Source organism: Anomalospiza imberbis, chromosome 4, assembly GCF_031753505.1.
Source record: "Anomalospiza imberbis isolate Cuckoo-Finch-1a 21T00152 chromosome 4, ASM3175350v1, whole genome shotgun sequence".
NCBI lineage: Eukaryota > Metazoa > Chordata > Aves > Passeriformes > Viduidae > Anomalospiza > Anomalospiza imberbis.
The window spans coordinates 9,969,592-10,213,384 of record NC_089684.1 but is presented as its reverse complement, the minus strand read 5'-3'; the positions used below and the strand labels follow the sequence as shown (position 1 = coordinate 10,213,384).

General features: G+C 42.0%; 5 protein-coding genes and 4 long non-coding RNA genes across 12 annotated transcripts; 5 read left to right on the top strand and 4 right to left on the bottom strand.

Annotated features, from left to right (window-relative positions):
• Positions 1–560: 560 nt before the first annotated feature.
• Positions 561–89,655, top strand: GALNT7 (polypeptide N-acetylgalactosaminyltransferase 7). 3 transcript variants are annotated; one of them, XM_068187068.1, is made up of 14 exons: positions 561–687; positions 1,424–1,552; positions 14,702–14,835; positions 51,377–51,831; positions 66,244–66,410; positions 72,632–72,762; positions 72,998–73,077; positions 75,245–75,427; positions 78,390–78,507; positions 80,404–80,526; positions 80,804–81,022; positions 83,188–83,286; positions 84,563–84,691; positions 87,418–89,655. In XM_068187068.1, exons 3-14 carry the CDS (start codon positions 14,800–14,802, stop codon positions 87,553–87,555), a joined length of 1,878 nt encoding a protein of 625 aa, XP_068043169.1. In that variant the 5' UTR covers positions 561–687; positions 1,424–1,552; positions 14,702–14,799; the 3' UTR covers positions 87,556–89,655. The 3 variants fall into 3 exon arrangements, with proteins under 3 accessions (XP_068043169.1, XP_068043168.1, XP_068043167.1); XM_068187067.1 differs by lacking the exons at positions 561–687; positions 1,424–1,552; positions 14,702–14,835; positions 75,245–75,427 and adding exons at positions 18,627–20,589; positions 74,909–75,091; XM_068187066.1 differs by lacking the exons at positions 561–687; positions 1,424–1,552; positions 14,702–14,835 and adding an exon at positions 18,629–20,589.
• Positions 41,538–44,759, top strand: LOC137472211 (uncharacterized). The gene is made up of 3 exons (XR_010998069.1): positions 41,538–42,943; positions 43,767–43,853; positions 44,516–44,759. It is a non-coding gene; the product is annotated as an uncharacterized lncRNA (long non-coding RNA).
• Positions 89,656–90,032: 377 nt separating the features above from the next.
• LOC137472209 (uncharacterized) lies at positions 90,033–94,470 on the top strand. The gene is made up of 3 exons (XR_010998068.1): positions 90,033–91,458; positions 91,645–91,808; positions 92,821–94,470. It is a non-coding gene; the product is annotated as an uncharacterized lncRNA (long non-coding RNA).
• Positions 94,471–98,681: 4,211 nt separating this feature from the next.
• HMGB2 (high mobility group box 2) lies at positions 98,682–100,532 on the bottom strand. The gene is made up of 4 exons (XM_068187065.1): positions 100,279–100,532; positions 99,966–100,111; positions 99,702–99,876; positions 98,682–99,224 (listed from the first exon to the last, which is right to left on the bottom strand). The coding sequence occupies exons 1-4, from the start codon at positions 100,426–100,428 to the stop codon at positions 99,069–99,071; spliced, it is 627 nt and encodes a 208-aa protein (XP_068043166.1). The 5' UTR covers positions 100,429–100,532; the 3' UTR covers positions 98,682–99,068.
• A 4,084-nt stretch (positions 100,533–104,616) lies between these two features.
• On the bottom strand, positions 104,617–111,613 carry LOC137472207 (uncharacterized). The gene is made up of 2 exons (XR_010998067.1): positions 110,629–111,613; positions 104,617–106,326 (listed from the first exon to the last, which is right to left on the bottom strand). It is a non-coding gene; the product is annotated as an uncharacterized lncRNA (long non-coding RNA).
• Positions 111,614–112,012: 399 nt separating this feature from the next.
• SAP30 (Sin3A associated protein 30) lies at positions 112,013–119,033 on the top strand. Its single transcript, XM_068187063.1, has 4 exons — positions 112,013–112,597; positions 113,861–113,983; positions 116,576–116,674; positions 118,701–119,033. Exons 1-4 carry the CDS (start codon positions 112,295–112,297, stop codon positions 118,821–118,823), a joined length of 648 nt encoding a protein of 215 aa, XP_068043164.1. The 5' UTR covers positions 112,013–112,294; the 3' UTR covers positions 118,824–119,033.
• A 3,222-nt stretch (positions 119,034–122,255) lies between these two features.
• On the bottom strand, positions 122,256–128,839 carry SCRG1 (stimulator of chondrogenesis 1). The gene is made up of 3 exons (XM_068187064.1): positions 128,675–128,839; positions 123,934–124,199; positions 122,256–122,403 (listed from the first exon to the last, which is right to left on the bottom strand). Exons 2-3 carry the CDS (start codon positions 124,170–124,172, stop codon positions 122,349–122,351), a joined length of 294 nt encoding a protein of 97 aa, XP_068043165.1. The 5' UTR covers positions 124,173–124,199; positions 128,675–128,839; the 3' UTR covers positions 122,256–122,348.
• Positions 128,840–207,160: 78,321 nt separating this feature from the next.
• HAND2 (heart and neural crest derivatives expressed 2) lies at positions 207,161–210,150 on the bottom strand. The gene is made up of 2 exons (XM_068187062.1): positions 208,955–210,150; positions 207,161–207,973 (listed from the first exon to the last, which is right to left on the bottom strand). The coding sequence occupies exons 1-2, from the start codon at positions 209,507–209,509 to the stop codon at positions 207,875–207,877; spliced, it is 654 nt and encodes a 217-aa protein (XP_068043163.1). The 5' UTR covers positions 209,510–210,150; the 3' UTR covers positions 207,161–207,874.
• Positions 210,151–210,330: 180 nt separating this feature from the next.
• On the top strand, positions 210,331–216,297 carry LOC137472204 (uncharacterized). 2 transcript variants are annotated; one of them, XR_010998066.1, is made up of 4 exons: positions 210,331–210,555; positions 210,972–211,064; positions 215,193–215,342; positions 216,159–216,297. It is a non-coding gene; the product is annotated as an uncharacterized lncRNA (long non-coding RNA). The 2 variants fall into 2 exon arrangements; XR_010998065.1 differs by lacking the exon at positions 215,193–215,342 and having other exon boundaries at positions 210,339–210,555.
• Positions 216,298–243,793: the final 27,496 nt, after the last annotated feature.

The following is a 243,793-nucleotide window of genomic DNA, read 5'->3' as shown; positions in this document are numbered from 1 at the left end:
TAAAATTAATGTTCTGTCCCTGGTTGTAAGAATGTGAGAGACAAGAGTTGCACAACCGTTACTGGAGCATGTTTATCAACTTCAAATACAGCTTCTCAGCTTGGGGAGAGAGGGAGACTGGTTTCTACTTTGACTCTTACTTCCAGGCTGAGAATCTGCCCTGTATTCCTGCTAGTCAAGAAGGAAAGAAACCAAGTCTGGCTCCTACCTCGTGCCTCCCTCCTTCCTCTGCAGTGTCTGGGGATGGGGAAGAGTGAGAGCACTTTGAGATCCTGCTGCCTGGGCAGCTCCTTGCAGAGGTAGCAGAGCTCTCTGACAGAGGAGGTCAGCGACAAGATCTCAGCCTACAGACACAGCTCCACCTTAGGGCTTGCATAGGGCAGCTGCCCTTGGACTCCATCACGAAAGGCCTGTGCACCACCAGCTTGGGTAATAGCTCTGAACATTAGCTGCTCAGTGGTGATGTTTACATCCCTGCTTCTCTGCCTGGTAATTCCCTGCACCAGCTGGAGGAGTGTTGCCTGTCTATAGCTGAGATAATCTTCATCTAGTTTACACCTAAAGACTGGACAACATGCTGCCACAGCCAGGTGGGAAGGAGATGTGTCTGCACTCCTGGTCAGCACCAGCATCTGCTCTCTGATTTTTGAAGGGAAATTGTAGTGACTTCTTCAGCTGGAAGCCTTGGTGAGTAGATGCAGAAGAGGGTGTCTGGTGGCATGTTTGTATTTGGATGATTGCTCTAATTAGCTCTTTTTTTTTCTTTTAAGATGAGGGGGAAAAACACAGGGGTTTTTAAATGTGTTTTCTTCTGCCTAAGTGATTCTCAAGTGACATTCACCACTGTTTTAATTAAACATGCCTCCTGATTTAGAATTGGTAAGCTTCTACTTCAAGGAAATCCCAGGGTAAACTTTTATTTTGGCAGGGGGAACCAAAACTGGTAAGTAGAAGGATAGTGTCTCCTAACAGAGAAGTGGGAAGAGTTCAGAAAGTGCAGCTAGGGGAGACTAGCCCTAGCTGTCAGTAGTAGCACCATCAGACTAATCCCTCACAGCCCTTTGCCACAGAGGTTGGCTCTGCAGCTACTGCCTGAACTAGAGAAGATGTGCACTTTGTCTGGATTACTTGGTTATCGTCATCGCCTCGGTGCTTCCCAGCATTCCGGTGGAGAGCAGGAAACCAGTCATCATTGGCATCCTCCTGGAGTGCCTCCTTAGGCCATCCCACATGCTTCAGGTGGCCCAAGAGGGTCCATGCAGGCACCACCAGCACAGGAGACTGCAATCAGGGCAGGAACTGCCAGCTCCTCATAGCAACAGGCCGTGTCAAAGATTTATTATAAAACCTTTGCAAGTACATGCTCAGGGTTGGGGTTTTTTCAGCTGTTTCACTTGGGGTCTTGTTTGTACCTCCTCCTTAGTGACCAGCTGAGCCTTCTCCATGTTCATGACAAGAAACCTGCATTTGTGGCTCTTTAAGAAGGTTTGACCCCGACTCCTCAGGGACTGGGACACACAACTGACATGAGATCACACCAATCAAAAATGAGGTCAGTGATTAAACTTCTTGATGTTGGCAAGTCAAGTGTCAGTATCAGAAGGGAGCTCATTAAGTCATTTGTAGTTACAGACCTGAGAGCAAGGACTGTCTATTTACCTCTTTCTCAGGTTGCAGCTTGTGGGAGGGGAAGGTGGGGAGGCACAGCTTTTCTGTTAAGAAATGTGTATGTTGGTTTAGGAGCTGCCACATCATAATTTTCAGTAAATGAAAAGCAACAACAATAAACATTGTGTCCTGTATGTTAGATATTTTTAGTCTTGGGAATATTGCTGAATTTCTGTTCCATGTTAAAAAAAAAAAAAAAAAAAAAAAAAACCACCACCTTTCTCTTGCATTAGATCTTCACCTGACCTATTACTGAGATAATTTTCAGCTAGCTTACACCTAAAGACTGGAGCTGTGGTGATTCTCAGAACAGTCTTGTGAATGCATATGTGATGAAATTAAGGAGTCTAGTCATGATTAAGGTCCATGTTTCCAGTTCCCCTGAGATCTTCCATCAAACAAAACTATTTCCCTTCTAAAGCATATGTTTGGAGAAGGGGAACTAAATATTTTTCTGTTATTTGCCTGCTGGAATATTCTTTACTTGGTGTCTGAGCACAGTGGTGACATACACAAATATTGCAACTCATCTTTTAAAAAAGCATTATTATATCAGTAATAAAGAAAACAGTTTGCATTTCAGATGAAGGGACAACAGTTTATATTTACACACAATCACAAAATATTTAATCTGCCCAGAAGAGCAGTGATTTACAGACTATTTAACAGCAGTTTGTGTATGCATTTAAAGATTACATTTTTTAATGAAGGTTTTTATTTGTGTGCTAAGTAGCTTTTTTGTAAGTAAAAGGATCTTTGGATTTATATTCTGTGAAAAGCAGTAGTGATTTAGATCTGAGTTTTTATAGCATATAGCAGGTAAGGTGTGTTTAGCTTTTTGTGGATTTTTTAAAATTTTTTTTAACTAGATCATAGTCTTTATTTGCTTTTCTGGGGAGAACCAACATAAGCTCATAAGTGTTCTACATTTAAGCAATGTACAAAACCTAACCTCTTTGTTAGTTTAGTGATCTTACACCATTTGCTAACATTCACCAAAGAAGAACATTTTCACTCAGAATGGATCTTGGCCCCTCTCTTTTCTCTGTTTTTTTTTGAAAAAAAACCAAAGTAACAACACCAAAAAACCCAACACCAAAAACTCAAACATATGATCTCATCAGTTGACCAGAGGGGAAAAAAAGAATCAAAAAATACCTCCACAGAGCACCTATTTTTCCAAAGATTATGGAGAAGTGAGGGGAGATATGAGCAGGGAGCAAAGAAGGGCTAGGAAGAACCCAGTCAGTGCATAGCCCTGGGGAGGACTCTTGGTCCTTCTGTGTCCTGTGAGCTGTGAACTGGCACAAGGGAATTTTGTACTGCTGTCATTAGAGTGCAGCTGGTCACAAAACTGGATTGCAGGCCTCTCTCTAAGCTTTACTGATTGTAATGGTAAAATACGAGCTTACTTTCATGGCGATGTTCCCATCTGCAGAGCCCCAGTGAAAGTTCTGTGGCTCTGCAGTGCTGGGTGGTGTGACTCTGTGAGCAGCAGCTGCTCATGTGGAGGGGGGCTAGAAGTCTGCTAGTTCTTAATGAAATATGGTTTACAAGGAGAATGCCTATTGGCACTTGGCTTCTCCCCGGAAAGATGGAACTGCTGTGACTCCTCTTACAGGGTGCACCACCGTTCACTGTTTTGAAGCACATGTTCTCAGGCCACAGTGAAGTTAAGTACAGAAGAGGTCCCTAAGTGGACCTTTTGCATGACAAAATTCACAAAGAGGTAATTTGCTTCATAAATGCCTTAGCTACCCATCTGTAGCAAAATACGCCATGTCAGATAACCCAGGCAGCATCTGTACATCCTCACCTAATTGCTCTATTACTTGTGGCAATGATGCCTCAGAAGAAATCCCCCAACTCTTTTGACTAGAGCAGGGGCTCTGGCTCCCACTGCCATGGCAACAGGAGTGCTGCCTACTAAAAAAGCCAGCTGAGTCCAGAAAAGGTCACCAGAGTTTTTTAGAAACCCTGGGAAACCCTTTATCCTCAAAGAAAGAGAAAGAAGCGCAAGTCTGAAGCTGAAAAGACAAAATAGTTTGCCAATGGTGAGCATACAAAACTTCCAGTTTATCTCATAAAGCATATTTTTAACGTGTTTTAATTGCCTTTAGGGCTATTTAAGCACTCTGCATGGTTTTAGTGGGGAATTGGAGGGTGACAGGGGAGCAAGGATGTGAAGATTGTGGTTTTCTTCAGTTATCACAGCTATAATTTATTTACAAGGCTGTAAGGACTGAGGCCTTACGGAAAAAGCCCCAGAGTTGCAAGAGCTGGCACAAAAAGCAGAAAATATCTTTGGCCTCTTTTCTGCACTGTCCCAGTCCAGCGCTTGGCAGAGTAGATATAAAACAGCATGCTGCTTTTGGGAGTGCTTGTTACAGTACCAGATCTGAGGTTCTCAGACACAGCTTGGTCCCACCCTTTGTGACATCCTGGAGTTGTAGGAACCGTTGGATCAATTTACCAGATCCAGGCAGGATCACCTTTTGAGTAGAAAGCTTTTTAAAAAGTAACAATTCTTGAAGCACCCTTTCATGCTTAAGACTGTATATGATTGCAGGAGTTGACTTTTGCCTGCTTAAAGCATTTGTGTAATGCTTCCTTAAACCTGTAAAAACTAGATCTGACAGCAACTACATTGGGAAGAAAAGCATTTTTTGTCCCCAGGAAAAGGTGTATTAAAGCTGCTGGGGTTAATACAGGGGAGAAGGTGAATGCACAGCAGCAAAGGCAGCCTGGCTCACTGACCTGAAACGTTGTTCTGGCCAAGGAACAAAAGCCTGACTCCAATCACCTTTCCTTCGCCTCCCCTAAAGCAGCCATGCCAAGTCACATCACTGGGCAGCAAAATGAACCAAAAAAAAGATGCTGCCACCACCACATGCCTCCCCAAATTCTCTGTATTTAAAGGGGATAAGCTAAAAGGTGCTGGATGGGAAATACATTGTGGATTCAGACACATCCTCAGAACTGCAACCTTCTCTACTCCCAGTGCATGCTAAGCAAGGAGGCCATTCTGAATGCAGGAAACTTTTTTTTCTTCAAAATGAAAACACTTCAAGATACCTACAAATGCTTGGTGTGACAGTTGTATTACTAAGATGTAAAGGGTCTAAAAATAAGTATAAAAGAATAGTTGGTACAAGGAATAGATAAGAATAAAGCCTTCTAAACACATTAATGTGTGGAAATACTCAATAGTTCATAACTGTTTTTAATTCTTCACCTTTCTGCCTGTCTTTCAGCTTTTCATGTCTATGCATGTTATTCTTGTAACCTTAACATTTTCCAGGGTCTGTAAAAGTCTGCAGCTAACAGTTCTGGTTATGTTTTTCTTCAGCAAACAGTTAATTCCAATGAATGGATATTGCTGTTTTAATTATGGAAAAGTCAATATACTTATGCAGCTTTGGGCAGCATGACAGACACAGCACAAGCCTTAGTACCTTGGTTATCAAATTACTTAGGCATATGTATAACTTTATGATAGCAGGGTCATTGTAAAATGACTATCACATAATTCCTGAGGAAAGTGGAAGGCAGATGAGGCCCTGTGTGAAAAACTATATATGCACTAGATAGCTTTTTCTTTTTTCCTTCTCTTCCCTCCCTTCCAGGAGGCTTGCATAGCATTCTTATTCTTCAATTCTTCGTAATTATATTTCCCATAGCTCATGATCAATGGCATCAACTAACCAAAAAGCTGCTGATGGGGCAAAACCATGGCACTCAAAATATGGTGATATCTTGAGGAAGCAGTAGCACAATATGCATTTTTGGTGTGCAAGGGACTTCAACACATGCTTTGACTAGCTCGGAAGAAAACAGCAGGATGAGATGTGGCTTCATTGTGCCAGGGGAGGTGAAGGAAGGAAAAAAAGCAGTACTACGTGGCTGCATCCTGGATTACATCAGGAAGTTGGATTTCAGGTTGACAAATGTCCCACAGCACCCAGGGAGAGCACACAGAGCAGCGGGTGTGGTGCGGGAGTGCCGGGCTGGCCTGAGCAATGCAAATACTCGAGCACCAGCCGGTGCGGTCAGTGAAGCCACCTCACCCCGCTTGGCACACTGATACAGCTGTGCTCCAGCATCACTGCCGAGGCAAACAGCGGTATCCGAGGTTAGACCCAGCCCGAACCGCCAGGTCAGGCAGACTGCAGGCAATAGTTACATGTGAGGAAGGCTTACTTGTCATGCAGTTTGATGGGAAATAACAGTGGAGAGTATAATGGACTATGAAATGTCAGGAACCCATGTGTGCAAAACGCAAGCATTTTAGATTAACATTTTGGGCACTGCTAACTTGAGAAATGTGGCCTATGAGTCTACCATTTTTGATAGGACTGAGATTTTCCATATCTACAAGTTGCTGCCCCTTATCAGTGGAAATGTGGTCAGGCAAAGAAAGAGAATGAGTTGCCTGTTAAAGAAATGTGTAGTGCAAATATTTTATGCACACAAATGCTAAGTGCAGAGTGGAGGCAAATTGGACAAAAACTGCAGCGTGTATCAGCTGCTGCTAAGGATGACACACCCTCGAGCTATAAAGTTAAGGATAGATGTTCACAAGCTCCTCAAGCACAATAAGTAACTTGAAAGAGAAAAGGATAACTCTGCTGTAAAAGATCCATGCTCCAGGCACAGTGTTTACAAGTCAGCAGCACAAAGAAACTGATTTTCTAAAAATCTTTAAACTCTAAAGAGTAAATCTTTATAGCAGTGCAAGGGAGTCATGCCCACAAATCTCATTATTCTGAAAGCTGCTTAGAAACTTTAGCCCTTAGAGTCAACATACCACAATGCATTCAGAAGTATGATTTCAAAGAGTTAGAAATGCTTCTAACAATTAGCTAATTAAAAAAAAAAAGAAGGAAAAAGTAAGGAGAAGAAAAATTAGGATTTAAAAGGATTTACAAGGAAATAATTGGGGGAGGGGGTGTTATAGAAGTAAAGGAGGAGGTAATTGAAAGGAATTGAGAGGACTATAGTAGGAAGTGGATGTGGTTAAGGAATTCACAAGATTAGCTAAAGAAAAGCCTGGTAAAACTGGAAATAAGAAGCCAAATCCTGGGACAAATGAATATAATTTCTTTGATGTATTTTGAGCTGCATACTCAGCATTTAGCCTGTGGACCTTAAGAATGATTGGGCAAAAATAGTGATGAAAGCTTATTAAAATACTACCCAAAAAAGCAGTATGCAGAATTTGATGCACAAAAGGTTCTTATACTCTCAGAGATTAAATACCTAGTCAATGGTCCTGAACAGCTGCAGGTATTTCAGCCTCAGGAGTCTTACAGAATTAAGAAATTTAACAGTAATAAAAGCTGGGACTTACTATGCATGCTGATTTATTGGAAACAAAAATTGTCACAGGATTCATTACTGCTTTTGAGATGGATTGTGAGCTTGAAACTCATTTTCAAATGTCTTCACAACAAAGCAGGATGATATGAATGCTAAAATTGGGGTGGATGAGGGCAATTTGAGGTGATAAGTAAAGCTCTGGCACACAAATGATACGGATTCTAATTAGTGCAGATACACCTTTTGAAATTCCTGCGGGGGTTTTGTATCTATAGAAAACATATTGAAATGCTGGATAAGTAGGTTGCGTGTGCACATGTGTGCCTGCCTGAGGTCTCAGTTTCTTCCAGGATTAAGAGACTGCAAATACATGCCCCATCCTGTAGGTACTCTAATTAAACAGCCTGGCATGGTCTATGCTAGGCAATTGAGCAAACACGGGACGAGGATACACAATAGACAGTGTACCAAGCAAAAAGACAACAGAGAAAGATAAAGAAAGAGCTGAACCAGGTCAGCATAATATTATCCAAACTTTGTACTCCTTGCCAAGCCTGCAGAGCTCCTAGGATCCTTTTGCATTTTGCATACTGAAATTCCAAAACCAGAAGGCAAGGTAATCTCTGTCCTGATGTTAAGCATAACCATTTCTAAGATGACTCCTTTTTCATTTGCCTTGCTTCAGAAGGCCAGTGCCATGTTCAGAGCACTGTCAACATTAAGGAAGAAGAGATGAGCACTGAGAGTTTTATGCTTTTAAAAATAAACATTGTCATCAGGATACATAAAATAATGAATTGAATTTGAAACACAACCTCACAGGAGAGTGAAGAAAACCAGATGCATCTGCTAAGGATTTCTGGACACATGAATTTACATAATGATGTTCTTTATTTTAGAAGTTGGACAGGACAGTGCTTCAGATCTGAGGTAACCAACAATGGACACCAGGCCTTTATTATATCAAAAGAAAAAAGAACCCATATCCTTTTTTTTTTAGCTTGGCTCAAAGCTTATCAGGATGCTCATCCCCACAGCCCCTGAGCTTAGACTTGGATGTGTTCAGACAACTATGTGAAGATTTGTTAGCTTGATTTTTGCTGCTTCTTTAGAGCTCTGGTTTCAGTGCACAATACAAGGATTGTTGTAATGAAGGCATGTGCTGTTATGCAGAGCTGAGGAACAGTAAAGTCATAAACTTAGGCAGGGTGCAGGTATTTGTTGAGGACTTTGACTGTCAGAAGCTCTTAAACCATGACATCCTTTTGCTGAGTGGTTCTGCCTGTTGTTTGCATTTTATACCAGGTCTCGGGTTTCATCAGTGACAGACTGGTATCACCCCAAGTGCTGGAGACTTGTTGGGTCACTGTGAGAAGCTCCTCCTGTACCTGCAAATAGCAGGGAGAAGGCTGTGACACCAGCTTTAGAAAGGTCTGGCTTTATCTTAGTCTGTGAAACAAGTGTAAATGCTGATGCTATTGCTGGTCCTTTCCATGCACCATGGTGCACGGTGAAAGACTTGTCTTCCTACTGGCAATTATTGTAGATAGTTGAATGGAGAGAATAATTTAACTGTACCCAGATAATTGACCAGGAAACTGGAATCCTGGTATCAGGAGCCTAATGAGGAATCCATAATATATAAAACAATCTTTCCTTTTTTTTTTTTTTGTATTTTTGTTGGGTTTTTTTTGAGGGAGAGGAAAGAATGGCAGACTAACAAAAGTGCAGTGAAAGGAAGAACTAGGTGAAAGCTTTGAATGGTTAGAGAGGACTGTATTATGATATGAAGCAATTTCTAGCATTCAAGGCATACAATGAACTGTTTTAATTTTTCAAAACCAATGCAAGTTGTGCAGGCACTCATAAAAACTTAAAAGCTCTTTTTAAAACAATAGCATACATTTTACATGTAGTATATGTTCTTATTCTCTCAGAGAGTGCAAGTTGTTTATCATTCTTGTCTAAGCTAATAGTGCATCTCTGCATTGCAAAGTTTAATTAACTTCTGTAGATGGTACAAGGAAAATTATGCCTCGCTGAGTCTAAAATCCACATTCTTGAATATAGGACATTTTTAAATTTACATGACTGATACACTTTATGAATAACAACTTCATGTTTTTCTGCTTCATACAGGGCAATAGCATTCCAAGTTTGGACCCTGTAGAATGCACGCAAATAGCACAGCTTTTTCACTCATCAAGATGCTATAATGAAGATTATAGCTAACTCTAACAATTGTAACATTTGCTCTGCTACTTAAGGCTGATGAGTTTGAGATGCTGGTCACAAAAAAGATGGTGAAAATTTAGTAGCCTAGTGGGCATTGTACAAGATTAGAGAGCATTTTTGGGTCTTCATCTTGCTACCACCACTGAAGCACAGTTTGTACAGAGTTTGAAATGAGTGATGAAGCACAAGAAGGGGTAATTCTCCAAAGCAAAAGGACAAAGATGCTATAATCTCTCAAAAGTGATAACTGTCCCACACCATCAAGCTTATTTTGGTACCTTACTTAAAGCATAGCATCAGGAAGCTTATCACAGTTAAAAACACCAGTAGAAATCTAGTTCATCCTTCTGCTCTGAATTGAGCTGCATGACCAAAATTCAGGCAGAGCCACATATGCTTAAAGGACTCTTAGATACAGCCAGAAATTTGGGCCATGACAAAAAAGATGGGAGTCCTTCTCCTCTGGTGAAGTCCAGTATCATAGTAGGGGAACTTGGTGGAAGAGAAGTGTGAATTGTGAGGGCTCACACTAAGCTGGAGTGGTTTTAATGTCACGTCACCAGTTAGCATGTATTTTTTCACCTGTCAAAATTACAATATTTTTTTACCTATATGTATGTTCAGGATAAGACATTAAATGCAAGACAGTAGGATTTGGCACTTTCACTGCACTGGCTATGGATTGCAATACACTTATTGTACTTCTGCTGCGGGTGCACTCATCCTACATCTCAGAAAATCTGCCTTCCTCCTTCTAATATGAGCTGAAACATAAGATGACTTCTCAAACACCGGTGCTAAGTATGTCAATGACCCACAGCTGCACATGTGGAGGGCAGGTAAATCTTAACTCAGGCAAAACTCACAACTGATACTGATTTGACTATTTTTCTAGTAATGTTAAAAAGAAATAAAGAAGCTTTGCTATATGGATTTTTTAGTGTGTTAGTAATGAGCATTTATGAATAGCATTTCCTGCTTTAGTAATCAACTTACATAGGAAAGGAAAATGAGTATGTGACAAATCTGCATCTTATTTACATTTTTAATATTACATAATTCTGAAGGTACCAGTAGAAGCATTTAAATGAAAGGTCTTGACAACAGTCCTGTACAAAATGCAGTGAAAATCCTTTTGATGTTTAACTAAAGGAGATTGCAAGGACATAATTTGAGCAGTGGAGGGTGTAGTTAAAAAACATACCCCACCCACTGCAGAAATGCCTGGGCCGTTCTTTGCCTGTGTTTTAAAGTTCATATTAATACATTGCCAATAACAGGTATTTCTTATTCTGCAAGTAGTAACTTGTCTTGTCATGTAGTACTTTACCATCAGGTATAAGAAAAAATCCACTGGCTCTTTGCACAGATGAATGCATGTTTGCAGAGCATTGATTCCAAAAGTCACGATGCTTCACCCTCATTATACAAATGTGATACTGCTTGAGACAGCCAGCACCTTGCATAATTGCATATGAATTTTGCATTACTAATTAATAGTCCATTTTTAGTGCTGTGATTCTGTGCTTCACTATCATGATACACGGAACACGGACGCAGTGTGTCCTTAGTTCAGTGAGTGCTCTGGGTTATTTTTCAGCAGCCACCAGTTGCATATCCACTGCTCCACAGTGCTGGCTTGCCTTGTTTTAAGCACCTCCCAGAGCTGTTATGTGTCTTTGCAAACTGTTTATGTAATTCTAGTAATGACCATGGCAGACTGCAGGCTGCAGATTAAAGTGCAAAAATACAGTTTAGTTCCTTAACTTTTGCTGATCTCCAGCAGGCTTTTAGGTAGAATTTTTGTTGTGTTTTTCAGATCTCAGTTTCATCTTTTCTGATCTCAGTTTAATTAAACATTTTGTATTCACATTTGGCTTGGATAAAGGAAAAAGTATGTGATTCTTTTGAATAGCAGATTGAAACTTGGAGATGAGAAGGCTGGTAAATTTCATCTTTGAAACAACTGGGGGTGAAATCTTGGCTCTGTTTAAATCTGGCAACATTCCAGTAATTTCAAGTGAAGCTATTCACCTCTAGTACTTTACATCCTAAGGGCTCTGTAAGTTGTTGCATAAACATTATGTAGTTATACAATGAAAAAAAAAACACTCCCATTTGTCTTTAGAAAAGGGAAAATCTTCACTTAAGGTAAAATCTTTGCTGCCAGGTTTCTGAGGGAGAAGCTGACAGAGGTAATCCAGCAGTGATGGAATATTCTGGGATTAATTAGACGTGGCCTAGATACACACGAGAGAGTATCAGAGCTGACCTAAATGTTGGGAGGAACAGTGCCTCTATCTCCTGCTTTCTTCTAATCAGCCCTGACACCAAAGACTTAGCAGGGCAAGTTTGGAGAGACTGTTTGGATATAAACCTGAAAGAGAGGCAAATTGATACACTTATTTTCACTCATATTATAAGTACACTTATTTAAATCTAAAATGTTTTGAAGACATGCTCACTTCTGTATTTTGGAGGTTAGTAAGAAGTCATCCAGGTTTTTCAAGCAGTTAGTCAACAGTCTAAAAAATTCCTGCAGTAAATCACCATACTTTAATTGAATATGAAGTTTTCGTATCATTTCTTCTTTGTTCCAAAGCACCATTTGGAGGGAAAAAGAAAAAACAATTAATTACACAGATACTGTGTTCATTTTGGGATATATACAATGTCAGAGTTGTTGATAGTAAATCAGGAACGAAATAAACTTCACTTCAGCCTAAGGTTTACAGGAGCAGCTTTCATTACTCAAAGGATCAGTGAATGGGAATAAGAGTAAATCAGTGATTCTTCAGTTTAATTTGAATTATGTTAATTGGATTAGACTTCTGCTCTATAAATATGCATTTCAAGTTGAAACAAGTAATTTCTTTTTTAAGGACAAAACTGTAAATCAACCTTTTCCTACTTACTCTGTAAACTCTAACATCTAAACCTAAGGGATGTCCCTAATTTGATCAAACTACTCAGAACAAAGATTTAGTTAAGCCAGAGTAAAAATAGAAGTACAGTCTAGAGATCTGCTTCTTGCTAATTGCACACACATGGGAATTTAGAAAGGTTTTTAATTCAACTATTCAGCCAACTAGTTTTTAAATCATTGCATTTTGTCTTGAATTCACCCCAGCCAACAGCCAAACCCCACACAGCCACTCATTCACTTCCCCACTAGCGGGATCAGGGAGAGAATCAGAACAGTAAAAGCCAGAGAACTCATGAACAAAATAATAAAAAAATAAAAACAGTTTAAGGGAGAAAGCAAAAGCCAAGCATGCAAGCAAAACAAAACAAGGAATGAATTCACTGCTTCCCATGGGCAGGCAGGTGTTCAGGCATTCCCAGGAAAGCAGGGCCCCATCACACCTAATGGTGACTTAGGAAGACAAACAGCATCACTCCAAATGTACCTCCCTTTCTCCCTCTTCCCCCACTTTATATACTGATCATGATGTTATATGGTCTGGAGGTCAGTTTGGGTCACCTGTCCTGGCTGTCTCTCCTCCCCAGCATGGCAGGATGAAAAGCAGAAAAGTCCTTGGCTCTGTGCAACCCCTGCTCAGCAATAACAAAAACATCTCCACATTATCCGCCCTGTGTTCAGCACAAACCCAAAACACAGCCCCAAAGCAGACACTGGGAAGAAAATTAACTCTACCCCAGGCAAAACCAGCACACTGGTATATATTAGAAAAAGGGAGGTGAGTGGCAGTGAGCTGAGAGAGCTGGAAACCTGCAGTATTTGAAGATGGATGAGATCCTGCTGTTATCACTCTTACCTGTCATGGGTGACTGAAAAGCAGTGGAGTTTGGCTTGCCAAGATGATGACTTTATTACAAGTCTTCACTTTCATTTCAATGTCTTTTTGACATGTCTAATAATTTTTTCTCTAAAGTTGGTTGGGTTTGGGGGTTTTTTTTGAGAGTTTGGTTTGTTTGGGATTGTTTGGGGTTGTTGTTTTTGTTTTTTTTTTTTGCGGTGGGCCTTTTTTGTTGGTGGGGTTTTTGGGGTTTTTTTGGTTGGTTTGTTTGTTTTTTGGGTGGTTTTTTTTTTTTTTTTTTTTGGTTGAGCTCTCAGTTTGCGAAAAAGATGGAAAACATACTAAAAAAATTGAAATAATTACATTGATACCTGAGCTAAAGCTATAAAAGTCAGAAATCATTTAATTCATACCAAGTAGGTATATCTGTCTGGAGCTTTGGACCTGAGGAAAGGGAAAACTTCCCCAGAATTCTGCACTACATGGTGAACTAAAGCCGTTATGAAATCTATTTCATTATGATTATATTTAGTAGAAGACTTGAATGTGTGCAGTGTTATGATACAACAGCTGCTATTGCCTGCCATTCCCAGAAAACATGCCTTTTATAACAGAATCATTTCACTGAATTACTAATCAATACAACTTGGTGTCAGACGATACATAATAGATATAATCTACGGTTTGAGAATTTCTCTCCAAATGGCAGCTTACTAAGAAAAGAGGCTGCTCAGCCTTGTGGTGTTTGTTTCCAACCACCAATAACATCAAACTCACAGTTTATAAAATCTGCAAAGAATTAAGAAAGGTCGGAGCTTCAAAAGAAGAATTCATTGCATTTCAAAAGCAATGCTTTTGTGATTCACTGCTACTAAGATCCTTCACTTCCAGTTACCAATTTGTGATATATACCACAAACTTTATATGGCTAACAGCAGTAGTCTTGCTATCATTCTCTGTTGCAGCCAGCATTCCCATTCCCCAGGACCGCAGTTTGAAAATCAGAGGCTGGCAGAACTCTGCAGTGTTATTCAGTGTATAAATCTATCTACTGTACTGGTCTTTTCCAGTAATTATTCATGGACCTTTTATGCAGTTATGTAAAATGAGGCAGGCCACTCTTTCTGAAACGATGACTAAGCTAAGGAACAAAAAACATCCTGGTTTGTTACATCTAGTAACTGTTGTACATCAACACTTCTCCATGTAACTAATTTTAAGTGTCTTTTTTTATTTGCCTGTGAAACTTCATAAGGCTTTATCTTATGCAAATGTGATGTGTTGACTTTATTTAACTTTTCTAATGCTTTACAAATGCTTCATATCTTCAGCAGTTAGATTTTGTTTAATTTTGAACATGGCAGAATATATCCTGAAAAGAGTTGTGTCAAACTTATTGAAGGTTTATAGCTGATAAATGATACTGAATTGATAATACTCAAGTTGTCAGTTATTTGCTAAACTGTCAACAGTTTATCACTAAATAACAAAATTCCTAAGAAATACAAAAATCTAATTAATCTACAGTTGTAAAGTTTTCTATTTTTTTCTCTCAAAGTCACTGTGGTTCTTGCTCAGACTGACAATTTCATCAAATTAACTCCACTAAAAGTCTTTTAGAAAAATAACACAGCATCTGAAATTGTGGGTGTTTACAACATTCATTTTTTCAGCATAACAGAAATTGCAGCAACTTATTTCAATTTTCTCTGCCCTAGATTCAGGAAATGATGCAAGTTTAATTTCTGTTTGAAATGTTCAGAAATATGGCACCTTGGAAAAGGAGATTTTCCAGACCTGAGACTGGTCTGAGTATATGACCACTCATATTTTTGTCTGGCTCAAAATACAGGTAAGTTTCTCTGAAAAGTAATTTTAAATTTATATATATTACTTTTTAAATGGCAAAACCATGCTCAGAATCATTCAGTTTCTTCCCATACTTAAATGAAACGCCCACGGAACAGACCATCCCATCCACTATTTTAATGAGATCTAAATCTGTCAAGGATTGTCAACACTCATCAGTGTGGATATTTTTAGGACTTGTAGGTGCAAAATAACTTAATTTTTTCTAGACAAAAGCAGTATTAATAATACAGCATAGTTCATAAACATTGACTGGTACTCATTATCAGAAAGGGCAGCTGGAAAAAAAATCATTTTACATTCCAATCTTCAGGACATTGGTAGAATCCAGACAAGTACAATAAATAATGAGCTTGCTTACTGTTGCTGTGTGGAAAAAAAGAAGAGGAGCTGGAGGTGATACTGCAGGAATAAAACAGACTAAGCAGGCATGACAGGAGTATGGGGGCTAAATGTAATGACAGGAACTTCATAACACATTCTTCATAAAAGTGACAGGAAAAGCAAAGGAGGTGAACAGCACTCTGCCAAAAGCATCTATTCAAATGCTGAAATACTGAAGGATAATTTTTGGTAGGACATGCATGGCTAAACTGCTGGCTTAAAAATAGAAGGATAATTGAGAATTACAGGAAGAATGGTACTAAAGACTGGAGATCATGAGCACAAAATAGTGAAGATTAAGCAATCATAGTCTAAGTTGCAAAAGCATATATTAAGTACTCCCTAGAGGCACTTGTTTGATTAAAGTACTTTTAAAACAATCTCAGAAATTAGAAAGAATTTAAAATCCTGTACTTCAGTTCCTTTTTGTCAGCTCTGAGGTTAAATATACACAAATTGTAAATATTTAGGGCATAACTTTATATTCATCATAATATATGCCAAACTGTGCCCTTTGGATTATTCCTAGCAGTGACCACCTCATTAATCCAGAATCTCTCTTCAAATCCTTCAGTGCTGGGGGTGGTGTCAGAAGGGAACATGAGCTTAAAATAGAGTAAGGGAGATCTGGTCAGGCATCTTCAGCCACACATTGAGTTCCTACCTTCTCAGATGAAAACTAGGGAAGGTGTGTCTTGGATTCCACCAGGACACTACAGGACTCTGATATGCAGTACTAATAAACCTGCTGCTAGTAATTATTAGATGACAGTACTCATAAATCTGCTGGCTAAGACACTGCACGAGCTTTCCCTAAATGTCAATGGTCAGCTCGCCTTAGATCCAAAGGAACAGTGCAAAAAAAAGCAAAGGCTTTGTTCAGAGATGACCATCTAAAGGCAAGGTCAGGATGGGAAAAGAGATTACATGGAGCTGGAAGGTTTCACTGGAGCAAAGGTGTTGCTTGTGTTTAGAGTATTCTGTTTAGGAAGGCAAGTTACTTTCTGCCAGCTGGCGTTTTCCAACACTTTCTTTAATCAAAGCATGACCAGGTTGGCTGTTACATGAAGCCTAGAGTATATTGTGTAGGGAAATACTGCACTTGATGAAGTGCTGGTAGTTATATCTGGAAACATCTAAGGAAAGTGTAACTGTTTGAGGTCTAGAATCCATTTGTCATGGTTTAACCCCAGCTGGCAGCTAAGCACCACGCCACCTCTCACGCACTCACTCCCATCAGGATGTGGGCGAGAACTGGAGGAGTAAAAGTAGGAAAACTTTTGGGTTGAAATAAAGACATTTAAATAAGTAAAGGAAAAGCCATGCACACAAGCAAAGCAAAAAAAAGAAACACATTCTCCCCTTCCCATAGGCAGGTGGGTGTTCAGCCATCTCCAAGAAATCTGGGCTTCATCACACCTAATGATGACTTGGGAAGACAAACAACATCACTCCAAATGTCCCCCTTCCTTCTTCTTCCCCTACTTTATATACTGAGCATGGTGCCATATGGAATATCCCTTTGGTCAGTGGGGGACAACTGTCCCAGCTGTGTCCTCTCCTAATTCCTTGCGTACCCCCAGCCTCTTGTCTGGCAGGATGGGGTGAGGAGCACAAAAAGCCTTGATTCTGGGCAAGCCCTGCGCAGCAACAAGCAAAACACCCCGGTGTTATCCTTTCCAGCACAAAACCAAAATGTAGTCCCATACCAGCTACTCTGAAGATAAACTCTACCCCAGCCAAAACCAGCACACCATTGCTAATGTCAAAGATTTAATTTCAAACCTATTTATATGACAAAAAAAAATCCCAGTTGTGTTTTGTGCTCTCTGCACTAAGTAGAAAGAAAATTTGGTCTCTGAACTGCAGATTTTACAAAGATTGTCTATGTGTTGATAGAAGAAAACCCTCAAATGAGCAAAATGTGAGGTTTTATGTAGAGCGAAGCCTTCATAGCGGCTTGTTGTACTATGGTGCTTTGTAACACATGATTTTCACTTTGAGAGGTACAAAAGTCTGTAGGCATTTCCTTTCAGACATTGTGTTCTGAACAAGCAGAGTAGTTTTTTTGTGGCCAGATATTCAAGACAAGAGCTAAGGGGTAGATCCACATCCAGATGCTTCTCCTATGCGAGCAACTGCATGAGGTTTTGACATTGGTTAGTGACCCTGCTCCAGACACCATCCCCCAAATCCCCAGCAATAAGGCAACTGCGTGGCTTAGGGGATTGGTAATCGGATACCTCACCTCCAGGTCATCCTAGGTCTCTGGTTCAAGAGCAGCAAGGCTTTGTAATGACTTAAATGCCATTGCATATTTATTTGGAGTCATACATGGAGAAGTGAACATATGATTTCTATGTGACAAGTAGTAGGTGTCCAATACAGATACAAACATTGTGACAGTTGCCAGCCTGTTTGAAACATTTGAATGACTAAATATCAGTCTAACAGAGATTGATTAATTCCCTAATAACAGATTTGTGTTTTGCTTTAATACTGCCTGCATGGTAAAAGCATAATGGTTTATATTTATATATTATGTACCTCTTATATATATACATATATTTTTATATATAAATTTATATTTACTTACATTTTGTAACTGAGTGGGACTAAAGCCTGTGTTTAACCCTCCATCTTTTTCTCTCCAGGTTGTAAAAGACTTTGAAAAGTGGTTTTGAATAGTACTGGAGGCAATCCAAAGCCAAATTTAATTTGAATTTTCTGTCTTAGCTGATACAAATTCAACAAGAGTGCAAATATGTTCTATAGGTCTTCTTAGGCACTTTACTACATAGGAGGAACTGTAAGTGCAGAATGTGAAACTTCAGAACATCCTTAACAAGGATACAACTGAAATAAAACACTTCCGAGGTCAGTATTAACCTAATACTTCTGGAGTCAGACTGCATGGCCTGTGAGTGAGAAGAAAAAAGGTAGATGATGCTCGCTGTTGAGGAATCAGGGCAGGCAGGTATAATGGTCAAAGAGAAGCGTGACGCCTTCTCCAATCTGCTGTCATTGGTGGCTCCGGCAGAGAGAGGGGCTGGCTGGCAAGAACACCCTGTCCATTGGCCCGTACTGCCTCCCAGTGGGCATCAGCTACTTCTCTTTCGGGACAAAACCAACGCAGGGGGGTTTAAAATTCCTGGTACAGAAACCTTTGTCCTCGGATAGCTAATGGGGGAGATCACTTACAGCAAGACTTCAGCTATCTAAAACCCAAACGACAAAGCACTTGATCATCTTCCAAGGGTATGGGTCTCTGTGAAATCACGGATGCTTGGTTTACCTTTGCCTATGGCTTCGAGCAGAACATACAGCTCCATCTGAAAAAAAAAACCCAAATCCGGTTTCGGCAGGCAGCCTTACAAATCATATCAAGTTGCTTGCAGAGGGCTCTGTCCCCACCACTCCCAGCTCTGAGGAGCATCAGCTGAGCAGTATCACATCCCATGGCTGTACCCTCCATGCAGTGCTATAGCTAGCTTTGTTTTTCTTCTCGCTTTTCTTGAGTGTGCTGAAAGCAACAGCACAGGACATTAAAAAGGAATGCCAAAAACGAAGAACTAAACATGAGAAAAGAGCACTGTTTGCTGCAGTAAGGTCTCCACTAAAGACTGCAGGAAGAGTTGGGGAGATGCTTCTATACATTTTTGACAGCCTACCAACCTTCCCAGTTTACAGCACCAACTTGCCTTTTCCTTCAGGGCTCAGCAAGCCAGGGGATCTGTTCAGAGCTAGGCACCTCAACTCTATGTTTTTCCCATCTAAAACACTAACAGTCCCTCCCAGCCCTGTGCAGATGTTGCTATCTACCTGAAAACAGTCACCTAAATTTTTGTGTTGGGATATTTGTGTGGTTGCTGCAGCTGCAGACAGGGAGGGGGCTTTGAGGAAAACAGTTCTGTGCTTCTGTGGAAGTCACAGGGCTGTGCAAACACTTGTAAGGATTAGAGCTGTTGCTCATGCCTTAAACACTGCATTTGTCTCTGCCTCATACCTTGACCTTACAGAATAGGGAAGAAAAGAAAAAAAAAAAAAAGACATCACGCAGTGCTATAGCACAGGTTATATGAATAAACAAATACTTCTGTGGCTAGGTGTGTCCAACTACAAAGGTCACTTAGGTGTGGGCAGTTCTTTCCTCCAAAGTTAGCCTGTTCAAGGTGTAATATCCTGTTTTGTTTCTGCAATCCTTATCATTGAAAGTTCAAGATGCATGGATCTGATACCCTCCCGGTGCACATAAGAAATAGAATGGAAAAACATTGGAGCAAGGGGATAGTACTGAATACACAGAAAAAAAACAAAAGTAGTATTACATTGGAAGTACTGTTTTTGCATCACTCTGGTTTTTGGAGAGCTTACATTACCAGGTTTCTGCGTGTGTGTGTGTGCACGCGTGGCATTCCTTCAAAGGAGGAAATAGGATGCCTAACTTTTAGTGCAGAAAATTAGTAACAAAATAACACACAAGCTGTGGGGCTGATAGCATCTCTGTAATCTTGTACTTAATCTGCTATCCCCAAGAAAAATCTGTTGACTTTCCAGTTCTACTCTGCCCAGGCTGCACATAACAATTAATGGGCCTGCGTTACCTTACGCCTATATGACAACCCCTGAAGTTAAACGTTTGCACCTTAATTTTTACAAATCGGTGCCCAAGCAGCGCTGCCCACCCAACCGGGAAAGCCGAAACGCCACTCGAGGTGCCCCGCTGCTCCCCGCTTTCCCGGAGGGCTGCAGGCGCGGCTGTCCGCAGCCGCGGTCCGGGCGGGAGCAGGTGCACGGGAGCGCACGCCCGGCGCTGAGCCGGGGCGGGGGCAGGAGCGAGCGGCGGCCCGGGGCGAGGCGCTCCCGCCCCGGTGCGGAGCGGCCACGTGGAACCGCGCGGCTCCCGCGGCAGCCACTTCCTGCTCCGCATCACCCCGGCCGCTGCGCCCGGCGGGGAGGCAAGCGCGCAGCCCGCAGCCTACCGGGGCGCCGCGGGGGAGGGAGAAAAAAAGAGGGGGGAGGAAGAAAAAAAAAAAAAGTTTGTACGTGCGGCGGCGAGAGGACAGCCTCCGCAGGCGGGCGGCTGCCGGAGAGCAGCGGCGGCCGGGGGAGGCGGGGGAGCGGCGGCGGGGCCGTGCCGTGCGGTGCCGCGGGGGGCGGAAGGCGGCCGGTGCGCGGGGCCGGGCGCTGCGTGCGCGGCGGCGGGAGGCAGAGGGCGGGCGGGAGGATGCGGCTGAAGCTGGGCTTCCTGCTGCGCGCCGTGCTGCTGGCGGGCAGCTTCTTGGGGCTGCTGCTGCTCTGGTCCTCGCTGTCGCCCCGCGCCGAGGAGCCGGATCTCCCGGGACGGACGCGGGTGAGTGCGCGGCCGGGGCGGGCGCGACGGAGCGGGTGGCGGGGCCGCCGCCCGGGATGTGACCGGCGGCGGCTGCGGGCGGGCGGGGGGCGGCTGCCCGGGCTGCGGCCTGCGGAGCCTTGCAGGCCCGAGAGGGGAGTGCGGAGTGGCGGGGCCGGCCCCATCCGGCCCCCGGAGCCGGCGTCCCTGCCCGGGCGGCGGGGCCCGGGGGCGCCGTGTTCCGAGGGGGCCCGGGCGGCCGAGCCCGGCCGAGGTCCGGTCCGCGCCGCCCCGCCCGGCTCGGAGCCGCCGCAGCGCCCCCCGCCCGCCGGGAGCGCGCCGCCGGTGTCCGCCACCGGCGCGGGGCTGCGGGCAGCGTCCCGCCGGGGCCCTTCCGTCCCCGGGACCTCCTGCCGCCGGTGCTCTGGGCACCCGAAACGCGTGGGGACGTCTTCCCCGTGGGGTTTTCCATCCCTAAATAACCGCGCCGGTATCCCCCGCGTAAGTGTCCCGCAAAGGTCCCCCAGAGCTCCAACAAGGGGTGCAGGTGTTCCCTCGCCAGCTCACCTAGCTGCCATGGATCGGCTTCCCGACGCTTTGCGAACCTAAGGGCCGGTTTGGCCACGGAGAAGCAGCAGATCAGGTCATTTAAGAGCAGCGCACGGAAAGCCAAAAGGCGCTGGATTTACCCAGCTGGTGGTGCAGGTCTCCCATGCCGAAATGGTGGGAGCACAGGTGATATGCGAGGCGGGCAGCGCTTCAAATAACTAACAGAAATGCTTCAGGAGATCAGACGAACAAATCTGCAGTATGAGTCTTGCCGTGGCCTTGTATTAGGTGGAAATAATCTGACCCTTTGACACCAGGGTCTTAGAAGGAGTCAAAGTAATTCTTCCGTTTTCACCAGATGTTTTAGAGCTCAGGAACATAACTGGACTTAAGGAGAACTGCTTGAAGTAAGATTAGCCAAGACTTGGTAAAGTCATAAAATTTTCCAGTGATAATCTTAAAAAGGGATCTTTTATTATGTGTTCACTAATGATCTTGGACCTCTCTAATGGGCTGCTTCAGATAATTGAGTAAGGCAAGTGAGTTGACATAACTCTTGTTTTTGAAAACTGGAAATGACTTTGGACTCCTTCAGCAGATGCTCTGTCTTCTGAAGCTGTTACAGTTTGCTGTGTCTTGGCAGTTACAGCTGAGATAATAGGCCATAGCGGTTTTTTTGAAGATAAGCAGTTTATTAAGTGGTGAAGTTTCTGTAATCTGTTCTTCTAGACACAATGTGGGATTTTCTGTGGAAAAATCCTCAGGAATTTATTTGTATACCTCCGAAGAAAATGTGAGGCAGTAGACATTTTGCATGAAAACCAGTCAAATTACTTATCCTGCTCAGGAAAGGACTGTGAACAGACATTCAAAGTGACAATCTCAGGGGAAAAAATTGTGGTTGCATTGCTGTGCAGGGCAGTGACCATCTTCAGGTGCTTATTCTGGCGTGACCCTGAAGTATTGTAGTCCTGGTGTGTTTGTGTTGTGTCACCTTACTCAGGTGCTATAATGCATCATGGTGTCCTTTCTCATGAGCCTAAAGGCTTTTGTTCTGAGACTTTTGTGCTGAGCCCTTGTATCCACTTCCGTTCACGTGTGAGGTTTGATTCAGAAGTCTTTTTTAGCTGGTTTGTGTACCTGTAAAGGAATTGCAAGAGTGTTTACTGTCCCACCCCTGATAAAGCAGCATTCTGTCTTGATTACCTGGTCTTGACCTGAGGAGGAAATATCCATGACAGCCATCTCAGGAAATAATTCAGTCTTTGTTGAGAACAAATACAATTATATTAAGTAAACACTGTCAATGATTAAGTCAAAACAGAATGTCTGATTAATTAGCTAGATCAGCTGTTTACTTGCCTTTGTGATATATATGAGAGTAACACATGCTGCTTCATCATTTTCTGTGGAACATCATTGTTATTACTGAATTCATGTTTTGGGTTGGAGTGCTTTCCACCTCAGAAGCTGCTCAGGTAAGGGATATGAGTTATGAAACAGTAATGACTGTGTTTCCAACTAGCAGTGTTCTGGCATATTACTGGGAAGCTGTCAGAGCCCGGGAACATGTCCAGAGGTTAGGACCTGCATACCCTGCATTGTGTTGGGAGATGCTGAGCTGACCCCCTGAGCTGAGCTTGTATCTTGGAGTGTGCTCACCTGGGAACAGCTTCAGCATAAGGGAGGTAGGAGTTAATCCTAACTGCTTCTCAGAAATGCAGTGGCGTGCTCTTTGTTCAGTCATAGAAATGTGTGTGTTTGCTCTGTTGTCAGTTACCCAAAAGTTTGTTAAGTAAAGATGACAGATAAATCTTCTTCCCGTACAACACCCTCCTCCCTTTTCTTGCACTAAAAGCTCTAACCAACAAATATGAAATTCCTTGTCAGACAGTACCAGCTTAAAATAGAATTTAGGTTTTTTTTTAGCTAACTTCAGGCGGTATCCTTTTCCTCTCTGCAGTGTAACCCTAGGCACTTTTAATAACACCAAAGCATTAAAGATGCAAAGATTAAAAGATTACTGTGTTGTTCTTTTTTATGTTTATAACCTTCAAAGTTTTCCTGCCCACAGCAGCAGACAATAGGAAATACAGAAAATCATTTAGTGTTATAAATATGTACCTTTAAAAAGATATCCTTTCAAATATTGTGGAGTTTTTTAACTGATTTAAAAAATTTCAGAGGTCTTTTGGAAAGTAAAAATTATTAATGTACAGAGAGTTTTCAAAACAAAAATGAAAGTGGAGAAGTAGGAAGGAAATGAGAACAAGGTGGTATAACAGTATTACAGATAGTTGGAGATAGTGCCTTTCTTTCCAATAGAAGACTCACTGACGCATATGCAGAAGTTGGGAGGACAGAACTGTTCTCTGGGTAACCTCACTTGGAACTTCCTCCAAGAATCCATTTGAGGAAAACATGCTTGTGGGATTTGGAGTGACAGATTAAGTATTTGTTTGCATTATCAGAAATATATAAAGACAAACTAACTCTGATCCTTAAGAACTTTCAGTTTCCAATCTAAATCAAATTGAAACAATGAAAATATATCAAGGTCTGTTCTCAGAGTCTTAAGTGCACATTTGCTTTTGTGTGAGTAAGGATACCTGCTACCTGATAGTAGGGATTGCAAGGCTGTGAGAAAAAATTAGGTAGAATCATTGATTTGATTACTATGTTGTGTCTTTTGGATGCTTTCTGATACCTTCTGGTCTTCTGGATCAAGGGGTCACAGTTCTGGAGCCAGCAGGAAATGATTGAAATCATAGAATCACAGAATGTGCTGAGTTGGAAGGGACCCATTAGGATCATCAATTCCAGCTCCTGGCCCTGTGCAGGACACCTCAGGAGTCACACCATGTGCCAATTGCACCACTGAGGCCATTCATGGTAACAAGATTGCTGTAGGGATCCCAGCTACAGTATTTGTTGTTCTCCAGCGAGATGTGTTACTAATGATCAGCCTCAGAGGTACAGCCTTAAAGCTGCTGTTGTCAAGGAGTAGGTAGTACAGCAGGCAGAACCAATGGGCTGAAACAGTAAAGAAAGATTCGTTACTGAAAAGTTGAGAGCTTGTTTACAGGAGTAAATGTATTGTAGGTCAACTTTAACTCTCGACATCTGACCAACTACAAATGACCCTACTCATTTGTCTCTATGAAGTACACTAAGGAAGAGTGTCCAGTGTGTTCCTAGGGTCCAGAGGGAGATTAGTAAGGTAGTAAAAAATTTGCTGGAAGTGTGTGCCTGACCTTGCACAAGGCAGAAATGTAGTGATGAGACTGCTAAACCCACTAAATAAATTCCGTAGTCTGTCCTGTTCACATCTGTAATGAGGAAAACTTCCTGAACATTTGGCACAGGCTGCTTGGCCTTATATCTGGGAACCTGGTGCTTCAGATGTGAAGCATTACAGTAAATTCGGCATTTTCCATAGCCACTACACCTTAGCCACCAATGGACTTGCCGTATATTGAAGGCATTTAATTTTGTGTCTGTAAGTGACATGATTTTACTGGGATTTTGTTTAGGTCTTATTTGTTTACCAGTAGATCTCAGACTTTCTGGACTGTGTTGCAAAGGTTTTTTCAAAGTGTGCATGAGTATTTGGACAACAAATACTTCCTCCTACCAGCCCTGAAAGTGTGCACGTCTCAGGTAGCAGATGTGCTTAACAGGAGCTTGTGAGGTCAGTGTCCCACCTTTAGACATTTACACTCCCATTTCCCTGCCAGGACAGCTAACTGTCCTTGCTGCCAGATGTCACAGCAGCCGTGCCAGAGTGAGGGAAGAGTGGTTGCCCTTGGACAAGGAGAGGAGGCTTTGCTGAGTGCCCTGGTCAGGTGGCAATTCTAGCACATCCCTCTGGTTCAGGAAACCAGATGATGATCTTGCAGCTGGGGCTGTGGGCCTTCACCAACTGCCAAGTTGAAACATTACAATTCCCACGTGGCCAATAGAAGGTGGAGAATTTATAATGTGGAGGCAGAAGCTTTAGAAAAATAAGGAGAAATAAAAGCTGAATGGACATTTTCTGAGCTTTCTGGTGACACCCCTTCTCCCCCACTTTAAGAACTGCTAATATCCTGTATACCTTGGCTTGATTGTCACTGAGATCTTAATGACAAGTTGCAGACTGAACTTGAAGTGTTATTGTGGTTTAAATTAGATTCTTTGTGTGGAAATCCCAGAGGAAATTGTTCACTTTCCCTTAAGGAGTAAGTGTGCTTAGAACAGAAACCGAGACACAGGAATTTGCAGTTGATATCATTACTGGAGGAAAGGCAGGAATTCAAGATAAAAAAATCGGATGTAAAAGGGGCAGTGGTGTTCAGTAGTGAAAGGATTCGAGTTTTCTGAACTTGGTAAAAATGTGATGCATGGTGGTACATAAGTGATTAAATGACAAAATAATCCCTCCCCAATTGCTTTGTATACATATGTATACATAGGTCACTTTTTAAACTGGTTTGCCTTTCTGTAATTGAGTGACACCAACACAAAGGACACTGCATCAGTTCTGCTACTCTGGCATTATCTAAAAGCTGAACACAATCATTCATCACCTGGGTTTGAAAAGCTCAGGGTGCAGGGCTAGACATAGCCACACTGCCTTCTACAATCAGAGCTGTAATAAGTCACAGTGTTTGTTGTGTGACATTCACCAGAAATTACCACCTTGAGTGCTCAACAAGTTTTGCTTGAAGACTGTGTGCAGTGAGGTAATGACCTTGCTATAGCCAAAGTATTGCTGTTGTAGAAAGTAACCATCACTTCTTACTGTAATCTATTGTGTTGCGAGCAACAAGAAGAGGCAAAATGTTTTCAGATATTAAATGGTATTTTTTAATATGTGTTTTTATCTAAATTTGCTTTGAAAAAACTTGTAAAAATCTATCACCCTTGGGAGAGTATAAAAACCTCAATCCCTATCATATTAAAAGGGAAATGATTTGACAAGTGCTTCCAGTTATGTTGCAGAATCAATGACCACAGAGCAAATAATGTGAAGAAATGGGGGAAAAAAGAAAGCCTATATGATACCTACAATTTAGTATATATGTATAAATAAATTATGTTAGAAATTTCTTGAACTCTCTAGACATTCAAAAGCATTAAGTTAGGTAAAGAACTCATTATCTTAAGACTGTTAGTTATGTATATGTCTACTCCTCTTTAAAGGGCAGTTTTGCACCGTATTTATGTCTGTGACAAGATTCCTTTTGTCCTATTTTAGCCCCAGGTGTTATCATTTGTGAATAATGTAAAAGAACTGAACAGCTGAAAAATCAAAGCTCTTAAGCTAAGACTGGCATTTGCTTTTCAAGAGTCCCATTGCAGGAGAAGAGGGATCTAGGGTATCCAGGGAACATTTGACAGGATCTTCAGCATAGAATGAAAGGTGACTCTGCACACTTAGCTAAGGTAATGCAACAAAAACGGAGCAGTTGTGTCTGTTTTGGGGATCACACAGGTAAAACTATTAATCTGTTGCAGTACCTAATGAATAAACTGTAACACCACAGATACTGCGATCAATACCATCGACTGGGGAGTCTGTAATTTGTGGTCTTGGGAGAAAAAAAAAAACAAAACAGAAGTGGTAATTTGTGCTGCTTAGGGGCCAAAGAGTGGGGCATTGAAAATAATATGTAATAAATTCCTCTTTTAAATTAAATTCTAGGTAATAGTTAACTCTCAGTTTTAAAGCTAGTGAATATGGATGCCTGAGCTGAAGTAGTAGAAATTCTGGTGCTAGTAAATGTCATTATTGCAAAAGAGTCATTGGGTCATCAGGAGGACAGCATTATCCAGAAGTAGATATGTAGGTTTTTCTCCCCATGACCAAGCAGCATTCACCTTCCCTAACCCAAGCTCAGCAGAGTTAAAATTGCTTGTATTGAGCTGACGTTCTCTAATCAAAAATGACAGCGTCTTTGTCCTATTTTTGTCAGATATTAAATCAGCATTGCAGGAGACTGCCAAGTGGAAATAGGGCAGGATAAGCTGTTACGTTAATAGGTTTGACTTCTACCTTGTGGGGGGGCTGGGAGGATGCTTGTTACAGTAACTAGGCCATATAATCTGAGAGGACTTTAAGTCTGACAACAGTTACATTTAATAACTAGATTTGCTCTGTAAGCATGGAAAACAAATCTCTTCTCAGGATGATTAGTTTAAAATTAGCAACATTAGAATTAGCAACATAGAATCACAGAGTATTCTGAGTTGGATGGGACACACAAGGATGATCAGGTCCAACTCCCAGCCCTGCACAGCACTATCCCTGAAAGTCACAGCATGTGCCCGAGAGCGTTGTCCAAACTCTTCTTGAACCGTCAGGCTTGGTGGTGTGACCACTCCTCTGGGGAGCCAGTTCCAGTGCCCAACCACCCTCTGGGTGAAGAACCTTTTCCCGATAGCCAACCCAAACCTCCCCTGGCACAGCATCAGGCCATTCCCTCGGGTCCTGTCACCACTGGTGCTTTTCCAGCTGTGTGATGGATGTTTTGTCCAGATGGATGCTGAGAGATGGTATCAAAAGCTTTAGTGAAATCCTGAAAGATTGCATTGACTGGCTTCCCTTGATCAGCTACTTGGGTTACCTTGTCATAAAAGGAAGTCAAATTTGGCAAGCAGGGTTTTGCTCCTCTCATGAAGTCGTGCTGGCTGTGACCAATGACTGTATTACCTTTCTCCCAGAATAATCACAACTTTACCAGTCACTGAAATGAGAATGACAGGCCTGTGTTTCTAGAGTCCTTCTTCTTGCCCTTTTTGAAAATTGGAACATTGTTAACCAACTTCCAGTGAACTGGGATATCTACAGATTCCCAAGACCTTTCAAAAATCACCCAGAGACAATTTGTGATGACATTCTTGGATAAATCCCATCAGGCCCCATAAATTTATGTGGACCCAGCTGAAGCAGCAGATTCCTCAGAACTTCAGGGTCAACTCGGAGTTTAACATTTTCACAGCCAGGTTAGTCCATCATCAGTGTTTAAGACAGAGGCAAAGAAAGCGTTGAACATCTCCACCTTGTCAGTATCCCTTGACTGTGAGGTAACCATCCTCCTCCTGTAACAGGCTGATGTAATTTCTGCATTGCCTTTTGATAATGTATTTTAAAGAAATATTTTATTGTCCCCCCCCAGTTCTGGTCAGCTTCAACTACAGTAGAGCTCACACTGGTCAAAAGGCCACCTCCTCCATCAGTTTTCTGTAATATTTTTGTGAATCAAAGGGAATTATCTTGCTTGAATATATCTTTAGCAGTGCACCTCTGCCTCACAATGCATTAGGTTAGACACAGTTTTGATGAGTGAGGTTCCCTCCCCAGTACAAAGTGCAATGCTCAAGTGGTGTGTTCAGGAAGGAAGATGTCCCCAACAAAGGGGAGTAGTTGGCAGCCAGCAGCACGCATGTCCGCACAACCTGTGCTACTGTTTAGGCTTGGATTTGGGGCTTTTCTGGCTTTTCACTTAATACAGGTTGTAGAAGAAAATGTTAAACTCAGTGGGTTTCTATAAACTTAAATGGTTTAAGATTGTGCTTTATGGCAGATTAGGATTTATCAGTTTAATTATAGCTGCCTCCTCCTCTGTGAAGCAGCTTGTGGGGAAGATATGTGCTTTTGTGGAAAAAGTATTTTGTTGTTAATAGCTGTACAAAGATATGGAGGAGAAAGCTGATACTTGTATTTTACTTTTGTTTTTCAAACAAGCATTCTTGGTGTGTTCCCCTTGCTTGGGATCAAACAATTTTGAAATGTTTTCTTATTCATTGGAATATCATTTGAATTGGCAGTTCTGAAATTTGAAAAAAACCAAAAACAGCGTGAGCTGTTTTTGAAACAGGTCACTGCTGTCCTTCCAGGTGCATTTTATAGCACAAAATTCCTATTTTCTGAAAATCCATGGATTTCCCTTGTGGAAATAAAATCATTTTCTTACCAGGCTGCATACAGACAATATTACTGAAACAAAAATGACTACTTTTGTAATTAAGAAATGATGCTTTAAAAAGAATTGTATTAATCAGGGACTAAGCCTGCTTCTCCCTGCATAAGCATGCCTCTTTGCAAGAGAACAAATTGCTCTTTTATTTTTTCTCTCTATTACAATAAGCTAATTGCTTGCTGCTCTGTGGTGGCTGTACTTCTTTTAAGTTTCTCTTTTGGTGTTTTCTTGAATCCCTCATTCTAATCCTTGAATGCAGTACCATTTTTTAGTATTGCTCTTGCTTTCCTAGTCTACATTGTATTTTCCTTTGACTTCCCTGTGGAACGTTCAGTTGCAAATAGCAGCACTCAGCACTGATGTGTGAACCTCTGAGCAGTAGGAGAGAATTGAAGGTAAAAAGTATAAAAAACAGTGTACCAGTTTTGCATGCTGTTTACATGTGGAAAACTTGCTTTACAGGTGACAGTCTCAAAATATAATTGTTAATGAAATTACAGCATGAGCAGATGGTGCTCAGCCCACAAAGTTTCGTACTTATTTTTGTTGTCTTTTAAGAAATTGGCAATGAAAATGGCTCAGCAAGAGCTGTTCTGATGTGAGTTGATCTTTTTAATAAGGCAGAAAGGTATTATTTTAAATGCTTTATTTTAGATTAAAAATACAATATTTTTAATGGACTCAAATATAGTCTTTTTCATATTCAAGCAATTTTGCCACAGTTTGGGGATTAAAATCTGCTTTGGTTTTAACCTGCAGTAAAAAATTTTCTTTTTAAGCATTAATAAATGAACAAAGAGCCAAAGCATAGCATGCCATTTTATTTCTCAGTTCCTGCCTTTATGGATTTGAGATATTGAAGCATTGTCCGTCTTTTGAGTTATTTAATAAGAATTCTATCTATGACAGAGAATTATTTACCATTTTAAATTTGCTGCAGAAAATGTCTCATCTGCAATAACGTTTTGAAGCAAAACCTTATAAAAGTAACCAAGCTACCTCTTAAAGAAAGTTCCCTTTTATTCCAGCTGCGGAAAGAGGATCAAGAAAGAAAGAATTAAGATAATGGAATCTTCAGAGAAAATGAATTGTTCTCTGCACGCTTTAGTCTTGAATCAAGTTTTGTTACACTCTCAGTTAAATGAGGCCTTGAAGTCAGCTCTCAAAGGCTTGAAATATATTGCTTTTATTGGACTGCTTCCCCTGCTCTGGCTCTACTATTCCATCTCCCACAGTGTTATTCTAACATTTCAAAGTCTATGAGAAGCTTTAAACCACAGCTATGAAATATATTGGTTTTATCTCGCCTCTTCCGTGTTTTCCACCCTTATTTCCCTCCCCTTTATGAAGTATGCTCCGCCTGTACAGAGCCAAGACCTCCGGTAGCAATAGCATGAGAACAGTGTCTCAGTAAACAGCAGAGATAGAAAGGTGCAGTAGGTGGAGTTTTGTTGTTTGCTTCTTTTGATGGAATATGAGATTCTAGCCATAGAAAATGTATCACCCATATCTAATCGCAGAATTCTTAGCCAAGAGCCCTCAAATACAGAACGATGCTTCATGGGATTCCTGTGCCTCAGCTCTTGTTGGTGAGTGGTAAGAATCTCCTGCTGCCTTTTGGATAGCTTTTTGGAGATCTTCAGCTCCAAATTCTGGTATTTCAGTCGATGTAAGTAAGGTACTCCTACAGCACAAGATTTACCAAGTTAGTAAAACTGGTACTCTTGAGTACTCTCTGTAAAGGTATTCCAGCCCTGGGTGTCTGAAGTAAGACTTTGAATTAGTTCCTTGGATGCATATGTGTGATCTTGGTGAGTCTTCTGTCCCTTATTGTGTTTACTTAAATACTTGCTTATTTTTTTATTTATGTGAGCACTACAGGAAAGTTTGGGCTGAGAAAAGGCAAGAAATGTTAACCTGACAGTGAGGCTGTGAAGCTCTTTGAGCAGTTCCAGGCATGATGTCATCCTTCAGGGTCATCTGAAAACCATCGTCAACGTGATCAGCTATCCATGACGCTGGAATCAAGTCTGGGACAAGACTTTGATGCCAAACTTGGGGTGAATGGTTACTCTGGCCCAGCTTTGGCAGTGGATGATGAGACCTTTACGTGCTCATTGACAGAGCAGTGAGTAGGTGTCCAAAGTGTCAAAGTCATCACCATAATTTTGTGTAGAGAAACAGTGGGGGAGAAATCTCTGCAAGATGCAGAGTTTCTGTCTTGGAGAGCACGCTTACCTTTTGCATGAATAGGCACATCAGTCATCTCTCAGGGAGTTAACAAGTTTTGCTCCCATTATTATCTTCTACCAAGACTGGTGATGACAGGGGAGTTGTCAAGCTGTTGTGATAAAAGGGAGCAGACTGCCAGGATAGTTCATGCAGCTTTTAATCTTTATGTATGCCTGAGGGGCCTTGGGAAAAGAGGATGGCAAGGAGCAGGCTGGATTAATTTTTCTGGATGAAATGGATATGTCCTGGGGGTTGGCCTACTTTAAAAATAATTAGAATTCTTTGAAATCTGTTGTCCTTGAGCACACTTCATCTGTCCTATGTCCCCTTTGCTCTGATTCTCATAAGCCTAGATCTTGTGGTTGAGAGATGCCTTGTGCCTCTTTGGGAGGCATTTGTTTTGATAATATTTCCCAGGGGTGCATAATTTCCAAATCAAAGCTGACTCGTTTGTATGTGTATGGTGAGATGCACACGGGGACTGCAGGTAATCAGAGGTACCCCAGTTATGATTTTCCTCTTAAGCCAAGAACAGAGAGGCTGCTTGACTCACATTGAGGTGATGCTCAGTTCTTAACATTTATATTTACTGGGAACTATGATGTGGTTTTCTTCTTTAAAATAAACTTTATAAAATAATCCTGCATGTTTGCATCAGGTGACAAAGGTATGGTTGGATCCTTACAAGGAGCCTTGATGGTGATCACTGATTGACTGCAGCCAGCACAAGTCCATGTTAGTGAGATGCTTTGATCTTGCTTATATCTTGGTTATTTCATGTTCTTATTCCAATCTCATCCTCATCTGAAGGATGACTATCTCATTTTACTCTATTTCTTTTCTTCCTGCTCATTCTGGTTTTTTTCATCATTCATTCGTTGTGGGAATTTGGGCAGTTAATTAGGTTTATTCTCACGACCCCCTGTTCAACAGCTTAAGAATTTTCTTGCATTGCAGTAAGGTATTAAGTGACACGGATATCTGGAAGTAAGGAAGAAAGATAAATGGTTAGACTTCTCCTCTTGACACTATAGTAGTTTGGGCAATATATTTTCCAACGGGTTTGTCACATGCTAAGGGTTTTATGCAAAAAATATATTTTCATTTTAAACTCTACAATTCATGTCTACAGTTAAAGAAGACTTCACAGCCTTAAACATTAAGCACCAGTTTTTACTGATAGACTTGGCCAGTTAGCATTGCTGTAAAGGAGGGGCAGATTGAACAGGTTTTTGAACAGGTTTTATCTTGTATGATATTGGCAAGAATTTATTCTGTACTGATAACTTGTCAAAATACTGTTTGCAATCTAATCCCAGTAATCATAATTTTTCAGGAATGGCTTCACAGCCGTTAATTTCTAAGAAACAGACAGAACTTTTATCTATCATTTGTCTAGCAACCATAATGTACTACTTAGTGTTACTAAAGGCATAATGTTGCAAGCAGAATTCATTATGATTTTTAACTTTAAAAATATATTTTATTAGCTTAAAAAAATAATCTTGACTGATGCCTTACCATGTTCATTGATGAGAATGCTTTTGAATGTCAGAAATAATTGTTTTTTTCCTTGTTTTATTCTCCATGCTGAGATTTCTTTATTGCAGAGCATCATATTTTTTATCTGTTTCCTCAAATAGATGGGCATTTATTTTAAAGCCAAGTATTACTGATGAGGAAGTTGATTTCTGATATTCTGTAAGTAATTTTGGCTTTACATATGGAAACTTTTCAGCAGTGTATATTTAGTAGATCTATTCACAGCCTAATACCAAAACCCCAACAACTTTCCTGTAGGAAGTCCATTTTCTGCCCTACATGTATTTATTAATTCTGTCACTTCTTAATGTTCCTTAAATGCTTTTACACTGTATAGTGTATAGTATTCAAAGAAACTTTAAACTATGTGAAAAATACTGGTTTTGGCAACTCAAATGTTTTATAACTGGTGCTGATTTTATCCCAGTGCAAGTTAACCTCCATAATGTTCCTTTACCTTAATATGTTTATTTTGAAGTTTTGAAAATAAGTTTCCTGAACTTATTTTGTCTGCAGACTGAAGACATACCAGCACTAGGTTGACCCATTCCCTAATACCCTTTCTTATCTAGCTGTAGTGGCATAAAAGATTGCATACAAGAATGGGAAAGTACTCTGAAGGGAATTCTGCCTGACATTTGGGTGCACTTTCTAAGGAAAGGGTAATTTTGGACACCTAGAAATATGTGTTCAAATCATCATGCTGTGAAAAGTCACCAGTTCTATATATATATTTTAATGAAAACTCTGTTGAGACTCAGAACTTTCCTGAAAAGTGAGAAGTGCCCTCTCCTAGTGGAGGGCAGCTGCTGGTTATGTGTGTCTTCCCTCTCCTCCACGAATTTAAGAACCTGCAGCTCTCTCCTTAATCCTGTAGTAAGAGATAAAATAATCCTATGTGTGCAGATTTGACTTGAAAGGGAAGAAGAAAGGGAGATTCATGTCACTAAGAGTAGAAACATACTTTGTTGTGTAGAGTATAACAGTCTTCCTGCGTTACCATTAATACCAGAGGAATCCTTGGGAAAGCAGTAATGGGCTTCTGGGGAGGAGGAGCAGCACCCCTCACCCAGACCACTCTATCTGTTTTACTGTTGTAGGCTTCTCCTACCTGGATTATTTCCAGTTGGATTATTTCTGATACAGGATCTGGGTGTGATCAGCTGGGCAATTCTGCTGGGTTTTTTTCTGATGCTCTTAGTACACCATGAGTATCTGACCCTAAATGCAGTAGGGACATAAGTGTGCTGCCTTTCGTACCTCTGCTTTCTCAGCACAGCAAGTGCGTCTCCTCCAAAAGAGAAGATATGTTTAAGGAGCATAAATTGGTAGGGAAGGTTTGTTGGTGTTTGTTTTGTTCACAGAAGAAACAAAATAGAATGGTTTGGATTGGAAGTGACTTTAGAAATCATCTGGTACCAACCTCCCTGCTGTGGGAAGGGACACCTTCCACAGGACCAGTTTACTCAAAGCCCCATCCAACCTGGCCTTCAGCTCTTCCAGGGATGGGGCATCCGCAACTCCTCTGTTCCAGTGCCTCACCACCTTTGCAGTGAAGAATTAATTCCCCATATCTAATTTAAACTGACCCTCCCTCAGTCTGAAGCCATTCCCTTGTCCTTGTAAGAAGTCCCTCTCCCTGTCTCCTGTAGGCCCCTTTAGATACTGGAAGGCTGCCCTAAGCCCATCCCAAGACCTTCTCTTTTCCAGGCTGAACAGCCCCAAGTGTCTCAGCTTGCCTTCATAGGAGAGATGCTCCATCCCTCTGGCCCTCCTGTGGACTCAGTGTAGTGTTGTAGTTGAGTTGTGTAGTCTTGTTTTAAAGGTGCAAAAGGACCAGCCCTCCCAAGTCAGGCAGCTGCTGTCCTGCCATTCTGCACACGCTTGTTCTCCCTGGTGTCCCTCAGGGCTGCTGGGAGGGCTCTGAGGACGGGCAGCCCTGGAGCCCCCCGTGTGCCTGTGCACAGGTAATGGTTGTGGACAGCTGCAGAGGCAGCAGTGTCCTCTGCGTGTTGTTCCTCCCAGGCACTCTGCTTTTCAGCTACCCCTCGCTTCCAGCAGCTTCCCCCTGCCCCGCTCCTGTTTTGAGCTAGCTCAGTGCTGCTGTTTACCCTGCTTAGGGATGCCAAATTCATTTGGCGTGCTCATGCAGCTGTCTGTGGAGAGTCCTTGATCCAGCTCCGCGTGTGGGTGGAAAGGTGCTCGCGTTGGCATGCAGACAGGACAAAAATGCACGGAGTGGAAGTAAACCGACTGCAAAAACGTAGCCATCCCACTCCATAACATCAGCCTATCAGACAGAGGTTTAAATCCGAAACCAATTAGCAAAAACAAAACCAAAAATTTAAAGGCAGCTCATTTGCAGCAGCTAAAAAATACAGTTTTCATAAATCTTCTGCAAGAACTGGGTGCATCTTGTTATTCATATTTCTGCTGTTTCACAGTTCTCATTACAGCAGAGATGGAAAATATCCCCTTCAGGTTTTGCTGTATATCTGCAGTGATGGGACGATAAATATCCCTGTAATGCATCAGTGTTGACATTCAGAAGCCTTCCAAACTTTCCTTTTTAAATCGAATGGGAAAGTTAGCTTTGAGCCTCTTCACTGTGTAGGAAGAATGGGCAAGTGATTTTTTTTTTTCCCCCTTGCGACATCTTATATAAATCTGACATCCTTTACAAATCTGCAGTTACCGTACTGTCAGGAATTACAGAACTGGAAGTGCTATACTAAACAAAAGGAAAATAGGCTATTTCCAGATAAAACACTGTCTGAAGCAACAGCTAATGCATGGACTTATGCTGTTCTTGTTCTGTTGAAATTATTAAAAATGGAAAGGTGCCTAGTACCTTATTTTTAAGCTGTTATTTTTTTTATTGAAGTGAATTGAAAAGCGAAAAGTTCCAGGTTTTCGTGGAATTTTTGCATTGTTTGTTTGTTCTGCTTTATTTATATCATTTACGGGAAATGTTTATTGCGATAGTGAATCAATCTGGTTTTTTCTATCTTAACTTACAATATTTGTCCAAGTCTATATCGGATCATAAAGTAATGTACTGAGAAAATGTTGATTTGGATAACTTGCATATGCCAGTTTTAAACAGAGTGTATACCTCTTGTGTTGTGCAGTTGTCTTTTGTGTGTAAGAACTTCTCAAAAGAAAGCACATCATCCAAAAGGCAAGTGATTATTGGCAGCAATAATAGTGGCATGGTTGACAACCATGGGAATGTAGGGTCTCTTACAGAAGAAGCTCTTTTATATTGCTTTTCCTTTACCATTTTCTATATGAGAATTTTGCAGTTTATTGAACAGTGGCAAAACTCAGTGGATTTGTGTGTGTGTGTGTGTATTTTGATTACAGTCTCATCTTTGTGGATTTTGGTTTCTTTTGCTGATTCTGTTTTGATGTACAGTAAACAAGTCTGTACTGTCCTGTTTACTGTCCTGTCGTGGTACATTTGCCAGTTCATCCTTCTGTGGTATTTGATGCCTAATGTATGTAGCTTCTCTCTTATACTGGGGACTGAAATACTGACAGTTTTTCTCTTTTGCAGTTCCTCCTCCTGAGAGGCACTGTCTCACTCCCCAGTCAGACTAAAGTATGAACTTACTGACTCTTTGTTTTTCAGCTGCAGGCCAGATTTTGCTGTGTTAGAGACAGAAGACTCTCTTTCCCAGGGACTGCAGAAGGCTTTTGAATTGAGTTTTGTGACAGGCTTTAACAAAATTGTCTTTGTTAGAAGTCAAATTGCAAGGCTAGCATGTAAAGGTCTTGATTCAGTGAACTGTGTTCCAATTTAAACACCCATTTAATGAACTGGATAGATCATAAGTAGACTTTGTAATGTCTCTTCTATGTAAGATGCAGTCAGTGAAGGGCACAGTTTTCATAAATGCAGTTATTAGCAGCTCTATTTGAAACCCACAAGTAATGCACATGCCTAGGGCTTTTAGAAGTCACTCCAGATGGAAACAGCATTACTGGGGTGATTATACCCTGAGGAAAGGCTCACTGTCATTTTGAGATCAATTTTTAGCCAATGTTCCATTCTCAGTATTTACATGGAGACTCTGAATTGCCAGAACTCCAGATTTCATAACAAAAACGTTAACAAGAAGTGAACATTTGTTGAAAGGATTGCAATGCTGCAGAGAAATGCCTGTTGCTATGCTGGTTGGATGGTGAGAGTATCCTGCAGACAGAGGCACCATGCTGAGAAAACTGACTTCTGTTTTTCCGAGCAAGAAGGAGCCTCATGCATCTTTGTGTGTGTTGTACACCCATTAATTTGAACAGGGGAATGCTGCAGTCCCATTGCTAAGGAGTCAGTGCAGATGGGAGAATGCTGTTCGCTTGCATCTTCCCCAGATGTGTGGTCAGAAATGCCAGCCATAGTGTATCTGAGCTGGAAGCACAAAGATCATGTTAGAAGTCTCTTCTGGATCTCCCTTATGTAAGGAGGTCCCCTCAGAAGATGTTCAGGGCTAGAAGTTAATCCTTGGTGTCATGTTTGGAGAAGGCAGTGGGATATCAGTTCCCAGTGCTGACTTGGAGAGTAATGTTTTGATCATTAATCTCATACAGCCTCAAGTTTATATTGTGGCACCACCATGGATCATCTGCACTGACAAAGTAAGTGTCAGGGCAGTCCATTACTTGAAGTTCAGGTGCAGCGTGGTCACCTTTCTTATTGGCCCCGTGGTCTCAAGGTGCCCACAGTGGCCTCCGTGCTCCAAATAAAAGATACTGCATGGCAAGTGCAGAGAAGTGTGCAAAGCTGAAAGCACAGGCTGGTTTAGTGGAGCCCATTTAGAAAGTTTGTGGATTATATTATAGCATTCTTGCTGGCTATCTAAAAGATGCAGATACCCCAGCTGTGCTAACACATTACATGGCTTCTAAAGCAAAGCTATAAGATAGGTTTTTATATTCATCATGTTTACCTCACAGTAAAACAAACAATATCACTATCTGTATGTGTCACAGAAAGAGTAGTCTATTTTCCAAGATAGATTTGTCTGTTCAATAAATGGATTTTTTTATTAGTTTAGTGTTGTTGCAGGGTTTTTTTTTTCCTTTTTATGCTTCAAATGCATGTGCCGTGTTGATTTTTTGGGTTTTTTTAAGTATTTGAAGCAGATAAGAACTTATCTTACCGCAATGGTTCAGTGGACTATAACTAATTTATTGGCAAATACCACCCACATTCTTCTGTGTAGGAAAGACCAGGGATGAAGGGCCAAGGAAAGATGAGATCAAATCACAGAGAATACCATTGGTCAGAAGTTATTTCCCATCTCTTGTCTAGTCAAGCTGTACACAAGGTAATTACATAAATACGCTGAATTTTTGAAATCTTTTGGGACTTCAGATGGAACTTGCAGAAGTGGATTTTAGACTGTATATATAATTTGCATAAAATGCAGTTTTTGGCTTTAGCTGGCTGTTTCACTGAAGAAGCTTTCAAAATGGTAGGTTTCATCAAATTCTAAAAAGCAATTAAAAAAAAAGACAGAAGTAGACTGTGGTACAGCTTGAGAATGGTTACAATATTTCAAGATAAAAGAAAATCTAATAATGCAGTTTGCTCCTTAATAGCAAGAAATATGAAATGAGATTGACATATCTGTCTTTAAAAATGGAGGCAGTGAAGATATAGCACAGAAAACTGCATCCATGCCTTGATCAAGTGTGTCCATTAGTAATGGATTTATTGTCTTGTAAATGTCATTTACTTGCTGAGTTATATAAAAGAAATGCATGATTTTTAAATATCCATCTGTCCCAGATGATTGAGAAACAAGAATGAAATTCCTCTGCAGGCTTGAACCAATGCAGTGTTCATCATTGATGCCTGGAGAGCCACAGAAGCTGGCCTCAGCCGCTTAGAGCATGACAATTGATGATAGTTCTTGTTTCTTTCTGAGGCTTTTTGTGAAAAATAATAGAAGTTGGATTTTATCTATAGTAAAGTTGTGGATTATATATTGTAACTCTTTTAATTCAAAGTGAATGCTTGTGTTGTGGTTTCAGCTCAGTCAGCAGCCAAGCCCCAGGCAGCTGCTCCCCCACCAGTGGGATCAGGGAGAGAATTGGATTGGTAAAAGTGAGAAAACACACAGGCTGAGATGAAGACAGTTCAATACAGAAAGCAAAAGCCAAGCGCACAGTCAAAGCAAAAAGGAATGAATCACTGCTTCCCATGGGCAGGCAGATGTTCAGCCATCTCCAGGAGAGCAGGGCCCCATCGCAGTAGCTTAGGAAGACAAACACCATAGCTCCAAACGTTCCTCCCCTTCCTCCTTCTTCCCCCTACTTTAGATACTGAGCATGATGCCATACGGTCTGGAATATCCCTGTGGTCAGTTTGGGTCACCTGTCCTGCCTGTGTCTCCTCCCCAGCATGGCAGGATGAAAAGCAGAAAAGGCCTTGGCTCTGTGCAACCCCTGCTCAGCAATAACAAAAACATCTCCACGTCAGCCCTTTGTTCAGCACAAACCCAAAACACAGCCCCAAAGCAGACACTGGGAAGAAAATTAACTCTACCCCAGCCAAAACCAGCACAGCTTGTTTTTACCTGGTTATCTCTATAGCTTAAAACTGAATTACTTAAATTTTGATTGTTTCAGTCCAGAAGAAAACAGTTTTATCTATTTCTTTCTTCAGTTTATAGAGAACATTCATAAAATGGGCTTGGTCTTGGTAAAATTAAAAGCCTTGCTACTTCCTAGTCCACTGTGTAATAGTGCTACACAGGAAAAGAAAAATAATTTTGGTTTTTGAAAGGAAATGAAGCTGGACAGAGGACATCTTAGAAATTCTTAAAAGTTCCTAACGTCCATATGAATAAACATGAGTTCTATTTTTACGATCTCATTGAAACATATGCATAAAATGAAGGATATTCACAGAGTGAAACAGAACATGGAAGGAACAATGACTCGACTAGAAAGGCCACAAGCTTCATTTAATGTTGAAATGTAGTGATGAGAACAAATCTTGTACTGAAGCTCTTGAGTGATGCTGTGTTTTAAGCCTTTTCATCTTGGAGGGCACAGCTTCCCAGGAAAAAAGGGTGAAGGAGGTTTTTGGGATAGGAAGGAGATGCTTGTTATTGCTGAACTATTAAGGGCTGTGGAATAAAGTTCCTATCAGTTGTAGCAAAACACTGAGTGTAAGTGTAGTACTGGCTGAGCCCAGCTGCCCAGCAGGGCAGACAAGGTGGTGCAGCTGAGGATCACAGAGCACGGGAGTGAAATGAGAAATCAAAGTTCTCTTTTGCTAGCCTCTCATTGCAGTGCAAGGACAGTAAAAATAATTCAATACAATTTTTTAATGAAGAGTGTGGCAAGCACATTTCTCTCTCTCTCAGGATTTTTATAAAGGTGCACAGAGAGAAATGAAAGAGAAAACAATTTCTATTTCTGCTCCTTGTTTTTCTCTTGTGGAATGTGTTTGGAGAATTGTTTATCTGGAGTGATCGCTTGGTTGGATCACGGTGGATTGTTTGGGCCTGATGGCCGATCGGATCCACCTGTGTCTGGACTCTGGAGAACAGGGTCACGAGTTGTGAGGGGTTAGATATGATAGAGAGAGTAGCATGTAGTTTTTAGTATCCTCTTTTATATAGTATATTAATGTATCATAGCATAATTATAATAAAGAAATCATTCAGCCTTCTGAACTGGAGTTAGACATCATCATTCTTCCCATTGGGTTCGCTGACATCTGCAACAGAAGAGGGTAAGAAATACTCCAGGATTCATGAAGACTTGAAATCTGGAGGCCCTTTTGCATCTTACACTCAGCTCAGCATAGAGATGATGCAATTGTTCATGTTGTTCTTAATACTCATAATTTTTCCAGTTAAGCATTCATAAAATCCCTCTAAAAAAGAAAAGTCATGGACAGCTGTCTAATTATGATATGTTTCCCTTTTATCTCTTGCATCCTAGGCCAAAAAGTTGTTACTTATTCCAAGTATTGTGAAGCAATTTGCTATAGCTTAAGTATGCTTCTGACTAAACATTGTTTTCAAAACCTGACTGTATTGCTCCAAGCCACATAGCCCTGGGCAAATGTGGTACTCCTAATCACATGGAGGAGGGAGACAGGATAAAAGCATTCTTCATTTTGTACCATAATTTCTGCAGTCCATTTTTCAGAAGAGATTTCCTGATATTTATCTTTTGCCTGGAAGAAAGAGTTGGAAAAATGTCTTGCCTTCACCTTCTGCCCTTCTCAAATAGGGTGAGTAATGGCATCATCTTCATCAGAACATTGTAAGCAAAACTGGAAATTTGAGAGAAATGAAAAGGAGAACAGAAGGTGGCATTTGAACTACGTACATAGCAGTAAATGTTACAGAAATGAGCGATGGTGATATTGGTTAGAACCACCAGAATTCTGAATATTTGGAGATTTCCCATAGACTTCATCTGCTTAAAAATTGTTCTGTCTTCTGGCTGTGTCCCTAGAAGCCCATTTCATGCACTTTTTTTTTTTAGAAATGCCTTGTTCTTCTGTTGCTTTACTCCTCCTGTGATACCTACAGCTGCTGGCACATCAGCTTCAGGAGAAAGTCACCTTGCTGATCATCTTGTGCAGCAAGGCACCCTCTTAGGTTGAGGAGTTGAAAAAGAATTATTTTCGTTATGTTTTTTAAGTGAAAAAAGGTTTAACTTTCTAGGCAATAAGTGTTGGCCTTTCTGTGCATAGATGAAACTTGACATCTCCTGAGACTTGATGTGGAGAGTGGCATCAGGTAAAGAAGGAAAACTAAAGTTGATTGGGTCCTTAGTGTCTCTGCTGTCAAGACTAGACAAGGAACTAGACTTTATCTTGGAAAGACAGGTCAGAGTCTGATGAGCTTTGCTTACTTGGAACAGATTTTCTCCCTGGTGTTGCAGTGGAAGAACTGTACCCCAGGGCTTGGTGCTCTCCTTCTCTTCAGCCTCTTCATGGGGCTTGGCTGTTATCATAACAGCATTCTGAACAACTAAAATACAATAAAATGTCAAATGTCTGGATTTAGCATGAAATTAGTCAACTGGCATGCAAATTATTTTGCTTTTTTTTTAATTTGTGTCGTGTCTCATCTATGGTGTAGTAACCCATATGGTGTATTTGAGGGTAAAGATAACTGACAGGTGCTTTTCTGTTGGCTTGGAGCTCTGAGTCACTGCAGTCTCTGTTTAAGAATGAATTAATGTGGGTGATACCCTACAGAAGTTTGTAGTTGAACTACCATGCTAAATACATGCTAATGGCAATGTAGGCTGCAGTAGGTAGAACTGTATTTATCTGTTGGACAGAGAAAAAAGGAAGGTTATGGGAGTTTAAAAAGCTGCTGGTAGCACACTGTTCTACAGTCACTGGGTCAGCTGGTGATTTATTAGATCAGTCTTAAGTGCTTAACCTAAACTGACTTACCTTGTGTGATGTACAGTATTTATCTTTCCTCAATTTGTGTCAAGAAGAGAGCCAGGATCAATGCAGGCAGGTCTCTTGGGTCTCTGGTTCCTTGGGCACCAGACAAATTGCACTTGGATGTAACAAAGAAAGTAATTTAATTATCAAGGAGCAATACCACACCTGAAAAGATGCAGTGTGTAGGGAGATACTTGCTTTTATGCTTCTTTATGTTTTGTCTTACTTGACCAAGGCCAGGTTGGATGGGGCTTTGAGCCACCCAGTCTAATAGAAGGTGCCTATGGCAGGGGGGTTGGAACTGAGAGATCTTTAGGGTTCCTTCCAGCCCAAGCCATTCTGTGTTTCTGGATTACTTTAGCTTTCTTCTACTGAAAATGTTGATTGGTCTAGTTATAATAAACTTGTAATAAATTCTTGCTATTCTGAGTTTAAAGTTTTTCTGTCATCTTTAGCGTGTTGTCTGTAAGGAGAGGATTTAAGAGGCTTTGGATCATACTTCTGTCTTATCAAGGGTCCTCTGACAACTTTTCTGTTATTCTGCAACAAGCAGCTGCAAATATGGTTTTGTGTTCTTTTTATTGCACAGGTTACTAGTGCCAACATGTTTTCATTTCTAAAGCATGGATGAGACTGAAATACATCCCCTTAGGTAATGCAGCAGCTTCATTTATGATTCAGTTTAAGAATATTTCTTTTACTTGGAAGTGATTGTAATCTTAATGATAAGAGACTATTTGGCTTAGTTCAAAATTAACCTTAAGTTACAAAATCAAGGACAGATTTCTTTGATATCAGTTTATTCAGGTATTTATCTGAGCTGTTCTATTTTAGATCTCAGTAACTTCTCTCCAGATTACATGGTACTCTCCGTAGCTGCATGGAGAGGTACATTGAGAGGTACAAAGAGAGTAGATTTAGATCAGTTATTAGGGAAAAAATCTTTCCTGTGAAGGCGGTGAGACACTGTAATAGGTTGTCCAGTGAAGTTGTGGACACCCCGTCCCCGGAGGTATTCAAGGCTAGGTTGGATGTAGTTCCAAGCAACCTGGTCTAGTGGAAAATGCCCCTGCCCATGGCAGGGGCGTTGGAACAAAGTGGTCTTCAAGGTCTTCTTTCAACCCAAACCATTCTATAAGTCTATGATTGCTTGTGGTTAGCTCTGCAAAGTTATTGGGCTTAAGAGGGGGCTTTGAGTGAAATGGATCTGTCAGGGCTTCTTTATTGCTCTGTGACTGTTGAACTACAGAGGGAACCAGGGGTAGCGTGACAGGACCAGGAATAGCAGGATGGGATGTTTAAAAGCTGAGTAAGAGTTGGATCTCAAGCAGTGAGGAAGGAGATTGGTAGGTTTAAGAGCTGGTTCAGTATTCCCCAAGCACTGAGTGCTAGTGAAAATGAGGACATTAAGACTGCTATTTTTTACAGTAATTTGTTCTGAGGCACTCAGTGTCTTTATTTTTACTTCCTTTCAGTCAGGCAGAGTCTAATTGTGAAACTACTTGTCACACAGGAATTTGAGGAGTACTGCACCTCTCCTAAGGAGGCATAATGTAAAATAGGTAAGGTCCAGGCCATATTCTAGCTGTCATTTTTTGTACTTTTAAATCTTCCTGAAGGTGAGAGAGTGAAGTTTGCAAGTTTTGGGTGACCAATGGCATCGCTTGTGTGAGACTGAATCTAGCACTGGCCAGGTCTCTGGGTAGTCTCTGCTTTCAGTGGAGGTATCTGAACTTCCCAAAGAAAAGGAACTTGTTCAGTCTGGACCAGAAGCATAGGAATGTGACAATTGCATTTGTAGAAAATCCAGACACCAGGAGGGACATATCCAGCAGTAAGTTCTGGGAGAGCAGTGTCACTGGAAAATGGAGTGAGGAGCAAGGACAGGGGGTAAAGCAGTACAAGTTGAAAGAGCAATTGCAGCAGGATTGCATTACTTTGCATGAGTTTTAAATGATATATACACAGCAAGGCCACAGAGGATGACAGAAGTATCGTTAGCTCCCCTTGCAAGTGATAGATAATGTTATAACCGAACAATTTTATTTAAATGGGATGCTTAGATGGGTATCATACTGACATCCAAATTTGGGTATGTCTTTAAACAAGATATTCTGCAAGTAAACAGGTGAAACTCGGGATTGATTATGTTCCTTCTGTTAGGCAAATAACCAGGGAATCAGGTTATTTCAACTGAAAGTAAATATTATTCTTTCTTCCATAGGATTTGTTATCTGCGGGCTTCCATAGCTTAATACCAGTTTCTGTGCCTTGTGAACGACCATGTGAAATGCTGGCTGCAGACCATGGCAGTATGCAGCAGTAGCCTGAAGTCACTGTCCTAGATGAATGCTTCTGCCCTGACAAAGTAGATGGTATCCAAGAGGACAGGAAGAGCTAGTGGGTCTTTTTGCCTAGGGAACTCTTGCAGCAATTGTTCAACAAATGAAATAAAGTTGATGAACTAAGCCTTATCTTCTGCAGGGTCTTTCTTGAACTCACAGGTTCAAACACCAGCAGAGATGACCTTAGATGTTAGTGAATATTGTTTGTTTTTGGACTCATTACTAGATAATAAGAGGTTGTTTTTATCCATTGATAGGAATCCGTGATACAGAGGCTCCTGTAGATTAGTGCAAGTCACTTGGAACTTGAATGCTAAATTCTGCCAAACTGCTTCATTATAGCAGAATATTGACCTGTTACCAAATTCACATCTCTACAAACAGTTCCTTTCCTTTACTATGTGCCCTTCTTATTTTTGGACATGCCATTTTTCCACAAGCAGTGCTTTCCTATTTCAGAAATGTCAACTATAAAATAGAATAAACTTGTTGATCTTACTCCCCACTAAATTGTTTCACCTTGGCTAGCACAGGTAATTTGGGTCTCAAAAGTACTGGTACTTTACTATTCTCTCAGTGGGCTGAGTCAATATTGATGGCCTGTGGTCTGCTGATATCTACTGAAAACTTGGTAACTTCTGTACTGCAGAAGTATATGTTCTAGTGATTGTCCTGTTCTGCCTTATCACATTAGGACATAAGGAGTGAGTGGGGAAGGGATTTCTCTCAATGCTGATGACTAGCAGTTCTATTACAAGTATCTATTCCTGGCAAAACTGTTTCCTCTCAAAGAGCTACTTGGGATCTAAAAGAAAAATAACAAGTTGGATAAAGGATGGTACAGGGCAGTAAGTAATGGAGTATCACATGTCAATCAGCTTGATAGATTATGTGAAATCTAGGAAACGGGTGAAGGAGGAAGTTGCCCTGCTTTTTTAAAAAATTAGGTTTCAAAAAAAGAAGAAATAAAAACCAACCCACAATGTTTTATTTGCCATTCATCAGATACAGGTGGGAGTGCAAAACACATCGGTATAAAAGTAGTGCTGAACACTCATTTCTCCAAAGCTGCCTGTGGCCCTTGCACCTCATTTGCACTTCAGTGTTCTGTATTTTTTAGTGAGGAGGATATATATATATATATATATATATATATATATACACGTAAATATGGATATAGTGTAATACTTTCTTGTTTATATCGTCAAAATTCTTTTTAGTTGTTTGGACTTTGTGATTCATAAGTGGCTTCTGACCAAGTTCGTGCTGAGGACTCCAAAAATAACAGATGTGGTTTTTGTCTTGTAGGATTAGATTACTTGCTCTCCGGAGATGCCATCACAGCAATGTGTTTGAGGTACAAAGCTGTATAGTCATGGTAGTTCTGTGTACCAAAATTTATTCCAGGATGGTAGATATGAATTGGTCTTGTTTAAGTTTGTTCTGTTTCCCCTAGGATATTTAAGGTGGCAGAAATCTACTATGGAGAGGTGGCACTTACTGCGTAATGGACTTTCGTTTTGTCAGTATATGTCCAAATTGAGGGTGACTGTGAACATAAAAATATAACTTACAGAATTATATTTTCCTGAAACTGCTGGTGACAAACACCATCAACAGGATGTTTCTCACTTAGGTTGCACAAAGCATACAGTGGAGGGATTTAGCAATCTGTTAGTTTTACAAACATGCATTTTTAAACTTCAAAAGTTCTCTCTAACTTAGTGTCAAATTGTACTTATCTCTGTGTTTCTGGCGTTTTCATAAATGATCTATTCTAATTTTCCACAAGTTTTAAAAGTCACTGTAGAAGCTGCTGAGCATGTGAGTGTACAATACATTCCATCACCTTTGGAGTGCCTCTGAAATATACTGAGAGGAGTCATAGCAGGATAGAGGCTGTTTTGCCCAGGCACTGTGACAGCAAATGGCCCTTTCAAGCCAGATGGCTTGAATGTCATTGCTCATATCTGACAAAAGAACTCTCATAGTCCAAATTCAGCCTTAATTTGAGTCAGCAGGGTCATCTTGTGACAAAATTGTTTGATGGGAGGTTTAGCAAAATATAGTTTCGAAGCAATGCTGCATGTGGAGCTTAAAACAGACTGTTTTTTGTGCAAAAAGTTGTAGTGATTGAAAAGGCTTTTTTTTTTTTTTTAAGTGACGGGAGAAGTGCCGTAGATCTTTATCCTTGTTTGAGAAGCTGGATGTTTTTCCATTTGTGTGTGCTTTTAGTCTGCAGCTGGTCCTGCAGTAGGTATGATTTCTGATTGCTCAAATGGAGGCTACCATGGCAGGGGTGGGAGGTGTGAAGTCTTATGGGATGGAACCCTTTGATGGATGGATGGATGGATTGATTGATGGATGAAACTCAACTGTGTTGAGGAAATCATTGCCTATTTTATTTATTCTGAAGTTCTCAAATGAAAATTCTGAACCAAATCCACTTTGCTAAAATCAAATATTTTTTCAGACATTATTTGATAGAGAGTTTTAGGGAGTTGCCAGTCTTGAACTAGTGACTGAAGAAAAGCAGATTATGCAACTTTCACATTGGCAGTTTTATTGCCAGCTACAACTCCAGCCCTCCTACCAGTTGACTGATCTTGCAGCCTTATTAAGACCTCTCACAGTCTTTCCTTTTACTTTGTGTAATTTATAGGCATGTTTTCAAAGGGAAACAGTTATGTTTTCTATACCTTCAACTGCATTCCTGTCTTCTGCAAAAATGCACCTAATTTGTGAAGTACAATGACAATGAATAACCCCCTTTTTATTTACAAGTCAAGTAGTGACTATTTATATCACTTCACTGTTTCAGAAGCACCCATTGCAGTTACTCATACATATTTCCCTAAGGAGTGAAAAAAACATTCAAAAAATAATGAAGCCTGCTTCAAACTGGATATCGAAAGCTGGCAGGAAATCCTAGGTCCAACCCTATGGGAAAAATAATGGTCTGTGGAAAAAACTTTTTTCTGTATTATGTGTTCTTTTTATAAAGATGTAATGAGGTTTTGTTGGTTTTGTTATTTGTCTTCAGATGTGAGAGAATTCATAGGTTTTGCTTCTCTCCCCTCATTTTTGGACAACCTGAACTGCTGTATTCTGATGCATGTTGTACTCACTTTTTTTGAGCCCTCCCATCACTTTGCTGTTACTATCTCTTTCGAAGCTTTTAAAATTATTTTCAGACCATTTTGTTTTGCCACTTTAGGAAGGTTGTTGTGGTTTATCTTTTTGTCATACGCGTGCCTTCCAGTTAAACTGAGCCAAACTTGTAATCAGTGAGGAACACTGATTAAAAATTCTTCTGGATTTTTGATATGTGATTTTTTTATTTTTTTCATTTAAAAGAGAGTGTGGATCATAATTCATAAAAGACAGAGGAAGCCCTAGAAGTTCCTAACTAAGGCATTGTGGTTTATATGATGACTGAAGTAGTTCTTTGATAGTGGTTCGACTTTGCTTTTTTTCCAGACAGTATTTGGAAAATCCTTGTCTCATTTGTCTGTGGAGAAATGACCATGCACTTAAACGCTGCTAGTTCCTCTTCTGGTTTTTTTAATGTCCATAAAATGCTGAGATTAAGTTAATTTTCTGTGTAGCATCCCATATGATTGCTGTGTTTTAGATGTGTCCAGGGTAGGGAGGAAGGAGTAAGTAGCTATGTCATGCTGAGCTGCTTGTAGGGGTTAACCCAAAACAAATGCTTTCTATCTGATTTGTCCTCTGTGCATAGATATTGGAGGAATGGGGTCAGTGAGTGTGTCTGTATATTTAATTTCCTTGTTTTATGAAATATTTTTCCATGCCAGCAAATATGGAATATATTTAGTGCATAGAAGGGAACTACAGATAAATGCATTTTAATGCAAGTTGTGCATAACAGTTGTAATGATACTAAATGTCTTAAAGGATAAGTCATAGTTCTGACGGCAGCAAAGCAAACAAATTTCTTTCAGAAGTGTTATGTTTCAGTCGAAGAATTGGCAAAGTGGAAGCTCATAACTGTTTTATAGGTAATGGAAGAGGAATGACAGGTTATTTAATTCCACACAAACCAGAGGAATAAGAAATTCCTGTCTGATCGAGACTGATGATCCAGGATGGTGACTGAGCACAGCAGTGTGTAAACCTGTCTACTTTCTATGCTGCCTTCCCTTTGGACTCTTCCAGCATCTACTGCTGTTTAATTCAAATTTTCAGAAGGTTTCTCACAACCCTTTTACAGTCCCATCCATCACAGTAAACAGTGAGTTTCCACTGGGTTTATCCATGACTTTCATGATATTTTAAACTTCAGTTGTATACCCCTCAGCCATCACATCTCCCACCTGCAGAGTCTTGGAGATGAAAGATGAGTGGCCTTTCTGGTCTTTCATCTCAAGATACCTTTCTACCTTCTCCTTGATTTTGGTTACCCTACTCTGCACTTTCTCTGACTCTTTTTGAGATGTGGACATGAATGCATCAAATTTTATGTAGTCAAAATTATGCTGTCTTTAAGCATCCTTCCTGATGATGCTGACTGTTTTGTTGGCTTTTATAGCTGCCTCCGCACTCAGAGCAGGAATTAGATGGGAGATGAGAGCTCAGCAGTGTTCTGACAGTCTAGTGGCAAAGCCTTCCTTTTGATTTCTAGGGTAAGTGTGAGATGATGCTCTCTTCAAAAGTCCTCTCGGGGCTTTATTTAGATCCATGACAGCCTTCAACTTTCTTGCAAAATGCGCCTTTCCACATGCCCTTAAACTTCCCTTTTCTAACACTGACTTTTGAGTTCCTGAAAAAATGATGATGGAAGAACAGAATAATGTAACACTTCTGCATGTCGTATGTCCTCCCTATTTAAACTATAACAAACAGACAACTCAGAAAGCTTTTTGAATAAACACCTTCTTTTGAATTGGAGCCAGTCTGACTCCCACTGTCACCGTGTTAACCTAGAAATATTATATACTGTATTTTTCTTAATTCCTGAAGGTTTTTTATATCGAATGATGTGAGGAAAATAGTGTGCTGTAGTAGGAAGTATTATGTGGTTTAATTGAACATGGACATGAGTCAGCATTGTACCCTTATTGCAGTAAAGGCTGAGTGCATAATGGGTGGATGCCCTAGAAAGAGCTTAGCTGTTTGGAACTCTGTATGGTTTCTCCTCCCACACTGCCCCAACACAGGAGAGATGTTCACAGATGCAGAGGACCTAGCAAAGACCTGCTAGGGAGGCTGGGTTTGGCTGGAAAAAAGTCTAATGGGGAATCTAATTGCATCTTTTCACCCTAAAAAAGTGAAGTTGCAGAGCAAATGGAAATAAAATCTTCTGAGGGGTGCAGACTGAAAGGACAGGATGCAATATGAGAAACTTCTACTGAGATATGAGGGAAAAGGCTTTCACTGGGTCAAGCAACTGGAAAAGGTCTTCCTGAGAAACTGGTCAAAGGGGTGTGAGTGGACAAGACTCTGAGAAACCCCACCTCACTGTGAACCTGCCTTCAGCAGGTGTGAATGGGTGATATCCTTCTGATCTCAAAATGTTGTTTGATTCTGAGACATTGCTAAAATGTGTTGTTTTCTGCAGATTTCTGAATGATCTAACATTTTGTCCTGCTTACAAATAAACAATTTTATCAGGATGTCTGAACCTTCAGCAACATTTCCCTGTCATACTCTTAGACAGTAATATTGGAAAAAGTTGTATCTGTGTGTTTTGGAGTGCTTTCATGGGTGGTGCTGTTGTATTCTTCACACTCAGACACTTCAAATCCTTTCTGTGTAGTGTCTTCCAAAATCACCCACCACTGTTCTAACCCCACCAACCTCACTGATCACTGAAAATGCTGAGCAGTTTTCAAAATGCCTGCCTTTCTTCTTAGAAAAAACTTCAGATCTCTTGGTGTGTAGAGAGGGAGGAGTGCAGTAAAATTGTTTTAAACAAGGATGCAGGGGATGCCAGTGGCCGTGGCAGTTCTCTTCAGCGCCAGCACTGCCTCCCCAGGCGGGTCTGCCTGTGTCCATGCAGCTGATCTCATTTCTGCCTGCTGTCCCCAGTGCCATCAGCGTCACCTCCCAGCTGTAAATAAGCTGTTGCAGCAGAGGGAGGAATTTGGTGGGAGTGAGCTGGGGGGACGGGTGTGTGTGTGTGTGTGGAGGGCAGGGATGATAGGTGGCTCGCAGCTGCCACAGATGAGTGTGCCTCATTTCTTGTGGTTACAGCGTGCTTTCCCAGCTGAGGCTGGTTTCTAGCCAGCTGGTTTCTTCTGAGGTTTCTAGTAACCACTGAGATCCTGCAGAGGTCTGAGCCATAGCAGCCTCTGAAACACCCCCTGTCCAACAGTGCGACCAAGGATGCCATGCTGTGGACTGTGGCACTGTTTGCCTCTGTGTCACCTTCTCCTTCATAAAGTGCTCTGTCAGTGCCCCTTGCACATCAGCTTGAACTACAGCTCAAGCTACATTCAGGTGAACATGTCCTACATGGGTATTTGGTCTTTGGGAATGCATTGGGCATTTGGTCATTTCCAGGACCAGCTCACCAAGGTAAGTGTGGAGAACAACTGGTGATATTCTCCAGCAGTCAGTAGCTTTAGTAAAAAGTGTTCATTGAACCCCTCAAGAGACTTCTCCATACCTGCTCAACATATATTTAGTACCAACTCTAGTGCATTAAGCTACTGGATGTAAATAAATATAGGATCGTCAATTTATATGGTCTGCTGTTTCTCTGTGTGTGTATATAGGATGACAAAGAAGCCAACAGACCCCTGCCAAACAAAGGAGACCATGGACTAGGAAATGAGAAATTCAAACCTGTGGTACCTTGGCCTCATGTTGAAGGTGTGGAAGTGGACTTGGAATCCATTCGAAGGAAAAATAAGGCCAAAAATGAACTAAATCAGCATGGTGTTGATAACAAGCAGCAAAACATCCTCCAGAGGCAGTATCTCACATTTAAACCTCAGACATTTGTATACCCAGATCCTGTGTTACGACCTGGAGTCCTTGGTAATTTTGAACCCAAAGAGCCTGAGCCTCATGGAGTTGTTGGTGGCCCTGGAGAGGGGGCGAAGCCATATGTTTTAGGACCAGATTACAAAGAATCCGTTCAAGCCAGCATTAAAGAGTTTGGGTTTAATATGGTGGCAAGTGATATGATCTCACTAGATCGGAGCGTTAATGACTTGCGTCAAGAAGAGTAAGCAAACCTTTTGTTTTCTTTTAGTTCTGTTTTTATGGGATTCACTTATTTGCTTTCCATATATCTGCATTGACGTTTAAAATATTATTTATTAGGCCACTTAAGGCTTCTTGTACTGAAGGCATGAGTGCTGTACTATACCACATTTCCATATATTCTTCTTAATGCTGTTGCAACGATTCCTTCCATGAATACTTAAGCCGTAGTGATTTATCTCTGAAACCGTCTGTTTTAGTGTCAAATTGCATGTATTTGCATGTTCCATGTCTAGCCATAATCTTCATTGTCATATCTTTTCTTAATCCATAACTTCTTAAGATTTATCTTCAAGAAGGAAGGATTGTCTTTATTAGACATCCCTCTGCTAGTTAGTTTATTTATTTTTGATTTACCCTGATGCCTTTAAAATGTATCATAGAGAATAAAAACAAAGAAATACTGTTCTCTTTAAATAACACTGCCTAATTACCTGCAGTAACGGAAATATGGATCTGCCATAGTGATGGTTGGAATAGTCTTCCAACAGTTCCTCACAGCATTTGCCCTAAAAAGGAAAGCAGTCTTAGAAAAAACATTTATTTACTTGCTGAAAGGGTGTCTAATTTGTTGTGGGAAAATTCTGGAAAGTTACTAACATCTGCTCAAGAGTTACTAACAGGTTTACACAGTGTATTCTGACTTTTGATATATGTTGAAGCCAGTTTTGCTCTCAGGTTAATCTGCATTTGATACAATTTTCCTTGTTAAATATCAATTAGGAAGGGGTTTCTGAGCAAACTGATTTAATGGCAGGGTATTTTTTAATCTGTTTTTTGGTTGGGGTTTTGTGGGCACTATATGAAGTTAGACATGATGTTAAGTACTTTGCAGTTTTCACTTCCCCCTCATCCCCAGCAATGGAGCTGTGCTGATCCCTGGACTGGGTACCAATCTCTGGACTGTATGTTTCCAGCTGTGTTAAATAATCTGTTGGTGGTTCATTGACTGGTTACTGGGGCTCTGCTGTGGGTTTTTATGGTGGATGTTTTTTTTTCATTTTGCAAGGTAGGAGAGAACTGGCCAGCTGTGGGTCTGACTCATACCCATGCATGTGCAGCTGTTTGAATTTGCTATGTGGTGTGCACTCCCTGAGCACAAATGAAGCACACGGAGCACAGCATTTCACTTTCCTTCATGCTGTGTTCCTCAGGTGACTTACTAAAGATTTCCACTTTCTGGCAGTCAGAGGTGAGGACCATACCTGTCTGCTGTTGGTGACAAGGAAGTGCCAGCTGTCCTGGGGGTTCACTTTGCTTTTCTTTCTTTGCTGTGCTCAGAAGTTGGTCCTTCATACTAAAGAGATTTTTCTGAAAGGGAAGGAATGTTCTGGGTAACCTGTGTAGGTCAGCATTTTCTTTTTAGGAGGTTATTCCCTAGACACTGCTGCTTCTGCTGAAGCATTTCTTCACTCTGTAAGGAAAGCAAATCAGAGGTGACAACGTGTCACATGCAGGTGGGACTGGGCTGCCTCTGCCCAGGTGAGTTCTGGCAGCAGAAGTCAAGTATTCCCTCCCCTTCATTTTTAGTCAAGGTAAAGGGCATCAGACAGCCGATGGTATCTCTCAAATAGTTCACACCTGTAGGTTCCTGAAGTATTTTTGACATGATCTCAGAATTTGTCTTCTGTTCTGAAGGACATTAATAAATAGATAGTCCCAAAAATTATTGAATACTTTGAGGAAGAGGAGGGACAGCCATGAAAAGATGAATTTTAGAAACTATTTCCTTCAAGCACAGCTGCAGATAAGCCTTTGTGAAGTCAAAGCCACCAGCTCAAATCGGTTAGGTTTTAGTATTTAATGATTTAATATTCTAAGCAAGCAAACAAAACAGCATGAAAAAACAATGTGAACAAAAGATATCTTTTAGACAACATCATATCCCTTACTTCATGTATTGAATACTTGGGATGCTTGCAATTGCCTAAGTAAGTTGAAGGTTTATAGCTTCTGCGTGTCTCGTGGGAACAGAAGAGAGGGGAAGCAGTGTGAGATTGGCTGATATTGCTCTATGCTTTCAGACTCCCACATGCTCACTTTCCTGCTCACTCTCCAATACCAGAGAGAAATGCAGCAAAAGGTAGCAGATTGCCTATTGGATGCACCATTTATTTTCCTCCCACTGATCTATTTAAAAATATATTTGTGGCTGGTAAGGCCACTCAACATTCACTTCAGTCCTGCCAAAGAGCAATATAGTAATCCCGTTGTTGTTGTTGTTGTTGTTAGTAGTATCTTGGCATTCCTAATTGAGGAAGATCTTTCTGGTAAAATCTGAATTATTCATTCATAGATAGGTAGAGCTCCCTTCAGCCCTCTCTTTCTTCAAGCATCAGAATTTTGAAGCTTACCCTGTGCAGTCAGGTTTGTTCAGTGAAGTATGCCAAATGCTTTCCTAGGCTGTGCTAGCAAGAGTGAAATAGTGCTGCAAGAACTGTCTCTCTCAGCTTAAAAGCCATATAGCCTCAGGGCTTGTCCCTGCTGGAGGGAGAAGAGGAAAGAAATGCCAATAAAGGGAGATTCAATTCTGCTGTGTTTGGATTTGACTTTGTAGTCTGACATGTTGCCAGGATGATTTACCAGCTGCCTTTATTGATTCAGTAGGAACTTTCCTGGTGACTCTGGGTAGTCTCAGCTGCTGTAAAAAGCTTTAATTCTTGCTGTATCCCATAGAGAGGAATGACAATGGATGGTGTGTTAAAGTTTTTTGTCAGGTACATCACAATATTTCCACTTTGCCAGTAACACATACTCTTGGCTTATGGATTTTAACCAATGTGTTCCAGTGTTGATGCCCAGCACTTGTGTTGACACACAGCAAGTCATAAGTTTGGTTAAAAAAATCAAGAGTGTATGGGGATATGTAAAAGTCAGTGTACAAAATTTAGAAGATGGCTCATCTCATTGCAGTCTTTCAGCACTCTGCAAGAGGGCCAGGGGGAACATAAACTGGATTAGTAGACAAATACCTGTTTTCTACCTTATTTCTAGCAGCAAAGAAGTAGAGCAGGCTTAGCAGGCCCTGTCTAAACCTCTGTACAGTAGCTGGAAGAATTTTTTTTTTTAAACTTGATGATTTTTACCTTTTTTGGGTCTATTTTTATCATCCTGATAGGTGGCAGCCCCTTAAGAGCAGTCATTTATACTGGATTTTACACATTATCCCTACCTCCTAGCAGACCTGCAATAAAACAATTGTTAGCTTTTGGGAAGAAGGATATTAATTTAATTGCTCCCTGAATTCTATTTTTTTGTATTCAAGACTCTGCACAGAGGTAGAGCTGAAGTAAAAATAGAGTGATAAATTTTCTGGATTATTTTGGATCCAAGATAAATGCACCATGCTAAGGAAATAAAAAAGGGACCTAGGTTTGGGGGTGAATGCTGTCAGGCAACAAGGTGTGTCTTCTCAAAAAAAAAAAAAAAGCCAAGAGATAGCTGTGGAGAATTACTGCTAGGAATAACAAGAATCGAGTTGCTTAACCAGTATAATGATCCACTTGCCCAGAGTATTTTAAAATTAAATTTAATTTTTAAACTTCATCTATACTGGGTCTAACCAGTGATTGTTTCTCTTGACAGCTTTAGCTCTGGCCAAAAACATATGTTGGTGAGAAAACATACAAGAATGGATAAGCGTCATTCCTGGCAACCAGTGCACTGGGGCACTGGAGCCAAAAATTGCAACAGGGTTGTCATGCTTCAGAGACCTCTTTCTGTGCACAGACTTGTCTTTTGAATGCATTTATAGTCTTGAAATTAATGGCATCCTGAGTCAGTGACTGCAGAATGTGGTGCTTGTTTTAACCACTTCTCACAGATACAGATACTGTTATGTGCCTCTGTGACTCTGCTGCCCTGTGACACGGGAATATCAGAGACAGCTCCATGAAGTTCTTATATAAATGTTTCATGTTCCATCCTTATTGTTCCTGCTATTTCATTTCCCTTTTCGTTAACTCTGAGCTAAAATTCTGAAAGACCTCTCCACATTCAACTCCAAGATTAAGTTTTTTTTTTCCCCCAGTGGTAATGCAGAGTTTGGGATCTGTCAATGCACTGAGTGGTCTAACACTCCATATACAATCATTTGCACTTGCACTGAGCTCTCCTGCTGGCTCATTTCCTTGATAGTGTTCTTGAATTATTCTGCAGCTGTTTATAGTCATTTTAATTGCAACTACCAAGAACTTTCCTATTGTTCAGCAATGACCTGGAAGAAGAGGTGGACTGCTTAGCTCTCAGCACAGTCATTCATGCTGCTAAAGTTGCAAACTTACTTACCATTTGAAATTAATAGACTTTTGCAGTTACTAGCATAAGAAATCTGCCATAGTTTGATGAAGAACTATACCTGTAAAGAAAGCAAAGAACCTCATCAAATGCTTTGGAAATTTAGTTACTCTATTAATAGCCTTACTCATGTCCACAAAATTTTTGATTTCTTCAAAAGATGATAATATTTTTCTATGGCCTGGCTTTTTTTCCACAAAAGCTGTGTCTATGGTTTACTAATTTTGTTATTTATTACTAGCTTTTATTCAGCACAGAAGTCAGACTTAGTGGTCTGCAATTCTTTAGAATCCCAGAGCCCTTTGATAAAAATTGGTGTTGTGTGTTCCATTGGTTAAGACTGGAGTCAGCAGCACAGTACAAGAGTTTGTTAATTCATGTTGCATTGTTTAGGAAATACTGGGTTTATTTAAAAAAAAAGGCAGTAAGGCTGTTCATGGCAGAAAATTCCAGTAGAAGCTCTCATGCAGATTATCTGAAGATAGGACTAATTAGTAAGAAGTATCACTGTGTACTTGCCCTTTATTTTACTCTCTTCTCAGGGTATCTGGCACTGGGCAGTGCTAAGAGTTCAATGGAAATACTTAATTTAGATTTCATGCTTCTAAAGTGGTCTCTTTTCATTTTGGTCATGTATCAGCCCAACAGACTTTCTAGCAGGCATCCTACTTCTGGTGTTTGAAAAAAATATTTCAATTGCAGCTTTCATACTTCAGTAAGCTACTTCTCAAACCTGGGTTTTGGGAGTTTGGGGTTTTTTGTTTTGTTTTGTTTTGTTTTTTACTCTACCTTTTTATTTACATGCACTTAGCTTGAATTAATGCTCATTTCTGTTTGTCTTGTTTGGACACCATCCTGTGCATTTAAAGAATGTATGTCTTACTGCTAACAGCATCTGGTTTTTAATCATGCTGCCTTTCCCTTCTGCACAGTTCCCCTTTTCAAAAGGATGTGTCTCCTGCCTGTGTCTTCTGTCCTGTCAGGTGCTGTGATTCTTCCATGCACGCCATGATTCTTCCATACGCAGGTGCTGTCTGAGTCTTTCTTGGACATCCAATACTTCTGTGTGGTTCTGTTGATGGCTTCCCCTTGTCCTTATGCTAAACAATCCCTGGCACATTTAGACTCTAGTAAACTGGCTCTGATTTATCCTAGCAGAAGGCAGTCCTTCATGGAATAAAGTTAACTAAAGTTAATCAATTCCAAAAATTTCACCCAGTGCTAATGAATTCAAAGTCATCATTTCCTGGATCCTGCTTCTTGAAGGTGAGCAAGAATTTTAGTCAGTCCTCAGGAATCACTGTCAAACACCAGACCTTGTAAATATGGTAGAGCATGATCTCTCAATGACATCACAAACTTCTTCAGTGCCCTCTGGTGCCAGCCATCAAGTCCCAGGGACTTGTGCTGTGTGTATCCCATTTGCTGTGATATGTCCAGGCAAGTGGTCCCTGACTCACCTCTGTGGTGGATATTCTTTCTCTTCTGCAGGCTGCCCCTAGACTCAGGGACTTGGGAGGTGTGACAGCAAACCTTGCAAGTAAACAGTCAAGGAAGCCAGATGTTGAATGTCTTCATCTTTTATGTGTCCTTTGACACAAAATTTCATCTCTTTTATAGTTAAACTCATGTTTTCTTTAGTCTTTCTTTAGCCTACAAGCTCTTCTTGTTGCTCTTTCCATCTTATGGATTTCAACTCTACAAAGTTTTGCCTTTAATGCTCTCTTCATGGGCTCAGGCAATATTTCTGTACTCCTTCTAGGTAGCCAGTCCATGTCTCCACCTTCCCTACTCTACCTTCTGGAGTTCTTGGTGCAGCCAGGTGGGTTTTCCGCCATGCCTGTTTGACTTACTGCATGTGGGAATGGATGGCTTCTGTGTTTTGGGGAGGTTATTCTCAAAGGTGCCATTCCTGGGCCCTTTTTAGCACCCAAAATCATTAACTTCTTATGGCAGACATGTAAAGAGTGCAGGGAAGAGTCAAAAAGGCAGAGAAAGCTGCCTGATGGACAAAACCACTGATGACCACTGATGTAGAGCTCTGAGAAGAGGCTGTTTAGTGTATGGCTCACAGGAGCCACACCTGGTTACACAAGACCAAAGCAGTGCAAGATGTTCCAAAGAATCTGTATTCAGTATTTCTAAAAAATACTTATCTAGAATACATTTGTTGCAGTATCCTCTTTTTATACTTCTAGCTCAAAAACACTAAGAATCAGTGTAGGTTTTCCTTTTTGAAGTCCACTTTCACAGTAGAACACTCCAGTCCACACCTACCATTTTCATTTCTGTATTTTGCTGGGTTTGAGACATGCTTATTGCACTTTTGAAGTCAAGAAGCATTTTCTTACAGTATATTTTAAGTGATGCACTGTGAAACTCCCTGTTTCTCCTATTAACACACTTGCACTACTGTATGGCCCTTAAGCCAGGGATGTTTGTAGTGCTGATCAGATTTCATGCCAGGGTAATTAACTGTGCTGGCTGAAAGAAAGGATTAGCGCTCACCATGCTTTGCTCAGGCTTGATATGCTGTTGTTATCCAACCCATGGAAGACTTGCTTACAAATTATTCTTACTGACCCAGAAGGTTTTAGTCTTATGACTTTATTTAAGCTGGATTTTTTTGACAGCTTCTTTTGACAAGTGTTGAAGGAATTTTATCTGGAATAGTTTGACTGGGAGAGGAAACATCATTAATGTTTATGGCATGAGACAAATTAATCTCTTTCTGGATTTTTTTTTTCAGTGTGACAAAAAATAGCTGCTGTCTACTCATCAGGGTGAGCCAGAATTTCAGCTGCATCACCCACACACATCTGTCAGTATGATTGTGGCAGAATAAATATTTTAAGTGTTTTTTCCTTCTGTGAATTATCCAGTTTGAATTTTCCTTTATAAGGACATTATTGCTGTTACAGGGCATAGCCCCTGGGCCATACAAATTTGTACTTGAATAATTGGATCTGTTGCCACAGGTCACCTTTGACTTCAAACAGAACAACTGGCAATGAGCTTTTGTTGAAAAACCTGAAATGGTAACTCTTCCTTGCTTGAGTACAATGTTGTGTGCATACAGAAATGTATTTTTGGACTACTGTTTTTGCAGCTTGTTTTATAAAACAAAAGGGAATGAGAATTGGTTTATTTTTTAAAATTGCACATGTAGTTTTGAAGGGTGTTTGTTTTATTTTTCAATTAGTTTTAGCATAAAAAAAGGAGGGAATTCTTGCCAAAAATTAACTTCTGACTTTACTAAGAATACATACATGCAGAGCTGTGTGATAATAAGGCAGAGCTGTTAGTAAAGATATTTTTTCTATCATAGTTTGATGGTGCCAGCTTGGACCCTTTTATGGTCCAAAATATTTAATTGTATAGCAAATTGTTAGTGCTAGACTGGAGTAAAAAACCCAAAATCTTTAGCTTTAACTAATTACTCAGGGTATGAAATAAGGCAGATGAGTCTTGCCTCCTCATTAGAAATGGACAGTCTTATTACTCTGGGCAAATAACATGAATTTAATATGTTCTCTTACAGTAAGTGGTTACTTGTCCAGTCAGTCTTGTTGTAGCTAAGAAGATTGAATATAAAAGCTCTGGAGTGGAGCCTGCTTTCTTCAGGAATGTGATTAGTTCCTTAATTATAGCACTTTACAAATTATATATTTGATACTGCTACAAGAAAAAGGATTTCAGTAATTACTTTTGGTATCTATATCATTCGAAACGAAACATTGGGGACTTGGTTTCATTTCACATGGTACCCTGGGAAAATCTTTTATTCCAATGCCACATAATACACTGGAACTGTTCTGTAACAAAGAAAACTAGTTCTATAATGTGCATATAAATTTTTGTGCACCTCAGTGAGAGCTGGAGTTGAGAATCAGGTGAATTATAGTGGTCACACTTAATCAGGAATGCTAGCTTTCCACTGCAGATTATCAGCTGCCTTACTGCTGGCAAGACTCCTGGAGGGGAAAAAAATGGTGTTTAAATTGTAATTAGGCATGTATTGAGAGAGCATCTCTTGTGGTCAGGAAAGATTTAAATTCCAGGCATTCACCTTAAAGCAAAAAACAGCATTTTCTGTTAATATTTCAGGTCCCAGTAATGAAAACTACAGAGAAAATGGATCCTTTGTCTCTTTAGTGTTGGCTGCTAGAATTTCAAGTGTTAAGTTTTGAGGGAGAAATAATTCACCCAAAGAGTACAAAGAGGTTGACAGAGGCACCAGGTGTGTTATCTGTAGTTGGATTTGCTTACCTCTCTGTGTGTGCATCTGAAATGAGATGACCAAGCTCTGAACATGACCTCTTACTCGATAAATATATATATATATATAGCACAGCACCTGGAGTATATTTAAATTCTGACTTAAACCTTGACTTCAGTGGAAGGGCAGAGGAGAGTGGAAGCGATTTCCTGCAGCTGTTCATGTAACCCTCTAGGTGCCAGCCTGCAGCATAGAAATTCTGGGGCACATGGAGGAATAATTTTGTCAAATGAGTAGTAATCTGAATGTGAAACTAAAAAATGAAATGCACTTCTTATGCTCTGTCTTGTTGCTGTTAACCAGACTGTACTGTGCTAGAGCATTCAAATAAATGTGCGTGATACAGTCCAGATCAGCATGGGTAAGAACTCCAAGGTTCACTATCTGATGAGCAAGGCATGGTGGAAATACAGTATTTCTGTGAGACTGAGCTCACTGCCTCAAGTTTCATTCTAGTTGTTTATTACATTGGGTAAAGCCTGTAAAAGTTTGATAAACCCAAAATTAAGCACAGCCTCCCTGCAATACCCACAGTGTGCCACTGGACTGCAGGAGCTCTCGAAAGCTGAGGTCTTCTTCCTTTAAACCAAAACAGGAAAGCAGAGGGCTTTTGCTCCGTCTCCTTGTATGGAGTATCATCCCTTCCCTAAGGAAAAAAAATTATTTTAGCCACCTAGGTACCCCAGCTTTCCTGCCCTGTGTTGTTTATTGCTTCAGTTTTTCAATGTCGGATAAGTGATAGTATGGGCAAGAATCTTGTGATTAGAAAAATTGCAAAGGTTTTTCCTTTCATTCTCTTGTTACCCTAATGTTGAGTTTCTATGCAAACCTTGCCCTGGATTTGGATCGTGATGCTTTCAGAGGTACAGTAGATATAGCTTTTGATTCCAAGGGCACTAAAAATGTAGTCACATAGCCTCACAAGTTACTTCAGGAATGGAAATAAGCAAAGCTTGTAGCTATTTTAAAAATAGTAAATGCTGTTTCAGCATAGGTTTAAGCTGTTTGGTAGTGTGTAATATATGTTTTGCTGCTGTCTGCTGAAGGGAAAAAAAATTATTCAGCTGATCAATCTGTCTTTCTTGCATTGTGTGTTTACTTCTCTTCCAGAAGCCCTGTTTTGTAAGACCACTACTATAATCTCGTTTTGATGTTGCTGGTGCACAAAAATGCCCTGCAAGGCTTCATAGGTAACAAATCCAGTATTAGCATTAGATTTACTTAGTTGTGTCCTAACAAAGAAATTCTGTGATCTGTTTCTGTCTATCCTGTCTACTCTAGACTTAGGCAATGATCCTCTGACTTGCAGGTATTAAGTAGCCAGTCTCAGCTATGACCTTGGTGATGTCAACCATACAGATGAGCAAACAGCTGAAGGTGTTTTGTGAAAAAAAATTCCCATCCATCTTCCTAGGGGTTAGATTCAGTTCACTGCAGCAGTCATAATAAATTGGCAATTTAAAATAGCAAGGAGTCCTGAATTCAGTATTAAAAGTATGTAAACATTATGCTGTCAGCTGGATGCCTGTCTCCTTGTAAGATAAGAACAAGACTTACTAGAAAAGGAAACTGAAAATGAAAGCAGATCTCCTAACTTATTTTTGGGATTTTCTTGTGCTGGACTCTTTTGAAGAGTTGAGAAAAATGCATGCACTATAAAGCAATTATAATAGGTGTTAATACAACTATGAATTTCATACCTCTTTAAATGTGAAATAAAATTTGGAATACAATTTTAAATTGTGAACAGTTCTATATTAATGAAGAAGGGAAATTCCATTTTTAAATGTTGGTTATGATTTCAGGATAAATAATAAACCGAGACCTTCAGCTTTGTACTAATTCAGGTCCTTCATCTTGCAACAGCTAATTAGCTTCTCAGGAGCTTCTTTGGCTACTGGAGTGATTACAGGAATGTGATGGCAGCTGCCTGCCCTCTTGGAGGAGTCTGTACTGGTACATTTTGCTCTCAGCACACAAGTACAGTGCTTTAAAATCCAGAGGGTACTGATGAGTCCTTGGTAGGTGCAGGTGCAAGTTAGAGAGCTGACACGAGTTAAATAGTATCAGAATGGACAGTCATGATGCCTCCTACTTCTTCTGAAGCTTAGCTGCTGACATGCTGGAACAGTCAGGGGTTCAGCATGACAGTTGAAACACTTCTGTTGGCTCAAGATCTTAAATTGCCCTCTAAGCATCTATCTGATGGGGCTCACTCTTTAATTGCTGTCAAGGTGCTCTCCTTTTTCAGCTGTTGCATTTTTGTTAGTGGTTGGATTAGTCTTCCAGGAAAAGAAGACTCCACTTCTAGCTTTTCTTAAGCCTGAGGAAATTTGAGTCTGTATCTGCATCTTCAGTGGTAGCTAACAGGGAGTCTGTATGGCCATCCCAGCCTTGGACCATGTACCCACAATCACAACTGTGGGGCGCCAGGACATCCTAAGGGCAAGCCAATGACTGGAGTACAAAGCTGTAAGAGCAGAAATCTCCTCAAGCCAAGGAGCACTCCAGCCCAGATGCTCAGCTTCTTGTGCAGAGGGTCTCCTGTAAAAGCGCTCCTCTCTGCCGTAGCTGGTGCACAGCTTTGTGATTGAGGGATAAGGGACCCTGGCGCGGGCTCCAGCAGAGCTGTTCCCTCCAGGGGTGGAGAGGGAGTAGAACTAATTCACATCCTAAGTATGCAGGCTAATAGACAGAAAAAACATTACTCACTGTTTCTCAATTAGATCACATCTGTGCCTTCTGAAAGGTTTCATCTTGCTTCAGTGATGAGTCACTCCTGTTTTTCCCCAGTAGTGCCAGTACTGATTGCGGAATGGAAAGTTTTTATTCATGGACTGATCTGAAGGTGTTGTTTCCTTTCACCCATGAGTTCCCCAAGGAAAGGGCTTCTCTGCAGCACTGCCCAGGGAAGGTGTTGCCAGCCCTTTGTAAATCTGTGCATGCTTGTTCCTCTTTCCCCATGCAATAACTCTTTACAGGGCTCAGGAAAGGTGATGTGAAGTGTCTAGAAGCAAGCCTGGCTTAAGGATGCTACCTTGTCATTCCTGCATATCTGCTGCAATGTGCCACCCTCTCAGTTCAATCAATAAGAATTGAAAATACCTTTTTTAAAGTGATTTTGTTTACTAATTTGGTTCACAGTGTATTGCCGCAGCTGGTCTGCAGGCTACACCTGAAAGGGCACTGTGCTAGAATGTGGGCAGGGGATGAAGCACCCAGGGGATGAAGCTAGGGGTTGAAACATTTAAATCCTCTTTGTCACAGACCCTTCTGTACTTTGAATCTGCTTGTGCCAGTTTTCAATAGCTTGAAGCTTTTGCCTAAACTTTCATATCTATTTTTCCCTCTCTTTTAAAAATGAAGAGCATTCCTGGAAATTCAGGCTTTTTTTTTTCCTTTTTTGGTGCCTAAAATCTACAGGGAAAGCCGTACTGTAAAATTCAGCTTCAAACAGAAGGAAAGTGCATTTGTCGTTTTTTGGTATGTGGTTTGCCAACCACTGGATGTCAGTGCTGCTCCACTGAGGAAAGGCTCCACTGAGGAAAGCTTTGCCTGCTTCCTTCCCTGTAGATGTGAAGGAAATGAGATCTGAGGCTACTGGCTTTTGTTGCTCAAATACCTGGGCAACATTCATATTTATTGAAAAAAATCTGCCACAGAGATTAAAACATTTATTAATTGCACATATCTAAAACAACTATTAGATTTCAAACCTCTAATTCTCAATTCAAGATGAGAAAGAACACTGGCACAGGAGTTACTGCAGTCTGTCAGTTTATGGGCTTGATGAGTCGGTCTGTGGGCTGTCTAATAAGTGAAATAAAGTGTCTGGAAAAAGCTGGAAACATGATCTTACTAGAGATATAAATGTAGTGCTTCACTGCTTGCAAATGGCACATTTAGCAACACCCGATTTGAGGAGATTTAAGTTGGCTATGTAGCAAAAAGCCTATCTAGACCTCTGGGTTTATGTTTCAAAAATGCATTACATTTTTGTGGAAGTAGAAGAAATAAGCAACGAAAAGATTTTAGTTCTTTTTCAAGGTTTTCTTTGTTTTTGTCCTTGAAGGCACTCTGAAACGCTGTAGCTGTCCCTCTCTTTTTATTCAGAAATAAGCAAAAAAGTTTTCTAGCTAAACTGCAGCAGGTGCAGGTTAGGGGCACAGTGTGAGCTGCATCAGCTTCTGCCTTCTCTTTTGAGACAAAAGTGCTATTCTGCTACCTCTTACATGGAACTCCTGAATGGCATTCAGCTGATATGCTGGTTTTATTGAAAGTATAACACCCTGTTTTCCACCTGTTAGTGTAACCATATCACCAAAATTATTACTGAGAATATATGTGTGAAGCAACACCGTTCTGTTAGAAATCTGTTATTAAACATCTTAAATCTTCTGTTTACGCAGCCTACTTAACACACCTAGGTAGGGTATCCATTTTATCTCTGCAGATGCTAAGTAAGTTGTTGACAGCTTAAATGCTTGTGCTACAAGTGTTAGTACTGCAATTTGTAATCAGCTGGAATCTTTGAGAGGGATCTGTGGAAGGAAGGTATCCATGGCCTGAACCTTTTAAACAGCCAGCCTAGCCTTTTTTTATTGGTAACTATGATTAGCTGCAGCTACTTCAGGCATAAAAACTATCAAGCTGAGGGATTTTAGTCAGTAGTTTGTAGTTTTAGAGATTGTGCTGTTTCAGAGGTTGCTTACAGCACACCTAAGAAACAAAATGCCTTATTAGATAAAATTTTGTTATAGTCCGTTTTGATTCTGTAATTGTCTTCTCCCACAGAAACAAAATTAATAGTATATTTCTAGCAATGGCTTTTATTTTCTGTGAGGTGAGAAATGCGTATTGATGCATTGAGAAGTGAAATGCATCCTTCACTAAAGAAACTCTTTAAATATCCATGGATCTGTTATGTGAGTTCTTTACATGTTTAACTGAATGTAGTTTCAGAAACTCTGGTGGTCTCTAATGATTAAGGTAATTCTTTTCAAAAGCAGCAATGTTTCTGTGCACTTAAGCTTTTAATTGTATAAAGAGAACTATAACTAGGGAAGTTTGTGCATCAATAAGTTTAGGAGTTTTTATTTGTCACTAATAATTTCTTAATACATGATAGCTGTCCTTGAAAAGTCAGAATCTCTCTAGTTGAGACTTTATTTGCTGAAAGATGAAAAAAGGTATGATTTTTCCCATTGAAATCAAAAGTGCTATGTCTCTATGTTCAGTGATGGGAACTATATTATTATTGTTGGAAAAGGGACTAGTGATCAGGGAAACTTCCAGTTAAGGAAATACTTGTACTGCTTGTAGGGAATAGTCTCACTTAGGGGTGCAGTTGGGGAAATGGACATTACAATTGCAAATTAAATCCATTGTTGATAAATGTTATAGTGGTATTGGAAAGTGTGGAAGGTATTGGAAGTACTCATACTGCTTGTTTCTAAATAATCTCTACCCCTCAGGAAATAAGACCTGAGTCATCTGCACTATTTTTGTTTGGTTTTTTTCCTCTCTCTCTTGTATTTTTTTTTCCATGTGTCATCTCTTTCAAGGAAGGAGCCCATTGAAATTGGACCAGGTCTGAAACTTGTGCTGGACCAGTCTACTTTTTTTTTCTTTTTATTTGTATCTGTATCTGTGATGCACTTAAGCTATATTACCTTTCATATCCTGTCTCTCTTAAATCTGAAGGATAGCTGTCAGCAAAGATTTCATTTGCACAAGGATGCTGTTAAGCAGTTCTGTAAATGACAGTGTGAAAACTAATAAAATTGACTCTTTTTACAGATGCAAATACTGGCATTATGATGACAACCTGCTCACCTCCAGCGTTGTCATCGTCTTCCATAATGAAGGGTGGTCCACGCTCATGAGGACAGTCCACAGTGTCATCAAGAGAACACCAAGAAAATACTTGGCAGAAATTGTTCTGATTGATGATTTTAGCAACAAAGGTACATTTGGAATGTTAACACAGTCCTTGTGGGAGAGGATTTTTTTTTCATTTTCCTGAAATACTTTTCTTTTTATTTATTACCTTCCATGGTTTGAGTTGACTAATGGGAGAAAAAATTGCTTCTTCATAGTCCTTTGAGTTCTCTGCCACAGTTTTGGGTACTATGTAGAAGAAAGCTGGGGTAGCTAGTATCTCTCTTAGCTCTTGTGAAAACAAGTAGTTGGAAGAGTATCAAAGGGGTTAAGCCTGAGTAACATGCTTCCTTTATTGCATGAAGGAATACAAATGTCTCTTTTTTTTTTTAACTATGATAAAAACCTACCTAGGCTATCAAATTATTCAGATTAATTTTCAGTATCTTTTTCATTTCTAACATCCTTTTTTAATTAAACATCACATTAAGCTGCTTATTGTTTCTTATTGAGGGGAGGAAGCCTTTAAGAATTTGAATATGTTTTAATTTCTGCCTTTCTTTGAGTCCTGCCAACCTAAGTCCAGAGATTTTCTTCTTTCTTTGTAATTTACATTCTGATCTTGGTTTATTGTCAGGATGCATGTACTTGAACTTGTCTTATAAATGTAAGCATACACTGTTTTGTTTTTTTTTTTTTTCTTTCATGGTGGTATTGTCAGCGTTAATGCAATACAAGGCCAAATACAGAGAGGAACTGAAAGTGGTCTCCTAGACACATAAGTTAATTGAGACAGGAGAAAACAGACTGTTTTTCAACTTTAAACAAATTTCAAAATAGTGCATCAAAGCTGCTTTTTCTGTAAGATTTTGTAGCAGCATGGTTCTTGAAAAGATGTTGACAGATAAAAAGAGGAGACAAATAAAAATATGATTTTGACCGTGTGGGATGACAGTCTCTTCTAGATGATGTTGATGATGGCTTTGAGCAAAGGCAAGTTTGGTCAGTGGTACAGGATACCCTCATCTTTGTTTTCACATGAATTGTGTAGTGACATAGCAAACAGATGACTGTTCTGAAACTCTCCTTTTTATTAAATGATCTTGGTTTCTTCCAGTTCCAGTCTCCTGGTAGCTGTTTTCTATGGGTGTACTCACTACAAATTTTAAAATTAACTCATCACATAGTTGAGGTAACGTTTTTTCAGTATAAGCCACTATTAAAAATAGTTATTGTGTGTTATTTTTTGCATCATTCCTGTAGATAGGTAGGTATCATTTTCTGTTTGTTTTCACAGGAGAGGGCAACTTACCTGTATTATAAACTTGACTACATTTGGCTTAGTCTAGTAAAGATACTGAGTGCTAAATTATAGTCTTCTGTATCCTTTAACAGCTGTTGAGAATTGGGCTTAGATATACACACATGCTATAAGCCAAAAATATCTTCTCTCCTAAGGGATATAATTTTAATAATTCAGTCAGCAGACATATGCTGTGTTTTTGCTTTTCAGCTAGGATCACAGCTTTCCATCAGAGCTGTTCAAGGACTGACTTAGCTGTATAAAGTAACTGTGACACTGATTGTGTCTAGAATACTTACCAGATTTTTTACTAATGATAGGTCTCAATATTTGGGTTTCACATGACTTGTAGTTGACTCTGTGCCATGTATATGTAGTTCATGGAATGAGTTTGTCTGGCATAGAACTTGTACTATTTTTCCAATATATGACATTTGTAAAACAAAAGCAGTATTTTTAAAGATTTTTTTCTAATACAGAACTTTTTTGCTTTCTGCTCATAAATAAATGGTTAGCAGACGCAGCTAGCCTAAAACTAAGATCCAGCACACCCTTGACTCTATATTTCTCACACTTCAATTTCCCAGATAACTTTCTTAAATCAGAAAATTCAATAAAGAAATCTCGAGGTGCAGTTTTCTCAGGTATGGGTGGCTGGTAAGACAAGCATGGACTGGAATTACTCTGAACACCTCACTGCAATTGCACTAGTTCACCATAATAATTCTTCAAATTGCTTTAGGCTATTACTTGGTAAATATAATTAACTTAATTTCATTAATTCAAATTATGTTCTAGATGAAAAATGGCCAAGAGAGCAGAATCTTGCTCTACTTCTTTCTCCTTAGAGAGAAGAATGAACTAGTAGGGGTTCTAAGCGTGTCAAGCTGCCTGAAGAGTTCTCCAGTTGTTAGGAGAGCTGCAAAATACAAACACTCTTAATCACAGCAGAGCTGCTGGTATCTTTTTGCTTTTTCAGCCAGAAGAAAAGTCATGCTGACAGCACAGATACAGGATTTTCTTCTTCCCCACCTGCATTCAGGCTGCACACTTGCCTACCTTTCCACCCAGCAGACCACCTTATGCTCTTGCAGCCCACTGCTGAGTGACACGTGCTGGACTGTGTGGATGTTTGCTCATGCTCAGCGTGACTGTCCTTATTTCTTAGCTGCCACCCTCTCAAGTGGCATGAAATTAAAATGGAGCACAGCAGTTGCAAACACTTCTAAAGGCTGGCTCCTAAAAACGCCTGCCTGTCCTTCCTTATGAGAAATCCTGTTTGATCAGAAGGGAGTTACAGCTGCATAGTAGCTTATATATGTTATGTCTTACAGGGAGAAACAGTTGAAATGCTTGGAAAATGTCCTTTTCATTCTAATTCTTAGTATAAAGTCAGTTGGGAGCAGTACTTTTGCTGAATGACACTCCTCCCTTAATCTCTCCTGCAAACAGCAGGGTTTGACTGTGGAGAACTGTGCAGAGATATGTGCTGATTTCTACTCTGGCGTTTCTTCCTTTGTCAGAGCACAAAGAGAACAGTAATAAGAAGATTGCCAAGCTAATTGAATGATTCTATCTCCATTTTCTATGGAGACCTCTGTATTAATTCATGTTAGAGTCCAAGAAATGTTGCAGCAATTTCTACCACAGTGTCAATGAGGCCAGGCTGTTACACAGGGGTTTTTTATCCCCAGTTTTTCTTCTATTCTCAACAGAAGCGGTTTATTCTTCTGTGAATGCCAGCTGTGGGAAGGAAACAGCTGTTCTGGATGGGCAATGAGAATTCATAAAACTGTATTTTCTAAAGCTTCCTACAAGTACAGTTGTGTGTATAGGTCTCCAGCACTTGTTATGTATTTGGGCACCAGCTTGCTTGTTTTCTGAAGCATAGAGGCCAATATCTCAGCTGGAGCTGCTTTTATAGCCTGTGCACCTGTAAAAGGTGGCTGTGAGGTAAAAAATACCAGTGTTCCTAGTAGCATTTAAAGGCTTTGTCTACCTTTTGTGTTTACTTATATGTTCTTTATTATTGCTTGTGTTTCCAACTGATGCAGCATCCCATGAGATAACCAAAGGGGAAGTAATGAGCATGGGCAGGCAGCAGTATTTTTATTAACCCGTGTAATGGTGCTTGCCATGGGGAAACTGAAGCAGTATCAGTGCTTGTGTTGGAGCTGAGATCCCCACCTTAACAGTATTACAGTCCAGGGTACTCACAGGCAGGAGGCAGCTGCTCTAGGAAGCAGTTCTGATACCATTTTTCTAATTCTCAGACTGCTGTCAATGAGCTGAGTGGGAAAAAACCTGCTTTCCTCCTCCTCCCCCTTTGTAATCTGCAGAGCCTAAGATCCTTTGAAGAAACCATGTGTTTTTAAAAGACACTGATTCATGCTTTAATCATGCACTTAGACATGGGAGAGGAACTCAAACAGGGGAAGGCCAGATTGGTGATTATAATATTTTGAAAGGTAAAATATACATTTCTGAACAAAAACCAGATTGCTGTAAGGCTGTTGACAGATGTCATAAATACACGTTCTAGGTGAACAAAATTTCATGCTGGCCAAACAATATTTTTGACTGTAAATGTATCAGGATTTTTTACACTACTGTCATGCAGGCTTTGTAGTATGGGAAGGAGGAAAATTTCAGCTTTCCTGTGGGAAACAGCACTTGCTGCTAACCCTGGATGGTTTCATATAATAGACTGCAAAGTCCTGAGACTTGTACTGTAGAAAAGCTTTACACAATCAATATGACGGGTTTTTACAGCTCCCTGTGAGCCTTACATAGTTGAACATTTGATAAGTAAAACATTTGGCTTCACAGGCAGGAGAGCTGGAAATAACTTCAGGTTTTAAATCTTTAAAACATTCCTGACAGTCCTTCTGTAACACATACTTGGAATTTGCAGCATAAATAATGGTGTGGTATAAAGATTCTCTTAGTACCACTTCAGTATGGCCTCAAAATTCTGTTGATTTTATCCTATAAAAATTTATATCACAGCTATCAAATAACATATTCTCTATTTATTACATGGCATGTTCTATACAGCATATGTGATAAAATTGTTCTTTCTCTAGTTTGACATTTGTGTAACCTTAAAGTTTTCCTAATGCACTAGGATTTACAAAAGAAATTTTAAATGTGTGTGGGAAAGGAGAATACATAAAACTTGGTTGAGAAAACTCTTTCTTTTATAAAGGTGGAGAGGAAGGATAATGAGAGTATCAAAAGATAATGATTTCAAAAGATTGTTCTTTGGTAGAATTGCTGAATTTTCAATATTGGAAACTTCACTTCCAAGAAATGCCATTTCCTCTTCAACTACATGTAGCTTTTGTTCAAACTAATTTTTTTAATTCTGCTGACAAAAATATAAAATATACTAAAACGTAAGTTGCGGAAGTCTCCAGACCTCATCATTTTAATTCAGGTTGCAGAAGGTGTTTCTGCTGAAGTAACCTGGTGGCATGTTGCTGCTGAAAAGAACATCCTTCTCTGCATGTCTCCCCCATCCTGTTAGATCAGCGCTATGCCTTAGGATCTCAGCCTTTATATTTTTCAAATCCTGTACTGCATTGATCCATAACCCTAAAGTCCATATAAAGCATTAGTTAATTGTCTTCACATTTTGGTCAGACAAAACAATCCCTCTGGGCCTAAGATTCTAAGGTACCTCACAGCCTCAGATCCCAAAACAAAAGTATAAACAAAAGTGAATTGGTGGGGAGCAAAGTGGGGGAATATGACTTCATCACCTGAAGCCATAATTGGAGGATTAACCCCTGATATGTAAATGGACCAAACTTAACATCTGTCTGAAAAACTTGTGACCATCATCCATCTCGACTGTAGCCTCTCTTGGAGGCTTGGACTGCCCAAGGTGTATGTATCGAAGGCCTTTAATAAATACTCACTTTAATCTCTTAGTCTTGTCTAGCCTTTGTTCTAGGCAGCCACTCCAAGGCATCAAGCACAGGAATAGTAGCAAACCTCAGAGCTGGTGCAAAGCAAACCAGTGCATGGATGCCTCAGCTGTAGATTAGGTGACTTATTTTGGTTCCTGACTGAGAGAAACTGAAGCTGTAGGCAATTCTTTTGAGCCTTTGAGTACCAAAATAGATTTTTAACAAACACCAGTAGTTAAATCAGCATAGCCACAAACAGCAGGCACCTGATTACCAGCCTTTCTGCCTTCATGAATTTTTTCAACTGAATCATCTGGGCAAAAATGTTAAGCAACATTAGGATCCTTCTCTCAAACTGTGTGGCAGGAATGTGGTTTCCAGAGAAGTTTGGCACAGACAAATACAAATCTTCAAATACAAATCTGAAACCATTTAAGTATAGCTCATCTTGATTCTTGTGTGGTTACTCGTCCCTTTACTGATTGAAGTCCCTTTGGCTAAAGTTTGTTGTCTCCTCAGTATGATACACTCCTGGCCCTCCAATTATTCTCATTAATTTCATTAGAAGATTATTGTAAGACCTCCACAACAGGGAACAGGTCTAGATGAAGGAGGACAATAATTTAAAGCATGGTGAGGTTCTGCCTCAGGTTTCCAGATCATTAGTAGACTGACAGAAAATTTGGTGAGGGTGAAAGTGAGTGAAGGGAAATATTTAACAGAAAAGTGGTGCCTTCATCTGTACATGTGACATCAAGTGATGAGGAAAGACTGTGCTGGAGTGTAGACACTTCTCTGGCTGCTTGGAACACAGACAAAAAGCTGAAAGCCACCCTGTGATATGTAGAAGTGACTGTGAGTTGTCCACCCAGCTCCCTGTGGTGTGGCCAACCACTTCAGCTGCCGTTTCTTCAGGTGTGCCAGACACAAATCTGTGCCTGAGGTCAGTGGTCTTGATCTCCTCAGTTTTAGTGTTTGTGAGTGGTTGAATTAAAGATTCTTGTAAATGCAGATATTTTTGGCTCATATTAAGAGAACAAAACTCTTTATTATTAAACCTACCCAATTTTTTTTCTTTGTTATCTGATAGCACACTTACAAGAGAGGCTGGATGACTACATAAAGCAGTGGAATGGCCTTGTAAAGGTATTCCGAAATGAGAGGAGAGAAGGCTTGATCCAAGCTAGAAGCATTGGAGCCCAGAAGGCTAAACTTGGACAGGTAGGAGCCAGTTCACTCACAAGTATGTCTTTTTTTTCTTTTTTGGGGGGAAAAGTTGTGGTGGCTTCAATAGACATGTGGGAATTATTGATAGTGTTTTAAGAAGAGATTCATTTTACTCATTTAATCTTCATTTTCTTGCTTATAATATGAATGTATCTCAATGTAAATAAGCGTAATTATGTAATGATGTATACAGAAATATAAGTTACCTTTTTTTTCTTTTCTTTCAAAGGTTTTGGTTTACCTTGATGCCCATTGTGAGGTGGGAATTAATTGGTATGCACCACTTATAGCTCCTATATCTAAGGACAGGTAATGTTCTCCTGTTACTTCCAGTGTCTGGCTTTTTAGAAAGTAAAAGTCACAGTAATAATCTTCACTGTTCAAACTAGAGTCAATATGTTTTATATCTATATCAAAATACATCAGTATTCCGTATGATGATTATATTATCTCTCAGCATAAAAGATACATAATAGGGAAAGAATATAGTCAGGGAAATTAATCTCCAGATAGTTTATTTTAATAGGCATACTGAATATTTTGTGTTGTGTAGATTATATGTAACTCTTGTCTTTTACAATGATCTGAGGCACTGATATTGAAATGGTCCATTCTAGCTGAATAAGGAGCAGTATTGAACAAAATAACAAAAAAAAAAAAAAAACTGTGACTTTTGGTAGAGAAAAGCTAGCAATAAATGTTTTGATTTAATGGGAGTTTAAAGCTTCCATGATCTCAAGAGTTTATAGGTTTCTCATCTTTGGTCTTGATGTATAGTCTTATTTGTTTCCTCTGAAGTGCTTTGGAGCATTGTCTGTAGCAAAGCAATGCCAGGCTTGAACTATCTCTGCCACAGGCCCAGGCACTTGCTAGGAGTCTGTGGTGGAAGTGCCTGCACTGGGAGAGGTGGCAGAGGAGAGAGATCCCCAGGGCTTTCATTCCTTCCCACTGTAGAAATGCTTTTGTTGCTGTGTGCTACTGCACTCTTGGCTTGTGTGGTCAGTGGTATGTGTGTTTAGGAAACTGTGCACATGATTAGACTCTTTAAGTCCATAAAATAGCTGCTTAATCCTAAGAACTATTTGTTAACCTGCCATGCTACCAGAATTCTCTTGAAGAGTTGGGGTTTGTGTGTTTTAAAGGCTGTAACTCAACCAAGACAGGATAGTAGAGAGAAGATGGAAATGCTTGTGTGCTCCCATTGAGTGTGTGTTTCTGTTTTACACAAGAAAGACTGGTGAGAAAAGGGAGTTTTAGAGGCATCCTCCAGCACTGCCCACAGAGGAGAAGGCTGCAGGAGGACCAGAGATGCTGAGGCACATGATGCCAGCAGACAGTGCTTGGCAGCCTCCTTCCATTCCCTGGTACCCAGGGTGCGTGCAGCCTGCTGCTGCTTCTGCCTCAAAGAACAGCATGGTGATAACATGTCTTCTCCCCCCTACCTTTTCTATCTCTCGGAGCATCATTTAAAAAGGTGGAAGTGCTCCAGCCTGGGTCACTGGGAAACTCATTTGAAAAATGTGAGGAGAAAAACAAGAGAATGTCTTTTCCTTGGTGAATATTGTGTGTGATAGATCACAATGAGGAGTGTATTGCAAATCAAACAGGAAGAGTTCTACTGAAAACTACTTCTAGGAGAGCACTAGTGTTTTTTTTATCCTTAGAACTTGGTGGGTTTTTTCAGGGCATTTGAATAGGACAGTATAATGAAAATCTGTGTTAACACTAGTAAAAGCTAAGTGTTTATCATTCTTGTTAACAGCTAAGATCTGATATGAATAGAAATTACAGGAAAAAATAGTACTGAGAACCCTGGCCCCATGAGAGCTCCTCTGTTGCCTCCAGCATTGCTTTATTAGAAGACCAATATCAAGAATTCCACATAAAGGAAAATGTACTGATAAACCAATTGATATTAGCACCTCAGACCTAACTTTTCTGTTTTCAGAACATCTTAAAACAATTTAATGACCATCACTTTTTTCTTCTAATGAGGCTTCATTTTTTAATAGTGTGTTTACAAGTGAATTTTTATATACACTGCTCTATAAACTTAATTAATGGTGTAACTTTCAGATTAGACAGATTATTCTTCTGAAATTGTATTTTGCTCTTTCTTTCCCTTCTATAAATGTTTCAGAACTACATGTACTGTACCTCTAATAGATTACATAGATGGGAATGATTATTCCATTGAGCCACAACAAGGTGGGGATGAAGATGGTTTTGCCAGAGGGGCCTGGGACTGGAGTTTGCTATGGAAACGAATTCCGTTAAGCCACAAGGAAAAGTCCAAACGAAAACATAAAACTGAGCCTTATCGGTAAAGAGAGCTGTTTACGTACTGTGAATCATAACGAACGATTGTCTAAACCCTGTCGTTTTTCCCTCCACCCCTCTCTCCCCACGAACCACACGTGTGCCCCGCGGGCCCCTGCCCATAACCGCACCTGGCCTGCGCCGCGCCGCCCCGCAGAACCACATGCACTGTGCCGCTTATAGATGTCATAGATGGCAACACTTTTAAGATTGTGCCGCAAGGGGGTGGTGACGAAGATGGGTTTGCTAGAGGAGCGTGGGATTGGAGTATGCTATGGAAGAGGGTTCCCTTGACCAAGAGAGAGAAGGAAAGCAGAAAGACAAAAACTGAACCGTATCGGTAATCACTAAATCACTTACCCGTTTCTTTATTTTTCTGAAGTCAATATTGATCCACTAAAACTTGCATGTACTTCTATCCTGAGCACCTTCACGTTTCTAACCACACTAGCTGCTTTGTTTAGTCAGACCTGTTTGCCACAACTGACTGTTCGCTCAAAATATCTTTGCTACCTTGTATTGCCTCTCCATTCCTGCTCTTGTGTGGTTAATAGGGTGCACATTAGAATTTCTGGGTTCTGTTTGGCAAAGCAAAATATTGTATAATTGTATATTTCCCTTTGTTGCCAGGGAAAACTTTAATTAGCTGTGATATTTTTTTCAAGTACTGTTGGAAATAACAGTGCTTGTTTAACCATTTGGTTTGAAATAATGAGCATGCTGGAAGTATTTCTGGTAGACGGTAATGCATAAAATCTGTAGCCTGCTGTCATGGCCTGATGCATGCATACAGCTGGAGGATTATGCATGTGTATCAAAAAAAATTCTTTTTGTCATATATCTCCCACTTTCTTCACAATGGATTACATCTGACAAAGAAGCATACTGTTTAAGGATCTTGGCTAGAGATTCCCTAAGAATTTTAATATATTACACATAACATTAAAAAAAAAAAAAAGGAAGAAAGATAAAAACAGCACCTTTCATTGTGGGAAAACTCCAATAATTTTCACAGAATTTCTGCCTTTTTATTATGCTTTGTAGTGGGGTATGCTTTATTCCCAGAAAACAAAAACTGCCTAGAAACCCTAGCTTAGAAACTATGGTTTCTGGATGACTTTTCAATACTGGGAGACTGTGGTTCTGCTGGCTTTTTATTACTTTCCCCTTCACACTTAACTAATCGCGTTATTACATTTGAAAGCAATCTTCACATCTTCAGAATCTAATGTCTTCTGTTGCTTGTATATATGATTTAAATGTTGTAAGAACTGATGTTGGTAACTCCCTATCCCCACCCATGATTGTTCTTTGCTAAAATGGCAACACATGCAAGCAAGTTATGAAGCTTTGATCTGTTTTGTATACAGTTTAAATAATACCATTTTCTGATGAGGCTGTCCACATTGGAACTTTAATATTCACTTAGAGGGGGATAAACTATTTCAAACATTGCCGTGATGCTGTTCTGTGTTTACCATCCAAACAGGTCTTAAAATCGTTTAAACTGCTCCCAGAAACATAGAACACATGTTCTCAGAATGTTTTAAAAGATGACTTTATTTTTAATAATACCTTCAGATTTACAATGCTTCCTTTAAAAAGAGACATGCCCTGCATCTGTTTGTCTCTAGGCTGTGTGCATTTTCTTGCAGCAATACCAAGGCAAGTAAGACCAAGTAAAAGTCTTGCTGAAACCATAGCCAGGATTGCTTAGCTTAAAAAGAAAACAAAAAGATCCTCAGCAGCTTAAAGCCTCGAGGCAGCGCTTTTGTTACGTGAGAATTGCCCCAGGACTGAATCCTTCTTTCAGTAACAGTGCTTACCTCTTTGTATCCTATGAAGTAAACTACTGAGCTTATGTGACTTTTACTGTGTTCTTTAACACACTTGGCAGCATCTTGGAGGCCAAGCCTGAAACTGCAGTATCTGAGGCTTCTACACTTGCCAAGTCTTTATGGTGCTGAGGAAAACCAAAAGTGCAGGAAAGCCAGGGGGCTGTGCTATGCAAAGTGCTTCCCCCTCCTGTGTCTTCTGGCTTCTTAACCTCTGAACTCCCAGATGCAAAAGCAGCATTGGAGGAAAATACAGCAAGTAGAAGGGGATATGTGGCAGTTCCTTGGCATGTGATCACCTAATTTGGACAGCAACTAAATTGATAATGAGTTATGCTGAGAGCACATACACCCAAGGAAAGCAAAACAAGGAATGAATTCACTGCTTCCCATGGGCAGACAGGTGTTCAGCCATCTCCAGGAGAGCAGGGCCCCATCATGTGCAACAGTGACTTGGGAAGACAAACACCATCACTCCAAACATTCCCCCTTCTTCCTCCGATTTACATATGTTCAGCATGATGCCATATTGTCTTGAATAGCCCTTTGGTCAGTTTGGGTCACCTGTCCTGGCTGTGTCTCCTCCCAGCTTCCCATGCATCCCCAGTCTCCTTCCCAGTATGGCAGAATGAAAAGCAGAAAAGGCCTTGGCTCTGTGCAACCCCTGCTCAGCAAAAACAAAAACATCTCCCCATTATCAGCCCTGTGTTCAGCACAAACCCAGCCCATGCCAGCCACTGGGAAGAAAATTAACTCCATCCCAGCATAAGCTGTAATCCAGACCACAGCATCTTTTTGACACATTAAAACTTGCTAATTGAATCATGATATATAGGAAGGGATTTACAAAGTCACTAAAAGGAAAAGGGTAACAACAAAAAGACTAAACCAAAATGGAAACCTTGTACTACTTTATCTATGCCCCCTTTAAAATTTTACCGAGTATAATGTAAAGTGTCTCCTAATAGGATGAAAAGAGCTAGAAGATCAGAAAGCTGGAAAAACTCTGTTGCTTGTTTAATAGACAATGTGTTTCAATGTGGCAGCTCTTCAGAACATAAACCTGTTTGCAGTTTCATATTATCTCAAAAACTAGAATTTTTTTTAAGAGAGAAACATCTGATCACACTGATTTTCATCTTGATTTTTATTTTAATAGACAGATGTTGACTGGCTGAATGGAAAATTCAGACCAAGATTTTCTATCATCAAATTCATTAATTAAACAAATTAATGGTAGAAGAAAACCCACAACATAATAAAAAACTGTGACCTCACTTAAAATTATTTAGATGCCACTTCAGAAAATTGCTGCAAGCTGATGACAAAGCTTTGTGATTTTTCAGTGTATTGCCATTTACCTGATCCTTACTACATGTTGGCTGAATTGCTTTCTTCCCTAAAGCTTTCTCTGAGTGCTGTTATATCCTTTGGGCAGAAGGAGTTACACTGTCTTCCTCTTTGCAGATCCCCTGCAATGGCTGGTGGATTGTTTGCCATTGAACGTGACTTCTTCTTTGAACTGGGTCTCTATGATCCAGGGCTTCAGATCTGGGGTGGTGAAAATTTTGAAATTTCTTACAAGGTAACACCAATATTTGAAAACTAATTCAATTAAATAGATTTTTTTTTTCTGTAAATACTTCTGTTTGGAGTTTAGACAGACTTAACTCTTCCTCATGAAGCCCAGGTTTTGGTGTGAGGAGATGGGACAGAGATGTGTCTCCTCAGTGTTTCCTTGTGGCCTTTGGGACAGAAGTGCTCAGAGAGGTGGCTTCGTGCTGAAACCTAAATGATGCGTAATCTAGATTTTGTAAACAGTTTGGGATTGCACCCCTAACTGCCCAAATATCCAATATGAAATCAGACTGGCAAATTTGATGGAAGGAAACTGAATGTTCTCATAGTGAGTACAGAAAAATGTTGCTGCTAATGAAATCAATGATAGAGAACAAGTAGTCTTCATAGTCCTCAGCTTATGCATGTGTGCTTGGAAAGTATATAATGGTGCAACAAAAAGTAATCTGCTTCCTCCCTGCCATTTTTGTGAGTGAAAAATTATTTAATATACTTTTCAGAATTTCAAGAACTTCTTCACAAGAGAAGTCTTCATAATTGAAATACTGCATAATTCATAATCACTGGGGAGGATTTTATTTTCACTCCTAGGCATATGTATGCTCTTCAATTTTCAGGAAACACAAGATGATCGCCATTAGCTTCTTGTAGCTTCAGTATTTGTAATGACACAAGTGCAGACAGCAAGAATCAGTCCCAATTAACAGACCAAAGTGAAGATGTCTTATATCCTCAGCAGCGATCTGTGAAATCGTAGCTGAATTTTACAAAAAGTGCATTCAGAGCTCTCCTAGTTACTCTTGCTCTTCATGAGTTAGAGGAAAGCTCTGAGTGCACTTGCTCAGCTGTAAATCCATATGCAAAGGGTACTTACTGAGGATGTTACGCACATGGGGTCTTTATCCATGTAATTCTCCGTCTTAGTTCAAAATCATGATTGAAATTACTTACAGTAGTTCTGTAATTGAAATGCTCATTATGTAGACGCCTCCAAAGTGGTTTCATGTAGATCACAACCAATCTTCAGAAGAATTAAACATTTATCAGCCTTGAGTGCTGACTCCTAGATAGCAAATAAAATTAATGGCCTTGCTTACCTGAGGAGGTTTTTTGATGAAACTTAGGAAAATTAATATCACGATGCAATGAAGAAAGTAACATATTATGCCCATCTTTCCTAATACTGGTAAATCATGTTTTTAGTCTGGAATTTAGACTAATTTGAAACTTTCACAGAGTTAGCTTGAATTATGATTTGGTGCTACAATTAAACTTCTCCAAACTATGAGCAACTGAATTCTGATTTAAGTATAATTTTTTTCCCCGTTAAGGGATTATCCAGAGATATGTAGGATTGAGGGAATGGTAATATATTTTACCCATTTTTTTTTTCAGCTACTGTAGTCAAATAAGTATCTGTTTCTACTTGGAGCAATGGGTTACCTAACACATCCTTATCTCCTACTAATCTTTATTAAGAAAAACTTAAATATGAACGGGCATCTAACCAAAACCCATCTTAGTGATGGCGTGTGAATTACTTTAATAAAATCAAAATATCAATAATTGTGTCATAATAAAAATTACCCAGTTCCTGATTTTATGCACGCGTTCATTACTGTTGTTCTAAAGTAGTGATGGAATAAGATGCCCAACTTTTTTAAAAGCTTTTTTAAAAATTGCTGTAGTTGAGTAACTTCCTAGCTGAGTTGCAAGTATACTCAGTATACCTTTCATTTCAAAGACCTATTTTCTTTATGCTTACATCTGGAACAAAAAATATACAAATATATGATAGTATAGTAAGAAATATAGCTGACATTTCTTCCATAATTTATTATCTATTTGTCTGTCTTAAAATCCTGTGCATATATATTAATAATACCTTTGCTTTAACTCGTAGATCTGGCAGTGTGGGGGAAAACTGCTGTTTGTTCCCTGTTCTCGTGTTGGACACATCTATCGTCTCCAGGGCTGGCAAGGAAATCCACCCCCTGTGTACGTTGGGTCCTCTCCTACATTAAAGGTACAGTTTTGAAGCAACCTTGAAGGTAGTTTTTGATTTCAGATAAGAACGGTTTTTTATAAATGTGTTTAAATTATCAGTCCTAAACTGTCACTTGAAAATAGTATTCACGTCTTGTATAGTCTGCTGATAGTGACAAATTATTAGTGCTATGTAATTATACTATGCTGTCACTTTCTAAGAGGATAAATCCTTAAATTTCTGTTATTAACAAGGAGCTGCTTCTGGCCTGTTTGTGTGTGCTTTGAGGTCTCAGCAGTGTCTTTATCCTTCACAGAACTATGTCAGAGTTGTAGAAGTGTGGTGGGACGAATACAAAGATTACTTCTATGCCAGCCGGCCGGAGACAAAAGCGCTACCCTATGGAGATATATCTGAGCTGAAAAAATTCCGTGAAGATCACAACTGCAAAAGTTTTAAGTGGTTTATGGAAGAAATAGCATATGACATAACTTCATATTACCCCTTACCACCCAAAAACGTGGACTGGGGAGAGGTAGGTACAGCACGTAACACCTATGTATTTTAGGAGCTTTCTTTAAAAAACTGTGAATTCAAAAGGAATCAGTTGTGACTTGACATGTGAACACTTCTATACTAAGCTATATGATACTAACCAGAGAGCTATAAAGATGTAAGCCAGGAAAAAAATTGTATCTACTTTTGCAGCTTTTGCAGCTGTGATTTTTTAATTAGTTCCACAGATCCTTGAAGGATAATTTATGTCTAGCCCTGTCCAAAACACTTTTTTTCCATAATTAGAATTTATGTTTTCTCAAAAGAAAAACATTTGAATCCTGCATATTGGAGTATTGTTGAAAATTAATAGGTGAAAATATCTTTTGTGTGAAGGCCTAGAGAAGAGATCGTGGAATCCAGGTGGAGTTCATTTTGCCTGTGTTTGCTAGACTGGGATGTACTCATACATTTACAGCCTCAGCTAGTCCCTTACCTGCATGTAATAATTGGATATGATTCTGTAACCATCGTTTCCAACATTAGTGTATACAATTATGACTTCACTAAATTAAGAATGTAGTTGCAAATGCAGCACTTTCAAGTGGTTGGCAGAGAAATTTGGCATATCACAGGTGAGTGCAGGACTCCTCACTGAACTCTGCCTGTCTCATTCTGGCATTTAGCCCACACCTTGGCAAGCACATACTGCAGGTCTCCTGCCTGCTTTAAGATTTTTTCCCCCCTCTGCAATTGATTACATCTTTGCCCTGTCTCTGCTGTTTATTTCACTTTTGCAGATTGTTGAGGGAAATTAAGAAAATCTGCTTGCTAGCTGAGGAGAACTCCTGTGTCCCACCAAATTTAGCAACCTTCTTGCCCAAGATATGGTGAATATGATACATGGTTTTGCAACTTCAAAAGCACATTAGAAAATACAGATCACTGCTGTCTCCTATCACCAAGCATTATCTTTAATTTCTTAATGCTAGAATTAGTGATACAGAGCATGTGCGTGGTGAAAGGGGGTGCAAATAATCTTTTGTCTGAGGGACCAGATGAACCATGTCACCTTGATTTCTTACCTAAAAGCTAACACAAAGCATCAGCAACTATACGAGCCTTAGACTTCCTCAGGTATCTGCATAAAGGGTTTGGAAGGTACACTAAATATTGTTGTTCATCAAGGTGAAAGCATCTGAAGAGTATAAAATAATACTGGTGACCTTGCAGGAAATCATCCCCAATAAAAGCAAGTGGGACTGGTGAAGCAACACGAAAATTCTAAGTTCAGAGACTTCAACTGAAGAGTCTTCAACTCTTCTTCGGAGGCTGCTAGTTATCCTACATCTGAGAAGTCCTGTCTCCCCTTCCCCCATTTGTATCAACACACTGATTGCATTTCCACACTCTAGGGTATGAAAGTATGGGGTTCATCTTCCCTAACACTCCCTGGAAGAGTCTAAGCTTAGTCCTTTAGACTTTTTATACCATTACAAAGAGGAAAGAGGCTCTGGCAAAAAAAAAAATTGGTCTGGAAAAAATGTTATTTGTGTCCTAAAGTCTTTGTAAGACTGCTTGTTGGCCATTCTGAGAAGGGAATGAGATAATCAGCAGTTGAGACGTGCTTTATGACTGGACTTCTGTTCTTTATCCCTGTGCCTGTGCCTGCCCCTCATAATTTTTTTTTTCTCTGTAATTGCTGCTGCAGAAAGTCCATCTGAGCAGCTGGGTCAGTGGGCTGTGCCTGGCTGTGGGTAATTGCTGCTGTGCATAACTTCTCTGCATCCTGTTTCTCTTCATCCACAAGATGAGAGCGACTTACCTGAGCTCCTGAGCTTATTTATGTCCTTATATATGTTATTTATAAGTCCTGGGAGATGGAACATGCTCTGATAGGAGATTGAATAAATTAAAGTACTTGAAAGTCATATATTTTGGTGTTATTAATTTGGAATTGAGCTTTGCAACTCTGGCTTTATCAGCATACTCTGAGTCATGGAAGAGCCTGCAAATTAGCATAGGCAGGTTGAAGCTCCATCTCCCAGAACTGTTAACATCAGTACTTAAATTTCATACACAGATTTGTCTAATCTCTCTGTCAGATACCTGTTTCTGGTTTGAGAGATAAGTCATATTTTTCTGAACTCCTCAGTACTTATTTTTCCCTTGAGACTAACTTAGAGTGCAAAACCTCTTTTCCAGATCAGAGGCTTTGAAACCTCTTACTGCATCGACAGCATGGGGCACACCAACGGTGGCTTTGTTGAGCTTGGGCCATGCCACAGAATGGGAGGAAATCAGGTAAGGAGCTTGGAGGCAAGTCTGAAGGAGAATTGCTTGCTATGGATTGATAACAGTCAGGTTTTCGGTTAAGCCTGTACATCAAGTCACCTAGGTGCCAGCTACAAAGTGGGAAGTAGGGTTTTCTGTAAGCACACTGTCATTGCTAAAATACAGCAGTCTGAAAATACCATTTCAAACATAAATGGTATGAAATTGAAGGCAAATTCATAATCATTTCTTCAGGGAAACAGGTACATGAACAAGCAACAGTATCACTGCTTCAGCTCTTAGCATCACTCCTGATTCACCACTTACCTTTACTTAATAATTAATCCTTCAGGAAAAAAGCCTTTACTGTGGCTCAAGTATGCAGCGAAGTTGTTTTGGTCTAAGCATAAAACACTTTTGTGCAGTAACTCATCTTCCACCGCATTAGAGAAGAAAATGAGCAGAAATTTATCTCTGCTTCATTTACAAATTAATTGACAGAACATAATTCCTATTAGATGGTTGCAATCCAAGCTTTTATTGTGTTTGTATCTTCACAAACCTGCCCACACTACCACACAAACATGCTGTTCTGTCTTTATATCTTCTTTGCTGGTTGGAAAATTTTTCAGAATTTAAAGTCCTTATTTAAGTCCATGTAAACTTAAACAAGGCAGGTTTTTTGTGGCAATCATAAAAGTGCATTTAGGATGATATTTTTAGAAATCCTATATGGATGAGCTCTTAGTAGCCCCTGGAAATGTCTCTTTTATTCTGGTATTTAATGAAAAGGTTCCCTAAACTACTTTTTCTGCATATGCTACCCAAAAAACCCTGTAACAATTATTCTGTAAGAAGTAGCTAGGAAAATCTTTCTGTATCTGGATGAATTAGATTGATTTCTTCCATGGGTAAAATGCCAAAGTTTTAGTGTCTTCACATAAAATTACTGTCCAGGATCAAGGACTTGCTACCAGGCTTTTAAAAAGATATTGGGTTGTTTGGCCATCAAATCATACAAAGGTTTGTAATCAAACACTTTTAGAAGTCCCGGAATAGGAATCCCTTTACCATTTTTGTCTTTCTGTTTAAATTTCTTGGCCTCCTAAGTCCTACAGGAAAGTTAACCATGAAATTTAGTATTGTGATAGTAAAAGTGTGTTATGCAAAATAAAGAACCCTCCTGAAAGACAGGTATAATACAACCAGAAAATGTTTTCAATGTTGCAATTTCATTGTATTTGCAATGTTTATAAAATGCTTGTTGAGTCAACTGTTATGAATATGGCTTTTTCTTTTCCATTAGCTTTTCCGAATCAACGAAGCCAATCAACTCATGCAGTACGATCAGTGCTTAACTAAAGGACCAGATGGATCCAAAATTATGATTACACACTGTAATCAGAATGAATTCAAGGAGTGGCAATTCTTCAAGGTATGCAATAGATATATGGAAGAAAATAAATTTTTAGATTTCATACTGGGGTTTTTTGCACCTTTAAAAAATTGTTTTATGCGTATCTGAAATTAAAGATCTATGAAAAGGTTAATTGAAATGAGTAAATTTTTATTGGCACATTCTCAGAAATACATGCTTGCTAGAAAAACTTCCTCAAGTAAAAGATCCTTTCATTTAGTGAATCTAGTTTCTGTCTTCTGTAGCAAAATCTTTAAGGAAAACTCCACAAGGCTACCTTTGTTGCCACAGAGACAGTAGGAGTTAGCAGGTGTCTCAGAGGAAGCAAAGAGCATGTCCACTACTAGTGACAGACTTTATAAAAGCTTTTAGTGCCATCGCCCTCTCTGCTTGTATGCTCTATAGCAAGAAAGTCTCGTTATCCCATATATGCTGTGAGAAGATGGCTTAAATGCTGGAGTGCATTTAGAAGCTAGAGTCAGTATTAGGTCTCATCTTGGCCAGTCTAAACTGAAGTGTTTCTCTCTTTAAAGACTGAAGATATTTTTAAGCCTACATAGAAACAGGTAAATGTAAGATTACTCTGTCTTTTTGTGTTGCCTTTTTCTTCTTCAGTATTTCACTTTCTGCTCGTTAGCCATTCTCTAGTAACAATAACATGCTCTGTTCTTAATCCTGGGTGTGATGCTGTTATAATGCTACTGCAAAATCTATAAATTTTTAATAAGGACTTGGAATGTTGGCTGATATACATGTGAGCGCTGCTACACTCTATTTAGTCATTACATCTGTAAGTCTTCTATTCATATAAGTTTTGTTAGTGTTGCTTTAAAAAATGCCTGAGTTTCTATTTCTGTTTGTCTCTTAAGAAAGTGAGACTGAATAGTCTAGGGGTGACGTTATCCTTGGATATAGCCACATATAACTTGGTTCTACATCTAAGAAACTATTCCATGTCAATTTTTCTTCAGCTTATATGGCTGGCATATTGCATATTTATTAATTCATTAGCTGGTTATCTGGATTCTTTATTGTTTGTCTGAAAGATGCAGGTACAGTTGAGAGCAGTGAAATCTATTTGTTATCCTTTAAGCTACTCCACATTTTCTGGTGATTGCATAGAGCTAGGAAATGTCAGGTACCACAATGCCATCTCCATCCAGCTCAGCTTCCTTGTGCTGGATATACAGACAAATTTCTTTAAACGTGAAATGTAAAAATCAATAAGCAGTGGCAGGTAAGTGCCAATTTCAGCTTTAATATTTCAGCAGAATAATACATAGCAGTTTTTAACTCTCCAGCCATTCTAGTATGTCCCAGCATGTTACTTGGCTTCTCTCTTAAGGATTTCATTTATGCAAGATCCATTTCCATTTCCTCTGCACTAGCACCAGTTGTGTAATTGTTTGCTTATTACCACAAGTTATAAGGAAGCCCAGTAAGCACAGTCTGGGCTGTAGAACAAAACATTGACTGGCTTCTAGAAGGAAAAAATAGGGAGGATGAGAATGAAAGGACCACCAAGGGTGTGTAACCAAATGCTAGGAATTGAGCACACTGCTGTGCGGTACAGAGGGAATAACTGTTTCTGCTAATGGTGAAGGTGTAAGGAATGAGACACTTACAGACTGCTGAAAAATGTTGTGGCCTTGTGTAAATTAATGCTGCAAGGAAATTTTTTCTGGTTGGTCAGTTGGCTGTCTCTGAAACAAGCAGTGTGCCAGTTTGGTGAGTGTAACATGCACTGCTTGAGCACTGAGCAGTAGCAGGGCTTTCAGTGCCTGTAAACAAACATCGAGAACAGGGCTGGTGGTGGTCTGCCTGTTGCTTTTGTTTAGACATCCATTTGTCTCTCCAACTAGAGGACCTCCATATCTGGCCACACAGCAGGAGCCAAGTATTGATGTGAATGAACATTTGGCTGTGCACATGTGTGTGGGGGTGATGGAGAGGGTGCCCATGCCAGGGGTATGTGTGTGCACGGGGCAGGGCTGCAGAGCCCCTGCCCCGCAGTGCCATGGGCTTGCTTCTGCTCCCTTCCCCTCCACACTGGATGCAGCCAGTCAGTGAGTCAGGGATGCCTCTGGCACACGGGGTCAGCAAGCAGGAGAGGAGTCACAGGCCAAATGCGGGACAGTGGAGCGTGGGAGCACAGTGGGTGTGGAAGGAGACAGACGTGCGAGAGTCAGCCTGAATGTGCCTGGCGCAATAGGTTTGCACTTCCGCAGGCAGCTTCCTGTTGCTGCAGAAGCCAGACTTAACTCTTATACTGTTTACTCCTTCTTCTGCCAGCCAAACAGGGAGCCAAGTTAGTACCTTTTTTTACCCCTGTGGTGTTAATGTTGGTGTTGTGCATTTGTTTCTGTGAGGGCTCACTGGAGGAGGACCTGCCCAGTGAAGTCCTCATAGAGCTGTCCTCAAGAGTTAATCTTTTAGTTTGGTTACAGGATGGATGAAAAGGCTAGAAGCATTTCAGATAGAGTTTTGCTCATTTTGTTAGCAGTTTGTTGCCTAAGAGAAACAGGAGGCATCTCAAGAGGACCTACAGCAACCAAAGATTTAATATGAAGGCTGCAAAGTGCTATGTTTAACAAATAGTAAAATGAGTGTAGATCTGATCTGTTTTGGGATGCTGAAAACTGGATTTGTAAATAACTATATTGCAGATGTAAAGAAAGTGTTAAAAAAACCCAAAAAAGTTGAAAATAAACCCAACACATTTTCCTGATGGTTTTGTCTTTCAGAATCTGCACAGATTTACTCACATTCCATCAGGGAAGTGCTTGGATCGCTCCGAAGTCCTCCATCAAGTTTTCATTTCAGATTGTGACTCCAGTAAAGCAACACAAAAATGGGAAATGAACAACATCCTTAGTGTGTAGACAGACAAAACCTACCTACTGACGCATTCATTTGTACAGGACTGAAAATAGCCTGAAAACTGCTGCAGTTATTAACTTTGTACAGCTGTGAGCCTCCTGGCTTGGATGAAGGACATAGAGGAACTGTGATTATTACAATAACATTATCATCCGCAGTTAATGTTTACAAAACTGCTTTACCTTAAACTCTGTAGATGTTTACATCCTTTTGTTTCAAGATGTTGGTAAATTAATGTGCTGTTAGCTATGGTTCGTAGGAACATAGTTAAAAGCGTTGTCGTCTTCTTTGGGATTACACTCAGGGGTCTGAAGGCAGTTTTTTTACACACACTTGAAAAGCTTGTAGTAATCAGATTTTCATAGAACTTGGTGATTATCAACCTGTTGTATATTTTTATTTAATTTTGCATCTTACTAAGCACTGCCACAGGTTATTAGCCAGGGTGGCCTTCTCTCACAGTCATGCTGCTTTTTTGGAAGATGAATTTCAACATATTTAGTGCCTCTTTCATTTCTCTCTTTCACAAGGAAAGCATTTGTTGGAAATTTACAGTGGGTTGTTCTGAGCTGTCACCAGGGGTAGAGACTAACCGTACCACCCTATGTAATTACTGTGCTAATGAAGACAAATTTCTATTGCCAGTTTGGCTGCTCTGCTCCGACTGAATGCTTGGTACGGTGGAAGGAAGACTGTCGAGTTTAGTGCTAATGTGGTACAATTTGATGGAGGTAAGCACCCTCATGAATCCAGTTCAGAATTTATAAACACTAATTTGCTTGTTTAAACCATGCCTTACATAAAAATAATTAAATTCAACAACAACAACAACAAACAAGCTGCACAATTATGTAGAACTTGGAAAGAATCAAATACTTCATTTATACTGCTGTTTTAAATGGAAATCACTTAGAGGTGGACTAAAACTTTTAATTAGGGAAAAAACATCCAGCTACTTAACACATTTGCGTAATTCATCACAAGGACATCTGTCAGCCAGTTTGGGTGCCAGATTTAGATTCCAAAAGAGAAATGGAAATCCTGAAATCACACTGTTCATACTAATTTTCTGGTTATTTCTGTCATTCACAACTTCTCCAGAGGGATTGCAAACACGAAAAACCAACTGCTTGGTGCTATAGTGTACAGAGTAGAATGTGAAGAAGTTGTTTCTAAAAATGTTCTGGAAAGGAGTTGATGGGAACTCCTTTAGGAATATAAATATTCACTCTAAACGAATAGAGAGGTGGAGAGGAAATGACTTATCCTCACTTCCTTTCTCTAGATTTTGTAACTTAAATGTTGACATCAGTGTACTGATTCCATAACTGTTATCCCTATAACATGTCACACAATTAAGTATGACTAAATACTTCCCTGAAGTCTAGAATAGCATTGCATGCAGTTTCCATTGATGTTAACAAGGGTTATGTATCATATTTGCTGACAGAGTTGGATCGTTATAGGGCTGTCAGCACTGATCTGTTAGTTTGGGATCTTTCCTAGTTTCTTTAAACTTCTCATCTATCCTTTCAGAACTATGAAAAATAGAAAATAAAGGAGGGAGAAACTGGAAAAAAATGAAAAGAAGATTTTGTGCTGGTACTTGTTCCTTGTGTGTGTGAAAACTGACTCCATTTGTGTGTTGGGTAGATTAATTTAATCATACAACTATGCATAAGAGAAAGAATGGTGGCACATAAATTGTGCGGGTGTGCATTTTAAATGGGTATTATGTGCAATTCATTGAAAGCTGATGCTGTATGTGAATATGAAACTGTATGTGAGACTGAAACCTTACAAAACATGAGATCATAAGAAGCTGTTGCTGTAATGACTTTTTCCTACTATAGCCGGCTTGGAAAAAAATAATTCCCATATTCTTGCTTTGTAAGTTGATGATAATATCACTATGCATTTCTACATATTTTATAAATTTGATTTATGCAGATTTTGATACACTGTATGTTTCTGTAGAAATTGTATAAATCTTTAAAAAATTTATTAGGGGAAAATCTGGGAAACCTATGTATATCTTACTCATGGGTTGCTTGTTTTTTAGGTGAAGTAAATAAAATATTTGAATTTTTTGTTTTACTATACTTTTGCAGAGTAAAAATTTATTATAATCTTTACAGAAACCCCCATATCTCAAAATCTAGAAAACTTCAATGTTGTAAACTTAAAAATTAAATGCGGTTTAAGTTTTATCTAGGTACCTTTTGTTGCATCTGTGAGGACTCGGGTTTTTTTCCCAGTGAAATGAAAGCTTAAATTCCCACTGAGAACTGCCACATGGACATATTTGGATTTTTGTATCACCCGCCCTGACATAATTAGGTAGATTTAATATGCTGATAGGATATGAACTTGAGAATAGAACCAAAGGCCAGGTCTAGTTTGTATTGCTTTTACTGTGTCTTATCTTAGTTCATTTATGTTTCCACCATGTTTCAACCAAACCACCATGTTTCAAGAAACATGTTTCAACCAAACTTTATTTTTTCCTCAGAAGGTTCCTTAGCAAAGGAGGATGTAATTAAATCAGGGCATGAAAGAGACAAATTCTAAGAGCAAACCTAAGTGCTGAAATCTACAGGGCTTTTTTCACAAATGGGATTCTTGCTTCCCAGCCATATCTGTCAGAGAACTTTTGAGTATTCAGATTTCAAAAGGCTCTTTTGACAAAGCCCTGGAGTTATAGCACAGCCTATTCACTTAGGCAACACCCTTTTATGTATGGAAACAGGGACTGAGAGGAAGGAGGGGACATCTTTCTTTATTACCAGAGATCCTGGCCCCAGGAGAACCTACAGCATGCTTAGGACAATACCAAAGACATTGTCCCCACTGATGGATCCCTAGAATCAGTACATTCTCTTTCCCTACTGCCAGTCAATCTCCTTCACTACTGCCTGCTTTCTCCATATCATTTGCCTCCCTAAAGCCAAAACCTATCAACTTACTGCTCTAAAACTACATCAAGAAACTTGAGATCTATTACACCATGCCAGAGATGTTAAAATTTTATGCTTAACTCTTGATCTGTGAGCCTTCTTGGAAGAAAAAGCAAAACACAGCACTACCTGTAAAAACACAAAAAATGCTTTGGTAGATTTTGCTGTTTATAAAGCACAATTTTCCTTTTGCTTTAAAAAACATCAAATTGTTCAAGAATCTATGGAGGCAAAGTAATAAGGAGAGTTTAAGAACATGAAGAAAAAATTATCTACACTTTTGAACATAAACTTTATTTCTGTAAAAGCATTTATTGTTTGTTCCCTGCTGGTGAGCTTAGATCCATCCACTGTAATAGGTGAAAAGAAATAAGGGAAAACAAATTGGCAATTTTTCTATTTCTGGTTGTTCTCATTGCTATGAAAGTCATGAGAATACTAGGTCCTGCTGTGTTCTGAAATTTTATCCTGCTTACTTTAATGAGAATCATCTGAGAAGTGTCAGTGGTTATCTTCCAGGGTAATATGTATTTTCAGGGAATATCAGAAGTGGTTGCCAGCATTTGGTCCTCTTTTACTTTACTTACCCTGCAAGCCGACTCTGAGGTCCTGCAATGTTGGATCTGTAAATTGTGTAGCTGGGCTGGCACTATATAAAAGGAGTCTATGTAGAACGAATCTAGTTGGAGAAAGTGATAGGCTGTCAGAAAAATGTAGGTCATTTTGGCTCCCTTGGGTTTTGAATAAAACCCAAAGCATAAACTGTAAGTGACCCCTGAAGTCTGAAACCAGTTTGGCCCTCCTGTCACGGGGGCCTCACTCACTGCTGCCCCAGGTGTGTGCACTGGTGTGAGCCGTCCTCGTCATACCCTCAGCTGTGGGAACTGCTGTGGAGCCCAGAATAGCAGGAAGAAGTGTTCATATGGATTCTACATCCCAGAAACCCAGGTAATGGTTAGTAACCTTTGTTTTTTAAAATCTTAAAAATCAGACGTGTTCTTTATATGGAGGAACTAAGGAAGTGTTCTCCAGGACCAGGTAATGTGGGGCCTGGTGATATTAAAACTAAGGTGTCTGCACAACCCTTGGGATTTTTACCTCATTGCACTGCTCTGTGGCTTTTCTGAACAACAGTGTGGATGGAGACTCTCCAGCAAAGCAGTGGTCTGTGGTGGCTGATGGGTGGCTGAACTGACTGATGAAAAATGCATGTTCCTTCAGTCAACAGGTCAATGAAGGTGACAAGCATCCAAGTCTGTAAGGAGGAGTTACAGCTGCTGAAACACCAACATGAAAAGGTTTGTTTGCATGTTAGAGCCCTACTTTTTCCTACTAATTTGCTTCACAGAAAAGAAGCACGATTATTTTAGGGACGGGAACAGTGCCCTCTCTGAAGTGGAGTGCAGCTAAAGCAGGGCTGGGTGTGTCCAGCAGCTCTCATGAATGCACTCATTCAGTGTGAAAGCAGATCTGCCTCCAGTGATCTAACATTCAAATGTTTCTTGTGCAAGAGTAATGACTCCTGCACACACAAAAAAAAAAAAAAAAACAACCAAACAGAAAGGTGGGAGAAGCAGCATAGCTCTAAATCATAATGAAAAACAAACAAATGCCTGAGATGAGCTTGATGGCAATACCAGCCTTCTGGCTGAGCATCCCTGGGAAAGGGAAAATGAATGGAGAGATGATATTATACTTCCCTGGAAAGGGCTGCTGGTGGCAGTGTGTGTCAACTAAGAAGGCAGCATGCCCAGACTGCTGTTCAGCTACAGCCTTCAGATGAAGAAGCACAGCTTGGAATGGGCTTTCCCAACCACGTGAAGGCACTAAAGTGGAAATACAGCCTTTCCCCTTGAAATTTGTGGGAGGGTTTCCCCAGGAAAATAATGTAGGGCAGTATCTTTCTAGAAGCCCTGACATTAGACAGGAGTAGGTCTTTGAGTACAATGTCTTCTGAATCATCTGTGTGTGGGGGTGCATGTTTCCTGAGTTAGACCTGCCACTGGAAACAGCATTAGCACTTGTGGGAAACAGCTGGGCCAGAGCCATGGAGACTGGTACTGGCATTCCTGAGGGCTGGTGGTGAAAACACCCCACTGCAAGCTGATGAAAACACCTCTCCATACAGCCAGGGACTTTGTCCCACTGTGTCATTCTGCACAGGAGACCCTGAGCCCTGCCTGGCAATGCAAGCTGTGCCAGCCTGAGCCCGTGGGATGGCCGCAGCACCTTGCCAGAGCCCTCCAGGCCATCACAATTGCCCAACAGACAGCTACAAATGCAGGTTTTGTGGTTTTATTTCTGAGACAGCAGAAACTGTGGAAGAAAGCAGAACTGGATGAAAGTAGAAGCCTTCTGGAAGATTCTTTTGAGTTCCTAAGAAGCAGAGATTTGGGAAAGCTGACCAAAAGAAAAAGCGTGCCCAGCTCTGGAAGGCTTCTAGTCATGCTGCTCTTTCGATTGCACTGAGGAGTGCACTGAAGTCCTGCCTGTCCTGAAGATGCCAAGGAACCTCTAGAGATACAGCTAATCAACCTGGCAATGGGAAGGAAAGCTGTCTGTCCTACCATCTAGGAGAGAAGGTAAGATGGTGTGAGGTGTTGCTGAGGAAAAGAATTTCTGTAACCCTGTAGCAGAGTAGGGTCTGGTTACTGTTGATACTAAAGCTTTTGAGGATAAAGTAATATTGAATGGGCCATTTCCAGCTGGAGATAAGAAATACTCCTGGGGGTTTTTTTTCCTGTAACATTATCCCATTATCTTCCAAGTGAGTATGAGAAAAATGGTGTCCATGTTCCAGAATTATCATGGGCAAGCTGAAAAATATTTTGAATTAGGATAAGAACTGAATGTAACATTAAAACACTAAGCACATGCAAGATCAGATCAAAAGTCCAGGTAGCACAGCAGCCTATCTCACTCAGAGGTCAGAAGGATCATTGTGGTCAAAGAGTGCAGGGCAGTGAAAGGATGCTGCGAGGATACTTGTCTAACCTTGTCTCTGCTTCTGGCATGATACAATTCAAGCACTTTCTGACTAGAGATGGCATTTCTATTTAATAGTATAGAATTTCTCCAACGGCTGCTTCAGTCTAGGCACACTTTAGTCATGTGTCATCTGATTTATGCAAAAAGTTTTAATGTTTCTGAAGAGGCATGCTGGCTCTGCAGTCCACTCCACTCCTGGGACAAATCAGTGAGATATAGGTGAATTACGAAGGCTTGTTAAAGGTCTTAATTCCTGAAGGGGTAGTCATTGCTAGGTCAGTGCTGAGTTCAGCCTGCCAGGAGCTGGTTTCAAGGTAGCAGCACTGACAAGAACATCAATAACCGCTCATTTTTCAAAGGGCCTTTCAGAATGTTGTGGTCTTGTCCATACAAACATCATCCCTCCAACTCTGCTGAAGAATTTATTTATGGGTACAAACTTTACCATTAGATGTTTGGGCCAGGAAATACTGACAATAGCCATACAACTTACCAGTGGAACCCTGGATCTGCTAGCTATAAAGATTTTTCTGGTGATTGACTTCATATTCAGTCCTGGAACATCATGAGCCTCTCCAACACTGAGACTAAGGGAGATAGTCAGTTCAGGAGGTTAGGATAATCAGAGCAATGTACAGGTTCACTTACTAGTTGGTGCTGGCCTGTGACAATTAAGTAATTTGAGGAATTCATGTAGGGAGTCATCTTTTTTATCAGGTAGATCTGAATCTTATGTTATTCCACAGTTAGGAGACTTAATGTATCCCTGAAGGGCTGTGTGCATTGGAGAAAGCAGCAGTGAGCTCAACATCTGGGCTCTGTTATGGGATTCATGACACTGGATTCAAATAGGATCATGGAAAAGCAGATGGACTGTGATGCAGCTCATACAAGAGGCCCAGCAATTTCTGGAAATGCAGAGCTTGCTGGCCAAACATTTAGATATTTCAGGATGTGTAAAGAAATAGAAGCCAAAATGAGAAAACAAACAGAAAAATAAATCTATACTAAGGCAAGTGAAGTGAGATCAGCAACTGTCACTACCACAGCAAATAATCCATCACTGAACAATATGTCCTAGATTATGTACCAATGTTATAGACCAGATGCCTATGATAAACTGTTATGGAAAAGTTCAATACATCATGGGCTAATCAAAGGTAAAACTCCTATTTCTTTTTTTTGTGATGTTTCTCTCCACAATCATTTGCAACTTCATTAGTGTTCTAGGAGTTTTAAAGCCTGTATGTACTGAATATATACAGTTCCCAGGTCTATAGCTGTTCTAATCAAGACACACACACACACACACACATGCATATTTACGATTTTCCAGACCATAGATTTAGCTTTGGATAAATAAGATCAGCTTTGTAAATAGGCTTTGGTCTTCGATAACCTAAGAAAAAGGAAACCTTCTATTTCTCTAGGAAAATGATAATGCAATACTGAATATGTGTTTTGTTTGTAACTCTTTTACCTGATAATGCCTAACATGCTATTTGCTTTTCTAGCAAACATTCATTATATCTTCACAGAATTATCTCTTACAGCTCCAGCATCTCCTCTAGCCTAATGTAATATTACCCCATATTACCCATAACTTGAATGTTAGGCCTGCTTTTCCCCCTTCACATGTGATAGGGGAGCACATATTAGCATGTAATACAATTTGTACTAACACCATATTTCACCTGCTGGTTTTACTGTTCTGTCACTTCAGGCTGCAGGCTGGCTTTGCAGATCTTCACTGTTAGCTCTTGTTATTCATGCAGATCTTCCATGGTGACTTATTTATTTTATGAGAAGTAGACCAGAAAAGGTCAAGTAGATCAAACCTACCTGATCTCCTTTACCTTAAGGTTCACAGATTTCTCCAAAGAATATTTACAGCTCTATGGAACGTGATTTCCTCTTGGGAAATCACAAGTTCTATTTAGCCATTTGTCCAGCAATTCTCAGCTGTACTGTGGCTCCTACCAACTTGTCATATGGACATTTCTGGTCTGAAGCTCTCTGTATCTCCACAGAATGTTTTCCAAAAATTAGTGTCGTATTTGGGACCTTCCATTCATCTAGTACTTAAGACAGTTTTAAGTGAAAAAAATATAAAGTACGGTTCAAAGTTCAGCCATTTCATTGCTTGAATTTCCTTAGAACTCTTGGATGAATACCATCTGTCCTGTCATTTTGTTTCAAGTTCTTTTACGCTTGGATTTGAGACAGATGCTTCACCATGCCTCCTCCATTAAAAAATTTTGTCATGAAAACTTCCTGAAACCTTGTAGAAGGTTAAAAAAGTTTTCTTCTAGACATGGCTACTGTATCTTGAGCATGCATTGTCCCTGGGACAGTTTGGCAGCCGTCTTGGTTCTGTGGATGCACAGGCTTTGGATGGATTTTCTTCCTAGTAGCTGGTACAGTGCTGTGTATTGGATTTAGGGGGAGGATAATGTTGATTTAGTTGTCACTGAGCAGTGTTTACACTTAGTCAAGGACTTTTCAGCTTCTCATACTGACCTGACAGCAAGGAGGCTGGGAGTGCACCAGGAGCTGGAAGGGGACACAGCTGGGACAGGTAAGTCCCACCACTGACCAAATAGATATTGGATGCCGTAAGAGTCAGCATATAACTAGGGTGAAAGCTGGCTGAAGGACACTTTGGAAACCGGCTGGGCGTTATTTGGTTGCTTTTCATTTGCATCTCTTCGTTTGCATTTTTTTATCTTTTTGTTATTTTCCTTTTCAGTATATTCATTTATTATTATTTTATTTTATGGTTTTGTGAGGCTTGGTTGCTGTTTGGAGTTCAGACACGACAGATGTGTTTGAAAGTTATTCATCTGTTTTCTCATGTTGCTCTGATGCTCTTTTGCTTTGCCACATGTTGCTGTGTCTGGTCTGTTGATGTGCAGGGATTTTTTTTTGGCTTACTGGTTTAGAAATAACCTGAACTTTCTAAAAACTGTTTTCCTACATTTGTTATTCTCTCATTCTTCCTCTTTATCCACCTCAGACTTATTTTTGGTGGTCTTTTGGTCTGCTTTACTGTGTGAGATGTCTTTATGCTGAACGTGCAATGAAATGTGAGAGTTCTTCCCAGTGCCTCCAACCATTTTGGGTAAAACTTAGTTTTGGTTTTAGACCTCCCAGCTCACCTCCAGTGAGTTATTTCATACGTTTGTCCGTATTGAGCAGTGATGTGAAAAACTAATTTAGCTTTTCTTCTATGGCATAACTTTACTGAACATTCCCCTTACACTTTGATTACTTATTATTATTAGTCCTTTCAAGCAAGTGCTCAGAGATGGGCATTACATGAGCTCCCTGACCTGACACATCATACTTTTTAAAGCTTAATTTGAAAGCAGTAATTTTCATGTACTCTTTTCCACTTGCCTTTATATTGAACATCTTTCTTGCGAAAAGGACAAAATATGGGGTTTTTTAAAAAATGTTATCTTTATTCATGGCATTGTTCTCAGTTGATAGATCAGCCTGATGCAGAGTTTTTGGTTTGTAACTTGTAAGGACACCTGAAGGGTTATATTTGGTTTCAATTTAAAAAAAAAAATTAAAAAATCAAATTAGTCAATGTACTCTGACTTTACCCCTTCACTGCAGAAAATTTAAATAATCTTTTCAGAAAGACTTAATGAAGCATCACTGTTCTGCTCAGGGAGAGAATGTTAGAAGTGAGAGAACATGATGGTGCATTTCTACAGGGAACTCCAAACAGGATGTGGTAACAAGATCAGCATGATCTTGGAAACACACTATAACAGGGAATTGCCTCTAGATGGAAGAATTTCTGAGTTAAGGATATAGGTGCTGTAGGACTGCAAATTCTACATCAAAAAATGTTCTTGAGTACTGGAGATGCTGTCCTGCCTCTCACTTCTGGTTTATGCCTGCAGCTTCAGGAAATCTGAGCCTGAAAAATGGAGCCATTGATCTCATCTGTGCCAAGTTATCTCTGGCAGGTCCAACATGTAAAACAGCAGGTAATCCTTCTGATGCCACTTAAATATCTCAGTGGCAGGATGGAGAGGAAAAAGCAACTCTGGGTTTCTAAGGCTCTCAAAGATGAACACCTACTCCAGTATAAAAATATTTTAATTGCCTTTAGTTAGTTAATTTCCATGCTTACAAGAATATACTGTTTTTCTCAATGCTGTCATCTTTGACCTACCCAGTGACATTTACCATAGTAATGTCCTGAAAACACTTTTTATCTTGCACATAGTACAATGATGGGACATAAACTTACTTCATAACCTAATGGACAATAGGGACACATTTTAAACAAAATCTTGCCTGCCCTTTATATTACTTAATGTTTTAGACATTACACATGTCAGGGCTGGGCTTTTCAAGGGCTAATAAAAGTTATTTCCTGGTATTTAGGTCAACAAATTAAATTTGAGCTATTTAGTTTAGCTGTAGGATCTCAAATTCCCCAGTTGAAAATATTGTTAGGTACCTAGATTTAAGCCTTTATATGTATTAAAGTAAAATAAAAAGTGAAAGCCAAGAAATAGTATAACTGTTACAATCACAAACAGGAATGTATCAGGAACGTTCTATACAAATGCCTTTGTTCTATACAAATGCCTTCTCTTTCTGCAGGAATCTACTGGCATGTGTGGAGGTAACATTCCAACATTTTTTATGCTGTGCTGCAAGCCCTGTATTTTATGAGAAGCCAGCAATACTGGAGCCAGGGCGAGAGGGAAGGAGTAGCAACATCTGGGAAGACATGCCTCTAACCACATCTGTCTTATAGCCAAGGCCAGTGACCCTGAGCTCTGGAAGAGAAAGTTCATTCACCCATTATCAGCTACTATGCCAAATCAAAAGCCTGTGCTTCAACAGTCTGGGGAAAGAAGATAACCCAGGAGTAATTATCAAGAACTTCACTACTTAAGGGATTTTTTTTTTCACCCACAAGGTAACGCAGGCAAAGCTACTGTAAAGAAAGTGTCAGTCTTAACTAATGGTAGTGAGAGAGGAAATCAGTTAAAGGAGTTTAAGTGGCAGCAAAAGCTCCAGGACTCAATGCTTAAGGGACATGCCAGTTTTGTAGCAACAGCAAGAACCCAAGAACACTGCCCGTTCCCACACAGGATTCCAGCAGTCTGGGGGTGCCCAACCTCTCAGAAACATCATGAACACAAAAAGAATAATGTACAACATTTTATTACAAAACTGTTAAAAAAAGTAATACAATGCAACAAAATACTACAAAATAGAAGATCAGCTATTAAGCTACCTTTGTTTTACTTAGCTAAAAGGAAACACCTGGCTATCAGTCACTGAATTTCAACAAAACCATTAAATATGCAGAAACAGCAGAAACATTCAACAACTTTTGTTTTTCCAAACCGAACTGTAGCAGCCCTTGGCTACTGCTTACATTATAAAGTGAAGTCTCCCTACAAAGAGCCACATTACCTATACACAATTCTGTACAGATTTTTATACTGAAGCTAACAATGAGCTGCACTTGAGTTCACATTCTTAGCAAAATATTGGATTCTGAGCATAAATCTTTACAGCAGGACATTCATTTATTCTTCATCCTCATCTTCTTCCTCCTCTTCCTCATCCTCTTCCTCTTCTTCCTCCTCCTCCTCTGGTTCTGCTTTCTTCTTGGATCCTGCAGGCCTACCTGGGCCCTTCTTTCCTGCATCACTCTTACTCTTGGCACGATACGCTGCAATATCCTACAAGAAAAATGCTTTTAAGCTAGCTAGCAATAGAACATGGAAGACAAATCTACTGCTTTGGTATTTCAGTACTACTGTACAGCATAGGTCAGATACAGTGCATGCAGGAAAGCAGAATTTCCACCTTGGGACTTTCATGCTTAAATCTTTAAGCAAAAGAACATGCAATGCAGACGGTTTTAAGAATTTTATTGCCATGGTGCTTTGGAGTCTGACTATATTTATTTTAGCAAGCAGATTACCTGTTTTCTGGGAGTAAGGCATCTTACTGGTAAAATCTCTAGACATGCAAAACCCACATCCAGGTTCACTATAAGGGTTCGATACCTGCCCCACCACATTTTTCCATGTCTTCTAAAGGCTGACAGAAAGCATTAAGAATTACAAGTCCCATATGGTGCGGGTGCAAGACACAAGTCAGATATTTACAGTGAGCTCCACAATTTTAACTTTCTTGTATTACTTTTACTGTACCTTTTCGTACTTCTCCTTTAGTTTTGCAGCCTTCTGTTCATATGGCTGTTTATCTTTGGCCGACTGTTCAGACCACATTTCACCTAATTTCTTTGCTGTATCTCCAATAGACAAGCCAGGATGTTCGTTTTTGATTTTCGGACGGTGTTCAGAACAGAAAAGGAAGAACGCGGATCTACATCAAGAGACAGTGATTAAAGTTAAGTATCAAGCTATTAGAATACTTTTTTTTCTGTGGGGGGAGGGAGTCATAGAAACACTCACGGTGGTCTTTTAGGAGCGTTGGGGTCCTTTTTCTTTCCCTTCTTCTCACCTTTGGGAGGAACATAGTTTTTCATCTCCCTGTCATAACGAGCTTTGTCTCCTTTAGCCATTTCTTCAAATTTTCCTTTTTCCTTGCTTGACATTGTCTGTGGACACACGGAGGGGAAAGAAGAGTCTGGATGAGATAAAGCAGCCACTGACCCACTAACGCCTAAGCAGCAGCTGCTACCAGGGATCTTTTCCCAGCAGCCCGCAGCAGGGGCGGGGGCTGGTCCGGCAAGGGCTCAGCACAGCACGGCCCGGCCCGGCTCACCTTCCACCGCTCCGAGCACTTCCGCGAGAACTCTGCGAAGTTGACGGACGAGTCCGGGTGCTTCTTCTTGTGCTCCTCGCGGCACGTCTGCACGAAGTAGGCGTACGAGGACATCTTGCCCCGCGGCTTATTGGGGTCGCCTTTGCCCATGGCGAGGTCGGCGGCGGGTCCCTGCGGGAGGGGGCGGGCGGAGAGGCGGCGTGAGGCGGGGCCGCGCCTCAGGCCGTTCCCGCCTCTCGCCCGCCGGCGCCTTCCCGCCCCAGCGCGCCCGACCCCGCCCCGCCGCAGCCCCTCTGCCCGCGGCCCCACGCCGCGGCCGCGGCCCCTTCCGCCGCCGGGCGCCTCTCCCCGCCCCCGCGGCGGCTGCGGCAGGCGGCCCGCCCGGCCCCGCCGCCCGTGCCCCAGCCCTCCCCGCCGGGGCCGGAGCCGCCGCCGCCCTCCCGGCCCCACCCGCCCGCCAGGAGTCCTCCCCTCAGCCCCGGGCGTGCCGCCCGCCCGCCGCGGGAGCCCGTCGCTGCCTCTGCGCCCGGGACCGCCGCCTGCGTCCGCTCCTTCGCGCCCCCTCCGTCCCTCCCGGCGCGCTGACGCTCCGCGGGCGCGCGGGCCTTGCCTGGCTGAGCGGAGCGGAGCGGGCGGCGCGGGGCTCGGCTCCCTCAGGTGCTGCTGCCGAATGGTGCCCGGCCGCGCACTTACCGCCTCCTGCTTCCCGCGGCACTGCCCGCCACAGCAACCCGACCCGCGGCACTGCCCGACAGCCCGCCCCCGCCGCAGCCCATTGGCTGCCGCGCCGGTTCAAACTGCCTGCAGCTCCGCCCCCTGGCGCGGAAGCCGGACGGCATTGGCTGTCTGCCGCTCTGACGTCAGCGGCCGAGCTGCTCCCGGGCTAGGACGAGCGCGAGGGGGACGTTGGCGCTTATACCCGTTGGAACCGGTTGGGGTGAGGAGAGCGGGGGGCGGGGCTGGGCGGAGCGCGCTGGGCGGCGATTGGGGGAGAGGGACGGTTTAAAAAACCGCGGGGGCCCCTGCCATTGGCCGCCGGCGGCTGCGGCCGATCTGATTGGGCGGAGCGCGGGGGCCGCAGCGTGGTTTGAAAATACAAAGGGAGCGGGGCCGGCGGCCGCCCCCTCCGCTCTGCCTGCTCCGGCTCGGGGCGGCCGCGGCAGCGCCGCCGCCCTCTCCCTCCGTCCGTCCTTCCCTCCGTGGGGTGGGGGTCTGGCGGGCAACGGCGGCTGCCTGTAAAAACTGGGCTGAAAGTTGCGTTTCGGTGCCCAAGCGAGCCCCGTTCCTTGCGGCCCCAGCTGGCCCGGCCCGCCCCGCCGCGGGGCAGGGGCTGCGGTGGTGCCCGCCCCCGGCTGCAGTCCGGGGTCTCCCACGGGAGGAGAGTGTGTGGTTTGTAGCGATCCCTGGGCAAAGAGAGCTCCCCTCTCCCAGGCCGGAGGGGTTTGAAGAAGCCGGCTGCCTGTGAGAGGTCGGATTCCCTTCCTCGGACCGCGGCAGGGGCACCGGCGCTGAGAAGGGAAGGTGTCGCCTCTCCGAGCTTGGTGCTCTTTGTGAAGTGCAGGCTGCAGCAGTGTAAAGCCTGGGACCCAATCTCGGTCGAACTGAGGTTTTAATGCAAAACATGCCTGTGGTTTGCATTAATGCTTTCAAGTGTACCGCTAGCAGCAAATCTGGCCCTTTGGGTTTGGGGAGAAAACTGACGTTTCCATACAGTCACTTATACTGCGATGTCACCCCAGACTACATTATACTGGTTTTGCTGACTTTGGTTTTATTCTGTCTGATTATTTTCATCTAATTCTCTATTTTGGGTAGACATTCTTAGTAATCTAAGTGGGTTTTAACACTCTTGTTTTTTCAGGTGTAGTTTATAGCCCTAGTGAGAAGCATGTTATTACTTTGTTTAGTGAAGGTGTGGTGCCTTCAGTAGAACCTTCCTCAACGGTAAGAAAAACAAATCCCTAAAGCTATGTGAGAGTACTGAGTAGCTGCAGGTGTGAGAGCGGTCAGTGTCTTGATCTCCAGTCTCCCCCTTCAGAGCTGCTCAATATAAGAAGAACTTGTCAGGTACAGTTCTTCAAGCCTTTCTTCTTTCCCTCTGACAAGTACAGGTTCATGTGGAACAATTCACTAATGTGGTAGTAAACGCCTGCTTTATCCCTGTTTCTTTTTAAGCTTTGCGTGTTTGCCCAAGCTGCAGCCCTAAAAGCCAAAATCTGCTACAGAAGAGGGTAGCTGGGAGGTAAACTAACAGAGAAGCCAACAGATTTGGATGCATTCCCTCTGCAGATGTCAAAGCCTTCCCAAGCCAATTCTCCAAAACCTTGTATCAGTTCACTTATGTGGCTATTACTTTTGATAGTGTTTAGCATACAAATAAAGCTTAGCCTTCCTTACCTCCTAAAATAAATATTTCCATGGGGAATGTTTCATGTTCTGGTTTGGGCTCGTTATGACTATTCTATTGCTTCTCCATAGCAAATTAATGTTCTCAGTTCTATGGTACTGAGTTCTGTGTAGGTCTATCTGACCACTGTGCAGAGTTGTTTTGTTATGCGGCTTTAAAAATGCCTTTACTTCATATTTTACATGGAAAGCACTATTTTATTTCATGAGTTAAGCTGCCAGATGGGTCACTCATTTACTTTGTGGTGAACCACCTTTGTATAAAAGCTACTTGTGAAGTGTGTTCTAGTTGATAAACCAATTTTGTAAAAGATGGTAGAATTTTACACTACTGGTGTGTACTGAGTGAATGGTACAACCACTGGTATCTGTGGTGTAAGAGCATTCCTTGTATGCCAGACTGACCTAGACACTCTCTGTCTGTTATTGGAGGGGAGTGGGTTGAAACAAGCTTTAGGTAAGTTTTATTTACATTTTCATTGTTTTAACATTAATAGAGCACATTCATGGAAAAATATTACTTTGGAACAGTCTTTGGAAATTTTGTGATGTAACTGCAGTAAGGCGTCTGCTGTTGCATCTGTTTTTATATCTGCTCTAAGAATATGAAGAATATTATTGTGGAAAAGCAGGTGGGGTGAGAAAGTGTAATTATTGCTATGGGAAAAAAATGAGATCTGCCTTTCAAATGTTTTAAGAAAGAAATTGGGATCTTTAAATTTTCCTACCTGGAAAAGAAAGCTTTTGTACACTTTGCTAGACCCATAGAGTGTTACATCCTGCTGTCTCGTACAGCACAGGGCACATGAGAACCCAAAGTAACATCTGTCTGTCCTCCAACAAGGAAGGCAGTATTGAGAATTTTCCATGCTCGAACATGATACTGGAAGCTTCCCACAGCAGTGCCAATGCTGAAAGCGCCACCACACAAGAATGCTGATGTTAGGAACTTGTCATTCCCAAAGCAGAGCCTTCCTCCCAGCGCCCTCGTGCCTGGAAAAGCACTTCTCTGCTTCCACAATAAGCTGTCACTGTTTTTCATTGCTCCACACTGTTCCCTTTCAGACAAAAACATAATTTCTGTCTCCAGAGATTCAGTCACTGTTACTCTTCTAAAGCAGTGATCTATGCAGTATTGACTTTGGTCAGTACGCGTGGTTAATTTATTAACCACATGTGCATGACACTTGTGGGGAAGAAGCATAAACTCCGGGACTTGGAGTTACTTCAGTGTGAATAATTCTGCTCATGAAACGACTCCTAGGTTTTACAGCTCCCTGGCCTTGAGCCCTTCTGAGTTTCTAATCTGCTCCAGAGTTTGGGGTGCTATTGTTAACTTGGCTTAATCTTCAGTAAACTGCAAGTGAGGATAAGCAGTGAGGCTAGAAATGCCAGATAGAAGGTAGAGAAAGACCAGATGGGTGAGACCAGGTTATGGAGCCGAGAAATGGATTTAAAGAAAAGTATGTCACAGACAACAAAAGTGTGTGATGGGAGTGATAACTTGCTTTCTGTCATACTGTATCTCTTGGCTTCTGTGGGCTGCTTCTAGAGCTTTTCTGGACAGTGGTGTCAGTGTGGACAAAGCAAGGGAAGAAAGGAACAAAGGCCTTTTATTTGAATTAAATCATCAGCGGATCCATTACAACAGATACTGTTCAGCTGAGGAGATTGGTCAGCGTTAAGGTCATGCAACTGTAGTTTGCAAACTTGCATTCTGGTGTATTTATATAGTGATGCTGTCAGTTTTAATTCAGTCAGTTGGATAAGGAAGCTCTACTGTCACTTCCCAGAAAGTCTCCTACTAGCCAAATTCCTGTATGAAATATGCCTTAATGTACAAAATGGCAGTAAAATTCTTCTTTGGAAAGTTATTACTCTGGATTGATAGGCAATTTCTTCTTCTGGACCTGAAAAATCAGTGGATGGATAATGAATGTGAGGTAAAATTGCTCTCGGTTTTAATCAAACCAAACTTCACTAATAGGAATGGAAGATGTTGAAAGAAAGCTTTAATCAGCAGGTTTCTTTGTTACAAAAAAAAATGTATTAAAATTCAAGACACAAAAAGCATTTAAGTAGGTCACTGCTTTGAAAACCCTTTTAATGTGAATTACAAAGTCTACAGACAGCAACAATGTTTTAGGCCTCTTTTTTGTGAGCATCTCTCGCTAGATATATGGTGGGAGCTTTAGGATGAAAAGCAAAAATCAAAACTATTTAAGCTACTCCTTACCTAAGTTGAACACAAAATTCATTTTGTTGTAGTGTTCCAGTTATAAGCAATTATTTTCTTTGTACTTTGATTAAAAACATATAACTGCTGCTGCCTAAGTGTTTACAAAACTGGTATTTCTGTCAACATCTTAAAGAATTGTATTTAAGACAACGTGTTAGAAGTTCCCCAGTTTTTTCAGTGTTGTATAACATGTAAATAATATGTATGTTGTAAAAATGAAATATATTTACCATTTAAACATTAGGGTTTTATTATGTGGGCCATTGTAAAGCCTGCATAACCAGTTAAGCAGCTCATAGGCAAATGCAGCTGTGTTAGTTACACCAGGCTGGGTTAGTCTGAAAGCTCAGGAGCTTGTTTTGATTTTGTGCTGTGTACCCAATACCTAAAACAAAGGCAGCCTGCATAAGACACTATCTGGGACAGCTGCAGAGCAAAGGCTGAAGCTGCAGAGGTCATATGTTAAGAAATAAATATAGCAAATCTCATCTGGTACTAACACAGATAATATTAGGAACAATAGCAATTCCTGATCACAATAATTGTTACCTGAACCTTTTCAGTCTTAATTTGACAGTAAGTTTTTTTTTTTTGCATTGGGTTTACCAGCTTTTAACTTTCTAAAACATTTTTTTGCTTTTCTATTCACCTGGCTTTCACACACTTTCTTGTTTACATTCAAAGTAATACTCATGCAGCATTTTCCCCTCAAGATATTTAAAATTTTTCTTTGTTTTGCTATACTGCTAATCCCTTTTTACAGGTGTAAGAAGAAAGCAGCAATTTGTCTTTATATATTGAATAGTTTCCCAGGCAGCTTTGAGCGGCTCTAGAATGTGGATAGCCCTTATTTACAGCAAGAATATGGTTTAAATGGGTAAAAAAACTTTCTATTCTTCTATCCCCACCTCAAAACTCTTCCAGTGTTGGTAAACATTGGTACTTGGCCTGAAACGTAGACACAACTTACTCTTAAGAAATGAAATTTAATTGCCAATAAAATTGTCCTGTCTTTTGTGAAAACTTTTCTTTCCTCTTTCTAAGCTGTTAGACAAAGGGTTGGACTGCATCTGTCCCTGGAGGTGTGTCATGCAGTGAGGAGATCCAAAGAGGTTGCAGTCAGTCCAGCTTCTGATTAGTCATGTTTGACAGTAGCTGCTGGTGCTTGCTGCTGCCAGAATGAAGTCCCTGTCAACCCATGGTGACTTACACATATGGACCAACCAGAATACTTTGTTCATACCTTTGTCCAGTCTAAAGAACTGTTTCCTTCTGTGGTCATGTGGGCTAGAAACTTAAAATGAGGCTGAACTTGACAGTAGAATCTGTTTCCTATGTCAATGCAGCTCTAAAGTCTTCTGGGAAAGAGAGCAGTGGGAGTTGACAAGGTTGTGTGTCATGGGCTGCAAGAGGAAGGAGCCAGCAGAGATAAGCAGGTTTGGCTGGTAACAACCAAGTACCTTGTAAGCATTGTTATATTCATCAACATACTGCTCTTTGTCTTGCATCCAGATAGTGGGAAAGCTTAAATTAATTTCAGTAGGTCTCATTAAACTCAAATGGGTCTCAAATGTTGGTCGTGTGGCATGCATCTTGTTAATGTAGACATTGTTGGGAGAATAATTCTGTTACTTCTGGCAACTAGTGCTGTGATATGTGTCATAGAAATGACCACAGGATACACAGGTGATCTGAGATGAGAAAGAAAACGCTCACGAAGTTTTGAAATTGTTGATTGAATCATCAGTCTCATTTTTAGACATGGTTCCCATGGGATTTTCCAGCAGCTGGTGATCTAAATGTATAATTTCCTTACAGCACCCCATTGCATACCCTACTCTATACTGTTAAAGAACTTAACAGTAACAAGGGAGGTTGAGTTTGTTGGAATATAAGCCTCTCTGTATCTTTCATCCAGAAGGAGCTCTGCAGGGTGTCAGGAAAGCATTTAAACCCCAAATGCATGTGTAATTTTATTGATTTTATTTTTATGAAAGTGTCTGCATTAGTATCAGACTATATGGTTTTTACTGAGGGAATCCAAGTATCTAACTGATGGTTTGGTGGAAGAAGTGTTCATCTGCTCCCAGGAGGCACTTAAAACTTGCTGTTAACTTCAACTAGAGCGAAGTCAGACCTAGAGATGGTTGTGACTGTACTGCAAAGACAAGGGCACTCAAAGAATGTGTATCAGAAGAGGACACGATGGTGTAACAGAGCCCTGGAGATTCTAGGATCCTCTGACAAAACCTGAAAAAACCTCTGACAAAACCTGACGTCTGAAGATGGTGTAGTATGTATTATACAAAGCAAGAGGTTAAAGCCATTGTCAAATCTGAATTTCTATAACAAGAAAACAGTAGCTCACAAAATGCAAGGCTGCAGCACAGAGTACAGTATGTACAGTGCTTTTTGTGGTATCAAGAGTGCATTAGAGACCAGCAAAATTTACTGAAAAGATATGACAGTTTATCTTCTAGGGAAAAAAATCTGAGCAAGTTTTTTATTTCATTTCAAGGATTGAAAAATAACTCGTAAGCAATATACAACATTGGTCTATTACTAGTAGTTAAATTTTTATTGCATTACACAAAACCTCTGGGGGTGACACTCTTCCACAATGTGTTTCAGATAGCTGCTTTACATTTCTGAAGAGCATGAGTGATGGTTTAATGGAGTCTCTGTGCGATCTAATATGATGTGACACAAAATGTTAATCAAAGCAACCTGGATGAACAAGAGATCCGTGACTGTGAAACAAGCAGAGCTAGAGGTGCACTTGGGTTGAGTGGAGGCTTCTGAGGAGGAGGAGGAGGAGTGTTGAAACTGAAGAGTACCTAAGTCAAAGCTGGAGGTTGGCTTCGCTGCTACTGTGTGGTCATTGTGTTTGAGCTCCCTCTCCTAACTCATCCTTCATTGTTTAGGTCCACCAATGAACAATTTGTCAAGTACATTTAACAAAGAACATAACATAATTTTTGCACATAAGAATGATGCCTTCTACCAGAAGATCCTCTCATGCTTCCTGTAACTAATGGCTTATTATGAAAGAGAATTTGCACAAACCATTAAGGGGAGTGTGTTACAAAACTTTAAAGCTTTTACAGTACATTGGTTTTTCAGTTTTAATCCTAAGTTATTCTTAAAATGTGTAGTTTTGGACCTTCTTTACTGCTTTAAATCTTTTAATAAAAGCCTTTGTTATATATACTCTTTATACATCTTGAGTTTCCACTGTACAAGGCTAAATGCTTATAAAAGAAAGACTGGCTTCAGCTCAACTCAGACCTGGAGATAATTCTGGTTAAAGTTATGATTTTTTTTTTTATTATTATTATTACTGTACTTCCTGAACCATATACAATAAGGTCTATGTGTATTACTAACACAGATTAGGTTTTGTTATGAAAAGGAAAATTAGGTATTAAAAATCAGAAAAAAAAGGAAAAAATAAAATGAATAGCACTCATTTCTGGTAAGGGAGATTTTGTCACTGTTCTTTATGTCACAGTCCATGAATACTTGCTTATAGAGTAGGTTGCTTTTTTATTAAAATGACCAGGGTGTCTGGTGGAATTTGCAGAATTTTCAAAGTGTTTTAAAATAATCTTTTTTCATTGAAGTAGTTGCAATACATAACAAATAAAATGTGTATTTGCTGAGAAAAAAATGCATACCAATAGTTTTCTTTATTATTCCTTTTGCTAACAGGATAATTTCAGGTGCTGAACACGAGTGCACTAATGTACTCTTGGAGTTCAAGTGAAAGGTACCTACTGGGGAAGAGAATCATCCTCCCCAGCTGAACTTAATGCCATGGAAATGCATACAAAGTTGCCAGAACATTTGTCTTCCAGGATTACTAGTAATGCTTTTGCGATGTGCTTGCAATATATCCAAGGTGATGTATCTGATTATCATTCTTCTCTCTCAAATTACAAAACGCATCAATCAAAAGCTAACAGGAGCTGGGACATATGGCATCTCAGAGAAGAACAAGCTGCTGGGCTTCCACCACTTAGAAAGATGTGCCTGGCCTGCCTCAGTGCCAGGAGGGGCCACTGAGTCCCGCTGACTTCAGAGTCTGGGAGCTGTGAATTCAGACTTTTTGGGATGCTGTAGCTCCTGCTCCTTCTGCATGTCACTTACAAGTCATTCATGCTGTGTTCTTGGCAGCCCCAAGGGATACAGATTACTGCTGCCTTCTGTACTACTCAGCTCTGCTGTGAGTACTAGTGACGTGTCATGTACAGGGTAGTTGGTTTGGAGCTGCTGTTTCCTTTGAACTGATTTAATTTTTGAAGTTTAATCAGTATATGGTTGCAATCCTGCATGTTTTTATTTAAAATATGTCCCCATACATGCTTTATTTATATCTGAATACTTATGGTACCCAGTACTAGAGTTTATGTTAAAAATTGTAATTTTAGACAACATACTCCACAATGATTTTTCTTTTTATTTTATGTAGCCCAAGCTTCACGAAAGTTTGCAAGTCCATTTTGTAGTAAGTAAACTTCATACTGTCTGATAAGCCCATGTAGCTGCAGCTCTTTATATTTTTCATCCCATGTGTGATGCAAGATTAAAAGTAACATGATTTCTTTGTTAGTGTAAGCAGTTGTTCATACCAAATGAGGTGGTCATCCCCAGTCACAGTGCTGCCCTTCTACTGCACCATCCTGTGTGCTGGGGCATCCTGCAACTGAGTGGTAAAGCACATCAGGATTAAATCTAAATAATTTTTCTTGTTGCTAGCTTAGCTGTAACCCAACAGAGTTTGCTGTGCAGCCACAGCAATGTTTTTATGGGCACAAAGAGGCACAGGGCACAGGTGTGAAAACGAGCAGCTTACAGCAGAAACAGAACCATCTTCCTAAGTCCCACAACTCTCTTATCGTGACCTAATCGTGAAACTATGATACTGCTTTACTCGAAATTACGCTTAAAAATTAGCATCTTGGCAAGCATGTCTGGGTAACATAATCAGGCTTTTAACTGTTCCCAAACTGTACAAAGAGGATCAGAAACATTTAAAATGCACAAGTGATCTTTCCATCAAACCAAACAACAGCAGCCAGAGCCAGATAGACATATTTTATGCTCACAGTAAGGTCAAATCCACCTGAAAAGAGGAAAAAAAAAAAAAAACAAGGACAAAAGGACCTCAAAAGACATAGTCCAAGAGTCTAGAAATTGCTATTCATGACCCACATTTCCACTGAAGAATTCCTGGAACTCACCCTTGTCCCACTTTTCCCACATTTTAGCATCTGCTATGATTGTTATTGGGGTTTTTGTTCTTTTTTTATCTTCACATTACTACAGTTTTCAGAAGTTTGAAATCACAAGAAACTGAAAAAGTGAGTTAAACTTTTGGTGCCTGAGATTGTTCAGCAGCAAAGCATGGAATTAAACCTAGGTATTATACAGTCTTCAGCTTGGCTGATAACAAAGCAGAGTGCAGTATTTTTTCCAACTCTCCTCCTATTCCCCTCACTGATCATTAAAACGTGCCTCGTGGATAACTGCTGTGACTATGCTCAGAGTAGCTTCAGTTACTGTATCCTTCATTCAGTTTCGACAGTGGGACCTACCCTTATTCTCCAATACCCGGTTACGCAATCAGATTAAGGAGCCATCTGCAGCACAAACTGAAACTGCTCTATAATCGCGTTCCCGGCTCACGCAGAACTTTGGCTTACGCAGGATCTGTGTCTCCTTGAATTATTCACCAGCCTCCCCGCTACTCCTCTCCTCCAAGCTGGAAACGCACAGCAAGCGATACGGTCAAATGTTTCAGTGATTAAATCATTGCGCTTTGAGCACGCTCAGCTCAAATGCCGTTTCTGAGATTTAAAGGAATATTTGCGGTAGTTCAAAGGGAAAGCAAAACCTCTCCCTTCCTTGTGCCTCCTTTGAATGTGCTTGAAAGGACAGTAGCTCAGAGCTTGCTGCTTTTGCCACTCTGCTGTCAACAGCTGAATTGTTAAATGATTTAATGCCAACGCATCTCTTGTAAAGGCTCGGTGAAGCCTCAAAACTAAAAATACCTGCTTTTGTCAAGTATTCTCAGAGTGCCTATTTTACCTAGTCGTGTGCACAGCAAGGTCTGGGTTCATCATTAGCGAAAATAATTCTGCATTCTCGAGGCTTTTCTGTTGTTACAGTCACCTTTACTAACAAAAAGTCCTTTTAAATGACAAAACTAGAAACTCACACTGTAAGTCGCCTTTGTCTTCAAAGGGCTTTGCCACAGGAACGCAGGACGGAGCCCTGTCTACGTGTGTTGTAAAATCAGCTCTAACAAAGGCCGGAGCTCCGTTTGTTTTCTGCTGAGAGAAGCACAGCGGGCGGCTGCGCTGCGGCTCCCGGGGCGCTGCCTCCCGCAGGCGGAGGGGCAGGAGCGCCCGGACAGAGCCCGCCCGCCCTCTCCGGGCGGCGGGAGCCGCTGCCAGCCGTGGCCAACAGTAAGCGGCAAGGAAAGGAGGCAGCGAGGCAGGGAAGAAAGGCCGAGAGGGAAGGCACGAGACGGACGATCCGGAAGGAGCAGGCCGAGCAGTGCCGGCTTCGGCTAAAACACTAGAGCGAGAACAAGTGAACAGGGGGAAGCCGCTGCGGCACAGCGAGGCGCCGCCGAGAGCCGGGAGGCGGTGGCGGAGGCCGCCGGCCCCGCGTCGCTAGGAGCGCGGGTACGCGCTCGGCCGGGCCAGCGGCAGCTCCGACCCGCGACACTCTTCGGGGCCGCCCTTGCACATCCCACGGCGGAGCCGCCGGGGAGGCGCGGGAAGGGGCGAAAAGAGAGGCTGACGCATGGGGCTTTGCAGCGGGCCCAGCCTCCAGACGGGAGGAAAAGGGAGCGGAGCACGGCGCGGGAAAAAGAAGCGGCTGCCGCAGCGTATCCTGCCCCCGCCGATGCCTCGGCCGCGCTCCCGCCGCCGCGCGGTCCCGCGGGCGATGCGGCCGCGCCGGCCGGAGCAGGAACTGCGCTTCCCGTGGGCCCGCGCGCGGAGCCGGCATGCGCGGCGGGCGGGGCGGGGCGGGGCGGGGCGGGGCGGCAGGTTGCTGTTGTTACATAGGAAACAGCTGAAGAGTCTCCACATGACAGGGGGGGAAGGAGGAAGTGGGGCGGCCCGCGAGGCTCTGCTGCCGCTGCTCCGGTAGTCGCGGTGCTCGGCCGGCGGCTGCTGGTAAAGAGAGTCCTTTCCGCGACGCGTGGGCTGACCGCCCTGGAGGGCGGACTTGCGCCCCGGTGCCGCTGCTGAAGGGAGGCAGGCAGGGAGCGGGGGAGCCCCCCGCTGGGCCGCGGCGCCTCGCCGGGGAAGTTTGGTGCGGGGCGGGATCCCGCCGGCCGCGGCGGTGGCGCCGGGTATGAACGGTTTCGCCCCCGAGGAGGTGACCCAGCGCGGAGCGGACCCCGCCGCCGCGGCGGTGGTGGGCAGTGCGGGCTCCGCCGTGGAGGTGCCGCCGCCGCCTGCGCCGCCGGGGCTGGGTCCGGCCGCCGCCGCAGGCTCGGCGGGCGGCGGGTGCGCGGGCGGCCCCGGGGCAGGGCAGCTGTGCTGCCTGCGGGAGGAGGGGGAGCGATGCGGCCGCGCCGCCGGCAACGCCAGCTTCAGCAAGCGCATCCAGAAGAGCATTTCACAGAAGAAGGTGAAGATCGAGCTGGACAAGAGCGTAAGTCCGCGAGGGGAGGACGCGCCAGGGCAGCCGGCGGGGCGGGCGGACAAAAGCGGCCGGTAGGTCGCTGCATCTGTGTTTTAGTTCGCTGGGGGACTTTTAATCAAGTTCGGTGGGGAAGGAGGGGTGTGTGGCGCCGGGGAAGTGTTCGTTCCCCCTTCCCACCTCTTTTCCGTAGCACGGCCGAGTTTGGCTGGCGCGGCAGGAGCGCTGCCTGAAAGTCCCTGCGGGCGGGGGGCAGCGCCCGCCTTTCCCGCCTGCTCCTGGGGTCCCCTGTGTCCCCAAAAGCCCGGGCACCGACTGCGTGTGCCCCCCTTTAGCCGGAGCGGGGGTAAGCGTGGCCGGGAAGCGCCGCTGCTCGCCGGAGCGGAGCCTGCATGGCTCCCGGCGCGCTAGTTTGTGTTGCTGCCGAGGGCCGCGCTCGCCGCCCCGCCTCGTGTTGCAGCGCCGCACGTCTCCCGTGCCGCTTTATCTTCCGCTCGGCAGCCATCGGGCCCCGCGCAGCGCGGCTCGGCACGGCCGGGCAGGGCGGGGGCCGGCCGCCTTGCAGCGGGGTGGGCTGCCCGGGAGCCGGGAGAGCGCCCGCCCTCGCCGGGTGCCGCGGAAGGGCAAGGCGGGCTGCAGCGTGGGGCTGCCGGCGGGAGCGCCCCGCGCCCGGGCCGGGGCTGCGTGCGCCCCGAGAGACCCCGGCCCGGCTCTGCAGCCCGGTGCCTACCGCTGCCCCGTGCTCTCATTTGCCCTGAAAGCACGCGGACTTGGGGATTCCGGGCTGGTAGCGCCCAGATCTCCCGAAGCGTGCAGAGCCCTACGAGAGGGAAACTTGTTCAAAAGAAAGAAAGTAAAAATAAGTGTCTTGCGTGAGCGTGCCGGGTAGCGGAAGTAAAACAAGGAGGGGAGGATATGGCTGGGGAAACGAGAGCCGTTAGCCCTGCAGAGAAAGCTTGTTTTTTGTTTGCGTGCTGCCCGGCCCCCGCGGTGCGATGCGCGGCCGGAGGGAGGGAAGGAGGGAGGGCTGTGCTGCGTGGCTCCGCAGCCTGGCACTGCTGCATCGGCCGAGTGCAGCATTCCGGCGAGCTCGGGGCCCAGCCGGTGGCAGAGCTGCAGCGCAGCACACTCTCCATTTAGAAGAAGCCAGTAGAAAAGCTTCCTCAACCCAGTTAATGTGGCTGTGAGTGCTTAGGGGTTGTCTGTCTACGTGCACTTTAGTCTGGGACATACACTACGTGGGTTTGATTGAAAGATGCCGTTTTATTCTTCTAGGCAAGACACCTGTACATTTGTGACTTCCACAAAAATTTAATTCAGAGTGTGAGAAATAGAAGAAAGAGGAAAGGCAGCGATGATGATGGTGACTCACCAGTGCAAGACATCGACGCTCCAGAGGTAGCTAAACAGTTGGGGTTTGTTTTTTTTTTCGAGTTATTGTGTTAAGCTTCTTAATGGCACTGAGCCTGCACCAACACCACTCTTCCACTTGTACAGCTTTACAAGCTTTACATGTAGGAAAGGGAAGATTCTTGATTTGCACTGTTTTTAATATAACAGAATTTAACTGAATTTTGTGGCGTGTGTTCTGATTAAATTGTGCAGAGTACAATGAAAAAGAGTCTATTTTTAAGTGTCTGATGGTTTTCTGGGAAATGTACTGTTTTCAGATTTCTCTGAGAAATCTACTATTTCCCTCCTCTTTAATGTTTTGCCACATACCATTGAAATCTTACCTTTTGCAGGAACTGACAACCTGAAGGGAATTGCACACAGTGCTTGGGATATAAATGCTTCTCTGTCCTGTCCCTTTCGTGCTAAATGTGTTGCAGATGATTCTTGGCAATTACTCCATTGCCTTAGTCACTTTAAAGACTGAGAGTTTAATGATGGTAGCTTTGTTTCTGCCTCACTGTGGGGGGAAGAGCCATTTGGGGAGCTCTGCTATGAAGGAGTGGAGAAATACAGTGTCTTTTCAACCTGTTTTCTCCACTGCACACCAGTGAAATCTGACCCATTAAAATAAGGGAACTAAAGCGTTCAACCTTTTTCATAGTGTAATAGGTCGGTCTTGAAGATAAGGCTCTCTTTTTCTTACACATGCTCTGGGTTATTTTTGCTACAACGTTGCTTAGCAGGTGTGTTAATTTTGAGCAGAGGCTGTTATGCCATACGTGGCTCTTTCTGAGAGGCATTGTTAAAACATTCTTCAGAAATGGCTCTGTAAGTGTTAATTTATTGGCATCCTTATGGTCAGCATCTGCAGATACCAACAAGTGAGGAAACTTTGTGCAGGAATCTGTGCCTTTAGGCACGAGGCTCCAGTCTGAAGGCTCTGGTTAAGAGGATTTTAGGAGATTGAAAGTAGTTTGATGCTGAGTGGTGTTGTCTGTCTGTTAAATATCTGTGATTGTTTCTTGGAAAGTTCTGTCTAAAGCTAGTGCTGTGAGTGACTTCAGGTAGCTCTCTGACACTGTGTAATTGCAGCTCTCCTGGAAGCCTGTTTTGTTTTCTTATGCCAGGATTAGAAAACATGTCACAACTGATGGATATCTTCAGAACAAGAAAACAAGGGTTTTTTTAAACAGTATTATTACAAAAAAGAAAACTGGTAACAGTTTTTGAGGAGTGTCAGCTGGCTGTTTGGACAAGGGCACTATGTTCATTCATTGTAATCACTGTGAGCCTTAGATACTTATTTGCCCTTGACCACCTTTATTTTCAATTGTTACCCAGTTTGCTAAGTAAAAAAGTATCATTCTTCTGAAGAGTTGTAGGGCTCTCCTGCTCCATCTCAGTCATGACCATCTCTACAGGTTGGAAACCATTCCTACAGGAGGAAAAGAAACTCCTGCAGTACTGGTAGCTTCTGGGGCTTGGTGAAAAGCTGTTGCTCCTCCATGATGCTGCAAGGGCGGCTTCCCCACTGTGGCTTGGGAAATGTAATTTAATGCCTTGTAAACTTTAGAAACACCAAAGGATACCATCCTTTATTGTGCAAGGTGGCCTCACTTCAAGTCTGGCCAGGTTGCCAAGTGTGCAGTAGCACTGCTGTTTTAAGTGTTCTGCAGTGAGGCTGTTAAATGAATTTAAAGCAAAAGTTAATGCCTTCGTCAATCTTTAATGCAGTGAATTTGGAGAATACTATTGTAATTGCAACTGACCTAATAGAATTTCTCATTCAGCCTGCTTTCTGAGCTTGCTCTCCCACTCAGTCATCTGATTAAGCTCTCTTAGGTTGTCAGGGAAGACAGGAAGGGTAAGCTGTTGCTGGGAGAAGTGACTGATCAGAGTACATAGGATTCAAAACTGGCAGGGTACTGGATTAAGGCTGTGTATTTGTATCCCTGAGAGGACTTTGTGTAATTCTCTCAACTGTTGAATGACACTGAGAAAGAATTTTGGACATTTATGGCCATGCACATAACTCCTGCTTATTGCTTGTGTAGCAAGGATACATTTGGAGAGCAAGAGCAGTTGTTTTCTTTTCTCACCTCAAGCCAAGAATGCTTGTGCTCTAGACTCTGTCCTGATTCTAATAGGTGCTCTTTCATGGTGCACGGTTTCTTGTATGTAATCTACATAAGATTTAATGGCTGAAATTACAATATAGGGGCCTCCTTTGGATCAGCATCTTTGTAGATGTTATATGAAAGTTGTTATTGGGCTTGGTGTTAGCGTGCTGGAACTGGGAAGCAAACAAAAAATCCAGAATGGATGCAAGTACAGTAGTGAGTTCAAAATAATGTCCACAGCTAAAGGGAGGTAGAGGCATGCTCAGTAACAACAAAGCACTCTTAAACTGAGCTGGGCTATTTTCCTGTCTGCTGGAAGGTTTGTTTTTTGTCAAAATGACATCTGCGGAGCTGACTGTTTACACTTGCATATCTGTGATTTTCCAAAATGTTTTTGCGAGACAAACTATTAATGACTGAATTTTTTTCAGTTATATTAGATTGTTTTCTTCCCCTTCCCCCTCTTTTCTTCTAGGTTGATTTATATCAGTTACAAGTAAACACACTTCGAAGGTACAAAAGACACTTCAAGCTACAGACCAGACCCGGACTTAACAAAGCACAACTTGTTGAAGTATGTATGAGTGTTTCCCATAATAGAAAATGCAACTTGCTGTGGCATGTCGTTTTCTTTACACTGTGATCCTTGCATAAAGTGCCTATATAATCTGGATTTTAGGAGAACAAAAGGGAGCTGCTTATCTAGCTTCCTTCATTGGCCACAGCTCCTGAGCCAAGTAAATGAAAAGTAAAAGCTCTTTCCAGAGGAGGGACTCTTTAACTTCCAAAACAAGTGTGTGCTGCTTGTAAACACAGTGTTGAGCTGGAACAGAAAGATGATCTTCACGCCCCTGAATATCATAGAATCACTGATTTATTCTGTCGGTGGATCAATCACAGCTTCACCTGAAATGTCCTGCTGAAAAGAGCTAGAAACTGAGAGGTGTCAGTTCTGGTGAGGTTCAGACTTTGCCTTAAACAGCTAGTTACTGCAAACATAGGTTTCTGTATGTGTAAAGTACAGAAACCTGAAAAAACATGCTTCTATTAAGCATGTTTTAATTAATTAATTCTGTTAAAACCACTGGAATCTGCTGTCAGAGAACGGGAATTATATGGAATTTACTGTTTCCAAAAGTGCTGAAGCTGCATGTCAGTAGAGCTGTATGTTAGCATCTTTGCTTCGCATGAGTGCGATTTTAAAGGAAGTCTTTAGTGCTGCAAAGGTGCAGTCACAGCATATTGATGTAAATAAGTGGAAGAGCTGGTGATCTTAACAGGAAGGTATAGCCACTGATTTTTCACTTTTGTGCAGTGATACATTCAGCTGTATTTAAGTGCAGACACTGTTTTCATCTCTCCCTAATCTGTGTGGATTGAAAACAAGGCTCTTAAAGGTATGGGTGATCGCAAGGCTGAACTGTAAAAGAATAGTCCTGCTGCCACTAAGTGTAAGAATGCAAAATCAGTCTTCCATTTTCTTATATGTAGGTTAGCTCTTAAATTAGAAGGACTGTGAATTGATAAAACACAAGCAGTTTTTGTTCTGCAGAACTGGTGTTTCGCAGGGTCCGCTTTAGGTACATGTCCTATGATACTTGCACTAGGTTATTCCAATGCTGCATGGTGTGCATGGGCAAAGCTGCTTCAGCCACATGATTGATTTGACTGACCTGCAGGTATTTGTGAGCCATAGCCACAGAGCTTCCTTAATATACAGTACATTTGATTCCTTGTAATCTGTCCTAACATACCATAGACACTGCTCTAGCTGTTACTGAAAGTTCACTTCACATTACCGTGTCAGACTGCTTCTCTGTGAATGCTTTTGGGGTAGAGTTTAGAAAGCTTCTTAACTTTTTAGTTAAGCTGAACATTTATTCTTAGATCCTGTGGTGCTTAAGTGAGCAGTCCCATGTTTTTCACTTCAGCCTTTTAATCTACCAGTCTGGCAAAAAGCCAGAGAACAAATTCAGTTACAATATCTTGCAACTTTCTTTTAAAGCTGGTGTTCATTTTGACAAAGGGAAAGGCTGCTGAAATGACAAGTGATTCAAGAACTGCTTGCAGATTGTTATATTTCAATGGTTACGGCATGGTGAATTTTCATTGATAGCTTTGTTTTGAAGAGCTGAATGTTCAGTTATAGTTCTCTGGTAATTCTTGTGTTGTGTTAAATGTTTCTGTATGTGATTTGATGCAGACACCACCTCCCAAGTTGAACGGAGAGCAGTAGCCTCTCATAATTGTGCTGTCACTCTTGATATTCTGTAGTCATTACCTGTTATATTCTAGCTCTAACTAAATGAATGTAATGATAGTCCCATGATCGTTCTGATAGCTTTGAGGGTTTTTTTCCTTGAAAAAATTCTCAACTTTTTACTTTGGAAATTAGGGGTACAATCTGCTGCATTTAGCTCACAGTTATCAGTAAAATAGTTCCTGTTTACCTTTCTATGACTACTGAAGACTTCTGAAGAGAGGCAAAATTTCCTTTTTTGTAAGCTTCTTAATCAATTAATGTAGTACATTTAAATATGAATCTTCAGTTTTTGCATGTAAGAATGATTATTTAATTTTCTTGCATTCTTCCTTTATAGATAATTGGCTGCCACTTTAGGACAATTCCAGTGAATGAAAAGGACACCTTAACATACTTCATCTACTCAGTGAAGAATGACAAGAATAAACCAGATCTAAAGATGGATAGTGGGATTCATTAGGCAGAAAAGGTTGGGACTGAGACTCAGGCTGCAAATGAAAAGACTGAGGTTTTGTTGATATGCACAAGCTTTCTTTGTAACTTTTTCTTCTGAGAGAGTTTGTCTGTTTTATTTTTCATAACCTTGCTGATTTGTTTGAAAACCATCTCTTATGAAACAAATTCCCTCAGCAAAAGTATTTTAAATAAATATCACTGATATTGTTGCTCATATGGGTGTGTCTGTAATTTTAATGAGTTGGACTCAATCCTGACAGGTCCCATCCAGCTCAGCATATTCTGTGATTCTGTGATACTTATACCTAATAGTTAAGCTTTGATGAACTATGTAATAATATTAAAATATTTTTCAATTAAAATGTGCCAAGGATATATTTATAAATGTACCTCAAGTGCTCATGATGTAATGCCTTTAAAAAAAAAAAGCTGTAGCTGACTTGGCAATAGGTTCTTTTTCCTGAGGTAAAAGGCATTAAGTGCCAGTTCTGTTCTTAGCTGGGCAGAAATGGCTGAGTAACGCTTTTTTTTTCCCCTTTGGAAACAAGAATTGGAGGATTTTCTGATTTATTTATTCATTTTGTCATTGCTGAGATACATGCTTTCAAGCACTGAGGCCTTCCTGCTTCTATATTAAAATGGAAAAAAAATGCAGCTCTCAAATTTCAAAGCTGTAAGTACAGATGAAGAGACTGCTGCAGCTTACTGTGCTGAGAAATCCTTCGACTCAGTAAGAAATCCTTTACCTGCTGACTTCTCCATTTGTCTGCATGGACTGCTGCTAAGATCTTAATTGGAGAATGAGTCAAGCCTGTGTGGGGTCAATACAGCCTCTTCTAACAGGCACACTGTTTATTTTTCATTGCATGGATTAGCTCAGGCCTGTTTAAAAGGAAGAACCCCCTCTCAATGAACCCAAAACTTATGGTAACTTATGGAGAATGATACCCAGCAATACTTAGGCTTTTAACCGATTGTCTTAAAATACTCTGAAGATGATATTATGAATGACTTCTTGTATTGTCAACTATTGTGCCAGTCTAAATGTGTGGTGTGTTGGAATATGGCTTCTTTCTGCTTAAAGCTGTGCTCACAGGATGAATAAAAAGCTGAGGGAAAATAGTTTTCATCTTAAAGCTAAGGATGACATGGCTTCAGCTTGTTCAGTTAGCATTCATTGCAACTCCCAACTTTATCAGATGTCTATAAGCTTTTTCTTAATTTGGGAAAAATGAGAAAGCAGTATGTCTGTGATCTGCTTGATGTTAACCTTTTGAATTGTTTTGAAAATTACTACTCTGCTGGCATCACTACAGCTAGGATGCTTCACTTTGCTTCCTTTGACCTGTGACACTTGCATAGAACCGAGTGATGATAAACCCTAACCTCAAAGGGGCTGCTTTCCCAGTATCTCTCAGTGGTATGATTTCTTTCACTTGTACTGCTGTCTGTATTTCCACAATACAGTTCTGCAGCGCTGGCCTAAGTTCAAGACAGTGATCTCTAGCTAGTGACAGCTAAAATCGGTGCTCCTTTGAAGATACGTTTTCATGGCCATTTCACTACAGGGACTGCCAATTTGTTGACTAAATGTCCTTTGCACACATTCAAGATTCTTACCTTCAAAGTGCAAATTGCATAAAAAGCCAGGGAGCCTAGTCATGGATAGGACATGCAAAGGATAAAGAGTTCTTTTCTGAGTGCGTGACAGGGTTGAATGTTCTCACCTAGGCCTGGCAGGACCTGTAGACGAAGTTGTGTGAGGTAAGGAGAGTGGGGAAACAAACAAAAGCAAGTTTCTATGGAAAGTAGTAACTTTAAAGTAGTAACGTAAGTGGCCCTATCTTGCTGCATTTGGCAAGTGGCAAAGTTTTGCTCCAGTGGATTGTGGATTTTCCAGGAGTTTTGGAAGAAATATACCTGAAAGCCACCAACTTTAGTACCCAGCTTTGTATCTGCAGTTTTTTGTACGGCTGTTTTGCAGAGCTGTGAATGCCAGGCATTGTAGAAATTAGATGGCACAAGCAACAGAATTTTACATACCCTAGAAGCTTGTAAAGGACTTTACACAAGAGCACATACCATAGGTTTTTTTCTGCAGAGCACTGACTGGGTATTTTCACTGGGTTGCCAGATTTATGGGTTTTATTTTACTATCAACTGATTATTTGGTAGGAAGCCCAAATTACTCTAATCTGCTTGAATAATTATACTAAGGAGGTTTAAAAAGCCTGGTGACACAAACTGTTTAACAGTAGGGCAAAAATAGATTTGCTTGAAACATTTATTATTGGCTGTGTATAATCACCCCCTCCCCCAGTATCCAACCCTTGTTTACTAACAAGAAGAAGAACAGTCATGGTGATATTTCATACTGGCACATGAAGTAAGCATGGTAAACTGGTAGTAGCAGTTTGGGCCAATGTGTAAGATTATTAGGTGAACAGTGTGTTTGTTGAGAAGAGAAAACTGCGCAGTTCCTTCAGTCCTGCTCACTTTCCATGTGACTGACTTGATAGCTAAAGAGTTTATATGTATGAAGCAGCAAGTCAGGCTTGCTGCCTGACTTGTTCAGGTGATTCTGCTTCAAATGATGTGGTCTCCTCTCACCACCTGCCGATACAGATTGCCGTATAACAGAGAAATTGTCCAAAATTTATGTCTCTTTGTATCTATCTCATAGATCACTATACCTCTTAAATATTAAGATTATTATCTCTGTGTTTTCTGTAGCTGTTGCCTTACAGGGCTAGGCTAAAAAAGCCAGCATTTTAACTTACTTTGGAGTACTGTATTTCAAACAGAGCTTGAATTAAAAATCTGTTGTTCTAATGTTTCTAAATGTTCAGTGCTGTGATTAAGCAATTTAAGGGTTTAGAGATTGCGTAGTCAAGGCAGGTGACCAGTTAGACATAAGACCCAAGTGTGCTTTACTACTATTAATGCCAATTTTTACTAATTTTTTCATTTCGGTGAAATACTTTCAAATATGGAAATACAGGCCTTCTGTATGTGCATGTATTTAAGATGCCTAAACAGAACATGGAAGCCTCTCTTCAGAAGCGCCAGGGACTGAGTGGCCTCAGCTTAAAATGACAGTAAAAGTGTGATGGCAATAATGGAAGCTGCACTGCCATAAGTTGCTCTGAGAGTCATGTGCCTAACAACATGAAGACTTAGGCTTTACGTTTCTTTGTCCAGACTAACTAAGGATATTGTGCTGAGTAAGAAGAGTTATGCTTTTTGCTGGGGTATGCAATATTAGGATACATTAAGAGCTTGTACAGTGTTAAACCATGGAAATGGCTTTATGGAAATTCGGTCAGCTACCAGATTTGAAAAGAATACTTTTGTGTATTTGATATTCCATAAAGGTATAGAAAGGAAATTATTTCTACAGTGCAAAGTGAGGCAGTGGCTTGTGATTAGAAAATAAGTTTTCTTTGTTGGTGGTAGTTTTGTTTTACCCTTGAAAACATAATTACACGATCGTAGAATGATGTCTGTTATCTTCACTTGCAGACTTGAATCATTGACTCTTGCAGGGGATCACAAAAGATATCTTTGGTCCAAAGAAAATGTCCCTGGAAGATAGGATCACATATTTAAAAAATTAGATCATTGCTTTATTTGAGCTTTATTATGACATGCATTTCCTGCTGTGGATATTTTTTAGCATGTATCATGATGTATGTGGGATTACTGTGTTTGTGGGATGTCCTTCCAGCAATGCAAATGCAACTGCAGATCTGGATGAAGATACTGCATTTCTACCTCTGCTAGCCTGCTGTGGGACCAATGACCAAATCTTCACTGGCTAACCGGGTTGCAGAACTCCACCCTGGTATTTTAACTTTGAGAAAATAAACTTACCAAATAGGTCATGTTATCAAAATAAAGGACTCTGGCATGTGCACACATACTGTTTTAGTGCAGTTTGTCCTGAGAGCACAGATGCAAAGCAGGTCTTGTGTACCTCAAGATGGTGGAAGGAGGATTTTCTTCTGTATTTGTATCAAAGGAAGAGGCTTTACTATGCTGCTCAAAGGCTGAAGCTAGAGACCGAGAGTGTGCTTCAGGGTGAGGACATCCTGTCTGGTTTTAGGGAAAGTGAAAGATGAAAATCCTAGTTATATCCTGCTCTCAGTTTGAATGTGAGATTTTTAGCTTTAGAAGTCTTTCCCACTTGGTTCAACTTCAGTCCCCTACAGGAGTGTTGAAAGTTGCCTTTATTGGATTTTAGGGGACTTGAGAAATGACTGTTAAGAGGAGCACATATGAAAAATCATTTTTGCTTGCCTATATAATACCATCACATTTTGGTGCCTCTGAAGTAAGTTTTGAACTGTTGGTATTTCTAATCTAAATTTACTGAAGAAAAGATATTTCTGAAAAGCTGAACGAAATAATATGTCTTGGTACATTTTATTACCTAAAACCGGTATGGGCTGATGGTGTTTATTTAACTCAGTTTTGTTCTATGTAACCACAAAAACCCCATGTTCAGTGACAACTTCACTGTTCAACTTTGTCAGCAGTGAGAGCAAATCAGGGAGGTGTTGGTGTTCTTGGGCTCAATCTTTGCCTTGCCTTATACAAGTATGTGTGAACCCCTGTGCCCCTCACTTGCTTTTTCTGCTTCTAACAGCTATTTTTACATAATTACTTGTTCAACTAACTTATGTGCATGCACTTCAGAATAGCAATACAGTTCTCTTCCATGGAACACAAATCAAATTGGGGTTTTTTTTCTGGTCCTGAAAACTTCTTCATTGTAAAATGCTGTACATAAATGTTTGATGTAGTTATTCTTAGTTTGGATCAAATAGAGGAGTCAAAAGTTGGGTGATTCAAATGCTGAAGTTCCTGTTAATACGGCAGGGAGGTTTACAAAATATGCTAAGCAAGTTCTAGGTAAGCCCCTGAAAAAAATATCCTCAAAACTGACAGTAACAGAAAACTGGCTATATCTTGATATAATTTCAAACCATCTGAAGTGAGAAATTGCTTTAAAATGATAGCTTTTTCCGTGTATGGAAACTGCAAAATGATGGAAATATAATGGGCAGTTGTGAAGAGCTATATGAGTTTACGTGAAATGAGTGTGATCTTACTTTGGGCAGCAGAGCAGTTCATTCAAGTTGCAGTAACAGATCACCTCACAGCCCTTTCCTTCCCAAAAGTGATCTTGCAGACCATCATCAACGTGTCGGAGGTTCTCCTTGCCTTCGGGGATGGTGTGACAGCTGTGGTCCTTGAGGGCCCTCTTGTAACAAGAAGGGCGCTGGGAAGGCGCCGCGGGGGTACCCGGGAGGGTGCTCAGCAGCAGCAGCAGCACCGAGACCATCTTCATTTTTGCCAAGCTTCCCACAGCAGGGTGCTAAAGAGAAACAAGGTAAGTGACACAGGTATTGCTGCTGAACAGAGCTCTCTCCCTGATTTGCTTTCTGCCTTGCATTTTTCTTTCCTGTGTAGTTTTGGTCATTTGAGCCTGAGTGCTGGAGAGTGTTTTCTCCTAGGAGGTAAATAATATTGCAGCAATAGTGATATTCATTACTTTCTGTACAACCTTGGGAATCCTTTCATTGAGAATTGAGGCTTCTGATGCCAGCAATTTTGTTGTTTCTTTGGCCTCTCACCTTGAGAAAATTGCTTTGAGCTGGCCGTGCTTTTTTGGTGATGTAAGTGATTGTATTGATTGCTACCAAACCAGGGGGAAATGTCTGGTTGTGTGTCCTTGCCTCCCTGGCCACTTTGCCTGTCAAAACAAGAGTCACTCACATAAAATAAATAGTATCCTTCCCCATCAAAGTTGTGGAAAAACTGCTTGCTGATTGAATCCCGTGTCATGGGCTGTGTGAGAAACTGAGGCATTAAGCAGCCTAGGAAGCTGAAGCTGTCTGCACTGCTGCCACGTCCTGGGCTCTGGTATGATACAGCATTAGGGAGAATCTTCTTTATTGGGTTTTTTAGTACTGCAGACTGCTTAGCTGAGTCTTGCTACTGGAGGTCATTATGTTTTAACTGGCTTTTTAAAAGATGGGATAAATTATCCCTTGCAAAACTCTCCTGCTGGCCACTAGGCTTTCCATTGTTGAGCTCTGCTGTTCTGTGCTGCTTTGCACAGTCTGACCGTGCCACAAAGCTTTGGATCCTTGAACTTGCATTCACTTTTAAATTAGGCTTTTGAACAATGTTTCAGCTGAGTTTTTATTGGTATGAGGAGAGTGGATTTTTTACCTTTCCTCATGCTCAAACAAAATGGATCTGTTATCTTAACTGAATTTAAATAGGAATTCTGCTCTGAAAATGAGAATAAAGAATGACCAGCTCTGCCCAGCACTCTCCCTGTGTATTCATTTTTCTTGTGTACAACTTAAGGAAGACTTTGCTGTCCTTCATCTTGTTGGCTGTCTGGAATTGATACCCTGACACAACGTTATGGGCCAGCCCTGGTCTTCATTGTGGGTCTGAAGATTAGAATGGGCTAACCCAAAAATAACAAGGTGTAAGACAATATCTAATGAAAGATTATCAAAGGTGAAGTTAAGATGGTAGAGCTATTATCTAGATAAGGAAAAAAGTGAGGTATGCCAGCTGTAGATGTGACTATAATATGAATTACTTTGAAAAAATGTTGAGATTACCCTTGAAAAACAAACAGTAAAATTTTAAATATATAAATCGACAGGTTTTTTTAGTCATTTTTCTCAGGTAGTTTTCTTGCCACTATAGCTATCTTATCTTCAGCCAGTGAATAAAATGCCATGTAAGAAAATCTGGAAATTTAGATTCATATTAGGGATAAAATACAACATCTCAAAGCTTTTTGGTTATTTATTTTTATATTTAAACTTGGGTTTTTTTGAACATCAGTAGTGAAATAAAACATTAAAAAGTAGCCAATATATTAAAGAACATGAGTGAAGTGAGAATAAGCACTTCTGTATTTTTTGGCTTCTGTTGTCAAAGCAAAATTCATTGAATAATTCCTTTTAGTTTCCATGAACTTGTATGGGAATTTTTGAGTAGAAGACTCCTATAAACTACTAGTAATGGAGCCTTGGGGATCTATTTTTAATTACCTTAGAGTGCAGTATTGAATAACATATTGTCTTTATTAGTTTTAGACCTCAAAACTACTACTCAAATAAAGTAAACATTGCCTAGTGTTTTTTAGACTTGAGTGTAGAATCTGTATTATTATATTCATGGTTTTATTTTGTAGGAGTATAAACACTTAGTTATGAGGGTTCTGCTCAGAGAAGTCTAATGCTTAAAGAGAAAAAATTTGTTGATAATATACCTAGATAAATGCCAATGTCAGGGAGTACAATTTAATCTTCTGTTCAAAGTTGGGCATAATTAAGTATTTAATGGAAGAAAATTTCCATGAAAGAGAAAATTAGGAAGCAGGGGGTTTATACCTTTGTTTCCTGTGACTGGATTATTCTGTGCTCTTCTACTGAGGATGAGGCATTCATGATACTTTGCTCTTGTGAACTTTTTTTTTAATTTCTAATAATTCAGGTGATCTTTCCCTACCTGGAGTTCAACCAAAATGCTCATTTGACTCTGCCTACCTCCTCAAAATTTGTAGGAATTCACTTCCTGAAAAATAGGCACATTCATCCTGAAAATAGTGCATTCTCTATACACTGTCAAATTGTTAGATTCAAAAATCATGACCTACAGTTTTTAAGGCGATTCTGTAACTCACTACTTGCCATTTAATAAAAATAATAGGATATTGCTGTAGTGTGTAATCATGAGGGTTTCTATGGGTGGGTGCCAAAATCAATATTAGCAAAGTCAACATGCTGGAGAGCTATGGATAGACAGCTCATCTGACCAGTTATGCATCTTACCAATGATAAACATTGTTATTATTTGGAAAAAAAATTATATATAATTTTCTTTCTACTTAAATATTTCCTCTGGGTGTTTTTTTTTTTTTCCCAGATCATAACCAAACAGAAACTTTTTTGTCAAAAGACCTTTCTTCAAACGGGTATTTCTTTCCTGGGGGAGAACAGTCCCTATTTGCAGATGAAAGATTGCCAAGGACCTGAAGTGTTTCATCAGCTCTCTGCACAGGATCGATGCAGACCTTTCAGATGCAGCATCTCTGTCTGACAAACTGCTGCAACTTTTTTCCTGAGCGTGGCTGAACAGATGCTGGAGTGTCACTGACTGCCTGGGTAAAGAACAGAGCTAGTATGTGCATGTTTGTTCCAAAATGAGTGTCAAAGGCATTGTCTGCTGTTGCATAGCACAGGCGATAGGCTTTTCTCATAAAACAAGTCAGGAAGATGTGATGAACAAATCCAATCGCTAATGTGGCTCAACGACTCATTCATTGCCAGCAAGCATCCTCTTACAGTTCTTTATTTTATAAAGCCTTCTGAAAAGATAGCAATGCCAGCCATGCTAAGCCTGACCAGCTTGCTCTATCAAGATTTTATCATTTCAAATTCTAGCAGGAGTAAGGCCATCTAAAAATACTGAAAATGAGCTCCTTGCATTTGCATAAGTTCTTTTCAGTTAATTATTTTGATTATTTTGACGTGGTGTAAGTAAGGTTTAACACCAAATGCATCTGGGAATACAAGTGCTTTGAAATAGTTTGGAGCCTTTCCTAAAGGAAAATGGTTAGTTTGGGAATATGCATAATGAGTCAGGAATTAGTGCTGTCTCTGCTTGTTCAGCTGAGAGTGTTTGAATAATCTTGCCAGGCAATTTGGCACCATCTAGTCTTTGGATCTGCTAGATGCAGAGGTAATCAGACTGAAGAGAAAACCCCATGTCTCAGCCTCCTTGTCCAAGAACAGCAGGGTAATAGTTCATGAGAAGTGATGTCCTTTAAAGGTCACACAGTATCAGTAGGAGATCAGGTGTCAGAAACAGAAAACTGAGAAATGGCACAAAATGTGTATTTCAGCACTCCTAGAGATCCTGAGTGGTTGGGAAAATACAAATATTTTTTAGGTTGGCCTATCACCCATTAAAAATATCAATCCTTCATTAAATATATCCATCTTTTCCCCTTAAGTAGGCTGTATTTCTAGTTGCTTAATGTTGAAAACAAGAAATACATTAATTGGTATACTTTTGGTGTATGTTCTTTTCCAGTTTGTCCAGTGGCATGTGCCAGGTTAACAAGTTGCACTTTAAAAGCATATATATATTAAAATTGTTTCACTTATTCAAGATGAAATATATTTTAGTGTTTATTTATTTGTCAAATTTGCCTTTTACAAACACCTGTAAGATGCTGAGTATTTAGTAGTTAGGTGTGTTAGTGCTTGATAGTTAGGTTTATTAGCCCATTACTAAAAAATCATTAAACAAGAACTGCATAACTGATAATATTGTGAAGAATTTTTTTCCATTAAAAAAAAAAATTGTTAAATCTATTTTGCTTGAACAGTTGGTGCACTGTAAGGACAGCAGCTATTCCACTGAGGATGAATTCTGTGAATTACTGCTTTGTAATTGTCATCAATACCATGATTCTTTCCAGAAACTGAGTTCTCATGAAACCCCAATTAGTTTTCTTTAAGACAGCAATTCATTGTGAAGACACCTCTCTCCATATTATATTGAGCACTGGAAGGCAATATAGTATATTTAGTGACTTCAGATGTTTATGTAGTATCCAACTTTGAAGAAAAGCAAGGCAGTAAAAGAATTATTTTGATCTGGATCCCAGCCATGCAACTATCTTGAATGGTACCTCTTGCCTGCAATATAACAGCTTCTCCCAAATCTTCTTCTGCATGTTCCCATATATATTTCTAATTCTGTAATTAGAAGGAACAGGTAGACAAGGATAATTTCAGGAGCAAAACGTACCTTTATCTTCTGGTTAACTCCCTTCCACTTTCTTGGCAGCTGTATCTTTTTAGATGTACCCAGAGAGAGCTAGAGCTAGCAGGGATGAGAAGAGGGAGGGAGGGCTGATGGGAGATGCTGTACAAACAGCCCTTTGTTTGTCCTGACTTCTGCCTGTGAGTGATGAGCACTGTTCTCCAGCAGTGGGGCAGAGGGTGGGCTTCAGGAGCCTCCTCTTTTGGTCGCTGCCAGCCTAGGCTTGGGGCAAAAATTTAACATATCCCTTCCAGCAGGAAACAATTAGTTCATCCAGGATCTGATGCAAAGGTGTCTCCTCAAAGAACAAAGCATAACATCCAGAACAAGAGAAGAGGAAAGATCCTGTGGAGTAACTGTGTCTTGCTTGTGGCGTGTGAGCAGGCTGGGGGGAAATGGGAAAGAGCAGTTTTCTGGGGTTGCACAGCCAGAAAAACATGGTTTCTATACAGGTACCTTATTTTGCATTTGGTGGACAAGAGCAGGCCAACCCAACAATCTCATGCAGTACTTTAATTTTTGACTTTGGGATCCTTTCAAGTTTTCTGAAACTGACATAATAAAAAAACTCCTTAGTTATTTTAACCAGATTTCTAGTACAGCATGCTCAATTATGCCATGTATCAAGTTCTTTACTGAACAGTGTTTAATCAAGAGATAAAACATTACATTGGAGAGTATTTCAGAGGAAGTTATTTTAGACTAATTCCAGATTAATCAAATTATCTGGTGCCATAAAAGCACAAAACAAGGATCTTAAATGGAATTGAAATATTATGTACTAATGAGAAAATATTCTTGAGGGTGAAGCATGTGTCCTCATATTTCTCTTGCAATTTGTCTTTTGTTCTACTGCAGCCATCCCGGACCTATTTTGCAATGGGATTAGACAACACTGATTGTTGAGCTGTAATTCTTACATTTTTCTTGTATGTGTTGTTTTGATTCTGGTGTTCTGTTGTAAGAGTTTAGTTTTCTCTGTCTGTTGGGCAGCTTCCAGTACAGAGGGTTGTTAGGAGTACAAAAAGGTGCCCCGGCTCAGCTGGTTCAATTTACAATTTGATGCCTTGGTGCTTGTTCAGTTTGATTTATTTTATGCCAGAAGTGAGCTCGGGCCTCTGTAAGAAGTGCATATCCCATGTTCTGCTGCCTCAGCAAAGAGAGCAGGTAAATGGCACACTTATTTAGAAGCAAACCTTTGGAAACTGAGCCTACCTACTCATGGTAGTCCCATCCAGCAGGGTGCTCCCCACTCTCTGCTGGACATGGGCAGCTGGGATGGAGAGAACAGGATGCATGGCTGTACCTCTGCCGCTAATTCTGGTTAGAAACGTGAGGAAGAACACTTTTTGCCGCTGCGGTTACACACACATAGCAAATTAAAAGCGTAGGGAGGAGATAGCTGCAGGCAGCGGCTGTCAGAACAGGACAGCCTTGCCTTTTCAGGGTGACAAAATGCCTGCTGCTCCCTCTGCCTTGCTACAGAAATTCTTCCCTGGTGCAGAGCACGGCCCCAGCGTTCCGTGCCTTAAATGAGATTATCGTAATGCCTCCGGGAGCACGCCGTGTTCCAGGGCAGCCTTCTCCATGTGAGCAGAGAGCAGGCTGTGAGCCTGGTGTGCATCGACAGCAGCAGGGGACTGGCTATATATAAGCAGGGATAAAACTTGAAGAAGGGAGCAAGAGCATAGTGTGCTACAACTCTGGATTTGAATGCCTTTTTTGTTACTTGCAAATAAATTTTGGTCTGAATAATTTAACGTTTTTATCAGAAGGTGTAATAAAAGTGTATTAGGATTATTGCCTTGCTTTCGTTTTAAGTTTTCATGTGTTTTCCAGGGAACATATGTGTTTTCAGAACACATTTTCAGAGCCCTGTCTGGACAGCAGTCCAGTGAGATGGTAGTTTTTTATATGAAGTGAAGCATGTGAGGGATAGTTTTCTCCAGGAGATTTCTTGCTGCTTTTTGAGAAAGGACAGTTCTAACAAAGTTGGTGTTTGGCTGGTGATTTTTTTTTTTTCTCTCCTCTGTAGTTCCATGCACGATGTTTTCAGTCATTGAAAATTTTCAGGAACAAGATGAAGTTTTCTCCATTGTGATGCTGCTACAGAGTAGAGACTGAGAAGCAAAGTGGGATTTGGAGGAAGCAAATTTTTGAGTAATTTCATCAGTGAAATGCAACCCAAAAGGAAGTCACTATGGCTGCTGTAAAACAACCCTTTAAGGAGTTAAAAGTGAGATATGGGAAATGAATGGAAGGGCTGGAGAGCCTGCATTGGGAGAAAGTCAAGTGCATAGCAGTGCTTCCAGATCTTACCTTCTTTCCCTTTCTCCACTTTGCCCCTGACCCATTGCCCTGAATATCTGTTTCTCTACTGACCCTGTCTCACTCCTTGTCTCCAGCCCTGATGGCCTTTTCTCCATTTTCAGTTTCCTTGGGCCTTTCTGCTCCAGCCCTGCATCCCCAGCGGGCTCAGCAGCCGGTGTCTGGCACAGGCTGGCAGGGTGCCAGCTGTGACAGAGGGCTATTGAAAATTGCAGGAGCCTTTTTGTTCCCTACCATGGCATCTGGGATCTACAGGAGAACCATAAGGAAATCTTGTTTTTTCACCCTCCTTCAGCTGTGCAGAGAGAGTAACCCTGAACTGTGTTTGACTCATTTTATTTAGAGACACTCTTTTAGATGTGCCCGTATCCCTGTTTCTGTCTGAAGAGGTATGGCATTATTAGAGGTAGGATGCAAAGTACAGCTCCTTTGGGGTTTTTTTTCTCTTCCCCAGGCTGAAGTCAGCGAGAAGTGATGGCCCATGAGGAGGCAGTGGCAGATGGAGGCAGGAGGGGGTGTGACAAGGTAGCAGCAGCAATCTGTAAGAGAGAAGTAGTTTTCAAAAGAGAATGGCCCCTGGTAGGGTGAGACAGAAGAAAAGGCAGCATTAAAATTCAGCTGCAAAAGCATGGCTGTCTCTGACATATAGCATTATTCTAGACTAAATTTGTGTAAAATGCCCTGGGAAAATGATTTTTTTCTTTTTTTTTCTTTTTTTTTAAGTACCCACTGCACTCTAAAATGTGCTTTGCATTTTTAACGTGAGCCACACAGGTTTAGCTTTTTGCTGTCAACGAAAACCACTTTGCATCTTATTTGTATCCTTGATACCAGCACTAAGCTCTTTTCAGGCTGACAGTGAGAAATAGCGATGAATCTCCACTCACAGTAAGTCTCCTTAAAAGATATCACTTTACCTTTCAGTAAACTGGCTCATTCATACATAGAGCTCATATGAGGAGATCTGTAAGGAGCTTCAGAACCTGGTTTGGGCACATGATGCAGTTTTTAACTGTACTTGAAGGTTATAAAGGAATGTAAGTATTGTAGGGATGCATAAAAACCTTGGAGACATAATGCCAGTAGCAATGACAGTGCCAGCAGAGCTAAGATATTAACTGCTGTCATCATTTTTTACAGGACCACAGTGGGTAGGGGACCTGGGATTCAATCATCAGCACAACGGGCTTTTAAGCAAAGATAAAACTCTTATGTGTTCATTTTACAAATATACATAAGTGTAAAACAAATATATCTCATATTATACTCCTCATGTCACATTTTCATCACTCAAATTTTATTATATCAGTCAGAAAAAGTATTTGGAAACAGTTTTTGTGCTTTCATTTTGTGTAATTTTAACTTTTTTCATTTGTTCTCTTGATTTTTTTCTTTTTTTTTTTTTTTAAGAAAATGTGCTGTTAAATACTCTACAATTGCCTTTGCAATTCTTGCATCTGATCATTTGCTCTATACCTTGTACTTGCATTAGCCTGTGGGATTCATCTGAGTTTTCTGCAAAATGGTTATTTTTTGTTCTGTACAGTAGTTCTTATTCATCCAGCATTTCTTCTATTTCTTGCCTTGGTTTTTGGGCACTGCTTTACTTCCAGCTGCTGTTTTCTGCAAAACCCCTCTGCTTCCTCTCTCTCTCTCTGATTTTTTGTTTTACTGTCAGTTTTCACAACTTTTTTCTCTGGGTTGCAATCTGTGCTTGGTTAAAATAGGCGACCCAAAGTACTGGGCTAATCCAAGGCATCTTTTAGTGGATTTCCTCAGATCAATGGCCTGTTGCTATGCTCAGGCTGTTGCTGGCTTTTTTTCTGAAGGCAGAGAAGATGCAGTATACCCAGAACCTGCTGATGTTACAAACTGTTAGTTCCAGACAGGCCAAATGAATCAATGTTTTAAGTGTGTATATGTAAAGTTTGGTGTCTCAAGCTGGCAAATGAGTCTGAATGTGTTATCAAAAAATTATTTTAAATTGAGAAAATATGCCCAGTCATCACAGATGTTGCTTGTCTGATACCCAGAAATCCATGCCTGCTCTGATTCTCTAATGATTCAGGATGTTATTGGCTCTACAGCCTTTGCTAGTTTCTGTCTAGTTAAAGAAAATAAAACTAAAAATAAAAACAAAACATGCAAACTCAATTATAAGATTTGACTTAGTTTTCTTTAATCACCACCACCAAAAACATGATGGTTGCTGCGCTGACTTTTTTGAAGTCCTCAACCACACTGCTGCCCTGTGCCTGTCCCAGGGTAGCTGTGACCCTACACGAGGCTGCTTGCTGGGCGCTCAGCTCTGGGGTGTTGCAGTGATACCACAGAGGCTTTTCCAGCCTTCAGCCTTTTACCTCAGCTGTACAGCCAGCAGAGCCCTGGAAGGTTTCAAGTGTGACTGTGTGAGGCAAAGGCATCTTCACCCAGGCTGGCCAACCTAGGGAGGACAGCTTTAAAAAGGAACAAGACAGGAAGGAAGATGGCAGCCCACAACTGAGTGAGGAAGCTGTTGTAACCTGGGGAAACTTGCAAAAGAATCAGGAGCAGAGAGAGAGAGGATGCTGTGCAGCTAATGGTTAGGCTGCCACTTAAAGGGCCTGGAGAAATAGGCTGTCAGGAACACCATGATGTTCAACAAAAGCAAATACAAAGTCCATGATGTTCAACAAAAGCAAATACAAAGTCCTGTATGTGAGGAAGAATGACCCCAGGCACTACAAGTGGCTGTGGCTGGAGCACAGCTTTGGAGAGTAGCATCTGAGGGTCCTGGATGGCACCGAGCTGGATGAGCCAGCAGTGGATCCTTGCAGAAAAGAAGGCCAACAGTGTCCTGGCCTGCATGAGGAGGAGTGTTGTCAGCAAGCTGGGGTGGTGATCTTTCCCTTCTTCACTGGTCTGACACACATGGAATGCTGAGTCCAGATCTGAGTGACTTAGTGTCAAAGGAATGTGGGTGAGCTAGAGTGAAACCAGTGAAGGGCCACAAAGGTGATTAAGGGACTGGAGCATCTATTGTACAAAGAGTCTGGAAGATCTGGGAGTCTTCAGCCTGGAGAAAGGATCTTGTGTGTGGCTCTCTATCTAAAAATACCTGATGTGGGCTAGGCAAAAAAGAAGGAGCCAGACTTTTCTTTGTGGTGCCCAGTGACAGGAGAGAAGGCATTGGACACCAGCTTGAACACAGGCGATTCCACCTCAAAATCTAAAGAACTTTTTTATCTGTGAAGAAGGTAAAACAGTGACCATGGAGACTGTGGAGATCCCCTTAGAGATATAAAACCCCAGCTGAATACAGGCTAAGACCAAACTGCTGTAGCTGGCCCTGCTTGCCAGAGTGTTGGAATGCTTGATCTCCAGAGATCTCTTTCAACCTCATCTACTCTGTGATTTCAGCCCCTCACTCAAATGAAAATCTGCTAGCAGTGCAGCATAGGCTCCGAATTGCAATCACCCATACTGAGTGCACCATCTTGAGTGAGCTTGTGTAATTGTGGTTTTACAAAGCAAATTTTTAGTTTGCAGACTCCCTGTCTGTCCCTATCACTTTTTGTCAGGTCACAGCCCAGATGCCCTGGAAGCATAGCAACTTTCCTGTATTGTGGCAGGTGACTGTGCATGCCAACATTAATTTCTGAACATTAAGGATTAATAGAAAGTTTAGTTTCCTTAGGAGCCTCTGATGAGGGATTTTTGCCAAAAGCTTTCTGAAAACTGCAGATGCTTTGATAGAAGCTGAATGACTCTTGGCACTTAGTCACAGTTCATCTCACAGTGATGTTCTTCCACCTGCTTTACCTGCCAGGAATAGTTTTGGGGCATAAAAGCTGAAAGGTATTTTGCCTTTGAATCTCAACAGAACCTTTTCGTTTGTTGATAGGTAATAATGAGATCATTTTAGTGTTTATTGACAGGAAAAGGATTTGTTTGTCTAATAACTAACATAGAGTAACAGTTACAGCGATGATGTATTTGCCTTATTTTTGTGAAGTTGTCCCTCTGGCCTCTTTCATCCAAGGAATTATTACCCTTAGCTTCAATTACATGGTTCCTTGGTAACTTCAGATTTAGAAAGGTTTTGTACCTGTAAAGGGCTGTAGGTTCCAAGCAGAACTGCAGCTGGTTTTTTTTCAGGTCTTTATGAATCCTACAACTATTGATAGAAAATGCTACCAGCTTTGGGGATAATACAAAATAGCTAGCAAATCCACTGGTGTTAATAGAGCTAATGGTATCTGTGGTATTTTGCATTTCTTGAGATGAAGACTGTAGAGATTTGTTAATTACACTTATGTATGTACCCCAAATGAAGCCCCACACAAGGAATTTGGAGGTTTCACCCAAACATTACTGCTGCTAGCAGACACTGCATTCTGCAGCCCTTTGAAACATATTTTAAAAACATATATCTTTGGCTCTCAGGCAGGCATGGCTCTATCAGAGGATGGAAATGAAGAGAGGACCATCTCCAGAGTCTGCAGCATTCTCCATGCAAAGTGAGACAGCATGCTTGCTGCTGGAAGGGCTGGGTTAAGTATGCTGTGGGCCCTAGGCAAGATACTGCCTCTGTTTCTTTAATGTAATGAATGAAGAGGAATTGTACTGAAATCACTTTTAAATTCAGACTTTTATTCTGCACTCAAAACAAAACTTCAGTGTCTTATGTGTACAAGCTACAGATTGCATTCATACCTGACATTGAGAAAGAGTGCTTCCTAGACTTTTGGATAACAAATCTGTAAATCCCAGCTGAAACCTTTTTTTGAATGATATTAGGCTTGACACTCAACAGAGACAAATAACTTGGTCTTATTTGTAACATATGTCAGTGCAGCTGATTTTTAGTCAGCTTTAACTACTAAAGGAGACCACTTACTGTGTAGTTTACTATCATCATAATCCAGAAAAATCCACAAAGAATGTTATTTGTGGAAAAATTAATTTCATCGAATCAATCTTTGTTTCTGAGCAGAAGTTGAACAGGGATGATAATTATTCTCTTGCTGGGGTATACAACTTGCATTGAATACTTTTTACATTGTTCCCCTTGGTCACTATGGTTAAGTGTATTACTCTTCTGATATTACTTTATTTTTCAATATTTATATATGCTAATTCAATAGGAAAACAATTCATAAAATGATGTATTTATATGCTTTTTTGGTGATCTTCAAGTCAATAAAGAGTATATTTTGGTTTCCATGAGCAATGGTCTTGGTTGTTCCTTCAAAAGTACTTAGGTCACTATTTCTTCATTGCATGTTTCTTGTTATCACTGTAAATAGTTTGCAGAGCTTTTAACTTTGCATTTAAATTTGTACATCATCTTACAGTAGATCTCTGTTTTCCAAGGTTTGAAAATAATATACATCTTTACAAGATATCTTTTATGCAGTATATAATATATGTGTATGTACAGGTCCTCAGCTGCTTCTTATGCAGTCTTCCTTGGTCACTGGAATGACTGAGAATTTAATACAAAGCATTGTCAAAATTACTTTCCAGACTCTCCCTGCTTCAACAGATACTTAAATGCATCATGTTCAGAATATCTAAAACTGAATTATTGCTTTATAATCTTTGCACAGCCTCTTGATTGTATTAGCAAGACCTGACAGTGGAGCGTTAGTTAAATATTATTCAGCTCTTCAATACAGAACTAGTAGCGTTCAGCATATTTTGACAGTAAGTTGCCCAAGAAAAAAGACAACTTTACATAAAGCAAAAGCAATTAATCAATTTACTATTGTCTGCAGCAACCTTGGCACTCGTTAAGTTTGACATGTGTTTATTTATGCAAATGTTTATATAAAATTAATATGTTCTATATATTGCCTTAAGCCCGTTCACCACCAAATTAATCAGGACTTTCTACAGAGCATTACAGAATGGGTAAGGGTGAAAGGGACCACAGTGGTTCATCTGGTCCAACTTTCCTTCCAAGCAGGGTCATCCAAGGGCACATTGCCTTTCTCCTTCAAATATTTCAGCATCATATTTGCAAGATACCTCTATGGGAGTAAACTATGGAAACAGTTTCATCTGGCTTTTGTGTATATATCTTAGCATAAAAATTTGATTGCCTGTATGACATACAGTTGCAGCAGATTTACCACTAGATGATTAACATTTTGTGGCTCTTTTTGGTTTATGTTTTCTATTTTAACAGTTCAAAAAAATTGCAGAGAAGCCTTTCTGTCCATAGGGTGACAACCCAAGCATGAGAATTCTTCACATTTCTTGAGGCATGCTTGTTAGGGGGAGAGCTGGTTAACCAGTTCAAAAGTTTACCCTACATATAGTCCCTGTTTCCTACATATTTTTGTTGGTTTTGTTGTGCTGTAATGGGACTATGTCCCTGGGATTCACAACTCAAGTGAAAATGATTATTTGAGTTCTACTTCCTTTTAACCCCTCTTGCCAATGCTGTCCAATGCTGTTGAACTTGTATAATTCTGAGTCAGTGTTACCAGACTGCTTTTGTCAGTATCAGCACATTAACATGCACAATTCAGGGCTGGTTTTGTACCCTGAAATATAAATTGTCACTAAAAGAGCTTGTACAGTTTGGCAAGCCTGTCCCTGGAAATAACTGGCATGCAAAGCAGCAAATTGACTTCAAGGTGGTGAATCTTCAGCATTTATAAAGTCATCATGAGAAATTCATGACTGAAGGCTCTTTGCATTAAATTTCTTGGGTTTGCTTTCTCACCAACTTAATAAACATAGGAAGGCTTACTTAGATCCTGGTCCTCATTCTGTCACTTCTAGAGAGCATTTAGTTATCAAATAAGAAAGCAATTTGTTGTTAATTGTATTCTATAAGGGTGGATTTGGTAGAAAGTGTGAAGACTCTTGTGGTTTGAATATTCCTGCAGTGTTTACGGCAATGCTCTTCTCTTTGCTTAAATTCTGTATGGTAGATCTAACTTAATTAATGACTTCATAAGTTCTCCTGTTGGATAAGGATTCATTTCTGCTCTCATATTACTTGTTGATGGGTCTAATTTAATGTGGAAAACAAACCTAAGCATAGCTGATTTGTTAATTTTTCTTATCTTTATTTGCTATTCCTTTTTTTATCATTATCCCATCACATGTAAAGCTCCGATAACACCACCCAGACCCTCAAGGCATTTAAAATGTAAAAATATGAATGCTGTTAACAGCACACAGCATACCAAAGGTGGATTCTGAGGAGGAATAAATCAGCCTTGGAGTGACCACAACTTACCCCCAGATGGTAAAGCTTAATCCCTGGGTAGGTAATGATTTCTCTAAAACATCACTTTGATAGGCATTCACATATTCCTTTGGGCTTTCATTTTCACATTTTATGCTTTGAAGAGGTTACATGTCATCAATAGGTCGTTTTGGCACTGGCTGCCCAGTGGTTGGGATTTGTCTTAAATTTAAACCCCAAGGCTTTATTCTGCTTGGGGTGGCTAATGGATGAGGGGGATAATGCTTCCCCATACCAGCTCCCTGGAACTGTCTGCCTTTGGTCTATTATTGTTAAAAGTATGTGAGATGTGTATGGGAGGAACTTCCTTCCTTGATGACTTCCTTCCTTGATGACTTCCCCCCCTTCTAATTTCCCCCAAGAAATTAGATTTCTAACAAAAAAAGAGGTGTGAATAAAGATTAGTCCATAAAGTGTAAAACGTAATGTAGTTGCCTGATGATGGAGAAGGTGCTCCTGCACAAGATTAAAATGTAAAGAAAGTCTCTACCATTCAATAAGATATAAAGTCAGTATCCATCATGTGAGATCTTATGGATCTTAAATATACCAGGGTTTTCAGGGATCTCAGAGCTAGTTTTGTGCATATGTTATTTAGCATCCATCTCTTGAAAATTAGTTGGGTTTGGTTACAAAGAAAAATGAGAAGTCATAGCAATATTCTGTAGAATATAAAGTAATTTTTTAATTCCAGGAAGCAAACACAGCATCACTGTCATTGAAAGTATCTAAGTTCACATAATGCGTAAGAACGTGGTCTTGTCATGTTCATGCAAGTAGCTCTCTGAGAAAAGTTCTTTATTTGATTTGCTTGAATTTTTCATTCAGGCTTTGTAGGAATATGCCCTTGATCTTTTATCATAGGAATCTGATCCCCAGTTCTCCATACTGTGTGATTGGTTTTGCCATCTTTTACTCATGTAAGCAATGTTTAAGTATTTTAATTTGTCTTTTATGGAACTATGTGTGGATGGATGAGAGCAGAATTTGTTTGTTGATGAGCCAGGCAGTTTCAGAGTAGGAAAGTGGGAGATTAGGCTAGTAAGGAAAATAGATTCTTTAAACTTTTTCACCTTGTGAAAAGTAAAAATATAACCTAAATAATTATTTGCTTTAGATATTAATGACCACTGTAGAAAAATACAACTGCCACAGGAGAAAAAGTTATCATTTAGTGAAGCTGGCGTTCAATGTCTTGTACCCATCGTCATCACCCTGAACAGCAATCCTGACCTGAGGATTAAGCCTGAAGTTTGCAGAATTGCATCACTCCTTCCATCCTTCTTGAACATCTGCTTAAAGGAAGGAAGTTACAACAGGGCACTTTGTCTCCTCAGTGGTGGAGAGAGATGCTACTGAATTTGGGAAGGTTCCCCACTCTGCCACTTAACACAAAATTCAAGACTCCAGCCTGATTGCTCATTAAGATTAAAAAAAAAATTAAAGTTCATGGCCTAGCTGATGGTCTGAAGATATCTAGCTTGCAGAGATTCTGATAAGTGTGATTTAAATTGTACCCCAGCAGTGCAAATAAGAAAGGAAAGCGGTGACATCACAAGAAGCACATTGCAGAAATTGTACCTCGTTACTGCATAAGAAGGCAGTGAATAAGGTTTATATAATCACCTTTGGACAACTTCATCTTCAAAATGCAGTGGTAAGTATTAAAATCTAGAACTGGCTTTCCTTAATGACATTTTTAACCAGGCTGTTTGACTTCATTCAAAACTAATTCTCCTTTAAAACTGTTTTTATTAGTTAAAGCCTGACTTGAGCACTACTTTTCTCACTGATTAGACAGGTGGCTCATGTGTGACTTTGTGCTTGTTCTTTGTGTGTCCTGACAGTGCTAATTACACCCCAAACTTTCCATTGCTTGGACAACTTACACTGGGATAAGTGTGAATCTGTCTATAGAGTTAGTTTGATAGCACTGTGGCCACACAGGGTGTGTGTATAGTACAAACATCCATATTTTTAGATATAATGTCTATTTTATGCTGCCTCCCACTGCCCAGCCCTCCCTGTTGCTCTGCCCTGAGGCAATGGGGATGTGTATCCTCTGAGAGCTGGTAACCACAGGTTGTGTTTTCTTCCTGAGGAAGAGCAGCCCTCAGCTGGGATATCCATGCTTCATCTGTTGGACAGTCTCTAATAGCACCTTAATTTTTTTTGCTGTAAGAACCTGGTTAAGTCTCTGCTCATGAGTTTATGAGCAGCCTCTGTCCTATGGAATATGTGAATATTTAAATTCTGATCGCTCTCCTTTGCATCCTGCAAAGGAAATGAAATTAAATAATTGGTATCAGATTGAACACCTGCACATGTAAAAGACAATAATTAAAATAACTGTATTAACCTTGTATAATCAGGTTTTCCTTGCCATTAGTTTGGAAAATCACCTACGGCAGTACTGTGGCGGTCTTCAAGTGTGCTTTTCTTGTGCACACACACACACACACACACACACAGAGTCCAACCAGAATAACTTTATTCATTAAATTGATTGAAAAAAGCAGAGATGCTTTGGGATCACCTGAGAGGTTTTTAAAACTTCTTAGCAGAAGACATTGAACTGCCTGGTCTAGCCTATTTAACCCTTCTTTCAGCTAGACAAATGCAGTCTGTGGTTTCCAAAAGTCCCTTTCAATAGTTTCATGGTTCTCTGAAACACCATGGTGCAATACTTTCATATCAGGTACAGTTACAGTGCTTCTAAAATTACAATTTATTAGGAAAATGTAGAAAAAAGGGGTCTAAAACTTTCTCACAAGGAGAGATGGAGGGGCAGGCAGCAATATCTGCTTTCTGATGGCCATCAATAGGACCTGAGGGAACAGCATGAAGCTGTGTCAGGAGAGGTTTAGGCTGGATATTAGGGAAAGGTTCTTCATCAAGAGGGTGGCTGGGCACTGGAACAGGCTCCACAGGGAAGTGGTCACAAGCCTGACAGAGCTCAAGAAGTGTTGAACAGTGCTCTCGGGCACATGGAGTGACTTTTGGTGCTCTTCTGTGCAGGGCCAGGAGTTGGACTTCAATGATCCTTGTGGCTCCTTTCCAAATCAGCTTTTCTATGATTCTTTGAAAAAGCAAACCAGCCAGTTCATCCTCCTGTGCCATTGGTCTTCTGAGTAATATCCTGCAGGGCAGAAAGCACCGCCGTTTTTTGAGCGTATGACCCATTTTTGTGCCCAGCATGTAAAGTTTGCACTTCGGCTTTTGCAAAGAATGAATTGTCCAGGTGACCAAAGTGCAAGGTACAAATCATGTCTGCTGTTTGTCCAGCATGTCCCATGTGCATTTACATGCCCCAAAACCATGATTTCTCCTTCCCAAAACACTGGCCTTGCTCTCATTGGCATATTAAGATCTGATTGAGCAGTGTTGTCAAATGGTGGTGGCAAGGAGAGCCCCACTCAGGAATCTTGTGGCTTTGTAGCAATTAGGAGGAATATGTTTTTGTTGTGAGCTGCCGCGATAGTTACTGCTGTCAGGTCCTGGAATGAGCATCTGCACAGGCAGGTAAGCCGGGGTACCTGTCTGCCCCTCCATCTCTCCCCAGTCATCATTTAGAGGAAGGCGTTGCTCTTGGTGAACTCACTACAGATTCATTCTGAGGTTTGTTAGGGTATTGTGTTTGTTTGGGTTTTGGTTTGGTTTGGGTTTGCTTGTTTGTTTGGGGTGGGGGGGGGGGGGGAGCTTGTTTGTCTCTTTGGAATTTTCTGTCTGTTAAAAAACAGACACTATCACACATTTCTGTGGGACCTTTTCACCAATTTAGGGGGAAAAAAAAAAAAAAAACAAAAAAAAAAAAAAAAAAAAAAAAAGAAACAAAATAGAACAAGCTAAGCCAAAGCACGCTGTTGAAACTTGTTATTTGGTGCCCCCTGGTGTTGGAGTGTCCGGCCCGAGGCGGGCCCGCTGGCGGAGCGGGGCGCGCCCCTTGGCCCGGAGCGCCCGGCTCACTGGAGCTCCGGCTGCGCCGCGCCGGCAGCCGGGCAAAGGCGCTCAGCAAGGAACCTCGCTCGGCCCAGGCGGCTTTGGGCTTTCCTGCGGGAGACGCGGTCAGCCCGCGCTGGAATTCGCCGGGACGGACGGCAGAGGGCATGAGTGAATGCCTTAAGCATCGGGGCTTGCTTCTGACGGGAGCCGGAATTTCTCTGGTAGTGGTAAATGCACCTTTTCCCGTCAACCGTTTTCCCCCCTCTTTTTCGCATGATGATGGTTATATTTGTAATTGATTTCTGCATGCTTTGTTTTAATTTCTGCCTATTTCTTTTATAGACCTCCTGTATAAATACAAAGCAAAATATTGCGGACAAACCCAGGTCTATTCTGCCTGAGGGGATGGGAATGTACCCGCTGAAAAAAGACTAAAAACTTAGGTATATGGTTTAGGAAGTCTAAGCTTCTCGAAGAATAGCAAAAAGCTCAAAGCCGTTTTTCCCTCCTTACTGTTTGGTTATTGCAAAAAGAGTCAACTGAGACCTCCTTTTGATGGGAGTATTGCTGGGTATACCAGACCCAGTGGAGTGCCTTTTTAAATCTGTGAGACTGATCAAAAGAAAACACTCAGCTACTCTAATCCTTTATAGGCATGTTTCACTCTTGTACTATTTAATTTCTGATAGGCAAGTTCAGGACTGAACTAATTTATTCCTGGCATGAAGCCTGGGATGTAACATGCCAAAGAGCAGTATATAATAACTACAATTGGATGGAGGAGCGTAGGTCAGCACATGTTTCACACCACTCCTTTTACTATTGGAGTCATGGGGTAAAATCTACTCTTTTTGCCAACTTTGGTGAAGGTGTAAATGCACATGCACAATGTAATGGCTTTAAATCTTGGATTCCTACTTGTATGCACCAGATGGATCTTGTATAAATGTTCCACTTTACAGCATGTCAGCATTTGCTAGTAGTTAGCTGGAGGTTATAGCTGCCAGACTTCTTTGTGGCAGTTTCCAGGCTTTAAAAAAAAAAAAAAAAGGCAAAAAGAGAAAACACAAACAGAGAAAACAACCACCCACAGAAGAGGGAAGGTCTGAATAATAGATTAATAGATAAAACTAGTTTTAAAAATTGCATGTACCTGTGTTTGTTCATGAATAGTATTTGATTTGGTTTGTCCTGATTTGAACTATATTGGGTACATGGGTATTAGGATTTTTGAGAGAAGCTACCTTGATTTATCGGTAGTGGTTGAAAAAGTCTTACAAATGTTTGTAATCCTTACACAGGATTATGCCTATCTTATATAAATATGTACAAGTGTATATATTTTTCTTAAGAACAATTCTGGAATCCAGATAGGTTCCAAATTAATTTAGCAATAATTTAATTTGATTATATAGGTCAGAAGTATTTTTGAGCTTATGCACTACCATATATAAAATGCATTTGTGCTATCTGAATTTTTAAAATGCTTTTGTCTTTGCTAACTAGAAGTCTAACTCTTCCAGACTACATCTTTAAGACATGGTAATATGTATTTTAGGAGGCCATGAATTCTTGCCTCCAGTCCAAATTTGCTATTCTGTATACTTCAGGCATATATTAATGGTCTTGGAAAATATGTTTAAAGTGCCCACTTTTCATATTTCTCCATTTGTCTTTCCTTTTCACTTTCATTTAGAATTAAATATGTAATTGCTGCTGTTGAGAAAAAAAAAAAGACAAAATAAATTTCCAAAAACACAGAAGAAAAATTCACCAGTTTTATGATGCATGTATATAAAACCTAAAAATACTGACTGGGCAATTGTTAGAAACAAGGCAAAGCCAGGCCTTTCTGAGCTGGCATCTTTCTCTTGTTTTCCTTCTACTGCCTAATTCCTGCTTCCTCCCCCAACTTTCTTGTACTCCAACCAACAAGCACTTTTCTGTCCTAATGAAAAGCATGTCAACACTTCAGTTTCAACATTACTGTTACAGGTGTATGGTAAGAGGTACACGGTGCTGCTCCAGCGACTTCCAGGAGGATTTCATCACACTGACATAGGACAGTGGCGTGCTGTTAGTCCTGCTAAGTGTGAGGGACATCTTCATCCCTCGCTCTCTCCCCTGAGTGCGTCAGAAATTCAAAGCCTTGGTATAATCTGGCTGCAACCCTGAAGAGCCAGTGCTTCCAGGCATGGGGAGGAGCATCCAACCATGTTTGATGCTCCCCTGAAAGTCAGAGGCTGCAGAATTCCCCTTGCCTTGCACCAAAGGCATTGGAAGTCACGCTCCTGGGCTCTCAAAGTACAGCGCACGGACCCTGTTTTTGTGCTCATTTTAACTTAAGCAGGTACTTGCTTTAGGGGATTAGTCTGGCAAGACCTATGTCTGTCTTCTGCTAAACCTGGACAGTACCACTCCTGGCAACTGGCTCTCAGGTGATGCCAATTTGTAACGTTGTGATTTCCTTCCTCTACAAGGTCATTTTCAAAGTCTTTTATTGTGAGGGAATTTTTTTTTCCCTTATTTCCTTCCATACGTGAAGAAGAAATCACTCGTGTTTTCTGTGATCATAGCCAAATGTCACAACTGCATCTGCTGCCTTTTTCTGCAAGGTCTTGCCACTGCTCCTGCATTTAACTTCATGGAATGGTCTCATGCAGCATTTATAGATGATAATGCCATATTTTTTAAAATGTAGTTAAAAATGTCTTGAAATTTAATAGTTACACTTCCCACCATGGAAAGCACATTTACAGAAAAACTAATTGTTGCCAATAGCTCTAATTGCCAGCCTTGATCATTAAACTTTGCCTTGGGTCAGCTTTTCACTCTGCCTGATTATTAAGCACAGATTAAGAGCCTACTGCTAGCATTAACTTAGGACTCATGAGGCATCACTGTTCCCAGACACTGTGCACTTTATCTGAGCGAGCTTAGCAGCAGAGCACTTTTTTTAAAACTTTCATTAGGGACCAACTTCCAGAGGGACTGAGGGCTGTAATCAGATTGTTGCTTCCCGCTGGATGCAGAGGCTTCTGCTTGTCTCACACTGCAGCCAGGCCCCCTCCCTGCTGCCTTCAACAGCTGAGGAATTGTTGAATGGCCACGGTCTGGGGGCCGTGTCCTTTTGTGCTGGGAGGGCTCGCGTTCCCTCCTGCTCTCCCTACTGGGTTGCTCGGTGGAGCACTTTAAGCTTTGGAAGTGTTCGCTTCTGAGCTCACCACGCATTTGATTTCTGCGCTGCTGGCCAGGATTGATGTATGTGGGAGAGGAGAGCTTTAAAACGCCTTTGGATGTGGTTTCCTAAAAGCTTATTTACTGTATGAATTGTTAAAAAAAAATAAAAAAAAAATAAAAAGGAAGAAACGTGTGTATCACGCTAGGCCATGCAGAGTTTCCAGGCACATCTTACCGATTAAAAAAAAAAAAAATCTTTCCTGCCTGTTGAATTTATGGCTGAGATAGCCAGATTACTAGAAACACTTATGTGTTTAATCTTTTCATGTTTTGAGCAGGAGAAGGTAAGGCAAGGAAAATGCCATAGAATTGCTTTTTATGTTGTGGAGGCTGTAAATTCTGTTATGGAAAATGTAATAAAGAAGCAGCTTAAACAAAAAAGTGGCTGTGTGAAATCACAAAATTTCCATTGGGTGAAAACAAATCCTAACTTTATGTACGTTTCCCTGGAGAGATGTAATGTGAATGCTTACAGCTGTTTTTAGTTTCTTATTCCCTGATTAGGTTTAAATTAAAGGAAGGATGTCATATTGAATTATGAAAAATTACTTATTTTGCGTATTTTGGTTTATACGTACTTTCTATCACAGTCTCACTGTGGCATTCACAAGGACCTACTGAACATGTGCGCACAAATAATTCTAAAAGGGAACTGGCTGCACTGTAGTGGTTCTGACAGAGAAATTTTTCCACCTTCCACCAGGAAGGGAAAACTACCCCGCCATGCTGGCCCTTCCCCTGCAAGACAGGTTGGTTGCTGGCTGAGAAAGAGGGGCAGTGTCTTACTAAAAAACCTCCTGCAGCGCTCTCTGCTCCAGGGTGTCCTGCTGAGAGACCAGAGCCCAGAAGAACTTTGCCAGCCCAGATCAGAGAGGACAAGTTCCCCAAGACAGGCAGTGTGTCCGAGGCTGAACAATCCCTGGAGCAAGCTGAGCAGGAGAGGAGAAGGAACTGCCTCAGCCATCCATGCCATTCCTAAATGCAGGCTCTTTACTTTATGTCTGCTTTCAGCAAGCATTCAAGAGATCCAGCAGCCCAGAGGTTTGAAATTCACTCTCTGGGGAGATTTATGTCTATCTTCCACAGAGAAGTGCTTTTTTGCTGGAGAAGACGGTATTTTATGACTTACCTAAGTAGTCACAGCTATTGGTGTGCAGCTCAGGCTGGGTGCAGATTTGGTTCTGGTACAGATGAAAAGATTAAAAGAACTTGGTTCAAACAACTGGCACACTCAAAGTCTTTGTATGACTGTCTACAAAGACAAAAAACTAATTGTAAATTTGTTTTAAAGTATTTCATGGGATACTTCATTATAATTTTTCTAGCAAATTACTAGCTCTGCAGGAGTTGTAAGACATAAAGGATTCATTAATAAAAACTACTCTGGTAAATAAATATATATATATGTAAGCACATATATTCTTAAAATAGAGTATGAAAAAATAAAATGATTTGAATTGGACAGAAAAGTGCTGATTTGAGTGATGGTGTTTACAGAGCTATGCTGTGTACTGTAGCACAGCATTTGGGGTTAGAATCGAAGGGGAAGAGGTCTTGCAGGAGCTCTGTGCCTGGTGAGTGTCTGTAGTTTGCACAAAGAACAAACAACTTGCTAGCACAGCCTCTGCAGTGCAAGATGCATTAATGTAATCTAGACATGCAAAAAAAATGCTGTCTTGCTGCAGCTGGAAATCATGCTCCTCTTAGATGTGCACAGAACTGAACATCTCATCTGTGTCTTTGTGCTGCTGTGATAATCTCTCCTCTTTTTCCTTCTCCAGAAGAGGTTGCTTATACCATGCTATGTTTTTCCTTGGAGGACAAGGAGCCTGCTGCTGACCTGCAGGGTAATTGCAATGAAAAAGGTAGGATAATATTCTGAGAAGTGGGATTCTCAAAGCTGGCAGGTAAGGGAAAAGGAGGATGGAGACCAGGGTGTCAGAAGCAGTTTGCCGCGAGCCTCTGGGTATCCTGAGGAGCAGCACATCTCAGCTGTGTTTGCCTTGGCTTTCACTGGGCTTCCCCAAATGTTCTGTCCCCCCAGTCCCAACTAACACTAACCCTCTCTCCTTTAAAGACAGGATATTTGGGCTAGGTCTGCTGCTGGGGAAGGGGAGACCACCCCTGGGGATGCAAACAGTGGCATAGTCTGCTGGTGGGGGTGCTGCAGCCTGTTCCAGAGCATCCTGGTGGCTGAGTTCTCCCTGCAAGCCTCAGAACCTGGGGAGGAAGAGGAGACCATGGAGCAGGATGTGAGATGAGCAAGCTGCTGGTTGTCATTGAGCTTTTTGAGACACTGCTTTAAGAAAAAATAATAATCGTGACACTGTTATACAGCAAAGGTATATGGCCATATCCTTATAATTAATTATGTGACTTAATGAGTAATTCTCCTGCCCTACCATTCTGTCTAAAACACAAGGAAGTTAGAACTTTTCAATGTGCTTAGAAACATCTAATCTGATGACCCCTTCAGTGACCATCAGCACAGCCCCTGGTTTTCATCACCCCGAGTAAAGAACAGTCTGAAGATGATGACGATTTGCCAGACACAGTGTGTAATACAGCTTCTAATTCTCTTCAGTCAAGTCCATCTTTAGGTTTGATTCATACCACAAAACACTGGAATCTACACAGCCTCTGCAGGGGTCAGCACCTGCTTCATGGTCCTTATCCCTTAGGAATTGAATGTGTCTTAGTGTATAAGCTGTCATGCCCTATCAACATCTTATGCATCAGCTTTTTCCTGCCTGCTGGTCTAAAAACATTTGGATATCTGTAGTCTCCAGCAACACCTTTGTATACTACTACTACTACTACTACTACTACTAATAATAATAATAATAATAATAAAGGATCCAAACAGGCAGTTGCTTTTATTCTTGGAGAAAGGATGAGCAGCAAATCACATTCTCACCCAGAAATTTCCAGATTCATCGTGCTTTATCAGTGTATGTATCCCATCTGACATCGACTCAGAATATTTCTCTGAGTTTTCCCCTCTGTAACATGGAGGCAAAAGAGACATCTGCTTCTCAAAAGTACATTGTAAAATTAAATGCCTTTCTGTTTTGAAGCACTTTAATGCAATATGAACAGGACCCATAAAAGTACCTCGAACTGAGTGAAAGAATCTTTTATTATACACATTTTAGAAAAAAAGCCCCTGCAGAATAGACAATGGATACTTTATCAATTTTTCTACCTTCCTTTTTAAATCAGTTATCAAAGATATAAATCTGTAATTTCACTACATCAATGCTTTTTTTTTCTTTCATTCTCTTTGCATATCTATAACTTATTGGATCTTCCATGTCTCCTTTCAGTCAGATTACTTTTTCCTATCAATCTGTGATATTTTGCTAAGCAAATAGAATATTGTTAAAAAATACCACTCTTTAGTCAGTCAAGTCACTGATTTATTTCAGCTTAGTAAAACTGACACCTTTCAAGTTCCCAACATACATGTTGCAACCCATATCATGTTTTGTCTGCACACAGCAAATGCAACTGGATTAAAGTCACTAGTACCACAGCAACTCTTAAATTTTTAGATCAGCAAGTAGAACTCTGCCCTTATGCTCAGGAAAAGAGAGCAATGAAAAAGAATGAGTAAAACACAGAGGTAGTTGCTCTACACACACTCATGTGCAAAAAAAAAAAAAAAAGAAAAAGTTTTCAAAAATTCCCCCTGTTTTTGAAACCTGTGTTTGCTCCTGCACGTTCTTGACTGAGATAGAGACCATGAAGGATGTTGCTCCTGTAGGCTGTAGGTCCCTGCAGTCCCTAGTCCTAAAAAGGGAAAACAGAAACAAATTTTCCAGTACCAACTACTCAATTACACCCTTGCTGTCAGGCGAGGTGTTCCATGAAGTGGGTTGGTGTGTTTTGGACATGTCACTGAGTGATGCATTTAATCAAGAACACCTTGCAGTTGTGAGCCTTGAGTTTTTTTCTTTTTTTCCTTCCCCCCCCCTTTTTTTTTTTTATTCTTCTCTCTTTTTTTCTTTTTCTGTTCCTCTTTCCTCTGTTCTCTTACCCCTCTTTTGCTTTTTTCTCTCTCTCTCTCCTGAATAGCTGAATCTATTGAAAAGTAAATCCCCTCCTTCAATTACTTTAATATGCTTTCATACCATGTTTGCTCCACTTTATTTCTCAGCTTTGTTATTTCCACTCCCCAGTAAAATCTATCACCTTTTAGTGAGTTATTTGCTTTTCTGGACTGCAGCAAATACCACCCACTCTGTTAAGGTCAGGCTCCAGCTCCTTGACTTCTCTATTGTTCCATCCCTTCCTTACCCACTCTGTCATTGCAGTACGACAGCTCCAGCTGGGAGGGCAGGGAAATCACTCCCTCAAGAGCAGTTTATCACAGCAATAAATGTTATGTGTTTTACTAGGATGCCATCAAAGTTCACCCTCACACCATCACGCTGAAGTAGAAACAATTGTTTCTTTTATTCATCTATTATATATACTTTATTGGGTAGGTGTCTATATCCTGCAGAGATCAGCATCCTGAAGGAACAAGGCACTACTTCGAGCTTCTGCTGGGTTGTGAAAATTACAGAATTTGCAGCGAGAAGCATCATAATGCTTTAAATTAATTACTGCTTCTCAGTTTTCTTCCTGTTCTCCCTGCTGCCTGGGTTTTAATTACTTTGCTCACATAGGCGTCTCCAAAGTCACTTCATTAAACAGTATTTGTGGCCTTTGCATTTCTTTCAGGTAATTTGCTTCTTTTTATAGTACTGCCTGTGCCAGCTCTGTTAACTTCAAAGCATAAGAAGCCTGAAATTTTTGTGATTGCAGCTGGTACTCAACAGAATCTGGCCAGTCATCTGAATTGATCTGTCATTCAAGAAACTAAATACTTTAATTTTAAAATTTTTTTAGATACAAGAGAGAAAAGTGAAACCTTTGTGCTTACATTCCCTCCCCCATCTTCCTACTAAGTATTGAAATTTCCTCAGCCAAGAGAGCTTAATAAAAACTGAGAATACACTTTACTACATTAATTTCATACGGCAGAATTCCTTGTAGCAATATGAAAACAAGTTGTTGAATGTGTGACAGGGTAATTCACTGAGCACTAAAGGAAATTGCTAAAAACAAAAAGAAATTTGTTATACTCTAAGCTCTCAGTGACATATGAGAGCTCCAGTATTCTGTTGGGAAAAATGGTCAGCAGCCTTGCACTGACATATGTTAGGTATCTCTATTCCCTGAAATGCAGGTTTGGATTGACTGAAACTATCTGAGGCTTTAGGTTAAATTCCTAGCAATGTTTTCAATCAAGAATATGAATAAAACATTTGAAAAGCCAGACTATTTAATTTCAACATTTTTCTGCAGAAAGTCCTTTCATTTTTAATTTTTTGGTTTTTAAACATTTTTCCTTCAGAACACCATGTGTCTAAATCTGGCTCAATTTAGTGAAGGAAAGAGAAAGCAACACCCAAGCCCAGTGTTTGGAGCATCTCCTCCTCTTTGTCTCTTTCTTCTCAGGCAGAATGGGATGGCAGCTCCTCTCAGTCCCACTATTTGCCCTCTCCTGCCAGTGGCAGTTACCTACAATGATCAGTGCAGAGACAACACCGTGGCTGCCAGTGCTCCTTAAGACCTATTTCACCATGAAATAGAGGCTCAAAGTCAAGCTAAAACAGAGCCAGCACATCTTAAAATCACTGGGGACCGTTGTAAAGACAGATCACAGATTCAGTGGTAGGGCTCCATCCCCCTGTCCCCAGTGTCAAGCTAGGTATCCTTGAGAAAACTGAGTATTTTGCTTATATGCTGCTGGAATCTTAATTTGGGGACAACTGTATGGTTTATTTCATATTATGTTATACAGGAATTCCAGCTGCAGACAAATTGGAGAAAACTTTGCTTTGACTAATGAACCTTATCATGTATATTGGATCTGCAGGAAGAAGAGAGGAAGACGTATCACTGGGGAATGGGACTCAGCTTCAAAGAGGTAAATATCAAGTGCAAAAGCAGTAGATCATTAAATGAGGTGATACAGCAGGGCTGTTCATACTGGTGTCCACAGCTGTTTTCTTTCTCCTGATATGATCAGTGTTCACTTATTGGTGCCTGATTCAGCTGCATTAAAAGCTTTTGATCAAAATGCAAAGAAGTACATATTTTCCTGCTGCATATTTTCCCAGGTTTGAGGGTTTTTTTCTGATGAAGATAGATATTTGGCCACAAATATTGTAAAAACTTTATGTCCTTGCCTCTATGGGCTTTAAAGGATGAATGCTGACTGAGGGTTTGCTTTTTTGGTTAATCAAAACAAGTGTAAATTCTTGAGCCTAGGAGAAGTGTTTCCTAAGTACATTCCTGTTAGGATATAGTGTGACTTCCCACCACCTTGGCTGTTGAGCAGCTACTGACATGTAGTTCCAGGACCCAGTCAGGGTTTGGGGCTGTTTCCTGATGGGTAGTTTGGTGGTAAGCAGTTAGAACAAGAACAAGAGCTGAATGAGATTTTTTGGGTGAGATAACTCAACATTTGCATGACACTGACTTGGGTCATTTCATGGTTTCCATGGGTTCAGTCAGCTTCAGCCAGCACAGGCTTTGTCCTCCAACAAACTCCTGAACTAGGGTTTCAGAGGCCTTTGAGTGCCTGCAGTTAGTGCAGTTTTGTATGGACAAAAAATATGTATAAATGAAGAATGGATTTGAATGAGTCAAAGAGACAGCCTCTTATCCATCTCAGCCAGCTGCAAAATGGGAGATTATTTAAATTCAGCACATCAGCAAAGCTTTGCAGTAAAGGCATAAATGGTTGTGGGCCAGCTCTAATGCCTTCCAAGGTCATCAGAAATTATTTGACTTCCATTTTAGTTCACATGGTCAGGTCCCAGAGACCAAGAGCTTAATGATTCTGGGAATATGCAGGTGCTCCTCTAGTCAGCTAACTTGTATTTAATTTGGTTTGAAGTGTTGCCTCTGGTCAAGGGAGTGACTATGGCTTCCTGTGTTGAAAAGCTTTTCACATCCCTTCCCTGTGTAACAAGAGCTGTTCAATAAAATTGTGCTCTTCCTGCCATTACCTTTTAGAGCTGTGTTACAGCACATCCAAGATAGCTCACTATGTTGAACCCCAAAATTAAAAACAAACAAACAAATTATTAAAGCCTAACAAAGCTTGTAGTCCTTTTACATAGCTATCTGCAGCTCAGACCTCTGCCTCCTCAGTATGATCATGTTTGGTTAAAATAGCAGGGTACAAATGATAGATGGAATGGCTGCATCATATCTTGGGAAAACATTTAAAAGGGTGTTTTGTTTCTGTAAGCACATTTGGGGTTTGATGTAATAGAGCTTGCAAGAGTTGATATAGAGGAAATTATTGCTTCTCAATAAAATTCTCCATTTTTATTGGCTCACGTACAGAGAATGGCAGCCAGCTGATAAAATACTTGGTGGAATTTTCTTTCCATCTAGCCATGTGCTGCTCTACAGCTATGAAGTGTGTCCTTTCTTTTTAATTGGGCATAATTATGATCATTTGAAAACATTTGAGTTTATCATACTACTCTTTATGTGGAAGTCTGCATATTTTGTGCTTTAATCAAAATTTTGTCTTTTAAACCTGCTGGCTGTGACAGTAAAGTGAAAAAATAGCCATAAAAATAATAACATAAATCTCTTATCTCTGTCGGATACTGGCAAAGTAAGATATGTATTCTACAAAAGCATTTTTAGCTTTTCACATGCTATTTGGGTTCCTTTTAGAATGTCTAGTTAAGGAGATATATGTATACATACATATATACATAATATGGCTTCATAAGACAGAAACTCTAAACAACATTTGCAAAATATTACCTCATCAGGACCATGAAAATCTAGAAAACAGATCATCTCTACTATCTTCCCCAAGATAAACACAGACTTCCTCAGAAATTTAAACTCTGCAGCATTACTTGCATTTACTAATAACAATTCCTTAACTTTCCAGAATGGAAATTCTTCCATTTCCAATTCATTTGGTTACTGGAAAGTATGAAACATTTTATCACATTAAACTTGGGTGGTTTTTTTGTTCCCAAGGGGGAGTTTGATTCTTAAGTATTAGGGCCAGAAGAGGACCTAGCTGTGGAGTTTTAGGTGCCTGATCTCTGGAACAATTGCCATGCTCTCCATCTTCCCAGTGCACAGAGAAAGCTGGGTTGCCCTAGGAGACAAGCCCCTGCAATCAGAATTAAGCAGAACTACCCAGACACAGAGCACCAGGGATCTTAAACATTGTCCCTCCTGCAGTGCCACAGGAGGGGCTCCCCTCTGCGTGGCATCCACAGGTACTTCAAGGGACATCTCCTGCAACAAGGGTAAAGAATCTATTTTCTGCCCAAGACACTAAAAAGCACTCTACTTGTGGGTAATTGTGAAGGCACCAGAAAGCACCATCTGGCAAGTTTGCACTGTTGCTTGTGAGGAATGGAAGCCTGGCGACAGGGTAGGTTGTGTTTTTGTGGGCATTCTGCAGCATCTTCTCTGGGCACTAATTTCTCTCTCTGGCTAACAAGGGAGCTGAGCCCCCCCTGCAATCCTGGCAGATGTAGCTGCCAGGGAATTGTAAAAATTATTTTAAAAGCAGGAAGACAGTTGAACTTGATGTTACAGGGCTCAGCCAAGCAAAGATTGCAGAACCACGGTTTTGTATATAAATAGCAATGTATCACCTGAACCCTGCTTTCCATGCTATTTCTTGACCTGCCCTCCCATTTCAGTGACATTTTGGCTAGAATTCCGGAGGGGCTAGGCTCAGCTGAGTAAAAACTTGGCCTATCTGTGCCTATCTGCTATCTATCTAAAGCAGGTCAATGCTGTTCAGATCTGGCCTGGTAAGTTGTAGGGGTACCAGGGTACTAATGTACTGCTCCCTGGGCATGCTGCAGCTGAGAAAGGGATCTAACAGTGGGGACTGAGGTATCTAAGCCCATTTCTTGTCTCAGCCCTGTCCACTACTTTTGTACTAGTGATACAATGAGTCTGTCCACTTTTCTGTCACTGGAAATGTACGAACCCCATTAGCTTTCTCATCATTACCCAGTTTGGTTTGCTGGTCACAGGATGCCCCCTCTGGAAACTTCTGTTGGCTAGATCCAAAGTGGAGGGGAAACCACACGAAGATGACAGCAATCATTTTCATATCACCTGTAGAGTACACCATGACTGGTCTGTCCCTATAACCATAGAAAAAGCAAATCCTCTGACTGTTCCTGCAGAGGCTGGAAAAGAGTACAGCAATGAGAAAGAGCCTTAGTCATGAAAACCATTTATTTTAATGTGCAGCATCCTCTCCACAGAAGCCCTGAGGGACACGTTGATGTGTTGGCATGTTCCCAGCTGTTGGGTGTGATTCACGATTCACCTGACTCAGCCCCTGAAGTGTATCCACATAACTTCCACATATTATGTACATAAATCAACTTTCTCCTGAAGAATGGGAACTCTTTGTTGTCAAATGAATGTGAGCCGTGAAGAACCTGCAAACCTACTATAGCAGTCCTGAATGGTTGTCAGCTTTACAGAGGGTTATGCTGTTAGCTGGAAATGTCTCATTGTTCAGTTCCTAGAGTTTTCCAGGCCTAAAGTCTCCTTGTCTGAATTGTCAAACATATCATTGTCACCAGAGACAGCTGGCACAGGAAATAATGCCATAAAAGAATTAAATGATACAGCATACTTGCAAAACCTTTTACAAATCTGTATTAAAGCCAGTCTTTTATTTCTTATTAAATTAGCATCATACTATGCTGAAATTTTTATGCACTGGTTGAAGAATTACAGCTAAATGATGTTATGACTCATTGTGGCAATATGCAGCAGCATTGACCCAGACTTGTCTCCCAGTCCTCCAAATCTTATTCATTCCACACTTGGTTTACCACAAAAATGGCCTGCATTGCTATAAGCCTAAAACAAGAGGACACACTTTAACATAGGTTCTGTTTCAAATGTGCAATAATGGTTTAGTTAACAGGAAGCAGATTCAAACTTGCTCCAGACACACTGACAATTAGGGATATATCAGTTCTCTGTTCTGCCAGAGCACAAGAGTGAAAGGAGATATCCTTTCCCTGGAGCATGGAGAGAACCAATTATGGATCCTAGGAAGTATTTAAATGGAAATACTAGATTTTGAGTAAATGAATTGTAATAATGAAATTCATTTCTGTGATGACCACTGCTGGGAATCACTTCCTAACAGGAAGGTATAAAGAAAATAGAGTATTCTTCTTGGGTGTGCAGAGTAGAAGGACAACAGGCAGCAGACACAAACTGGAAAACAAGAAATCCCAACTCAGCATAAGGAGTTGTTAGACTCGGGAGCAGGCTGTACCATCCCTGTCTTTGAAGATCTTGAAAACCTGGTTGGACAAGGTGTTGACTACCTGCTTTAAAAACCTTCTTTGAGCAAGAGGATGTTCTAAGTGAACATCTGAGGTCCCTTCCAACCTATGTGTTCCTCAAATTGCATCTGTGCAAGAGCAGTGTGTCCCACAGCACTGTAGCAGTGGGAGGCTTGTTGCTGACACCATTCAGTGAAGAAAGGGAGGAAGGGAAGGGTTTTTTTAAAACTCTAAAATGTTTTTATTAATGCATTTATTCTTCCTTCTGCCTCTTTTAGTGAGGTATAAACTAGAAATAAACATAGATTTTTAATGCATGTAGTCACAGAGAGAAACAAACTATGTCAAATATGTCTTCTTCTTGGGAAGAAGATCCATCTACAATGAGAGACCAAGTAACTGTTGTGAAAAGACACAGGAACATGGTGAGAAGGCAAGAAGTTGCAAGAAGTGCAAATAGAAGATACTGCCATAGGTGGTAAAGACTCGGTGATGCTTGTTATCGCCTTTACTTTTCTACAGTGTTTGCTGCAGCAAAGCACAAGGGCCAATGGCACAGTCACTGAGCAATTGTGTGGTGGTTGCTGCTGACCACAGAATCACAGAGTATCCTGAGTGGGAAGAGACTTGCAAGGATCATAGAATCCATCTCCTGGCCCTGCACAAAACAGCCCCAACCGTCACACCATGTACCCAAGAACCTTGTCCAACATGTCTTGAGCTCTGTCAGGCTTGGTGCTGTGACCTCTTCCCTGGGGCCTCTTCCAGTGCCCAAACACCCTCTGGGTGAAGAGCCTTTTCCTGATATCCAATCAAAATCTCCCCTGACACAATTTCAAGCCATTCCCTCAGGTCCTGTCACTGGTCACCAGACAGGAGAGATCAGTGCCTGCCCTTCCTATTCCCCTCACGAGGAAGCTTTAACTGAGATCTCCCCTCAGTCTCCTTTTCTCCAGACTGAACAGACCAAGTGACCTCAGCTACTAGTCATATGGCTTCCCCTCAAGGCCCTTCAACTTTGGACATTCAAATGATGCCAGCAGGTCGTCAGGAAAGTTTAGATAGTGGGACTAGACAATGTGACTCTTCAGAGCAATAAGTAGTATTTTAGTAATTGCTTTCAGAGTGAGTTCTAAAAGATGACTTGTGACTGCCCATACAGGGTGTATTTCTCATGTTACGCTTATTGGAAGGAGCCTCAGTTTGAGGCATTGGTGTTGTACTTCTGTGGCTTGGCTGATGACTGTCATTCATTTCTTCAATAAATGTGGGTTAATGTCGCTGGTTTGCTTCAAGCAAGCCTCCTTAAAACAATGCTTCTGACAACAACTGAAACACTTTCAAAAATGGGCATTTAAAAATTATTATAATCCTAGTAATGTAAAGAAGAATGCTTTCTTCTTTTTTTTTTTCTTCAGATTCACATTCACAAGTGTATAGAGATGTCATTTATGTCCTAGACACATTAATTTCTGATTTTTTCCTTTAACTCTCTTAATTGGAAGAAAGTATGTTGCTGCTGATTTATGAACTCTTCAGAAGTGCCAGGGATCATTTTAAATGTACACAGCTGCTCTGCAGTAGTTTAACTTGGCAGATAGTATTAAACCATTGAATTGTGTCATTTATTTGTGTATGCACACAATAAGTTCCTTGTGCAGGTTCTTCAGAAAAAGTCTCAATGTTGATTTGAAAATGTGGCCTAAAAATAACCTAGCCCCATGATTTATTGTTTTGGTGCTTGTCTCCAAACAGAACATCTAAAATGAAGAATGAGATACCGTGTGTACCCCAGATAAGGCAATGGAATGGAAACCATCCGTAAGAGGAGCTATAGAGGTTTGAAAATGAAAAGTTCCCAGGGTGAATGAGCAAGACACACGATGGGAATCAACTCGTGTTGCTGGCATTTGGGAATGCTGCAACTTATTTCATTGCTAGGCCAGGGAGTGTATGATGTTGTGTAATGAGAAAGAGCAGCAGTCATGACAGCAGTATCACTGGTTGTAATGGAGTATAAATCAGGGCAGTTTACTCTGTCATTCCATTCAGGGCATCATAAAAGTAACACCTGTCATCTGGAAAAAATCTAAACTCAGAGAATAATATAATGCATTTTGCATGAATGTATAAAATCCTACAGAAAATAAAACACTTAGAAATTGAGTCTTTATACTAAGGGGTGACATCTGCAAATATATTCTACCATCAATACTATGTGACTTGATTTATGTCTTAAACTATTCTATGGGAGGAAAAAAAGTAGCAGTATAGATTCTATTATAGCTGTAAAAAATAACTTTTTAGACCATGATACTAATCTCTTTGATCCACACCATTTAATGTATTGGAAAGCAAAAGAACTTCCCTTATTTCTCCTTTGGACTGAAAACGGCCTTCCGGGAATTGTAGATTCAGTTACATCCTCAACAAGAGAACCTAATGGGCAGTGTTTAAAGACTGATTGATAGACATCATCTCTTGATGATCATAGCAGAACTTTTTAGGCTGCTGATTGCAAGCACAGACATTCTGGAAAGCAAAATTTATGCCTGCCAGGCTTTTTGCCGTGTTTTGTCTCCTCTTTTCTTTCCTCCCCTCAAACCAGATTTCACCAGTCAAACCTGGAAGTAAGTGACAATGGCCAAAAAACCTGAGCCAAAGTCTATTATCAGCCACGCAATTTTCAAATATTTATCTTTGGTAAATGGTCTAAAAGACAGAAATTTAAAATTAAATGGAAGGTAAGTTTGTCCTAAAGCTCTAGAAAATGGTGAAACTTTTGCACGTTGGAAGCTTTAGGAACTATAGGATTGGATGCAGAATTATTTATTCATGATGAGTCAGTTCTGTCATCCACTACTGTCACAAAATTTCCATTTGCTCTGGGTATGTACAGTTATGGAATATTTCAGGTAATGAAATTTCTGTTGTCTCATTATGATGGGCTGTGAAGCATAGATTTATTTTTTATCCAGGATCAGTGCTGTCAATGTCTGATGAAATTGAAATATCAGCCAGATTTATCTTTTATTCCTGGCCTTCTGATAGCTTGGTGCTACCTGTGAAGCAGTTGTGGAACCACTCAGCTGCCTTACCCAAGATGTCAGTGTAAAGGAGCTCAGACCCTCTCAGGGTGCAGAACTGGAGCACCCGGAGTCTTCTGCTCTCGAGAAACTGGGCTACTGTGCTACCACTCAGAGTGAGCAAGCAGAAAGTACTATCGGTGATCTGAGTGAAGAACCTGAATACTGCTTTCTTCTTTTCTTACACAACCCCAGGCCTCAGTGCAAATAAATAAGGCCCCTATGCTAACATTGGATCTCTGCACTATGGCAACTGGGTTGCATATTTATGAGCTGATGGGCAGAACACTGGAGAGATCACTCAGGCCATCTAATTCGTATGGGACTTCTTGGTCTCATTCATCATTCCCACTAATGAGGTACAAACCACAAATCTGGTCTGTAGGGTTTTTCTGACTGCCACTTCTCCACTGCAGTGAGAGTTTGGGGTGTTTTTGGAAGCACACAGTGTGCTTTGGAGAAGAGAAGAGTTTATTTCTTAAGGCGACAGGAAAGGAAATATGTGTCAATGTAAGTAACAGAACAGATAAGAATTCCCTTGGTAGATTGACGTTCTGTTGTTAAATCCTCTACTTTTAAGTTGGACTATCATGGCATAAGGCATTTTAGTCAACATTTTTTGGGGGGTAATTAATGCATCTTTATGTTGATATTGCCCACAATTATCTAATTTTAACATTAAAGTATATGGGAAATGTTGGGAGTGTCTTCAGTGCATCACTTTACTGCTACACAGGCCCAGCACAATGAGCAGAACAATAGCAATAATCAGTTTACCAAAGCTGCAGCTAGAGCCCCACTAAAACGTTGGAGAATTAAATCCAATGGATTTAATTCAATGGATTTAATCCAATTGATTTAATTCATATGGAGAATTGTTATAAACATAGTATTTTCAAAGCAAACTTACTACGGGGCCAATGGTTCAGATACTCCATGAATGGCATCTTGCTCTTCATGAGTAGAAGTGGTGTACCACAGACTCAGGAACCAGTCAGAAAACAAGTCCCAGAAAGCACCTTTAAACCTGAATAGGACTAAAATTTCTTTTTCTGGGATGTCAGGTTTACAGCACTGGCATTAATGTCACACAGATAACTTGCAGACAATTGAATAATGCCCTTATTTAGAACTAAATTTTCTGTATTCTATGGACTGGCCTGTGATACAGATGGAGTATAGCTACACCACAGACTAGAAAGCACTGCAAAAGTCAATCCTGCAAGAAAGCTTTGTCTTGGGTAATTATTCTTAAGGAAAAATCTTCAGAGAACAGCTAGTTATCGCTCTTCTTCAGTCTCAGAAGGTAGATGACAGTGTTATTCCCTTTGCCGAAGACAAATTCCACTTTTGTATCAGTGAAAATCCACATTAACAAGCATAAGAAGGCTTAAAACATCTTTTTCTTTTTTTCTTCTCCCTTTTGGACAACCTTATAAAGAGGCATATAAGGCAGAGGATGCGGCCTTACTCTTCATAAATCCTTCTGCTTTATCAGTGGTGTGGTGTGAATACCTTCTGGTGTGTTTGAAATGCAAAGGAATATTTTGCTGCTCTAACTTGCTTCTAACCTGCTACTGAAGAGGGACACACTTTTGACCATGATTCCAAAGCCTGTCAAATATTCTGCTTTGGTTTAAACACCTTTCACCAATCGGAAAGAACTGGATTAATTAAAGAAAATATATGCCCTAACATCCTAAAATATTTTGAAAATTATCTTCTTTGGCCTTTCAAATAACAATAATAATAGTAATTTTTAAATCCCAGCTTTTGCATGCAAGCCAACAAAACAAAATGTTATTTCTTGTGCAGAAGTGAGAAAAATCAAATATCCATGTCTTGGGAGGGTGTTAATGTTCTAATTTGTGCCAGAGAATATTCCTGGCAATTTTTATTAGGAAGAATCTGAAGAGTACCAGAGGCAAATAGTAAGACCCTGACCCTGGGAGAATTTTGAAAATGCAATTATGCTGCAGAGCCTGTTGTGTCCACACAGAGATATCAGATGCAGATCAGTGGAGTCAAGCACTCAAATCCTTCCTATCAGCTGGAAGTGTGATCTAAAAAATGACGGAGAAAACTCATAAGCCAAGTACCACCTTAGAAACCACAATATCTTCAGATGTTAGGACAAGTAAAAAGTTATATTTTTGACAATAAATATTGTCAGTCTTGATGTTTTTTAAGATAAGTATTTTAAAGAAGGAAAGAAACCAGTGCAGCTGTCATCCCTGCTGAGCAGAGCCTTATTTCCCTAAGCACTAGAAAAAAGCCTTGCCTGCTAGAGACTGGTTTCTGAGTATGGGCATGCAATGTTTTTACAATGAAACATAAAACCACGCAAAACCCCACCTGGATTCAGCTTTGTTTAATGAGATGGAGGTTCAGATTTGAGTTTACCAAAGATTGATGATCACTGGAGATAAATGTGTGTTTCAGTTTTGAAATATAATTCTCTGCATGCTAAAACACACATTCATGGCAGATATAAACTATTCAAGTGGGGAACTTGAAGTGCTGAGCTATTTCTAGGGCAAATACTTCTAAAACCTCATTTTTCCAATTCTTATTTTCTGTTCAACTGTGAGAGGACACAAAATTTCCACAAAATTGGATCTGTGGTAACTACAGATAAAATAAATTGCTCCTTTCCAAAAGGCCTTTCCCAGGTGTGTTTGAAAGGGCAGGTTAGAACCTTCTCAGCATTGCATGGTCTAAATAAGTTCTGTACAAGAATCATACATTAATCAAAATTAATGAAAATTTTCCTTTAGCTGGAGCAATGAGGCCTGTGGTATAGGAGCAGAAAGATGTGATTACTGCTCATCAGGCTATATCCAGACCAAAATCTGCTCTGGTTTACACTGTAAACCAGCAATAACTCAGCTAGATATTCGGATTTATAGCACAATGCACTGGAAGTCAGATCCATCTCAAAAAAATGTTCTTGGAAATTAGCATTCACTGATCATTTTAACATCAGTATTACTCTTATAATTATATAACTAATTCAGACACCCATTTGATAGGCATGCTGGACAAACAAATGCAGACCCATTCAGGGCACTGAAGGGTAGAGGGATTACTCTAAATCTTAAGTGCCACTTTTGGACTCTTTCATGCACTTTCTTAGCTCCAGAGCAGCAACCTCTGAAAATCCTGTTGTTCCTTCTCCTGCTGTTGTCCTTTCCACCATGTCTGTAAAACAAGCCTCTTAGACCTGCTCCTCAGAATGGTAAATGACTCAGAGAGTAAAGGTCCAGCACAAAAGCATGGATTGGAGCTTGATCCGCTGCACAGTCCTGACACACAAGTGAGGGGTTACGGCCTAATGACTTAGCCAGTGGCCAAACGCTGTGTTAACATAACAGTTTTATTTATCAACACTGTGTTAATCAATAACTATTTCAAAAATTAGAACTCTTTCTAAAAGCTAATGCTCAGTGGTTTTGGATGTATGTGTTGGATCACTGTCAGGGCGCAGCTGAAAACGATCTTCAGCTTGAACTGCATTTTGGGTAAGGAAAGTCTGCGGAGAGCTGGGATCAGTGGTGCAGTGCACCTCATGGGAGGCTATGTAGCTGCAATGGAATACTCTTTGCTTCCCTGAGAGCACGGGCCTTTAGGCAGGGAGCCTTCAGCTTCGTTATAACCGGACAAAGCTTGAGACTTGTTATCATCAGAAAGGTTTGCACAGACTCAGTTCAGAGTGTCAGACCTTCACACCCCTTCTTGAACCCTCCTTCTGTTTTTCTCCAGGTATTCCCTGCAGGATTTGTGGGTGGAGGGATTCCTTTGACAATCTGGCTGTTCCCAGCAGGCAGCAAGAGCCAGCAAACACCTCTGGAGGACTGGAGATGTGCTCCCCCAGCAAACACTGGGAGAACATTCTCACCTACAGATCTTCAGCTGTAATGCTGTTCTTCATTACAGAAAAGGATAGCAGAATCAGATTTTGACAAATCTATTATTTAATTTGTTAGTTTATTGTGTCTAGTACCATACGTGAGCCAGAAGAGTAGAGTGTGTTTTGCAGTGAGACAGTCATGCAGGACTGACACAATTATTGAACGTGGCTTTTAATAACAATACAATTAGAAAGATGTTTAATGAATTCAAGTCCTTTCTTAAATGTTTCTATAAAGTATGCTGACTTAGTTGTAGACAAATAATACATATATGTAATTTATTTTATATATATATATATGTATATATCTTTAAAAAAAAAAATATATATATAAATTGGGAAAAATAAGATACAGACATTCAACAAAATTTGAGCTTTCCCTTTTTTATGTTTTTGCCCTCATTAGATTCCAAAGAACTGGACATTTCTTTCCCTTTATTTTTGTGATAACTTATAAAACGTAAGTCAGCAATCCAGCAATCCTGGATTTAAATTCCTTGTTAAGTAGATAAATTCTTAATTCTTAAAATAAAATAAAATTAAAGAAGAGCTGAGATGTAAGAATTGCAAGTAGGAGCTGTATTATTCAAGTACTGGCAGCTGCTCTTCTCCCAGGAGCCTTGCACTGCTGAATATTTCTCAATGAGACTCCTGTTCACATGTTTCATTTTGAGCCTTAGCTTTGCAGTTCTTCTTCCTCAGTAAGATTTTTAATGTATTGCTAACTTGCATATTAGTTTAAGTTGTGGGTCACTTCCTAGGCTATTCTGGAAGTCGAAGATAGCCTACTGATGAATAGAATTTTTAAAAATTAGAATGTTCTCATCTTCTGGTATCTTATAGTTGTAGGTGTTTTGGGTTTTTTTGGTTTTTTTTGTTTGTTTGTTTGTTTTTGGGGTTTTTTTTGTTTGTTTGTTTTTTTTTTTTTTTTTTTTTTTTTTTTACTGGGAGTTTTATTGTTGTTCCAGAGGAGATGGAAAGAGGTTTGCAGGTATGAGAAGTAAATATCTTGTGTATCCTGCACAAGGGCGTGGCTGCACACTGGTTAACTGGGATAAATTAACCCAGGATGACATTGCTGCGGCTGTGGGGCTTCCTCTGTCTTCTGGGTAGCTGGTTTCCTTCTCCCACAACCCAGCAATCTTTTCTCTTTTTTTTTATAGATAGCACTAAACTTTGTGCTACGTTCCACAAAATAATCTCCATCTTCCGGACACGTCAACAGCTTTCCATTCTCCATCTCTTACTTCATCGTGGCCTTGCAGTAGATGAATAATGGGTTTATTCTTCCTTTGACCATGTACCTTTATGTTATCTCTTGGAATATTTTTGCTTTGCAGGCTGGCACCAAAACAAATTTTAAAACATTAATGGAACTTCAAAACAAGCCACCTACACTTGGAAACCTTACTAGCAACTTGGTCTGCCTTATTTTGTTCATAATGTATTTTAAGATGTTTATATTGGAAATGAGAACAGTGGCCGATTCCAGCTTTCATGGCTCTCATTAGTTTATTGCATCTAAAAATGACCACGGAAACTCAAATGTATTTCTAAGTACAATATTATGGTTCTGCATATCTGTTTGGAATGAGGTTGGAGGCATGGCTTCCAAGCAAGCTGACTCTTTGGTCCTTACCTTGCCATGTACATGAGTGGAAAAGCAGCATACTGTAACACTCTGGTTGTGGGGTGCATGCCCACTTTGAGCAGACTCTGGCCCATAACTGGTTATCTGAGCAGCATGAAACTCCTGTGCTGAGTGTAAGGAAAGATAAAAACTCTCTGGAGTCACCCCCTGTCCTCTGACAGGTACATTTGGGGGAGTCCAGGTCAGTGCTGGCTTTGATGTAAGTCCTGGCCCAATTTTCCATAAATCCCTCAGCACACTTTTTTCTAGCAGCATAACCCTTCATTAAACTAGCATTTGAGGGATGCCGCATGTGTTACTAGTGCCTTTCCAGAAGAGGAGAGCAACTTGCAGGACTGTTTTTTGGAGGTAATGACAGAGCTGGGCACAAGCCATCAGACGTGCCAGCTGCTCCATATGCAGCCATCCCCTGGACAGGAAAAGGTGCCCTGGTTTTGTGCTACCGAAACATCCTCCTGGGAAACTCCATTTCAATGGCATCTGTGTCCTGAGAGCCAGGAAAAGAAAGCTGGATCCCCTTCATGAGGTTTTTGTTGTTCCCACTGTTACTATGATAATTTTCATATTTTGAATACAGTCCAAGAACATTTTGCATCTTCCCTTTTACTACAGATACGAACAGCTGTTTGAAAAGAAACTGATAAATAGATGAGATCTTGTGTGTTTTCCAAGTATTCGCTTAACTACAATGACTGCATTGGGAAAAAGTGGTTTCTGGACTGAGACTTGATTTGTAAATAGCCAAATTATGCAAACATTTGATTTATGATCCAGTGGGGTAGTAATTTATTCAGTATCATGGGATTAGACTGCTAGTCTTGTATTCATTATTGATATACATAGTTAAAGGAAAATTAAGAGAATTTTCTTCAGGAAAGTCTCTGCTCAAAGACAATTCTCAGACTTGCTCTCTTCCATTGATAATTTATAATTCCCCTGGAAAAATATAATTTTCACCTTGGGTTGATTCTCAATCCTTTCATTTTGACAACTGGAATTCCTCCTGATCTCTGTGATCTGTGGGGACAAAATTTCATCCATGTATATAACCAACTTTGGGGGCACGGGTTGTGCTGGTTTTGGCTGGGACAGAGATAATTTTCTTCGTGGTAGCTAGTATAGGGCTATGTTTCGGATTTTTCCTGGAAAGAACGTTGATAACACAGCAATGTTTTAGCTATTGATGAGCAGGGCTTGCACAGTCAAGGCCTTTGCTGCTCCTCAGCCCACCGTGACAGTGAGGAGGTTGGGGGTGCACGAGGATTTGGGAGGGGACACAGCCAGGACAGCTGACCCACCCTGACCAAAGGATATTCCAGACCATGCGGTGTCTCAGCAGACAAAGCTGTGGGAAGCAGGAAGGGAGGGACACTTGCAGTGACTGCATTTGTCTTCCCAAACCACTGTTACATGTGATGGGGCCCAGCTTTGCTGGAGAGAGCCGAACACCTGCCTGCCCATGGGAAGGAGTGAATAAATTCCTTGTTTGGCTTTGCTTTTCTACACAGCTTTTGTTCTATTTATTAAACTATCTTTATCTCAACCCACAGGTTTTCTCACTTTTATCCTTCTGACCTCTCCCCCATTCCAGCAGGGGTGAGAGTAGACAAGTGGCTGTGTTGCCAGCCAGGATTAAACCATGATACAGGTATAGAAGAAATCTATTTAATTCCTAAGGAGAACTAAGAGCCCCTTTCTATCTGTTGTCAAGGAGGTTGTTTCTTCTTCTCCAACAACTAGTCCAGAATGATGTAGGCTTTAAAGAAAAATTCCAGCAGAGGTATTCAATCTGGAGTTATTTGTCAAATTAGTCATGATACTTGTTTGTAAGTAGTAACAAATGGAAAACTTCATGTTACATGCTAGAAGGAAAAATAGGCTAAATAATTCTTAAGCAATGTTCAGATGTCAGGCAGGAAATCCTGTTCACATGGGACCGTATCATGTTGCACACCTTTTTGGGGCTCTTAACCAAGAAAGGATTTCTGTTTCTTCTTAAAATAATGGAAGGGTTGTAGTACAGAGGTGAGAGGATGCCTTTAACTCTGGTGTCTACTGAAGGCAATCTCGGGCAAAACTCTTGTTCCTGAGCACAGTACAATCTGGGGCTGACTGAACTGAGTGAGTTTGAGGTGCAGCCTCACTAGAAGTGGACCACCCGAGCCTGACACAACGCAGGGGACTTTGCGGTGTGCTTTGCAGTGACACAGGTGAAAAATGTCTGTGACCCAAATGCACCAGCTGGCCTGTGAGCGCTGTCAGGAGATTTTGCTTAGGGCTAAGAACAGGCTTTTTGATACCTGCAACAGCAGGTAAGGAAGAGGGTGATGCACAAGAGAACCCGTATGTTGTGACACGTGAGAGCAGAAAAGATGCTGTACATGTTTCAGCTGGGTCTGAAAGCAAAAGTTGGCAGGGTAGTGAGCTAACCAAACATTTCTGGGGCTGGGTAGCATACTTGTGCAAGTGTGGCCCTGCAGGGCTGCTGCCAAGCCCAGCCAGCCAAAGAACAGGCTGTGCCTCTGGGAGTTTTGCTGTATCCCCAGGGTTCAAATCCTCTAGGGCTGTCAGCAGCACATGGAAATAGATGTCACAGAGATATTTTGTGTTGGTTTGCTTTTGGCTCATACAATGGCTCAGGCTAGGACTCCTATTTTAGCCCCTGATTCTCACCCTGCCATGGGGCTCAGGCGGGCAGGGAGGAGGAGCCATCCCAGTCACTGCTGCTGCGGGGTGCCCCAATGCCCATCCTGCCTTTGGGCAAGGAACTCAAGCCAGAGAAGGTGGGGCAGCCAAGCATGCCAAGCACATCAAAAAGGAGTGGGGAGAAAAGGCAAATGGGAACTTAATTTTTCAGTCCAGCTGTGGGTTGAGGAAGTGAGGAAACTAAACCCTTCCCCCTGTGACAATGTATATGGATTTATTTTACATTGGACAGGAGCCTGACTTTTCCCTTGGTTACCACCAGACTGATGATGCCAGCACACTCCTGTCAGTTTGGGCAGAAGTTTGGTGTCCCAAACTGCAGAACAGCCAGGTTTTAGCTGAGAGCTGGGCGAGTGTCCCATTAGCCTGTTGGTTTGGGGATCTTTTTAAGAGGGTGCAGGCTATCAGGCTGCAGGTAGACCAGACACTGTATTGCCCAGTTCCAGACCATGTGCTCAGACCAGGACATTAGGAAAAAACAACCTGCTGCTAATGCTTCTGAATTTCTGAGCTGAACTCACTGCTGCCAGGGGATGATAAGTATGCTGAGGGTAAGCTTAAGAAACCAGGACCTTCAAGACATTAACTAACATCTCCTTAGCTAAGTCAAGAAAGGATATTATCAGCACAACCTTCGCTATCTCTGTTAAGACTGATTCAGCTATAGACATCTATAATGTAAATTTCTTAAACTGAATTATCCTTTTAGAGTCCCTTTAGGGAAATTTGAAAGAAATATGCACTTTTAAGGTGTAGTTAATTTCTCTCAAAAGGACTCAATCAAATGGATGACAGAGATTTGCATGCAAAGAGGAAGGACCTTTAACTGATTACCTTATAACTTGCTGTGCTGAACATAAATGCTTATGATAACATTGAGGGGCAAAAAATCCATGGGGAATTTAATCCTGAAGCAGCTGCTCAGTTTAAACAGGGCTGCTTAACTAAAGACTTCCCAATGTGTGCTAGCAAAGCACCATGTGAATATCTGTGATTGTCTGTAAAGTGATTCAGTGCAAGCCTGGATATAGGCTGAAAATGCAAGATCAAATCCCCATTAATGACAAGGGCAGTTAGACAGCCCAAAGGAACTTTCCACTTCAAACACAGAGTTCTTACAGCCTGTTTCCATAGAAGTGTGCAGGAAGTTGCACGCCAGCTCTGCCCATGCTTGTAGTTGCTTGACAAGGGTCAGTTCTGGAAGCCATTTAACACCACAGCAAAGTCACATTCCTCATGTCTCCTTAGATCTCTGCTGTGCATCCTAGAAAGCCAGTCCCTTGATCAGATTTAGTGGCTAACTTTAAACTCTTCCCTCCTTCCCTTCCTCCCTTTTCCTTCATTCCTCCTTCCCTCTTTCCTCCCTTCACACTTTCCTCCCTCCTTCTCTTCTCACCTCTCCTTCTTCTCTTCCCACCTGCCTGCCTCTGTGTAACCCGAATAATTTTAAACAATGTGTTGATTTTTTTTCATTACAAATAAATAAAGGACAGTTCTGGTTTTTTCCCCTGTGTTTCTGTACAGTATCTATGTCATTCATCCCTGCTGTGTGACTTCTGTTTTTCCTTAAGGGAAGCAAGTTATGTGTCTATGCAGCAACCACTGCATCCATCTTGATAGACAATTTTTATTGAAATAAAACATGCTTTACCATAGTAACAACCTTTGCATAGAAGCAACCCTATGACAATAATTTTTTTAAGTAAAGTAGCACATTCTAACTTCTAAACATTGGTAACAAAAACAAACAGAGAAAGTACATACCTATTAACCAAGAGCATATTTAGAAGAATGATATACAAATAGCAATGCAAATACAAATAATGTGCAGAAAGGAATGGAGACAAAGGAAAAAAAATAATTTGTTTGAATTGCGTACAGCTCTTACAACAGAGCTATTTTTCTTGCTTAAAGAATTTTATACTGAGTTGATGTTTCTTCCCACTTCATAGGATGCATGGACTACAGAAATTACTTTATAAGGGATCTGAACTCCATTCACATTGTCATCAGACCTATAAAGGTATTGGGCAGAACAACTTTGCTTGGTTTATGTTGAAGTATCATACTAAGCTTCTGAAGGCATGAGTTCTCTCCCTGCCTCACCATCTGTCCAGTGCATGACCACTTCACAGTATCTGACCTGCATTTTCCCACCTGTAGAGTGAGGATAGCAAAATTACCTGCTTTCTACAAAAGTAATAAAATAAATAAATTTTTAAAGCTGACAAAGACCCTATGAAAATATGTATTGTATTTTGGTGTTTAAAAAAATCTTTTGGATTATAACAGCTAATAGAAGCAAATTGGTTCTAGGAGTAAAATATATCTTTGTGAGACTGAAAAGTCCACATTTACAGATTTTTGAAAGACACATTTGCATGTGGACAGTGCTTGAACTTTGCCTTTTCACTTACAAAAGACTTTAGCATTATTCAGTAATTCAGGAAGTGAATCAAGTATAAAGGTGTCAGAGTGAAAATTTCATAGAGGAAGTGATGCAGAGGTCATTAGTTACACCAAAAGTAATCAAGCCAAAATTTTTGAAACCAAGTTTTTTCCGGCAGAGAAGATAATGTACAAGGACTAATTTCTTACTTTTTTTGAGCAGAGATGTTTTTGGTCAAGTTGCCTTCCCAAAATTCAGACACACTTGGTCAAAATGAGAGTTGAACTTGATTTCCAGCTCTGAATTTCCAGCTACTGTCAAGTAGACATATACGGAAATAAGCTGATTTGTTCCTGTATCTCCATTTTGCAGCCACAAAAAAAGAGCTTTCACTCTTTCTGAAAATATGCCAATGGATAATTTACATGGCAACAAGTTAGCTTCACTCTTCATCTTCAAAGCATGCATCAAGCCTGCGCTGCTAGTCCACTTATATTTGTGACAACTTTCTGCTGTAGGCAAAAATGTTCCTCTCAGTTTATTTCTGTCACAAACGTCTCTGGGAACTGGCTTTGTGCTGTTAGAAATTATGAATTACCTAGAGCGTACCAGCAAAGATGGACCTTACTTGGTAGCTTAGGATGCTTTTACTTGTTCAAATAACCCTTTTGCAAGACTAACCTGACTTTAAATATTTGGGTAAATGCAGGGAGTAAAAGTGTTGCTTTGTAAATCTCTACAAATTACTTGTTCATCAAGTTGCAGGGCTTTCTAACCTCTGTTGGCTGAAGACTGTGGTCGGAGTTGAAATTGCTTAAGCAATTGTAATCTTGATTAATACTTGAACTGAGTGCATCTGCCTGGCTCCCACCTGACCTGGCACTGAGAACTGCGTGGGCTCTGGCCATTGGGCTGGGCCAAGAAAAGTGAGCCAGCTCCAACTGGAAGTTGGTGGGGTGGAGTACACTGGAAACTGCTTAAAGAGAAAATGATTCTTTAATGGGAAAAGTGTGATTTTTCCAAGTAATTTGACCTGAGTGGAAACAAAGCTTGTCAGAGACTGTATTACGTGAAAATGTTTGCAGAATGATGTCAGTGTGTTAGCACTGTTAGCAGACAGTTGGAGCTTTATTCACAAAAAGGGCACATTTTCATTGCATGTAGTAGATTCATAAATGAGACTTTCTGTGCACAAGTCAGCTCCATGAAAATACAGCCCTTCCATTTTGAGGAAAAAGACATTTTTTGCATAGATGGGCCAAATTATTTTGTCGCACTCTGAATGCAAGTTATTAAAGGGCCCTCCAAGGTCTCTTCTTGAATGTGAGTTCCTCTGAGCAAAGGTACAGGGAGAAGATGGGAGCACAGGCCCAAAGGTATTTCCCAAGGATCAGGTGTAGCCCACTGCTCTCATCGTGGTGGTTCAGGTCACAGAACCCCCTACTTCTGCCTCCCGTGTCCTTGGCACTTATTTAGGGAAATATGTAAGAAGCAAGAAATGTATGAAGTGATTTGTTCTCAGATATACTGCTGCGCCCCTGACAGTCTCCACAGCAACCACATCACACAAGCCTCTCCACAAGACAATTGGAAAAAGATGGTTTCTTTGGGTGTTACCAGACCTTCTAGCTCAGTGACTTTTTCTGCTGGAGATCATAAACTCAAACACAGTGTGGACAAGCAGCAAGCACAGGGTGAGGGAATTGGAGGGATGCTTTGAAAAATCTGGGAAGTCTGGAGTCAGTCTTGAGCTTGGAGGCAGGCAGCTAGTCCTCAGGGATATTTTGGTGAGGCTCAGCCATGCATGTACACGTGAGTGGGAGTCTATGAGTGCAGATTCACACAGGATGGAATTCACGGTGCTGGGTAAGGGGAGGCAGAGGCTACTTGGTCAGCTACTGTCTCAGTCATTTCTTTCAGTGCTCCTACTGTTCTTTGCCTCAAAACCAGCACTAAGGAGCCTGTGGAGGAATTCTTCCAGGAAAATCTTCAGTAAAGCCTTTTAATTTTCTGAGCTGGCCCTTGCTCCTCCCTATGGGAATGAGGAATGAATATTTCCTGTATCATTTTCAGCTTGCTGCCATCAGTTTCTGTGGAATAAAATAATCCCCTTTCCCCTCTGCTCCAACTTTTCTGAAAAGAAATGATATATAATCTGCAGGTGGTCTGTGGGATGGTCCCTTGCCAGTGATTTCATTTTTGTTGCGGTGCAATATATTGCTATTGTTATTTGCACATCTTCAGTAGTAATGTGCTAGGAAAATACGGATATTTTTATTAGAACAGGCTGAAGCATCTTAGCATTTGGGAATGATTTGGCTTTACGGTACTTGCTGTACCACAGGTTCAGTGTACACATGTGCAAGCACATCTCTAACAGAAGGTAAAACTTACTTCTCCAGCATCATTTCCTATGGTCTCCCATACAGGTTCCTATTGGAGGTTCCTGTCCTGCCCTGTCCACTGGTGTCTGAAGCCTGATGCAGTAGTGCATTAAGTGATGTGACTAACAGCTGTCATGAGTTGTGCTGTAAAAGAAAGTGTGTGTAGCAGATTTAAATCCCTCCTTAATGCACATGTATTTCATTTAAAAGTCTGACAAAAAAAAATCAGCATGTTCCTACCGTCACGGTTTAATTAGTTCTTATTGTATTCATAACCCATTTCCACTTCATTATTCATAACTGTCAGTTCACTTTTTTTCTTTCCTTGTTTAATTAAAATTGTTTAAGTGAAATCAAGGGTGCCTGACTTCCAGGCTTGGGGACCAAATTCTTACTGCATAGGTCAACTACAGTATAGGCAGCTGCAGTGAAAGGTGATCTCTAATAATCCACAGGCTATGATTAAGGGAAAAAAACAAAATAAAACTGCCTCTGAACTTATTTCTCCAGCCAAATTTCTTCTCCCTACCTTGGTTTGACTTGTGCCTTGACACTTGGGTTCATTGCATCAGGACTGTGCAGGAGAGCCTTGGCTCTCCACTTTCCTCAGATCTTCCTGAAAGACAGCATAAAAAAAGCAAACATCAAACAGGAACCTTCACAACAACCTCTTGGCAGAAATCATGAGCCAACAGGCTTCTGACAAAAACCAAATCTCTTTACTTGTATCTCTGTGCTTGTTGATCTGTGGCACAACTCTCATGAAGGCTGGAAGTCTGCTTCCCTGGAGAAAGGACCCTGAAAATGGCAGCAGTGATTGCTCTGCTTTACAGGAGCCAGCTCTGCTTCATTTCTTTGCTTTGTTTGGGGCATTTGGGGAGACCACATCAGGAATACCCAGGTGAGATATCTGCCTGTTTCATTATGAGCAGCTGGAGCAGATGTGGGGCTCACACTGTGCCACCAGAGGCTGGCCTTGGAGCTCAGTGGGCAGCAGACCAAAGGAGACAGCCAGTGACGGGGCTGGGGAGCCATGGCTTTGGGCTGGGGCACTTTCCCCACCTTGCATTCACAGTGGGGCACTGAAAAGTGTTTCCAGACAGGGCAGCCTGCTAGGTGCTCTTAGCCATTGATAACAGGATGAGAAGCGGTGAGCAGCGATAGCTGGGGGCAGAAAGGCAAGCCCAGCCTCTCAGGGTGTCCCCCAGAGAAAAAGGGTCTCCTCCTCTGTTAGTGCAGAGGAACAATGAGAATGGACTTGCTGGGGAGTGGATTGCAAGGCTGTATGCAGGGGCTGGGAGGGAGGGAAAACAATGTGCAAAAAGAGAGGGCAACCATTGCTTTGCATGCAGCTCACTCAGTCCTCACAGGGAGCAGCTCACACCAGTTTACTGCCCATTTCCAAGCTGGTTGACTGACCAGTGAAATTGCCTGTGCTGTACCACATATCTCTGTGTTATTCCAGCAGCTGAGGAAAAGATTTCATCTCAGCATCTGGTGGGAAGCATCCCTAGTGAGGAATCTTTAGCTACTTTCATTTTCTCCTTCTTAAAATCTGAATGCACCTGGTCCAGTAATGCTGTCAAAGTTTCATTGAGGAATAAGGGTAGCAAGAGTTTATTGGTATAGGAGAGGTTTGAAGGACTGGGGGGTGACCAGGATTTAAATATTTTCTTATGACTTTGAGCTCCTCAAAACTAAAAAGACTCTGGAGTCAGCACATTTCTTTGACCTCAAAAAGTCAACGAAATTGTTACCATTGTAAAGAGCAAAACTAGGACATTACTTGGCTTGTGTATTTTACAGTGAACACTTTTTTGTGCCTTTTGCACTGGCATAATTGGGCCACTGTTCAGGTGCATATTGCTCTTCAGGAAGGACACATAAGCATGTGTTTAAGACCTATGAAATCACTAGCCTTTCTTGCCTTTCCTAAATCAACAGGACTTAAGCATGTGCCTAAAGTGCTTTTTCCGAAATGGGGCCTTAAAGAGCTGAGTTAGCTTATCCACCTTCCTATTTAAAAGATGGATGTGGAAACTTTCCCAGATTATACATCTGCTCTTCCAATTTACATCGCAGAGGGTAAGGCTGAGTACAGAGGGAGCAGAAAAGGGGAAAGAAAAGTAAAAACAATCCTGAAGTGGCTGCCTGGCAAAAAGAAAGTGAAACAGCTGCCTGCCAGATTGGGAGGGTTGCATAATGTGTGCACCGTGGCAGGGCCATCTGCACGCCAGGCTTGCACCAGGTGCTGTATTTAGAATAGAAGGAGAGCCTGTAGAGAGAAAGCTAACCAGTTTACAGTCAAAGGCTGTCTAACTTTTCAGTCTAACCTTGATGTTTGGCCTCCATCTGATGATACATTCCTTGCTTTTTCCATGCAAACCGTTGCAACAGTAACAGTCACAGAGAGGAATAACGGGTTGAGGAAGGCTTCTGCCTTGGTTTTGCTTTTTCTTCCCAGCACTGTGTCTCAGCAGATCATGGAAGCACAAAGAGAACTCCTGGAATCTGAAGATGTGAAATTTGGGGTGCCTCACAGACAAAAAGATTATTCTGCTACAAACCCAGCCTTTTTGGAGGAGTGACACTTCCTGGGGGTGGTGATGAATTTCAGGCGCAAGGAGCAAAGGCGGTTCTGTGTCTGTGGTTGTGCACACACTGCCCACAGCACCTTGGTCCTCCTGCATGGGGAGCCTGCATTCACTGCATCCATGCTGCCTGCATGGCCCAGGTGTGCCGTCTCCCCGCACTGGTAGGGAGGATGTGTTTGCTCCAGCTGTCACACCCCTGCGTGGGTCAAGCCTCTAGAGAACAAGACACCACAGATACAACCTTTGATCCTCCAGCTTTGACCCTGCCGTGCTTCTCATCCAAGACAGTTCCAGTATAAGTTCTTTTGTTTACTTTCACTGTATTTCCAGCCCTGTTCCTGAAAATTTTCTTTCAATGCAATGAGGATTCGCCTATTTTTTCACTGAGACTTAGACAAAATAAAATGGGGACCAATCCCAATTATGCCACAGTAAGTCTGAGTTCAGTGCAGCCTGATAGGGCAAAATTTAGTGACCCAGAATATGAGCAAGAATGACACTCTGGCATCTCCTCTGCCCTTAAGCCTGGGGAATTTATGAGCCTTATCTTGGCTGCTAGGCCATCCTTCTCTTCCTTTACTTGTGCTTTACTTCCTTCCCATAAGTTTTAATACTTTATCTGAACCTAGGCTGTCCTTTACATCACATACTCCCTCTTTGATTTCAAAGATGGAAGGGAAGTTATTTAAAAATAGGCTCCATCATTCCAGCATTCTGGCAATTAGGCACGAAGCTAGACCTCGTAAGTACATCTGTGACTCTGAGGGAGGTCAGCATGGTTTCGCTTTTGAGGCAGAGAAGAAAATCAAACTGTTTCACCATTTGTCTGGTGAGAGCCAGAGATTCTTTTGTATGAATTTCTTCATTTTGTTGTGCAGTCTGGGATTTTGTATTCAGCTTTCATCTACTCTGACGATGTAGTAGGTATCAAATGGAATTCCAGGGAAGAGCACTCAGTGCTGACAGGGCTCGGTGGCTGGCTGGTACTGTGGCTGCACTTATACAGTTCCCTAAGAGTGGCCAGAGTGTTGCTCTGAAGATATTTACCTATTTGAAGCTGAGATGAAACTGCCAATCTGATCTCCTATTAAATACCAGTTGGTCTCTTATTGCTGTCTTTTAATTACGCTGACTATGCACTGGGGCTGACTTTCTTTTTGATGCAGTATAAATCGCTGAAACCAACCAACATATTTCTCCATCCTTTGCATTTGCAGTAGCAGTGGGTTGTGGAGGAGTCAGCAATTTCAGATGGTAGGCCCAGCACAGGTCACTTGAGAAGGTACTGTTCGAGCCAAGCTTTGCCACTAGTCTCCAGTTTGACCCATGGGATGAATCAGCTCACCTTTTGTGCCTCCGTTTCCCAACATTAAGTGTTCTGCAATCAAAGACTGGAAAACTTCATAAAACAGACATAGATTATTGCTACTTTGCACATGGCACAAGCAGTGAAGAATCAGTCCCAGGGAAACAGCGGAGGTGAGAGCAACACATGGCTATCTGTATGTCATTAGCACTCCCCAGAGCCTCTGGTACTCCCAAAGCTCATAAATGGCAATATGAATGTTTCAAAAATATTTTTTTTAAAAATGTAAAAGGCTACTTTAATTAAATGAACATAACTTTTCTCTTAGATCATAACCTTGGATCTCGATAAGTATGTTGGGAATTCAGAAGCATTTCAAATAATTTTTTAAAAAAGAGAATATGATGTTCTTTTATAGTTGGCAATTTTACAGGCTTCTTATATTAAACCAGATTTTTATATTTTAAAAAGCAAGCTGAAAAGCTTTTGTAATAAGATATTAAAAAGTGTTTAGCATGCTGGGTCATCAACAGCAATGCTTGAATGCAGACTTTAAGATTTAAAAAAAAAGCAGTGCAAATTTATATATATATATATATATATATATATATATATATATATATATATATATATAAGTTGCTTTATCTGCTCCCTTTTTGCTTGACCAAACAGTATCTTGCAAAAATAAAGCTATTGTGTGCCAATTTATTATTCAGTCTTAATAAAAAATAGAAAAATAGAAAAATTGGTCTTACATTTTCATTGTTTAATCTTTTGCCATCCACAATGTAAAGATGATGAGAGCTTGGGCTTGTGGTGTAGGCTCAGTTTGAGATGGCATAGTGGCTTACAGCAAGCAAGGGAGAGCAGAGAGGTTGCCTAGTGCCATGGGATTGTAGCCATGGGTTGGCAGACCCAGCTCCTCATGGTGGTGATCTCATAGGGTTGGGACACCACCAAATGGCCAGGCTGCCAGAGTGACACCCAGCACAGGGCAGGGCCTGCTCATGGCTTTGCTCTGGTATGGCATCAGCATGGAACATCTTGGGAAACAGAGAAATTCTACACTGTCACCACCCTATAGCTCCTTTCCTTCCAGATCTAGAAGATCTGCTGCTTTCACTTCCCTTAAAAGTAATAATGGTCAGAAGATGCTTGTTTCTTTGTCTCCCACTGGAACCACATGGTAGCCCTTTCTGTCTTTCACTGGACCACTGAATAATATGAGTCAAAGATCCTCTTGTTGCAGGCAGTAAAGCCCTGTCATCTGCATTTGCTTTCCTAATATTTATCTACTTATAAGTTGTCAAACTGCATCCTTTGCTGTGAAAACCTGGGAAGTATATGTTAACACTGAATACAACATTTCTGTGGGCTTCCCTATCTCATCGGGATTCAGGTCTGCACAACACACAGACAGGAGTGTTAAATCAATAGTGTTATACTGTTGATATTGTTCAGGTGACCAGTAGAAGTAAGAGGCTTGTCAAGGTGGGTCTTATTTCCAGTTTAATTTTGGCTGAGCACTCCTCTTGTGTGTTCAGGATGCTCTCAACTATGTGTGGAAATTGTGGTGACTTATTTAGGGCATATCTTGACCTGGCAAAATCTCCTAATTATACAGTCCAATTTTGATAGCTTGCTTAATACCTACTGTTAAGATGTCCAGAGACCTCTCCCTACAGACACCAAGAAATTGAAATCAGATTTGGATTATCCTGGAGGGTCTTGTTTCCCACTAAGTGGGTCATTACTCCACTAAGTGTACCTTCTCATCATGTACTTCCCTCCTTCATCAAGAGAGGTTTATGAATCATGATGCCTGGGACCTCTTTAAAGCTTGAATATCAGCTTCAGGGAAGTTCATGCCTCTCTCCTGCTGGTAATCTGCTGTTCAGGACACAAATCTTTTTGCTCATCTTCAGTCATCAGTGTGTCATGGTTTGACACTGGCGTGATGCCAGCGCCCCCATGAAAATGCACCTTCCTAAATAACTGCTGTGAGATGTGATCAGGAACAGAGCAGAGCAGGCCCAAGCTTAATAACAAAGAGAAAAAAACTTTACTAAACTACTACTACTATAAAAACACAAACACTAAATCCTGGATGAAGACCTTCCAAAACACTCCTCCTCCTCCCGCCTAATTTCCAAACAAACCCACCATGAGACACCACCCAGGATCCTGATCAAGTTGCCACCCTTCAGATAATCAATACTCAGTCCAGCAAGGGAGACAGGAGTCTCTCCTGTGCAACAGACCCCCCAGAAAACACAGCTGGCACCCTTGTGTCTCCATGTCACACATGGCAACCGCCCGGAGAAAATCTGCCATGGTGACACTCTCCTTTCCATGTCACAGTGCTCTCACCACCGTGCGTGGACAGACTGCTCATAGGGCTCCTTTAAGGATGCTTTGCCAAGGACCCAAGAAAAACAACAGTTCAGTTTCTCATCTCGGGACTACAGTCCCCCCCATTTCCCCCTGGGGCCAAGGGTCCAACAGCTTCTCCTTTTTGGGACAACAGTCCCCCCCATTTCCCCCTGGGGCCGAGGGTCCAAGAACAGACATCTTCTTCTCTTCTTCTTCTCTGAAGACAGAGGGCTTCTCCACACCCTCTTCAGCTTTCCTCTGTTCTCTCCACTCCTCTGTTGGTAATCACTGAAACAGGTCTCTTGGCCCATCACTGCATCCCCCTAAATGCAGTCTCTGTTGCAGGAGAATTTGGTTCAGTCTATGGCTAACAAGAAAAGTCCAGCCACAAGCCACTCCATCATCTCCTCCCAACTCAAAAATTCCCTCTTCCAACATCTCAGATCCCAGACTGTCTCTCTTCTACTTCAAATCAAGGAGGAGTAGTATTTTACAAAGCTTTCATTTCCCAAGAAAGGGTTAAAAGTTCAGACTCCCTGGACAGCTGAAATCTCTGCCCAGCAGCCAATTCCCAAGGCCAAGGCTGGGTGCCCTCCCCCCCTTTCTCCTTCTCCTCCGCTGGCAAAGTTACAGGTGCCGTCCAGACTCTCCGTCTCTTCCCTCTGGGGCGGGGGACGACAAAGGCATCTCCGTTTCTCTCCACCCTTCCGTCCACAGGAGCTGGCTCGGTTCCAGTCCTTCTACCCCCTCAGCTCACCTCGACCAGGCCTCATGGCTTCCCCTCCCCTACCCAGCCCGTGGCTGGGCAGGGGAGATCTGCACAGCACCCTGACCGGAACCAAAGAGAGACAGTTCTCCTGGGAGTCCTTGCTTTTAACCCCCTGTGTTCTCAGAGACGTGTCCATACCTTCAGTGGTCACTCCAGGTGCCAATATCCAAACCTGACCACTGATTGGTTTGACCCAACTTCCTGAAAAAATTCACTTCCATGTCAAACCACGACACAGTGCTTGTGGGTCACTGCCCATCTCACAGCCACTGCAGTGGCTCAGTTTAAGGGAGCAGTGACACTGCCTAGATAGGAATCCATCTGCACGACATGTTTGCTGAACAGCTCTGAAGAAGCTCATTTATAAAAGTCAGCATGTTGGTAAATGGTAGCTAGTTCACGAATACAAACAAAAAGAAGTTGGATCTACAAGTCGCTACAAATTATTTACTGTGTCCAGATTCATTTTCAGCAATGGGCTTGGGTGCAAGAAAATCTTGAGCTTCGGCCAGAAGTCACTTCTTTTATTGTTAGCAGTTACATCTGCTGCTCCTTTCTTTTAGTGCTACACAGATCTCTTTAATCCCTAGAATGTGTTCCCAATTTGATTGTATTTACATATATGTCTATAGCTTTACTGAAAATACCAGCCTTACTCTTCATCACATTTCCATGCTGTGTTAGGGTTTCGTTTGGATAATGTCACTTCTCTTGTGCCTGGAAAATTTGGCTTCCTGTGAGGTTTTGGAATTTGACTTCTTCCTTTATATATCCAGGGGGTTTTCAAAAATTTTTCTCTCTTTTTTTTTTTTTTCCTTTCCCCCCCCCCCCCTTTCTTTTTTCTTTGTAGTTCTCTTTTCAGTCTACTAAGAGAAACACGGATGCATAGTGCATACCCTCTGGCCTGCCATGTTTAATACAGATGAAGCTTCTGTATAAAAAATGTACATGAGATTTTGCATTATGCTTGAAGTAGGTGCAAGGAACCATGCTCCACAGCTGAAGGAACCATCATGGAGATGCAGGAAGTGGCAACAAATCACATCTGAACCAAATCAAATCCAATGAAACAGAACCAAAAGAAATCTAAACTTGTTGTATCTGATGTTTCAATATTTGATTGCTGTGGCCAGAGCTAGTGTCACCTCATGCAGACTCCTGGCCAATGCCTTCCCAATAGTAAGTGCTGCTGGTTGCAAGCTAGCGCTCAGGACACGTGATGATTCAGTGTCCCCCAAGGCTAGCCTGTGCCTCATTAAGAGATAAAGTCCAGAAGCCTTACACTCATGTTAAATACAAGGTTGTGCACTGATATCTGACAGAGGCTGAGCAACTAAATCTCTCCCATGGGCCTCGGAGCCGCAGCCCCTGTGTGTGCTGGTGGCCCCTGAGGCAGACGTGCCTGTGCCATGCACTGCCCACCTCCTCCCAGCCCCTGCTGGAAAAGGAGCCGGCTCAGCCAAGTGCCCTTGTGAGCAGAGGGTGCTCAGCAGTGGCACTGGGGCTTCTCCAAATCCAGCCCCAAACATGAGAAGCTTGGGTTGAGAACAGCCTGCTTCCCACGGTGCCCCTGGCTGAGCCCCCAAGGAGTCTTCTCCTAATTCCTCAAGTAAGGAAGGGCAATGAAGATGCTGTTGCATCCCACACCAAACCTTTTTATTGTGATAGGGCTTTTCCACATCAGGAGCTGCACACCCAGACTCCTGGGAGTGGGTTTTCTAAGCATGCATATCTCCACAAAGGCCAGTGTCAACAACTTCTTTAGAATTCAAACACATATCTTGATAGTCATGAGAGTATTTCCTAATATGTTTTTTTACCTGTTTGTACAGAAAACGTAAAATATTTTTGTCTGTATGATCTTAAAATTTTACACTTAAAAGAGTTATGTTTTCAGAAAAAATATCTGACTCATCCCTCCGGGAAAATAATGACTAATCACAGCTGGTAGTGAAAAAAACCCACTAACCCAGTTCTGTGCAAAACTACTAACCCAAGATTCATGAAGCAGATATATAACTTTATCCAACTAATGGGATTTTTCCCAAGCTTTACCACAGAGATTATGAGGCAAAGGTAGATGAATTTTTAAAAGATATTATCAACATTTTTTCACATTAAAAATCAACATATTATACTACATCTCATTGTCTTGAAGTTTAAATAAGAACTCAGAGTTTTTCAAACTCAAAAGAAGCCATCCTGCCTCTATGGTTGAACAGATCTGTTGCATCAATTTACCATCCACTTGATTTAGTTGAAATAGCACTTATAAAGCAATAAATGTTTAGTTTAAGAGAATGCTTAATGAACAAAGTTTATTACTTTTTGGAAAATCATTGAAATTGAAAGCCACATATATTTACATAAAGTATGTGGCATCTGAAAGAAATCCAAAGAATTTTGTTATTAATTTCCTGTGTTGTTTACATGTGTTAGAGCTATGTTTATTCCAGAAGAATCACTCACCAAGAGTGATAGAAATCAAAGTGCAAACTGGTTTATTTTTCTCAGTAACTTATTAAGAACAGCAGCAGTTTCTTGTGTTAGATAGATGATATGCAACAGACACAGATATTTTTCATGAAATATATACACAATAAATGAGAAAATAAAGCAAAGAAATGTGCAGCCAAGTGAGTTTTTTATTAAACTAAATAAAATAAAAAATTAAATACTATTTTTGCAATCTTGAATTTTTTCTATTAATACCAAAAGGTATTGAATAAGTCACAACACAATTTACAGTACAATATTTAGTGTATGTTTCAATAACCAAATTCTTATACAATGAAGCACTAATCAAAATAATAGAAACATCAAGTGTTTCATTATGCTTTCTTAAGAACATATGAATTAAAAAAATCAATATAAAATCGACTTAACCTATCAAAGACAGTAGAGTTTATAAAGTCCTCTTTTAAAGCTGGAAAGGAACATGTATTTTTATGACAAGTTACAATATGTTAAGATAATTTCTCATTTTTCGTATTTAGTGTGGAAATTATCCTGCATATTTCTAAACCTTAGACCATCCCCCCTTAGTTTTGGCTTGACTGTAGAAAGCAGATGGCTTTTTAAAACCAGCTATGATGGAAGTTATTCATGGCCTTTCCTTAGCTTCCAGTCCTAACTCCTTAGTCCTTAAGTCTGCAGAATCTTCCTCAAAGGGAGTTTTGCTACAGACTAAATACAACAGTGCAGGACTGGTTTGATCCACTTGTGGGCCTGGAACAAAAAAAAAAAGAAAGAGAATAAGAATTGTGTGGCTTTTCCAAGAGTGCATATTGTAAGCCTTGGAATGAGCATTTTCTTGTTTTAGTAAAGGCAGGTATGGCCAGGATTGAATCCTTGAAGAATGAGTCTTCTAACATCAGATAAATAAGTTATATTTGTGTTTTATTGCACAAAATGGGGAATCCCTCTTTTCTTCAACATCTGCCAAATGTTTCTGCATTTGGAGTTTGTCCTGCAACAGCTCAGATGCTCTGACAATGTAAGGATCGAGTCCTCACACCACCAGTGGAAGTGCAACAAACTCTGTGCTGCCGAGGGGCTGGCCAAGCGCTCCAGTTTCTGCACGTGCAAGTCAGACATGGGGGGGATGATGCGCCCACCATCCTGGGAGAGCTTGTAAGCATGGAGCTCTGCTCCCAGTGGGAAATAAGGATTTCAGTCCTGCCTGGCTTGCACAAGCCAGAGCAAGCTTCACAGCAGAGGCAGGGGGCTCCAGATCCCCAGGGGGCTGTGTGTGCCTCCTTGGAGCAGTGTCTGTGGTACCCCTCTGCAGAGGGACCAGACTCGCAGTTTTAGCCCTGCTGCCCTCCAAACCCAACTCTGCTGTGGGAGGTTTAACACTTACTTAATGAGGACTATGTGTGTGCATACATATGGATGTGTGTATATCTGTCTGCACATGCACACAATATAAATTAACTAAACATGTTACTAGGATACATCAGGAAAACCACATCCAAACAAAGAGTCCAATATGGAAAAAGCTATTAAAAGATCCCAGCATTTTAGCTTGTTGTGTATAGGAATAAATATGATTACAGGATACCAATATTACGTTTTGTTCCTTTCTTAATGGCATTTACAAGAGGTGCTGCCTTCTGGGGTTAAAGGAAAGATTGCAAATGAACAAAAGCAATTCTGATCTTTGTAAATAATGCGGTGCTCATAATCTAATTGCCCATCTCAGGAAAACCTGATGATGATTTCCATGGTTAAAATTAAGTGTATCAGCCCTTTCTTAAATGTCTAAGATGCCTCACAGGAGTCTGATCTCTGCCCATAGAGCTTTTGAAAGAAATGCAGGAATGAACAATTTTTTTGCTCAAGATCAGAATACTGTCACACAAGATCAGTACTAAAAGATGAAGATAGACATGAAGTTTACAATTTCCTTTTCATCACAGTTTCCAATTAGACTGGCTAGTTAGCCTTAGTAATTTTACTCTTTCATCTTAAATACAAAGACCCTGATGCCTCCTGTACTACTTCACCCAAACTCTGCACTCTACACATAAAGCTGTGAAGACAGCAAATCAGCCAAGGAAAAAAAACTGTGCAAGCCAGGCTTCTATAGCAAAAAATATCTGGGCAGTTAAAATAATTTAAAAAAAGAAAAATGTCTTGCAAATGTAGACTTTTAGCAGTAAGTGATACAGGCCTGTGACTTCCCTGGGCACCTCACCTGGCCCTGCTCCCATGCCTCAGATGACATGCTGCTCTAAGAGTTGGCATATCCATTATATTCAGGCTGGTAAAGTGCAATTTTTCTGGGCCACACCAAACGTGCTGTCCCCAGACACTCTGAAGTATTAGGGCACGTAATTAAGTGCTAATTTAAATGGCACTAGTCATGTAACTAAAAGTCTATGATTTCTTTTTTTTTTTTCTAGTCATGATTTTCCACACTGGAATTCCTCTTGGAACTGACTTTGAAGTCAGTAACAAGCCTCCCATTGGGTTTAATGCAAACAGAATCAACCCTCACTGGAGTTTTTAGTGGAGCAGAGAAAAATATTTTTCCTGTTAAAAGATTTTCCTATTAGTACAAACACATAAAAGACTTCTCAAAGTTCTAGTGTTAAATATTTTAATGTCTTGCCAAACCTCATCAATTCTCATTGTTTAGCAAAAATGGCACTGACATTCTGAACTGCAAGCTATGGCATTTTCTGCGTATTAAGATCAATAATATGCTTTACAAGGAATAAAGGGTTGTCTAATGAAAAAAGTCTTTTAAAAGTCAGGACAATTCTAACTGCTATGAATGATTATAAATTATGTGGTTATTTTGATGAGGGTGGGGTAGGGGGTGATTAAGGCCTTGGGCACATGAGCCATACTTCCCCCACTTTCTTTCCTCACCAGAAACTGTAATTCCCAAACCCTCCTTTTATTATCAGCTAAGTGAATTCTAGTTTTGATTGTCAGCATAAGGCACTAAGTTTTCTCTTTTAGCATCAACCCTGAGTTCTTAAAATATTTATTGGAATAAATGTCTTTGACAGGCTCTAGTGACAGAAGGAAGGATTTGTTTCAGAAGGAAGATTTGATTTCAATTTGATTGCTTCAAAGATTTGGTTCAAATGTCTCAAAAGTTGTGCTTTTTGGACCTTATGCTCTACTGCCTATTGAAGCAGCCTCAGTAGATATTAAATGCAAAGGTTTGGGGCTTTGAGTTCCTTCATTCTAAGCAATGCAGATGCACATTCAAAGGCCCCCTCACCTGTACCGAATTTGTCCTGGCTCCACAAAGACTGTACATGAGGCCAGACTAAACTACAAGGACTTTTTTTTTCAAATGTCAAAAGGCAACATGAGCTCTGAAGAAGGAGCCTAGGGAGGGTGGCAAGAGAGATGGCTGCACAGAGCCTGCAGGATTTGTCCCCAAGGACAGGTGTCTGATGTGTGTGCACTCCCTGGGCACTCCAGCTGCAGTTAGCTCATGCCAGCGATGCCTCCTTAAGTGGCATCCTGCTCTGGTGCTTTTGAGGGCGTGCATTTCCAGCTACACGGGCACAGCTGTGCACTGTCCTTACACAGGACAGAAAAGTCCATTAGCACTTTATGCAAAACAAAGAAAACAATGACTGCTTCAGACTGACATATCAGAGGCTTAAAAAACCTCCTTTCTTTTTTCCCTTGAGAACAAAATCTTCCATCACTTTTCTGCAAACATCTCAGCATTGCCTAAGTCTGTCAGGAATGTCTGCCCAGATCAATAGCTTTTAGTCTTTTCTTGCATTGAGGTGGTGGAAAATAAATCTTTTTAGTCAGAAATTGAAAAACACTTTTTTTATATATAGATATGAGGCTCTGGGGACCATTTTCAGCTCCTTAGGAGGGTTAAACTTCTACTTCTCACTCTCTGTAACAGTATACTGATGTCTGGGTAGAAGCTGTTCTGGTGTTGCCACAGGAGAAGGGAAGAGGGACTGAATCATCAATCATGATATGGAGATTAGAGCAGTGTCAAGAGAACGAAGACTGTTTCTTATCCCTGTCCTTTAGATGACTGATATTATGTAATCGAGATGCCATGGTTATGGGAAACGTGTCTGTGAATTCCCCAAAGCAGAGATGAAGATGGACATTGCTAGCTCCTTCAATATCTGCCTGACTAACAACCTGCTCTGAGAAGCGGGGCTGCTGGTGCCATTATGTTCCATGCAGATCCCTGTTTGTGTGAGCATGGATTACATGTGTACTGCCAGAACAGGCTCCTTCAAGGAGGAGGCGAATCCTCATGGGATTAGGTGTGAGATATGCACTTAGCCCTGTCAAGACCAAAAGGCTTCAGTGCATGTGTGGAGCAGAACTACAGGCATCTGAGTGGCTTCCCTGGTGCCAGGGGACATACTTGGTAAAGATATGATGATATGAAAAAGATAGTCTAAATTTAAACACCAGATTTCCACCCAATCCCCAGTGTTGCTCTGTTTGAGAGCTGGGCTTGTGTCCCAGTTAAGTAATAGGAGCTTCCTAGGTGTAGACGGCATGAAGGATTTGCAGTGACTCTTTCTAAATGCTGCATCTTGGAATCTCTGCAAAAACTTAGTTTTACTTTAGATTTGTTATGGCAATGAGAAATGAGTACACATAGGTACTCATGCTACACATATGTAGCATTTATTGCAGTGTACTGCACTATGTTAATTTATGCGCACTAACAGATTGCTCTTTTTTTGTAGCCTCTCAATATAACACGGTGGGAGTTAATGCAAAATTTTAATAAATATATAGAAACAAATAGTCATTAAAATGTGTTGCAAATTCCCAGTTTCCTCCTAAATCAGAACTTTATTTAAATTGTTACCTAAAATGTTTATAAGATTTTTTTGAATCTTCATGCAGAGCCAAAGGGTCTTGACTCCATTTACCATCTCCTATCTGCTCTCCAACAGTTCAGAGCCATAAAATCCTTCTCCATTTCCCATTACAACCAATGTCAGATGACTCCATGTCTGACTCCAGACCTTGGCAGATCACAGGACAGGTCACTTGCAGTCATTAAGCAGGGGTAAAGGAACATCTATCAAGTTATTGGGCTTGAGGTAGAGATATTTGCTGTGTTTGGCTGAACCAGATGTTGGCTGGAGGAATGTAGATGCAAAGAAAGTCAGATATTGATTGCAAGGGATGAGTTTGAAAGTGGACTTTGAGCTGACACCTAATTTGTACAAGAAAGTAGCAAGAGATGAGTTAAATCTGCAGAGGCCCAAAAAGATAATTGAAACCACCCCTGAATGACAATGGCTACTAATTTGCTGCAAGTCACTGTATCCTTGTGGAGGAAAAAAGGGAAACTGGCAGCTCCCCGGGCCCACTTTGAGAAGCTGTATGTATGCTCTTTGTATTCACAGCTCATGCCTAAACATCCCTGCTGCTTCTTTATGGCGCTGTGAGGGTGCTGGGGAGCCAGGTCTGATAGGGCAGAAAAACGCCAGGAAACACGTTTTGACAGAAAAGTCTTGCGAGGTTCCCATGTGCGCTCCACATTGTCTATCGCGTGCCTTTGATGTTGGGTTTGGCTCCTGGGAAGGCGTGAGGCCAGATCCTCATTCCGGGACGGGCGGTGCCAGCCCCACACACCCATCGCAATGACAGACGACACCTTACAACCCCAGGTGAGGATCCAACCCGTCGCCAACAAGGCAGCCTTTTACGTTTTTTCCTTCCTTTTTTTTTTTTTTTTAACCCATTTTCTGTCCCTTTTTTTCACTTATTTTTTATTTCATTTATTTTTATTTCACTTTTAAATTTTTCTTTCTTTCAGCATCTTTCTATTTTTATTTTTTCCCCTTCTTGTATTTTTCTTTTTCTTGTATTTTTTTTTTGGGGGGGGCATTTTTTCTTTTTCTATTTCTTTTTCTTTTTCTTTCACTAATGATTGGGAGTTTGCTGAGTTTCTCTCTGCAAATGCGGTTCTTTCCTCCCCGAATGAAGCACGGTCTCAAATTGCTGTCTTCCCAGTAGGCGCAGGCCAGAGCATGTGCCGGGCGCTGCGCCGCAGAGGGGATGTACCCGGCAGGAGGCCGACCTGGCTGCTGCCTGGCCTCGTACCTGCTCGTACCTGGCCTGAAAAGCAATCCCCACCTTCCTGCAGAAAGGAAGCGATGCTCAACAGCTCTGAGCTGCCAGCTCCCTGACTGCAGGGGCTTGGCAGCTCCCTCTGCCTTGCTCTGCGTGCTCCCTCGGCTCTTCGTGCAAAACACCGAGGGGAAAATATAATAATCAAAACGGTGGGAGTCTCCTCTCCTCTCCTCTCCTCTCCTCTCCTCTCCTCTCCTCTCCTCTCCTCTCCTCTCCTCTCCTCTCCTCTCCTCTCCTCTCCTCTCCTCTCCTCTCCTCTCCTCTCCTCTCCTCTCCTCTCCTCTCCTCTCCATTATTTTTATCCTTTCTTTTTACTAAGTGAATGAATCGTGTCTGAAATTATTGCTTTGATGTGTTACACGGTGACTTCACAGAAGATTATTAAAGGAGAAGTGGATGTATGCATTTATCCATGATTTTTGTACACCGCAACATACAGTTATAGGAAAAAAGGAAAAAAAATCGGCGAATGACTGTTCTTTTACAACGAGGTTTTTGAAAGCTCTGAACCGTGCCACGCGAATTTTGGAAACGAATTAAAGGCACTTGAGAAAGTTTGGCAAAAAGAACACGAAGGAAAACCAGCCTCGCCTCTCTGCAGTGCACCGAGGAGAGATCTATCTCATCATGTTTGTCAGCTAGGAGCTCTCTCCTTCTAACTTTTTTTCTTTATTTTTTTCTTGGGGCCTGAAGGGGGATGTTTGATATCTGCTCGTAACTCCAGGCACCTCTTGCACTCTCTGATAAATGTGATCGCTTTCTGCCGGGAAGCGCCGGAGGTGACACCGTGCTGCCTCTCAAACAAGGCACTCGTGTCTCACTGCCCCGTCTCGCCCGAGCACAGGGAAAGTCTGACCCTTTCCCACGGGGTCAGGGGCGGGAGGCGGTGCCACAGCTCAGCCCTGGGAGGGGGAGCCTGGCAGACACCTCCACGAGATCCACATCCCAAGGACACTCTTATTACACCCCATCACACCACAGCGCATGTCCCATCCTGCCCTATCAGCAAACCGCAGCATTTCAGTAAAGTTCCCTCCTGCATTTATGCATACATGTTGATATGTGTTTACATATATATCGTATGATTTTATATTTATAATATGTAAAATGTGTATTTAAATAGTCCTCACTTTGTGTACTCGTAGATCTGCAAGCTTATGAAACAAATGAAGGGAAATGACGGGACTAACTCACTATTCTTTAAAAAGGTAACCGAAACAATCTAATACATATTCGACTGTAATAATTTATCATTAATGGTATATGTGCGTGTACGCACACGCGGGGAAGAGCCGCGCCGCCCAGGGAAGCACCTGGGGCAGGGGGTGGGAAGGGGGATGTGTTTGATTCCATCGCTGCTGCTCGGGTGGGTGCGATATTCGGCTTTAAACACGAGCTCGGCTCCTTCCCATCCAGTCTGCGCCTCTGCGATGAGGGCGGCAGTACGCTGCCCTCCCGGCGCCCGGGAAGGAGAGCAGGAAAGCGAATGTGCTCCACGGGCGCGGGCGGCCCGGCTGTGGGGCACCCGGGGCACACGGAATCCTGCATCCCGCTGGTGCCGCCTGCCACCTGCCCCGCGTAAGGCGGCGCGTTGGCAGCCGCGGGCAGCGAGCGGTGACAGCTCCCCGCGGGTCGCAGCTGCTGGCACGGCCCGCCCTGGCCCCCCGGCTGCGGTGTCCGCCGCTGTCGTGCTCGGGTCCCAGTGTTCTCGACCTCGTCTGCAAAGAGCATACTTTCCCTGGAGGTCCTCCCAGCTCTCGGCTTAGGACTCCGTGTGCCATTTGAATAAATGGTACCACCGAGATGAAACGCACTCATCGTCGGGGTGGGTAGGGTTTACACCTCTCCCAGGCTCCGGCCAGCAGCAGGCCGCGAGGAGAGACCCTTGGTAGTTACACCTGAGCGGCGAGGGCGTCTGCATGGCTTGTGTGGCACATCCCAGCGCAGGTCCCTCCGTTTAGAAGGACTCAGAAGCCTGCCGAGGCCTGAGGACCTTGAGGGAGGAGGTGGCCCTATCCTATACGGACACCCGCCCTGCTGAGAGAGCCGAGAGCGTGGAGTGTTTGGATCGGGATGGGTGGACACGGGAAGGCGCCGAGGGCAGGAACCAGCGGGCGATGGGGGAAGCCAGGAGAGGAGGGAGAGCTGCCACTTTGCGAGCACCGCCCTAAAGATGTAGCCCGGGTGAGGCTCCGCCGGCCCCAGGAACGGCGGGGAGAGGCTGCAGCCGGCCAGGACCTGCCTGGAGAGTTGTGCGTGTCCCGGGCAGGGACAGGGCAGCCAGGGAAATCGTGTCCCCCGCCTGGGAATCAGCCTGTGCCTCGGGAGCTGTCCTGGCACCGCACCCGCAGTTTCTCCCCGTGTGGAACACTCCGCAGCCATCCCGCAGGATATTTTCCGACGGTGAGGGAAAAAGCCTAATCAGGGTTGTGGAGTGTCCCGCCAAGTGCACATTATCCATGGATTTCCCTTTCCCGCCTCAAGAATTTAACGGGTTTTGTACGGAGGGCAAACGCGAAGCTGAGGGATGCTGCTAAGCTTACAAGGCTGAGAGTGTTCGCCGGGGCTGGGGACGATATAGCTAAAGCTAAATTCCGCACACGTGGTGCCCACCGACCTGGTGTTCCAACCTTCCCCAGCACTGCTGCAAATTAAAGGCTGATTACGAGCTGAGGGATGCAAGAAGAGGCACATCACTCTGCCTGGAGGGGAGCACGGCAACTCTGGACTCCAGAGATGCTCTCACTTTATGCCGGGGCCAAGTCCTTTGTTTTATGAAGATAGACACGCTAGAAAAATTCCTTCAGGTTCTGAATGACAGCCTACATGTCCCACTGCTTGGAAGGCTGGGCACCGCTGGCCTGACCGCTGAACATTGCAGAGTTATGTTTTCTGGGTGAATTTTGTGCTTCTCGGAGACAAGTGCTCTTGCTGCGAGCTGGGGAGACCCCAGCCGAGCGTTTTTCCTGGGGACGGTGTTTGCAGGTTTGGAAAGGTGTGGCAAGAAATCTCACCCGGCATTTTCCAGCGATTACTTCAGTGGGAAAATAGGACAGGAAACACTCCCCCGATCGGCTCTTTCCTACGGTGCGCGTTCGGTTATCGCATCGTCCCTGTGAGCTCAGGGAAAAAGAGGCCCTGTGCCTGCCCTTGGCCTTGCGGGGTGAGGTCAGCTACCACCGGAGCGGAGCGGAAGGGAGCGGCTGCTGCCCTCGGCCCTCCTCGGGGGCACCCTCCGCCGGCTGGGGCGGTACGGGCTGCCGGCGACTGTGACGGGCGGTGGCTGAAAGGTGTAAGGCTAAACCAAACCCGAAATATGGCCCCCATTAAAAAAAAAAAAAAAAAAAATCCGTCAACTATAAGTAAGATCCATTCTGGTTTTGATACATACAGCCTCCTCGCTCCTCCCCCCCACCACCAGCCCCGTGTGGCTTTCCTGCCGCTCGGAGGTGCTGGTTGCAGAGTCCAGGCCACATAGCTGACCCCCAGCCAGCTCTCCACGCCGAGAGACTGGCATCTGAAATATTACCCAGGGAGCTGGAGCCGCTCCGGCAGTATCGCCCCGCTCTTCCCCAAAAGGTATCCGGGGAATCCTTCCCCTCCCTTGCCCGCCGAAGCCCTTTCAAAGAAAGTCAGCCCGATGTGTTAGCCTAAGTACGAAGCATCCGAGGAATTTCCACCGGGGAAACGACCCTTTCCGCGGGCTGGCGGCGCTTCCCGCACTGCGGCCCGTCCCGCCCGGGGGCTGTGGGCCGCCAGGCGCAGCCCCTGGCGGGGCGTACCTTTAGGCATGGAAGCGTTTAGCGGTTTCGGCGGTATTAACTCCTAACAGGGTGTGAAAAGTATTGGGGATTGAAAAAGCTGTGGGAAGGTGGATTCTTTCCAAGTCAGGCGGGCTGGAGCTTTCCTCTACTCTACTGGCGGACACCTTGTGCTGCTCCTGCCGCAGGGGCCCCCGAGGAGCAGCCCCTTCCCGGCGGCTGGGAGCCAGACAGCCCGGCAGGTGCGATGCCCCTCGCAGCTTGACTGTGAGCTTTTATAGGTGGAAAATACGGCATCGCGTTTTGCCACCAGCCTGCCCACCCGTGCCACCCTGCCAGCGCCATGGCGCTGAGCGCGGGAGATGCCGCTCGGTGGTAGCTCTTCAGAAGGAGCCCTGGCCTCTCCGGGCAAGGTCTTCCCATCTTCTTTTGCTGCGGGAGCGGAGGCTGGGCCTTGCTCTGCCTCCAGCCGCCGCGGACCCACACCCCTGCGTTCTTTCATCCCAGCCCCGCCGCCGCAAGCGGCTCAGCGGCGTGGGCACCGCCGGGCTCGCAGAGGCACCGGACAAAAGGACTCTTCTCCCAACAACTTCTTGTCGGCTTTTGCCCCCTTCCTAAATTTTTCACCAGTACGTCCGGGTTTTTTTTTTTTTTAAGTGTGACGGGTCCGGAAAATGACCCGGGTACAAATATTTCAGACCTGATCAAATTGAAGCAGCCGTTAACACTTGTTCTAATTAGAGCGGATATCCACACCGCTGGCCCGGCCTCCCCGAAGGAGCATTACGATACCTGTGTCCACATTCAAACTCTACTTTCTCGCGGGGGGGGAACCAAAAAATCTTAAACCTTGGGGCCAAAAGAAAAGAATAATGATGATGATAATGACGATAATGATTATTCTAATTAAATTGATGATGATGATGATAATAATAACAATAATAATAATGGTTGGTTTCTCCTCGCCATAGAAGACAGCGGATAGTCAAGAGTTAGCTTCTGATAACCTGCTCTCGCCCTGACCATGGCTGCCCCGGGGAGAGAGAGCAGCTGCAGGCTCTGGGGCTGCCGGCCTGCCTCTGTGGCCGCCCTGCCCTCCGCTCGCCCAGCGCCGCACCTCGGGTCGGGGGACGGCGGGTGCCGGTGGTGGTACCGGAGTGCGGGGCGGTGAAACCGCCGCCAAGAGGGAGCCTTCAAGGGCTCCCCGGGAGGGAGCAGTGCGGGGCGAGCCGCTGGAGGGGGAACCGAGCGCCGCATCGCTTACCTGGCTGAGGCAAAAGACACAGCAAGAAAAACACTTCTCTGGGAAAAAATAAGTACAAATCTTCCTCAAGCACTCCCGGACCCGCGTCCCGGGTGATGCACTTGGCCAGCGGAGGGGAAAGGCACCGGCAGCAGCTGCTCCGCCGAGCAGGGCGGGAGCAGCCGCAGCGTCTGGCTCGCTCAGCGGTTCCGAGAAACCCCAAGATAAAATGACAGGCTCTTTCTGTGGAGAAATCAATTTCTAAGCATCAGAGAGAGGTTTTAAACAAATAAACTTTTTTTTAAAAAAAGCCCCCCTCCGACCTGTGATTGAGAGACAGTTAAAAATAATTGCCCCTGTTAAGAGACAGGAGACCAGGTTACAGGGAAAACTACCTTCTTTCAAAGCCCGCTAATGGCCATACGATTCATTAGGTTACTTAATCCTAATAACCTTGCTAGCATCAGTCCCGGTGACCCAGCCCATTAAGCCCCACCAGCGAAACCCTATAAAACAGGCAAGGGGAATGTCCAACATCTGAGCACATTTATTAGCATTATGTTCCTGAGATAACATGCCCGCGGCTCCTCTGCACACTGCTGCGGGCAGGCTGGGGAAAGAGCGAGCTCTGTTTTCGGAAGGGCTGAGCACAGGACCAGGAGTCCGTGAGGCGGATGGCTGGTCCCACCGTCACTGTCATTCACGGTCTCCCGTTCTCTCTGCTTTCCTCCCCCGGCCCCCGTCTCTCCAGCCAAACAATAGCTACATTTGTGGCGAGCATTTTTTCCTTCTGATTAAACCCAGGCCAACCAATGGCAGCCAGAACGAAACAAAACGCAGAGAGTAACATTGCGATCATAAACGGGAGTTAACAACTCAAAAAGAAAAAAAAAAAAAAAAAAAAAAAAAAAGAAAGAAAAAAAAGAGAGAGAAAGGGGTGGGGGTGAGAGACAAAAAGTCTCCCTTACACGGGAACGTGCTAGCGAGTCAATGCCGTATCACCCTCCGTGAAGGGGTCGGCTGAGGGGGAGAGAGGGAAAAGGGAAGTGAGGGAAGCAGCAAGGCCGGTTCCTCCCGTGCCTTCCAGAGCTGCAGACAAACCGGACGCCTCCCCGGCATCTCCCTGCCAGGGTGAGGTCTCTGTAATTTACGACACGCGAGTTGTTACGGTATTTGCCGCTGCTCGGAGCGCGGCTGCTCGGGGTTCAGGCACATGCAAGCCATTAGAAGAGCGAAGGGCTCTCTCAAGCCGGGGAGAGACCTCTCCCAGCGCGGCTGCCACCCCCTTCCTCCGGCCCTCTCCGGGCAGGCAGATCCACTCCGCTCCCGGGTGGCTTGGGGTGGCTCCCCGCGGCCGGAGTGAAACTCCTCCCAGGATCTGCAGAGGAGCAAACCATCTTCAGACATTGACTCTCTACAATCCCCCTACCAACATTTCTTTATTTTTCCTTTCCATTGCTGAAGAAGAATGTGCCCAGAGGCAGCGGGATGGCGTTGTTCGTACGCTGGCCCGCGTTAAGAGATGCCGGCCCGGGGTAACAAGGCTCCCGGAGGATACGGGTCCCAGGCTCCCGCCGCTGCCCACCCAGGCAGCGGCGAAGGGGCGGGTGGCAGGAGCCTCCGGGATAGCGCCCGGTTGAGTCGAAGGTGATCAGGCGGCGTTCAGCCTCCACAAAGAGTTGACGTGATCTCTCGCTATTTTTGCAATATTTTTAACACGCTGGCAGAGATGAAAGCAAGAAAAGCGGCGGGGAGGGAACCGCTGCGCCCTGCCGAACTGCCCATTCCCGGTGCTGCCGGCTCTGCAGAGGGTTTGCCGGTGATTAACCCTGAGGGTTGATCCTACAAGACCTCCTCCCCGGGAGAAGTGTCCGCCGCGTTCGCCGGGGTGCCAGGGGCACCGACTGCTGGGGCGCCGCAGTGGGGCTGGGGGCGAGATGCTCCCTGCACCCGTCCCTCACCTCCGCAACTGACAGCGATCCTGTTGTTAAATTCTTTGCCTCTTTTTAAAATTTTGTTTGTTTTTCCTCAGGGCTATTTTAAGTCATAAAATGTTGGTCTGGCTTGGAACTTGTCATAACAGGAGCCTGCTTTATTTATTGGGTTATTTATTTCTTTTAGCAGCAACAGTATCCCGAACACAGTCCGACTGAGAAAATGAGTTTCCAAAAACAAGGGGAGAAATAGGGCGTGAGAGAAGGGAGCAGTAAGAGAGAGAGAAGAAAAGAGAGGGGACAGGGGGAGAGGATGGGACGGCAAGACAGAGGAAAACAAGAGATAAAGAGGGAAATCTAGAGAAAGCAAGAAGGAGGAGAGAAGCGAGTAGTGGAAGGAAAGCAAGAGAAAGCAAGAATACAAGCAAGAAAGAATGAAAGAGAGAATGAAAGAGAGAATGAAAGAGAGAAAAGAAGGAAGGAAGGAAGGAAGGAAGGAAGGAAGGAAGGAAGGAAGGAAGGAAGGAAGGAAGGAAGGAAGGAAGGAAGGAAGGAAGGAAGAAAGAAAGAAAGAAAGAAAGAAAGAAAGAAAGAAAGAAAGAAAGAAAGAAAGAAAGAAAGAAAGAAAGAAAGAAAGAAAGAAAGAAAGAAAGAAAGAGAAAGAGACCCACACATCACAGCTTTTCAAAATTAAAACAAGAAGCCTCGAAGTATTCATTTTGGTATTAATATTATTTAGCATTAGAAACTCCGGGAACTTCAAACAAACTTCTTGCAGGGAAAAAAAAGAGAAAAGAACTATTCTCTGGAAACCATTTGTTCACAGCTCGAACTGTGCCGTTTTGGCTTAGAAACAAAACTCAAGACGCCCAACCCTGTCCCTCCTCCCCCCCAGCATATATCTTTTCAGCACACATTTTAAAATAAATATCCTTACGAGACATTCCAAAATGCCTCCTTGTTATGAATTGATGGGATACAACATACCCCAGCTGTGTGCCTGGGAATTGAGATTTAGCCCTTTAAATGCCAGGACAACATCTGGGGGGGGAAAGAATTACGGCAGCTTCACCCCTCCGCTGGGTGCCGCCGGCAGGGGGTGGGCGCCGCGCTGCCCCGTGCGCGGGAGGTGAGAGGCGGCTCCGCGGGCACCCGGCGCGCCGCTGCACCCCCGGGTGCCACGGCAGCCCCGCGGAGCAGCAGCCGGCCACCCGGTGCTCTGGGTGCCGATAACCCCAGGAAAGAGCCCCCAACTAGGCGAAGGAGAAAACGGTGCTTTTTCTGACTCTCCCCGCAAGCTCTTTTAATTTTACCATGCTTTTCGTCCTACTGCTCAGTGAATCAACATAAAAAGCATATTCAGTATCTAGTTTGCATAGAATGTAATAAAATAGCGGAAAGGTTGCCAGGGATCTCCTCGGAGGTGTCCTGCTTGGGACACAGGGACCGAACAGGCGCGTTTTTCAGCCCATCATAAAATTAATTCAACCTCGAAGATATTTCGTGGAAGTTTACTTAATAAAGTTTTCCCGTAGCTATTTGGTCACAGAAGAGTGCTTATCATTTAAAAAAAAAAAAAAATCGCAGGAAGAATTTACAGTGTGTTTTGTTTTGGGGCTTGCAACAGGTGTCAGAGCTCTCTTCGGGGAGAAGGATATAGATATATATATATATATATATATATATATATACATTAATCTACATATATATATATACACACACGTGTGTGTGTGTAGACCATTAAATAAAATGACCGCTTTTCTTTAAACAAACAAAAAAAAAAAAAGCAAAAGAAAAATGTTACCGTTTTAAACACCTTCTATGCTTATACATCTTATACTCAAAATATATTATGTGATCTTATCATGTTTCAATCTCTATTTTCTTGTCGATTTTAATGAGATGCTGTAATCAGAACAATCGCCGGCCATCTTTAATAAGATGTACACTTTTAATCTTATGTTTGGGTACGTCTTCTTAGGCTTGGACAAGTAAAAAATACCTTTGTTTTCAAAACTAAGAAAGATGTGCGAGTAACGGCATTGCGAATGATGTAAGACTATGGACTTATATTACAATGATAGGCCATCACAAATAAAAAAGTGTGATGAAGCATATGTTTGACTTGATCTACCTCTAGAAAATGAGTTGCAGCTAGTTACTGTCCCTTCTTGCCTCCCTGTATCCAGCACGATATTACCTTCACTCTGCCAAGAGAGGAGGGAAAAATAAATTTAATAAAAAACCCTAACTCGTTGTCCTTCGGGAAGCACAATTTCTAACAGCTGTTTTACAGAGGAGGAGCCAGTGAGCAAAAAAACCCTGAGGAGTGAGCCTTTAACCCAAGGCGATGCACAACTTTTTAATCCATGCCCCCACATATATATGTTTGTACCCACATATTCCAACAGCTAGTCCCTAAAGCACCAACAGCGCGTTGCTCTGGGAGAGGCAGTGTGTATAAAATCCTCATAGATCTAGTGATTTGAGGTTGGGGAAGCTCCAGAAGGTTTCAAAACTGTGCGTGGGGATAACTTTTCCATTCCTTTAGCACCCCCCCCGCTCGGCGAGTGCAGACGCCCGCCGCGCCAGGTACGGGCAGGGCAGAGCGAAGGGGCTCGGAGGTGGGCAGCCCCGGGATCCCCGGCCACCGCCTCCTCCCGCCGGCGGATGTGAGTGGAATGTGCCCGAGGAACTCCCGCCAGGGCACCGTCCGGCACTCCCTGCCCCGGCGCAGGGAAGGGGCACACCCCCGCCTGCAGAAGCCTGCGCTCCAAACCACGAGTTTGTCTCCCCTCCCTTTTACCCCCGGGACTCGCAATACAGCCAAGCCAGAACCGGTTTCCTAAAAGCAAACTGCCTTCTTCAGAGCCCTTTAAATCCCAGCCCGGCCCCGGGATACAGGGCACACGAGGATGCTGTACGAAGGATGCCAAGGCAGCCCCGACCCGGAAAGTGCGGTGGATTCAAGGAGGGAGAGCAGCGAAATATTGAAAGTACTCGCAGCTGGCAGCTCACCGCAGTACCCATGGCAGGAGGGGCTTCGGTGCAGACAGGGGGTCCCAGCCCCTGGGTTGCTGCCCGCGCACACCGCACACTCCCCAGCCAGTGTGGCAGAAGAGCTCCGGCAACGGAGCTTCTTCTTTTTTTTTTCCTTTTTTTTTCTTTCTTTCTTTTTTTTCTTTTTTTGAAATTTCCCCAGAAAGTGCGGAATTCACACGCAGGAAACGGCAGCAGGAGAACGAGAGGGTTCCCTGCCCTTGCGCTTGCCCAGCCGTCCCCCAGCCACAGCAGCTCCCCGAACCTGCCTGCACCTCCTCGAGGATGGATGTGCTTCATGCCCTTGTCGCGCATGGAAACCCAGGCCATCCTGCGAACGACGTGTTGCCTAAATAAAGATAAAACGTGCTATACATCACAGGCTTTCCCGGTTATTCTCAATGACTTGTCGATTCCTCCCCCCGCTCCATCCATCGCCCTACACCCCTGGCACACGTGCAATGATAGAAAATGGTTTTAAATGACGAAGGGTCACGTAGAGCCATCCTGATCGTTTAGCAAAAATAACAGAGCTATTATAGAGCTGAAGGAAGGAGCCAGGGAGTTCACCCACACGTGCTTCAGTGCTGTGCCTCGACTGAACGTACACACATAGGCACACGTATATGTGTGTGTGTATATATATATATATATATATATATATGCAGCGGCACCGTCCCATGTGACCCCCCCCAGGACTCTCTCATTAGGCCGTAAATACGTGCACAGATGACAGTGAGCGCTCCTGTAGGGGTGGGAGGAGGGGACGTGGAAGGGCTGCTTATGTCTTTGGGAAGAAAACGCACATAAAGCCTTTTATGAGAGCTCGGAAGACAGCAGTTGCTCACTAACCTACTTTTTCCTCTCTCTCTTTTTTTTTTTTTTTTTTTATCTCTATTGCCGAAAACTGGAAATAATTAAATTCTTTAAAGGTTTACTTTCGAAACCGTCGCTGGAATAAACTATGATTCAGGTGTAAATAATTACCAAAGTCATGAAAGCGGCAACTGCTACATGTGGTTTATTCATTGCTTGCCTTTTTTGCTTTTTCATTTTTTTTTTAGTCGTTTGATCATTTTCATCCCTAACTGTCTGCCAAATTCACATATTTGTAATTTACTAAACTTTATCGTTCCTACCAGGATAGGGATGTTGTACATTAGTTTCCAGACCCGTCCTGCCCTGCCCCAGTGAAGAAGCCTGGCTGGATGCTCCTCAAGAAGGGACAACGCTATTACCCCGGTTTTAGAACTGAATAAAAGATGCTTCCCCTTTCATAAACGCTACCAGACCCATTCGATTTTAGGCTCCCGAGAAGAAATGAATTATTAAAGGAAATAAATTGTTTAAACACAATAGCTACTTGGCTAAATGAAAGCAATCCCTGGGGCAAGACTAGCAGGGTTTGGCCAGAGAGCGCAATAATGGAAGTATCCATTAAATGAAAATCTTAGAGAAATAGGACAGACGTGGACGTATAATACACAGCATATAAACAAAAGCCCAGGATTTACTTCATGCCTGTTTTCTTCAGCCTGCTCTTGCTTTTTTTTTTTCTTTTGCTTACACTACAAATTCAACCCATTTGACTCTTCAAAAAGCCATGGTGAAAAAAAGGCAGGAAACTTGTTTTTAAAAAAGTAAATTTTGCATAGTAAGCCACCACTTGAACATGTTCTGGTGTTGTAAAAGTGTTTTTTATCAGGCTGTAAATTACTGCCATTCTGACAGAGCAGCCGGAAATGTAAATCACACCGTAGAACTGAAGTTATGAAAAAATTTGTTCCCTTTTCCACGTCCCACGAAGATCTCGGGGCTGCTGGATTGGGAAGGGGAGGGAAAGGCTTGTTTACTACTTTCCTTCTTCACCAAACTGTTGGCTCCACGGTGCCTGGGACTTTGATGAGAAAGAATGGACAATGTGCAGAGTCCCTTCCTATGACACCCAGGCCACCACCACTTGGGAGGTCCTTTGGCCTAATGCAACCACAGCTAACTGCTCCCAACAGGAGGCTCTGTGGATCAGGCAGGGTCACAATTATACTTCTGCTAAAGGCAAGATCTGCCTTTAAAAAAAAAAAAAAAAAAAAAAAAAAAAAAAAAAAAAAGACAAAAGGAAAAGGGGGAGGGGGTGTGCCAGCGGTTGAATTAAAGCCTTTCAATTCATTTTGGGAAGGAAGTACGGAGAGCGGGGTTTGTTGAAACCGTTTCCAACAGGCATGAACAAAATGAGGTTGCTTCCATCCAGACAGAAATTAGGGGGAATGAGGTCCGGGGCGCTTCGCAAGAGGTTACTCCGATCCCAGGGCTGCCACACCAAATCGCCCATCGGGACAGTGGACCTTCCCCGCGATCCTGGGAAGTGTTTTGAGGGCTCATTCACGGACAGGAGTTCTCCCTGGTGCCATACATTGCATAGGCATTGCTCCTGTAAGGTAGGGAGGAGAGAGCTACACAACCATGGTCCGCAGCGAGCCCTCAAGCACTGACCCATTTGCACGGAGTGGGAGAAGAGCTCCAGGAGACCCCACAGCCAATTGCTTCTGATTTGGGCACTGGGGGGGCATCAATATTTTATGGAGGTGGGAGGACAGGAATGTTGAAACTCGTTATGTCTCGGAGAGACAGAGATGTTAAAACACGAACCGCTTGCATTTAAGAGGTGAAAAAAAGCGGGGAGGAGGGAAGAGGGGAGGGATGTCCCGACCTCCGCCGCTTACAGGGACACCGGCTGCCGGTCCCCGTGGATTCGCAGTTGGCCCGTCCTCCTGGCTCCTGGCAAGCCGGCCAGGTGCGCTCCCAGCGCCCGCCGGCCAGCCTTCCCCTATCCCTCCGGTTCTTCCTCCGGTCCCCCGTTTAAAGTCCCCAAAGTCACCCCCGGTAGCTCGAGTCCCGCCGGGTCGGAGGCTTTGGGCTGATCCGGGTCCTGGTTGCTGCCTCCCGCCGCGGCGGGCGGGACACGGCGAGGGGTCTTGTCTTGTCCCCCCATTCCCACCCCACCCCCGCGTCTGGGACAAGGGGACGCCTCAGCCACCTAGCTTCGGGAAACTCCTTTCAGGCAGCGAGATCCGACCGGGGGAGGAGGGACCGGCTCCGGGGATCACTTCGGCCGCCGGCCCCGGCCCCGCTCCCGCCGCCCCCCGCTTACCTGGACGACGGTCCCCGCGCTCGGCGACGGGCTCTCAGCAGGACGAGGGTGAGAGGGGACGCCCCAGCCCCCCGGCTGCACAAGGGGCCGGTCGTGGCCCCCCGCGCACCCCAGAGAGATCCGGCGGGAGGAAGACAGAGGGAGGAGAGAGGAAAAGCCTTTTTTCCCCCCTTTCTTTCCCCGTTTGAGCCGAAGTGACCTGCAGTATCTGGAGAAGGTTTTTGAAGACGTTTGGGAGGGAGGGAGAGAGTTTTCTGCTGAGAAACTCAATCTGCCATACAGTAGCGACGGCATCTGGGATCTGTCACTGTTGACAGCACCACAGGGCACAGACATGATCTTCCGCACAACACTGCAACTCCCCAAAATACCCTCCTCGCTCCCAAGGTATCTGCCGGGTTGCATCGCTCTCCTTTGCCAAAAGGGGGAAAGCAACCTGAGCCCCCGCAAAGAAATACACCGAGGGGGAAGGCAAGAGAGAGCAACCCTGTCTCCCCCTTCCTCTTCGCGATACTGAACACTGCCGCCGAGGACGCAAGGCGAGAGACGATGTCATGCTCGGAGGGCGCAAAGGCCATAAATGTAGGCTCTCGCGACGCTAGATTCCCGGGAATGACTTTAATGAATAATTTCGGAGACAGTTATGGCTTTAGGTAATTACTGCGCGGCTCTATGAAAACCAGATTTGGGAGAGAGGCAGTCAAGGCCGAGCCGTGTGCTTCGGCTCGCCCCTGCCAGACCGCTCCAGACACCACCTCCCCCCGTCGCCGCCCGACCCCCGGGCGTCCCCGGCCTCCCGCACCCCCCCAGCTGCCGGGGTCCTCCTTCGGGCAGCGCTGCCAGCAGCTCTGCGAGCGCTAGAGGCTTGTGGGGGGAGCACCTAATTTTGTTATTATTTTTAATCTCTTCCGCCTCCTGTATTTTCTGGCAGGACATTTCATTGTCTTTTAGGCCAGTTTTAGAAAACTTTTCTGGGTTTGCGCACGTATTTATCTTTTTTAAGAAGTTCATTATAAGCAGCTGTTGCAGCCTATTGCCACATACGGCATGCAAATAGAGACCCCTATAGGAGAGTCGGCCTCTCTATTACCCCCACATGTTCGCTCAACAGACGAGACCGGCAAAACCATTCTACTACTGTGCATTAAAATTGAATTGTACATTTTTCTACCGAGTCCTTTGGGCAGCGGAGGGGCTTGTTTCTTCTTTGAAGAGCCTCCACGGTTAGCAAGCGAAGGGCTCCGAGATGCGGGCCCGCTGATCTCCATTGTTTCGCTAACGCGTTTCTGCTGTTCCCAGAAGGCCGCTCCGGGGCAGCCGCCCCTCGCCCCAGCCCCTGGGCCTGCAGGGCCCTGCGCCTCGCCCAGGCAGGCCCGCGGGACACGGCCCGCTCTCCGCCGGGATCCGCACGGCCTCTGTCGGCGGCGAGACGGCTCCTGCCTCAGGACATGGGACTCCCCGGGGAGAGGTGCCGAGACGACACCCTCAGCCCTGCCACAGAGCCGTCACCAGTCAGAGGTCTCCCATAAAGGGAGAAAGAGGATTTTGCTGGGTTGTTTTTGTTTAGTTGGGGGTTTTTTGTTTGGTTGGTTTTTGATTTTTTTTTTTTTTTTGGCTTATTTCGCAGCTTTTTTTCCCCCTTTACTTCAACAGCTTTTTAAAAATCCGTTTACTCCCGCCCGACTCCCTGGGTCGGCGGCTGTGGTGGGAAGCCGAGCTCACAGCATACCGTTTGCATTGATTCAGAAAGGAAATGTTCCTTTTCCTTTCGAGATTACAGATTGACACAGAGGAGCGTTGCGGTATCTTAGGGGGTTTATTTTATTTTATTCTGCTGGAACAAAGAAATTGAAGTATTTTAAAATTTATTTTTAGGGTCACATGGGGCTTTGTTTTTCTTTTCTCCCTCCTCCTGGCAAGCGTATTTTACCGCGAGAATTTAATCCTTCAGATAAATTGCCTAACATTATCTTTTTCCTCTGGAGACGAGATCAACTGCTTTCTCATCCACCCCCCCGCCCCTCCTTCCTGCTAGTAGCACTGATTGTAATGTACAGCTGGACAAGTGTCAGCTGTCCAAGACTGCCAACAGCCAGTGGAGGCTTAAGTTGTATTTATTCAATTATTATTTTTTATCTCCTTGGGGGGAAAAAAAAAATACGAAACATAAAAAAAAAAATAAGGTAAAAAGTTTGCGAAAATAAGCGCATCAAACTTGGTTTTGGGTCCCTCTGAGCCAAGGCTTCCACGCTGGCTGTTCAGCGTGACCGTCAGCCAGCCCCAGCTCTCAATTAGAGGCGATTCATTAGGATTTTAATAGCAGGTGCAAAGCCAGCAGCATTGCCTTTTGGGTCGGGAATCGTCCTGTTTTACAGCAGCCTCCGACTCTCCCGGCTCGTTCTAAACCTGACTACCACTTTGGATAACGGGGTGTCGGCGCGCCTGCGACTGCCCGCACGTAAGCCTTGCACTTCGTTTAGCTAATTTCTCCCTGCCAGGACACAAGGTGGAAATCTGCCTGGCTCGATATTTATTTTGGAAGACAGCGCTGTGAGCAAATGCGCTGGGAGAAATCGGGCTGAGATAAAGCAAGCGCTGGGCTGGGGGCTGGGGGGAGCGCGGTGGATGGGGGCGTAACCCGCCCGCGGAATGCACCGCTTTTGCTTTCTCGAAGTCCCAAATAGACAAATAAACAAACAACCTCGGTAGCAAACTCAGACGAGTCGGAGCCTTCGGGGTTCAAAACCGGGCTCTACCGAGGAGCCTCGGGGCTAGAGTGCCGCGTCCCACTGCACCCGCATCCCAGCTGGCGGCCGCGGCCGGGCCGGGGCTTGGAAAGCGTCGCCGTGATTACACCCAAGTGCAGAGCAGGATGGCTCCGAGCCGTCTGATCTGACGTCAACATGTCTCTAGCTCCTCGCTGCAAGATAGAGGGAGCAGAGCCGGGGGAGGGACGGCTCTAATCATTCCCAGATGTCTCTAATAGCAGATATAAAGACTTATATAGTGTCTGAGAATAAATTTGTAATCAATGCTCTAAAATCGCATCATCAAAGCAATGGTATTTCTAGAGGAAAACGGGGTTGGGGGGAGGGAAAACTGAGGAAGAGGGAGACACACACCCCGCTGGTTTGGAAGGAGGGAGGCATAGGGAACCTCAGAAATCCGCTGTCCGCGCGCATCACTTGGCTTTGCTAAAATTTATGTGAATATATAATTCAGATAACAACTCTGCTTTAGTCTCCATTGTATGTGACAAGCTGAAACAGATGAACATTAATTGATCAATTAGAAATAGAAAAGATCGGAACATGTTTGCAAAGGCATATATTTCATGGCCCGTGGAAAAAAAAATCCCAAATTAAAAATGTATAAAACATTGATTAGCCCTTCGTTACAGCAGAGGGGATTATGTCTGTAGGCGTGCAGAATGAGTTTCTTTCCCATCGCTACTTGGAGATTTCTTCTGGGTGCATTTGTGAGTCGCTGGGCGAGTACGTGTGAAAAAGGAGGATTAAGGTTAGGTTTCCAGGAGCAAAAGGAGGATATTTTGCTTAGAGGTTTTATTATTAACCTTTTCTCCCCACCTCCCTGCCCACCTTTCAAGTTCATGCTGTCTCCATGGCATTGCCTAGTCCTGTTTATATCCCGCGTATGGCCCAGCGGCTGGGGGTGTCTTTGGCTTGGCCGAGAGGCCCCGTTGCACCTCTTTGACAAATATATCAAACGAGAAATAATTATTGCAATAGTCTTTTGAGGCAAAGAGGTTGCCTGGGAACCACGGGGGAGAGAGGAGTATGTGTGAAAAAAAAAAAAAAATCTCCAGACAACAACATTAAGCAAAATGAAGGAAAAAAAAGCCTCACCACATTTTTTTCTCTTTTGCTTGCCAGAGTGCAGGCATGGCATACACATCCGATAGGAACGAGGTCCCGCATCTTGCAGAGTCCCCCAAAACTCCGTACTGCCAGCGGCTGATAGGCTCGTTGCCAGCAGCAGAGCACAGACCCGGCCCCTCGCTGCGTCCCCGCTTTCCAAAATCCGGACAAGCTCTAAAAATCCACGCTGCTGTCTGCCTCGGGGCCCGCAGGGGACACGCAGCCGCTGGGGAGGTCCTCGCCTCCCTGCGAGGGGGCGACCGCGCTGTTTCGGGGCTGCAGCCGGGCCCGCACCCCGGGGAACCGAGGGGCCGCTCCCTGGGAGGGAAAGGGAGGCGGCACGTCACGCGGGGGAGTTTTGTCGCTCTTCCTTTTCAAGGGGAGAAAAAAAAAAATCAAAATGCTGTGTTCTCTTGAAAGAGAGCCGGGGCTCTCGCTCCCTTAGCCATGAAACGAGGCTACAAGCCTAAAACACCGGATTCGTGAGTCAATCTGAGGGAACAGGGCTTCAGTGACCGGGCTGCTCTCCACCCTGTCCTCCCTTCTCTCTTCCGCCTTGCACCCACAGACGAAAGTTGCAGAGTGGGAAAGGCTGCTGTCCCTCCTCTTACGTGCCTTTAACCTCGGTAAAAGCTCCCAAAAATATTCTGGCCTCGAGGAATTACCGGACAGATCGACGGGATGCCGATGCCCCCGGGTGCAGGCAGGATGCGGAGCGCAGCTCTCCGCTGTTATCAGGCCTTGGCTCCGCCGGCGGAGAGCTGAGGCCAGGGCACTGACATCCCCATCCACCATCAATTTACCTTCTGCTTCCCCATTTAGCTTTTAACGTCAAAACCTACATTTTTGTCGGCTCCGGTCTGTCTAGGGCTCCTGTGATTTGGCTGCGGGAATGGCTGTTCCTGAGAAAATAGCAACATCCTCGTTAGTGAGCAATTAAAAGAGATCCTCCTTAGCGGATTCAGAGGGGCTCCCTGCTCTGATGAACTGACGTTACAAAACCGGGAGATTATTAATGTGGAAATACTGGACAGGCGATTAGGAGACTGGATATCGGAGTCGCCCGCTGGCCCTACCGCGCATCCCCCGGGGGAGTTGCAACCCGGTGACTCCGTCGAGGGAAGACACAGTATCTGCAGAGAGGCTGCCCATGATGTGCCCCACCGCAGCATTCGCAGCCAACCCTAACCCCTTTTATTTTCTCCTGTGCCAAAAAAAAAAAAAAAAAAAAAAAAAAAAAAAAAAAAAAGTTTGAGCAGGGAACGCAGAGTTGCGAGAAGCTCCAGTTCATCAGCTGGGCAACTAATAGGCAAGGAAAAGCAAACAAGGGGGCAGATTCTTCTCTCCAAGTGTTATAAACAGAGGCAAGTGTCTGTAAACACAGACCCACGCCGGACAGCAGAGCCGGGCTGCCTGACCCGACGGGAGGGAGGGCACATCACTTTTGTCTGGTTGTTGTAACCCCGCAACCTCCCCACTGTCAGCAGGGGCGGCGAAGCGGCGCTGGGGCTCCCTTATCTTTTTATGGGCAATTGCACATCTACCTACGCTTACTGCTGGGTCTGGTTGGGAACCACTTCCTTAGGCGCGGTGGCACGGGAAGGCCGGCAGGTATGCAGCCCTGGACCTGGAGAGAGACCCAGCTTGGTTTAAGTAGAGGTGATTTACGTAAAAAGTTAAAAATACTAGCCCTAATTTTATTATGGAAAAGGTGGAAAACCTTGCCCTTAATCAGGAATGGACAAAAAATACCTAGACCAACTTCCTTCAGTGAAAACCTTTCATTCTTTCCTTGCGTGCCCACGATACAGAGGGATGCCATGCATTTCCCAGCATTGAACTCTGCAGCTCGCCCCGGTACTGGGGAGCAGAAAAGTCACCAGACTGGCACCGGGATCCTTGTAAAGGAGTCGATAGACGAGCGAAATATTTAAGGGAAGAGAGATCGTGTTGGTGAAGCAAAGAATGTACTAAAGAGAACCAGAGAATGGGCTGCTACGGTTTGCAGCTGGATAAAAAAGGTTAAAAATAATTATAATCGCTGTGGCGTACTGGAAACGTGCAACCCAGGAGAGTTTTAGGAACCACAAAGTTAATATTAAGTTCATCGTAGCTCATTGTAAATCTTACATATTCCCTACAGCACACCCTCCCCACCTCCCCCCTAGACCCCCTCAAATCCCTTGCCTTGTTCGCTCTTTCTTCCTTGACGTAAAATTACCTGCTACATAGTCACTCCGAGCACAGCTCGCCAGCCTCCCTCGTCTGCCTGCGGCCCCTCTCGGGAAGCTGCCCCCGCTCCGGGCCCGCGCCTGGCACCGCCGCCGCCCGGGCTCCGACGGCACGAAAACCGCGCATCTCTGCTATTCCTGACCCGCCCGGGGTTTGCACCCTTGTCCATTTCCCGTTCGCAGTAGGTCTCCTGCTTGGAGAACACCACCACAAGGAATTCCTATTCAGATGAACTGCCTGTTTCTGTTCAACACTCACGGGGCTGAGAGATCCCTCCCTCTACCCCTCCTTTCATTCAGTCACTTGTTTAAAAATAAAATTAGGAGCCATCTTTATAATTTAGTTTACTTCCGAATATTTTAAATATTATGAAAAAAAAGCCATAAACAACGCTGTTATTCAAAACATTTTGAGGTATAAAACATAAAAAGATTTGGATTTTCTTTTTTTTTCTTTTTCTTTTTTTTTTCTTTTGTTTTGTAAAAAACACACACAGTGGTTTATTGAGTACTTACAACGTTTACACCTTCAATATTAATTAGATTCCACTTTTTCCCTTACGGACGGAAGTGCACATAACCAATAACTGTTGAAAACATCTTCAAATACTGAACGACCACAACAAAATTACAACACTAAATACCGAGTCAATCGAAACATTGGTGCAACTGCTTCTGTTGAAATATAGCTTTATAATCCCATGAATATTTATATCCAAAAGGCCAAGTATTAAAGATACACTTCACATACACACTAATGCCAGGGAGGGATATTTTTTTTCCTTTTCTATGGTTCTGTTTTCCCCACGTGTTTTATACAGAGCAAATAACATTCACGAAACATTTAGAGACATGACCCCTTACCAAGCTGGAGTTTCCTCTTCATATATGGAATGCTTTTTCCCTCTCCTTCAAATATCCACATTTTGGGGGGTTGGGGGAGAAATTGCACATAAATAAACTGGATTATTCCAAATACAAAGAGTCCTCAGAGGAGAGCTCACTACCGAGACTAAGAGGACGGCTCCTCCAGTCCTGCCGTGCTCATTGCTTGAGCTCCAAAGCCCAGACATGCTGCGGCCAGCCAGTCCTCCCTTTGGTTTTCTTATCGTTGCTGCTAACTGTGCTTTTCAAGATTTCATTCTGGGGAGACAGGATGCGAGGGGAGAGAGAGAAACAGAAGGGGGAGAGGAGAGAAAAAATGGTTAGATATATTCTTCCCCTTTCTAGGTCGCATCTGCTCTGCTTCGCGATCGAAAACTACGAGGACACCCGAGCTCATCGAGGCCTACGGGCTTCAAGAGACATAACGGGGACCTCCACGGGATCTCGGCGCCGGCGAAGCCGCCGCCCGTGGGAGCGGAGGAGGCCTATTCCCGCTCCGTGCCACCCCGCTGCTCTGTCGCAGCCGGAGCGCAGGGCTGGAGGCTGAGAAGCGCCAGCCATCTAGGGGGATTACGATAAGCCCCCCCAAACCATTCCTTCCCTGAGTGCGGGGAGAAGCTGGGCACCCGCACGTACCGGGGCAAAGCATCGGACTTGCGGCCAGTAGCGTATGCGGGAATCAACCACACGGGAGCACGCCATGGGGCCTACACGAAATTGGGCTTGCGCTGCCTGGCCTAAACCGACTCTCCCATCGAAAATTGAAGAAGCTGAAGCGCCGAGTGCAGAGGCAGGAAAGCCTCTCGCTGCGAACCTCGTGCTTGCCGAAGGCTTAAAGCTGGGCTGGGTTTAGCAGGTAATCATGCCTCCACATTTTCATTTAAGAGAGCAGAGGCTTGCCTCCTGCGAGATCACGGTTTGGGATACGGGACAAGCAGCAGCCCGGGAATAACCTTCCCGCGGGGCCCTGATGTGGCAGCTCTTTCCCTGTGGCTGCTCTCAGCCTCCGGGTCGGATCCGGACGCCGACGGCCGCTCGCGGCCGTGCACGGTCCTGCTTTTGGCCCGCAGCTACGGCCAGGGACCGGTGGGACCGAGGTGTCCCCCATGGACATTCCCCGGCGACTCTGCCCAGCGAGGAGCCGGGTGCGCTCGGATGGGGCGCCGGAGGGCGACCGAGCAGCCTCCCCTCCGCTGCTCCCCCGCCCCGTCCCGCCCCGTCCCGTTCCGAAGCACTGACCAGCTCTTTCTTCCTCTTCTCTTCCTTCACGTCTGTCTTCTTGATCTCTGCCTTGAAAGCCTCCGCCTCCCCGTTCTGGTCGTCCTTCGCCAGCAGGTCCATGAGGTAGGCGATGTAGCTGGTGGCCAGACGGAGGGTTTTGATCTTGGAGAGCTTGGTGTCTGCGGGCACGTTGGGGATGCACTCCCTCAGCTCCGCGAAGGCGCTGTTGATGCTCTGAGTCCTGCGCCGCTCCTTGCGGTTCGCCGTGCCCCTGCGTTTCACCGGCCGGGGCCCCCCGAGCCCGGGCGGGCCGTTCCCGGGCGGCACCCCCCCGTAATGGGAGTGGTCCATGCCCGGCGCCCCGTTGGCGTACTCAGGGCTGTAGGACAGAGCCATGCTGTAGTCGGGGGGGGACATCTCCGGGTGGCTGCTGATGAGCCAGCCGTGGAAGTAGGGGTTCTCCTCGTGGCCACAGCGGGTGGCGGCGGCGGCAGCGGCGGCGGCGGCGGCAGCGAAAGGGTAGCCCTCATGGTGCACCACCGGGTGGTGGGGGAAGCCGCCCACTAGACTCATCCCCGCTCCCTAGAGCACCCCACCCCGCCCCCCGGGCCCCAAAACAAAGGTTTCCCCTCCCCGCCCGCCCCCCACCCCCGTCGCAGCGGCGGGAGATGCTGCCCGCCGCTCACCCCTCAGCACTCTCCCGCTGCCCGCTGCCTCTCCATAGGGCGCTGCTGCAGAGTCCCCGCGGGTGCCCGAGCGATTCCCCCTCCCCGGGCGCCGCCGCCGCCGCTCATGCGTTGTGCCTCCACCTCCTCCTCCTCCTCGCCCGGGGCCGGGTCTTCGAGGAAGCGCGCACAGAAAAAAAAAAAAAAAAAAGCAAAAAAACAAGAAAACAAAAATCTATGGAGAGATGTCGACCAAAACAAAATGTCTTGGCTTCCCAGCTTGGGATCTTCCTTCGCCTCTTGCTTCCCTCCGCTCTCTCCAAGTCCGCCGCGGCCCGGCCGGGTGGTACTTACACGCGGCCCCCCTCCATGCGCCCCCGGCTCGGGGCGGGCGGGCGGGCGGCGCTGTCTCTGCCCTGCGCGGCGGCGGGGCCGTCAGTGCTGGGCGGGCGCTCGCATCGCTGCCCGCCGCGCCGCGCGGCTCAGCGCCCCGGCGCTCCTCTGGGGCATCCGCGCTGCCCGGCCGGGCGCGGCGGCGGCGGGCGGCGGCGGGGCTCGGCGCGGCGCGGGGCACTGGCAGGGCTCCCCGGCCCGATCTCCATGTACAGCTACATGTTTAGGGCCGCTCGGGTTAATATATGTCGTCAGAAGCGGCGGCCGCCAATGGCCGGGGCGGGGGCGGAGCCCGCCGCCCTCCGCAATAAAACTTTTTGATGTTCGCTCTGCTAATTGCCGAGCTCCTCTTTTAGGATTGGCTGCCCCTCCGCATCCCTAATGTAATTAAAACAAGGGGGGAAAAATTATCATGGAGGCAGAGGTTAATGCAAGTGTTTAGCAGATGCCTTACAGTAAAATCTGCATTAAAAAAAAAAAGAAAAAAGAAAAAAAACCCCAAACAACAAAAAGCCCCCTACAAACTCGTTAAAACTTAAATATCGGATAATCTCAAACCAGGTACAGTATGGATCCAAGAAGTTTCTTGGCATAAGTCGATGTGAGAGCTTGATAGGCTCTGAGGTTGCTTTGGCAAAAGCGCTTTGTGCCGGTCCGGTAGAGGAACAAATAAAACCGGCTTCGGAGGGCACTTCATCGATGCCCGATTGCGACAGGCATGTCCCAGCAGCACTCCGGCTTATACTCGTATTGCTGGTTAATACACACCACGATACCACTAGTTTCCGTGAGGAGGGAGGCGAAGCTGCTCTGCCTTGCCTGTCACCCGGATTTCGACCCGGGTTGGCTCGGGCTGGCTCGGGCTGCGCGCTTCCTGGCTGGCCGAGGCAGAGGAGCGCTCGGGGCTTGGACGGGGATGGTTTTGAAAGAATTGTTTTGAGACATTAACAATAAGTCCGACTCTGATTCTTTTCCAGCTTACTGCCTGCGCCTATGCACCTCCACCAGCCTTCACTCGAGTGACTCAGGCGCCTGAAATCGGTTTCATGCTTCTTGAACTGGTATGATCGGTAAGTAACCGAATATTTTTTACAGCATGTTCCGAGCTAATTTTCTAGATTTTACTAACAAATATATAAATATTTCTCAGCATTCCTGCTTCTGCAATAAAAAGGACCAGCATCTGCAGAAAGCAGGTTTAGTTATCGAAAGGGAGTAGTTAAATGTTTGCTTAACAGCCAGGCCAAGTAGGAAATCTCCTGTAGCTATTTAGGTGCTTTGCTTTAGTAAGCTTGAAGACATTACAAAACAAAAATGAATCTCAAGCTGTAACTCATGGATAACTCGGAGGCGAGGTGCATTTGTTGTCATCCTCAAATGGAGCCGAGCATTACTAAATAGCTGCGAAATACCAAATACCCACCCTTATTTGTTCTGGCTGACGCCTAGGCTGATTCGGCGTATATTGTAATGCAGTTCTGCAATATAGGCAGTGTGGAAAACTGTGTCAACAGGAACTGAGAGGTCATAAATTAAAGAAAGAGAAAGACAGAGATGGAGGAGTCTGCGAAAGAAGGCAGCAAGAACTGTGGTCCAATTTCTGCAGTAGCTTAATGCGCTCTCTCGCCCTTCTGCAGAGGCTGTGGGGGTACCTCGGGGGAAACACTGGGTGGTGGGAAGAGGGCGAAAATCAACTCGATGCGGGCATCGAGAGGGGAGAGGAGGCAGGCTGAGCTCGGGCGGTCCCGGCTTGGAGAGGACTGCCGATGGTTCACGGCGGCTTGTTGGCACCCGGAGGCTTTGCGAGTGAGTCTGCCCGCTCTCGGTGAGGAATGCCCTGCAGGCAGTGGACGGTCTCCACGGATGAGGCCGTCCGCCAAGGAGCAGCCTGCTGCGGTGCGCGGGAGCTGGCTTCGTCGGGGAAATACTAAAGGCGAGGAAGAGTGCCGGCCCCGTGGTTCGGCAAGACGGGGAGTGTTGAGTCAGACCTGGAGAGGAGACGTGCACGGAGCACAGACATGCAGGCATAGGTTTTTATAAGCATATACACATATGCGTGAGCGTCTGGGTGTAAACTGAGTACGAAAGTGAAAAACTAGTCCAGATGCAGAATTGATGTATATACACATATATCTTATACGTACACTCACTCGTTAGTAGCCAGCTGATGGATATCTGTGTCTATATATGCACAAACACACGTGTAGATATTGTGTTATCCCAAGGAAAGAATGTATCTGCAGTGTGGATATTTAAATGTAAGGAAGGCCGTGGGCAGACCGTGCAAGCAGAGCCCTGCAGCGGCCAGGCAGAGTGCCCCCGTCGCTCGGGATGAAATGTCTGCAGGGCGCAGCCTGGAAATCTACCCAGTTTCTGCCGCGGTTCTCCAGCTTTGTTTTGCTGCGATATATTCTAGAGGGGAAGAAGAAGTGGACATTGTCAAGGCCAGAAAGTTATACTGGCTTTTAAACGGGCGTGTATTTCTTTACACTTTCCCTGTCTCTGTACGAGCTTTCCGATACACTGCAGGTTAGATTGCAACTGTGACAGTCTCTGTGACAAGACACTACGGCCACTCTGATAACGTCTCCAATGATGAAGGAAACGGAAAACATGAGACAGAGAAAAAGTAATAAAATATACAGGAGATATCGATCAGAACGCCAGTCTCCAAAGCTAGCATCTTGATTGCTTAATTAACTTTGGAGAAAGAGGATCTCTAGATAAAGCACCCAGAAGGCTCATATATATATATATATATATATATATATATATACACACATTTCCCTCTTATCCCAGAGTTTTATAAAGCGAGTTTTAGAGCAAATGCAACTCTCTTGTCCTCCCTCAGCTTTTAAATGCTCAGGATTTCCCATCATGGGTTGTAGCCTTTTCTGTTTGATCCACGCGTTGAAAAACGCTGCAGCTCAAAGTACCTTTCCCAATATTATGCTCAAAGTCCCCTAAAAGCACTATCATTTTACCAGTCTTACACTTGTTGATTTGATTAGATTTTTTTGTTGTGCACAAATAATATGGTTTAAAAAACAAGGAAAAAAATTACCAAACAGAAAATAAAAAGAAATCCTAGTCTTATGTCACTTTATTTCCCTGCCAAAATAGTTGCATGTTAGGCGGCGATTTATATGGATTCTGCTGCCAAACAGGACTCTCTTAGCTTGCCATAATAAAGAAATTTTGGTGGAGGCTGTGCCAAGGCTGGTTTTCTCTTCCTCTGCCCGCTTTTAAAAATATATTTTATTTTACTTTTTCGGGAGTCGGGGCGTGTAGGGGCTGTATCGTTAGGTTGTGCCCGGCGGTTCTTGCCTCTCCAGCCCGGCAGCCTTCCGCTGGGCTGAACGAGAGGAAGGGGCTGCCCTTGCCCCCCGGTGGGTGCCCGGCGGCGCCCGGGGAGCGGGGGCCGGAGCCCGCGGCGGGGGGCGGCGGGCCGGGCGCCCGCTCAGCGCCGCCGGGGCCACCCGCTGCCCTGCCCCGGCGCTCAGTCGCCGCCGGGCCGCTTATCGCCAGGTCACTTCTCTCCTCCGGGCCAAGACTAGGGTGGGAGTTGGGATAACAGAACAATAGAGCTGTGATCCCCCCTTCTCCCCCTCGGGCTTGTGTGAATTAAGCTAAATTGCAAATTAAGCTAATTTCTCCGAATCAGTCGGGGAAAACCGTATGGAAATGGGGAAGAGATGCCGACGCTGGGTGGTCGGAAACCCACATCTGCTGGGGACTCCCGGGCTGGCTGACCTGGGAACACTGCACTGAGCCAGGCCCTGTGAGGAGAAGGCCAGGGGCGGAGAAGCGCCTCACCGGTGCCGGGGCAGCGAGCCCGCTCATTTACTTCTTGACCGCACCTTCCTTTTGAGGAGCGTCCGAAACCGGTGGGACGATTATGGGGACAGGACAGCGGCGGGAGCCGCAGTCGCCACTGAGGTGCCCGGTACCGACGCCAGACGTACTCATCCCTGCTCCGTGCAGCAGCACCAAGATCTCCCTCCATAATTTTCATTAAAGCCAAGAAATAATCAGACACACTAAAGCACTCCAAGGGCACCCCGTACTTTGCTTTTGAGGCGCTGCCCTGGCCGTGCAGCCTCCTTCGGCGTCTCTCCTTCCCGCAGCTCCCCAAGTACGGCGGTGCCGATTCTCTCTCATTTCTCCCGGCTGCCCACCACATCCCTCAACCGCCCGGTGCACGGCTTGAAAAGCCGAGACGGGTTTGAATTTATAGAGTGCATGATGTCATTGACCCGGGACCAAACGTATCAGAAAGGGGTATCATGCTTGGATGGATTTGGGGATGCTGGAGCATCCCGTGTCTCAGGGATGCGATGCATCCTATATTTGGAGCATCGCTTAGGAAATTGTGAAAGAGCGCAAACCCGCAAGAAAAAGGATTTTTGAAAAGAGGCATGGAGAAATATGATTTGGAGGTCAACCTGTCAGTGCGGGTTAATGAAAAGGACTTGTGCCTAATGGGCCTGGCTTGCACCCTCTCTTGTGCTCACACAACCTGTATTTCAACGCCCAGGGCAGAGGGCGGGATCGGGCCCAGCAGGCCCGAATTAATCGCTGCCCTTGGAGGTGAAGGAACCCTGGTTTACGTTACTATTATCGGTAATGAACGCCCACATATTTCAGGCATGATAATCTCGCAGCCGTTGTGTATTAAAAAAAAAAAAAAAAAAAACCAAAAAAAACAAGAGATCAGGGATGAGAAAAACCCAAGCCACCAAGACACTGACCATTTCGTAAGTCGCAATGATTGGCAGTAAGCATGGGACCCTACGCGTTTTAGCACTGCATGTGCAAGCAATTATTCGAGGATTGCTTATATTTGTGACTGAGCATCCAGAGTTGCATTTAGACCCTGGACAGGAATCAGGGAAAGAAAAGAAAAACATGACGAGTTCCAACCAAGAGCCCTTCTTTTTCAGGAGAATAGTAATAAAGACTTTACAAAATTCTGTAGTGAACACAGTATGTCTCTATTTATTGGAATTGTTATGTGCATCTCCTATACATGCATGCATGTATAAACACGAACACGCATACAGAGAAACACGCTATTTTCCCGCTTAATATTTGTTTGTATTCCCGGGAAAGAACATCTTAAGTTGCTCTTGAGCTCGACTCTGATGAAATAGCTCGCGAATGTAATTGCCTTCATTAACGAATATTTTGTCGTCCAGCATCTGAAGTTCAGACGGTGGAGGAAGAAGAAGGCTAGGTTGGCATCGTTTTGTGTTTAGGTTAACAAAAATCAACACTTTCATTGTCATTCTTCATGGAAAGTCTCCATTTAACGAGGCTGGGGTTTAAGAAGTCTTCATAGATCAAAGGTAACCTCGCTTGGCTTAAGAGAAAAATCCCTCTGGAGCAGTGAAAATTAGCTGCAATTTGGCCCTAACTACACGCCCCAAAATGTTGGTGTCGTCCTGCCGGTGTCCCTCGCGCCGTATACCTGCTGCACTGCACCCCGCTCCCGCTTGCCCGGGATCGGCTGCAGCACACGGGCTCGTCCGAAAATTCAGCAGCTGAGTCCTACAAATGTCGGCTGCACACTTGTTGCAAGCATCAGCCCGTACCGCAACTCCAATGTGCGTATCTCGGTGTAATTGATCTGGCTGAGTGAGGTCTTTTTGGTAATTTGGATACACCAAGTCTCCAGTTAATGACATATAATCAGCCTTTAGGTCACTTGGTCATTCTCTTATTACAAACCCCTCCTGCTCTCTCTGATCTCCTTTCAAACTAAATTTCACACAAACAAATAAAGCAAGACAGGGACAAGTCCTTAAAATGCAAGAGTGAAATATTGGAGAATTGCTCTTGGGGAACTATAAACATTTTTTAAAAGAAAAAAGCGAAAAGATAGGACAGAACATCTTATCGAGAAAGAGAGAATTGTGTACAAAACACGGAGGGAAAACAGGTCTGGCTTGTGTTAAAAGTGACATAAAATTAAAATAAAATAATTACAAACAGAAATGCTATAATGTAAACAGAATACAGGAGATTTTACTAGAAACACACAGCCGCATACTATAATTTGCTCGTACAGATGATACGATGATACAACCTATTCATGGACACACAAAATGTTTATTTGATGCGCTTTAGACAGAAAAAAAAATTTTCTTTATTCTTCTTTTCAGGAAAGTTAAGAAGCTGGAAAACGGAGAAATGAATGTCATGTACCTCCCCAGATCGGGAGGGAAACGGAGCTGTGGCCAGAAGGAGTGGGTGTAAATGCGACAACAAAAATAAATACTTTATATCACCCTGCAGAAGTTATTTTACTAAGTCAACACTTTGTTTTTCTGCAGCTCACCTTTTCGTTCCTCTAGGGAGAGACAATGCTCACTTTTTATTAAGTATTCCCTAAAAGTTTATTTTGATCCCCGTCCAGGTGTGTGCATACCTGTGTATATATATATATATATATATACATACACACATATATATACAATCAACAGGCTGAGGTTCAGATGTGAGCAGAGGCTGGTGCGGTGACCGGGGAGAGGGGCGATCAGATGCTCTAGGTAAGATCCCAAGGCCTTACAGGCTGCAGGCAACTCATTGCAAAGCCAAGCCCCGTTGTTCGGAGCTAAAGTTGACTTATAAAATCGAGAACGAGGAGATATCAATGTCGTTCAAGTGTTAGCACTTTGAGAAAGCAGCCCGCAGAAGAGGACTGCGATCCACATTCCCTCAAAGGCATTAGCGCCTTTCAAAATATTATCGACAATTTTACCGGAGGTCTCATTCGTGCGTAATACGGGGCTCAGACAGGCGCTAATTGAGCACGAAGCGTGTGCGAGGCTGCGAGAATGAGTGTCGGGGCAGGCTCACACAGCAACAGAAATGGGAGCGATGGATCGAAGGAAAGGAGTATCACAAGCCCCCGCGTGTTGGTGTGACACATCTCGTTATTAGTTAAATACGTTCCCAGCCTTTTCGGGATTTCTAAGGGCCGTTTTGATTTTTTTTCCCCAAGCCCGCCTTTGGGCTACTGTGTTGAGGCATCAGCCCGTAGCCGCACGGCGATCCGACCCACTACATCAAAGGGCGGTGCGGGTCAGGGCCCCGGCGCTGCTCTCCTCTCGGGGCGCACGCTCGGGGACACGGCCGCCCCTCCGGGAGCCGCCGGGGATGCTCAGCCCTGCCCCGGCGCTGCCCGGGCGGGGCCGCCGGCACCCGTCCCGCCGGTGCTGGAGATGCCAGAGGCCGAGGGGAGGCGGCGGGCTGGCCCCCTGCCCATCGCACCTCACGGGGGCGGGCGGCCCCGGCGGCGCCCCGCGGGCTGGGGGCGGCTGGAAAGGGTTAAGCTCTTCCCCTCCTCCTGCTGTAGCCCCCTGAATGCCACTGCTTTCCTCTAGAGGTCTCATTAGAGAAATCCTAACTGCTATTTTCAACGTTTCCTCAATCAAGCGCCTTTAAATAGAGCTCCACAAACAAATTGGCGGCAAAAAGCGCAGATCTTGTCACGGGCGAGGCCGATTCAATATTTCACCTTGTTTGCTTTGTAATTACAGCCTGGTTTGTGGCTACCTGCACGCTGAGTTCCCCTTGCCAGCCCCCCGGCCGCCCCTGCCTTCCCGCCTCTGCCGTACAGCCTCGCAGACACCTTCCCCTGCGCTGGGAGCTGAGCGGGACCGCCCGCGGGAGCCACTGAGCAAGTGACCTCCGTCAAAACTGAAAAATCACCCGCAATCTCCCTGGCTAATTTTTTAAAAAATTGTTTTATTTGTGCTTTTAATTTTTTTTTTTTTTTGCATGTTTTGCAACGTCTGCTCTGAAGCCACGAGCTTTCCAGCAGAAGGGATTTTCCCCGAGAGCCGTCTTGCCCCATCATGCCGGGGTCAGGGACCCGGCGGGCGTCCCGCCTGTCCCCAGGAAGGGCAGTCCGAGCAGTTAGTTTTATCTGCGGCACTCTCTCCCCCTCTCTCTGTTAAACCGCTCTTATGATTTGTTATATTTTCCACAGCTGATTATTCTTGTTTGACTGTTGTACAGAACCGCTTCAAATCTTCGTCAGGAAGAATAAGAGTTGGAACTGCTTGGACGGGTTCCTGCAGACTTGCGGGCTGGTGCGCGCCCACCTCGGTCACTGCACAACGACCCCTCTGAACACTCGGGGCTCGATAAGCCTCGTTACTTGCGGCTCGGGGCAGCGGCATCAACACAGATCGGAGCTAATTCGATTATGTCTGAAAGCCGGAGCGTAACAGAGAAGAATTGGGCGTTTATGAACTAAGCTGCTATATTTGCTTTACTATAAACCGACGAGAATATTTTATGATGGAGGGGAACAGTGCAACACAAAAAGGAAATATGACAATAAATCTCTTTTTATGTATCCTCTTTAGCAGCAAAACTCAAGGATTCAACGGTTTTATGACTCAACTATTTTGCAGGTACATCTAAAGGTACCTACACAGAAAAGGATAACTCATATTCCCCCTCTCAGCCCCCCCTAGAACACAGAAATCCAACCTTGTGCCCTTCAGTTCAATGACGAAATTCCCTGAGATTTTCATGGGAGCAATGCTGGCACAAGAGTTTACATCTGACCACTGCATGGATGTGCTTTGATTATTTATTGTGCCACTGGCATTACCCTTTCATGGTTTACTGATACACAAAACTTCTCGTCAGAAGTAATGCTCCACCTCCCATCTCAGAATGAGCACATTAGGCGGTTTTCTTTCTAGGTACTCTAATACTATTAAGGTTTGAGATAAATGATGCCTCCATAGAGCTAAAATACAGCTTTAGTTTTGAAGGGATTTTTTTTTTAATAGGAATGACTAGCATGCTAAAATAAAGATAAGTACTTCAGGGAGAGGATTTCCAAGTGGTAAAGAGTCTAATGTTCCTTGAATTAAGTGCAGGTTCTGCACTTTGAGGATTTAAACCCAATATGTTTTTTCAGAGTTATGTTCCATGGTAAAAGAACCCAAAAACATTCATACATCCTCAAAATGTTTTGTATAATGCAAACATATTTGCATCTAAGGTGCTAAGCATATGTTTTTTATCTGTCTCCATGCCTTGTTTTAGTTCTTTCTTATGACCAAGTCCTGATATTACTTACCCTGAGCACCCAGATCCAGGTTAATTCACCTAGAGATCAAGGAATAGCTGGTAGTGGTCTGCTGCTGGGCTGTAGTGATTTGGAAGTGTAGATTTTGAAACACTTGCTTCACATATCACACAGTGCTGAGCTTTTCCTATGTCAGCCTGCAGACATGCATGAAGTATGGCACTCTAAGACACTGGTCACTTGAAGCCTAACAGCTATGATAGCAGAATGCAGATGCAGCATATGCAGTTAAACATATTCTTTTCAAATAAGTCCTTTTAGTTGAATTTTTTTCTCACATAAAGATAAATGAAAGTCACACTGCTTTTTTTCCTGTGTGTGTTTTTTTTTTTTTTTTTTTTTTTTTTTTTTTTTTTTAATAAAACAGGCAAGTGGATTCAGAACCCTGATTTTATTGAGAAAAGTTGTAGAACAATCAGTTCAGACATGTCAATCCAAATAATGTGTGGAACAATATCTACAAAAGACATCCATGGGAAAAAGATTACAAAAATTTACAAATACAGACCTCATGAGTACAAGTTGTTCTGCTTAAGCCAACTTTTCATCAGAGTGGCACCTATTTGTATGAATTGAAGTTTTGCCTGTGCCTACTGCTGGACAAAAAATTGTACATAGTCAAGCTAGCTTATCTACCATTACCAGTCTTGCCTAGGGAGGCAGACCACAGTGCAGACTGGTTTTACTGTTTTCCACCGAGTAAAGCAGCCTGGACTGAGCTCCATTCTGTTACACTAAAGGGCTGCAAGCACTTTTTTGCAGTCACTTCAAGGACGGCTACAGTAGCCTGCAGTCTGCAATATGGACAGAGTAGTGGGAAAGTAAGTAGTGCACATGCACACACCTTTTTTTTACCTGGAGTCCAGGGACTCTGCCCTGCATAGCCTGGAGTCTACAAAGGGCTTCCCCTCTCTACATTTGGGTGCTATTCATAAAGATATGTCCTAGCTTGTAAAAACAGTACATGCCCGTTTTGTGTGATATGTGCATGCACACATCTGGGCTGCATGTGTGGAAAAGTAAAGGCACACACTACAAAAAAATTTACATGTGCAATTTTCCAAGTAAGGGTCTATGGGTCTATAGTAGGGCACATCTACAGTGCAGAAAATTTAATTCTTCTGCACAAGAGGACATTTTAAGTGGCTCTCAAATTAAAAAAAAAAAAAAAAAAGCAGAAATGTTCTTGGTAGCGCAGTTAGTAGAAGTTTTTTTCTCCTGGTTGCTCCTGATGTTTTCTGCAAGCCCACTATGATGGAGCGTTACTCCTAAACAGCAACATGCACTCAGTGATTAGAATATTTGAGATATTCATTACTATAGGCTGATGTTATTAAAATTAAAAACATCTGCTTTGAGGAATGCAGATTTTTTTGGATGTAAATACTTCTCTACTCCCACAGTAGTTTCAGCTACTCAGAGAAACAGAACGTAATGCTAAACAGTCGTCGTATTGTTTGACACAGAAGCAAATGGAACAATGTTGCTCTTAATGTTGTTGTTGTTCAGTGGACAATTGAAATTGGATAAAGGCTTTCATCTGGGAACACTTTTCTAATACCTCTGTAGGTAATGGGAGTCCTATTGCCCTGCATACTGAGCAAGGTTCACCCCCATCTCGCCAAGACAGCTCCTGAAGAGAGGAGTTTGTGCCTGCAATAGCTTTTTAAGTGCTTGTCTGTTATCAGTTCACCGACACGGTTTTGCAGCTGAGGAGAGCGGAGAATGGAGCCCCAGCTGCCTGTTTCAGATGCTATCGCCTAATCCTGATTAAAGGCACCGTGGGTTAGAAATTCCTCTGCAAAGCCACGTGAGACAAAACTCCTCCCTTTTGCACGCCCCTTAAAGATCGCTGGGAATATCTTCGATACTTGTGTCAGCTTCTCTTACACCGAAGCTGAATTGAGCGCGCTTGTTGAAGAAAGAGGAATGGTGTGTATTGACTACCACACAGCACTCTGATTGCTGTGCTATTCACGTGAGTGCCACCAATATCAAAGGTGGAGTTGCACCGACTACTGTGGTATTTCCGTGAGGTATTTAGTCACTTTTGCCAGTCAGGCCGACTCTAAATAGAGAAAAAACACGGGGGGTTGCAAATGGGAAGTATATATTCTGTTGACATGGGAATAAAGGAAAATGGAAGATAATCCAGGGGAGGACATGCCCCTAAACTACATGAACTGCATGACTGAGAAAGCACTGTGTGACACAGGAGTGTGCATGGTGCTACCCAGAATAATAGCAGTTAATGTCCTTTTCTTACTCAGATTCCTTAGAAATCTGCCACTTGGTAAATCTGGGTGTATCAGAAATAATGTATAAGTGGAGCCCATGTACACACAGATTCATTGCCGTCATGGGGATGCTACCTAGGAGGATAGATTCAATTAAAAAAACCCCAAAAACCCAAAACAAACACAAAAAAAAAAAAAAAACCCAAAAAACACAAACGTAGATACAAGTAAAAAAAGTTTTTCAGTGCCTTAAAAATACTACAATTAAAATGACTATTAAACTAGGTTAAAAGAAGCGGAAATTTGCTTTCAGGCTTTAGAGCCAAGAATGTTCTTTGTGCCTCTGTCCGTTTTTGTGCTCCATGTACCCTGTGCTGTTTACATAAGGATTATCTTGTTTATTTTACAGAAATTATGCTTCATAGAAACTAATCAAGAGAATATTTCTTTTTTTATGACAAAAAGTGGATGTCAAATTGCTCAAGTTGCTTTTATACAACATTCTTTGGTTTGTGATAGTGTGATATTTAATAAAGTGTTTATAAAGTCAGATATAATAGTTTATCAGATCTTGGGCAGTCATAATAACAAAACTGCCCTTACCCTGAGTGCTATGTACTGTACTTTGTAATTTACAACACAGCACTTGCTAAATTACTTCATAAACCAAGAAGGTTGCCTACTAAAGAATCAATGTTATAAGAACTAAGAATATTTTCCTAAATGTTTTTTCTGTTACTTAGTCTCCATACAGATCTTTAGCAATAGTTTGGACTCAGACAAACACTGCACTCCCTGTAGCATGCAACACATGCATGCTGTGAGATATTTTCCTACAGCACAATCTATTTGAATTTCCAGTGGAAGACACCTTTCAGCTTAAAATACTCCATGCCTAAAATGCTATTCTGCACAAACAATCTGACAAAGGGAAGGGAAAAGACCAAAAGAAAGCTGAAGATTTTACAGTGGGAATCTAATGGAACAATTCAAGTGGGAGTTAATAGTTTATGAGACCATGAATAGACAATGGAGCCTTTCATTTCTGTGTTGCTCGTCCAAGTCCTCACCAGCTTATGTCAAGTGTGTTTGGTGAATTTGCTGTAACAGCATGTGTACAGACTTCTTGAGCAGGAAACAAATTCTGTGCCAATGAGTCCAGTCTTCCTCTCTGCTGAAGGACCTGCCCTGAGAAATCCATCTGGCAAACAGCAGAAGACCTGGGTATGCATCCCAATCTAATACTAGCTTCTCCCCTCTCTTCCTCAGATTCCAGTCTTGTTATTCCCTACGCACAGTCTGTTTGCTCTTGCATGGAAAAGAAAGAGAAGATAGACATTTAGAAACAGAGAACTGATATTTGTAACTTGTGACTGATTTTTGGTCTGCAAATAGGCAATTACTTTCTTGATAGTCTAGCATTTTCTTAATCCTCATACTTTAAGCCGCTTCTGCAGTTATTCCTGGCATGCATTTCTAGATTAAAAAACATCCTTATGGTCACTATGAAACCATCATCCAATTTCACTGTCACCTTCTATATAGTTTTCACTTTACCCTCTATTTAGTTAGGACAGAAAAGTATCATTCATAAAGAAATGTGAATTTTAATTCTTGATCAGGTTTTTATCTGAGAGAAGTGCAGAAATTACACTCTGCTGGAGTTTTTTCTCACCAGAAAAAAAAAATCAACAAGGATTAAGGAATTCCCTACACATCTAAGAATTTCTTGTCAAATTCCAAGAAATTGAGAAAGGATGAGTGATTTTTCTCCTTATTTCTAGTTTTAGAGAACCTGTATGGTAGCATAAGGTAATTATTTGATATCAGAGAAAAGGAGCAGAGAAAGGGCAAGGTTTTGTGGTTGAACACGACACAGGCAGATAAACATTTTTCACCCACAAGACTTGATAAAGCATATTCCTAAAGGGTTTTAAGGGAGACCATCAAATACATCTGATTTATTGAATGATTTTTAGAAATCAAGGATTGCACTCAAGATTCCATCAGGATGAGGAGTCAAATACTTGGTTTCTTGCAACTTTTCCATGGATTCATGTCACGTTGTTACCAGCAGATAGACTGAAGTATAAGAATCAACACTTTACATGGCATCTCTGAGGAGGGACTCCAAAACACCAGGTGTATGAACAGGTGTTTTTCTTATCCTCCACGGAAAGATATGCAATCGAAAGCTGCAGACTTGGAATTTGTTCATAGATAATTTCTTGCAAGCCCATTTATACTTCAAAGTTTTCCCAAGTTTATACAATCTGGTCAGAATAATATTGTTATTTCCCTGTTCTAGATCTACTGTTAATTTTGCAACAGAATGATAATTCCAGGACATTTATAGCAGAAAATGCCTGTGATAATCAAACCCCTTCAATTCTAGCTAGAAAATGCATAGGATTCCTGATGTGAATTCCATGGCAAAATTGCCTTTGTCTTAGACTTCTTGAGCAATAAAAAAGAGTTCTTGCTTACCAGCAGGTTACAAAATGTAGGCAACAGATAAATTTTCCTGATGGGGAAGGTACAGAAGAGAACTGCAGAGGATTTGATAAAAACTTTGAAGTTTTTTGAGGAAATTTATCATGGCATGCTATTTCCTTTGCTTTAAGAACTGGGGGGATGGAGTAGCAGAGCAGGTTGTGAGTGAGGTACCATCAGATGAACAGATACCATGATGGTAGAAAAGAAGGTGACATTTGGAACTGGGCAGGTTGTGATGATTTAGAATTTAAAAAATGTGACCTGAGGATGCAAAAGAGAGAAATTAAGAATTTTGGTGCAAGCCAAACTTGTAATTAAAATGTAACCTGAAAGGAGCAGAAAAGAATAGATTTATTGAGTGGTAGTGAGATTACAGACTTTGAAGAGAGAGTCAGAGACAGAAACTGAGTCAAAAAAAGGAAAAGGAAATAAGAACAAAGAGAGAAAAGAGCAAAGACAGAAGTCTGAAGAAAGAGGTAAAAGTACTACAGGGAAAGGACAGGAAAAATTTAGATAAGATCTGAAACATGGTAAGAGGATATGGTGTTAAAACTGGAAGAAGTGCGGGAAGTGACTGAAGAGCTGAAGCTAATGCTTAAGCTGCTCCTACCTGGGATGTGCCCAGTAGGAGCATATTGGGCAAGCCTGCTCACACCAGTGCCTGCCACAGGGCACTGAGACCCTGGTCTCTGCATCCACCTGATTGCTTGTGTTCCAGCTCAATGGCAGCTACTTTGCAGCATTTCCTATTTGAAGCCTGGTTGGCCCTTGCTGTAAGTTCTGTCAGTTCTATGGTTGCTTTAATAAGGTCACCACTGGGGACACCAAAGACCACTCCCAACCTTAGAACCACACATCCACAGTCTGGCTTCTGGTTTTTGATGATCCATGAAACCAGTATTAGTGATGAAATAAAAAAAAAATCACCACTGCTACACCTTCTGTGGGCCCCCTTTCCAATCCTAGTGTTGTAACTCCTCAGGCCTTGGGTAATCCACCATATCTGGTGCTGTTGGCCCAGAGTAGTCCCAGAGCCATTGAAAATGTGCCTAATATAAGTATTTAACATTTCTTCTGGCTGCCTGATCTTGTTGAAGGTGGTCCCACTTCAGCTACACAGAGCTTTGTGATCTCCCACATGAAATAAAATAATACCAGCAAGTCTCTCCATCAGTATCCCCTACTCACCATGCACAGTCTTCACTGGCTTCCTGTGAAGCACAATCATGGTCAAAGACCTCTGGACACTGACACTGCAGACAAAACCACTGACTGTAACTCCAGCATAGAAAGCCTGTCAGGCAAATTTAGTCCTTCACCTGAGATGTTGATTTTTGTCAAGACGAGAAAATTAGCCTGTGGAAGAGGCAGAGTTTTCTTGGATGAGAATCTCCTGTGAGAATTTTTCAGTTTTGTGACTGTTTCCACAGCTACAAAGTCCATCAGAAAGGTGAACTCACCCACTCTAACATATAAGATTTTCTTCCTTTTTTCTCCTTCAAATCTAACCCCTTAATACATGCAGCCTTAGAAACAAAAATAGCATTAAAAATCTCCTGGTGAAAAATTTAGTACACACAGGAGACAGGACGAAAATTACTTGGTCTTTTGGGCAACAAAATTGTTAGCTTGGGACATTCCAGTTCTGCTCCAGAGATTTTCTGCCATTTTGGAATGAGTGTGTCACTTTAGGCAAGCCAAAATACAAGTGCTTAAATCCTCAAGCCAATATTTATCAGCCTGGAAATCATTCTTAGTTTATAATTAGGTGGAGTCCTGAACAAATGTTGTAGGTATTTATTTGAATGCAAGGGTTGCCAATCCTTCCACTGATGTTATAAAATCACATATTTTTCATAGGAAAAAGGAAGGAAAAAACCAGCTTCCTTCACTACCCAAGGTGGCCTTTGGACCATGGAGATGGGGGTAGAGGGTCACTTGTGCCAGGTTGAGGAAAGAGGTACAAGTGCAAGGGCTCAAGAGGAGACTGTGAACTTCAGGGACAACTTAGTAAATTTAGGCTTTGTAGTCTAAAGGCTACCAAACAGTTGGATTTCCTGAACACTTCTCTTTTTCAGCCCAGAAACATTGCCTGGGCAGATGTTGATAAATTTATACATTTGTTACAATTTCAAGCTGTTTGGAAGCTGTGGCAGGTCAGATTCTCTGCCCAGGATGCTCTACAACAGGTTGTATTCATCCTGGTGATAACCACAAGACTGCAAGCACCCTCCTAGTCAGGCCAACACTTTAAGAGAGCATCACATTTATTATGCACATGTGATGAAGTCACCGCATGCCTGCACAGTAAGACTTACACTTCTGGGGATTGTCTAATGGACCTACTGCCCATGTGCTGCCCAGTCCCTGGGAACACGCACAGAACAGCCTCTGTAAGTCAGATTTACTGTGAATATGCAGAGCAATGAAATGCTGCATGTGCAACAGGACGTGTTGCTTCCTGAAGTGTGGGGTGGAGTGCACATACGCTGCACAGATTTCTCAGGCTGAAATACAGGATTTCTATACCAGCCAAACACTCAAGTCTTGATGAGGGGCAAAAATCTCAAGATCTGTTATGCACGAGTGCCACAAGGAGTTTGCTGCTTGGCACGGTGCTTCTGTCGACCTTGTTGCAAGGTGCTTCATGTGCACTGAGAAAAAGATGTTCAGTGCCTGACTTGTACTGGCAGATTCCTCTATTAGGCAGGCATTGCAGCTATAGGAGATGCAGAGTATGTGCTGCTCTATGGCATTGATCCATTTATGGGTAAATTTCCCATCTGAATAGGAATATATGGGCTCACGATAACAAGGATGCCTAATAAAAATGCTGTTAACATAAATCAAGATTATGAGTCTTAAAAATTTTACACTCAGTAGGCACTATACAAATTATTTTTATTTCAAAAACAGCAACAGTGCCTGAAAAGCTGAGAACACCTTTACGGTAAAACTCAACCCCTTATAAGGTAGCATTTGGTTACAATTAAAGAGAAAGTCTCAAACTACTAATTCTTACCTTCCTGAACTTCAGACAGAAAAGGATCCTGATGTGAACCACCTCAGGGTATTTGTTTTACCAAAGGAAAATAAAATTAATGAATTTTTTTAAACCCAAACCATCCCAAATTTTGATTACCTTCAGTTTCAATACAATTTGCTATTTCTGTTTTACTATTTTTGTGCCCACATAAGAAAAATGTGAGCAGACTACAAGTTAGGTTGATTCTTTGAGGTTGAGCTGAGGTCAGTGAAAAATTGATAGCAACTTTTGAGAAGAAAAAAATCATCAAAGCTAAAGGAAGTTTCTCAAAGTGGGATTTAATAGCAGCTATCATATTGCCTTCAATGGCTTGACCATTTCTTCTGCAGCTGTTTTATTTTAAAAGATTTCACCCCCATCCCACATGTATAGGCCTATACACTGACCTAAGTACGCACATCCAAGTACTTTGGTCACTCATGATAACTATAAACCCTTCAGTGAACTACCAGAAAGGTAGTTCAAATGGAAATGGTGAAATTCAATATGGCATTTAACTAAGTCACTGTCTAAGGTTAAGCCCAAGGAACAATTAGTAACACTGGAAGGGAAGACAAATATATTAATTAGTGTGCAGACACTAGATACGTGATTTTTCTGGAAGCTGTAAAACAACCACGGTGGTATTTCAATGTGAGTGGAGCAAATGAGTCTATTCAAATATACAGTTTAACTCATTTGTACCTATATGTGTGTGTGTTTGTGAGTGCAAAAACCCCAAGATTCAGATTTAGGTGCAAAAGAAAAATTAAAAGACAAGAGGGTAAATTTAGCTGGTAGTTCAGCTGCTTTTCTGCATGTCTAATCGTAGATAGAGTCAAGTTCTGAAAAAATCCTATGTAGCAGGTGACCAAGCTCCACTGACTCTCGGGGTGGACTAGATTTCTGACTTATATGGACTTTTTGAAAACTGATTTTGTGTGTTATTCATGCCATAAATGAGAGCCTTATCTGTATCTCATACTAAGGTATCACCTTTTATACCAGTAAACATTGTTTAAGTAAGACAGAGGGAGATTATCAAGGTGATAAAATGATGGAAAGTGTGTGCGTGCAAATGGAAAATAATGTATCCATATATGTATTTATTATGGAATATTTCCATTGCTATGTATTGCTAAAAAGATTGTCAAACAGCATTCCTTAATCTCAGTGAAGGATTAGCAAAATTTAAAACCAACATTTGATTAACTAAAAAAATGGTACTGTTTACTATATATTCTCCCCCTTTGATATGGAAAGCATGCCAGTAGTTTTGATGCAGTCTTGCACATGGAAATAGGATGGCACAATGTCTACCATAAAGCTGATGCTAGAAGAACTGAGAAATGACCTCTTCACTACAGACTGACAGATCTCTGAACTTTTTTTTCATTGCCCAATGCCTCCTTTTACAGCCATTTATCAGTAGCAATAACAAAAAAATATTTTCGAACTAATTTTGAAATTAATTTCAAAAAATTATTTTCTAATTTCTAAATTAATTTCTAATCCCTTGCTTATTCTCCGCTTCAAAATCAAACAGCACTCCTACAAAGCCAGTTGTTAGTTTATGCTTTAAAAATGGGAATTTCAGTGTCCTGTGAAAAGTAAACAAATTGTAGAGTCATAGTAGAAAGAATAGTATGCCAACAAATAGACAAATACTCTCAAGGCTGAATTTTTTTCAGGGCATTATTGTTTCTTCCTGCACATACAAGTGAGCTGCTGGCATGTGATGGAATATCTGTGAAATATCTGACCTGTTTCCTAGCTTCCCATGTAAGTAAGTTTATAACTTGTCTGAAATCACTTGAGATTTCTTCATGATCATTGTGCTTTTGAGATGCTACTGATTGCTACTATCTGCAGTCATCTGCAGACACCGAATACTCAAGGCTGGAAAAACTTATATAAGTCTGTAGCCTAAACTCTGTCTCTAAGCAGAATGAACTATGGGGGCAGAACAGGATGCTCAGTGCTTTGTCCACTTGAGCCTGAAAACTCTTGAGAACAGACTGCACATCCTCTTTGCTCAATCTATCCTACTGCTTAACTCTCTTCATATCATCTTTTTTTTCCCACAACATCCAGAATATCCTGTGCTTCAGTCCTGTTCAAGAAACAGTTTTGGTGGCCTTTTGCTGGGCAGATGTGTGTCCATTGGCTGTGTTATTTCTCTATATGCTGCTTTCCCCTATTCATTTCTTACCAGGTCACTGGTAAGATTTGCCAGCTTGAAATACCTGGAACTTTAATACATTGATCATGCTAAGCTAATTTGAGAGATGTTTTTTCTTCTTCCACCTGCCTTTTGCTTCTGCCAATTGCTCAGCTGCTGATCTAGCCAGCTTACTCTCACTCAGAACCCAGAACATAACAACTTAGAGGGTACCAGGAAACACCATGATCATTCAGTTTGTTAAATTATTGTTGTGACCAAGGTAAACAAAATCATTCACCTCCATCATGCCAGCTTTTCAGTTCCTACAATTTAAGAAGAGGAGTATCTCACAAAGTGGTGGGAACGTTGTATTTCTGTTCACTTTTTATTCTGCCTTACACCTAGTCGAAAGGTACTTCACTGCAGCTGAACATTTCCTTCACTCTGTGTGGAAGCAGACTCAACTTGCTGGTCGCTATTTTGTGGAGTATAAGACATTATAGAAGCACTGAGTCTTGCTTAATTTTGTCAGAAAAGACACCTAGATCTGGGTAGTGTAGGCATCTCTCCCACTCCGTAAGTACAGCAGATCTATTCCTCAAAATAAGCTGTCACCTCAGACCATCTATATCAGTGTTGGTATATTTGGCCTTATTTGTAGCAGGAAGAATTAATGATGCTAGGGAAAATATGAGCTTAACCTGTTTAATTGGAACTAACTGAATCTGTTCATTCACAGACATGATTTTTAAAAAGCTCAGAACAAAAGATTTGATAAAATAAAACTTTTTTTCTTCTGTTTGTCATGGAATGCTTTTAAAATACATGAAAGAGCTTTGTGTAAGACACTTTCACTGTGAAAACCACCCTGAACAGAATCTTCCAACCTGTAATTTAGCACCTAAGCTTTGATTCATCTTTCTTTTTCAATTCTTATGCATTTGTGGAGTGCATTAATGTCAGAAAATCTTAGGTAATACAGCCACCAACACTTCCCTCTTTGTGAAATCCTCTTTGTGAAATCCTCTTTGTGTCTCTAATATAAGACTAGATGGTGCTTCATCTTCACTCAGTAGTTTACTCATAACCTCTCTAACTTGTTTTCTATAAAATAAACCATTCAAGTTAATGCTTAATGCATCATTACTTTAAAAATATCTTGCTATATATTAGTTCTTTTGTTCAAATATTTGTTACTGTTTGTAAAGAGGTTTACAGGTCGAGATGTTTTTAGAAGTCATATATAAATACCAGAGGGACCTAATTTGTCACTTGAAGTCTGACTAATAAAATCTGGTATTTGAATGCACAAGAAATGCAGAGTTATTTAATAGCTGAGACATTATGAAGTAATGATATTTTCTTTGATATATGATTTTGAAATAATAAAAGATGTCTCACCTTGGTTTATTGGTCTTTTTTACAATCACAGTGATAGCCACTAGTATTATCCTTTTAGTGCCTTCAGCTATTTGCAGGGCTTTTATGAAGTTTTAAAAATAGTATCTTGTGGTTATTCACAACTGAACAGCAAACTGACCGTGTGATAGCTATCTGTGTTTAAAGATAAAACTGTGAAGTTATTAAGCTACATTTATCTAAACAGCCCAAGAAGATGACATAGATTTAAAGGTGCAGCCCAAGATCAAAGAACACAATAAATGATGCAGGAAATAACAATTTAAATGGGAAAATTTCTGTAAAGCAAGAGCTCATTTATTAACATGAAGACTGGTTTTAAGGTGAAGAAGAGACACAATTTGTAATACGACTTTTAAAAAAAAGTTTTTTTTTCCGTGGAAGTTGTTCAGTATTAGACTTGTATTTTTGTAGAAGTAGGATTCTGTCATAGTTTTTCATTTTAGTTTCTAAGGCACTTTGAAGCTGATCCAACAGCCACTGATGACCAGAGGGTGACATCCAGCCTTTTGAATGGGGTTCCCTGGAAGTTCAGGGCTGTTTTCTCTTTGCTTTGCTAGAGGCTGGGGAGCTGCCCTGCTTTTCTGTTTTCCTGGCTACTGGTTTGTAGGCATGAGAGCACAGAGGCATGGTGGAGGACTACCTGAAAGCTTGGTAAAGTCAGACTGAGCAGCATTCATCTTTCTGCTGGAAAAACAACAACACCCAGAGAGCAAGAAGAGACATCTGGATATGGTATGCTACCGGACTAGTCTTTTCTTGGGCAAGATGACCTACCATTCTTCCACTGAAAGAGAAATGAACATTTCATAGAGTCTAGATGGAAAGTATTTTCTTCAAAATAGTCTAAGATCTTGGAGAACTTGCACTGTCTTTTTCACATGGCCTGATGTAATTTTTTCTCATTTCTTCAGTTTTTAGAAATGTGATGAATTTGTGTCTATACAAATTTCCCATTCCTTGCCATATATAACCAGTATTTCAGGTATGTGTTGAGAGCTGAGCACACAAAGACATACACAAATGCTTATGTTTATTTTTCCTAGGTTAGTTATAAGCTTGACTTCTCTCCATTGTCCTCTCCTCTCGTGAATCCAGTGATAAAAATCCAGTGAGAAGTCATTAGGCTATGCTTATCTACCAACAAATAGAAACACTGGTTATGCACTTTTCATGAGTTTTAATCACTGTCTGAATTACCTTAGTTTGTTGTAGATGCTGCTGAGTCTTTAATGTACTCAAAGGAATCTCTTTTCAGCATTCATTTTAGCTCTGGACTTGTTAATCCACTGCTTAATCTGTTGCCAGTTTTGTGTCTGTTATGCTGTCCTCGGGCCTAGGTCATTCTCTTTTCTTTTTCCCTGACAAAAGATATTTCTCTGTTTCTCTACAGCTGGAACAATTTTGGGACAATAACTGCTTTTCTTCATATATCTGTAAATGCAATGTAAGTTTGGCACTGGCAGTAATAAATGTATGATATTCTACTGGCAAGAGACAGGATGACTTTTCCTGGAACCGCTATTTTCATATGACAGATCAAATGTACTGAGATTCTCCCGTGTCTTTGAACCTGCCATTCTGATGTATATCAGTACCATTTGGGAACTCTTTATCTGTGCTAGTAATTGTTTAATGTTTCGCTGACTGAGATTTACAATGTTTTAATATTAGAAAACAGTAAAATATTTGCAGAAATAAATTGGCAGTTTTGTTAAAATCCAGATGTCTCATCAGGCCAGCTGGGTGAAGGCACATCAGTTTGGTAGGAAGGGGCATAGACAGGATTGCTGCAGGTGGTACAGTGTCCTTTAATCACAGAATCATTAAGGTTGCAAAAGACCTCCAAGATCATTGAGCCCAACATTTGAGTGATCACCCACATGTCAACAAAACCATGGTGTCATGTTCAGCCATTTCTTGAACACTACCTGGGATGGTAACTCCACTACCTCCTGAGGCAGTCTGTTCCAATATCTGACCATGCTAACAGTGAAGAAATTCTTCCTGATGTCCAAACCCAACCTCCTCTGGCACAGCTCAAGGCCATTTTGACTTGTCCTGTTGCTTGTTTCTTGGGAGAAGAGACCAATGCCCATCTGGCTAAATCTCCTTTCAGAGAGCTCTAGAATGATAAAGTCTTCCCTAAGCCTTCTTTTCTTCAGACTAAACAACCCCAACTCTCTCAGTTGCTCCTCATGTGGCTTACTCTCTAGACCCTTCACCAGCTCATTTGGTGCTTCTCTGGACTCACTTCAGCCCCTCAATGTCTTTCTTGCAGTGGGGGGCCCAGAACTGGACATAGGATTTGAGGTGTGGCTTCACCAGTGCAAAGTATAGGTGGAGCACCACTGCCCTGGTCCTGCTGGCCACACTATTGCTGATAGCCAGGAAGCCAGTGGCTTTCTTGGTCACCTGGGCACACACTGGCTCATGTTCAGGCAGCTGTTGGCCAGCACACACAGGTTCTTTTCTGCTGGGCCACTCTTGCCCCAGTCTGTGGCTCTGTCTGGGGTTGTTGTGACTGAAGTGCAGGATTTGGCGCTTATTGAACCTCAATAAGATATTAAACAGGACACCATCTCAATGTGAATCCATCCATCACTACTCTCTGGCTGGGCCATCCAACCAGTTTTTAACCCAGTGATGACTGTACCTGTCCAGTGTTTGACTGCATGATACATCTTGATGACCAAGAATCAATTTATTAATGCAATACATGAAAACAACCTTCTGAAGTAGTTTGGAGACTAAACTTGGCGCATGCTTCAGGATCCATAGAGAGATTCATTAAGCATATATTTAAATCAAGAACATACATAGGGTAACAGGCACAGGAAAATAAATAAAAAATAAAAGTTTAACTTATGTGTGGATACAATGTATTTATAAGAAAGATACTAGAGCTTCCAGTTGCTTTTCAGAAGTGGCAGTGAACTTGCTTTTTGCAAAAGCAATCTCCCAGTTCTTACAGTGACTTATTGTAATTTCACCTGCTTAAAAGTTAACAGTATGAAATTGCTATTTCTGTAACTTTCTGCTCTATAATTGATTAAATCCATCATTTGTTTCAGTACTAGTCTAAATATTTCTGGGCTTTATTTTTTTGCAGTTATTCTGCAGTACACAGAACTACATAAATACAATTGAAGACCCATACTTATACTTCTGTTTTTCCTTTGTAGAATTATCTTCTCTCTTACCATAATGTAGATATTATTTGCAGCTAATTCTCCCCAAAATTGTAACATGTAGCCTATTTTTTTATTATAAGTACAAAATCTACTTTTGAAATACAAATAACCAACTCACCATCCCCAAAATACACCACTTCCTTTGACTTTTACTGTCCATTTAGTCTGTTTTTCTTCAAAATTGTTTTGCTTCACACATTCTGTAGGTAAGCTTTGATATGCATTATGTAAAAGCTGTTTGCAGTAACTCCAATTGCCTTAGCATGTGGTTATATTACACCACTTCAAGCAGAAAAGTTTTCTTCTTCCTCCTGACTACTACAGAAGTTAATAATACATCCCCATTTTCCGTTTTTAAATAATGGCTTAATAAGGCTGGATAAAAGATGTGATAAAACAGATGGTCTTGGATGAGATCCTAAGTGTGCCAAATCTGATCTCTGTTTGACTATAAGAAGGAGTACAATGTACAATAATAAGGAATTCACTGAGAGGGCTTAGCGGGAGGAACAGAGGTTGCGGATATTTAATATCAGTAAGAACAAAAGTACTTGTGTAGGACAAGGGTTTTTTTCACTATGGTCATTTTCTACATGATTACAAAGGAAGAGTAAAGGACTTAAGGCAGGATTGATGACAGTTGGTAAGGGCTAAAAGGGGAACTGGGAGTATACTTGTGACTATAAGTAAACAATAAGTACACCAAAGTTTTATTCTCAGTGAAGAACCTTCATGGACATAAATACAAATGACTGTTGAATGCAGAGACCAAAAAAATAGCAATTCCTGATTAAAAGGAACAACGTATATGATATGAAAAATAATATCTTGGGGGAGAAAAAATTAAGAAAAAAGAGACTAAATATTTGTTCCCAGTTAGGGAATAATCTCCTCTAGGTCTAGTTCAATGAAATTCAAAGCAATACAAAATATTTTTCAAATGTTTCCAACACTCTGCAAAGGTGTTACTACAGAATACATATTCAGGCTTCTCATGAACGTTTTACAGTTCTATAGCATAAACATTACTGAGATGTAGGTATGACTGTATGTAGCGATGGGTGTATTTATTTGTCATTCAATTTTTATTATTAGAGACTTGACAGCTTACACCTAAGCAATACTTTATAGTGTTACTACAATTAACTTTTGTTGAATATGATATATCAGATTTATCTTCCTGTTTTATACAAAATATGGCTGAAATACAACTACCACGAAATGGAAACAACTTTGTTGAAATTGATTTTGTAAGTAAAACAAGACCTTTTTATTGCAGGTATTATTTCAGGGCTAAGCCACCTGCAAGTGCTAGGAGAAAATTAATAGAGTGCTTCAAGAGAAAGGTAATGGCTGTACCCTGCAAAATATTTTCTGCTAGTACCATTCTAAGGGAAATTAGTATTGTCCTTCATTCATCTTATTTTTGGGACATGCTGATCTTAAGGGAATTGCACAGGAGCCCAATGTTCCAAAAGACATTTTATGTGAAATGTCTTTAAAACATCTGATATTTCATCTCTTGCATATGAAGGAAAGAGCTGAAGTGAACTTGCAAGCAATGAGATCCACTCTCAGAACTATCTACTGTTAGATCTTTTCAATTTATGAAGTTTTTCTGTATTAAATGACTAAGCAGTATATTTTTTTGCTAATTTGATAATAAAGAAATAATTTTTCTCTTCCTTTCAAAAAGTGCTGTCTCTTTTTCCTCCTGTACAACAAATCTTGAAGAGGTAGTTAAAGCATCAACACCTGTTAGAGAAAATGGAAAGAATACATCACTGGAAATCTTGGAAACATTTCAGCATGTTTGCTTCAGAATAAATTAAGACCTCTGAACTAATCTTCAGATGAAAAGAGGTTCATATACGTCTTTAATTAGATCATGCTATTGGAACACAATACTGTGATAAAGAAGATTTAATAAAGCATTTTGTCTTTTTATTACTTTCGTTTCATGCAACATATCGCCTTATCCAAGCAAGATGTTTCACTTCAAAGGAAGTGCTATCCACCCTCCCTTTGCTCAATAAATAACTCCCAGAGGAGTAAAAACAATATATGTTTGTGGCTTTACCCATGCTGCTGAGTGGTGACAAGATCAGTTGTTGTTCTTTTCTGTAGCACTTGGTCTAAGATGAATCTCTTCCTTAAAGAAATCTCTGTATAATTTGGTGTATCATTGACCCCTCAACTTCATGGGAGAGCTCCTTAATAACAAAATGAAATCAAGTGATTTCTATTGCTGGAGAACTTTAATTTGAGCTGGGGATGACCCTGAGCAGAGAGTCTGTTCAAAATTCAGACTAATACAGGGACTGAAAAATAGCTGAAGAAATGTGTTGGATGTATTGTCAGAAAATGATGACTAACTTATTTTTGTTTACTATGAAAATGTTTACTATGCTATTGCCATGCCAAAATAGTCCTTCTCTTCAATTTTCAAAGAAAAAAAACTGAAGTGTTTTTAGAAAGAAAGATTAGACTCTAAAGTTGCCAATGCTAAAGATTTGACAAGATATTTCAGCTTACACTACAAAGCCTAAAAGAAGCCAGAGAAAACAGAAGGCTGGATGGTGTCTGAAGAGCCAAGTATTTCACCTTTTGCTGCAAGATATTTTCATCTATCAAAAACAGCATTCCAGGCAGTGGCTTGTATTTTCACAGATTTCCAGATATTATTCCTTTCTTCTACAGGACATTTATTTCAGTATTTATTTATTTTTTTGCAATAGTTGTTCCCAAATCTTCACTGAGTTATCTGCTGCTGCGACTGAAGCTCATTTTGTGTTCTAGTTACTGTTAACATGGAGCATGGTTCATTCTTTTCTTCTTCATGTCTGTCTTCTATGTATTTGATTAGCATGTTTCTCCTTAGTATTCTTTTCTTTACACCAATACAGAAGAAAATGAATGTTTTTTTTTTTTTTTTAATTATTATTATTACACTTCTTAAATGTCTAGTGTGTTTTTCCTGGCCCTTTAATTAAGCTGTACTTGTATTTCTTGGAATAGTGTGGCTAGTGTGACTTCTCCTGCACTGAGCAGAATTGGAAGTTTACCTCACCTGTCTTATAACTTGCATGTTTGTTAATATCTACTCACTTTTTTTTTTTTAATGGTAATTTGATAATGATGGTTTATGTTCAGCCTGTGTTCCACAATAACCAGTAAGTCACTCCCTAAAAAGTTCCCCCAGTCTGGGATATCACTTTCTTATTATGCAATTGATTACTCTGAAAAGTGTAATTACTTTCTATTTTTCACCCAACCACATCTTCATTTTATCAAGATAATTTTGAATTCCAGTCTTGCCCTTCAATCTACATTGAGTTCTTGGTAGTTTGATGTCATCTGATTGCATATATCATGCATTGATATATGCATGAAGTGTATATATATTCTTTAATTTATAATTTGGATAATTCATGACAAGAATTCACTGACAAGAATCAATTCCCGGATGAATCTCTTCAGAATTCCACTTGATCCATCTTTCTGTTTGCAAAACAAACTATTGGAAACTATTCTGTGGATGCCATTTTCCAGCCACCGAAACCTAAAAGTCAGGAATGCAGGGAAATGAACATCCATCTACCACATGATTAATGAAAACTTTCAGATAGAGTGGTTTGAAAACATACTCTGTAAAAAGCTGAAACTGAAGAAGATTTTTCATGCTCAGTTTTTATTCCTCAGCCCTGCAGTTTCCCAGGCCATGCATGGAACTTGGAAGATTTGGCTAATTATTTGTACATAACATTGTTTATGGAATGGAAAAATATGTAGTAAGTATAAACCTGTGGTTACCATTGGGGATTTTTCAATCTAAATTAGGTAGAAGATTGCGTCTGAGAGAGATACATAGTGTCAGACAAACAGGAGTGAAAGAAGATTATGACCTGGTTGTTTTGAGATTGTGATTTTCCATTCTTTCTTTTACAGTTTGCTTTTAAATGACGTAGAGTTTGGCAGGGTTTCCTCTGACGGAGTGTGTGCTTTGGCAGTGGATTTCAAGGAGGAAACAGGATGGAAGAATGAAATTACCATTTACAAGTTAACTAGAATTAGAGGAAGAAGTAGTAAATTCCGCTTTTAGTTGTTTTGTTGGGAATTTCAGACCTTGTGTAGGTATGCAACAACCTTTTATTTTAAACTCTTGTGCCACTTCATGTTTGTTTCTCAGATTAAAACTCCTATAAAATTTTAATTTACCTGTAATCCTCAAAATCGATTGCAATAATGCTTACTTTTTTAAGGCATCCTTGTATTACTTTTCCTCATTTATTCAGCTTCTTTTAATATCGTTTGCTTTTCACTTTGCATTTTAACAAGCTTGCTCTTCAGTTTTTGAGTAATTTGTGATCAGCCCCAAATGGAAGTTTATTTTATTTTAGTGTTTCTTTCACAACTAATCTGAACTTACATCTGGCTTTAAAGAAATATTTACACAGAAATAACAGAAAATTTCATGGTGTAAATGTAGTGCCATTCAACTATGTAAATAGCAGCAAATATGTTTAATTGATTATAAAACTCTGGCAAAATGTAAACATTGCTTGGTTTGTTTCCAGTTGCTTTATCTTTGAACTTTATGATACAAATGAAGAGCACTAATTGATACTGGAAGTTACAATTTGAAGTTTGTTCTCAAAACTTCACTTTGCATGTAGAAATACATACTGCAAATGCCTCTTCCCGTGTTTCCACTGTCTTTAGGGTATCCAGTTCCCTATTTATAACTAATCATCACAGTGCAAAGTCATGCAATACCTGTTTGGTTTTATGTACAGTAAACCTGGGCCCCGCCACCCAGCCCTTTCCAGGTCATGCTCTGAAATAACAAAAGCCTCAAGATGCAGATGATTCTATGACCATTTTTAAAATATATTCTTAATTGCATCTACCAAATTTAAGGATAGATAAACCCCCAGGATTATAGCTGAAGGGAAAGTTGGCCAAACAAAAGCAGTAAGTTCTGGGCTTCTGACAATGAATGAAGACTGTCACCTTCTGCTGAGGTCACTTTAGGCACCAAAGTCTAAACTTTTGAGACAGAGGGGCCAGTACTGTGAGAGATGATTACGACCCTAAGCACTGTGATCCACAGGACTATCTCTGCTTTTAATTGAAGGTTTCACCCATTAGTTTTACCTTGCTGAAAAGCATATCCACCTCTTTGACCTGGGAGGGTCTTTTGTTGCACAGGACTGGCAATCAGACTTCTTCTTCTGTCTGTCTGCACTCATGTCTCATCACTGCTGTGATTCATGGCATGATTTTCACAGCTTCAAAGGAAAGTTTAGAGACATCTGAAGGCAGTGAAGTGTGGAGCTGTCAGGTTAGGCAGCTCCATCATGGAAGAGGAAGAAAAAAATGAGGGCAGAAGACCAAAGGTAAAGTGTGTCAGTACATACTCATTCCCTTTCCCATCCCTCTTCTTTCCCAGCAGGCTCCACCAATGACACTGGCAGGCATGTCAAGGTGTTCTGTCTATTTTTGCTATGAGTTAAACAGGAGGAAGGATCAGAACACAGAATAGAAAAACAAATGGAAAGCTCACAGGGCAGGACAGGGCACCCATCTGTACCAGGGCTTATGGATTTCCAGCCAAACCAGCTTCTGGTGAGGCTGATTAACCCAAGGGCAGAACCCCAGCAGAATATTTAGAAGACATTTACTTACTTTTGTATTTATGTTCAAATTCTTTGCCTAAGCCTATTCACATTCTCACCTAGCAATCCACTTATTTTTGGCAAGAAATAGAACTTGCTGATTAAAAAGTTATCTCAGCAATATTACTCCACTTCTAAACCTTTCTTTTTTCTTTAATTCATGGTCCTGTGATATACAGCTTTACAATATTCTGTCATCTTCATAGTATCATCTTCATTACACATTGGAAAGCGATTCATTAGACTTTCAGCTGCTGCCAGAGTAAATGGCACAACTCAATGTGGTAGGCACAGAACTACTGCAGGAAAGAAAATGCCAGTGTGTACTGTCCTTTGTCCAGTTGATTTAGAGCAGGGGAAAAGACACTTGGTAGGGCAGTGCAGAACCATAATTATTAGCAAATTTTAACAATCATTGCATTTTTTTCCCCCTCATGATTATTTGCTTTGATGTTTACATGAACAAACATCACACTCTTAATTCTCCTTCAATTAAACCTACATGGAAGCTGTGGTCAGAGGGATACACAGACCCATTACACAGTCTCCACACAGAAGTATCATTTTCCAGGGGATGTTCTAACAAAGAATATTTCCTGAAGGATGGCGTTTTAAAGTGAAAATTACTCAATAATCACAACTTTTTAGAACTGAATGCAAAATTCTGTCAGGATAAATTATTTCAGAAAATCATAATCACAACATCAGGTCACATTGTTACTATTTAACAAATAAAACACAGGAGTGCTACTAACTGAAGCCTTTTTTGCTCTATAAAATATGGAAAACTCATGCCTTCACCTCACAAGAATAGTGTAAGACAAGACTTAAGATTTACATGGGAATGAGAAGCAAAGACAAATAAATGTCTTAAGCAAAAAATTAAAATAGATCAGAAAATAAAGATATCTTAATCTTATAAAATCATACAACTTTGTTATAAAAATATGGTGGGTGCATAACCACACTAGCTTCCAGTTTTATATTTTACATGCTACATGTGGAAAACCTGCTAAGTAATCCGTGAAGAAAATGAATTATGACTTTTAAGAAATATTAATCAAGTAATTTTGAGAAATGAATATTGTTTAAATCAATCATATCTATTTTGTGGATTAATTTTAAAGACAAAATTAAATTGAATTGTGTCAAATTATTTTCACCTTACTTTACTTACCCATACCTAGTTAAGATTTATCAGCTATAATATTCTTTCAAATTAGAAGTTATACAAACACTTAAAATTTATTAAAATTCTAAGATGCTTGCAGATGCTTTTATTCTGGATATCTATGCACAATAGTTTCTACCTTTAATATTCTACAAGGTATTTCTTCTATGTTTTTTTTTTCCTTTCTGATCTTTTGTATAGCTAGACACCAAGAAAAAAATGTGTTCAGGGCAATTAAAATATTGTTTTTATTAAGATTATTGACCTTAGCCCAGAAAAGCAAGCCCATTCAAAATTAAGACTGTAACTTGATGTTTGACCAGTTCAATTGGACCTTAACAGAACTGAAACTATAAAAGGGAGTGATTTCCTGAGCCTTATTAGTCTTTCAGAAAATGGAATTTAAACAGAGTGAATCAAGGATAAAGCTGTGTATTTCCCTTAATTTCTTTCAGCTTTTTTAGCATTTGTCAATCTTTGCATTATGTGAAGAGTAATTAAATTTATAGATTATTTTAAAGCATGTGTTTAAAAAACAGCATGTCTGTGGTGATATTATTAGTTTGGGCAAATGCAGATAATTCTGTATGTCAAAGACAATTAACACATATCCTGTGGTCTTAATTACCAGGTTCAAGGAAATTCTGCCCAGAAGAAATGTTAGTAAAGCCTCATGGAAAGTTAAAGGCCTGTGCCCTACAATTAAAAGGGGAAGGTAACGGACCCCCCACTTTTTTTGGTGATTGACTATAAACCTTGGCTTAGGGGACTTTTCTCAGAGGATAGAATTAAAGCAGTCAAGAACAAAACAAGTTTGTTTTAATTGTGAATGTTTCTACAACCCTTGTTTGCTCTTCTTACAAAAACTCCAAAACCTTAAAAATAAAAGTAGATAATGCCACACAAAGTCTTACACCGGAAGAACAGACAGGAGGGGCACCAGATGTAGGTCAGGCACATTTGTACTTGGACTGTATGAAAAGTCTTTTCTTTCTGTGTGTTACACATAAAAGTAAGTCACTTTATATACCTGTTCCAGAATAAGCAGTCCATTTCTCATAAGCCCTTGAAAAAATTAAATCATTAACTGACATCAAAAGAAAACAATCTAGAATACTTCTTCTGTGGCTAATATTATTTTAGCCCATTGGCAATAATTAATCCTTAAGTGTGTAGAGAAGACATCTTATCAACTGAATCTGAACCTTTTTGAGTCAAGAGCCAACTGGGCTGTAACCAGGCCTTTTTCCTGTTGGGAAACTGTGCTTTAATCATGGTAGGATGATGTCAGTTGCAGGAGTTCAGCTTCTCTCCTGCACGGGTTTATGCTCTGCTTATTTTGCCTTGTGTTAGAAACCTAACCTAGAATTAGTCCTGGTCAACCTGGAAGAGCTGAATATCAGATAGGGTAACAACAATAATTTTCCGTGTGAATTGCTTTATACTGAAGGGAGATTAAGTCAGGAGGTTTGGAGAAAGCTTTATGCAGTCACATGGAAAGATGGAGGGAATGAACTTGTCTTGGGCTAGGATTTGCCTGAGAAAGATATACAAGAGAAGAAGCATGGGGATAAGTCACTGAGAATGTAATGGAATAAACAAGAAAAATGAAAGCTAAGGGGAGAATGTAGAGATGGAACATGTCTATTTTGCTGGAAGCAAGGGAAGCTTGTCCCATGCCACCTACATCAAACTTGATCCCATGAACTGCTCTGCCCATGGTTAGCTCTTACTGCTTTTCCAGCAGCCCCCTAGCAGCCTGGCCAACTTCATTAATTTATGTGCATGCAGACTCATCCCTTCTCTCCCTGGGACATCTCTGTGCCATGGCCAGACAGGTCAATGCCATTGTGCAGGGCTCATGGGGAACAGCAGAGCCTGACCAGTGTTACCAAGCCTGAAAGTGCAGGGCACGACAAGGGCACTGGAGAGGTCGGGAGCAAAGTGGATCAGAGCTATTGGCCTCATTCAGATGTCTCTGGTAGAAGAGACATATGCTGAATGGTTTCTTGAGAGGGAAAAGGCTGGTGCCTGATCCTTGAGCAGCTGCCACTGATTGCTCTGCCCAGAAGGCCAGGCAGAGGGCAAACAGCCACTAATGGCAGAAGTTAGGGTGCATTCAAGTGAGGAACTTTTGTCCAAAGAGAAATTCTGCGATTTGCAGTGGAGTTACTGCTGGTTGGACTCAGGAGCCTTCAGAATTAGGCTGTGCTCAAAAGTAGATTCCTCAATCTCTGACTGAGAGATATCTAAAATCCTCCTGATTTCTGTCCTGAGAAAAAAAGACAACCTTGGTCTTGACATTCATTGAGTCTCATTGTGGACTTTTTTTTTTTTTGAAAAAAAAGAGAAGAAAGTGAAGAAAGCGTTACTACTCAGCCTTAAGGGATAAAAGTGAAGGAAGTTTCAAGAAGCTCACAGTTTCAACAAAAAGAGTTTGTTCCCACATCTTGAAAGTAGCAGGAATTTCAGTAAAAAAGAGTGGGATCTGATGAAGGAAAGGTTTTTAGTCACTTTAACGAGGGCAGTAGAGAGGACAGAAGCTAAATCAACATACTATCAATGTTAATGCCTAGTGCAAGTTTAATAGCCTCTCAGGAATACATTTCTGCCCCGTAGAGTTTCTCTTTGGACACAGCCCAAAGGTGAGCTCAGCTCCTCATACCATACAAGGATAAAGCCTTCACTGGATGATTAGTTTTACATCTACACCATCAGACCAAAAAAAAAAAAAAAAAAGAAAAAAAGAAAAGACAAAAAAAAGAAAACCTTGTGGTTTCAGGGGAATGAATTACAGGCTTTAATGACATTGAAAGTAAAGCAGTAGCCTTTCCATTATACTTAAATAAGGAAATAAAACAAACAAAAAGAAAGGCAGCATCAACCTTCATTGATTAATAGTACAGGTTAGGTGTTTTTCACTTCTGGTTAATTTTTTTATAAGCTAATTGTACGTGTTATGCCTATGTGCCCAATTTATTGATGTGAATCTCCCTGTTGAAAAATTCATGACTTGTATGAGCGCAATAGGTGTTTGTGCTCCCCAGGTTGGCTCCACAGCACTGTATGCACACAGTTGCCTAAGGTTCACTTTACAAATCTAGCCTGCCAGCTGCTAGCCAGCTTCTGTGGGTTTTCTGCAATGTCAGTGGCACTTACTGGGAAAAATTGTCAGGAGGAAAAAAATGGTGCTATCAATCAGCTGTACCATACCCTACAAAACAATGACCACAAATGTCATGAGTAGAGCAGTGGAAATATATTTATGGTTTATTTCCTACAGACCCACTTTTTTCTTCA

What these genes read in the sequence shown, in the direction of transcription:
- GALNT7 (XM_068187067.1), top strand. Translation starts at nt 19,852, where the DNA reads ATGACAACCCCTGAAGTTAAACGTTTGCACCTTAATTTTTACAAATCG. An exon ending in GCTCCTATATCTAAGGACAG is followed by an intron (nt 73,078 to 74,908) that starts GTAATGTTCTCC and finishes TAAATGTTTCAG; the next exon opens with AACTACATGTACTGTACCTC. An exon ending in CATAAAACTGAGCCTTATCG is followed by an intron (nt 75,092 to 78,389) that starts GTAAAGAGAGCT and finishes TCCTCTTTGCAG; the next exon opens with ATCCCCTGCAATGGCTGGTG.
- HMGB2 (XM_068187065.1), bottom strand. Translation starts at nt 100,428, where the DNA reads ATGGGCAAAGGCGACCCCAATAAGCCGCGGGGCAAGATGTCCTCGTAC. An exon ending in AACGCTCCTAAAAGACCACC is followed by an intron (nt 99,877 to 99,965) that starts GTGAGTGTTTCT and finishes CTCTTGATGTAG; the next exon opens with ATCCGCGTTCTTCCTTTTCT. An exon ending in TAAAGGAGAAGTACGAAAAG is followed by an intron (nt 99,225 to 99,701) that starts GTACAGTAAAAG and finishes TTTTTCTTGTAG; the next exon opens with GATATTGCAGCGTATCGTGC.
- SAP30 (XM_068187063.1), top strand. Translation starts at nt 112,295, where the DNA reads ATGAACGGTTTCGCCCCCGAGGAGGTGACCCAGCGCGGAGCGGACCCC. An exon ending in AAGACATCGACGCTCCAGAG is followed by an intron (nt 113,984 to 116,575) that starts GTAGCTAAACAG and finishes CTTTTCTTCTAG; the next exon opens with GTTGATTTATATCAGTTACA. An exon ending in ACAAAGCACAACTTGTTGAA is followed by an intron (nt 116,675 to 118,700) that starts GTATGTATGAGT and finishes CTTCCTTTATAG; the next exon opens with ATAATTGGCTGCCACTTTAG.
- SCRG1 (XM_068187064.1), bottom strand. Translation starts at nt 124,172, where the DNA reads ATGAAGATGGTCTCGGTGCTGCTGCTGCTGCTGAGCACCCTCCCGGGT. An exon ending in GAACTGCTCTGCTGCCCAAA is followed by an intron (nt 122,404 to 123,933) that starts GTAAGATCACAC and finishes CCTATCTTCCAG; the next exon opens with GGACATTTTCTTTGGACCAA.
- HAND2 (XM_068187062.1), bottom strand. Translation starts at nt 209,509, where the DNA reads ATGAGTCTAGTGGGCGGCTTCCCCCACCACCCGGTGGTGCACCATGAG. An exon ending in AGAAGAGGAAGAAAGAGCTG is followed by an intron (nt 207,974 to 208,954) that starts GTCAGTGCTTCG and finishes CTGTCTCCCCAG; the next exon opens with AATGAAATCTTGAAAAGCAC.